The 288,358-nt window shown below is 40.3% G+C and overlaps 1 long non-coding RNA gene across 1 annotated transcript; it reads left to right on the top strand.

The window, feature by feature from the left end:
- The first annotated feature begins 103,535 nt into the window (after positions 1-103,535).
- On the top strand, positions 103,536-288,030 carry LOC138926280 (uncharacterized). Its single transcript, XR_011442744.1, has 3 exons — positions 103,536-103,674; positions 287,555-287,831; positions 287,901-288,030. It is a non-coding gene; the product is annotated as an uncharacterized lncRNA (long non-coding RNA).
- The last annotated feature ends 328 nt before the right edge of the window (positions 288,031-288,358 follow it).

The raw sequence follows: 288,358 nt of genomic DNA, 5'->3' as shown, positions 1-288,358 counted from the left end.
TCGTTCCTCTGTTATTCCTTTTCTTTCGCTCTCCTCCTTTAACTTTATGGTGAGAATTTCGAACGAAGGTAACTGATCTCGTGTTTCCATAGCGACCACGAAATGTTTAAATTGCTCTGGAAGACTTGATAGCAAAACGATAGTGCGAAGTTCGTCGTTTATCTCTATTCCAATTCCAGTTAGACAATCCAGAATTTCCACAAATTCACTTATGTAGGTCGTCATGCTCTGCCCTTGATACATCTGTATATTAAGCAGTTTCTTGTATAACTGTACTTTTCGTACAGGTCCGCTTGGTTGATGAACTTCCTCAAGAAGCAATTCTTGATGTAGGCCAATTGAGATGTCTTGACACTCAATGTTATTGTCGCCAACGCCTTACTGTCCAAGGCCGCAAACTGTTGTCCTTCCGGAACATTCGTTTCAGTTAGCTCTCCAGACGTAACTCTCCACAGACCGGAATGCACTAATACAGATCGCATCTGTATTTTCCATGTGTCATAGTTTGTCTCCTCTAACTTATCAATTTGATAAAGAGCACTCATTGTTCTTAATCTTGAGTCACACACCGAATAACTTGAACTCTCTAGTGCCTGGGCCCATAACCTATTGAGCGGCAGAATTCGAAGCCACCAAAATCAGAAAACCGTGTGTATGCTTCGGAACTTTATTTGTGACTGAAAATGTATGCGAAGGAAAAATGAAAAAGTTGGTATACATAATTTCTTATTCTCTATTTCTTAGGACTATACAAGCGTGCATTGCATCATCCTAATAATGTACCGGGTACTTTATTTTCTACACATTCAACACTCACAGAGATTGCTAGATGTATCAAAGATGACTACAATCTAACAGATTACTCTGAAATAATCATAAGAGCAGCTCAAAAATATAATCAGAGCATTCATTCAGTTACCAATGAAAAACCATTGGACATACTATCCAACAAAAAAACCATGAGAAAATACCAAACATTTTCCAACAAGCTCAAACAATTATGCTAACAAACAACAAAGACAAAAAACAAAAAAAACTATAATGTAGAACAAATAACTTATGAAAAAAAATATGGGGAAAGAAACAAATTAAAACCAAGATATAAAAAACAGGTAGTTAAGGAAAACCAGGGTAATAAAGTAATAATAAACAATAGGAATAGAATAGTTCACAAAGATAATATTAAGTCTTAAATTTTTTTTCTGTAACTTACAGATGAAAATGCATTCCGCAATACTTCTATTTCTGATCATATTTACAACAACATCCGAAATACCGAAATTATTGGAATCATGATTTCTTTCTTTATAAAGACAATAAGGACGTTTTGACCTGAGCTATTGCTGAGCTATTTCATGTTACCAACATAAGTTTCTATAAAGAAATTATGAACACAGAGCTTAATTACATAAAGAATACTAATAATGATAAATTTACCTGGGAAATTTCATATAATTTAAGAACTCTAGATTTAATTCTATCACAATTATTGCCAACAAGATCTAAGAGAGGTATTAATGAATTAGGAACGGTTTTAAAATGGTTAGCTGGTATCCTGGATCATGATGATGCAGTAACAATTGAAAATAAAATTAATGAATTAATTGATAACAACAACAAGCAACAAATAATAAATTTGAAATTGTTTGATGAAATAAAAATACTGTCCATAAATTTAAAATTGGTTTTTACAAGCCAAGAGTTACGTCTAAGAAAACATCGTCTACATTTAATAACTTATGATCTACAAAATTTAATTGATACAATTACATTGGCTAAAATTGACATTTTTAACACAAAGATATTAAATATAGATGATATTTAAGAAATGTATAAACACGAAATAAAAAACTGTAGTAATAACGGATTTGTTGTAAGAGAAAATGTAAATGAATTATTTTTAATCTATTTAAAATATCCCATTATAAAAAATAGATGCGATACGCAAGAGCTATTTCTCATAATGATGGAAAATTACTGTTAAGCAATCAGGTAGCAAAATGCGACAACTTTATTATGAAATAAATAATTTCTAAAAAGAACTTGTCGGGTCAGGCAGCAGCACACGGCAGCGGCAGCGGTGTAATTTTAATGTTTAAATATGTTAACGTAATTTTTGGTAATGTTTATTTGTTAGGCTTAAGTTTATACAAAAGCTAGTTGATCGCAAGCCAACTCTCTCTCGGCCGCTCGACTCAACGGACTTTCTTTACAGAGTTTTAGCTCGGCAATGTCTAGGTCGGGCCGCCCTCTCCATTTTCGAGAGCTTTAGCTTCGAGATGACTTGTCGGGCCGCCCTCTCTGTATATTACTTGAGTCCCTGCATGCACCATAAGCTGGTCTATCTGCGGATCATCCGGCTTCATCTGCATGCAGAAATAAACAATTTTTATAATGTTCATATTAAATACAAATTCGCCTTTTTATTTACGGCATTGAAAATTATCAATGACCAAACAGAACTATTTAATAATTATTGTGTTCTTAGCAAAGAAAAATCATGTTTCACTCGCTTATTGAACGGTGAAAAATCAATTTTTAATAAAATAAGAGAAAAAAATAAACAAATAGATATAATTCAGGAAGGTGCTATTTTAGTAAATGGAAATAATATTGTAAATGACTCTTGCCTAATGGGGTCTTATTTAATAACATTCAAACGTAGATAATAAAATATAAGTATATATTACAGCCCACAATTATAATAATTTTAAAATATCCGAATATATAATATCCAACGATTCGGAACTATCATTTGATAACACAAAAAACCTCATATCCTTTTATTCAAATTAAACAAACCAGAATACTACTTTCATTAATTGTAATCACATTAATTTCAACATATTTGGTTATTCATTTATAAATTAAGAAAATATTGTAAAACCATTTAACCACGGCTTAGCAATATTTTAAAAACAAATAATTTGTCCGATCAAGAAATCCCGCATGAAGAAATAATCGTAGCAGAATTACAGCTCAATTAAACTACATGACTGCACCATCATTTGAATCGGGATGCTTCAATTTAGAAGGGGGTGTGTTATCCAACTCATAAATTGCCTCACCAAATAGGCAATGTAAACATTAATTGCAAAACGCAGTAGCCACTGCTAAATTTCTTATCTTGTCTCCTCATTCGTTTCTGATGATCCCCAAATAATTATCCAGACTAAACATCAAGCGCCACTTGTAAACATTCCCATAAAATTTTCCATGGCCCAAGCCAGACATAAACATTAGAGCCGACTCGCCGTCACCAGTCCGAATTGGATCGATCTCCCGATCTTATCGCTCTTCACCATTGACTCAACTACTGCATCAGAAAATTTTCCCTTTTTCTTAGAATCTCTTAGGGCAATTGTTTATTCTCTCCAAGTACCCTTTTGGGTTATTTCTCTTAAGCCGAGGTTTGTTGGTTATCTGGCAATTAAAAATTGTCAGTCTTATTCGGGGAGCAAGCCTTTCACCTACAATCGGTCTAGCCTTAAGCGTTTAAATAAAATTTGTGAAACAAATAAGAAATAATAAAAAGCTATTTTAAAATAAAAATTAAAAAATAAAAAATTATTTTTTTGAATAGTGAACTTCTTGCTAAATTTAATTGGCGCCCAACGTGAGGCCTTGCAAATAAAGGTGATTCTAAAAATTAATTTAATTCTAAATTAATTAAAATAAAAACAAATTCATTAGAAAGAAAGCACCAGCGTGGCTCAAAAACTCATAAAAATACCAATTTAATCGCAATGAAAAGGCAAACCAAAGACTAGTGATTGGCAAGTAAATAAAAATAAAGTATAAAAGGAGCTACAAAAAATAATACAAAAAATAATACAAAAAATAATACAAAAAAATAATACAAAAAATAATACAAAAGAAATAATTTAAAAAAAATAAATACAAAAGAAAGAAATAAAAGAAAAACAAAACAAAGCAAAAAAATTCAATTAAATACAAAAGCTGATTAACTGATCCAAAGGAAGAAGGAAGGAAGAAACCCAACAGGACATCAAACTAAGGAGAACAGGATACAGATAGCAGGAAGGAAGAAACCCAACAGGACTTCTAACTAAGAAGGACAGGATACAACATCATCGTAAGAAATTAAAGAAAAGCTTATCCTTAGTTACACATTACATTTAAAAACATACTAACATAAAAAATTTTTTTAAAACAAGAAAGGAAAGCTAACTTCGGGCGGAGCCGAAGTTTATATACCCTTGCAGTTAAAACCGGATATATATCGCAAACATCGGATATAGTTGGCCGATCCTTATCTGAATAGGAATATATAATCCAATTTATTACAATACAAAATCTAAAAGAAGTCCCAAACTTCTATCTTCGAAAATACGAAAGTTGATATTTCTACCAAATACCATTTCCGATCGTTCAGTTATATGGCAGCTATGAGATATAGTCGGCCGATCCTAATGAAATGCGGTAGGTTGGATTAACTGACAAAAAATAGAAAGCTGTATTAAATTCCAGCTTTCTATCTTCAAAAACACGAAAGTTGGGTCATTTCCGATCGTTCAGTTATATGGCAGCTATAGGATATAGTCGGCCGATCCCGGTCGTTCCGACTTATATACTGCGTGCAAAGGAAAGAAGGGTGTGTGCAAAGTTTCAAGACGATAGCTTTAAAACTGAGAGACTAGTTCGCGTAGAAACAGAAAGACAGACAGACGGACAGACGGACAGACGGACATGCTCATATCAACTCAGGAGGTGATCCTGATCAAGAATATATATACTTTATAGGGTCGGAGATGTCTCCTTCACTGCGTTGCACACTTTTGGACAAAATTATAATACCCTCTGCAAGGGTATAATAAAATAAAAAAGGAACTACAAAAAATAATACAAAACAAGAAAGGAAAGCTAACTTCGGGCGGAGCCGAAGTTTATATACCCTTGCAGTTAAAACCGGATATATATCGCAAACATCGGATATAGTTGGCCGATCCTTATGGCAATAAGAATATATAATCCAATTTTTTACAATACAAAATCTAAAAAAAGTCCCAGACTTCTATCTTCAAAAATACGAAAGTTGATATTTCTACCAAGTACCATTTCCGATCGTTCAGTTATATGGCAGCTATAGGATATAGTCGGCCGATCCTAATGAAATTTGGTAGATCGGATCAACTGACCAAATATATAATCTGTACCAAGTTCCAGCTTTCTATCTTCAAAAACACGAGTTGGGTCAAAGTTGGGTCATTTCCGATCGTTCAGTTATATGGCAGCTATAGGATATAGTCGGCCGATCCTTACGAAATTTAGCATGTCGTATTATTTTGCCAAAAATAGCTCTCACCTAAAATTTGAACTCTCTAACTTTAAAAACACCCAAGTTATACCATTTCCGATCAATCAGTTATATGGCAGCTATAGGATATAGTCGGCCGATCCGGGCCGTTCCGACTTATATACTGCGTGCAAAGGAAAGAAGGGTGTGTGCAAAGTTTCAAGACGATAGCTTTAAAACTGAGAGACTAGTTTGCATAGAAACAGACAGACGGACAGACAGACGGACAGACGGACATGCTCATATCAACTCAGGAGGTGATCCTGATCAAGAATATATATACTTTATAGGGTCGGAGATGTCTCCTTCACTGCGTTGCACACTTTTGGACAAAATTATAATACCCTCTGCAAGGGTATAAAAATCAAAGCAAAAAATTCAATTAAATACAAAAGCTGATTAACTGATCCAACGGAAGAAGGAAGGAAGAAACCCAATACGACATCTAACTAAGGAGAACAGGATACAGATAGCAGGAAGGAAGAAACCCAACAGGACTTCTAACTAAGGAGGATAATACAAAAAAAAATATACAAAAGAAATAATTTAAAAAAAATAAATATAAAAGAAATAAATAAAAGAAAAACAAAGCAAAAAAATTCAATTAAATGCAAAAGCTGATTAACTGATCCAACGGAAGAAGGAAGGAAGAAACCCAACAGGACATCTAGCTAAGGAGAACAGGATACAGATAGCAGGAAGGAAGAAACCCAACAGGACTTCTAACTAAGGAGGACAGGATACAACATCATCGTGAGAAATTAAAGAAAAGCTTATCCTTAGTTACACATTACATTTAAAAACATACTAACATAAACAAAATTTTTTATAGAATTAAGTCATATCTCTTGAAAAATTAAAAACCTAACGATTAAACAATCTGGAAGATTGAATATATAATTTTACCACAATTGGCGAACCACAATTCGCCAATAGATATTACGGCTTCCAAAATGAAAACCAAAATGGTATAAGGGTATATTGTAGTCATGTGAATATATGTAACATTGCGAAGGAATCATCTCTGACCCCATAAACTATGTATATTCGTGATCTTGACAGCCGATTCGATATCGTCATGTACGTTTGTCCGTCTGTATTCGACATGGAGACTCCTACAATGAGCACGCAGTTCAAGTTTGTTGCAAAATTTTACTACGCTCCCTGCCGGGGTATATTCAAAAATATACAACGGCTCATACAAATAAGCTAAAATTTTGATCGCGTGGTTTTCTTAGAATATAAGGGATAGAACTATCCAATTTGGAACATTGACTTCTATGATATGCACGCATATCAAGTTTGTGTCAAAATTTTCGTAGAATATAAGGTTTTTATGTAGTCATGTGAATATATGTAACATAAAGAAGAATTCCTCTCCGACCTCATAAACTATACATATTTGCGATTTTAACAGCCGAGTCAATTTAGCCATGTACGTTTGTGCGTCTGGATGTGATATGGAGACTCCTACAATGACCAAGCAGTTGAAGGTTGTTGCAAAACTTTGCTACGCTCCCTCCCGGAGGTACATATTTTCAATTTCTCAAACAAACGGGCTAAAATTTTGATCGCGTGGTTCTCTTAGAATATAAGGGATAGAACTATCCAATTCGGAACATGGATTCGTATGACATGGAGGCATATCAAGTTTGTGTCAAAATTCTCATAGAGTATAAGGGTATATTATAGCCATGTGCCTAAAAATGTAACATTAAGAAGGAATCATTTCCGACCACATAAACTATGTATATGTTTGCTCTTGACATCCAAGTCGATAGAGACTTCTACAATGATCACGCAGCTCAAGTTTGTTGCAAAACTTTGTTACGCTCCCTGCCGGGAGGTATACCAAAAATTATACAAGGTCTCATACAAATAAGCTAAAATTTTAATGGCGTGGTTCTCTAAGAATGTAAGGGATAGAACTATCCAATTTGGAACATAGACTCCTTTGAGATTCTCTTAGAATCTCTTAGGGCAATTGTTTATTCTTTCCAAGTACCCTTTTGGGTTATTTCTCTTAAGCCGAGGTTTGTTGGTTATCTGGCAATTAAAAATTGGCAGTCTTATTCGGGGAGCAAGCGTTTCACCTACAATCGGTCTAGCCTTAAGCGTTTAAATAAAGTTTGTGAAACAAATAAGAAATAATAAAAAGCTATTTTAAAATAAAAATTAAAAAATAAAAAATTATTTTTTTAAATTGTGAACCTCTTGATAAATTTAATTGGGGTGAGGCCATGCAAATAAAGGTGATTCTAAAAAATAATTAATTAAAAAAAAACAAATTCATTAGAAAGAAAGCACCAGCATGGCTCAAAAACTCATAAAAATCCCAATTTAATTGCAATGAAAAGGCAAACCGAAGACTAGTGATTGGCAAGGACTCAAATAAAAAAATAAATACAAAAATATATACAAATCATTAAACAAAAATTAAAATAAAAAATTCAGTGTTTCAAAAAATAACCAGCAAAAGTAAATAAAAACAAGAAAGGAAAGCTAACTTCGGGCGGAGCCGAAGTTGAAATACCCTTGCAGCTAAAACCGGATATATATCGCAAACATCGGATATAGTTGGCCGATCCTTATGAGAATATGATAATATAACCCAATTTATTATAATACAAAAACCAAACCTAAAAATGTCCCAAACTTCTATCTTCAAAAACACAAAAGTTGGGTCATTTCCGATCGTTCAGTTATATGGCAGCTATAGGATATAGTCAGCCGATCCTTATGAAATTTGGCACGTCGTAATGGTTTGCCAAAAATAGCTCTCGTGTCAAATTTGAACTCTCTAACTCTAAAAACACCAAAGTTATACCATTTCCAATCAATCAGTTATATGGCAGCTATAGGATATAGTCGGCCGATCCGGGCCGTTCCGACTTATATACTGCGTGCAAACAAAAGAAAGGTGTGTGCAAAGTTTCAAGAGGATAGCTTCAAAACTGAGAGACTAGTTTGCGTAGAAACGGACAGACAGACGGACAGACAGACGGACAGACGGACAGACGGACATGCTCATATCAACTCAGGAGGTGATCCTGATCATGAATATATATACTTTATAGGGTCGGAGATGTCTCCTTCACTGCGTTGCACTCTTTTGGACAAAATTATAATACCCTCTGCAAGGGTATAATAATCTTTTGTCTCAAAAGTTGGCATAACCATTATGTAAAAGTTCGAGGGGTTCAAAGTTTGGAGATTTATTGATGATAGCTATGATAGACATATTCGATAATAAAACTTGATAAGTCGTATTATTTTGCCAAAAAATAGAATCCATAGAAAATCCCAACTTTCTAGCTCGAAAAATACCAAAGTTATGCCATTTCCGATCAATCAGTTATATGGAAGCTATAGGATATAGTCGTCCGATCCTTATGAAATTTGGCATGTCGTAATTTTTTGCCAAAGATAGCTCACGTGTCAAATTTGAATTCTCTAACTTTAAAAACACCAAAGTTATACCATTTCCGATCAATCAGTTATACGGCAGCTATAGGATATAGTCGGCCGATCCTTATGAAATTTGGCATGTCGTAATGTTTTACCATAGATAGCTCTCGTGTCAAATTTGAACTCTCTAACTATAAAAACACCAAAGTTATACCATTTCCGATCAATCAGTTATATGGCAGCTATAGGATATAGTCGGCCGATTCCGGTCGTTCCGACTTATATACTGCGTGCAAAAGATAGAAGGGTGTGTGAAAAGTTTCAAGACGATAGCTTAAAAACTGAGAGACTAGTTCGTGTAGAAACGGACAGACAGACAGACGGACAGACGGACATGCTCATATCAACTCAGGAGGTGATCCTGATCATGAATATATATACTTTATAGGGTCGGAGATGTCTCCTTCACTGCGTTGCACACTTTTGGAAAAAATTATAATACCCTCTGCAAGGGTATAATGAGCTCCCTATTTAGAAAAGGGTTTCAACAGTAAACGGATATTCGATAATAAAATATTATCACATGATAACAATTTTCAATATTGAAAAACTGACTTGGCTTAGAAACTGACTTGTTTGTCGGTAATAATCTACTTAAGGGGAGGTTCTTTTGGATTTTTCCGAAAATTAAGCAAACTTTGAGAATGGATTGCGGGAAAATGAAAAGACATACGAACTTATGCTTTTGAACTTTTGATTCGTTGTTTATTAGCGATTAAAAGAAATATTCATTATTCAGGAAATTCAAAATGGCGGCTTCAAAATGGCGGATCTCGTAGACCTCTATTTTTCTGCTTTGTCGAGTATAGGGCTGCTGGTAGTGAACTTAAATTAGAAATGTATATAATTTATTAAAATTGATGGAATTTCCTATGCCTTATACCTAACGACAATTAATTTTGGTAAAAATAAACCAATTTCATGGACGTTTAAAAAAAAAAGAGACATTTTTTCTCTTTTTTTTTACTTTGATCTCGTTTAAAATTTATAAATAAACAAATGCCAATTTTGGGTATAAGGCATACAAAAAAGTATGTACTTTTAAACATTTTTTGAATGAACGAAGTCGGATCAATAGAACGAGCCCTGTGCGCGACAAGAGGCTTGAAAACATGGTTCCGAGAAAAACGCGTTTAAGGTTTTTAGAAACTTTGCCTTTAGATAGCTTTCTTGTTATCATGGGTATGTTTGAAACGCTCTAGCTCAAGAAATACGCGTCGCATCGAATTATCCCTTGGCACGTATATTCTACACATATTTAACTTTCATTTTATTAAAAAAAAAAAATCGATTTTTCAAAAAAATCCAAAAGAACCTCCCCTTTTTTAGGTAATAAAAAATTACTTTTCAACAATTAAGTGTGTAAAGAAAATCTATGCCACACCGAGGAAAAATGTAATCAACCTCTGAACGAATTCTTAATAAAAAAATATCTTAACCAGTTAAAACAAGTTAGATCGGACATAGGATACTTTTTATCCCGTTCGACAGCGTTCCTCCCGTGCCCATTTTTTTTTTATTTAGGCAGACAGCTAAGAAGAAAATGTCAAATGTCAAAATGTCAGTTAGAAACGAAGTCAAATTCAAAGTCAGGCTCTCAAATTTAACAACGAACCAAAAGGATTGTGTTGCGCTTCCGGGAAAGTGAAATTGCCTCAACTCTATTGATATTTGTAAGAAATCAATATTAAAACTATTTCTATTAAATAAATAATTAACAAGTGGATTGAAGTGAAGTGAAGTTTAATTAATAATGCCGCGACCAAGACGATCGAATCCTTCCCGACAAAGCCGTAATGCAAGAAGAATACAAAATACTGCATATGAAAGGACTGAAGAAGAACAAGAAATTGCACGTGAACAGCGCCGCAATAGTATGGCTCGACTTCGTGCTTCTCAAATAGATTTTAATTTGCGACGCAGGACAAGATATTTAGCTGATTTGAATCGAGCTGCGTTTCGATACGATTGCATCAATGATTACAGCTTGCATCCTAGCGTTTGCATTGGGCAAATGGACGTTGTTTGCGAGTATTGTGGTGCATTAAAGTTTTCCGGAGAAACGCCTGGATTATGCTGCGTTAATGGTAAAGTGAAATTGCCAGTGTTGACTCCGCCACATGAGCCATTGTATTCATTGCTTTGCGGCGAAACACAAGAATCACGCCACTTTCTTGCAAATACTCGAAAACACAATAGTTGTTTCCAAATGACGTCATTTGGGGCAGACATTATCGAAGAAGGAGGTTTTTAAAGAAGAGAAGCGCACAGATTAATAGTTAGAAAAAGAATTAACTAACAACGGCAACAAGTTTATCGAGGATTCACATCTGGGCAATTTCTTCGACTAGCATTCCAGTAAGAGCCTGATGTTGAAAATTCTGCTTATTCCAAAGTGATTATTGTGAACATTCAAAGTGAAAGTTCCAAAGTGAACATTCCTTATTTCGCTTCTTCCTGCCGAGTTACGATTAAAAAAAAATGGCAACGCATTGGCCATTGCATCTTCTGGCGTTGCAGCAACCTTATTAGAAGGAGGCACAACAGCTCATTCAGAACTTAAGCTGTCATTGAACATTCAAAATAATCCAGATGCAGTGTGAAACATAAAAACAATCGTCTATGGGCGTAGTGCCCATATTTTGGATGAATGCACTATAGGACGTAAAAATTCGCTTGGGGAATTGGATTGGTCATTTAGGGAAATAAGGAACAATGATAAACTATTTTACGGCCCTTTGTTACTCCTTTCAGGTGTTCACGGTTAACGTACGCTGATGAATTCAATGCCTGCTTAAAATCATCGCAACTGTGGCGTAATGTTGAAAAAGAACTGACCAAGAATATGCGCGATCAAATGCTTCAGGATCCATCCTTTTTCTAAACCACTGTTAGATATTGGCGAGGGGAATTTTGCTGTACGTGAAAATACTGGATTTACTTGAAATACTGAAAAACATTTATTAACGAAAATAAATGAAGAAAAAACAGCTAGCCCTTATAGAAAACAAAAAAGGGCAAAACAACGTTTGACGGGGTCTCTAGTATTTAAATAAAAACGAGAGAGGAGGGCTAACTTCGGGCGGAGCCGAAGTTGATATACCCTTGCAGTTGAAACCGGATATATATCGCAAACATCGGATATAGTTGGCCGATCCTTATGAAAATATGATAATATAACCCATTTATTATAATAAAAATTCTAAAAAAAAGTCCTAAACTTCTTTCTTCAAAAATACCAAAGTTGACATTTCTACCAAAAACCATTTCCGATTGCTCAGTTATGTGGGAGCTATAAGATATAGGCGACTAATCGTTATGAAATTTGGTAGGTCGGATTAACTGACAAAAAATATAATCTGTACCAGGTTCAAGCTTTCAATCTTCAAAAACACGAAAGTTGGGTCATTTCCGATCGTTCCATATGTGAGCGAAGAAGGTTATCGATTCGCCAATAGCTACGTGGAAAGGCGTGGACCGACATCCTAACCCTGAGGCCATCAATCTTCTGGACAACAGCTACACCACAAGGAGGCTGAAACCAAAGATTATAAAGTACATAGATGGGACATCAGGGCCCAAAACGGTCAACTTTTTGCGTCGAGCTTGTTGGTGAGGGGGGAACGCACATACATACGATTCTATTTTTAGAACTCTTTCCATGTATCCCTTAACAAAAATGTGAACCTATGTGTGTATGTGTGACTGCTCGCACGACGGAGTAAAAATGTTTTGGCTTCCAAATTTCAATTTCGATTTCTCGTTTCTGTTTTCGATGCGCCGATGTTGTAGTTGGTAGAAGAAATTGTATTTTTGATCGCGGCAGATCTAGACAGGATGGTAGCGTAATGCATAGAGTAGCTACTCTATGTGTAATTTTTCTGTGTTCAAATCCTCGTAAGGACTTTGAACTTTTTCTTTCTTTTATAATTATTATTATTTTTTTTTTCTTTAATTGTAATATTTTTCTTAAATTTTACAATTGTAAAATTGTTTAATTCTTCATTATGTCCGGCTAATAAAATTTCAAGGGAGTCCTTCCGGCATTTTGTCATCCGACACGTCCGTCCCTTATTTTTACTTTAATTGTTATAGAATGCAATTAAAAATAATAATAATAACGTAAAAATTAAAAGTAAAAAAAAAAAATAAAAAAATAAAAGTAAATATAAAAATAATCATAAAACTAAAACTTTATCAAAATTGAAACAACCGCCCGCTAATGAAGTCGAACCCAGGACCCCATGAATAAGGATCGCGCACTATCCATCTAGGCTACCCTCGAAGTTGATTTTATGATACTTAAAATTGGTGTTAAAGGAGGCGCTAGAATCTATACCAAAAACAGAGTTGACGAGTAAGGATAGTAAAAGATATTTCTGATCTCTGATCGCGCTTCCGGGAAAGTGAAATTGCCTCAACTTGAAGCACCACCAGAGCCTCTGCACTCTCTATTGATATTTGTAAGAAATCAATATTAAAACTATTTCTATTAAATAAATAATTAACAAGTGGATTGAAGTGAAGTGAAGTTTAATTAATAATGCCGCGACCAAGACGATCGAATCTTTCCCGACAAAGCCGTAATGCAAGAAGAATACAAAATACTGCATATGAAAGGACTGAAGAAGAACAAGAAATTGCACGTGAACAGCGCCGCTATAGTATGGCTCGACTTCGTGCTTCTCAAATAGATTTTAATTTGCGACGCAGGACAAGATATTTAGCTGATTTGAATCGAGCTGCGTTTCGATACGATTGCATCAATGATTACAGCTTGCATCCTAGCGTTTGCATTGGGCAAATGGACGTTGTTTGCGAGTATTGTGGTGCATTAAAGTTTTCCGGAGAAACGCCTGGATTATGCTGCGTTAATGGTAAAGTGAAATTGCCAGTGTTGACTCCGCCACATGAGCCATTGTATTCATTGCTTTGCGGCGAAACACAAGAATCACGCCACTTTCTTGCAAATACTCGAAAACACAATAGTTGTTTCCAAATGACGTCATTTGGGGCAGACATTATCGAAGAAGGAGGTTTTTAAAGAAGAGAAGCGCACAGATTAATAGTTAGAAAAAGAATTAACTAACAACGGCAACAAGTTTATCGAGGATTCACATCTGGGCAATTTCTTCGACTAGCATTCCAGTAAGAGCCTGATGTTGAAAATTCTGCTTATTCCAAAGTGATTATTGTGAACATTCAAAGTGAAAGTTCCAAAGTGAACATTCCTTATTTCGCTTCTTCCTGCCGAGTTACGATTAAAAAAAAATGGCAACGCATTGGCCATTGCATCTTTTGGCGTTGCAGCAACCTTATTAGATGGAGGCACAACAGCTCATTCAGAACTTAAGCTGTCATTGAACATTCAAAATAATCCAGATGCAGTGTGAAACATAAAAACAATCGTCTATGGGCGTAGTGCCCATATTTTGGATGAATGCACTATAGGACGTAAAAATTCGCTTGGGGAATTGGATTGGTCATTTAGGGAAATAAGGAACAATGATAAACTATTTTACGGCCCTTTGTTACTCCTTTCAGGTGTTCACGGTTAACGTACGCTGATGAATTCAATGCCTGCTTAAAATCATCGCAACTGTGGCGTAATGTTGAAAAAGAACTGACCAAGAATATGCGCGATCAAATGCTTCAGGATCCATCCTTTTTCTAAACCACTGTTAGATATTGGCGAGGGGAATTTTGCTGTACGTGAAAATACTGGATGTACTTGAAATACTGAAAAACATTTATTAACGAAAATAAATGAAGAAAAAACAGCTAGCCCTTATAGAAAACAAAAAAGGGCAAAACAACGTTTGACGGGGTCTCTAGTATTTAAATAAAAACGAGAGAGGAGGGCTAACTTCGGGCGGAGCCGAAGTTGATATACCCTTGCAGTTGAAACCGGATATGTATCGCAAACATCGGATATAGTTGGCCGATCCTTATGAAAATATGATAATATAACCCATTTATTATAATAAAAATTCTAAAAAAAAGTCCTAAACTTCTTTCTTCAAAAATACCAAAGTTGACATTTCTACCAAAAACCATTTCCGATTGCTCAGTTATGTGGGAGCTATAAGATATAGGCGACTAATCGTTATGAAATTTGGTAGGTCGGATTAACTGACAAAATATATAATCTGTACCAGGTTCAAGCTTTCAATCTTCAAAAACACGAAAGTTGGGTCATTTCCGATCGTTCCATATGTGAGCGAAGAAGGTTAGCGATTCGCCAATAGGTACGTGGAAAGGCGTGGACCGACATCCTAACCCTGAGGCCATCAATCTTCTGGACAACAGCTACACCACAAGGAGGCTGAAACCAAAGATTATAAAGTACATAGATGGGACATCAGGGCCCAAAACGGTCAACTTTTTGCGTCGAGCTTGTTGGTGAGGGGGGAACGCACATACATACGATTCTATTTTTAGAACTCTTTCCATGTATCCCTTAACAAAAATGTGAACCTATGTGTGTATGTGTGACTGCTCGCACGACGGAGTAAAAATGTTTTGGCTTCCAAATTTCAATTTCGATTTCTCGTTTCTGTTTTCGATGCGCCGATGTGGTAGTTGGTAGAAGAAATTGTATTTTTGATCGCGGCAGATCTAGACAGGATGGTAGCGTAATGCATAGAGTAGCTACTCTATGTGTAATTTTTCTGTGTTCAAATCCTCGTAAGGACTTTGAACTTTTTCTTTCTTTTATAATTATTATTATTTTTTTTTTCTTTAATTGTAATATTTTTCTTTAATTTTACAATTGTAAAATTGTTTAATTCTTCATTATGTCCGGCTAATAAAATTTCAAGGGAGTCCTTCCGGCATTTTGTCATCCGACACGTCCGTCCCTTATTTTTACTTTAATTGTTATAGAATGCAATTAAAAATAATAATAATAACGTAAAAATTAAAAGTAAAAAAAAAAAATAAAAAAATAAAAGTAAATATAAAAATAATCATAAAACTAAAACTTTATCAAAATTGAAACAACCGCCCGCTAATGAAGTCGAACCCAGGACCCCATGAATAAGGATCGCGCACTATCCATCTAGGCTACCCTCGAAGTTGATTTTATGATACTTAAAATTGGTGTTAAAGGAGGCGCTAGAATCTATACCAAAAACAGAGTTGACGAGTAAGGATAGTAAAAGATATTTCTGATCTCTGATCGCGCTTCCGGGAAAGTGAAATTGCCTCAACTTGAAGCACCACCAGAGCCTCTGCACTCTCTATTGATATTTGTAAGAAATCAATATTAAAACTATTTCTATTAAATAAATAATTAACAAGTGGATTGAAGTGAAGTGAAGTTTAATTAATAATGCCGCGACCAAGACGATCGAATCTTTCCCGACAAAGCCGTAATGCAAGAAGAATACAAAATACTGCATATGAAAGGACTGAAGAAGAACAAGAAATTGCACGTGAACAGCGCCGCAATAGTATGGCTCGACTTCGTGCTTCTCAAATAGATTTTAATTTGCGACGCAGGACAAGATATTTAGCTGATTTGAATCGAGCTGCGTTTCGATACGATTGCATCAATGATTACAGCTTGCATCCTAGCGTTTGCATTGGGCAAATGGACGTTGTTTGCGAGTATTGTGGTGCATTAAAGTTTTCCGGAGAAACGCCTGGATTATGCTGCGTTAATGGTAAAGTGAAATTGCCAGTGTTGACTCCGCCACATGAGGCATTGTATTCATTGCTTTGCGGCGAAACACAAGAATCACGCCACTTTCTTGCAAATACTCGAAAACACAATAGTTGTTTCCAAATGACGTCATTTGGGGCAGACATTATCGAAGAAGGAGGTTTTTAAAGAAGAGAAGCGCACAGATTAATAGTTAGAAAAAGAATTAACTAACAACGGCAACAAGTTTATCGAGGATTCACATCTGGGCAATTTCTTCGACTAGCATTCCAGTAAGAGCCTGATGTTGAAAATTCTGCTTATTCCAAAGTGATTATTGTGAACATTCAAAGTGAAAGTTCCAAAGTGAACATTCCTTATTTCGCTTCTTCCTGCCGAGTTACGATTAAAAAAAAATGGCAACGCATTGGCCATTGCATCTTTTGGCGTTGCAGCAACCTTATTAGATGGAGGCATAACAGCTCATTCAGAACTTAAGCTGTCATTGAACATTCAAAATAATCCAGATGCAGTGTGAAACATAAAAACAATCGTCTATGGGCGTAGTGCCCATATTTTGGATGAATGCACTATAGGACGTAAAAATTCGCTTGGGGAATTGGATTGGTCATTTAGGGAAATAAGGAACAATGATAAACTATTTTACGGCCCTTTGTTACTCCTTTCAGGTGTTCACGGTTAACGTACGCTGATGAATTCAATGCCTGCTTAAAATCATCGCAACTGTGGCGTAATGTTGAAAAAGAACTGACCAAGAATATGCGCGATCAAATGCTTCAGGATCCATCCTTTTTCTAAACCACTGTTAGATATTGGCGAGGGGAATTTTGCTGTACGTGAAAATACTGGATTTACTTGAAATACTGAAAAACATTTATTAACGAAAATAAATGAAGAAAAAACAGCTAGCCCTTATAGAAAACAAAAAAGGGCAAAACAACGTTTGACGGGGTCTCTAGTATTTAAATAAAAACGAGAGAGGAGGGCTAACTTCGGGCGGAGCCGAAGTTGATATACCCTTGCAGTTGAAACCGGATATATATCGCAAACATCGGATATAGTTGGCCGATCCTTATGAAAATATGATAATATAACCCATTTATTATAATAAAAATTCTAAAAAAAAGTCCTAAACTTCTTTCTTCAAAAATACCAAAGTTGACATTTCTACCAAAAACCATTTCCGATTGCTCAGTTATGTGGGAGCTATAAGATATAGGCGACTAATCGTTATGAAATTTGGTAGGTCGGATTAACTGACAAAATATATAATCTGTACCAGGTTCAAGCTTTCAATCTTCAAAAACACGAAAGTTGGGTCATTTCCGATCGTTCCATATGTGAGCGAAGAAGGTTATCGATTCGCCAATAGGTACGTGGAAAGGCGTGGACCGACATCCTAACCCTGAGGCCATCAATCTTCTGGACAACAGCTACACCACAAGGAGGCTGAAACCAAAGATTATAAAGTACATAGATGGGACATCAGGGCCCAAAACGGTCAACTTTTTGCGTCGAGCTTGTTGGTGAGGGGGGAACGCACATACATACGATTCTATTTTTAGAACTCTTTCCATGTATCCCTTAACAAAAATGTGAACCTATGTGTGTATGTGTGACTGCTCGCACGACGGAGTAAAAATGTTTTGGCTTCCAAATTTCAATTTCGATTTCTCGTTTCTGTTTTCGATGCGCCGATGTGGTAGTTGGTAGAAGAAATTGTATTTTTGATCGCGGCAGATCTAGACAGGATGGTAGCGTAATGCATAGAGTAGCTACTCTATGTGTAATTTTTCTGTGTTCAAATCCTCGTAAGGACTTTGAACTTTTTCTTTCTTTTATAATTATTATTATTTTTTTTTTCTTTAATTGTAATATTTTTCTTTAATTTTACAATTGTAAAATTGTTTAATTCTTCATTATGTCCGGCTAATAAAATTTCAAGGGAGTCCTTCCGGCATTTTGTCATCCGACACGTCCGTCCCTTATTTTTACTTTAATTGTTATAGAATGCAATTAAAAATAATAATAATAACGTAAAAATTAAAAGTAAAAAAAAAAAATAAAAAAATAAAAGTAAATATAAAAATAAACAAAAAAATAAAACTTTATCAAAATTGAACACAACCGCCCGCTAATGAAGTCGAACCCAGGACCCCATGAATAAGGATCGCGCACTATCCATCTAGGCTACCCTCGAAGTTGATTTTATGATACTTAAAATTGGTGTTAAAGGAGGCGCTAGAATCTATACCAAAAACAGAGTTGACGAGTAAGGATAGTAAAAGATATTTCTGATCTCTGATCGCGCTTCCGGGAAAGTGAAATTGCCTCAACTTGAAGCACCACCAGAGCCTCTGCACTCTCTATTGATATTTGTAAGAAATCAATATTAAAACTATTTCTATTAAATAAATAATTAACAAGTGGATTGAAGTGAAGTGAAGTTTAATTAATAATGCCGCGACCAAGACGATCGAATCTTTCCCGACAAAGCCGTAATGCAAGAAGAATACAAAATACTGCATATGAAAGGACTGAAGAAGAACAAGAAATTGCACGTGAACAGCGCCGCAATAGTATGGCTCGACTTTGTGCTTCTCAAATAGATTTTAATTTGCGACGCAGGACAAGATATTTAGCTGATTTGAATCGAGCTGCGTTTCGATACGATTGCAGCAATGATTACAGCTTGCATCCTAGCGTTTGCATTGGGCAATGGACGTTGTTTGCGAGTATTGTGGTGCATTAAAGTTTTCCGGAGAAACGCCTGGATTATGCTGCGTTAATGGTAAAGTGAAATTGCCAGTGTTGACTCCGCCACATGAGCCATTGTATTCATTGCTTTGCGGCGAAACACAAGAATCACGCCACTTTCTTGCAAATACTCGAAAACACAATAGTTGTTTCCAAATGACGTCATTTGGGGCAGACATTATCGAAGAAGGAGGTTTTTAAAGAAGAGAAGCGCACAGATTAATAGTTAGAAAAAGAATTAACTAACAACGGCAACAAGTTTATCGAGGATTCACATCTGGGCAATTTCTTCGACTAGCATTCCAGTAAGAGCCTGATGTTGAAAATTCTGCTTATTCCAAAGTGATTATTGTGAACATTCAAAGTGAAAGTTCCAAAGTGAACATTCCTTATTTCGCTTCTTCCTGCCGAGTTACGATTAAAAAAAATTGCAACGCATTGGCCATTGCATCTTTTGGCGTTGCAGCAACCTTATTAGATGGAGGCATAACAGCTCATTCAGAACTTAAGCTGTCATTGAACATTCAAAATAATCCAGATGCAGTGTGAAACATAAAAACAATCGTCTATGGGCGTAGTGCCCATATTTTGGATGAATGCACTATAGGACGTAAAAATTCGCTTGGGGAATTGGATTGGTCATTTAGGGAAATAAGGAACAATGATAAACTATTTTACGGCCCTTTGTTACTCCTTTCAGGTGTTCACGGTTAACGTACGCTGATGAATTCAATGCCTGCTTAAAATCATCGCAACTGTGGCGTAATGTTGAAAAAGAACTGACCAAGAATATGCGCGATCAAATGCTTCAGGATCCATCCTTTTTCTAAACCACTGTTAGATATTGGCGAGGGGAATTTTGCTGTACGTGAAAATACTGGATTTACTTGAAATACTGAAAAACATTTATTAACGAAAATAAATGAAGAAAAAACAGCTAGCCCTTATAGAAAACAAAAAAGGGCAAAACAACGTTTGACGGGGTCTCTAGTATTTAAATAAAAACGAGAGAGGAGGGCTAACTTCGGGCGGAGCCGAAGTTGATATACCCTTGCAGTTGAAACCGGATATATATCGCAAACATCGGATATAGTTGGCCGATCCTTATGAAAATATGATAATATAACCCATTTATTATAATAAAAATTCTAAAAAAAAGTCCTAAACTTCTTTCTTCAAAAATACCAAAGTTGACATTTCTACCAAAAACCATTTCCGATTGCTCAGTTATGTGGGAGCTATAAGATATAGGCGACTAATCGTTATGAAATTTGGTAGGTCGGATTAACTATATAATCTGTACCAGGTTCAAGCTTTCAATCTTCAAAAACACGAAAGTTGGGTCATTTCCGATCGTTCCATATGTGAGCGAAGAAGGTTATCGATTCGCCAATAGGTACGTGGAAAGGCGTGGACCGACATCCTAACCCTGAGGCCATCAATCTTTTGGACAACAGCTACACCACAAGGAGGCTGAAACCAAAGATTATAAAGTACATAGATGGGACATCAGGGCCCAAAACGGTCAACTTTTTGCGTCGAGCTTGTTGGTGAGGGGGGAACGCACATACATACGATTCTATTTTTAGAACTCTTTCCATGTATCCCTTAACAAAAATGTGAACCTATGTGTGTATGTGTGACTGCTCGCACGACGGAGTAAAAATGTTTTGGCTTCCAAATTTCAATTTCGATTTCTCGTTTCTGTTTTCGATGCGCCGATGTGGTAGTTGGTAGAAGAAATTGTATTTTTGATCGCGGCAGATCTAGACAGGATGGTAGCGTAATGCATAGAGTAGCTACTCTATGTGTAATTTTTCTGTGTTCAAATCCTCGTAAGGACTTTGAACTTTTTCTTTCTTTTATAATTATTATTATTTTTTTTTTCTTTAATTGTAATATTTTTCTTTAATTTTACAATTGTAAAATTGTTTAATTCTTCATTATGTCCGGCTAATAAAATTTCAAGGGAGTCCTTCCGGCATTTTGTCATCCGACACGTCCGTCCCTTATTTTTACTTTAATTGTTATAGAATGCAATTAAAAATAATAATAATAACGTAAAAATTAAAAGTAAAAAAAAAAAAATAAAAAAATAAAAGTAAATATAAAAATAATCATAAAACTAAAACTTTATCAAAATTGAAACAACCGCCCGCTAATGAAGTCGAACCCAGGACCCCATGAATAAGGATCGCGCACTATCCATCTAGGCTACCCTCGAAGTTGATTTTATGATACTTAAAATTGGTGTTAAAGGAGGCGCTAGAATCTATACCAAAAACAGAGTTGACGAGTAAGGATAGTAAAAGATATTTCTGATCTCTGATCGCGCTTCCGGGAAAGTGAAATTGCCTCAACTTGAAGCACCACCAGAGCCTCTGCACTCTCTATTGATATTTGTAAGAAATCAATATTAAAACTATTTCTATTAAATAAATAATTAACAAGTGGATTGAAGTGAAGTGAAGTTTAATTAATAATGCCGCGACCAAGACGATCGAATCTTTCCCGACAAAGCCGTAATGCAAGAAGAATACAAAATACTGCATATGAAAGGACTGAAGAAGAACAAGAAATTGCACGTGAACAGCGCCGCAATAGTATGGCTCGACTTCGTGCTTCTCAAATAGATTTTAATTTGCGACGCAGGACAAGATATTTAGCTGATTTGAATCGAGCTGCGTTTCGATACGATTGCATCAATGATTACAGCTTGCATCCTAGCGTTTGCATTGGGCAAATGGACGTTGTTTGCGAGTATTGTGGTGCATTAAAGTTTTCCGGAGAAACGCCTGGATTATGCTGCGTTAATGGTAAAGTGAAATTGCCAGTGTTGACTCCGCCACATGAGCCATTGTATTCATTGCTTTGCGGCGAAACACAAGAATCACGCCACTTTCTTGCAAATACTCGAAAACACAATAGTTGTTTCCAAATGACGTCATTTGGGGCAGACATTATCGAAGAAGGAGGTTTTTAAAGAAGAGAAGCGCACAGATTAATAGTTAGAAAAAGAATTAACTAACAACGGCAACAAGTTTATCGAGGATTCACATCTGGGCAATTTCTTCGACTAGCATTCCAGTAAGAGCCTGATGTTGTAAATTCTGCTTATTCCAAAGTGATTATTGTGAACATTCAAAGTGAAAGTTCCAAAGTGAACATTCCTTATTTCGCTTCTTCCTGCCGAGTTACGATTAAAAAAAAATGGCAACGCATTGGCCATTGCATCTTTTGGCGTTGCAGCAACCTTATTAGATGGAGGCATAACAGCTCATTCAGAACTTAAGCTGTCATTGAACATTCAAAATAATCCAGATGCAGTGTGAAACATAAAAACAATCGTCTATGGGCGTAGTGCCCATATTTTGGATGAATGCACTATAGGACGTAAAAATTCGCTTGGGGAATTGGATTGGTCATTTAGGGAAATAAGGAACAATGATAAACTATTTTACGGCCCTTTGTTACTCCTTTCAGGTGTTCACGGTTAACGTACGCTGATGAATTCAATGCCTGCTTAAAATCATCGCAACTGTGGCGTAATGTTGAAAAAGAACTGACCAAGAATATGCGCGATCAAATGCTTCAGGATCCATCCTTTTTCTAAACCACTGTTAGATATTGGCGAGGGGAATTTTGCTGTACGTGAAAATACTGGATTTACTTGAAATACTGAAAAACATTTATTAACGAAAATAAATGAAGAAAAAACAGCTAGCCCTTATAGAAAACAAAAAAGGGCAAAACAACGTTTGACGGGGTCTCTAGTATTTAAATAAAAACGAGAGAGGAGGGCTAACTTCGGGCGGAGCCGAAGTTGATATACCCTTGCAGTTGAAACCGGATATATATCGCAAACATCGGATATAGTTGGCCGATCCTTATGAAAATATGATAATATAACCCATTTATTATAATAAAAATTCTAAAAAAAAGTCCTAAACTTCTTTCTTCAAAAATACCAAAGTTGACATTTCTACCAAAAACCATTTCCGATTGCTCAGTTATGTGGGAGCTATAAGATATAGGCGACTAATCGTTATGAAATTTGGTAGGTCGGATTAACTGACAAAATATATAATCTGTACCAGGTTCAAGCTTTCAATCTTCAAAAACACGAAAGTTGGGTCATTTCCGATCGTTCCATATGTGAGCGAAGAAGGTTAGCGATTCGCCAATAGGTACGTGGAAAGGCGTGGACCGACATCCTAACCCTGAGGCCATCAATCTTCTGGACAACAGCTACACCACAAGGAGGCTGAAACCAAAGATTATAAAGTACATAGATGGGACATCAGGGCCCAAAACGGTCAACTTTTTGCGTCGAGCTTGTTGGTGAGGGGGGAACGCACATACATACGATTCTATTTTTAGAACTCTTTCCATGTATCCCTTAACAAAAATGTGAACCTATGTGTGTATGTGTGACTGCTCGCACGACGGAGTAAAAATGTTTTGGCTTCCAAATTTCAATTTCGATTTCTCGTTTCTGTTTTCGATGCGCCGATGTGGTAGTTGGTAGAAGAAATTGTATTTTTGATCGCGGCAGATCTAGACAGGATGGTAGCGTAATGCATAGAGTAGTTACTGTGTATGTGTAATTTTTCTGTGTTCAAATCCTCGTAAGGACTTTGAACTATTTCTTTCTTTTATAATTATTATTCTTTTTTTTTTCTTTAATTGTAATATTTTTCTTTAATTTTACAATTGTAAAATTGTTTAATTCTTCATTATGTCCGGCTAAAAAAATTTCAAGGGAGTCCTTCCGGCATTTTGTCATCCGACACGTCCGTCCCTTATTTTTACTTTAATTGTTATAGAATGCAATTAAAAATAATAATAATAACGTAAAAATTAAAAGTAAAAAACAAAAAATAAAAAAATAAAAGTAAATATAAAAATAATCATAAAACTAAAACTTTATCAAAATTGAAACAACCGCCCGCTAATGAAGTCGAACCCAGGACCCCATGAATAAGGATCGCGCACAATCCATCTAGGCTACCCTCGAAGTTGATTTTATGATACTTAAAATTGGTGTTAAAGGAGGCGCTAGAATCTATACCAAAAACAGAGTTGACGAGTAAGGATAGTAAAAGATATTTCTGATCTCTTTACTCTTACATTGGTTCGATTACATCGTTTCAAACTTTCATCGTTCCAAAGATGTTACGATCTAAAAATAGAATTCTCTCTCTCCCTATCTCATCTGCCAGGCGTTTGTCGTGGAACCCGCTCTCAAATGTTTTCATTATACAGCGGGTTCCACGACGGAAAAAATGAAAACATTTGAGAGCGGGTTCCACGACGCGGCCTGCAAAAATGCCGTAGAACCCGCACTTATAGACATTTTTACAGCGGGTTCCACTACGAACTGAGACGATGTTAAGGTGATTTTACAATATTGTATTTTTTTTATTGGATTATAAATTTAGGAAAACAAATTAAAATAATAAAACAATAATATAAATATATTTAAAATTAAAAAAAATGGATGTCCCGGAGCCTGGTTTGAACTCATTTTACTTTGCACATCAGCCAAGCACTCTACCACTCGGCTATTCCTCATTCGTTGTCTCGCGAAAAATTTCTCAAACTTAACTTGTCGCGCAATGGAACCCGCTCGTTCCAGCGGGTTCCACCGCTGGAACCCGCCATAGAAAATTTTTCTTTGTATGAGATGTCCCATCTATGTACTGTATAATCTTTGCTGAAACGGACCCACCCACTGGACCTCTGCCACTCGGGCGAACGGGACTGAGCTGCAGTTGTAAAACCAACAAGGCCTACTAAAGGGCCCGACAATAAATAACTTGAATTCTATCGCTCAGGTTTACTGTTAAAATTAGTTTCCTAGGATAAGCAAACATTATACTACTCAATATTTCATTAAGTTAAGGTCCCATTATAAAATTTAATTATTGTCCATAACTCCGGACAGATTTAAAATATAACTATTAATTGATTAATAATAAAACACAAAAAAAAAAAAAAAATCCGATCGTTCAGTTATATGGCAGCTATAAGATATAGTCGGCCGATCCTTATGAAATTTGGCATGTTTTTGGCGTTATTTTGCCAAAAATAGCGCTCATGTAAAATTTCAACTCTCTAACTCTAAACACACCAAAGTTATACCATTTCCGATCAATCAGTTATATGGCAGCTATAGGCCGATCCGACTTATGTACTGCGTGCAAAGGAAAGAAGGGTGTGTGCAAAGTTTCAAGTCGATAGCTTTACAACTGAGAGATTAGTTTGCGTAGAAACAGACAGACGGACAGACGGACATGCTCATATCAACTCAGGAGGTGATCCTGATTAAGAATATATATACTTTATAGGGTCGGAGATGTCTCCTTCACTGCGTTGCACACTTTTGGAAAAAATTATAATACCCTCTGCAAGGGTATAATGAGCTCCCTATTTAGAAAAGGGTTTCAACAGTAAACGGATATTCGATAATAAAATATTATCACATGATAACAATTTTCAATATTGAAAAACTGACTTGGCTTAGAAACTGACTTGTTTGTCGGTAATAATCTACTTAAGGGGAGGTTCTTTTGGATTTTTCGGGATTGCGGGAAAATGAAAAGACATACGAACTTATGCTTTTGAACTTTTGATTCGTTGTTTATTAGCGATTAAAAGAAATATTCATTATTCAGGAAATTCAAAATGGCGGCTTCAAAATGGCGGATCTCGTAGACCTCTATTTTTCTGCTTTGTCGAGTATAGGGCTTCTGGTAGTGAACTTAAATTAGAAATGTATATAATTTATTAAAATTGATGGAATTTCCTATGCCTTATACCTAACGACAATTAATTTTGGTAAAAACAAACCAATTTCATGGACGTTTAAAAAAAAAGAGACATTTTTTCTCTTTTTTTTTACTTTGATCTCGTTTAAAATTTATAAATAAACAAATGCCAATTTTGGGTATAAGGCATACAAAAAAGTATGTACTTTTAAACATTTTTTGAATGAACGAAATCGGATCAATAGAACGAGCCCTGTGCGCGACAAGAGGCTTGAAAACATGGTTCCGAGAAAAACGCGCTTAAAGTTTTTAGAAACTTTGCCTTTAGATAGCTTTCTTGTTATCATGGGTATGTTTGAAACGCTCTAGCTCAAGAAATACGCGTCGCATCGAATTATCCCTTGGCACGTATATTCTACACATATTTAACTTTCATTTTATTAAAAAAAAAAAAAATCGATTTTTCAAAAAAATCCAAAAGAACCTCCCCTTTTTTAGGTAATAAAAAATTACTTTTCAACAATTAAGTGTGTAAAGAAAATCTATGCCACACCGAGGAAAAATTTAATCACCCTCTGAACGAATTCTTAATAAAAAAATATCTTAACCAGTTAAAACAAGTTAGATCGGACATAGGATACTTTTTATCCCGTTCGACAGCGTTCCTCCCGTGCCCATACTTTTTTATTTAGGCAGACAGCTAAGAAGAAAATGTCAAATGTCAAAATGTCAGTTAGAAACGAAGTCAAATTCAAAGTCAGGCTCTCAAATTTAACAACGAACCAAAAGGATTGTGTTGCGCTTCCGGGAAAGTGAAATTGCCTCAACTTGAAGCACCGCCAGAGCACTCTCTATTGATATTTGTAAGAAATCAATATTAAAACTATTTCTATTAAATAAATAATTAACAAGTGGATTGAAGTGAAGTGAAGTTTAATTAATAATGCCGCGACCAAGACGATCGAATCCTTCCCGACAAAGCCGTAATGCAAGAAGAATACAAAATACTGCATATGAAAGGACTGAAGAAGAACAAGAAATTGCACGTGAACAGCGCCGCAATAGTATGGCTCGACTTCGTGCTTCTCAAATAGATTTTAATTTGCGACGCAGGACAAGATATTTAGCATCCTAGCGTTTGCATTGGGCAAATGGACGTTATTTGCGAGTATTGTGGTGCATTAAAGTTTGCCGGAGAAACGCCTGGATTATGCTGCGTTAATGGTAAAGTGAAATTGCCAGTGTTGACTCCGCCACATGAGCCATTGTATTCATTGCTTTGCGGCGAAACACAAGAATCACGCCACTTTCTTGCAAATACTCGAAAACACAATAGTTGTTTCCAAATGACGTCATTTGGGGCAGACATTATCGAAGAAGGAGGTTTTTAAAGAAGAGAAGCGCACAGATTAATAGTTAGAAAAAGAATTAACTAACAACGGCAACAAGTTTATCGAGGATTCACATCTGGGCAATTTCTTCGACTAGCATTCCAGTAAGAGCCTGATGTTGAAAATTCTGCTTATTCCAAAGTGATTATTGTGAACATTCAAAGTGAAAGTTCCAAAGTGAACATTCCTTATTTCGCTTCTTCCTGCCGAGTTACGATTAAAAAAAAATGGCAACGCATTGGCCATTGCATCTTTTGGCGTTGCAGCAACCTTATTAGATGGAGGCATAACAGCTCATTCAGAACTTAAGCTGTCATTGAACATTCAAAATAATCCAGATGCAGTGTGAAACATAAAAACAATCGTCTATGGGCGTAGTGCCCATATTTTGGATGAATGCACTATAGGACGTAAAAATTCGCTTGGGGAATTGGATTGGTCATTTAGGGATATAAGGAACAATGATAAACTATTTTACGGCCCTTTGTTACTCCTTTCAGGTGTTCACGGTTAACGTACGCTGATGAATTCAATGCCTGTTTGAAATCATCGCAACTGTGGCGTAATGTTGATAAAGAACTGACCAAGAATATGCGCGATCAAATGCTTCAGGATCCATCCTTTCTCTAAACCACTGTTAGATATCGGCGAGGGGAATTTTGCTGTACGTGAAAATACTGGATGTACTTGAAATACTGAAAAACATTTATTAACGAAAATAAATGAAGAAAAAACAGCTAGCCCTTATAGAAAAAAAAAAGGGCAAAACAACGTTTGACGGGGTCTCTAGTATTTAAATAAAAACGAGAGAGGAGGGCTAACTTCGGGCGGAGCCGAAGTTGATATACCCTTGCAGTTGAAACCGGATATATATCGCAAACATCGGATATAGTTGGCCGATCCTTATGAAAATATGATAATATAACCCATTTATTATAATAAAAATTCTAAAAAAAAGTCCTAAACTTCTTTCTTCAAAAATACCAAAGTTGACATTTCTACCAAAAACCATTTCCGATTGCTCAGTTATGTGGGAGCTATAAGATATAGGCGACTAATCGTTATGAAATTTGGTAGGTCGGATTAACTGACAAAAAATATAATCTGTACCAGGTTCAAGCTTTCAATCTTCAAAAACACGAAAGTTGGGTCATTTCCGATCGTTCCATATGTGAGCGAAGAAGGTTAGCGATTCGCCAATAGGTACGTGGAAAGGCGTGGACCGACATCCTAACCCTGAGGCCATCAATCTTCTGGACAACAGCTACACCACAAGGAGGCTGAAACGGACCCACCCACTGGACCTCTGCCACTCGGGCGAACGGGACTGAGCTGCAGTTGTAAAACCAACAAGGCCTACTAAAGGGCCCGACAATAAATAACTTGAATTCTATCGCTCAGGTTTACTGTTAAAATTAGTTTCCTAGGATAAGCAAACATTATACTACTCAATATTTCATTAAGTTAAGGTCCCATTATAAAATTTAATTATTGTCCATAACTCCGGACAGATTTAAAATATAACTATTAATTGATTAATAATAAAACACACAAAAAAAAAAAAAATCCGATCGTTCAGTTATATGGCAGCTATAAGATATAGTCGGCCGATCCTTATGAAATTTGGCATGTTTTTGGCGTTGTTTTGCCAAAAATAGCGCTCGTGTAAAATTTCAACTCTCTAACTCTAAACACACCAAAGTTATACCATTTCCGATCAATCAGTTATATGGCAGCTATAGGCCGATCCGACTTATATACTGCGTGCAAAGGAAAGAAGGGTGTGTGCAAAGTTTCAAGTCGATAGCTTTACAACTGAGAGATTAGTTTGCGTAGAAACAGACAGACGGACAGACGGACATGCTCATATCAACTCAGGAGGTGATCCTGATCAAGAATATATATACTTTATAGGGTCGGAGATGTCTCCTTCACTGCGTTGCACACTTTTGGAAAAAATTATAATACCCTCTGCAAGGGTATAATGAGCTCCCTATTTAGAAAAGGGTTTCAACAGTAAACGGATATTCGATAATAAAATATTATCACATGATAACAATTTTCAATATTGAAAAACTGACTTGGCTTAGAAACTGACTTGTTTGTCGGTAATAATCTACTTAAGGGGAGGTTCTTTTGGATTTTTCCGAAAATAAAGCAAACTTTGAGAATGGATTGCGGGAAAATGAAAAGACATACGAACTTATGCTTTTGAACTTTTCATTCGTTGTTTATTAGCGATTAAAAAAAATATTCATTATTCAGGAAATTCAAAATGGCGGCTTCAAAATGGCGGATCTCGTAGACCTCTATTTTTCTGCTTTGTCGAGTATAGGGCTTCTGGTAGTGAACTTAAATTAGAAATGTATATAATTTATTAAAATTGATGGAATTTCCTATGCCTTATACCTAACGACAATTAATTTTGGTAAAAATAAACCAATTTCATGGACGTTTAAAAAAAAAGAGACATTTTTTCTCTTTTTTTTTTACTTTGATCTCGTTTAAAATTTATAAATAAACAAATGCCAATTTTAGGTATAAGGCATACAAAAAAGTATGTACTTTTAAACATTTTTTGAATGAACGAAATCGGATCAATAGAACGAGCCCTGTGCGCGACAAGAGGCTTGAAAACATGGTTCCGAGAAAAACGCGTTTAAAGTTTTTAGAAACTTTGCCTTTAGATAGCTTTCTTGTTATCATGGGTATGTTTAAAACGCTCTAGCTCAAGAAATACGCGTCGCATCGAATTATCCCTTGGCACGTATATTCTACACATATTTAACTTTCATTTTATTAAAAAAAAAAAAATCGATTTTTCAAAAAAATCCAAAAGAACCTCCCCTTTTTAAGGTAATAAAAAATTACTTTTCAACAATTAAGTGTGTAAAGAAAATCTATGCCACACCGAGGAAAAATGTAATCACCCTCTGAACGAATTCTTAATAAAAAAATATCTTAACCAGTTAAAACAAGTTAGATCAAATTCAGTCTGCGTCGAAATCAGCGACTATGACTACAGCTCCGAATCAGAGCGTTCAAAGGGTCTTAGTTCAATAAAATCCTTCCAATCCAAAAATGAAGGTCTAAGGTAAATAATCTCACAATCTACTTCAGGCAACAAAAAAAATAAAAAACATTGCCTAAACAACATCAAATTGAAATCAGAAAATGATATGGAAGAAGCACCCTACAATAAATATGCAAATTCCTTTCCGCACTGATATAAGAGGGGAAATAAACTTAGAACATGATAGACCCATATATGGAAAACAATACCCATATGCCTAATCCGAAGCAGAATTTGTTAATAAAGAAATTAAAAGAATGTTATCCGAAAAAATCAAACAATCTAGCAGGAGTCCGTATAATTCTCCAGTTCTTGTAGTTCCGAAAAAAGGATACAATAAAGTTGGCAGTCCAAAACTAAGACTTGTCATTGATTTTAAAAAATTAAATGAAAACACAATTCCCGATATATACCCTATGCAGGATCCATCTGTTATATAAGCTAATCTGGGAAAAGGAAAATTTTTTTCCACCACTGACCTGGAATCAGGTTTTCATCAAATATTAATGAGAGAATCCGACATTCAAAAAACGTCTTTTTCTATAAATAACGGTAAATACGAATTTTTAAGAATGCCTTTTGGCTTAACTAACGCTCCAAGAATCTTCAAACGAGCGATGGATGACATTTTAAGAGATCAGGTTGGAAAAACTTGCCACGTCTATATAGACGATATAATAATTTTCTCAAATTCAGTAGAGGAACATTTTAATGATTTAACTAGAATAATAAATATCATTTTAGAAGCAAATATGAAAATTTTTTTTAGAAAAATCCAAATTTTTTTCGCAAGAAACTAACTTTCTTGGATACGAAGTCTCTTATAATGCAATCAAAACAGACCCAGTTAAAATCGCAGCAATACAAAATTACCCAATTCCAAAAAATATCAGAGAGCTTAGGAGCTTTCTTGGCCTAACAGGTTATTATAGAAAGTTTGTCCGTAATTATGCTTACATAGCAAAACCACTCACCCCATATTTAGGAGGCCAAAATGGTAAAATATCTAAAAATATGTCGAAAAAAATGGCGGTACAGTTGGACGAACCAGCTGTAAAAGCATTCAATGAACTTAAGCAAAACTTTACTTTAATCTTTAATCAACTTGAATTAGTTCAACCAGATTATAGCAAAAAATTCATTCTTACAAAAAACACTTCAAATATAGCTGTTGAGAAATAGTTCGTCTTTATTTTGCATTTAAATAGTATTACATTTGCTTCTTTACTTGTTAATTAATTTCTGATTATCGTACCTATTTTTGCGCACATCATGATCTTGTTTACCATTTGGGAGCTTTAAGCTCATACGCGAAATTGCAGTGCAATGCGTTAGTATTAGAACATCACGCGATCGTTTTTCAGTTCTTTTTCTGCACGTTTTGCAAGCCGGCCGCATTCTCTTGTTGACATTAACTGCAACCGCTCGCTGATAGCAACCCCGCTTAAAAACATTGTAAACCCGCTAAATAGTGAAAATAAATGCATACAACTATAATAAAAACCATAATACAGTCGACTATTCATAAACATAACAAATTTTGGTCCTTCGACCCGGATAACCGCGTTTATTTGTGCATTTACTTTTGTGAACATTAGAGATTAGCGCTGAACTGTGACAACTGCGATGTATGGCTCATTCATATTTTGCTGTCAAAGTTAGGTTCAGAAATTAAACAAGCTTGGGCCAACTGCAGTATATCGGCCACTGAAGACGTCACCATAGATGATCTGTTCGTCTTTCTTTTCGCTCATTGTGATACTTTGGAGTCTTGTCAGGATTTACCCGCAATGCAACCCTCAAGACCAGCCCAGAGTAGACGCCGCCAAGCCGCCTTTTATGCCAGTGGATCAACTCAGTCGTCTCGCGAATGTATATATTGCCAAGGACAGCATTCTATATATTCATGCAATGAATTCAAGGCACTGGATGTAGTCAGCCGCCGCACCTTCGCCAAGGATACAAAATTATGCTTCAACTGCTTGAGTCGATCGCATCAAGTCAGGGATTGTAATTCATCGAACACTTGCCGTCAGTGCAACGCTAAGCATCACACGTTAGTACACCCGATTGAAGCAAGATCGGTTCCTGTGGCACCTGCGCACTCGACTGCCGCTGATACGAATACTGCCGCTGTTAGCCATCATATTTTGGAGAGGGCCAACAATCCAGCCCTACTGCCAACTGTTGTCGCCAATGTAATTGACACATGGGGAAACGAGACCTCATGTAGGTTATTGCTCGATACTGGATCAACAATAACCATGGTATCTTATCCAAAGGATCGGAATTCCTCGCACGCATGCCCGCATATCGGTAGTTGGTTTAGGTGCTAACCCGGCTGGTGTTAGCCGAGGTCGCGCTAGCTTCACCTTACTCTCAAGAACCACGACTGCATCATTGGAAGTCTCTTGTCTAATTATGAGTTCTCTAACTTCTACGATTCCAGCTCAGCAGGTCAAATCAAATGCAACTATTTGGACCAAGATTCGCAGCCTACCGCTAGCTGACCCAACGTTTGGATCTCCGGGCAAAATCGACGTTATCTTAGGCGCTGATCAGCTGTGGAACTTATATACTGGACATCGCCGAGAGTTTGGTATCGAATACCCCATCGCACTGCATACTAATTTTGGTTGGGTTATTACAGGCAGCTATACTGATTGTAACGAAGCATCTACGCACGCACAAGTTCATCACGCTTATGAAGATTTGGATTCCTTAGTTCGCTCATTTATGGACATGGAACAAGTGCATCCGAGTAAAACAACGATAGACGCCAGTGATCCCGCCGAACAACATTTTTTTGAAAACACATGCTCGTAGAGAAGATGGTATTTATATTGTTCAATACCCATTCAAGGAGCCCCGCACGCCAATTGGCTCCACTTTGCCACAGGCTTTAAACCGCTTCGCCGCTTTGGAAAGGAAATTTAGAAGATTCCCCGCACTCAAACAACAATATGTGGATTTCATGGATGATTATTTAAATCGAGGACATATGGAATTGATTCCGGCTGCTGCAGGCGGTGAGGATCCCGCACGCTACAACTATTTGGCACACCATGCAGTTTTTAAGCCAGATAGTACTACCACACGTTGCCGAGTGGTATTTGACGGCTCTGGAAAGGATTCCACGGGTCATTCTCTTAATTCGCGACTGCATATAGGACCGCCTATTCAAAGGGACTTAATTGGAGTATGCCTTCGATTTCGTCAGCATCGTTATGTATTTTGTGCAGACATCGAGAAGATGTTTAGAGGCATTTTGGTGTCGGACGAACATACACCGTACCAACGCATAATTTGGAGGAAGGATGAAAACGCTACGCTGGATCATTATCGACTGTTGACAGTAACATATGGATTAGCTTCATCGCCGTTTATTGCAGTTCGAGTTCTTAAACAGCTCTCGAATGACTATGCCGAATTGTATCCCACCGCTGCTGTCGTGCTCAACAGAGACGCGTACGTTGATGATATTCCTACTGAATGCGACAACATCAAGGAACTCATTGCACTCAAAGATGAATTGATTCTGCTTCTTAGCGAAGCTCAATTCAAATGGCGAAAGTGGAGCTCAAACTGTTACGCCCTTTTAAAGTCGTTGCCAAAGGAGATTTGTGAGTATCCACCAGAGGATTTAGAGGAAGACCGCTCATTTCGATTTGTTAAAGTCCTGGGATTGTGTTGGGAACCAAAACCGGACTATATTTTCTTCAAATTAGAAACCCCCGCATTTACAACTACTCTTACTTAACGCATATTGCTTTCAGAACTAGCCAAGATCTACGACCCGCTGGGTTTGCTTTCGCCAACTGTTGTTTTTCTGAAGATCCTATTTCAAGATAGTTGGCTAAGTTCTGTCGATTGGAATGAAATACTACCGCAGCAATTATGTACACGATGGCAACAGTTTGTATCGGAAATGCATTTATTGGAAACTTGTCGAGTTCCTCGCTACATATCTGCACCACATCAAGCTGATGCATCATCTCAAGCGTATGCTGCCGTCATCTATAGCCGCGTCGAAGTCAACAATGGATATGCTGTCAAACTGATTATGGCTAAAACTCGCGTAGCCCCTATTAAGCCTATCTCTATTCCGCGACTAGAGTTAAACGCAGCTCATTTACTCTCTAAACTGATTTATCTGGTCAAGCAATCATTAACTGTTCCTATTTCCAGAATCAATTGTTGGTCAGACTCTGAAATAGTCCTGCCTTGGCTATCTTCTCCGCCTAGGACTTGGAACACCTATGTTTGCAACCGCACTGCTGAAATTCTAGAGGTTTGCCACCCAGCTGCTGGCAAAATATTCGAAGTGGTGATAATCCCGCAGACTGCGCATCGCGAGGAGTACTGCCAAAGGACCTCGTGGATCATCAAATATGGTGGAATGGACCACCTTGGCTATCTCAGTCACGTTCAGCTTGGCCACCTGTTAAAGCTAAGTTTGTTCTGTCGACAGAAGAAGAGGCCTGCCTAGAGATGAAGGCTGAAACGAAAGTTAATCTACACATTTCCGACGACGGAAATTCGCTATCTTGTATGATCAACAAATACTCCTCATGGTCCCGTTTATTAAGGATAGTCAGCTACTGCCTTCGCTTCGTTCATCGTCTTCATGAGAGGAATCGACTTTCACCATTCCTATCGGCGTGGGAGCTACAATATGCACGAGCTTAGATCTTTACGCACGCTCAAGAGGAGTTCTTCAACGTGGAGTACAAGCAGTTAACTACCGGACAGCCATTGTCGAAGAAATCGAAGTTGATTCGCTACACACCCTTTTTAGACGAGCAGAGAGTAATGCGTGTTGGTGGTCGCATCGATAATTCTATAGCTACTTATGACGCAAAGCATCCCATTCTCCTTCCTAAGGAATCTCCAATAGCTGGTCTGCTAGTTCGCTATCAACATGCTTCATTGTTACACGCTGGAGTCGAATACACGTTTCATAGTCTACGCCAAAGGTATTGGATTCTAGGAGCTCGGAACCTCGGAAAAGAGATTTAGCTGAAATGCAACGAATGGCAATACCTCAAAGTCAAGATGAAGAAATTTCAAGCTTCATGGCCAGCCACGAGAATAATTGGCATTTCATTCCGCCATCTGCTCCCCATTTCGGAGGCATTTGGGAGACTGGTGTGAGATCCATAAAGCTGCACTTAAAAAGAGTCATTGGCAGCAGTGCCTTGACATTCAAGGAGTATTCGACCCTGTTAATTCAGATTGAAGGGCTTCTGAACTCTCGCCCTTTATGCGCACCTAGCGATCACAGTCTTAACTTCGGTACCAGAACCATCTTTCTTGGATGTAAACATCAACAGACTGCAGCGCTGGAGACAACTACAGGCCAAGGTTCAAGGTTTCTGGAAACGTTGGAATCTTGAGTATCTCAGCACGCTTCAACCTCGCACGAAATGGCATCAAGAGGCTCCAAATGTTGCCGTGGACACACTGGTTGTGCTGAAGGAGCCCAATCAACCGCCAAGCAAGTGGATGCTAGAACGAGTCACCGAAGTTCATCCTGGCCAGGATCAGAGGGTCCGGGTGGTCACCGTTAAAACCGCCAAGGGAATCTACAAGCGCCCTATTACGAAAATTGCTGTTCTTCCTTTGAACTGAACCGTCGTTCAGGGGGGCCGGTATGTTGAGAAATAGTTCGTCTTTATTTTGCATTTAAATAGTATTACATTTGCTTCTTTACTTGTTAATTAATTTCTGATTATCGTACCTATTTTTGCGCACATCATGATCTTGTTTACCATTTGGGAGCTTTAAGCTCATACGCGAAATTGCAGTGCAATGCGTTAGTATTAGAACATCACGCGATCGTTTTTCAGTTCTTTTTCTGCACGTTTTGCAAGCCGGCCGCATTCTCTTGTTGACATTAACTGCAACCGCTCGCTGATAGCAACCCCGCTTAAAAACATTGTAAACCCGCTAAATAGTGAAAATAAATGCATAAAACTATAATAAAAACCATAATACAGTCGACTATTCATAAACATAACAAATTTTGGTCCTTCGACCCGGATAACCGCGTTTATTTGTGCATTTACTTTTGTGAACATTAGAGATTAGCGCTGAACTGTGACAACTGCGATGTATGGCTCATTCATATTTTGCTGTCAAAGTTAGGTTCAGAAATTAAACAAGCTTGGGCCAACTGCAGTATATCGGCCACTGAAGACGTCACCATAGATGATCTGTTCGTCTTTCTTTTCGCTCATTGTGATACTTTGGAGTCTTGTCAGGATTTACCCGCAATGCAACCCTCAAGACCAGCCCAGAGTAGACGCCGCCAAGCCGCCTTTTATGCCAGTGGATCAACTCAGTCGTCTCGCGAATGTATATATTGCCAAGGACAGCATTCTATATATTCATGCAATGAATTCAAGGCACTGGATGTAGTCAGCCGCCGCACCTTCGCCAAGGATACAAAATTATGCTTCAACTGCTTGAGTCGATCGCATCAAGTCAGGGATTGTAATTCATCGAACACTTGCCGTCAGTGCAACGCTAAGCATCACACGTTAGTACACCCGATTGAAGCAAGATCGGTTCCTGTGGCACCTGCGCACTCGACTGCCGCTGATACGAATACTGCCGCTGTTAGCCATCATATTTTGGAGAGGGCCAACAATCCAGCCCTACTGCCAACTGTTGTCGCCAATGTAATTGACACATGGGGAAACGAGACCTCATGTAGGTTATTGCTCGATACTGGATCAACAATAACCATGGTATCTTATCCAAAGGATCGGAATTCCTCGCACGCATGCCCGCATATCGGTAGTTGGTTTAGGTGCTAACCCGGCTGGTGTTAGCCGAGGTCGCGCTAGCTTCACCTTACTCTCAAGAACCACGACTGCATCATTGGAAGTCTCTTGTCTAATTATGAGTTCTCTAACTTCTACGATTCCAGCTCAGCAGGTCAAATCAAATGCAACTATTTGGACCAAGATTCGCAGCCTACCGCTAGCTGACCCAACGTTTGGATCTCCGGGCAAAATCGACGTTATCTTAGGCGCTGATCAGCTGTGGAACTTATATACTGGACATCGCCGAGAGTTTGGTATCGAATACCCCATCGCACTGCATACTAATTTTGGTTGGGTTATTACAGGCAGCTATACTGATTGTAACGAAGCATCTACGCACGCACAAGTTCATCACGCTTATGAAGATTTGGATTCCTTAGTTCGCTCATTTATGGACATGGAACAAGTGCATCCGAGTAAAACAACGATAGACGCCAGTGATCCCGCCGAACAACATTTTTTTGAAAACACATGCTCGTAGAGAAGATGGTATTTATATTGTTCAATACCCATTCAAGGAGCCCCGCACGCCAATTGGCTCCACTTTGCCACAGGCTTTAAACCGCTTCGCCGCTTTGGAAAGGAAATTTAGAAGATTCCCCGCACTCAAACAACAATATGTGGATTTCATGGATGATTATTTAAATCGAGGACATATGGAATTGATTCCGGCTGCTGCAGGCGGTGAGGATCCCGCACGCTACAACTATTTGGCACACCATGCAGTTTTTAAGCCAGATAGTACTACCACACGTTGCCGAGTGGTATTTGACGGCTCTGGAAAGGATTCCACGGGTCATTCTCTTAATTCGCGACTGCATATAGGACCGCCTATTCAAAGGGACTTAATTGGAGTATGCCTTCGATTTCGTCAGCATCGTTATGTATTTTGTGCAGACATCGAGAAGATGTTTAGAGGCATTTTGGTGTCGGACGAACATACACCGTACCAACGCATAATTTGGAGGAAGGATGAAAACGCTACGCTGGATCATTATCGACTGTTGACAGTAACATATGGATTAGCTTCATCGCCGTTTATTGCAGTTCGAGTTCTTAAACAGCTCTCGAATGACTATGCCGAATTGTATCCCACCGCTGCTGTCGTGCTCAACAGAGACGCGTACGTTGATGATATTCCTACTGAATGCGACAACATCAAGGAACTCATTGCACTCAAAGATGAATTGATTCTGCTTCTTAGCGAAGCTCAATTCAAATGGCGAAAGTGGAGCTCAAACTGTTACGCCCTTTTAAAGTCGTTGCCAAAGGAGATTTGTGAGTATCCACCAGAGAATTTAGAGGAAGACCGCTCATTTCGATTTGTTAAAGTCCTGGGATTGTGTTGGGAACCAAAACCGGACTATATTTTCTTCAAATTAGAAACCCCCGCATTTACAACTACTCTTACTTAACGCATATTGCTTTCAGAACTAGCCAAGATCTACGACCCGCTGGGTTTGCTTTCGCCAACTGTTGTTTTTCTGAAGATCCTATTTCAAGATAGTTGGCTAAGTTCTGTCGATTGGAATGAAATACTACCGCAGCAATTATGTACACGATGGCAACAGTTTGTATCGGAAATGCATTTATTGGAAACTTGTCGAGTTCCTCGCTACATATCTGCACCACATCAAGCTGATGCATCATCTCAAGCGTATGCTGCCGTCATCTATAGCCGCGTCGAAGTCAACAATGGATATGCTGTCAAACTGATTATGGCTAAAACTCGCGTAGCCCCTATTAAGCCTATCTCTATTCCGCGACTAGAGTTAAACGCAGCTCATTTACTCTCTAAACTGATTTATCTGGTCAAGCAATCATTAACTGTTCCTATTTCCAGAATCAATTGTTGGTCAGACTCTGAAATAGTCCTGCCTTGGCTATCTTCTCCGCCTAGGACTTGGAACACCTATGTTTGCAACCGCACTGCTGAAATTCTAGAGGTTTGCCACCCAGCTGCTGGCAAAATATTCGAAGTGGTGATAATCCCGCAGACTGCGCATCGCGAGGAGTACTGCCAAAGGACCTCGTGGATCATCAAATATGGTGGAATGGACCACCTTGGCTATCTCAGTCACGTTCAGCTTGGCCACCTGTTAAAGCTAAGTTTGTTCTGTCGACAGAAGAAGAGGCCTGCCTAGAGATGAAGGCTGAAACGAAAGTTAATCTACACATTTCCGACGACGGAAATTCGCTATCTTGTATGATCAACAAATACTCCTCATGGTCCCGTTTATTAAGGATAGTCAGCTACTGCCTTCGCTTCGTTCATCGTCTTCATGAGAGGAATCGACTTTCACCATTCCTATCGGCGTGGGAGCTACAATATGCACGAGCTTAGATCTTTACGCACGCTCAAGAGGAGTTCTTCAACGTGGAGTACAAGCAGTTAACTACCGGACAGCCATTGTCGAAGAAATCGAAGTTGATTCGCTACACACCACGAGCAGAGAGTAATGCGTGTTGGTGGTCGCATCGATAATTCTATAGCTACTTATGACGCAAAGCATCCCATTCTCCTTCCTAAGGAATCTCCAATAGCTGGTCTGCTAGTTCGCTATCAACATGCTTCATTGTTACACGCTGGAGTCGAATACACGTTTCATAGTCTACGCCAAAGGTATTGGATTCTAGGAGCTCGGAACCTCGGAAAAGAGATTTAGCTGAAATGCAACGAATGGCAATACCTCAAAGTCAAGATGAAGAAATTTCAAGCTTCATGGCCAGCCACGAGAATAATTGGCATTTCATTCCGCCATCTGCTCCCCATTTCGGAGGCATTTGGGAGACTGGTGTGAGATCCATAAAGCTGCACTTAAAAAGAGTCATTGGCAGCAGTGCCTTGACATTCAAGGAGTATTCGACCCTGTTAATTCAGATTGAAGGGCTTCTGAACTCTCGCCCTTTATGCGCACCTAGCGATCACAGTCTTAACTTCGGTACCAGAACCATCTTTCTTGGATGTAAACATCAACAGACTGCAGCGCTGGAGACAACTACAGGCCAAGGTTCAAGGTTTCTGGAAACGTTGGAATCTTGAGTATCTCAGCACGCTTCAACCTCGCACGAAATGGCATCAAGAGGCTCCAAATGTTGCCGTGGACACACTGGTTGTGCTGAAGGAGCCCAATCAACCGCCAAGCAAGTGGATGCTAGAACGAGTCACCGAAGTTCATCCTGGCCAGGATCAGAGGGTCCGGGTGGTCACCGTTAAAACCGCCAAGGGAATCTACAAGCGCCCTATTACGAAAATTGCTGTTCTTCCTTTGAACTGAACCGTCGTTCAGGGGGGCCGGTATGTTGAGAAATAGTTCGTCTTTATTTTGCATTTAAATAGTATTACATTTGCTTCTTTACTTGTTAATTAATTTCTGATTATCGTACCTATTTTTGCGCACATCATGATCTTGTTTACCATTTGGGAGCTTTAAGCTCATACGCGAAATTGCAGTGCAATGCGTTAGTATTAGAACATCACGCGATCGTTTTTCAGTTCTTTTTCTGCACGTTTTGCAAGCCGGCCGCATTCTCTTGTTGACATTAACTGCAACCGCTCGCTGATAGCAACCCCGCTTAAAAACATTGTAAACCCGCTAAATAGTGAAAATAAATGCATAAAACTATAATAAAAACCATAATACAGTCGACTATTCATAAACATAACAAATTTTGGTCCTTCGACCCGGATAACCGCGTTTATTTGTGCATTTACTTTTGTGAACATTAGAGATTAGCGCTGAACTGTGACAACTGCGATGTATGGCTCATTCATATTTTGCTGTCAAAGTTAGGTTCAGAAATTAAACAAGCTTGGGCCAACTGCAGTATATCGGCCACTGAAGACGTCACCATAGATGATCTGTTCGTCTTTCTTTTCGCTCATTGTGATACTTTGGAGTCTTGTCAGGATTTACCCGCAATGCAACCCTCAAGACCAGCCCAGAGTAGACGCCGCCAAGCCGCCTTTTATGCCAGTGGATCAACTCAGTCGTCTCGCGAATGTATATATTGCCAAGGACAGCATTCTATATATTCATGCAATGAATTCAAGGCACTGAATGTAGTCAGCCGCCGCACCTTCGCCAAGGATACAAAATTATGCTTCAACTGCTTGAGTCGATCGCATCAAGTCAGGGATTGTAATTCATCGAACACTTGCCGTCAGTGCAACGCTAAGCATCACACGTTAGTACACCCGATTGAAGCAAGATCGGTTCCTGTGGCACCTGCGCACTCGACTGCCGCTGATACGAATACTGCCGCTGTTAGCCATCATATTTTGGAGAGGGCCAACAATCCAGCCCTACTGCCAACTGTTGTCGCCAATGTAATTGACACATGGGGAAACGAGACCTCATGTAGGTTATTGCTCGATACTGGATCAACAATAACCATGGTATCTTATCCAAAGGATCGGAATTCCTCGCACGCATGCCCGCATATCGGTAGTTGGTTTAGGTGCTAACCCGGCTGGTGTTAGCCGAGGTCGCGCTAGCTTCACCTTACTCTCAAGAACCACGACTGCATCATTGGAAGTCTCTTATCTAATTATGAGTTCTCTAACTTCTACGATTCCAGCTCAGCAGGTCAAATCAAATGCAACTATTTGGACCAAGATTCGCAGCCTACCGCTAGCTGACCCAACGTTTGGATCTCCGGGCAAAATCGACGTTATCTTAGGCGCTGATCAGCTGTGGAACTTATATACTGGACATCGCCGAGAGTTTGGTATCGAATACCCCATCGCACTGCATACTAATTTTGGTTGGGTTATTACAGGCAGCTATACTGATTGTAACGAAGCATCTACGCACGCACAAGTTCATCACGCTTATGAAGATTTGGATTCCTTAGTTCGCTCATTTATGGACATGGAACAAGTGCATCCGAGTAAAACAACGATAGACGCCAGTGATCCCGCCGAACAACATTTTTTTGAAAACACATGCTCGTAGAGAAGATGGTATTTATATTGTTCAATACCCATTCAAGGAGCCCCGCACGCCAATTGGCTCCACTTTGCCACAGGCTTTAAACCGCTTCGCCGCTTTGGAAAGGAAATTTAGAAGATTCCCCGCACTCAAACAACAATATGTGGATTTCATGGATGATTATTTAAATCGAGGACATATGGAATTGATTCCGGCTGCTGCAGGCGGTGAGGATCCCGCACGCTACAACTATTTGGCACACCATGCAGTTTTTAAGCCAGATAGTACTACCACACGTTGCCGAGTGGTATTTGACGGCTCTGGAAAGGATTCCACGGGTCATTCTCTTAATTCGCGACTGCATATAGGACCGCCTATTCAAAGGGACTTAATTGGAGTATGCCTTCGATTTCGTCAGCATCGTTATGTATTTTGTGCAGACATCGAGAAGATGTTTAGAGGCATTTTGGTGTCGGACGAACATACACCGTACCAACGCATAATTTGGAGGAAGGATGAAAACGCTACGCTGGATCATTATCGACTGTTGACAGTAACATATGGATTAGCTTCATCGCCGTTTATTGCAGTTCGAGTTCTTAAACAGCTCTCGAATGACTATGCCGAATTGTATCCCACCGCTGCTGTCGTGCTCAACAGAGACGCGTACGTTGATGATATTCCTACTGAATGCGACAACATCAAGGAACTCATTGCACTCAAAGATGAATTGATTCTGCTTCTTAGCGAAGCTCAATTCAAATGGCGAAAGTGGAGCTCAAACTGTTACGCCCTTTTAAAGTCGTTGCCAAAGGAGATTTGTGAGTATCCACCAGAGAATTTAGAGGAAGACCGCTCATTTCGATTTGTTAAAGTCCTGGGATTGTGTTGGGAACCAAAACCGGACTATATTTTCTTCAAATTAGAAACCCCCGCATTTACAACTACTCTTACTTAACGCATATTGCTTTCAGAACTAGCCAAGATCTACGACCCGCTGGGTTTGCTTTCGCCAACTGTTGTTTTTCTGAAGATCCTATTTCAAGATAGTTGGCTAAGTTCTGTCGATTGGAATGAAATACTACCGCAGCAATTATGTACACGATGGCAACAGTTTGTATCGGAAATGCATTTATTGGAAACTTGTCGAGTTCCTCGCTACATATCTGCACCACATCAAGCTGATGCATCATCTCAAGCGTATGCTGCCGTCATCTATAGCCGCGTCGAAGTCAACAATGGATATGCTGTCAAACTGATTATGGCTAAAACTCGCGTAGCCCCTATTAAGCCTATCTCTATTCCGCGACTAGAGTTAAACGCAGCTCATTTACTCTCTAAACTGATTTATCTGGTCAAGCAATCATTAACTGTTCCTATTTCCAGAATCAATTGTTGGTCAGACTCTGAAATAGTCCTGCCTTGGCTATCTTCTCCGCCTAGGACTTGGAACACCTATGTTTGCAACCGCACTGCTGAAATTCTAGAGGTTTGCCACCCAGCTGCTGGCAAAATATTCGAAGTGGTGATAATCCCGCAGACTGCGCATGGCGAGGAGTACTGCCAAAGGACCTCGTGGATCATCAAATATGGTGGAATGGACCACCTTGGCTATCTCAGTCACGTTCAGCTTGGCCACCTGTTAAAGCTAAGTTTGTTCTGTCGACAGAAGAAGAGGCCTGCCTAGAGATGAAGGCTGAAACGAAAGTTAATCTACACATTTCCGACGACGGAAATTCGCTATCTTGTATGATCAACAAATACTCCTCATGGTCCCGTTTATTAAGGATAGTCAGCTACTGCCTTCGCTTCGTTCATCGTCTTCATGAGAGGAATCGACTTTCACCATTCCTATCGGCGTGGGAGCTACAATATGCACGAGCTTAGATCTTTACGCACGCTCAAGAGGAGTTCTTCAACGTGGAGTACAAGCAGTTAACTACCGGACAGCCATTGTCGAAGAAATCGAAGTTGATTCGCTACACACCCTTTTTAGACGAGCAGAGAGTAATGCGTGTTGGTGGTCGCATCGATAATTCTATAGCTACTTATGACGCAAAGCATCCCATTCTCCTTCCTAAGGAATCTCCAATAGCTGGTCTGCTAGTTCGCTATCAACATGCTTCATTGTTACACGCTGGAGTCGAATACACGTTTCATAGTCTACGCCAAAGGTATTGGATTCTAGGAGCTCGGAACCTCGGAAAAGAGATTTAGCTGAAATGCAACGAATGGCAATACCTCAAAGTCAAGATGAAGAAATTTCAAGCTTCATGGCCAGCCACGAGAATAATTGGCATTTCATTCCGCCATCTGCTCCCCATTTCGGAGGCATTTGGGAGACTGGTGTGAGATCCATAAAGCTGCACTTAAAAAGAGTCATTGGCAGCAGTGCCTTGACATTCAAGGAGTATTCGACCCTGTTAATTCAGATTGAAGGGCTTCTGAACTCTCGCCCTTTATGCGCACCTAGCGATCACAGTCTTAACTTCGGTACCAGAACCATCTTTCTTGGATGTAAACATCAACAGACTGCAGCGCTGGAGACAACTACAGGCCAAGGTTCAAGGTTTCTGGAAACGTTGGAATCTTGAGTATCTCAGCACGCTTCAACCTCGCACGAAATGGCATCAAGAGGCTCCAAATGTTGCCGTGGACACACTGGTTGTGCTGAAGGAGCCCAATCAACCGCCAAGCAAGTGGATGCTAGAACGAGTCACCGAAGTTCATCCTGGCCAGGATCAGAGGGTCCGGGTGGTCACCGTTAAAACCGCCAAGGGAATCTACAAGCGCCCTATTACGAAAATTGCTGTTCTTCCTTTGAACTGAACCGTCGTTCAGGGGGGCCGGTATGTTGAGAAATAGTTCGTCTTTATTTTGCATTTAAATAGTATTACATTTGCTTCTTTACTTGTTAATTAATTTCTTATTATCGTACCTATTTTTGCGCACATTATTGTCTTGTTTACCATTTGGGAGCTTTAAGCTCACACGCATAGCCGAAATTGCAGTGCTATGCGTTAGTATTAGAACATCACGCGATCGTTTTTCAGTTCTTTTTCTGCACGTTTTGCAAGCCGGCCGCATTCTCTTGTTGACATTAACCGCAACCGCTCGCTGAAAGCAACCCCGCTTAAAAACATTGTAAACCCGCTAAATAGTGAAAATAAATGCATAAAACTATAATAAAAACCATAATACAGTCCACTATTCATAAACAATAGCATTAGGAGCGGTTCTGTCACAAGAGGGTAAACCTACAACCTTTATATCAAAAACCCTCAATAACACAGAACAACCATACGCCACAAACAAAACAGAATTATTAGTAATTGTTTGGGCATTAAAAAACCTAAGAAACTACTTATATGGCGTGGTTGGAATGGAAATTCACACCAATCATCAGCCATTAGCGAGTTAACAACTTAGGAGTTAACAACTCCCATTTAACCGGTTTTTTATACCCTTGCAGAGGGTATTATAATTTTGGTCAAAAGTGTGCAACGCAGTGAAGGAGACATCTCCGACCCTATAAAGTATATATATTCTTGATCAGGATCACCTCCTGAGTTTATATGAGCATGTCCGTCTGTCCGTCTGTCCGTCTGTCCGTCTGTCCGTCTGTCTGTCCGTCTGTCTGTCCGTCTGTCTGTTTCTACGCGAACTAGTCTCTCAGTTTTAAAGCTATCGTCTTGAAACTTTGCACACACCCTTCTTTCCTTTGCACGCAGTATATAAGTCGGAACGGCCCGGATCGGCCGACTATATCCTATAGCTGCCATATAACTGATTGATCGGAAATGGTATAACTTTTGTGTTTTTAGAGTTAGAGAGTTCAAATTTGACATGAGAGCTATTTTTGGCAAAACATTACGTCATGCCAAATTTCATAAGGATCGGCCGACTATATCCTATAGCTGCCATATAACTGAACGATCGGAAATGACCCAACTTTCGTGTTTTTGAAGATAGAAAGCTGGAACTTAGTACAGATTTAATTCTTGGTCAGTTGATCCAACCTACCAAATTTCATTAGGATCGGCCGACTATATCCCATAGCTGCCATATAACTGAACGATCGGAAATGGTATTTGGTAGAAATATCAACTTTCGTATTTTTGAAGATAGAAGTTTGGGACTTTTTTTAGATTTTGTATTGTAATAAATTGGATTATATATTCCTATTCCCATAAGGATCGGCCAACTATATCCGATGTTTGCGATATATATCCGGTTTTAACTGCAAGGGTATATAAACTTCGGCTCCGCCCGAAGTTAGCTTTCCTTTCTTGTTTTTAATAACATTTAATGGTACAACTAAAATTAATAATATCTCATATACCAATTTGGAAAATAAAATTCTTGCATACGTAACTACGAACCACTTCAAAAATAATGAAATATCCGATTACATATTATCAAATAACTCTGATCTTTCTTTAGATAATATAAACATTTTAAACCCTTTCGTTAAAATTAAGAATACTAAAATATCACTTACCTTTATATTATAAATTTGAATTATTATATATTTGATTTTTTCACCCAATCAATTGCGCCTTTTGCGTTTCAAGTACCCACCACATGCATCGATCAGCCTAATAAAATTTCACAATGAGATGCGACAGTTTCATCTTAAGCCTCTAATCCAAATACAACTCATGGCCGAGGTTCTTTGGATAAAATTTAGAATTAAGAAGGCAGTCCTATTTTGACCGAGACCGCGATAGGTTGACGGAAAATATTTAAGAAAATCGAAAGTGTCCTGTAATAATTTAGTTTAATAAATAAAGGTATAACTCCAAATTGTATTATTTAAAAAAAAAATTTCATTTTTTTAATTCACCATCTAACAACAAATTTAAGTTTCATATCACACAATTCAATGTTCCAAATTGGATAGTTCTATCTTTTATAATATTAGAGATTTACGCGTTCAAACTGTAAGCCCGTTTGTTTGGGAAATTATATACATATGGGTATACCTCTCGGGAGGGAGAAAATTTTGCAACAATGTCGAGCTCCAGACGGACAAACGTACATGGCTATATCGACTCGGCTGTCAAGATCAATAATATATATAGTTTATGGGGTCGGAGATGATTTCTTCTCTTTGTTACATATACCCGTTCGGCCGACAGCCAATGAGTACAACGGGAGACCTACACGAAAGCAATTGCGTGCCGTAATTGTGTACCGCTGGTAGTGCGACTATACTTTTCACGTTAAGGGCGGCTGGTAACAGGTCCCGGTAAGGTCATGTCTCTGCCGTGGAGCCTGGTCAATTGTAGTCGGGCGGGGAGAAGAACACTCCCTTCCTTTAATCACCCCAATCCGAGGCGGAACAGCATATGCCGAAGGATGAGTGTCCGAGGGGGGGGCCGGACGCTAATATCCGAACTCTGGGGGAACTGCCGACTTCCCAGTTTCAACCAGGCTTATAGTGACAAGCGGGCTATGTCATGATGGACAAAATCCTTCCCGCCTACTCGTGGGACCAAACATAAATACACTTTACCAAACAAAAACCAAAGCGAAGAACAGAATTCCCTAAAAAAGTCCGGAAATGGGGTCAGTGACCCGTCAAAATCCAAGGGCCTCAAAAGCCAAGGAGTTGCTGAGATGGAGAAGCCTCCCACAGAGGGGCAAAATCTGGAGGCGGGACGCGCCGGTGCGGAAGAGGTTGCCAAAGCATTTTCTTCCAATGCGGGGCTAGCCATGGGACCACCAAACGGCGTGGAGAGAACACCTCAGGGTCAACCTCTAAGCCAACCGGCGGGGCCCCTAAGGCGAACCCTGGTCCGGAAGTGTCTCACTCCACTTCATTTTAATGAGGGCGGACCCATCGGCCAACCCGGATCAGGCCGAGATAATTAAGTGGGTAAGGGAGGTCCTGTCCGACTTCAGGCCGGACAGTCTTCATCTAGCTTTCTTTGAGTTCGGACGTCTACTTTTTCGCTCATGTCGCCTCTCGTTTGCACCGAGTGCAGTGCAGAAGTTACTGCTACCCAACATCGTGGGTGTGAGGCCGTTCGGTGCGCGTCGATCTGCCGGCGTGCCTATCACACCGCTTGTGTTGATTTGCCCTCGGAGGCTATAAAACTACTTATTAACATTCCGAACTTAATGTGGCAATGTGATAGCTGCGTCATTGGCATTCCAAAATTGATGAGCTAAATCATAAAGTTCTAGATCTGGAGTCCCGCTTCGAAAGCCTTAATGCCAAAGTTGACCTAGCCCTGGTAAATGGAGCGGCTGTGCCTGCTGGACGCGCCTCCTCGGCTGGGGTGCAAGTTGTTGCTCCCCCTGCTATGCGCACCAGCACTGGGAGCATAAAGGCTACTCTGGGGAAGGCCCCAACGGCATCTAAGGGGGCTGTCCCGAAGAAGAAGCGGATAAACCCTAATAGGCGCATTGTGGGACAAGCTCCCAGTTGCGCTCAACTTCAAGTGCTTCCCACCTTGAAATATCTTCATGTGGGTAAATTCGCGACGTCTACCCAACCGGATGCACTGTGCAAATTTGTCGCAGATAAGCTGAACGTGGAGCCCAATGATTTAGTCTGTGCTAGGCTGATCAAAAAGGATGCTGACATCAACGCCCTCAAGTTCGTCAATTTTAAATTGGGAGTTCCGGAGCAAAATTTTCCAACAGTCTTTAATGACGATTTTTGGCCTATGTCGGTAAAAGTCAGCCGGTTTGTTCATAGAGAGCTGGCTAAGGTTATTGACCTCCCGGCGATTCTACCTTTACCGCATTTGCAATCTTCAAAAAACCCCCAGTAAGCGGCGCCGCTATCGCCGTTACATCTTATTCTTCTCAAGCTGCAGTTCGTCACCCCAATTGCTCTCTCCTGCGCTACCAACAACAATCGGCGTGGGCGTTCATGGTAACGGTTGACGCTGTCTTCAATTCCTCCAATAATTGGCTTCGTTTGCTGATCGATATTCTTCAACAACAACAACTTTTTTCAAGGCGAGTTGTTTATTTCTTATCTTCACTTGTGGATGCCCAGCAACAACAAGACGATGGTAATCGAGACGTTGGCAGCGCATCGCTTATCTTATCTCTTTTCGCTGGGCCACTCGATGGTGCTTTCTTTTCGCCGATGGAAGATGTTTATTTACGTTTTGGACCTGTGGGTGGATCTTTGCTGCGTTTGGATGTGCCTGACTATGAACGCTCAATGTTTTCACCTGGCACGGAATCTGCCTTGCTACTGGACTCTCGCAGGTCTACTGATGAGTCTAATGGAAATTTCTATGTGTCCCTGTCGGCTATTTTGCAGGCTATGCGTATTGGATATGCCTCCACATGCACCAGCACCAGGAGTGCACTTTCACCATCACCGCCTTGCCGTCCAATTCCCAGTTTGGACTGTAACTACTCGTCGTCCTTGGACCCTAATAAAAGCCTAAAAGTTCTATTCCAAAATATATCGGGAATGAGAACCAAGACCCGGATGATATTCCTCAATTCTTCTGCCTGCGATTTTGATGTAATCATCCTTGTGGAAACGTGGCTCAATGACAAATTCAGCTCTTCTGAGTTCTTCGAGCCTAATTTGTACCATGTATTTCGAAAGGACCGAGATGCATTCAGTACCCAGTGTGAGCGAGGTGGAGGTGTGATCATCGCTATCCGTCGATCTCTTCAGGCTACACCACTGCGCCTTCCGGTGGCCGACCCTCTACTGGATCAGCTTGCGGTTTCAATCCAGGGCGTCCATGGCCCGTTCGTCATCATTGCATCATACATCCCTCCGAACAGCGCATTTAGTATCTATCATGCGCATATGGAAAACATCACTAGTGTCTGTGCCAGAACGTCGGACCCCACCGCTTTCATGGTAGCTGGCGATTTCAACCTGAGCTCCATTGTCTGGTCTTGGGACCCGGAATCTCCCTGCATGCTACCTAGCAACGTTCACCAGAGTCATGAAATTGTAGTTTTAGATGATATTTTTAGTCTGGGCCTCTCCCAAGTAAATAATATTTTTAATGATTTATCCAAAATTCTTGATCTTATATTTTTAAATAATTTGATTAATAGTAAAGTAGAATTATGCAATGTACCATTAAGTCCTTGTGATATCCACCACAAACCTTTAGTAATTCATATTGAGTTTTATAGTTTTTTGCCTTCTGCTTCACCCATTCCATATTATCATCTGAATAATACTAACTTGTCACTTATTAATGCTTCTATTTCAGACTTTGATTGGGTTTCCCTTTTTTTGGATAGCTCAATCGATGATTGTTATACTAAGTTCTTGGTTGCCCTTTTTAATAATATTGATACTTATGCCCCTGTGAGGGTACGAAGATCCTATAGGCTTCCCTGGTATACAAAAGGTTTAAAAAACTTAAAGAATAGAAGGGATAAGCACTACAAACGATTTATATTGACAGGTGAGACTTGAGCAGGAGAGCTGTACCGGCAATTTAAGCGGGAATTTGATTTCCTTAATAAGTTCCTTTACAATCAGTATATATTCGATGTCGAAGCTAGCCTTCGATCCAATCCTAAAGCTTTTTGGCGGTTTGTTAACAGCAAAAATTCAAAATCGGACATACCTTCATCCATATGTTATGGTAATTTAGCAGCCGACTCGGATCAGGGCGTTTCTGATCTCTTTGCAAAATACTTTGCCTCTAACTTGGAGCCGAAGGTTCCTTGGAGTGATCATGAAACTCTTCTTAGCATTGAGTCTTTTCTTAATGTGAGTAACATGGACGTTTTGGACGGTGACCTAGTTGAAGCCACTGGACATCTGACCGAGTCGCTCACACCTGACGTGGACGGTATCTCCCCATTCTTTCTTAAGAGGAGTATCGCTTCTCTTTCTACTCCCCTTCAACTGCTGTTCTCCTTTTCGCTCTCTTCTGGTAGATTCCCCCACCGGTGGAAGATTACTTCTATAACGCCTATTCACAAAGGTGGCAGTAGGTGTGATGTTACCAATTATCGACCTATAGCCAAAATTTTCAACGTCGCTAAGATACTGGAGCGGATAGTAACTAAAAAATTGACTTTTCTGGCTCGCAATTTTATATCCCCCAACCAGCATGGTTTTTTGCCTGGGAGGTCCACTACCACTAACTTAGCGGTCTTCTCTAAGCACTGTTTTGAAGCTTTTGAAAACCGATTTCAGGTTGATGCCATTTACACCGACTTCTCCAAAGCCTTCGACAAAGTCTGTCATGCTGCCCTTCTGGCCAAATTATATAAGTTAGGTATTCATTCCTGCCTATTAAGTTGGTTCGAGTCTTATCTGGCTGACCGACCTTGCCACGTTACTATTGGAGACGCTATCTCAAGTCCATTTGTCACCTCCTCTGGTCTTCCACAAGGCAGCTCTCTTGGACCTCTTCTATTTATCATTTTCATTAATGACATCTCGTCATGCTTTCGTCATTCGTACTTTTTAATGTATGCGGATGACCTTAAAATCTACAAAGCGATTAGCTGCATTAGTGATAGTTACTTGTTACAGGAGGATATATCCGGAGTTTACTCATGGTGCTCCCGCAATCTTCTTCCATTAAACTTATCTAAGTGTATGTTTACCCGTTACAGTAGGCGGTCTTGAAATCTGTACGGGTTATTTCATCAATAATTATAATTTGGCAGCTAAAGAAGATGTGTTAGACCTTGGTGTCTTATTCGACAGCAAATTTAAATTTTCGGGTCACTTAGACTATATTTTACCTAAAGCGTATGCTATGCTGGGCTTTGTTAAGAGGCACGTGAACCAGTTCAAAAGTCCATACTCGAGCCTCAGCGTCTATGCTGCATTCATGCGGTCGAGGCTGGAATATGCCTCAATCATTTGGAACCCGGAGTGCAAAGTTCGTTCCAATAGAATTGAGCGACTCCAGAAAAAATTTTTTAAATTTGCACTTCTGCCTCTAAGGTTTCAGGATCCTGTTCCTTCATACCAGAGCCGTTGCCTTCTTCTGAACGTTTGCACGTTGGAGGATCGGCGTAAACTGGCAGCGTTAACTTTTTTAAATAATTTAATCGTCGATAACATTGATTGTCCTTTTTTGTTGGGACTCGTTAATTTTAATGTTCCTCAAAGGGATCTTCGTACCTTTGCCTCCTTTCGGGTGAAGTGTCATAGGGCCAATTATCTTTTAAATGAGCCGATAGAGCGGGCTCTTTCTTATTTTAATTCTTTGCCGCCTAGCCTCCGAATTGAGTGGGGCTCTGATAAGGGTGTGTTAAAACGCAAGTTATTAAGGCATTTATTAAGTTTTTGTTAATTTTGTAGTTTTATTTATTAGGTAATAAAGGTTGTGCGTCGTGAAATCCAGGATCATCGCATCACCACCAGGATCACCATCGAAAGCCCCATGTCTTGCACCTGCATATAATGCGAAAAGGAATTTTCTGCAGGATTGAAGGATCCTAAGGTATACATGAACGTATGTATGTATATGCATTAGTTTGGCGCATTTTATTTTAACAAAACCAAGTGACGGAGCTTAAAAATTTTATGAGTCTCTTCGAGACATTAGTAGACAGGGATGTGAACATTCCTGTTATCGAAAAATGTAATCAGTTATTTTCTTGCGTGTCTTAGTTCAAGGCTTTCCAAGTCACCGAGAGTAATTTTGACAAAGCTTTTGCTAGTCTGAAGAGAGTTTACGATAACGAATGTCTTTGGGAACCAAATAAACAAATTATTGAACCTTCCGAATGTTTCCTAGCCGTCTACATCGTGGTTGAGAGGTCTTATCGACACAGTGTCATCGATTTACGGGTCATTATTATCCATAGGCGATGACACTAAAATTGCAAACTGAATGATTATTTATTTAGTTAGTGACCAGAGAAAATGGGAAGAGTCACTGGATTATGAGGAATTGCCGCTGTGGTCCGATTTCGAAAAAATATACCAGCACCTGTCCGCTGAAGAGATTGGCAAGCCAAAACAAGAAAAAAGTGGGCTCATCTAGCACCACAATAGACAAACAAGCTCCGCTTTCAACAAACAATCTTGCAGTTATTGAAAGGCGAAAGACAATAGTCTTGCCCAGTGTAGGCCGTTCGCAACCGCGTGTTTTGGCAGATGAAAAGAAATTTCCAACAAGATAGTATACCTGATGTGATAATTACAACTAGAACTATGTTCTTGAAATGAGAGCTAGCAAAAATAAGGCAAGACTTTTTAGATATAAATTTATATATATATATATATATATATATATATATATATATTGTGGTGAAGTCAAGAATTAATGGTAGTGAGTTTCCGTTGTACTTTTGGATTTTGAGAACTATCTCGGGTTATCACCCTGACCAATCAGTGAACGTGAAAGGTTGGGACCTACCAAAGAACTTGCCGTTAGCAGACCCATATTTTTATAAGCCTCAGCGGATACAAATGGTAATTGGATATGACTCATTTTTCGAAGTGTTGTGCGTTGGCCAAATAAAACAAGGTCCAAGCCATCGCATCCTCCAAAAAACATTCCTTGGATGGATAGTATCTGGAAAATATAAGCAAATACCTCAACTCCCCAGCAGCATGTCTCATGTCTCAGCAGCATTTGAAAAAATTCTGGTCGTTGGAAGAAGTACCAACTTCTTAAAAGCTTTTGTCACTCGAACAAGAGTTATTTGAGGAACATTATCAGAAAAATACAGTTTTACTGCGTTCAGATCGATTTGAAGTCAGGCTTTCATATCAATCGGGTCCGTTTTTTGTCGCTCAAGAGAAGATTATCTTGAGATCCGAATTTAATGAAAATGTATTTGGAATTTATGGAAGAATAAAAACGCTCAGGTCATTTGTCCTCTACAAGCAATGATGTTCTAGCTACTCCACACTATGTCATACCCCACCAGTGTGTCTTACGGCCTCAAAGCACATAGACCAAATTTCGAGTCGTGTTTGATGCGACATCAACACAAAAGTGCCTAAACGATCTGTTGATGGTTGGTGGTGGGACCCATCCAGGAAGAGTTGTATTGAACTCTTTTTTGGGTTCCGGCTGAACAGATTCGCTCTGATAGCCGACATAAAAAAGATGCATCGCCAAGTAATGGTAAATAAAGCCGATAGGCGATATTAGTTGATAGTGTGGAGGAAAGACCCATCAGAGTCCTTGATACTGTGCAAGCTTAACACCGTTACATATGGCACTGCGCCAGCCCCATTCCTGGCAATAAGATGTGTGACGAAGTTGAGTGACGAAATACATTCCCTTGAGCTGCCAAAGTTATTGAGTCCGACTTTTACGTCGACGACATGTTAACGGGTACTGGTTGCATTGAGGAGTTAAAGACAATTAAGTCTGAAGTAACTCAGGTTCTTCAAAACGCTGGGTTTGAATTGAGCAAGTGGTTTTCAAACTAGCCTGAAGTTACTGTATCCAAGAGCACGGTTAAGCCAATAACACTTTCGGACTCAGAATTGACTAAAGCATTAGGAACCGCTTGGGTTCCTAAAGAAGATATATTTAAATTTGAAATTGATGCTTCAGTCATGGGTCAAAAGGCGACCTAGCGGAACATCCTTTTGGTGACATCGATGCTGTTTGACATTCTTGGCTTATTAAGCCCTATACTTATAAAAGGAAAGATCCTATTGCAGGAACTTTGGCTAAATAGGCTAGATTGGGATGAGTCAATTCCACTGCACTTAGAAACAGCACGGAACAAGGACACCTCAATTCCGAGATTCGTGTTTACCGAGCCGATGTCACCGATTCAAATTCATGCCGTTTCTGACGCATCGATAAGAGCCTATGGAGGCTGCGTCTATATTCGTTGCGAATCTGCAGAAGGTATTAAACTTTCATTGTTGACGTATTAACAATAAACAATGAACAATGACGGTCGGATTAACCGCAATTGTCTCTACCTCACATTTATTGGAAATGATAGAGGGATATTCCTCCCACTTAAAACTGCTGCGAGTGTTCACTTATATGTTCCGCTTTATAAGGAAATCGAAAAAATTAGTAGGGAATTCTGATATTGTTCCCTTATCTGTCGAATATTATGAAGCCTTTAAGAAAATAGTCGAAATAGTCCAAGGGCACGAGTATCAAGATGAAATAGAAAATATACGAAAAAATGTAACTGTTAGCCCTAGTCTACAAAAGCTAAATCCCATTTTACACGAATCATCAGAGGCTGGGCTTACCTTTTCGTTGTTGCGGGTTTGAGCTAATGCTCCTATATCGTACGATGCCAAGTTTCCAGTATTGTTGACAAAACGCTCTCAATTTGTTTAGAGCTATGTCCGATACTTGCACGAGTCGAATTTTCATGTGTGGTGTGAAGGTGTGAAGTCTGCAAAACACCTACTCCTAAGAGCGATACGGACCAGGCAGACCGCGGAGGAGCTGCAGACCGTCCTCGTTGGAGTCGAGGCCGTCCTGACCTCATGACACCTGGGCGCAGGACCCAAGCGATGGCGAGGCGGTTACTCCCGGACACCTGTTGACAGGCATGCCGCTCATCGGCCCACCGCGGACCCCGGACCAGCAGGGTCTAACGTGCTTACGGCGATGGCGGCTTGTCTCGTCGATCAATCAAATGTTTTGGCAACGATGGTCCCGGGAGTACGTCTTGGGCTTACAGGCGCGGTCGAAGTGGCAGAACCAGGACGACGAAATCCAGACGGGCGAGCTGGTCCTGATCGCAGAGGATCATCAGCCGCCACAACAGTGGGTACAGAAAGGGTAGGAGCAACGCATGCCGGCGCGGACGGAAGGATCAGGGTCGCCGTCGTCAGGACTAGCTTTGAAGCGGAGTATAGGAGACCATTCCACAAGCTGGCGCGGCTGCCAGTGTGTTGAAGCCATTAGACCCCTTCAACGGGGTCGGTTTTTTATAGGATTTGAAATGAATTTAAAGTTGTCTTTAATTTAAATTGTTAGTCTCTAAATCTAGTCTAAGATTGCTTAGGGCGGAGCGGGAGCTCATATTCGCTCTTGTGCGAATTCGCCCCGCTTCGCCGCAATAGTTAAGCTTAAGATTAGAGAAAATATAGATCGAATTATAAAGTTGACGAGGCCACATTTTTTTCGTTTCGCTTTCGTTATTTTTTAAATAGTTAGCAGCCAATCTTTTTTTTTATTTTTTATATTTTATTGGAGAGATAAAGTAATCTCATTCAACACTTACATTAGAGAGAGACGCACTGTAAAAAAGAGAGAGTTCAAATAAGCAGAAATAGAAAAATGCAGACAGTCGTTTATAGGGAGAGGAAATTTTACTTTGTTTTCTTTTAAGAATTATCAGAGATCCACGTTCCAATACCGTGAGAGACATAGAGTAATACTTCTACTTTGGAGTTTATATATTTATAATTTGGACAACCAATATGTTATTTTTTTGGTTGTTATTTAAGTTACAGAAAAAACAAGAAAGGAAAGCTAACTTCGGGCGGAGCCGAAGTTTATATACCCTTGCAGTTAAAACCGGATATATATCGCAAACATCGGATATAGTTGGCCGATCCTTATGGGAATAGGAATATATAATCCAATTTATTTCAATACAAAATCTAAAAAAAGTCCCAAACTCCTATCTTCAAAAATACGAAAGTTGATATATCTACCAAATACCATTTCCGATCGTTCAGTTGTATGGCAGCTATGGGATATAGTCGGCCGATCCTAATGAAATTTGATAGGTTGGATCAACTGACCAAAAATAGAATCTGTATTAAATTCCAGCTTTCTATCTTCAAAAACACGAAAGTTGGGTCATTTCCGATCGTTCAGTCATATGGCAGCTATAGGATATAGTAGGCCGATCCTTATGAAATTTGGCGTGACGGAATGTGTTGCTAAAAATAGCTCTTACGTCAAATTTGAACTTTCTAACTCTAAAAACACCAAAGTTATACCATTTGCGATCAATCAGTTATATGGCAGCTATAGGATATAGTCGGCCGATCCGACTTTTATACTGCGTGCAAAGGAAAGAAGGGTGTGTGCATAGTTTCAAGACGATAGCTTTAAAACTGAGAGACAAGTTCGCGTAGAAACAGACAGACGGACAGACAGACGGACAGACGGACATGCTCATATCAACTCAGGAGGTGATCCTGATCAAGAATATATATACTTTATAGGGTCGGATATGTCTCCTTCACTGCGTTGCACACTTTTGACCAAAATTTTAATACCCTCTGCAAGGGTATAAAAATAGCGTTATTAGTATAAACCACGTGAATACGGCAATATGTACATATGGTATGTTATTATACCCTTGCAGAGGGTATTATAATTTTGTCCAAAAGTGTGCAACGCAGTGAAGGAGACATCTCCGATCCTATAAAGTATATATATTCTTGATCAGGATCACCTCCTGAGTTGATAAGAGCATGTCCGTCTGTCTGTCTGTTTCTACGCGAAGTAGTCTCTCAGTTTTAAAGCTATCGACTTGAAACTCTGCACACCCCCTTCTTTCCTTTGCACGCAGTATAAAAGTCGGATCGGCCGACTATATCCTATAGCTGCCATATAACTGATTGATCGGAAATGGTATAACTTTGGTGTTTTTAGAGTTAGACAGTTCAAATTAACACGAAAGCTATTTTTGGCAAAATATTACGACGTGCCAAATTTCATAAGGATCGGCCGACTATATCCTATAGCTGCCATATAACTGAAACATCGAAAACGACCCAACTTTCGTGTTTTTAAAGATAGAAACTTAGATAGAAAGCTTAAACTTAGTACAGATTCTATTTTTGATTAGTTGATACAACCTACCAAATTTCATTAGAATCGGCCGACTATATCCTATAGCTGCCATATAACTGAACGATCGGAAATGGTTTTTGGTAGAAATATCAACTTTCGTATTTTTGAAGATAGAAGTTTGGGATTTGTTTTAGATTTTGTATTGTAAAAAATTGGATTATATATTCCTATTGCCATAAGGATCGGCCAACTATATCCGATGTTTGCGATATATATCCGGTTTTAACTGCAAGGGTATATAAACTTCGGCTCCGCCCGAAATTAGCTTTCCTTTCTTGTTTTAAATAATTTGGTTAATAGTAAAGTAGAATTATGCAATGTACCATTAAGTCCTTGTGATATGCACCACAAGCCGTTGGTAATTAATATTGAGTTTTATAGTTTTTTGCCTTCTGCTTCCCCCATTCCATATTATCATCTGAATGATACTAACTTGTCACTTATTAACGCCTCTATTTCAGCCTTTGATTGGGTTTCCCTTTTTTCGGATGGCTCAATCGATGATTGTTATACTAAGTTCTTGGTTGCCCTTTTTAATAATATTGATACTTATGCCCCTGTGAGGGTACGAAGATCCTATAGGCTTCCCTGGTATACAAAAGGTTTAAGAAACTTAAAGAATAGAAGGGATAAGCACTACAAACGATTTATATTGACAGGTGAGACTTGAGCAGGAGAGCTGTACCGGTAATTTAAGCGGGAATTTGATTTCCTTAATAAGTTCCTTTACAATCAGTATATATCCGATGTCGAAGCTAGCCTTCGATCCAATCCTAAAGCTTTTTGGCGGTTTGTTAACAGCAAAAATTCTAAATCGGACACACCTTCATCCATATGTTATGGTAATTTAGCAGCCGACTCGGATCAGGGCGTTTCTGATCTTTTTGCAAAATACTTTGCCTCTAACTTGGAGCCGAAGGTTCCTTGGAGTGTTCATGAAACTCTTCTTAGCATTGAGTCTTTTCTTAATGTGAGTAACATGGACGTTTTGGACGGTGACCTAGTTGAAGCCACTGGACATCTGACCGAGTCGCTCACACCTGACGTGGACGGTATCTCCCCATTCTTTCTTAAGAGGAGTATCGCTTCTCTTTCTACTCCCCTTCAACTGCTGTTCTCCTTTTCGCTCTCTTCTGGTAGATTCCCCCACCGGTGGAAGATTACTTCTATAACGCCTATTCACAAAGGTGGCAGTAGGTGTGATGTTACCAATTATCGACCTATAGCCAAAATTTTCAACGTCGCTAAGATACTGGAGCGGATAGTAACTAAAAAATTGACTTTTCTGGCTCGCAATTTTATATCCCCCAACCAGCATGGTTTTTTGCCTGGGAGGTCCACTACCACTAACTTAGCGGTCTTCTCTAAGCACTGTTTTGAAGCTTTTGAAAACCGATTTCAGGTTGATGCCATTTACACCGACTTCTCCAAAGCCTTCGACAAAGTCTGTCATGCTGCCCTTCTGGCCAAATTATATAAGTTAGGTATTCATTCCTGCCTATTAAGTTGGTTCGAGTCTTATCTGGCTGACCGACCTTGCCACGTTACTATTGGAGACGCTATCTCAAGTCCATTTGTCACCTCCTCTGGTCTTCCACAAGGCAGCTCTCTTGGACCTCTTCTATTTATCATTTTCATTAATGACATCTCGTCATGCTTTCGTCATTCGTACTTTTTAATGTATGCGGATGACCTTAAAATCTACAAAGCGATTAGCTGCATTAGTGATAGTTACTTGTTACAGGAGGATATATCCGGAGTTTACTCATGGTGCTCCCGCAATCTTCTTCCATTAAACTTATCTAAGTGTATGTTTACCCGTTACAGTAGGCGGTCTCTTGAAATCTGTACGGGTTATTCCATCAATAATTATAATTTGGCAGCTAAAGAAGAGGTGTTAGACCTTGGTGTCTTATTCGACAGCAAATTTAAATTTTCGGGTCACTTAGACTATATTTTACCTAAAGCGTATGCTATGCTGGGCTTTGTTAAGAGGCACGTGAACCAGTTCAAAAGTCCATACTCGAGCCTCAGCGTCTATGCTGCATTCATTCGGTCGAGGCTGGAATATGCCTCAATCATTTGGAACCCGGAGTGTAAAGTTCGTTCCAATAGAATTGAGCGACTCCAGAAAAAATTTTTAAAATTTGCACTTCTGCCTCTAAGGTTTCAGGATCCTGTTCCTTCATACCAGAGCCGTTGCCTTCTTCTGAACGTTTGCACGTTGGAGGATTGGCGTAAACTGGCAGCGTTAACTTTTTTAAATAATTTAATCGTCGATAACATTGATTGTCCTTTTTTGTTGGGACTCGTTAATTTTAATGTTCCTCAAAGGGCCTCCTTTCGGGTGAAGTGTCATAGGGCCAATTATCTTTTAAATGAGCCGATAGAGCGGGCTCTTTCTTATTTTAATTCTTTGCCGCCTAGCCTCCGAATTGAGTGGGGCTCTGATAAGGGTGTGTTAAAACGCAAGTTATTAAGGCATTTATTAAGTTTTTGTTAATTCTGTAGTTTTATTTATTAGGTGTAAGTTGTTATGTTATGTAGCCATGTAAGGATTTGTCCGTTGGCGAAATAAATAAATAAATAAATAAATAAATAAAAGGCGGGTGTGAGGCTGCATCCGAAAAAATGTGCTGGATCAGATCCTGCCAAGGAGATCACGCACAGCGTGAAAAGGCAGAGGTCCACGGAGGGAGAAGCCCCCCAGGCTAAGAAGAGGAAGGCCCAGCCGCAGCCGTGGTGGAGATGCTGCGAAGCGGAGGACCCCCGCCAGAATGCGAAGATGCAGGATGGTATCAGGGTAGCGCCAAGGTAATTGCCTGCCAAGACGCGCGATCGGTAGAGACCTACAAGCGAATGGTAGCATCGCTTGGAGAGATTGGCCCGGGGCAAAGGTAGTGGCGGGTGACTGGGAGGAGATCCCAAGTAAGCCGAGGGTGCGAGTATGGCTCACAGAAAAGTCAGCCGACCCTATGACCATCCTGACGATGCTTAGGATGTGCAATCTGACGCTTCCCACGGTGGACTGGAGAGTCCCCAAGGTCGAGGAGGCAGAAGGACTGCGGAGGCAGGTCGTCCTCACACTCAACGAGGAGACCGTGAAAGCCCTGGAAAGGTCGAAGCACCGGTCAAAGTATGGATTCGAGCATGTGGCGGTCCGTATTTTTAAATCCAATGCGAAGAGCTAACCAAGAGAAATGGGGCTGGAAGCAGACGCGCAAAAGCCAGACTTGGAGGAGCCGACCGAAGAGGAGCACCCGGAAGGAATGTCAGATAAGGAGGAGCACATCCGGGAAGGGTACCATCAGAGGAGAGCGACTTGTCAAGGGCACTTAGGGGCTTCGGAATGGACAAGGACTCTCTGGTGAGCTCCGAGACGGAGGCAGAAGTTACGGTGGTGGAGAATCTTAAGAATGTCCCTAACAATTTTACGCGGCCTCAGCTGCCCTCTTACTCCACCTCGCCGAGAGTGGATATGGCCTTCATCCAGGAACCCTGGATTCTTGGAGACAGGATTCTTGGGTTGGGAGCGTCGGATTATAGGTTCTGCAAGGCCGATACAACTGGTTATGACCAGGAGGCCCTCCCCCCGCACCCGCTACTCAAACAGCTGGTGGAAGACAGCAGGAAGCACAATATTGACCTGATCATGAGTTGCGATGCCAACGCCCATCATCATCAGTGGGGAAGCACTGACACGAACGAGAGGGGTGAGTCAATTTTCGATTTTATCCTAGGGTGCAATATTCTGGTGGGTAACAGAGGAACAGACCCACCTTCATAGTCAAGAACAGAAGGGAAGTACTTGACATAACTCTTTACTCTGACTCCCTAGCTGAAAAGATTGTTAGATGGAGAGTCCTTGAGAAACACTCATTCTCGGACCATCGATACATAGAATTAGTGGTCAATTTTGAGAACTTTAATAGACTAACAGTACGCAACCCGAGCTAACTGGGATTTATATAAGAATAAACTAGAAAGATCCTTGGGGAAATCTCCAGCAAGGGACAGTAGGGAAGTCCTGGATGGTGGCAAACACTTGCCGACACAGTCGGGAGACGTACAAAGCGAACCTTAGGCAGTACAACAAAGAGGGCAACAGAGTAGGGCAAAAAGGAATGCCTGGAATAAATTCTGCACGAACATTCAACAAACATTGGAGGCCTTCCGACTCCGGAAGGTCCTCGAAACAACTGCACTAAATGTAGGATATATTTAAACCTCGGAAGGTAACTGGACCACGTCCAGCAAAGAAACCCTACAGGCTCCCTCCCTAACCAATTGAGTGATGGGTATCTTAACTGGGCGAAAAATAGCTTCAAGCCTTTCAAATCCCCAGGCCCAGATGGCATTGTCCCGACTCAACTAATTAAAGCCGGACCAAATCTGAGGTCATGGGTCAGGAATGCTTTCTCAGCAATTTTTAGAATAGGCATCGTACCCGCAATGTGGTTGCGGACGAAGGTCGTATTCATACCCAAAGCGGGAAAACCATCGCACTGCAACCCTAAGGAATTTAGACCTATAAGCCTGTCGTCCTTCCTTCTCAAGACAATGGAAAGAATAATCCACACAGACTAAGCCTCCACATTAATCTTACCATCAACCCAGATGATATCTCGGGATCACAGCATGCGTATAGGAAGGGCCGATCGCCGGAGCCGGCAGTCCACGAGATCACTACGTTCGTCGAAAAGGCACTTAGTGACAAGGAATACGCACTCATTGCTTTTCTAGACTTAAAAATAGCATCTTCTCCAGCCAACATCCAGCCATGTTCAATAATCAATGAGCTGACGAGACTAGGAATAGACGATCAATCCGTACGCCTTACAAAGCAGATCCTGGTAAACAGGACTGTTGAGGCGTCATTAGGAGAAGAATCTATTCAAAGATACGTCAGATGAGGCACCCCGCATGGAGGCGTACTCTCACCTCTACTGTGGAACGTGGCGATCATTAGACGTACTACGATCATTAGAAGGTGGTGGTTGCAAAGTTATCGCTTATGCGGATGATGACGCAATTGCCTTCTCTGGGAAATTTCCCCAGACTCTATGTGACCGCATGACGGACAAACTTAGGGTCCTCTCAACATGAGCAGTTAGGAATGGACTAGGTGTAAACCCATTTAAAACCAAGCTTGTCCTAAGGCTATAAAACTATAAGGAGAAACACTCTCCCTCAAGAACATAGGGATTACGCTAGAGAGGAAACTGGACTGGAAGTCAAACACTACGGATAGAGCTAACAAGGCAACAATCGCGCTCTATACATGCCGAAAATATATTTGCCTTAAATGGGTTATGACCCCAAAGATAGTCAGATGGCTTTTCACAGGGGTCGTAAGACCCATCCTTTTCTAAGGGGGGATGTTGTCTGGTGGCCTGCTCTCACAAACTCCACATGTAGAGAGAGACTTATGAAAACGCAACGGCGGTAGTATGAAGCTGACAGGCATATGAAAAGGACGCCAAGGGGTCTACAGACTACTGTATATCTGTTGATCATCCCACCTTAAAATAAAAGGTATCCATTCCAACATGGGAGGAATGGACCACACAAATCCCGGGACCAGCCGGTTCCGTTCATATTTACACAGACGGTTCAAAATTCAATGGCCAGGTGGGAGGCGGTTTCCATTGCAAACGGCTAAATGAGTCCTTCAGACTCCCCGACCACTGCAGTGTGTTCCATGCAGAAGTAATAGCTATTGGGGAAGTGCTTAGATCCCCAGCACTTACTGGCAATCAAGACACAATCTGTATCTTCTCAGACAGTCAAGCGGCACTCAAATCCCTTGACGGATTTTCATTCAGCTCCAGGACAGTGAATGACTGTCGCAGATCTCTTAACGAGATGGCAGAACAGTATGGCATCCACCTCATATGGATGCCCGGACATAAGGATCACGAGGGAAATTGCGCCGCTGACGAACTAGCAAGGGCAGGTACTACCAATCCTCTTAGGAACCAGTAGGGGTCCCCTTAGCTACGCGAGGCTAAAATGCAGGGATCACTTTGACCGCGCATCACTGAGGAAATGGAGAAATCTCCAAAACTGCAGGAATTCACGCATGATATGGCTTATCCGCTCTAGGAAGAAGTCAATGATGCTTATCGCCCTCAATAGGCAGGACTGCAGTCTGGCAGCCAAGGCCATCACGGGACATATGTAAATGAAGCACACGCGGCAAGATTAGCGGTGCCACATTATGACTACTGCAGGAGCTGTGGAAATGTAAAAGAGGAAGAGACAGTCGCACACCTCCTGTGTCAATACCTTGCGCTGGGGCGCAGCGAGCTCTAATTCTTGGGCGCAGCAGTACTCACGGACCTAACAAACGTCGTGGAGATTACTCCACGCAGACTCGTAGCCTTCATTCGTAAATCAGGATGGGACCTCGAGCTGCCGCAAGAAAGATAGCATAATCTTCGGCACATTGGAAAATAGGAGGGGGAGGAGCCCAAGGAGCCCTAGCGGCTCAAATGGATGGAGGTGTCAATGGCTGGCCCCGCATCGCCGCATCAACCCAATCTAACCTACATGTATTCACATGACTACAATATACCCTTATCCCCTACAAGAATTTTAACACAAACTTGATATGCGTGCATATCATACGAGTCAATGTTCTAAATTGGATAGTTCTATCTCTTATATTCTTATTATAGGAGTCTCTTATATTCTCATTATAGGAGTCTCCATATCAAATCCAGACGGACAAACGTACATGGCTAAATTGACTCGGCTGTCAAAATCAAGAATAGAGAGGTTTCCAAGTCACCGAGAGTAATTGTGACAAAGCTAGCGCTAGTCTGAAAAGAGTTTACGATAACGAGTGTCTTATCTTTGCGAACCAAATAACGAAAAAATGAATTATTGAAGAAGTTTCCTTAAGCAGACCCAGTTTAGGTAGGCTACTACCTAAACTCATCAACAGCCTGTCTCTAGCCTGAATTGCCTCGAGTCGATAGATGGCAATTTGAAAAAATTCTGGTCGTTGGAAGAAGTACCAACTTCTAAAAAGCTTTTGACACCCAAACAAGAGTTATTTGAGGAACATTATCAGAAAAATACAGTTTTACTGCCTTCAGATCGATTTGAAGTCAGGCTTCCATTTCAATCGGATCCAATCGTTTTTGGAAACTCGTTCGAGGTAACCAAACGCCTTTTTTTGTCGCTCGAGAGAAGATTATCTCGATATCCGAATTTCAGGAAAATGTATTTCGAATTTATGGAAGAATACAAATCCTAAGGTCATTTGTCCCCTGCAAGCAATGATGTTCTTTTTTTCTCCACACTGTCATACCCCACCAGTGTGTCTTACGTCCTCAAAGCACATAGACCAAATTACGAGTTGTGTTTGATGTGTCTTGTAAGACAGCAACCGATCTATTACGATCTATTGATGGTTGGTCCTACAATTCAGGAGGAGTAATGTTCAACTCTTTTTTGGGTTCCGGCTGAACAGATTCGCTCTGATAGCCGACATAAAAAAGATGTATCGCCAAGTAATGGTAAATAAAGCCGATAGGCGATATTAGTTGATAGTGTGGAGGAAAGACCCATCAGAGTCCTTGATACTGTGCAAGCTCAACACCGTTACATATGGCACTGGACCAGCTCCATTCCTGGCCATAAGATGTTCCATTCCCTCCGAAGCTGCCGAAGTTATTGGGTCCGACTTTTACGTCGTCGACATGTTAACGGGTGCTGGTTGCATTGAGGAGCTAAAGACAATTAAGTCAGAAGTAACTCAGGTTCTTCAAAATGCTGGGTTTGAATTGAGCAAGTGGTTTTCAAACTTGCCTGAAGTTACTTCATCCGAGAGCACGGTTAAGCCAATAACACTTACGGACTCAGAACTGAATAAAGCATTGGAGTTTCAGCATATTCGTGCCATTTCTGACGCATCGATAAGAGCCTATGGAGCCTGCGTCTATATTCGTTGCGAATCTGCAGAAGGTATTTAAGTTTCATTGTTGAGTTTCAAAGTCCAAAGTAGCGCCGCTCAAGACAAAAACGCTCCCCCGTCTTGAGTTATGTGCCGCTCACCTTCTCGCAGATCTCTGCCGCAAGATAAATCCTCTAATAAAAGTTCCGATCGAACGAAGTGTATTTTGGTCGGATTCAGAAGTTACTCTTCATTGGATTCGTTCCCATCCATCGTCGTTGTCAACGTTCGTATCGAATAGAGTAGCTTAAATTCAAGAGTGGTCAGATAATGGCACGTGGCACGTGGATTAGTGGCCGACGAGCCCTCGGTTCAATCTGTCACCAGAACTTCTATAGATGGAAGCAAAAAAGAATGCGGTCGGATTAGCCGCAATCGTCTCTACCTCACATTTATTGGAAGTGATAGAAGGATATTCTTCTCACCTAAAACCACTGCGAGTTTTCGTTTATATGTTCCGCTTTAGTAGTGAATTTTGATATTGTTCCCACACCTGTCGAATAAAGTGAAGCCTTTAAGAAAATAGTCGAAATAGTCTAAGAGCACGAGTATCAAGAATAAGTAAAAGAGATCCGAAAAAATTTAATTGTCAGCCCTAGTCTACAAAAGCTAAATCCTTTTTTACATGAGTTCTCAGAGACTGGGCTTCAGAGGGTAAGATATTTGGCGTCGAAACTGTATGAACTTGTACCACATGGGAGGTAGAAGTACCCAATAAATTATCTGCCAGCAGGTAATTCCTTGGAGTTTACTTTTTGGATATTCGGTTAAAAACTTAAGACCAAGGAATTTGTTTTCAAGTGCAAGGAATTGCTCATTAAGGTCCGAGAATTGCTTGCGAATATCAATAAAACCATGTTAACGAATTTCTGACCATTGAGGTAGAGTGTGTAGAATTAAGATAGACTCTGTAGATTTCGGTAGCCGAGAGTAGTCGATCAGATGTATGACAAGACGTTACAAAACAGATGTTCAACGAAGGCTAGGCGTCGTAAAGAATAACAAACTTCAGAGCAACAATGATATAACGGTGGAAAACGATGTGTAAAAAATTCCTTTTTAAATAACCATTACAAAATGGTGCGCTTTAACAGTCAATACTCTAATAGCAGGCTGAGCAGGCTGATCACTAAATGTGGATTTCTTACGCTTCAGTATTAATTTGGTAAACACTGGTTTACAACAAAATTTAGATAAAAACGCAGTGCGCACAAAAACGAAACACGACCTTTCGCTTTAGAAGAATTGAAGACTCTTTCAAGGTCAAACTAGCTGCGGGTCTTCGTCCCTGGGTGGAGAAACCACTCCCGCCGACAAAAGCTCTCGCCCGTACGAGGGTACGATAACCGGGCAAAAAAACCGACCAGCCCCTCGCACCACCCTGATCATATAATTTCGTCACCAGTAGCAATGTCTCCCAAGAAGCAGCCACCGAAATATATAAGATTGACAAAAAAGTCTTCAGGCATTTTGTGGATTTTTCAATTATTCATAAAATTGGTTCCAATTATGCGATTCCAGCAAGTGTGCGCCGATTTGTCAAAAAAGCCTTTAAAAAGCCCCTCTCATAGAAGCTCGCTTCCTGGCAAAACACTTTTGACCATAGGGGAGCAGCTTATACATAGAGGATGATTCCTTGTCAATCCCACCAAACACACAGCAGAACATTCCTGGCCGTCAATCATGGCTTGGCCACCGTCTGATCTCCTTCACCATGCGTCGACCACAACTGTTTGCGCTTCACGTTGTCGTAAGTGACTTTTCATTGCCAGTCACTATCCACTTCAACATCGATTCGCATGCATTGATACAGTTAATCAATTTTTGAAGTTTTTTGAATTTGAATTACAATTGTTTACATGAATTGTTAGTTGTCTAAATCTATATATATAAAAATGAAACCCGATTTCCGTTGTCACGACATCACATGAAAACGCGCGTACCGATTTACACGGTTTTGCGTTAGCTGGAAAGGTTTCAGGCTGCGCAAGGTTAAACATACTATAGTATGTTTACCAATATTTTAAGAAGAGGGCGCAGGCGCGTAAAACATTGTTGGACAGCTACTTATTGTTATTTGCTGATTTCATGTGACCAACCGGAATTGTGTTTTCTGTCAAACTGTGAAAAAATAATTTATTCGTTTCAACAGCAGGCATTTGTCTTTAAGGTGGTAAGTTGAACTTTGTAAATTATAAGGATCGTGCATTTGATGCTAAATTTACCACTCTGTTCATAGCGCAAGACATGCAAGCCAGCAGGAAGTGTATTTACACAACTTAAAGCATAGTACTGAGTTGACGAAAATCCGCTGTCCAACGAGTGACAGCTGTCAAACTCCATATAAAAAAAACGGTGTAAAAAAGGAAAGAAGAAGAAATTTTTGCCTGCTAGATTTTGCGGGTACTGAGTTGACGAAAATTTTTGTTATCGATTTTAATCGTGTTGCCGGATCAAAAAAAATAAACAGCTGCTCTCGGGGTGTTAAAAAAAATATTTGAATTTATTTTTATAGGTGTGACATGGAGGGTCAATTGACCCAACAAAAAAATAGTCGGCCCGAAAAATTTTCGACGCGCCAGGACAAGTTAAAATTAATTTCTGCGGTCAAGACGAAGCCCATAATATGGGATTTGACCCACAAGGGGCATTTTAATGCCATAAAATGGCATTGAAATGATTTGTGATTGATTTTGATTTTGATTTTGACCCAGTTTTCTATTTCTTAATCAGCTCCTTAGCGGCGAAATACATAAACAAAACACCAACATCCAATCGTTTTGAATTCATTTTTGCTTATTTGTTTTTTGTTTACAAACAACAGCTGTTCAGTATTACCTTATTTCTTCATTGTTTTGGTCACACTACCTCGGCAGCCGAATAAAGTGCAAAATCGCTATCAGAATTTCAACAGCGGATTTTCGTCAACTCAATACTATGCTTAAGGGAAGAGAGACGTAATAAATGTAATAAAAGGAAATGTACGATTGAGACAACGCGTAGACACACGAAGATCATTGGCATCATACAATCGCTTGGCATTCCAATACGAACCACTGCGAACTACTGTGATGATGAAATTTAGATATTGGACCAATGATTACTTTATGCCGATATTGCAATGCGTTAAAGTTCAAAAGAGAACAGGCTGTATTCTGCTTCGCAAGTGGAAAAGTCAATCTGGGTCCATTACTTATACTACCACAGCCACTGAAAACATTGTTCGATGGAAGTGATCCCGATTCCAGCCATTTTCTTCAACACATCCTTCAATACAATAACTGCTTTCGCATGACTTCCTTTGGAACTAATATTATTCGAGAAGGCGGATTTATGCCGACTTGCAAGGTAAAAGATACAACACACAAAACCAATTATTTACACCAACACACTATAGGCCGGATGACCACATTTTCTGGCCAAAAACCCATTTTTCGAAAGTTCTTATAATTAAGATTTTATGATGTCATTATATTAGTATAATATCAGACTTCAATATTATGTAACAGAAATTTTGACAGAGCCACGCTCCTTTAAGTTATCGGCTTTCAAAAACAGCTGTTCGGAGTGTCGTGATCACGTGTGCTTGTTATCGGAAAAAAGAGTCCATTTAAAGCTAATAAAAAAGGCACTAAACTTAGTAATTTATAAAAATGTTGTTATGGCATCGAAAGGGAGTGATTTGTACTATATGTTTTCGATTCTCAAATGTTGGTTTGTTTGGGATTGTCCCTGTAATTGAGTGTTTTTAACAGAGCTTTTGTGTGTGTTAATCAATAACAAAAACTAATGTTTAGTTAGAGATTTAAACGGTCTTTGAGCTAGTTTGACCTTAATATTTATACTGGGTTGAAGGTAATTCAATTCTTGTTCATATGAATGTAATATTAAAGTGCCCTTTTGCGCACTTTCTGTGTAATTCACTTTTTAAGGTCGCAACCTCAGGCTTGCTAACATGGAGTTTTTCGATGTTTGGAGATCTGCTGCGACCAAATGTGCGAAAGAGAATGCAATATTCGCTAGATACAAAGTTTCTATAGCTGGTTCTGTATTTGAAACCGAGAAAAAGCATGCGAGAAAAAGCAGTCGAAGCAAAAGTTTAAAGGACGTATTCCACAGATCATTATATATACCAGACCCTACAATATCATCGGTTAACCTAGCCAACCGTATCAAACAACAAAACAGATAGCTTCTTCCAAAAGAAGTATTAGAATTGCTCCACAGTCCCTTAAGGAGCGCTGATGATCAGTATCAGTAAAATATTGAAGACGATCCACTTGAGTTCAGGGAAATGGAACTTGAGACCGAAGAAGATGTTGATTAGGTGCGCATGTGAAACAGTTTAGATTATATTTTACCTTTCAGGCCTTTTTAATAATAATTACTTTAAACGGTTTGGGCGTAGCAATTGTAGAAAACATGTCCATAGTTCCTGCCAGAAAGTGTCGGTGACACGCCTTTTTTTTAATACCTAAGCTTATGAAAAACCAAAATAAAAAAACCATACCTTAATATTTTTGTTTTTTTTTAAGTTATATTTATTTTTATCTACTTTTATATAACTTTGGAAGACATAAAATCTAGTTCCGCCCAGAGGTGGCGGTGCCACGCTAATTTTCTAAAAATATGTTCCTTAGCTTACTAAGAACCCAAATCAAAAAACAGAACCCAAATATTTTGTTTCGTTTAGAAGTTATTAATTTTGGCCAGAAAAAGTGGTCATCCGGCCTATAGTGCAACACAATGAATTGCAACACATAACAACTACATATGCACCACACGCTACACCATCACTAGATCAGAAGTTTCCGTATTCTTCAACAAATGATTGTTTGCAATTACAGATACAAGGACAATGGATACACGGATGCATTGTTGATTTATGCTCGCAGATGCGGCAGGACAAGGAGGATTTCTTTTTTTTATGCACCAGGTGGATTAACTATTAAAAAAAAGGTATCGTTTTGGCCATTGCATCTTCTGGCATTGCATCAACTTTATTAGATGGAGGTAGAACAGCTCATTCAGCACTTAAGCTGCCATTAAATATTCAAAATAATCCAGATGCAGTGTGCAACATAAAAAAAACAACCGTCTATGGGCATAGTGCTGAAACAATGTAAAATAATTATTTTGGATTGGATATTGGGAGTTAAAAATAAATGATAAACTATTTGGCGGCTCTTTGTTAATCGTTTCAGGTGATTTCAGACAAACTCTTCCCGTTATTCCAAGTTCAACGTACGCAAATTAAATTAATTCTTGCTTAGAATCATCGCGACTGTGGCGGAACTACAACTAAAACTTGTACTACAAGCAGGGCCGTAGCTAGCATGGGGCAGGTGGGGCGGTGCCCCAGGGCCCCCGAAGGGAAAGGGCCCCGCCGGGGCAAAAGACTTCCGTATAGGGGGCCCCAAATTTACTTGTTGCCCCAGGGCCCCTGAGGCTCTAGCTACGGCCCTGACTACAAGTACAACTGACGAGAAATATTCGCGTTCAAATGCATCGGACCCATCCGCCGAAATTTGTCTAAGCTGTTAGATATTGGCGATGGAAACCACACAAGTATTTTATTTTTTGTATTGTTTGTGAGAGGTGAAATAATTCACCCGGCTTTGCTGTAATAAATAAGTTTGGCTTAAGATTAGAGAAAAAAATATAGATGGAATTAAAACATTAAAGAGGCAGCATCTTTCGTTTTTTTTTCTTCTCGCCTAATATTTAGCAGCCCCCACAAGTATTTTATTTTTGTATTGCTTGTGAGAGCTAAAATAATCTCGTTAGGCATTTTGGAGAACGGTTACCGAGTCACATTTTGTCGCCCACGAATGGACATAGTGCTTAATATTAAATTAAAAAAAAATTTTGTTGAAAAAAAAGTGAGTGACACGGTGTTATTACAAAAAAAAAAAACAAGCATACACAAAAAAAAAAAATAAAGGTTGTGCGTCGTGAAATCCAGGATCATCGCATCACCACCAGGATCACCATCGAAAGCCCCATGTCTTGCACCTGCATATAATGCGAAAAGGAATTTTCTGCAGGATTGAAGGATCCTAAGGTATACATGAACGTATGTATGTATATGCATTAGTTTGGCGCATTTTATTTTAACAAAACCAAGTGACGGAGCTTAAAAATTTTATGAGTCTCTTCGAGACATTAGTAGACAGGGATGTGAACATTCCTGTTATCGAAAAATGTAATCAGTTATTTTCTTGCGTGTCTTAGTTCAAGGCTTTCCAAGTCACCGAGAGTAATTTTGACAAAGCTTTTGCTAGTCTGAAGAGAGTTTACGATAACGAATGTCTTTGGGAACCAAATAAACAAATTATTGAACCTTCCGAATGTTTCCTAGCCGTCTACATCGTCGTTGAGAGGTCTTATCGACACAGTGTCATCGATTTACGGGTCATTATTATCCATAGGCGATGACACTAAAATTGCAAACTGAATGATTATTTATTTAGTTAGTGACCAGAGAAAATGGGAAGAGTCACTGGATTATGAGGAATTGCCGCTGTGGTCCGATTTCGAAAAAATATACCAGCACCTGTCCGCTGAAGAGACTGGCAAGCCAAAACAAGAAAAAAGTGGGCTCATCTAGCACCACAACAGACAAACAAGCTCCGCTTTCAACAAACAATCTTGCAGTTATTGAAAGGCGAAAGACAATAGTCTTGCCCAGTGTAGGCCGTTCGCAACCGCGTGTTTTGGCAGATGAAAAGAAATTTCCAACAAGATAGTATACCTGATGTGATAATTACAACTAGAACTATGTTCTTGAAATGAGAGCTAGCAAAAATAAGGCAAGACTTTTTAGATATAAATTTATATATATATATATATATATATATACACTCTGTGGTGAAGTCAAGAATTAATGGTAGTGAGTTTCCGTTGTACTTTTGGAATTTGAGAACTATCTCGGGTTATCACCCTGACCAATCAGTGAACGTGAAAGGTTGGGACCTACCAAAGAACTTGCCGTTAGCAGACCCATATTTTTATAAGCCTCAGCGGATACAAATGGTAATTGGATATGACTCATTTTTCGAAGTGTTGTGCGTTGGCCAAATAAAACAAGGTCCAAGCCATCGCATCCTCCAAAAAACATTCCTTGGATGGATAGTATCTGGAAAATATAAGCAAATACCTCAACTCCCCAGCAGCATGTCTCATGTCTCAGCAGCATTTGAAAAAATTCTGGTCGTTGGAAGAAGTACCAACTTCTTAAAAGCTTTTGTCACCCGAACAAGAGTTATTTGAGGAACATTATCAGAAAAATACAGTTTTACTGCGTTCAGATCGATTTGAAGTCAGGCTTTCATATTAATCGGGTCCGTTTTTTGTCGCTCAAGGGAAGATTATCTCGAGATCCGAATTTAATGAAAATGTATTTGGAATTTATGGAAGAATAAAAACGTTTAGGTCATTTGTCCTCTACAAGCAATGATGTTCTAGCTACTCCACACTATGTCATACCCCACCAGTGTGTCTTACGGCCTCAAAACACATAGACCAAATTTCGAGTCGTGTTTGATGCGACATCAACACAAAAGTGCCTAAACGATCTGTTGATGATTGGTGGTGGGACCCATCCAGGAAGAGTTGTATTGAACTCTTTTTTGGGTTCCGGCTGAACAGATTCGCTCTGATAGCCGACATAAAAAAGATGCATCGCCAAGTAATGGTAAATAAAGCCGATAGGCGATATTAGTTGATAGTGTGGAGGAAAGACCCATCAGAGTCCTTGATACTGTGCAAGCTTAACACCGTTACATATGGCACTGCGCCAGCCCCATTCCTGGCAATAAGATGTGTGACGAAGTTGAGTGACGAAATACATTCCCTTGAGCTGCCAAAGTTATTGAGTCCGACTTTTACGTCGACGACATGTTAACGGGTACTGGTTGCATTGAGGAGTTAAAGACAATTAAGTCTGAAGTAACTCAGGTTCTTCAAAACGCTGGGTTTGAATTGAGCAAGTGGTTTTCAAACTAGCCTGAAGTTACTGTATCCAAGAGCACGGTTAAGCCAATAACACTTTCGGACTCAGAATTGACTAAAGCATTAGGAACCGCTTGGGTTCCTAAAGAAGATATATTTAAATTTGAAATTGATGCTTCAGTCATGGGTCAAAAGGCGACCTAGCGGAACATCCTTTTGGTGACATCGATGCTGTTTGACATTCTTGGCTTATTAAGCCCTATACTTATAAAAGGAAAGATCCTATTGCAGGAACTTTGGCTAAATAGGCTAGATTGGGATGATACAATTCCAAGGACACCTCAATTCCGAGATTCGTGTTTACCGAGCCGATGTCACCGATTCAAATTCATGCCGTTTCTGACGCATCGATAAGAGCCTATGGAGGCTGCGTCTATATTCGTTGCGAATCTGCAGAAGGTATTAAACTTTCATTGTTGACGTATTAACAATAAACAATGAACAATGACGGTCGGATTAACCGCAATTGTCTCTACCTCACATTTATTGGAAATGATAGAGGGATATTCCTCCCACTTAAAACTGCTGCGAGTGTTCACTTATATGTTCCGCTTTATAAGGAAATCGAAAAAATTAGTAGGGAATTCTGATATTGTTCCCTTATCTGTCGAATATTATGAAGCCTTTAAGAAAATAGTCGAAATAGTCCAAGGGCACGAGTATCAAGATGAAATAGAAAATATACGAAAAAATGTAACTGTTAGCCCTAGTCTACAAAAGCTAAATCCCATTTTACACGAATCATCAGAGGCTGGGCTTACCTTTTCGTTGTTGCGGGTTTGAGCTAATGCTCCTATATCGTACGATGCCAAGTTTCCAGTATTGTTGACAAAACGCTCTCAATTTGTTTAGAGCTATGTCCGATACTTGCACGAGTCGAATTTTCATGTGTGGTGTGAAGGTGTGAAGTCTGCAAAACACCTACTCCTAAGAGCGATACGGACCAGGCAGACCGCGGAGGAGCTGCAGACCGTCCTCGTTGGAGTCGAGGCCGTCCTGACCTCATGACACCTGGGCGCAGGACCCAAGCGATGGCGAGGCGGTTACTCCCGGACACCTGTTGACAGGCATGCCGCTCATCGGCCCACCGCGGACCCCGGACCAGCAGGGTCTAACGTGCTTACGGCGATGGCGGCTTGTCTCGTCGATCAATCAAATGTTTTGGCAACGATGGTCCCGGGAGTACGTCTTGGGCTTACAGGCGCGGTCGAAGTGGCAGAACCAGGACGACGAAATCCAGACGGGCGAGCTGGTCCTGATCGCAGAGGATCATCAGCCGCCACAACAGTGGGTACAGAAAGGGTAGGAGCAACGCATGCCGGCGCGGACGGAAGGATCAGGGTCGCCGTCGTCAGGACTAGCTTTGAAGCGGAGTATAGGAGACCATTCCACAAGCTGGCGCGGCTGCCAGTGTGTTGAAGCCATTAGACCCCTTCAACGGGGTCGGTTTTTTATAGGATTTGAAATGAATTTAAAGTTGTCTTTAATTTAAATTGTTAGTCTCTAAATCTAGTCTAAGATTGCTTAGGGCGGAGCGGGAGCTCATATTCGCTCTTGTGCGAATTCGCCCCGCTTCGCCGCAATAGTTAAGCTTAAGATTAGAGAAAATATAGATCGAATTATAAAGTTGACGAGGCCACATTTTTTTCGTTTCGCTTTCGTTATTTTTTAAATAGTTAGCAGCCAATCTTTTTTTTTATTAAAAAAAACAAAAAAAACGGGTATAAAAATCGCGTTATTAGTATAAACCACGTGAATACGGCAATATGTACATATGGTATGTTATTATACCCTTGCAGAGGGTATTATAATTTTGTCCAAAAGTGTGCAACGCAGTGAAGGAGACATCTCCGATCCTATAAAGTATATATATTCTTGATCAGGATCACCTCCTGAGTTGATAAGAGCATGTCCGTCTGTCTGTCCGTCTGTCTGTCCGTCTGTCTGTCTGTTTCTACGCGAACTAGTCTCTCAGTTTTAAAGCTATCGACTTGAAACTCTGCACACACCCTTCTTTCCTTTGCACGCAGTATATAAGTCGGATCGGCCGACTATATCCTATAGCTGCCATATAACTGATTGATCGGAAATGGTATAACTTTGGTGTTTTTAGAGTTAGAGAGTTCAAATTAACACGAAAGCTATTTTTGGCAAAATATTACGACGTGCCAAATTTCATAAGGATCGGCCGACTATATCCTATAGCTGCCATATAACTGAAACATCGAAAACGACCCAACTTTCGTGTTTTTAAAGATAGAAACTTAGATAGAAAGCTTAAACTTAGTACAGATTCTATTTTTGATTAGTTGATACAACCTACCAAATTTCATTAGAATCGGCCGACTATATCCTATAGCTGCCATATAACTGAACGATCGGAAATGGTTTGTGGTAGAAATACCAACTTTGGTATAGTTAAAGATAGAAGTTTGGGACTTGTTTTAAATTTTGTATTATTATAAATTGGGTTATATTATCATATTCTCATAAGGATCGGCCAACTATATCCGATGTTTGCGATATATATCCGGTTTTAACTTCAAGGGTATATCAACTTCGGTTCCGCCCGAAGTTAGCTTTCCTTTCTTGTTTTTAGCTAAAATTATGTTGATTATGTCAGATTATCTTGACAATTATGTGTTGTGTAGTATTTCTTATTGTAAAGGGATATGTTTGATTTTGGGTGAGTAGCGGAAATTGTAAAGTTGAATCTATGGAGTCATTAATAATCTGCCGTGTTATTGAGTATATTTTATTATAGCGTCGGCAATTTCGGTCGATGACGCATCCCTGGTCGGCTTGTGTTTCTCTTATTGCTGCAGTCATATCTGTCCGATGCTTTATCGCCTTGTCCCCTATTCGATCTTTGCGCATGTGCACCTGGTCTTGTCTCGCCCGGGCGTACTTCTCATATTCGTACATAATCTCCCTGTTACTATCTCTGTTTCGCCCATGGTGTGCGACGCCTTTATACAAATGCATTAGCCGCCGAGCCCTGAGTCTTCACTTGCCATGCTACTCGCGCCGTACGGACTACCACTGACAACACCCCGCTCCGCTCCGTGTATGTAGCCAAAATAAAGGCAAATAAATGGATCGCTTTGATGAATTATTGTTTCTGGACATGCCGCCTACCGAAAACGCTCGGTAACTCAACAGGTAAGCTTATGGTCATTTTATTATAAGTTTTCTTTAAAACTGTGTTTCTAGTTGGCTACAACTAGAACTGGTTAGAACTTATAAGTCTTTTATGGTGGCTAAGGTGAGAAACATTCATGAATTTATTCATAGATCAAATCCATTTGCAGTTGAATATATTTATTGAGAGGGTGAATAAAAATATATATATTTATAAGGCACCTTCTGCAAGATTTTTTTCTAAAATCCCAAAAAACTTTCTTGGTTTTTACAAATACTCCTTAACAAGGAGTTAGAAGATTTCTTTTGATAAAGCCGTGTGATAGTTCTTTAGGACGTTAAGAATAAAAGTTCCCCAGTTCACTGATTTCCCCATACAAAACTTCTCAACGATTTTGATATACAATCCGTACGTAATTTCTTAAGATTGGTGGGCAGGTATTTGAGAGTTCCCTTGTGAAGTTCTCTACACTAGTATTGAAAGGTTGCGATCGTTCAGTTACAAGCAAGCTATAGGATACAGTCAGTGGACCCTTATGAAATTTTTATCTTTTATCTTCAAAAGAAGTTGAGCCATTTCCAATCGCTTAGTTATTTTGCAGCTATAAAGTCAGCCGATCCTTATCAAATTTGGTAGGTGGGATTGGGCGGGTAACAATAAAACCCGCAAAAAGTCAAACTTTAAAATATAACTTGAACAATATGCTAGTTATGGCATTTTCTATCCAACATAATTATGGCAGCTATAGGATATAGCCAACTGATCTTAGCCGTTTTGGAAAAAAAACTGAAGACGAACATGGTTATATTATATCAGGAAGAGATCCTGTTTAAAAATAAGTATACGTTTATAAGTTTAAGGATGTAGTCTCATGTGTGAGGTTGAAAAAATCAATTTTTTTTTATATTTTGATAGTATTGTTTATTATGAATGTACTGTTAAAGTTTCAAATAAAAATATCAAATAATGACAGAGATACAGCCCATAATCGAGAGCGCGCCTACACCGAAAAGTATGAGTTTCTCGGCAGCGTCTAAACTTTAAACGCGTTTTTCTCGAAACGACATTTTTGTGTGCGGCGCAGGTGATTCACAAAATTCTATGGTATCGATCTAGCTGAAATTTGGATATGTTGTTCTAAAAAGTAACACCTCTATCCCGTACTAGAATCATTAATTTTTAATGATTAGTTTTTTTTTTATCATTAATTTAAGATAAATTTTTTTAATTTTTTTTAATTTTTTGTTTTGTGAGTTCGCCATTTTGTTGTTTATTGATGAAAATATTTCATTCTAGTACGGGACAGAGCCATTAGCTTACAAAACAATAATCTATTCTAATTTTTTGTTTCGGATGACTCTAGCAGTCGAAATCACCTGCGCCAGGAACCTATCTTTTTTTTTTATATGCATACTTTGGCATGCTATAAAGTGTATTAAACTACACAAGAATAAATTAAACAAAATATTTTCAAATAGTTTATGATGCTTATAAAAACATATTTGAAAATTGAAACGATCGCATTATTTTTTATTACAAAAAAAATTTTTTGAAATAACCTCTAAAAAGTAGGCCGGCACATGAGACTACATCCTTAAGGGTCAAAGATGTATATTTTATTGCGTTTGACACTTTTGACCAAAATTCTGCAAGGAAATACTCATTATGTTTTATGTCAGTGGTCGGCAGGGCCCTAGGAAATAGGAAGGGCATAGGAAGTTTCTCTGCCCGAGCTCTGCCGCTCAGACACATAAAAAAACGTATGATCGTCATGCAACCTACTTTCTGCTGTTCGTTACTAAAACTAATGCATTAAAATCAAATCAATATATTTAGTGCCTTCAGTAGGGTACGCCACAATAGTTTAACGGCACGTTTTAAAAATATGTTTACTTTTTGACCTCCAAATAACTTATATAATATAATAATAACTGCCTTATTATGCATAATTAGCTAAAAACTCAAAATGATAATGTTAAAGCAACTGTCCTTTTGTGCAGGGTGCGCCGCGACAATTTACCATATATACAATTATTTCGCAAAATGTAACAATCAAGAAGTTATTACAATCGTTATTATTATATTATATTTTTATTACTACTACTACTTACTTTATATTACTACTTAATTACTAAAAAAATCGGTGAAAAAGTTAAAGGTGTATTTATTTTCTAAATGTCAGAAAACATAGTTATTTTGTTTAAGAAAGTCGTGAGTATGTTGCGCCAAGCGGGTTTTGCACAAATAACGTGATTATCGGGTCATGCAGCCGTCGGCTGGCAATTAAAAAATGTATCTGATAATAATTTGTTGACCCGCTAGCGTTGCCCCTCTCGTGATATCTCTCGTTCGCTCCGCATCATCAAGCGTTATGCCGCGCCCCGCTTGGTTACTTAACAGTCTTTTATCAATATAACAATGATAAACTAAAAATCTGGGACATAAATATTAAAACTCCTTTTTTTGAGTTTTTAGTTCAAACGCAACGGTTCAAGTGAAATAACCGTCCCACTTTCTGTTCCATTACAAAAACGTCGAGCTCTGCGCATGTCAACTAAGGGATACATTCCCAGTTGCATTGTGAGGGTTGAAACGCAACCCAAACTACTTATAATTATCATTATTCAGTAAATCTAATAAATCAAGCCTGGAATTATTTTACAGTACATTATATTTTTTTGTAAACCTTAACATAAAAATGTTTACAAGGATGATGGTAATTTTTCTATTTGTTGGGTAAGTGTTTTAAGTCCCCCATGATTTAAACTTTAAATTATACAAACAAATATAATATTTAAAAAAATGTTTAAATTATATTAGATATTCAAAATAATTATAAATATTAAATACTAATAATCTGATAGAAAAAATATATTTCTAGGTCGCGGAATTTCAAAATTTTTAAATTTCCCAAAGAACTAAGATAATTTAACTCTGATCACACTTAAGTTAATTTTTGTTTATAAAAAGTTAAAAACTATATGAATATTACAATTTATTTTCCATATTTTTACAAAATTCTTTTTTATAAAATATACAAAATATCAATAATATACGCAAATATACAACCAATTCCTATTATGTACACATCTAAAATTATTAATCATATTTTAATGTATTTAGTTTTGCCGTTTCACTAAGCTGAATAATTCGTTTTGGCTTAACGTTTGGTTTGGTTTATTATTGAATTATTCATTTATTTTTAAATGATCTTATATCTAAACAAACTTAATAATAATAAGGAAATATATTTTCGGTCGAAGCCGATGTTGATATACCCTTGCAGTTAAGATTCGACATATATGATAGTATATTGCAAATATAGGATACAGTTGGCCCTTGAGAATTTCGTTATTAAATCAATTTCTTATAATAATTTGTGTTTCTTCTTATAATTCTTATAAAAAAATTAAAAAAAAAAATAAATTCTTTGAAAATAATGAAATGATCCGCCCTACCAAATTTTAAAAGGTTTTAAAATTTTCAAATATTTTTAAATTTTAATTCTAAAATTTGTTTCGTTAAACAATTTCATACCGATCACTATTATATTAATATATTATATTAACAATTATATATTATATTATATTATATTATATTATATTATATTATAAAAACAATTATATAACTGGAAAGGTATATCAACTTCAGCTCAGTCCGAAATAGCCATCCTTGCTTATATAAAATATAAAAAAACGTACAATAATAAAATCTCACATTTTAAAAACTTAGACATCTTCGACCCCATTTTTTGTTGTGCGATATTTGCGTGAAAATTTTACGGGTAAAGTAAAACTTTTTTACTTGTATATATGTAATTTCAATTAAATTTCTGCATTTATCAATCTCCTTCCTTTATAAACTTATGCTCTCTTTTTATTAAGAGCTTTGGTATGGTTGAAGGTTTAATTGTATTTAATTGTAAAAAATTCTCACACGCCAAATTTGCTAGCCTTGCAGCATATGTGTCTGATGTCCAGAATGAAATGTGATCCAATAAGCGACAGAACAGGTGTGCATTTATAGAACTGATCGATGGTTTAAAAATAAAAAAAGAAAAGAAAGCTAACATCGCGCGGAGCCGAAGTTGATAAATCCTTGCAGTTAAAACTGAATATATGTATATCGCAAAAATCGAATGTAGTAGTTCGCCGATTTTTATGATAATATCATTAGACTACCAATTTTACCATTACAACAACCAATAAAATCGATTTGGAGCCAAAGTTGATATATTCTTGCAGGTAAAACTGGATATGTATCGCAAACATCGGATATATATTTGGCCGATTATTATACTAATATTATTATAAAGCCAATTTATTACAATCTAAAAACAAGAAAGGAAAGCTAACTTCGGACGGAGCCGAAGTTTATATACCCTTGCAGTTAAAACCGGATATATATCGCAAACATCGGATATAGTTGGCCGATCCTTATGATTATGATTTATCATAATAAAACCAATTAATTACAATAAAAAATCTAAAAAAAGTCCCAAACTTCTATCTTCAAAAATACGAAAGTTGATGTTTCTACCAAATACCATTTCCGATCGTTCAGTTATATGGCAGCTATAGGATATAGTCGGCCGATCCTAATGAAATTTGGTAGGTCAGATTAACTGACCAAAAATATAATCTGTACCAAATTCCAGCTTTCTATCTTCAAAAACACGAAAGTTGGGTCATTTCCGATCGTTCAGTTATATGGCAGCTATAAGATATAGTCGGCCGATCCTTATGAAATTTGGCATGTCGTAATTTGTTGCCAAACATAGCTCTTATGTCAAATTCGAAGTCTCTAACTCTAAAAACACCAAAGTTATACCATTTCCGATCAATCAGTTATATGGCAGCTATAGGATATAGTCGGCCGATCCCGGCCGTTCCGACTTATATACTGCGTGCAAAGGAAAGAAGGGTGTGTGCAAAGTTTCAAGACGATAGCTTCAAAACTGAGAGACTAGTTCGCGTAGAAACGGACAGACAGACAGACGGACAGACAGACGGACAGACAGACGGACAGACAGACGGACAGACGGACATGCTCATATCAACTCAGGAGGTGATCCTGATCAAGAATATATATACTTTATAGGGTCGGAGATGTCTCCTTCACTGCGTTGCACACTTTTGGACAAAATTATAATACCCTCTGCAAGGGTATAAAAAGTCCCAAGCTTCTATCTTCAAAAATACCAAAGTTGGTATTCTTACCAAATATCATTTTCGATCCTTCAGTTATATGGTAGCTTTAAGATAAAGTCGGCTGATCGTTATCAAATTGGGTAGTTGGGATCAATTAGTCAAAAATTGAATCTGTACAAAGTTTCATCTTTCTATCTTCGAAAACATGAATGTTGGGTCATTTCCGATAGTTCAGTATATGGCAGCTATAGGATATAGTCAGCCGATCCCGGTCTTTCCGGAAACGTGCATACTGCGTGCAAAGGAAGAAGGGTGTGTGCAAAATTTAAAGTCGATTGTTTTAAAACAGACGGACATGCTCAAAAAATACGCATCTTCTACGCAGCTCAAAAAATTGGCATCTTCCCGGCCTTCTTGGAAGAGTTTTTACCACTTGTAAACATTTTTATACCAGAGGGTATTATAATTTTGGTCAAAAGTGTGCAACGCAGTGAAGGAGACATCTCCGACCCTATTAAGTATATATATTCTTGGTCAGGATCAACTCCTAAGTTGATATAAGCATGTCCGTCTGTCCGTCTGTCTGTCTATCTGTCTGTTTCTACGCAAACTAGTCTCTCAGTTTTAAAGCTATCAACTTGAAACTTTGCACACACCCTATATACACACCCTTTCCTATATATAAGTCGAAACGGTGTTTTGGTGTTTTTGAAGATAGAAAGCTGGAACTTGGTACATTTTAAACATGTACCATATTTTTAGTCAGATAATCCGACCTACCAAATTTTATAACGATCAGTAACTATATCTTATATGTGCCATATAACTGAACGATCGGAAATGGTTTTTGGTAGAATACCAACTTTGGTATTTTTTAAGATAGAAGTTTGGGAGTTTTTTCAGATTTTGTATTATAATAAATTGAGTTATATTATCATATTCCCATAAGGAACGGCCAACTATAACCGATGTTTGCGATATATATCCGGTTTTAACTGCAAGGGTATATAAACTTCGGCTCCGCTCGAAGCTAGCTTTTCTTTTTTTATGTTTTTTACTCAGAACAGTTTCACCGTATGCCGCTGTCAACATTTCAAGTGTTCCAGAGCATTGAAGTTTTTTTATACCCTTGCAGAGGGTATTATAATTTTGTCCAAAAGTGTGCAACGCAGTGAAGGAGACATCTCCGACCCTATAAAGTATATATATTCTTGATCAGGATCACCTCCTGAGTTGATATAAGCATGTCCGTCTGTCCGTCTGTCTGTCCGTCTGTCTGTCCGTCTGTCTGTCCGTCTGTCTGTCTGTCCGTTTCTACGCGAACTAGTCTCTCAGTTTTTAAGCTATCGTCTTGAAACTTTTCACACACCCTTCTATCTTTTGCACGCAGTATATAAGTCGGAACGACCGGAATCGGCCGACTATATCTTATAGCTGCCATATAACTGATTGATCGGAAATGGTATAACTTTGGTGTTTTTAGAGTTAGAGAGTTCAAATTTGACACGAGAGCTATCTTTGGTAAAACATTACGACATGCCAAATTTCATAAGGATCGGCCGACTATATCCTATAGCTGCCATATAACTGAACGATCGGAAATGACCCAACTTTTGTGTTTTTGAAGATAGAAGTTTGGGACATTTTTAGGTTTGGTTTTTGTATTATAATAAATTGGATTATATTATCATATTCTCATAAGGATCGGCCAACTATATCCGATGTTTGCGATATATATCCGGTTTTAGCTGCAAGGGTATATAAACTTCGGCTCCGCCCGAAGTTAGCTTTCCTTTCTTGTTTTACACAAAATTTGATGCAAATCATTTGATTCATTTTTTTCGATAGCACGCAAAAGAACTTATAACCTTTACGACTCTCACAACCAAACAAAAAAGGGGATTCAATTGAAACTTGGTACAGATGTTAGGAAAGAGTGTACCAACAAACAAAATAAAAAAATCGATTATATGTCGCCCGCGAAATTTGAAGAGTCACCTTACTTTTTGAATACACCTCGTGTATACTTTATAGGGTCGGGGATGTCTCCTTCACTGAGTTTCGAACTTTTGACCAAAATCATAATACCCTCTGCAAGGGTATAATTATAAAAATAATCATTAAACTAAGCTTTCTAACTAAAATAATCATTAAACTTTTTTAAAAATGAAACAACCTCAGACATAAAACTGAACCCTGGGACCCCAAGGGTAATGAGCGCGCCCTTTCCATCTAAGCTACCCTCCGAGTTGATCTAATGATACTTAATGTGTGTATTGAAATCAAGCTAGTCGAAATAAAGATAGTAGAAGATATTTCTGATCTCTTAGCCCTTACACTGGTTCGATGTGAACTTTTCAAACTTTTATCGCTCCAAAGATGTTACGTTCTAAAAATAGAATTCTCTCTTTCCCTTTGTCATCTGCCAGCCGTTTGTCGTGGAACCCGCTTTTAAATCTCTTCCGTCGCTTTATTAAAGATTATGCAAATCCCCTAACAGCTCTTTTAAGAGGGAAAGAAGGCCGAGGTCGTATCATAAAAAACGCCTCTTGCAAGACTCTGATCGATCCTGACAAAGACGCAAGGGAAGCATTTAGAAAATCAAAACAAACTCGCGCCTCCGAGGACGTAATGTTATCATGTCCAGACTACAATAAAGAATTTCAATTATGCTTCAGACTATGCTATAACCGTATGGCCCGTGCCGTATTGGCCCAAGAAGACAAGCCTATAATGTTTATTTCTAGAACTCTAAGTAAGGCAGCACAAAGTTTTGCTCCTAACAAAAAAGAAATGCGAGATATAATCTGGTCAATACAGTATAATATGAACACATATATAACAAGAAAGGAAAGCTAACTTCGGGCGGAGCCGAAGTTGATATACCCTTGCAGTAAAAACCGGATATATATCGCAAACATCGTATATAGTTGGACGATCCTTATGAGAATATTATAATATAACTCAAGTTATTATTATATAGAATCTAAAAAAACTTCCCAAATTTCTATCTTCAAAAATACCAGAGGTGGTACACTGCGTTTCACTTGAATAGCACACTTTACATAGGGAATTTTAAATCTCGAAATCTTTAAAAAAAAAAGATAACTCGTTGATGTTTTTGTTTTCCCACGAAAAGTTTGCTTGGGTTTTTTTCCATTCTTATTTTCTGATCTTTCCAAATGATTACGTCGATGTTACTGGATTTGTGTTAAAATAGATGGCGGCTTCGAATCCTTGAGACCAACGCTTGGATCTTTCTTTTAAATTATTTTAAAAATATTTTTTTTTGCTCATATTTATTAAATTATTTAATTTCAATGGATTAGTCATCAGCTTGAGCCCACGAAAAGTTTGCTTGGGTTTTTTTCCATTCTTATTTTCTTATCCTTTCTAAATAATTGCTTCGAAGTATTACTTCTTTTATTTATTTAATTATTTAATTTCAATGGACTAGTCGTCAGTTTGGGTCCACGAAAAGTGGAATATCTTTTTCTTAAAATTTAAAAAAAAATTGTATATATATTTTATAAATTTATTGTTTTTTATTTTGATTTACCCGAAAAGTTTGGAACTTTGAGTTAACGGAGTGGAAGTCTGACCGAAAGTATCATGGGTACTTTTTTTCAAGTATTTATTTTGCTTTTAATTTTAACGGATTAGTCGTCAGTTTGTGGCCATGAAAAGTGCTATTGGAGTCTTTTTTCCAATCTTAATTTTTTTATCCTTTCGAAATTATTAATAAGCCGTTCTTGACTTTGAGTTTGAAATACTGGCGCCTTGAATCACAAAGAACAACTCTTGAGTCCTCGGATCAAGAGTCTTGAGAATCTAGATCTTCTCTGTAATCTATCTTATTTATAATCGTAATTATTTGTATATGGTGCTCATTGCTATCGGCTATTCCGGCGGATAGTCAACCAGGACTGAAAAAATAAACGTCTATATTCCTAGATTATTTTTTTTTTTTTAAATTTTTTTTTTTGTTTAACAAGCTTATATGTAAATATTTTTATGTAGATAAAAGAAGTGACAATGTCGATGAAGGCTTCATCAGTCCTCCATGCGAAACCTCATCTACATATGTAAACGTCGACTCATCTGCTAGCTTATTAGACAAACGTAATTTTTTTATGACAAAACCTGCCAGGTATTCAAGTGCATCCTCCGTCAACTGGTTTATCTCTTCAAATTCTTCGTCAAAATCAAATTGGAGATTGCAATCTTTAGGCTCGTTCTCTTCGTTTTTAATATTTTGGACGGCTTGAGAAAAGGTACAATAAAGGTACAGCCCAAAGACTGCTCCCACAAAGCTCTTTATTGAATGCTTGCTACAATAAGAGCAAAAAGTCATTTTTTGCTTGGCCACTTAAGGGTTAAAGTTATGAAAACAAAATCACCTTTCATTTTGACAGTTTGAAATCAAGTGACCAAACCCGAACGATATGTCAGTGGAATGGACTACCTTATATAATTGTATCATGAGTAAAAGTATCAATGAGAACTAGTTTCCATATTTATTCAAGCTTTTAAATCTTTTCACTTCTTTTTGGTTTTGGCTGTGTTTCTAAATATCACTAATTTTACTAAACTGTATGTATATTTTTCTTTTAATTTTTTTAAGCCAATTTGGTTTTTTTTTTTGTGTTTTTTTTTTTTTTTTTAAAAAATACTCATTGAAATGATTAAAAAAACAAGAAAGGAAAGCTAACTTCGGGCGGAGCCGAAGTTTATATACCCTTGCAGTTAAAACCGGATATATATCGCAAACATCGGATATAGTTGGCCGATCCTTATGGAAATAGGAAAATATAATCCAATTTATTACAATACAAAATCTAAAAAAAGTCCCAAACTTCTATCTTCAAAAATACGAAAGTTGATATTTCTACCAAATACCATTTCCGATCGTTCAGTTATATGGCAGCTATGGGATATAGTCGGCCGATCCTAATGAAATTTGGTAGGTTGGGTCAACTGACCAAAACTAGAATCTGTATTAAATTTCAGCTTTCTATCTTCAAAAACACGAATGTTGGGTCATTTCCGATCGTTCAGTTATATGGTAGCTATAGGATATAGTCGGCCGATCCTAATGAAATTTTGTACGTCGGATTAACTGGCCAAAAATATAATCTGTACCAAGTTCCAGCTTTCTATCTTCAAAAACACGAAAGTTGGGTCATTTCCGATCGTTCAGTTATATGGCAGCTATAGGATATAGTCGGCCGATTCTTACGAAATTTGGCATGTCGTATTATTTTGCCAAAAATAGCTCTCATGTCAAATTTGAACTCTCTAACTCTAAAAACACCAAAGTTATACCATTTCCGATCAATCAGTTATATGGCAGCTATAGGATATAGTCGGCCGATCCTTATGAAATTTGGCATGTCGTAATGTTTTGCCAAAAATAGCACTCATGTCAAATTTGAACTCTCTAACTCTAAAAACACCAAAGTTATACCATTTCCGATCAATCAGTTATATGGCAGCTATAGGATATAGTCGGCCGATCCTTATGAAATTTGGCATGTCGTAATGTTTTGCCAAAAATAGCACTCATGTCAAATTTGAACTCTCTAACTCTAAAAACACCAAAGTTATCCCATTTCCGATCAATCAGTTATATGGCAGCTATAGGATATAGTCAACCGATCCCGGCCGTTCCGACTTATATACTGCGTGCAAAGGAAAGAAGGGTGTGTGCAAAGTTTCAAGACGATAGCTTTAAAACTGAGAGACTAGTTTGCGTAGAAACAGACAGACGGACAGACGGACAGACGGACAGACGGACATGCTCATATCAACTCAGGAGGTGATCCTGATCAAGAATATATATACTTTATAGGGTCGGAGATGTCTCCTTCACTGCGTTGCACACTTTTGGACAAAATTATAATACCCTCTGCAAGGGTATAACAAGAAAGGAATGCCAACTTCGGGCGGAGCCGAAGTTTATATACCCTTGCAGTTAAAACCGGATATATATCGCAAACATCGGATATAGTTGGCCGATTCTTATGGGAATAGGAATATATAATCCAATTTATTACAATACAAAATCTAAAAAAAGTCCCAAACTTCTATCTTCAAAAATACGAAAGTTGATATTTCTACCAAATACCATTTCCGATCGTTCAGTTATATGGCAGCTATAGGATATAGTCGGCCGATCCTAATGAAATTTGGTAGGTCGGATCAACTGACCAAATATATAATCTGTACCAAGTTCCAGCTGTCTATCTTCAAAAACACGAAAGTTGGGTCATTTCCGATCGTTCAGTTATATGGCAGCTATAGGATATAGTCGGCCGATCCTTACGAAATTTGGCATGTCGTATTATTTTGCCAAAAATAGCTCTCATGTCAAATTGGAACTCTCTAACTCTAAAAACACCAAAGTTATACCATTTCCGATCAATCAGTTATATGGCAGCTATATGATATAGTCGGCCGATCAGGGCCGTTCCGACTTATATACTGCGTGCAAAGGAAAGAAGGGTGTGTGCAAAGTTTCAAGTCGATAGCTTTAAAACTGAGAGACTAGTTTGCGTAGAAACAGACAGACGGACAGACAGACGGACAGACGGACAGACGGACATGCTTATATCAACTCAGGAGGTGATCCTGATCAAGAATATATATACTTTATAGGGTCGGAGATGTCTCCTTCACTGCGTTGCACACTTTTGGACAAAATTATAATACCCTCTGCAAGGGTATAACAAGAAAGGAAAGCTAACTTCGGGCGGAGCCGAAGTTTATATACCCTTGCAGTTAAAACCGGATATATATCGCAAACATCGGATATAGTTGGCCGATCCTTATGCGAACAGGAATACATATATAATCCAATTTATTACAATAAAAAATCTAAACAAGAAAGGAAAGCTAACTTCGGGCGGAGCCGAAGTTTATATACCCTTGCAGTTAAAACCGGATATATATCGCAAACATCGGATATAGTTGGCCGATCCTTATGGGAATAGGAATATATAATCGAATTTATTACAATACAAAATCTAAAAAAAGTCCCAAACTTCTATCTTCGAAAATACGAAAGTTGATATTTCTACCAAATACCATTTCCGATCGTTCAGTTATATGGCAGCTATGAGATATAGTCGGCCGATCCTAATGAAATGCGGTAGGTTGGATTAACTGACAAAAAATAGAAAGCTGTATTAAATTCCAGCTTTCTATCTTCAAAAACACGAAAGTTGGGTCATTTCCGATCGTTCAGTTATATGGCAGCTATAGGATATAGTCGGCCGATCCCGGTCGTTCCGACTTATATACTGCGTGCAAAGGAAAGAAGGGTGTGTGCAAAGTTTCAAGACGATAGCTTTAAAACTGAGAGACTAGTTCGCGTAGAAACAGAAAGACAGACAGACGGACAGACGGACAGACGGACATGCTCATATCAACTCAGGAGGTGATCCTGATCAAGAATATATATACTTTATAGGGTCGGAGATGTCTCCTTCACTGCGTTGCACACTTTTGGACAAAATTATAATACCCTCTGCAAGGGTATAAAAAGGTCCCAAACTTCTATCTTCAAAAATACGAAAGTTGATATTTCTACCAAATACCATTTCCGATCGTTCAGTTATATGGCAGCTATAGGATATAGTCGGCCGATTCTAATGAAATTTGGTAGGTCGGATCAACTGACCAAATATATAATCTGTGCCAAGTTGCAGCTTTCTATCTTCAAAAACACGAAAGTTGGGTCATTTCCGATCCTTCAGTTATATGGCAGCTATAGGATATAGTCGGCCGATCCTTATGAAATTTGGCATGTCGTAATGTTTGCCAAAAATAGCTCTCACCTAAAATTTGAACTCTCTTACTCTAAAAACACAAAAGTTATACCATTTCCGATCAATCAGTTATATAGCAGCTATAGGATATAGTCGGCCGATGCCGGCCGTTCCGACTTATATATTGCGTGCATAGGAAAGAAGGGTGTGTGCAAAGTTTCAAGACGATAGCTTTAAAACTGAGAGACTAGTTCGCGTAGAAACAGACAGAAAGACGGACTAAATGTTCTAAATGCCAAAAGTCTCAAACGACTAAGCACACTAAGACCCCATTAACCATAACCGAAACTCCGCAAAGGACTTTCGATAGAGTTATTGTAGATACGATTGGTCCACTACGAAAATCTAATAATGGAAACACTAATCTGCGTTTGAATTAAATACTTAGTAGCTATACCAATACCAAATACGAGTGCTATAGCTATAAAAGCTATATTTGAAGATTTTATTCTAAAGTACGGTCCAATGAAGACGTTTATTACGGACATGGGAACGGAATATAAACATTCAATTATTGAAGGTCTACGTAAAAATTTAAATATTGAAATCATAACTTCGACTGCACATCATCACCAGACTGTAGGAGCCGTGAAGCGAAGACACAGAACACTCAATGAGTTCATTCGTTCATACATCTCAGTTGACAAAACGGATTGGGATGTATGGCTACAATACATCGCCTATTGTTTCAATACGACCCCCTCTATGGCACATGACTATTGTCCATATGAGCTAGTTTTTGGTAAAACGTCAAATCTACCAAAACATTTTAATAGCATAGATATAATAAAACCTCTTTATAATATAGAAGATTTGCTAAGGAATCAAAATTTAGATTATATAAGGCATTTAAGAGAGCTAGACTAATGTTAGAATCTCATAAACTAAAACAAAAAATTATTTACGACAAAACAAGTTTAGATGTTGAAAAAACGGGAGATCAGGTTTTATTGAAAAATGAAACAGGACATGAGCTAGATCTTAAACATACAGGTCCTTATAAGGGAGAACAAATAGGAGATAGAGATAACCTAACTATATCAAATAATAAAAATAAAAAGCAAATAGTACATAAAAATAGATTAAAACTTTTTATTTCAATTTTTTAATCAATTTTTAATTTCATAAATATATCACGTATGGCCATACATACATACATACATGTATAACAAAAAAAAAAAAAAAAAATATGTAAGGATACATACAAAAACAAGAAAGGAAAGCTAACTTCGGGCGGAGCCGAAGTTGATATACCCTTGAAGTTAAAACCGGCTATATATCGCAAACATCGGATATAGTTGGCCGATCCCTATGAGAATACCATACCAAAATCAATTAATTACAATGAAATATTTAAACAAGAAAGGAAAGCTAACTTCGGGCGGAGCCGAAGTTTATATACCCTTGCAGCTAAAACCGTATATATATAGCAAGCATCGGATATAGTTGGCCGATCCTTATGAGAATATGATAATATAACCCAATTTATTATAATACAAAAACCAATTCTAAAAATGTCCCAAACTTCTATCTTCAAAAACACAAAAGTTGGGTCATTTCCGATCGTTCAGTTATATGGCAGCTATAGGATATAGTCGACCGATCCGGGCCGTTCCGACTTATATACTGCGTGCAAAGGAAAGAAGGGTGTGTGCAAAGTTTCAAGTCGATAGCTCCAAAACTGAGAGACTAGTTCGCGTAGAAACAGACAGACAGACGGACAGACAGACGGACATGCTCGTATCAACTCAGGAGGTGATCCTGATCAAGAATATATATACTTTATAGGGTCGGAGATGTCTCTTTTACTGCGTTGCACACTTTAACTCCATTATATTTTATTTCCGTTATTTTCCGTTATTTTTCAAATGGAGGGAGATGTAATATGCACACATATATAAATATGTATATTGAGCACCCACTGTACCATGAGTACTAAATGGGGACACACTGTAACACTATGTCGCAGTGTTTACATAATTCGAGGTCTCGGTCATAAACCTAAGTGTCCGAAATACCAAACGCTCGCTGTGCCTTAGCCACACGCCGAAACTGCATATTCGGCATAAATGTAATACCGCCTAAGCGATAATAGCTATATATATAAAAATACATAATCGTCTCTCCGCGGCCGCTGTTGGCAGCGCAACTACAAGACTTAAGACTTTAGAAGGAGGAAAATGTCTTAGGAGCTTGGAGCGGCAACAACGGCTGCTCCAAATAAACTATCCAGATTGTCGTGGTACGGATCAGGGCTATCGATAGTCAGGAATTTTATGAAGTCAGTATTATTATAAAGTCTAGTATTTTAGTTTAGGTTATACGGTTGCACTAAAATAGGGTAAAAAGGTAATCAATATTTGGCAAACAATTACACCGATTTGCGCCATCACAAGGAGAGGGAAGGGAAAACGGTACGTTACGTTAGCCAATAAAGTAAATGTAAGAGCTAATTAGATATTGTAATTATTCCAGAATAAAACGAACGAAACGAGCTCCAACTATTTGTCCAACGTTTGTTAAAGGCATTTTCCGTGATCGGCCAAGCGGCGACACAGATAAAAAATTAAAATAAAAAATCCAAAGAATACAAACAAAATCGACTTGATTAAAAACTGGATGTGATCCCTGCGAGACATATTACAACAGACTCTTGGAAATTATCTGTACGGTCCAAAGTGAAAATATTTACAGATCATAAATCAAGAGAAGAGATTTATTTATTTTTTTTTTTTTCGCGGTCTTCTAGAATTTTGGAAATAGCTCGTGCATCAGTTAGAGCATCAGCCAGCATTCCTGTATTCATCATAGAGCTAAATAAATTTAATACATCAAGTATTAAATCATTTGCTAAACACTATTTTTGAAAATTTTAAGGTCGGTTTGAAGATTGCATTAGGCAGAGATGGATTTGTACTGAAGACGAAGCTTAACATCATCTGCATACATAAGAACTAGAGAGCTCGTTAAAGCAGAAGGCAAGTCATTAATAAAAAGAGTAAATAATGACGGGCCAAGATAACTTCCTTCCAGATGTAGCACGGACCAAACGGGAATGTGCATTTTTAAATAAGAATCTTTGTGTTCTTCCATCTAAGTAGCTGGAGATCCACGTTAAGAGGTCTGTAGAAAATCCCAGCATTTTCAGTTTACTCAACAAGAGTGAGTGATTGACTGAATCAAATGTTTTGCTAAAGTCTGTGTAAATAACATCAGTTTAAAATCCCTTTCGAAAGCCATCTATGACGAAGGATGTCAACTCCAGTAAATTTGTGGTGGTGGAGCGACGCTTAATGAAACCATGCTGATAATAAGCTATTCTTCGAAGAAAAACAGTCAGAAAATAAAATATGCTGATTGTTGTATGCGTAATTGTTGTAATGCGATCTGTCAATTTAGGCGGAAAAAATTCTTGGAAAAATTCGGCGAATAGATCGGCAATGGCCTGATCAGAGATCGCAAAATGAATTTTGAAACGTAAGCAGAAGTGGAAAAGATACATGTTTACGCTTGACCGGTAAAATTAGACCGAGCTCGTAGATATCTTGAGAAATCAATACTACAGCAAGTTTTTGTATATTTCAGGAAAAGCCTATTTTTAGTAGTAAAAGCCAATTTTGACGTAAAAGTACGAGAATTTTGACACAAACTTGATCTGCGTGCATATCATACGAGTCCATGTTCCAAATCGGATAATTCTATTTCCTATTCGATTCCTATTCGTATTCTATTTTTCCTTCTATTTCCTACATTCTTTGAGATCCACGTGTCTAAGGAGTCTCCATTTCAAATACAGGTGGACAGACTTACATGGCTATATCGTTATATACATTAACATTATACGATTCCTCCGTTAGGTAGGGAAGCTTTTTGAAAGCATGGGAGTGCTGGAGCTTTAAGAACGTTTTTAGCATCTATTTTCTTCTTTCCGTTTGGGATTTGGCCTCGGATCGGGCGTAGGAAAAGATCGCATCAGGAAAACCGCCCTAGCAACTTGACCGAACTTAATCTTCGCCTGGACCGCCGATAGAGTGCCGTAACCAGCCGAAAGAGAACCCATAAAATAATCATGCATTAGGGAGGATCGGGATGTAGAAGAAAAATAAGAATAAGTCGCAACAAGCTATAACTGTGGCTGCTGCAGTTCAGTTTTTTTTTTTTTTTTGCTTCAGCGAGCAGCCAGGCACTTATTAAATAGAGTTTTCATATTTAGACTATATTTTCTTTTGCGAGCCTGAGGAGGTCAAATATCAGTGTAACAAAGTGAGAAAACAATAACCCTTGCCTGCAAGCATGTGTGTGTGAACACTTTCGGCAATACTGATTTGCACAACCGCTTCCAAAGCGAACCTTGATAGCTGCGCTAATTTTGTATCGACTCCCACCGTGATTGAAATTATGTATAATTTTTCTTTAGTTTAATATTATAAATTCTTAATTTTCTTAATATTCCGGATAATGATATTTCAAATCATTCCGGAGCCATTCCAAGATCTCGTATGAATACTAGATCACAGGTTTCTAACAACACAACTACAAATAATACAGCGAACAACCCAACTACAACGAACAAGAGCAGGTAGCTCGAGCCCCAGACGCGAGACCGGACAGGATAGGATTTCTAGGGAACAAAACTCTATGCAAGAGAAACGTATTCAGCAAATTATATCCATTTCAATGGAATGCTATAGAGCAAGTATTACAGCGTTCATTGGTGACCAAATAACCAAAACTCTTAGGAATTTGAATAAATTCTCTCGAGAGCCAAGAGAGGAACCCCAACTTGAATGGGATAACGAATTAGCACCTCCATTACCACGAGTCAGTAATGCTAGCAATACACGCACCAACAGCCAAAGATTTCGACCGCCAAATAGTAGGACAAGTGATGTTTCGCTAGAGCAACCAGATAGGATTTCTAACGTCATTTCCAATTGGCGTATCAAGTTCAGTGGTACGACAAACGACCTTCCAATCGGAGATTTCAACTGTTTAACTTCTCAGTGCCTTAATGGTAATTTCCCTTTGCTAAGTCAGTTTGCTCATCTTTTATTTGCTGGACCAGCACTCTCATTCTATTGGCGTATCCATGGCGTATTGGTAGATTATTTAGATGATCTGTTGATCGTATCAGATAGTTCTGAATCCCACTTGCTGCACTTATCCGAAGTAGCATCCCAATTACGTAAGGCAGGACTCACTATTAACATAAACAAAAGCCAGTTTTGTCTTAAACAGCTAGGGTTACATAGTTGGGGAAGGTAGCTTACGGGTCAACCCAGACAAAATATCTGCTGTTAAGGAATTCCCGATTCCACAGAATCAACGACAACTCCTTGATGACGATTCCTTGGGACCTGGTTGGTCCCAACGTTTCATTTCAAACTATTCCACAATCATATTTCCATGACCGAACTCCTAAAAGAAAAAGACCAAAAAGATGACTCAGGGTGCGAACGTCCCATTGCATATATATCAAGGAAACTAAATAGAGCACAGTGCAATTATACTGTGACAGAACTAAAATGCCTAGCAGTAGCTAAAGCGATTCAAAAATTCCGAATGTATATTGAAGGACATGTGTTTGAGGTAATCACAGATCATGCAAGCCTCCGCTGGCTCATGAACCAATCCAACTTGAATGGACGATTGGCTAGATGGGCTATTAAACTCTGTTTAGGTGAGGGGCCGTTGTGCCGCTCACCTGAAGAGCGCATCCGCGCTGAAGAGCGCACCCGCGCTAAAGAGCGCACCCGCGCTGAAGAGCGCACCCGCGCTGAAGAGCGCATCCACACTCGCCCCTCTGTGCCCTCTCTTCTCGCTCGTTGGTTTTCGTCGATCTCTTTTTTTGTACTAGTTTCTAAGTTAAGTCAGTTATCTCATGTAAGCAGCCGAATAAAGCTGACCGCGTTATACCATCCGAAAGACGCCCCCCACTTCTTATTTCAACATTTCATGTTTTCTGGCCCCCCTACAAAACATTGGTCCTTCGAGTCGGATAATTCCTGGATTTTCTTCTGCCAGCAGTTCTCGGCATTGTTCCGCCAAAAGATAAGTACGAAATTTTTTCCGTCTCCGTCTCTCTGCCGGTCTTCAGCAGTGATCCGAACATTAAATTTCGTTCACACTGCTGCAAGATTGTTTTTCCCTCCGTGTCAACTCCAAGTCCGAGTTTTCCGACACAACGGCAGGTTGAGTTTTTCTAATAATCTATACTAATCATAAAATTCTGCAAATTTTTCCATCCGTCTCCGTTTTGTGTGCTGCCCATATTCCTCGCCGTTTTCGGCCTCTCCGTTATCCATTCGCTTGCCAACGGTCGAGGCATATGTGCATTCACATACATACATACGCACATACATATTTTTTTTGGTGCAATTAATCCGCGAAAAATTCGCAAGTGAACAGTGAAATTGTGTGGTGACAAAAAGAAGGCATAATTAATATTGGCCACCGGTGTGAATTAGTTCCGGAATTTCCAAATTCACCGAACAGTCCGCCGCTGTCGTAATATTTGTTTTTTATCTTCCTCAATCAGTGTCATTTTTTACACCACATAACTTCTCTGTTCCTCCATTTATACAGTCCACTTATCAACGCTCCACTGTGCCAATATATGCCCACATGCCCTTACATATATCCGTACCTGCATGCATGTCCATATATTTCCAAATATTTTCTGACTCCAATTTCAGGAAATATATAACCGATAAAAATTAACATATACAGTCCACTTTTCGACGTTCCACTGTGCCATCAAATGCCCTACATGCCCTTGCCCTACTTACATGCATGCTCATATATTTCTCAATATTTTCTGCCTCCAATTTCAGGAAATATATAACCAAATAAATTAAAAAAAAAAAATTCAATTAATTATAAATTCATGTATTTATAATAATAACTACTAAAATTTATTAACTTCTTATTTTCCGTTCGAGCAAAGGGCCAGGTTTTTTAATTCACATTTCCGGCCTCTCAATAATTAAAGTCGAGAATTTAATTATCGAAAAATTATAATTAAATAATTTATTTTGTCGATCTTCTTTCAGAATCGAGCCGCGGTTTCAATTCCACCGTTCCAGCTGCGGGATAATTAACCTCAATTGATTAAAACTTGAGATTTTCAACCCCACCCGTCTGTCTCCATAATAATTAAATCCGACAATTAGGCAAAAATTAATTATTTATTTTCTCTCTGTTTTAAAACCAAGCCAAGGTCAAGTCCACCTTTCCGGCTCCGCAAATTCGAAAATAGTTAGGAATTAAATATTTACGTACGAGCCATACTGGTCGAAATATACATATATAGACAGTCATCAATTATTTTTCCGAACGAGCACGAATTTTCCGGTCCTTTTCCATTTTCCGCTCCGTCATTTTTCCTAACGTTCCTCCTACTCCGCATCTGGCAACATCCGCCTAGAATCTCGACAAACCTTGGCCCATCTGGTTTTTTTTGGCTTCCTGAAGTTTCTCCCACATCCGAATTGTGCCGCTTCCGACGTTCCTCTCGACATCGGCGCTTCTAATTCCCACTTGGCCTTGCAATCGCAATTCGTCCGAGATCTCACCGGTCTCATCACATTAGTGACCGGCTACCGCTTCGTACGAGCCACCTATTGCGCAAGTCAGTCGACAAGCGCTGACCAGCGAATTGGTGTCTGAGAATGCCCACGGGAGACGACCAAAGGCCACGTCCGATCCCAACCATCCGTTTGGAGAGATCTCAATCCGCTTCTCCGCGGACGCCTCTTTTAAAGCCTAAGGCGTACAGTGCCATTCCAAGGGCGAAGAGTGACGAATCCGTCAACACGAGCTCCGGTCCTTCACAGAGGCAGACTCGTTCCGTTGCTAAAATGGCTCAAAGTGCGGTCGACGTGGCGCTGAAAAAGTTCATCGCCACTTCAGATCGAGTTAGCCAATTTGAGGCCAACATAAATACTCCGGCCGCCAGAGAAACAGAAGTGGGCTCCCAATACATGTGCGAAGTCCACCGGGACCAAATTCGGGCACTGTGGGAGAAGGTGGAGAAAAGCTATGAGAGCTGCTCCGATTTGCTAGCTGAGTCCGACGACAATGCGGCCATCTCGACAGTGCTGGAATCGAAGTACAGCTACTGTTACTCCGTCTATTCGAGGTGTATTGCCCAGCTTCGAGAGAGAATTGCTTCCCATACCACTCCGGCTTCCGTCAACGTTCACACGCCCGCGTCTACAGGCTGCCGGTTACCTCCGGTGGATACCGAGGTCTTCGCGGGTGATTATCTTCGGTGGCCCACCTTCCGAGACTTGTTTACGGCCATTTACATTCAAAACTCGCGGCTCACCCCGGTAGAGCGGTTGTTCCACTTGTTGTCCAAAACAAGTGGTGACGCCCACGCCATTGTTTCCAAGGCTCCGCTTACCCATGAGGGGTTTTCCGTCGCTTGGCAAAGCCTCACAGACCGCTTTGAGAACCGGCGGCTATTGGTCAATAGCCAGTTGAAGATCCTTTTCAACATCCAGGCTATTTCTCAAGAGTCCGGGGTCGCGCTGAAGGAGCTGCAAGCCACCATTCAGAGTTGTCTGACAGCCCTAGCAATGTCCTCCATCAATGTTGAGGCTTGGGACTGCCTCCTGGTATTCATGATTTCGTCAAAGCTCCCCAAAGTCACACTTTCCATGTGGGAGCAATCCGTTCATAACAAGGCCGAAATTCCAACATGGAAGGAATTAGACAACTTCCTGACAGAGCGCCATCGCACTCTGGAAGCAATCGACGACGTCAGGCCTATTAGTTCCGGGCAACTTCCGCCAAGGTCGGGAACTCCTACTGCCCCTGCTCGAAGGCTCCATTCATACGAGACTCGAGTGGTTCCGGGCCCCAAGGGTTGCGATCTCTGTTCGAGGGAGAACCACCCCATTCGCTTATGTCCGCGGTTCTTGGTAAATGGGCGCTCGGACCACATTAAAAGGAAGCAGCTGTGTTTGAACTGTTTTGCCCGAGGGCACCAGCAACGAGACTGCACGAGCGCCCATACTTGCTTCACATGTCACAGCCGACACCACACCCTCCTGCACCGCGGCAATCCGTTCGCCACCGCTCCAAGTCCGCCTACGCCGCCTACCGCTCCAAGTCCGCCTACGCCAGCAAACGGCTCAGAGGATCAGTCGAATGTGCAGGTGTGTTTCGCTTCCGGGTCAGGAGCAGTCCTACTGGGCACCGCCCTTATCAACGTGTGCCATTTGGGGTGCACCGTCCAGGCACGAGCACTAATAGACTCAGGGTCCGAAGCGACCTTCATAACGGAACGACTGTTCAACCTCGTCAAGCCTCCTTTCAAGACGATTCAAGCCCAAGTTTCCGGCCTTAATCAGACCATTTCCGCGCAGTCTACGAAATTGTGCCATTTCTCCATTCGGTCGCCGTCTAGACCCGGGCTACAATTAGAGACTGCGGCCTACGTTCTTCCGCAGTTGGCAGGAGATCTGCCATCTTACCCGATTCCGCAGGATCGTCTCAAGTGGCTGCCCGACATTCCCCTGGCGGACCCCAACTTCTTTGAGAGCTCCCAAGTCGATGTATTAATAGGAGCTGACATTCTTCCGTCCATTCTCCTCGGTAATTCCATGTCTAATATCTGCGGGTCGCTTCTCGGTCAGGAGACCATTTTTGGTTGGGTGCTAACCGGCCCATTATCTCCAGTCAACCCCCGCAGCGTGGATGTTTTTTCCGCACGAGTTGCCCGCAGCCTCGGTGACTCACTGGATCAGGGAGAGGTGCCCACACGGACCAGTTCGGAATCGGATTCCAAGATCATATTCAGCACAATGTCGCCACGCCCACGCAACGCCCAGTCACTAGAGCAGATGTACTCGAGGTACACAATCCTACCGATGCCGAGTCTGCAATGGGATCCATCCATTGAAGAAGTGTCGGCGCTTCCTACGCCTTAGTGCCGAGGAGCGGCTCCGAGCGGCTCTCGCAAACCGCTATTGCTCGAGCTGCCTGGCCCACGAGCATTCCGACGGATCCTGTCGGCGTGGAGACGGCTGTAAGACGTGTGGTCAGGATCACCACACGCTGCTGCACCCCGTGACCAAGGAGCACCGGTCACCGCCCGCGGGAGACAGTACGCGGGGTGTCTCGCTCTCTCGTCGACCGTCATCAGCCAACTCCCGACGCGGTTCGGGTGTTTCTCGCCCTGCGTTCGCCATTTTCCGGCATTCCCAAACCGATCCACGGCCGCCGACTTCCCGGCACTCTTCAATAACTCCTCGGAATTCTTCCGCCACTGGCCGGCAGCCGTCAAGTGCTCCACTGCATTCGTCCGCCACCCATCGGGTGCCGTCCACCGCTCGTCCGCCCGCGTCATCCGCGCCTAGGCAATTTTCCGCCTCTCCTCGAGGGCCCTCGCAGGACGCGGTCGCTGCGCCCACCCTATCGTGAACCGGAACAACGTCAACATCGGGACCCGGATTTTCGACACGGGGGCCTTCATCGACCCGTGTACGCCCTCTAGCTGCAGTGACGCATAGCTAGCGACGAGGGATCTGTTGCAACCCGAGCGATTGCAAGGGGGGGGGAGAATGTTAAGGCGAGGGGCCGTTGTGCCGCTCACCTGAAGAGCGCATCCGCGCTGAAGAGCGCACCCGCGCTAAAGAGCGCACCCGCGCTGAAGAGCGCATCCACACTGGCCCCTCTGTGCCCTCTCTTCTCGCTCGTTGGTTGTCGTCGATCTCTTTTTTTGTACTAGTTTCTAAGTTAAGTCAGTTATCTCATGTAAGCAGCCGAATAAAGCTGACCGCGTTATACCATCCGAAAGACGCCCCCGACTTCTTATTTCAACATTTCATGTTTTCTGGAATCTTTGGCGGCAGCAGCGGCCCCCTACAAAACAAACTCCAATGGTACGGTTTCACAATTGTTCATCGCAAAGGAAGTGAGAATGTTGTGGCAGACGCTCTTTCCCGAACTTATGAAAGTTCAGCTGCAGTTGCAATCTCCGCTCTGGAGTATGAAACTCTTCCACAAATCGTCCTGGATTCAGAAGCATTCAAGTCATCCGAATATACTTTACTGATAAAGAAATTAAAAAAACCCGATTCGCCAGATTTTAAGGTTATTGATGGTTAAATTTAACATCGTACGGAGTTTTCTGAAAACGGCCATGCTGATAATCATTGGAAACTTTAAGTTCCCAATTCACTGCGAGTCGGAGTGATATATGCAACACACGATCAGCCTGCTTCAGCTCATTGCAGCATTGCCAAATGCTTAGACCAAATCAGGCGACGATTCTATTGGTCCAACGTGGTAGCAGACGTTAGGAATTACATAAAAAATTTTCAGGTGTGCCAAACCACTAAAGTGAAGGGAGAGGTCCTCTTGTAGGACCTTTGCCTGTGCGGTATCATAAGAAGCCCCAGCGGCTCAAGTGGATGGGGGGTCAGTCACTGGCCCCGCATCGCCGCCTCAACCTAACCTAACCACTAAAGTACTGAATCGACCTTTAAAACCACCAATGGGAGCTAAAGTGACGTCTGAACGACCGTTCCAAAGTCTATACTTAGATTTCATAGGAACATTTCCTCGAACAAAGAGAGGTTACATAGAAATACTGATTATCCTCGACCATTTCTCAAAATTCACATTTTTTAAAGCAGTCAAAAAGTTTACATCAAGGGTAGTCATAGACATCCTAAAAGAGGACATATTTACATGTTTTGAAGTACCCGAAACCATCGTTAGAGATAACGGTACTCAATTCAAGAGACGGGAACTCATTGACTTCCTTTCTAAATATGGTGTGCAACAAATCTTTATATAACGCAATAAACGCAGCCATATATCAAGACAGACCAACGCGAGTGGGATACCTTTTTGAGCAGCATAATCGCCGCTCTAAGGAGTTCAATTCACCAATCAATAGCAATTTCACCTTACTTTGCAGTTTTCGACCAGCACATGCTTAGTCACGGCCACGATTTTATATATTTACGTAATCTAAACCTTCTATCCGAGTCTAGCAGTGCTAGACTATACAGATCTGGCGAATTTCAGAAAATCAGATCAAGCATCGATAAGTATGTTTCGAAAGCCTACGAAGGAAAAAAGCGTAGCTATGATCTGAGATGCCGACCTCGAACTTTTGAGGAAGGGCAAATTGTTACCAAAAGAAACTTCTTATTAAGCAGAGCAGCTGAGCATTTTAACGCCAAACTTGCTCCAGTTTGTATGAGAGCACGAATCAAAAAGAAGTTAGGCGAATCTTGTTAATTGTTGGGGGACAAAAATAGCAATGAAATAGGTAAATATCATGCCAAGGATATTTGGTAATGGTGCACTCCCCTATTGTTATCCAGTTTTAATGAAAGGGTGTTTTCCTCGATTCAAACTGTAGGGGAGGGGTGTGTAGTGTGCACTTTATTCCAAGATAAAAACAAATATCTAGGCAGGCCAATATTTCATTCCTTTACTGTATCCACCCAACAGATGGGAACATAATTGCATAGACAGATGCAATGCCCACCCACACCTGCATGAACGGACCAAAGCAGGTAGAAAATCATACGATTCCTCCGTTAGGTAGGGAAGCTTTATGAAAGCATGGGTATGCTGGAGCTTTTAGAACGTTCTTAGCATCTATTCTCTTTTAATCTTTGGCCGAGCAAAGAATTTCCGTCAGCCTATTTTAAAAGTGAAGGAAAATTCTTCAAAACACGTGTAGTGCACAATGAAGAAAAACCCTTGCAGACCTATGGAAACACTCTTGTGCAGCAAAGGCAATTCGGTCTGAAATAAAGTTCAAAACAATAGTGATTGTCATCGTGTGGGGGAGGAAATTTATAAGGTGAGAAAATATTTAAATAGTTCCAATATCCACCATGATCAATCCCTTGTCAGGTGGAACAGCATCACTTCGATTCTGACCAGGAGCATCCCCCTCATGGAATCAATTGGACACCCTTAGCCTCGAGTGACCCAACTTAATCTTCGCCTGGACCGCCAATGGAGTGCCGTAACCAGCCGAAAGAGAAGCCTTAAAATAATCATGCATTAGGGATGATCAGAATGTAGAAGAGAAATAAGAATAAGTCGCAACAAGAAATAACTGTGGCTGCTGCAGTTCAGTTTTTTTTTTCTTGCTTCAGTGTGGAGCCAGCCTTTTATTAGTGAGAGTTTTCGTATTTAGACTATATTTTTTTTTGCGAGCCTGAGAGGAGGTCAATGGGAAGGAAGGTTCTCACGCAGTGAGAAAATAATAATTCTTGCCTGCGAGCATGTGTGTGTGAACACTTTCGGCAGTACTGATTTGCACAACTGCTTCCAAAGCGAACCTTGACAGCTGCGCCAAATTTGTATCGACTCCCACCCTGATTTAAATTATGATAATTTTTCTTTAGTTTAATATTATAAATTCTTAATTTTCTTTATATTGCCTAAATGTAAACTCTAAGGAGTATAAAGTATTTAGCATAGTACTTTATCTGAAGTTTAGTTTCATAAGCAAATCAACTCTGAAAGGGAGATACTTCAGGAATTTCCGTCAGGTATTTTCCAGTTGTATTCCTTCTCTTTTTGTATTAAGTAAACAGCGTAAAATCAACTCATCCTCTTGGGTCCAACGATCGATGCAGATTCGGAAAAGCTGAGTGAGTAAACCACCACGAGTAATTTTTGACTTTGGGTACAATGGGAAAACCCTGACATGTTTTACTTTCCGTTTTAAATCTTAGGTTAAATTTTATTTTCCTTTATGTTTGTATTTTCTTATTTATGACTATCTTTAATTAAATAAAATGAACATGAGATAAATTATTTTATTTAGAGCACTTCGGACTCAAACATGGCAGTTGAATATGGGTAGACCCCACTGTTTAGTGTAAAGTCTACATGAAAGGTAGGGTATAGATGAAGGACCACAACATATAGTCTTTCATTCAATAGGGTCAGTAGAATCAACCACCCAAGGATCGGCCAACTCCTACAGCTTTCCTTTCCCACTTCCTTATCTCTGTCTGCGACGATTTCCGTAACGTACACGGTCTAGTTTGCCGTGCCCACACCCACGCCCCTTTCGACTGAGCCAATCCGTCACCAAGTAGCTGAGGGGCGCGGTAGAGGCCACCCGTGCACATCGTGAGGCAGATTTTAAACTAGAAGGATTTGTTGAACGAACGGATATTTTCATGGCACACATGAGTCAAAAAATGTATTTACAACATGGTATTTCTAAGGTGACATTTACATCGGTGTATACTGCGTGCAAAGGAAAGAAGGGTGTGTGCAAAGTTTCAAGACGATAGCTTTAAAACTGAGAGACTAGTTCGCGTAGAAACAGACAGACAGACGGACAGACAGACGGACAGACAGACGGACATGCTCATATCAACTCAGGAGGTGATCCTGATCAAGAATATATATACTTTATAGGGTCGGATATGTCTCCTTCACTGCGTTGCACACTTTTGACCAAAATTATAATACCCTCTGCAAGGGTATAAAAAGAGAAAAAAACGTCCATGAAATTGGTTTGTTTTTACCAAAATTAATTGTCGTTAGGTATAAGCAAAGATTATACAGTACATAGATGGGACATCTCATACAAAGAAAAATTTTCTATGGCGGGTTCCAGCAGTGGAACCCGCTGGAACGAGCGGGTTCCATTGCGCGACAAGTTAAGTTTGAGAAATTTTTCGCGAGACAACGAATGAGGAATAGCCGAGTGGTAGAGTGCTTGGCTGATGTGCAAAGTAAAATGAGTTCAAACCAGGCTCGGGACATCCATTTTTTTTAATTTTAAATCTATTTATATTATTGTTTTATTATTTTAATGTGTTTTCCTAAATTTGTAATCCAATAAAAAAAAATACAAAATTGTAAAATCACCTTAACATCGTCTCAGTTCGTAGTGGAACCCGCTGTAAAAATGTCTATAAGTGCGGGTTCTACGGCATTTTGGCAGGCCTGGCAGATGAGATAGGGAGAGAGAGAATTCTATTTTTAGATCGTAACATCTTTGGAACAATGAAAGTTTGAAACGATGTAATCGAACCAATGTAAGAGTAAAGAGATCAGAAATATCTTTTACTATCCTTACTCGTCAACTCTGTTTTTGGTATAGATTTTAGCGCCTCCTTTAACACCAATTTTAAGTATCATAAAATCAACTTCGAGGGTAGCCTAGATGGATAGTGCGCGATCCTTATTCATTGGGTCCTGGGTTCGACTTCATTAGCGGGCGGTTGTTTCAATTTTGATAAAGTTTTAGTTTTATGATTCTTTTTATATTTACTTTTATTTTATTATTTTTTTTTTTACTTTTAACTTTTACGTTATTATTATTATTTTTAATTGCATTCTATTACAATGGTTGTAAAAATTAGTGGCGGACGTGTCGGATGACAAAATACCGGAAGGACTCCCTTGAAATTTTATTAGCCGGACATAATGAAGAACAAAACAATTTTACAATTGTAAAATTAAAGAAAACTATTATATTTAAGGAAAAATAAAAAAAAAATAAGTATAAAAGAACGAAAAAGTTCAAAGTCCTTACGAGGATTTGAACACAGAAAAATTACACATAGAGTAACTACTCTATGCATTACGCTACCATCCTGTCTCGATCTGCCGCGATTAAAAATACTATTTGTTCTACCAACTACCACATCGGCGCATCGGAAACAGAAACGAGAAATTGAAATTGAAATTTGGAAGCCAAAACATTTTTACTCCGTCGTGCGAGCAGTCACACATACATACATAGGTTCACATTTTTGTTGACAGATACATGTAAAGAGTTCTAAAAATAGAATCGTATGCATGTGCGTTCCCCCCTCACCAACAAGCTCGACGCAAAAAGTTGACCGTTTTGGGCCCTGATGTCCCATCTATGTACTTTATAATCTTTGGTATAAGGCATAGGAAATTCCATCAATTTTAATAAATTATATACATTTCTAATTTAAGTTCACAACCAGCGGCCCTACACTCGACAAAGCAGAAAAATAGAGGTCTACGCAGGGCCGTAGCTAGAGCCTCGGGGGCCCTGGGGCAACAAGTAAATTTGGGGCCCCCTATACGGAAGTCTTTTGCCCCGGCGGGGCCCTTTCCCTTCGGGGGCCCTGGGGCACCGCCCCACCTGCCCCATGCTAGCTACGGCCCTGGGTCTACGAGATCCGCCATTTTGAAGCCACCATTTTGAATTTCCTGAATAATGAATATTTTTTTTAATCGCTAATAAAAAACGAATCAAAAATTCAAAAGCATAAGTTCGTATGTCTTTTCATTTTCCCGCAATCCATTCTCAAAGTTTGCTTAATTTTCGGAAAAATCCAAAAGAACCTTAAACATACTCTTAATAAAACAGTTCAAAGATAAATAAATCAACATTCAGGTTCTGCTTGAAGTGTATCAAAAAGACAAGAACGTTTAACACAATTAAATAAGGATATTATTTAAAGAACTTATCTAATATTAATTAATTAAGGAAAATGGAAACTTAATTTTAAGAATTTAATTAAGTTATTTTGCCTATTTTAACCGAGTCCTGCCGTACGGAATTTTTATGACCGCGATTGACACTTTTTTTCCGATCTTTTTTAGTTTTGCATTACCAACATTATAGTGATCCCTTATTTACATTTATTGAATTTTATATTCTTTCTTCCGAATACACCGGAGTCAATCACGGAGCTAAGAAAGTTTACTGTACTGTTTGGTACTGCATCTGCGTTTAGTTCTTCTCCTCGGTGTTTTGCATTCTAAAGTGATTGTTGACCCACAATCGCCGCCGATACTGGTGCTAACACACATTTTGTTAATTATTTTAATCAAACTATTCAAATTGTTAGCTCTACTAATTTCAGGTACGTAAGCGTACCAAGAATTGAAAGGAGGGTGCATATTTCAGCACGAGACGTAGATTTAATTCGTCTTTTCTCAACTTTCAATTTCTTGCACAAATAATTGCGGTTCTGCCTTGGAATCCTTTAATCCCGCTGCCACTTTCCTCGTGCAGTCAATGCAGGTACACGGCATGGAGCTCGCTGATGATCCTGGTGGCGATGATCCTTGTATTGGCGGTTTGTAGCGGTTTCACGACGCGGTGAATTTTTTGGAATTTAAGTCTTGGGTTTTGTTCGAATGTTTGTATTTTGGGTATTTGTTGTGTGTAATAACTAGAGCTCCCGAATTATGATCAACCAATATTTTCTTTGCTGTTTACTCACGAAAAACACTAAACGGACGCGCTCACTCTCTGAACAGAACAGTTATTTTTGCTGCTTTCGTGTTTTCTGTTTTATGCTGTTCGGTGAGAGAGACACACGAAGCGCTCTCACGAAAACAGCTTGTAGGGGACACTGTCGTTTGACGCTCAGCAACTGAGCTCAGCCACTGAGCAAAACGAACCAAGTGGAAGCACTACGTGTCTTTTTTCTTGTTGTTGCGTTAGGCTTTTGTTGTTGCGTCTACATCTCATCGCAGGCAAAGCGTGAAAGAGGAAGCGAGAAAGAGATAGAGCGCTAATTTGTGTGCATCTGTCATGCGTATGCATTTATATACGCACAATAAAAATAACTATATACATGTGTATATAAGAATAGGAAATAATAGACAAATATATAGGCTTAACAAATTTTATTTTCATATTATTATACCCTTGCAGAGGGTATTATAATTTTGTCCAAAAGTGTGCAACGCAGTGAAGGAGACATCTCCGACCCTATAAAGTATATATATTCTTGATCAGGATCACCTCCTGAGTTGATATGAGCATGTCCGTCTGTCCGTCCGTCTGTCCGTCTGTCTGTCCGTCTGTCTGTTTCTACGCAAACTAGTCTCTCAGTTTTAAAGCTATCGTCTTGAAACTTTGCACACACCCTTCTTTCCTTTGCACGCAGTATATAAGTCGGAACGGCCCGGATCGGCCGACTATATTCTATAGCTGCTATATAACTGAACGATCGGAAATGACCCAACTTTCGTGTTTTTGAAAATAGAAAGGTGGAATTTAGTACAGATTCTATTTTTGGTCAGATGATCCAACCTACCAAATTTCATTAGGATCGGCCGACTATATCCTATAGCTGCCATATAACTGAACGATCGGAAATGACCCAACTTTTGTGTTTTTGAAGATAGAAGTTTGGGACATTTTTAGGTTTGGTTTTTGTATTATAATAAATTGGGTTATATTATCATATTCTCATAAGGATCGGCCAACTATATCCGATGTTTGCGATATATATCCGGTTTTAACTGCAAGGGTATATAAACTTCAGCTCCGCCCGAAGTTAGCTTTCATTTCTTGTTATTTCATAGATTTTCTTCAATTTTTTTTCATGTTGTAATAAAATAACGAAAACTTCAAAATTGTATATAAAACTTTTTTTTCAAATTAAGAATTGAGTTTAACAATTAAGAGTGAATTAATATTTTCAGCAGTTAAAGATGTGCGCTTCTCGTTCAGAATAAAATTAAGAGCTGAGAACGATCTTTCTACCGACACCTGAGTTGCTGGTGTGGCTAAAACCACCTGGCTACACGCTTTACCGAAAACAAACTGAGGCACACGCGCAACACGCATACATACGCAAAAGACACTTTCGGCAAATTCTGCTCAACAAAGTGTCTCGTGTGAACGATGTTACAAAGTGAGCGACAAAATCTCTCGTTGGTTGAGCAACGAGCGCGTTGATAGAAACCGAAGTTGAAGTGTCTTTTCGATTCTCTTTTCAATCTGCCTGAGAAAAAGGGACCACTTCTTGAGAGCTCTGGTAATAACACAGTGTCACTGTCACATTATGTTTTAATTTTGTTTATTTTTAAATATTTAGCCCAAATGTCCACCCGGGGGCGCCAAAATGTTAAATGAGATTAGTTTATCTCTCACTAGTATTAAACAATAAAAAAAATAACAAATAAGGAAGCTGAATATTTAAAATGTCGAAGGCGAAAACAAAAAACTATGTGTCCTCTTCAACGTTATAAATCGATCTATATTTCTCTAATCTTAAGCTTAACTTATCTATTGCGGTGAAGCAGGGCGAATTCGCACAAGAGGAAATATGAGCTTCGCTCCCGCTCCGCCCTAAGCTATCTTAGACTAGATATAGAGAGTAACAATTCAACGACAAAATACAATTCAAATTAAAAAAAAATTCAAATTAATTTCCAATCCAATAACATCCGTTAACAGCTTACAGGTTCTTTTTTGTACAAGCACTTAATAGCGCCCATTTGGCTGAACTCCATCAGATTAGCTGCTTAAATAGCTTTGTTTATATGTTCCGCTTCATAAGGATCTTTAAAAGGTTTTTTACACTTATAATAAGTTATAATATTGCATTTTCACAAGTCGAATATAACGAAGCGTTCTAAAAAATTGTTAAAATACTTCAAAAACACGAGTATTAAGAAGAATCTTGTTGGCCCGTTTATCCGACAAAGTTTCTTGAGTCTTTTGCGACAGCGCATTTGGATCGAAAACGCGAGGGAATGCAGTTTTACGCTGTTTTAAATGTAATCCTCGCCTGATGACTCAAATTATGGGAGCTTTACCTTTACATAAAATCCCTTCTCTCTGTCCATTCTCAACGATGCAGGGTGGAACGGTTCCGATTGGATGGACGGATTCGACTCTTTTCCGTAAATAACTCTTTGGAGCTCTTTGGAGGAGAAAGCAGTTCCGTTGTCCGACACGATTTCATCCGGAACGCCATGAGTGGCGAACAGCTGCCGAAGGAAGGTAATTGCAGCTGACGCGTATGTCGATTTTATGGGGAAAACTTCAAGCCACTTTATAAACGAACGGTCCGGCGAAATCAATGTGAAGGCGGGTTCACAGTTTCTACCTTCAGTTTTTCTCCTTTGTAAGTAGTAATTGTTTGCATTAATCCGTCGGAGTGGCCCACTTCGACTACTCTACAGGTTCAAGTATTCCTTGAGCACAGAGATGGTCCAACTCTTCTTCATATGGCTTGACAAGTGCGTAAGAAATTTGACTCGGAGGCAGTCTGATCGGCGAAACTTCAAGGGTTCCATGGCCCGCTGCACCATCGATTCGGCGTCAGCTTGCAGGCTACGCTGGAGAACTTCGTCGCGCATGCCACACACGAATCGGTTGAGTGCTGATCACGCTTGTGGAAATAGTAGAATGTAGCAATCTACGATTGGCGGGGCGTCAAGTGACACATTAATATGTCATACACATCTTTCAATTGCCATTCACTGGTTTTTTTTTGCGTATCAGAAAAGTATTGTTATAATATTGGGTATTGGGCGCAGTATTGGGCTCAACTGTACAGCCGCTCGTAGTGAGACTCCCTCGCAGAGTTGATTGATTATCGCTTTCCTCTTATTTAACCTCTTCGCCGGTGCTTTTTTCAGTTTGATCGAAAGTTCGGCAGCTTTTCAGCTTATCCATGTGTTTGCTTCATCCATAATAAGACTACCATTATTGGACGTACGTTAAATACTCGTGACCTTTAATTCCATCTCTCGCTCTCTCTCTGTCTTATTACAATTGTGGAATTAAATAGGCTTGCGCACAAGGGATTAATATCCCATCCTAGTCATCAATTTTATTTCCCGCCAAGTTGGCCTTCATTATTCATTCAGAAGGTGTCAGGGTGTCCAGAAAGGTATGTTATCATTTTTGAGACAGACCAAGAGACACAAAAAATCAATGATTAACTCAGTTGACCGCATTTGAAAAAGTAATGCAATCATGCGAAAGAAATTCCCCTGCACCCCCAAGAGTAGGAACATGAAAAAAATCAGCCCACGAATTTCCCGTTACATAGAAAAACGTGAGCAAAATATTTGTCTTGCGGCTTCCCTTAGGGGCTAGTAAGGGGCTTCAGAGAATGATGTTGATAAAAACCGAAAGGCGTCTTTCTATCTTCCTGAAAATAGTTTATTTTTGGATTCTATACAAGCTGGGTGTTCTCGGATCTGGGTGTTCTAAAGCGTAATTGACTTATGTTCCAAAATGGACGAAATGCAGAAAAGCTAGGGGAAAATAACAAATATGGGGTCGAGGGGACGACGCATCGGTCCGCGTTGCCATGGTTTATTGATGTATATATCTTACGTAGAAACAATTCATGTTCCCAAACTTTTCAGCAACATGTATATCAGCAATTTTGAATATCAGCAACGTTGCGAGAATTGATTCCGTGTGCGCCAGTGTGCATTGAGATAACCGTTGCAAGAAGCCAGGAAGTTGGTGGACTATTCGAATTATCGATGGGAACGAGTGATGCCACTTCCACATTCGGTTGCGGTGTGTCCTCTTTGGGACGTTATTGTAGCGTAAAGTATTCCTGGTCCCAGCGCTTCTTGAATCTTTGGTAGAGTGCTGGGACGCTTGCCGGTAGTCTGATTTTCCGGGATGTATGTATTTCTTACATTTAACATATAAGACACATTAACACATATTATGTTAATCCAATGGAAATCACGATTTCTTGAAAGAGCGATATAAAAATTATCCCCGTGTTTATGCGACATATAAAAGTTTGTGATTCGATTTCAGTAGAAATGCCAGCGGTGCAAAATTAAGTATTTTAGTCTGGTCAGACTTTCACAAAAAGTAAACAAAATAAGCAGCGCGGTGGATAAACTTAAATTTTTCATTTAAAATCGGCAAATAAGAACCCAAAAATTTATTATTAATAATAGTTTTACACATTATTATGCATAAAAGTATTATTTAATGCTTATTTAAAACACGGCGTTGCCACATAATTTATATAGCGTAAAGATGGTTGCGCTTCACCAGTTCATGTTTGAGGATGAATTCATGGTCAACTTTCGTGTGTTACCGAATTCACGAATTGGCGTTTATGTACACACAAATCGGCTAAAATCGTAAATGAAAGCGTGAATTCGGCATCGCCAAATTATTATTAATTAGCAGACTTATTGGCCTGTCTGAGCTTACGTCAGGTGAGTTTGCTGTGATTTGTAAAACTTTCCATGTCTTTCCAAAATGGCCCGTTCTACCTCAGGCTTAATTTGAGCAGTTAAGAAGGCGTCATTTCCGGTTTCTCCTTCAAGCTTGCGTGTTGCCAACTATGTCGTGCAACGTTTCCAGAATTTCCGATGTGCGATTTGGGACGAATTTGTTCATTTTCGATGGTGCGTATGATAACCAGGCAAAAAAATTACTTGAATCGCACCTTGCATAAACTTGAATATCCTTGTGTCGTAGTCCATCTTTGAGTGATCATACAGACGCCTGGTAGCAGCAGCTCCGTAGCACAATTCCAGTCATGATAAGTTTTTTTTTAGTGGTACTACATTGTTTTTGGCATCCATCAATGAAGCCAAATATGTTCCGTCTTCGGTTAGAAACATCGGTGCATACGCAGCAGCAACATATTCCTTGGTCTTAAATACATTGAAATAAGGCATGAAATTCAATCGAATCTTTTCCCTTATCGAGACCTTTAGCTTCGCAATGTCTAGTCGTGCCGCACTCTTTGTACATTACATTAAGCCCATGCGTGCACCATAAGCTGGTTTATCTATGTTGATCATCCAGCTTCATCTGCATGCATAATAAACATTCTTAGAACGTTCAAATAAATTAATTCGTCTTTGTATTTTGGTGCGGATTAAGGTAATTGAAAAATCTCAATGACGATACAGTGATCCTGTGCCAGCTGCTCCAATGCACTTACAGCCAGATATGGTGCGCAGGCTGTTCCAAAAGTTAAGTGCATAGCTATTTGTGCGTTAAAGGCCGAGATAGATATTCCCGTCATATGGTTCGTTGGTAGTTTTGATGATGGGTGCTTATTCAAACTTGGCGAAACATATTGATTTCTGCGCATAATACGTGTCTCTTAATTTTGACGAGGAGGCATATGAAAAAAGATTGCTAAGAATGCTCAGTACCTGCATCGTTGCTTCTTGCTGTGACTTATTTCATGTCGGCAATACTGATGTAATTCCTGTATGACTTCATTGTCCTTTTTTCGTAGATCCGGATTCCGCTGTAGTCCTCTATCTACAGCCATGAAGTAAGGTTGTACTCCCGGAGTGTTTCTGTAAATTTCGGGTTTGCCAAAGTCGTCCCTTTAATGCGCTTTGGAAAATGTTTACACCAGCTATGCTGCTGGATTCTGGTATCTCCCAAAATCGTTGTAGTGTACTGTCAATGTTGCATGCGGAGAACAGCGTTGTAGTTGTAGGAGACTGATAAACTCCAATCGATGTAATGACCCATCCAAATATCGAGGATTTGGCAATAAGAATTCGTGGCCAAAAGTATTTGCACCCCAATAAAATCCAATAAAATCGAACTTCCTTAGTGATGGTGGATAGATGTTGTTTCTCTGCTAAGACGTTGTGATCTTACCGAGGACGTAGGCAGTAACCTTCAAAGAGCTGTCTGTAAGTCGTTATTGGAGATGCAGCTGAGTGATCCCAGCATTGATGTAAGAAATTCCCTAAACCAGCATTCATAATATTGAACGTGCAAGCCCAAGTGAGTTAATCCAATGTTTCGAAAGTTTTTATAACTGATTCACTGTCAAATAGTAGCTGGCATCTTTTATATGTTCCATTTGCGTCCTAAACATATACTAATGCAATCGGTAGCGTTCTTTGATGATGCCCATGATGTGGTGTAATTGCTGCAAAGCCTTGTGCGTATGGGGACGATTGTGAACCATCTGCTCGTGCTATGTGACTCACAGTCACCGATGTCGTTTGTGGAGCGTCCTAATTGCGTTTATTCTCCCTTTCAGTTGTAACAGGCTGTACCGTAGCCTGCAAAGTTGGTAGTTGCTGCAATGCTTGGCGCGGATGCAGCCGATTGTATACTTAGTGGTGTGTGATGTCATCCGTGGCATTGTACAGTTGAATTTACATTCACACTTCCTTGTAAGATGTCCCGGTCTCAAACAGTTGAAAAATAACGATTTCTCCATTGCCATTGATCGCTATTGCTCAGCGCCACTTAGCGTCAGGAATTCCGCAAAGCCTGCCAGGCTGTGCTCCTTCCATGCTACCATGGCATGAATAGGTCTTTTTGCTTTTTTTTTGTTGCTTGCTTTTGCCATCCTATTTGCTTCGGCGTCAACTGAGCTCAAATTCATCAGCGAGAACCCAGGAACTTGAACAAATCCTTGGTTGTTGGCTGATCTCGATCGACGCGTAATTAACGGCTTGTTTCTCCAATCCGATCGCGTCCAACACACGAACGCACTTGCTCCATCGGTTACTTTACGTAGCACTGATACATCTATCTTTGTAGTCTCTAGTAGGTTCATAAACCTCTCCAATAGGGAATAAAAATGCGACGTAGTCTATCGTATTTTCGTTTAAAGCGCAATCCTGTTGTTTCGTGTTGCCAAGCTAGCAACTTAGATATCAGCAATATTGAATATCAGCAACGTTGCCAGAACTGGTCAGTCATCGAGATTTTTCAATGTCATCTCATATATTTAAAACGAGACGGAATATGGAACATTTTATGGTGCGTTTGAAGTGAGATAATTATAGAGAGTAGTATGTCAGGTCTTAGACATTGCAAAGCTAAAGCTCCCGATAAGCGAATTGTGGCCCGATCTAGACATTAAGGAGCTGAAGCTCTCCAAAAATAGTTAAACAAAGGCGATACGCACATATGATTAAAATATAAACCTATATATTTATGCATTTATTTTGTTTCGATAGTTTGGCCTGCACCGATATTAATGAAATGTCACTGCAAGAAATTTTACCATACTTTAAATGCATTTTTTTGACTCATGTTCGCTTCAAAAAACTCGCTTTGGCTAACAAAGTTTCTCACGAACTTAAAATATTCTAAAAATATGCCTTTACTTTCATTTAAAAAAAACCTGCAGTTTCATAGATTTTTCAAGATATTTAGTAGATTGATCAAATTTCACCGTGCATAACGCTGAATGGTGTAGTAATTATATTCGCCTCTACCGGATTCAGTTTATTCAGGATTCGAAGCATTCTTATACATTTTGAAATCCTAAGGGTAACGTTTTCTTACGTTTGAAAATTCATCTGTCTTTTCTGATAAGCTTTTCAACTATTTATTTTTAACCTTTTTTTAAAAAACTTTCTCATCTCCTAGAACGGCAGCCGACGGGTACAAAAAGTGGACTTGCGAGCAACTTCCTGCCTTAACTGTGTACATCGCTGTCAGTGCGACTTCACTCTCCACGTTTGGGCGGCTGAAATCAGGGCCCGGTACAGTCATATCTCTGCCGTAGATGCGAGAGAATTGTAGTTGGGTGGGGAGAAAACGCCCTTCCTCAAATCACCCCTATCCAACGCACAAACAGAATATGCCGAAGGATGCGTATCCAAGACAGAACCAGCTGACCCTCCAGTTCTCACCAGGCTTATTGTGACACGCGAGCTTTGTCATAACAAACAAACCCCTACCTACTCGTGGTTCTAAAATATGACCTTTTTAATAAAAACATCAACTACCAAAAATCAATGAAGACCAAACGAGGCCCCAACAAAAAGAGAACAAACAAGACCTTGCAACCGACTGGCAGAGGAGGGAGCAATGCAAGAAGATTGCAGAGGGTTTTGAATGGCGGAGGTCAGCCAAAGGTGATGCACCCAAAGCGAAGAAGAAGGAGGTGCAGACACAGCCAGACAACACAGCCGATATCTAGAAATTATGGATCTAAGGAGACAAGATTCTTAGTTTGGGGGCGTCCGAAGACAGGCCTTGCAAAGACAATACAACTAGTTAAATACAGTTAAAGGTGAGCCTACAACAAAGATCTTTAACGTTTATTTGCCACCCAATGTCAGCAACGAAGACTATATAGCCGCAGCAATAGCGAGCCTAAGGGACCCTTTGACGATATGCTCGGCGTATATGGGCCATGAACCGGATTCTTATTCAATTGAGAGAGCGAATCAAACTTCGATTTAATCAATCCTCAGCTCAAAGCTTCTGCTTCGATATAAGAGCACAAAGCCCACCTTTATCGTAAAGAGTGTAATGTGTGGGTCTGTATAAGTTCAAACAGAACCAAGATGCAAGGTGTTCTGCAAGGTCCAGAGGATATACCTTAGGGACGTATGGATGGGAGTGAAGGGCGTGCACTTCTTGTGGTCTTAGACTTAGCTCGACGGATGGGGGAGGTTCTTTTTCACGTATCCATACTACACATCATCAAAATAAATTAAGTGCACTAGCTCGAAAATTCAAGAAGAAACCCGGATGATTTTACTTTATAATCAAATCCGAAAACATGAAACAAATCCCCTAAAATACAAATAGCTTCAGAAGACAGAGAGTGATTTCGATCAGTTGTAGGGTAATTAGATGTTTATTATACCCTAGTCTTAACCCACCTGACCTTGGCGAGATCTACGACGTTTGATTCGCCCCATGTCACAATCCTATGTGATACTTATTTTGGCTCCAGCATGGCTATTTAGTTGTTCGCCGGCGGAACGGTTAGAGCCTTATGCCTTCATTACTTCCAAAATACTCAAAGAAATAGTCTTAAAAAAAATGGATTCATTTTATCAATTATGGATTTCTATTTAAATAAAGTGATATATCCTTTAAATCTATAACAAATAATTTCATTATAATTCATGTTTAAATTTAGATATATATATATATATAAGTGAAGAATTAATACTATTGGAATAAGTTCAAGAATTAAATTTAGCTACATTTTAGATTAAAAATTAAGAATTTTGCGAAGATATATATTCAAATTATGTAAGATTCATGGACGTACAAAATTTACTGTTTAAGTCAACAGAATAAATATAAATTCTTTCAGTGGTATTCACTTACCGAAGTTCACCGGCGTTGAGCTCAAGGACAGGAATGCTAAGGATTTTTATAATAATAATTAATAAAAATATATTACAATAAATTTGCTTGGCCATGCTCGAAAACTATCGCAAAGTTCGTACTTCAGTTAAATTCCAAATATTTCTCTTTTAAATTCATCGCGACTTATATATATATAAATGTATATTTATTTATACTAAAATTAATCAAGAAAATGTAAATACTAATTATTGGAATTTTATAACATTAAATTATTTCCGAAATTATATTTAAAAATAAAAAGTGTGAGGGAAATTTTATTCCGTGAAGACTCCATAATATTTTAAAAATATAAACAAAATATTAACTGAAAAGCTTTGTAATATTTAAGCAGGCCAATGGTTATAAAAATTCACTGCTGATAGCACAACCATATATATATGATTCGCAGGAGTTTTCTCTCCGTGTGGCGAAATTAAGGTGTCCATTATGTCACCGGAAAACTGCAGCTGCCTTTCGACTCCAAAATTGATCAAACTGATTCTATCCGATTCTGTAGGAATTAATCCAGGTCTAATATTGCTGCATTCCTTAGCTCCTCCACTAAGCTAGCCGATTACGTAACTCGGTACTAGCCGATTACTTAACTCGGTACTAGCCGCACTGGCACGTGGCACTGGGGAAAATAATTCTTTGAAGAAAACTGCACTGCACTAACTCAAAAACATACCTGGCTTTAAAATTTACTAAATTCATTAATTCACTGATTTCCACTGCTAGTTCCGCTGGGTTGAATAAATTTTTCCATATATTTAATTTTAATAAAAAACGAGTTTACTTTTTCTTAAGTTAGGCTTAATAATGTAGCCTTATCTCTTAAGCGTATGCAAGTTAGTGTCTAAGCTTACCTATGCAAATCTAGCCCTAACTATGCTAGAATAAATAGCTCTAAAAAGCTTTCACATAACTGATGCTGCACTATTATCTCGATATGCAGAAACCAATAGATAAGAATCGCGTGATATTTTTCGTTCATTTATCCAAGGTGACCGGAGAATAATAGATAAAACATTTTAAGCTTTTCAAAATATCTCAATTTCTCTGTTTTCTGTGATATGGATGCCCTGTTGGAAGTCCACACACTACACCACAGTTAATGCCACAAAAATCTTGTTCGCAGGGGTCATTAACTGAAATTACTAATATCAACCCAAAAACAACTATTTTTATTTTACTACTTGTATGTCCTTTAAATGATAAGTTCCTAATATTTTTCCTACCTCATTAACCAATTCATAATAAGAACGCCCTACTTTCTTCTTTACTTTGGCTTTTATAAAAAGAGGTGCTAACTTAGCGTTAAACATCTTGCTGGCGTTACTTTGCGCGAAATTGCGAGCAAAGACTTCATCACCGCTTTTGAATTCTACTGATCTACTTCTTAAATTATAAACTTTGGCGTTTGTTTCATGTGCCAAAGATATGTTATTCTTAGCTTTATTGCGAATACACTGCAAAGCATCGGAACGCTGTATTTCCGCATTATCTTTTAAGAGGTTTAAATTTCTTAACAGTTCGTAGTCTTTTCCGTGAAGAACCATATTCTGACCGAAGGTCACAAAATAAGGCGAAAATCTAGTGCTTTGATGGATACTGGCTCTAAGCGCTGCACTTATCTCCGGCAGATGTCTATCCCAATTGGAATGATCGAAGAGAACGGATCGGTTCAGGCGTTCGCTGGCATTAGCCTGTGGCGAATAGATAGCTGTACAAATATGCTTCGTTCCAAACCGGGTCAAAAATGATTTAAATTCGGATGATCGAAACTGCGAGCCATTATCAGTTAACATTGTCTCGGGAACCCCGAAAGTATAAAATACTGAAGTTTCGAGAAATTCACAGATTCTGCTCGAAGTGAACTTTTTGATCGGATGCAAAAAGTGGAACTTAGTATAATGATCGACTATGACTAGTTCGCCGATATTTCCTCTTTTGAATCTTGGATATGGGCCTAATAAATCCATGTACAATTTTTGAAAGGGTCTATCTGATGTCATCGGCTTTCCCATTGGAGGTTTCAACACCGCATTTGGGCTTTTCGTGGTACGACATACCGAACAATTCAAAACGTAATCCCGAATTTGGGTTACCATTCCTGGCCAAAAGAAAAATCTTTTAAGATTTCCTATCATTTTTCCGATTCCGCAGTGAGCTGCATCCGGGGGAACATGTGCTCTGTATAAGATACCTGATCTTAGTTTTGAAGGTACCCATAGTTTCCATGAATTCATTTCTTGGACAACGTCACCTGTTGCCGGCTCTACTCTTTTATAAACAAAATTGTCTACGATCTTTAGATCCGGTAACCTGGACTGATTTCGCTGGATATTTCCAATCAGATCGGTGTATTCTTCTGATTGGAATTCGACAGAAGTCAAATCTATCATCGGTCCGAAGTCGGTGATTTCAGATACTGCTGGTTCGTGCTGACGGGAAAGAGTGTCGGCTACTACATTGAGAGTACCACGCCTATGTTCAATCTTCATGTACTTGACAAAAGGCTGTAACTTGACCGCCCATCGTCCGACGCGACCTGTCAAATCTTTCTGTTCCATAAGCCACTTCAATGACGCATGGTCAGTGACTACGGTAAACTCTAAACCTTCAATATACGCTCTAAATTTCTTCACACCTTTGACTACTGCCAAGCACTCTAGTTCGGTCACCGTGCAATTGCACTGCGCTTTCGACAGTTTCTCGGACATATAGGCAATCGGCATTTCGTCGCCACTAGCGTTGGCTTGTGCCAACACACATCCCACTCCATATATACTGGAATCGCATAGTAATATAAAGGGTCTGGAAAAATCGGGAGTGTTCAATATCGGTGCAGATGTCAACTTGTCTTTCAAGTCCGCGAATGCTGTGTCTGCTTCTTGGTTCCATTCTAATGGTCTATTTTTCCATAAAAACTGAGTTAACGGAAAACTAATAGTTGCATAATTGTCTACAAAGCGTCTGTACCATCCTGTTAAACCTAAGAAACGTCGAAGCTGTTTGACGGAAGTGGGTACTGGAAATTCATTTATAGCTCTTATTTTGTCGGTGTCTGTCTTAAGCTGACCGTATCCGATAATAAATCCTATATATTTTATTTCGCGCATGCAAAAGTTTGACTTTGCAACGTTTATTGTCAAATGGGCTTTCCTTAGACATAGAGCTACTTCTTGAAGAAGCTGCATATGCGACTCAAAATCTTCAGATAGGATAAGAAGATCGTCCAAATAAACAAAAACTCTTGTACGCAAATGAGCTGGAATCACATAGTCCATTAATCTACAAAGTATCTGGGGTGCATTGCACAGGCCAAATGGCATGACTTTATATTGATATAAGGGCCTGTGCGGAACTGTAAACGCGGTATACTGACGAGAATTTTGTTCCAGTGGGATCTGCCAAAAAGCGTGTTTCATGTCTAAGCCGGTTATATAACGTGCTGGTGGTAAGCGGCTTAGAATGCCATCAATATGTGGTAGAGGATACGCGTCTTTTATAGTTACTTTGTTGACCACTCTGGAATCGAGGCATAGTCGAATCTTTTCTCCACGTTTTACAATAACACTATAACTACTCCACGGGCTTTTCGATTCCTCTATGATACCTAAATCCAACATCCTATCTACTTCCTCAAACAACAATTTCTCAACCGCGGGTGATATTGGCCAATGTCTTTGTTTTACGGGCTTTGCGTCGCCTACATCGATAGCGTGCTCAATGAGATGAGTGCGGCCTAAGCCTTCTTTGTCAAATGATGGGAATCTTTGAATGACCTTATTGAGGTTGCCTTGTTGTTCGAGTGACAAAAGGTGCATCTTCGGATTTTCCTTTTGTTCATCCTTATCAATATTTATTTTGGAAATCTTAGGACTGATCAGGCTGTGGACCAAGTTAAAGGATTTCCAGAAATCTATTCCTTAATAAATACGTCCTGGCTTAATGTTGGGATAACGTAGAATTCAAAGGGCTTTGTTTCGCCACGGTAGGAAATGTTAGACACATATTTTCCTACCACGGGACATTTATTATTATTAGCCGTTCGAATATTTCCCGAACATTTCTTAAGTTTGTGATTGCTCATAATTTCGGTAGCCGCGTTTCCACCTAAACAACTTACGGATGCTCCCGAATCTAGCAATGCAACATAACTCTTCTCTCCTATAATGATGTCTGTATATAGCCTATCATCAGAGTTACAAAATATAGAGGAAACTAACTTTCTCCTAGTATTAGTAATATTTCTCCAAAATGATTTCAAACGAGCGGTCGAGCGTTTTTGTTTTCGTTTGGGCGTCGAATTTTCGTATCCGAATATGCGACACTTTGCTGCATTATACCTATTCCATCTAATGTGTAGAGATGCGAATGGATTTCGCTCGGTAACTGCGTTCAGTTGCTCTTGCGCTTCTTTAACGTCACTATTCTCTGGAATAGGTGTTGAGTATTCCGTTTGAGAATAAGCTTCTTTAACTAGTGGTTTGGGTTGTAAGGATGCGTCAGATTGGTGGTGTTCTGCGCATCCCTCTGGCGGTTTTCCGTCGGGTTACAACGAGATCATTTTGGTTTATAAATATCTTTAGCTCCGCAACCATAACAAAATACTGATCGGACTTCCATACAATCGTCGAACCTTTGTCCTGGCTTCCGGCAATTCCAGCAAATCATCTTTCTCCTATGAATTTCGTCTACTTCCATTTCTACTTGATCTTCTGACATGGAATATAATTCCGAAACGGAACGATTTGATATTTTCGGTTTCATTGACTGCGTCTTGACGTGCTTTTGAAATTGCTCGTGAGTACGGATCTCTTCGCGTAATCTAGCAAGAGTATTAATACCTAAATGCATCAATTCGTAACGTAACGAGTTCTTTGCATTTCGAATAAGAATTCGTATTGTGGATTGTTCGGAAATGGGAACCTTGAGTCTTCCTACCAAAGTTTCTACAGCGAACTGGTATTCTTCGAATGGTTCCTGCTCTAATTGCCGTCTCGCATTGATCAAGTCCCAAATGTCCATGACGGAGTCTACTTCCTGGAACTTTTCTCGAAATTCTTGCTGGAAGGTTTTCCAAGTGAAATTTTCACAAGAACGATGAAACTTCCAAAACCATTCATTCACCTTTCCCGCGAACAACAAGTACAAATGATCACACAAAAGTTGATAATCGCCTCCTAAGTTTTGTGCTGTAAGGGAGCGACTACGATATAAAAAGTCTTCGACTTGCATGCCGTTTCGAGCACCGTCGAATTTAATGCGCCAGCCTTGCATAATGCTTGCGACTTTTTCAGGGGAGATAGTCGAAGCTCTAGAGTTTCCAACCGATGTCTCACTGTTATGACTGACATTTCTATGTATGGGTGGTAGTTGAGATTGATATTCATTAAAGCATTGGGGAACGCTGGGTGACCTTGTGTCCTGATCCCTTGACTCGATATTAAGAGAAGTCATTTTGACTTTCAAGGCTTGCTCTATTGATGCGTTAATAATCTGGGATATATTCTGTAACATGCTATTTTGCTGAGCTTGTATACAAGATTGTACTAGATCGGTTATTTCGTTTATGCCTAACACTTCTCGATCGTTATCAACCTCAAGGAGTTGTCCTTTACGTTGCATTGACCTTGTCTGTACCCCTCTTTTTGGTATAGGACCTTTTCCTCTGGTACTGGGACTACCTCTGGATGGTTCAAAGCTAGGATCTAAAGTTTCTCCTACAGTCTCTGCCTCGTTCAATTCAATCATTAAATTATTGTTTGCAAGAGAAAGCCGATTAACCGACCAACTACTATTGCAAACTGGACAAATTGACTTTACTTGTAAAAGTGGCATTAAACAGCTGTAATGAAATTTTTGATTACAAGGGGTCGTCGCTAACATCTCATTCAATGTCACAGGTTCGCAACAAATTGAACAAATAGTTTCCTGCTCTCCTACGCTTTCAGCCGGATTCTCTAAACTGTGTCTTACTGCCATGGTGAAAAACTATATTATCTCTCCGATACACAAATGATCAAATTTAAAAAAAAAAATATAGAATTAGAAATATAATAATAAAAAATATCAACAAAATCAACAAAAATCAAAATTAAAAAAAATCAAAATCAAATCCAAAAATGAATCAAAATCAAAAATAAAAAAAAAACAAATTAAATCCGCCACCAAAACTCCTATATAGCTTCGGGAATCCGAAGTGTGCTGGAACATTTAACTGATAAAATCTCTCTTTCTCTGATTCTATTTGGGGATACACTATTAAATTACTGACTCGTATAACTTCCGATAAAATGTGCATCTGGTTGGTCAAGAGCTAAACTTCCTCCAGCGTCTTGCAGTTCCTAACCAGGATCTATTATACGGACCTGATACGTCTGAAATTATAAAGCATGGTGAGGTCTGGTTATGCACAGCAGTCGCTCTGGTCGATCAGTCCAATTTGCTGAACCGCAATCGCAATTCCGAGAGACGGACCGCTTATGGATTCCATTACTCTCCAAGTTAAACAGACTTCATAGGTATTACGAGAAAAAAAAATACTACTTCGATATATTAATGTCTGACGGGTCAAGATGCCAAAAAAAACTCTAACTTCTTGCAGTTCCACGAAAGACGATAAAAAAAATAATAAAAAGGAATCTGACTAGTTTAATAGCCTTCTAAAGCCAAAACTCTAATCAGGCCCCGCACGTTGGGCGCCATATCTGTAATGTGTGGGTCTGTATAAGTTCAAACAGAACCAAAATGCAAGGTGTTCTGCAAGGTCCAGAGGATATACCTTAGGGACGTATGGATGGGAGTGAAGGGCGTGCACTTCTTGTGGTCTTAGACTTAGCTCGACGGATGGGGGAGGTTCTTTTTCACGTATCCATACTACACATCATCAAAATAAATTAAGTGCACTAGCTCGAAAATTCAAGAAGAAACCCGGATGATTTTACTTTATAATCAAATCCGAAAACATGAAACAAATCCCCTAAAATACAAATAGCTTCAGAAGACAGAGAGTGATTTCGATCAGTTGTAGGGTAATTAGATGTTTATTATACCCTAGTCTTAACCCACCTGACCTTGGCGAGATCTACGACGTTTGATTCGCCCCATGTCACAATCCTATGTGATACTTATTTTGGCTCCAGCATGGCTATTTAGTTGTTCGCCGGCGGAACGGTTAGAGCCTTATGCCTTCATTACTTCCAAAATACTCAAAGAAATAGTCTTAAAAAAAATGGATTCATTTTATCAATTATGGATTTCTATTTAAATAAAGTGATATATCCTTTAAATCTATAACAAATAATTTCATTATAATTCATCTTTAAATTTAGATATATATATATATATAAGTGAAGAATTAATACTATTGGAATAAGTTCAAGAATTAAATTTAGCTACATTTTAGATTAAAAATTAAGAATTTTGCGAAGATATATATTCAAATTATGTAAGATTCATGGACGTACAAAATTTACTGTTTAAGTCAACAGAATAAATATAAATTCTTTCAGTGGTATTCACTTACCGAAGTTCACCGGCGTTGAGCTCAAGGACAGGAATGCTAAGGATTTTTATAATAATAATTAATAAAAATATATTACAATAAATTTGCTTGGCCATGCTCGAAAACTATCGCAAAGTTCGTACTTCAGTTAAATTCCAAATATTTCTCTTTTAAATTCATCGCGACTTATATATATATAAATGTATATTTTTTTATACTAAAATTAATCAAGAAAATGTAAATACTAATTATTGGAATTTTATAACATTAAATTATTTCCGAAATTATATTTAAAAATAAAAAGTGTGAGGGAAATTTTATTTCGTGAAGACTCCATAATATTTTAAAAATATAAACAAAATATTAACTGAAATGCTTTGTAATATTTAAGCAGGCCAATGGTTATAAAAATTCACTGCTGATAGCACAACCATATATATATGATTCGCAGGAGTTTTCTCTCCGTGTAGCGAAATTAAGGTGTCCATTATGTCACCGGAAAACTGCAGCCGCCTTTCGACTCCAAAATTGATCAAACTGATTCTATCCGATTCTGTCGGAATTAATCCAGGTCTAATATTGCTGCATTCCTTAGCTCCTCCACTAAGCTAGCCGATTACGTAACTCGGTACTAGCCGATTACTTAACTCGGTACTAGCCGCACTGGCACGTGGCACTGGGGAAAATAATTCTTTGAAGAAAACTGCACTGCACTAACTCAAAAACATACCTGGCTTTAAAATTTACTAAATTCATTAATTCACTGATTTCCACTGCTAGTTCCGCTGGGTTGAATAAATTTTTCCATGTATTTAATTTTAATAAAAAACGAGTTTACTTTTTCTTAAGTTAGGCTTAATAATGCAGCCTTATCTCTTAAGCGTATGCAAGTTAGTGTCTAAGCTTACCTATGCAAATCTAGCCCTAACTATGCTAGAATAAAAAGCTCTAAAAAGCTTTCACATAACTGATGCTGCACTATTATCTCGATATGCAGAAACCAATAGATAAGAATCGCGTGATATTTTTCGTTCATTTATCCAAGGTGACCGGAGAATAATAGATAAAACATTTTAAGCTTTTCAAAATATCTCAATTTCTATGTTTTCTGTGATATGGATGCCCTATTGGAAATCCACACACTACAAGAGCTAGGCTAGGAGTAGGCAAGCTTAAGAAACGGACTGGTAGCTCTACCAGAAAAAACTAGGTAGATCCATGAGGGATCACGAAAATAAAGTGGGCACTGCGCATTGACACTGGACCATAATCAGCCAGGAATTCCATACGACTGTAACTGACGCACACTTCCGTCCTAGTTTATTCTTTTTAAACAACGAACGTTGCTCCCAGGAAAGGACGATGCAAGAAAGGCGGAGCCACATCCAAGCCCGCTCGAGCACATTCATAGTATCAGGACTGTCAAATTGGCAATCAACCGGGATAATTCTATAAAATCTCTAGGTTCGGACGGCATTTTGCCCGTTAGCTTACCAGTCCAACGGGGGCCAGTCCTAGACTCTGCGTCATCCATATTTTTAATACCATGTTATGCGCTAACAGAACTAAGAGTAGACAACTATGAGTTCATATAAGAAAGATCCTAGTAAACACGACTTTCAAGTAGACACTAGGGGGCGATTGGTCAGGAGAGGTACTCCTCTAGGTGAGGTGGCTAACCAAATACGTTCGTTAAAGGATGTTTGTAGCAGAGTTATTGCATATGCAGAGGACATTGCGATTGCCTTCACTGCGAAATTTCCACGAACTCCATGCGACCAAATGAAAGCCAAACTAGTCCTGTCCACTAGGAAATATAAACTACCAAATTTTTGGCTCTCGAAAGGCCAAACTTTTTACCATCAGTGGTAGTGCAAAGCACCTAGCTATTACATTGGATAGGAAACAGGAGTGCGCAACAATTGCCCGCTACACCTGTCGGAAGGTTGAAGTGATGGAAAGGGAAATATCTCCATAAACAGTCAAATCGAATTCCTCGTGCAGGGAAAATATTGGGAAAACGCAGCGCATGACGAAGGTTCTCATAAAAGAAAGGCGGCGACGCCCCCTAAACGCCCCTAATGGAGAAGATGTCGCTATGGTCACACCAAGCTATACAAATACTTCATATTCAGATCTTTCTGCTACCTAGAGGTGCAGACTACTAATACCTATTAATTATCTCACCGCTAAATGGTGGGATTATAATTTTCAATTATCTTACTAGTCCAGAAAATAAAAAAAAACAAGAAAGGAAAGCTAACTTCGGGCGGAGCCGAAGTTGATATACCCTTGCAGTTAAATCCGGATATACATCGCAAACATCGGATATAGTTGGCCGACCCTTATAAGAATATGATAATATAATCCAATTTATTATAATACAAAATCTAAAAAAAGTCTTAAGCTTCTTTCTTCAAAAATACCAAAGTTAATATATCCACCAAAAATCATTTCCGATCGCTCAGTTATATGGGAGCTATTAGATATAGTCGACTGATCGTTATGAAATTTGGCGTGTCGTATTATTTTGGACATGCTTATATCAACTCAGGAGGTGATCCTGATCAAGAATATATATACTTTATAGGGTCGGAGATGTCTCCTTCACTGCGTCACTCTTTATCCTATAAATACTACATAACGGATTGATCGGGAGTGGCATAACTTTATTTTTCTTTTTAGAGTTAGAGAATTCGAGATTCTATTTTTGGCAAAACAATTTGACTCACCAAATTTCAAAAGGATCGGCCGATCCAATAGCTGTCATATAACAGAAAAATCGCAAATTACCCAATTTTGTGTGTTTTAAAGATAAAATGTTAGACCTTTATAAAGATCGTTTTTGTTTGCCAATTGATCAAACCTACCAAATTTTATCAGAATCATTCGTAGCTTGGGACTCTTTCATACTAGGTTGTATAATAATAAATTGATTTTATTTTGAAACTCTATAGGTCAAGTTTATGCGCTATTTTTGGTATATATCCGATTTTGACTGCATGGGTATATCCAATTCGGGTCCGCCTGAAGTTAGCTTTACCTTCTTGTTAGGAAAGAATTTGGAATTTGGGAAAGAAATCAGGCAAATATAGGATATATTTATGATATATTTGTGATATATTCCTATCAGGCTATAGGACATTTTAAAATTTTTTCTGGCAAAATCCCATTTTTATACCGTTGCAGAGGGTATTATAATTTTCATCTCCGACCCTATAAAGTATATATATTCTTGATCAGGATCACCTCCTGAGTTGATATGAGCATGTCCGTCTGTCCGTCTGTCTGTTTCTACGCAAACTAGTCTCTCAGTTGTAAAGCTATCGACTTGAAACTTTGCACACACCCTTCTTTCCTTTGCACGCAGTATATAAGTCGGAACGGCCGGGATCGGCCGACTATATCCTATATCTGCCATATAACTCATTGATCGGAAATGGTATAACTTTGGTGTGTTTAGAGTTAGAGAGTTGAAATTTTACACGAGCGCTATTTTTGGCAAAATAACGCCAAAAACATGCCAAATTTCATAAGGATCGGCCGACTATATCTTTTAGCTGCCATATAACTGAACGATCGGATTTTTTTTTTTTTATTATTAATCAATCAATAGTTATATTTTAAATCTGTCCGGAGTTATGGACAATAATTAAATTTTATAATGGGACCTTAACTTAATGAAATATTGAGTAGTACAATGTTTGCTTATCCTAGGAAACTAATTTTAACAGTAAACCTGAGCGATAGAATTCAAGTTATTTATTGTCGGGCCCTTTAGTAGGCCTTGTTGGTTTTACAACTGCAGCTCAGTCCCGTTCGCCCGAGTGGCAGAGGTCCAGTGGGTGGGTCCGTTTCAGCCTACTTGTGGTGTAGCTGTTGTCCAGAAGATTGATGGCCTCAGGGTTAGGATGTCGGTCCACGCCTTTCCACGTACCTATTGGCGAATCACTGAACTTCTTCGCTCACATATGGAACGATCGGAAATGACCCAACTTTCGTGTTTTTGAAGATTGAAAGCTTGAACCTGGTACAGATTATATTTTTTGTCAGTTAATCCGACCTACCAAATTTCATAACGATTAGTCGCCTATATCTTATAGCTCCCACATAACTGAGCAATCGGAAATGGTTTTTGGTAGAAATGTCAACTTTGGTATTTTTGAAGAAAGAAGTTTAGGATTTTTTTTTTAGTATTTTTATTATAATAAATGGGTTATATTATCATAGTTTCATAAGGATCGGCCAACTATATCCGATGTTTGCGATATATATCCGGTTTCAACTGCAAGGGTATATCAACTTCGGCTCCGCCCGAAATTAGCCCTCCTCTCTCGTTTTTATTTAAATATATTCCCTTTTTAATATAACAAGCGGTTGCGCCTGTATCAATTAGTACTTTAAAATTTTTATTTTCTTTTTTGTCAAATCGTATTAAGTAAGGTAATCTTACTTTTGCCCTTCCCCTAAAAAATGGTCATCCTGAATATTATTAATTTTCATGGTTTTGTTTTGTGGTTGATTTACTGTGTTCTCATGCTCTCGCTTACTGGAAAATGACTTATGCCAGCTGCTTGATTCGCAAAGTTTTGTGGATTATTATTAGAAGGACGGCTATAATTTTGTTGATAATAGTTTAGTCGACCTGAATACGGACGATCTTGGTTTTGGTTTGTGCTAAAATATTGGGTATATCCCTGACGATAATTATTAGATTGCCCTTTTGGTCGGTTTACGAACTGTATGGAAGGAACGACTTCCATTGGTTCCGGGGTTTGCTGTCCCTGAACGTTATCCTGGTCGAAATTTGTCTGTTGGGGCCAACTTTGGTTATGGCCGTTTCCCCATTGATTTTTAGGTTTATTAAAATTTTGTTTTGGTTGGACCAAATTAAACCTTAGGTAATTATTTTGCCTTCGGTTTTCATTTTGGAAGCCGTAATATCTATTGGCGAATTGTGGTCTAAAATTATTATATTGTAGTTCTTGCACTTTTGCTAAGGCGTTTGGAAGGTCGGGTGGATTTAACGAGAAAAGCGTCTCTGCTATTGATCCGTTTAGACCAGAAATAAAGATTCTTAGAGCATTGCTCCTAATAACTTTATTAGTTTCTTTTTTATTTTAACTTTCTTTACCATATGTCATTATGGTTTTATTGATCAGTAGGGTCATCTTTTCATTTACCTCGTTATAGAACTCCGTAATAGACAATTTACCTTGTCTTAGAATTGTGATGAAGGATGAAAGGATACCACCAAGAGTTGAGTTTGGTTGGACTTTATTTGGAAGGAGCAGCTGAGGTGCCGCTCCAACGTTCAAAATGTCTATGTTCTTTTACAATATTTCTTAAGTCTAAGTAAGGCTAAGTCTCGTAGCAGCGCTGCTCGCAGGCGACGGCAGAGAGACGGCTATGTACTTATATATAAAGGAATATAATAATATATGTTGTTATGCGCTCTCAAGTGGAGGCGCGAGGGGTATGCATATGCTGACCGTTTGTTACGATTATGCTGACACTAGCACTTTCTGTGTGTGGGCTAAGGCATAACGATCGGTTCATATTTCGGCCACTTAGGGTTTATGACCGGGACTTTGGATTATATAAACACTGAAACAAAGTGTTACAGTGCGCACCCTTTAAATACTTTTAATTCAATATATGTGCATACTACATCTCCCTCCTTTTGAAAAATAACGTAATATAATGAAGTTATTTTTATAATAAAAATTTCTAATGAATACATTTTTTTTTTTTTATTTATTTGTTTTGTTGTATGTGGTTAGAATCATAGAAAATGAAATTATTAAAAGAATATGTGTATTTATTTATCTATGTATGTGTGTCCTTGTATGGCCATACCAAGTGCAATTTATGAAATAAAGATTTTTAATCTATCCTTATGAACTGTTTGTTTTTTATGTTTATTATTTGCTATTACTATGTTATCTCTATCTCCTATTTCCGTTACTATATACGGACCTGTATATTTAGGATCTAACTTATGACGTGTCTATTAAATGTCTAGTTTTTTAATAAAACTTTTTCACCTACTGATATATCTATATCCCTTACTTTATGATCGTATAGTAGTTTATTTCTATTCTTATTTGCTTCTAACATAACTCTAGCTCTTTTATAGGCTACTTCTAATCTATACTTACTCTCCTTAGCATAGTCATCTATATTATCTACACTAGCTATGCTATTAAAATGTTTTGGCAATTTACTTGTTTTACCGAATACTAGCTCATATGAGCAATATGTATGCCATAGAGGGGGTCGTGTTGAAACAGAAGACAAAATATTGAAGCCATATGTCCCAATCAGTTTTATCAATCGATATGTAAGATCGTATGTATTCATTGAAAGTTTTATGACTTCTTTCTATTGTTCCAACTGTCTGGTGGTGGTGTGCTGTGGATGTAATATTTTCAATATTTAAATATTTGCACAAATCGTCTATAATTGAATTCTTATATTCTGTTCCCATGTCCGTAATGAACGTATTCATTGGACCGTACTTCAGGATAAAAGATTCAAATATTGCTTTAGCGACAGTATTGGCGTTTTTATTCGGAACAGGTATGGCAACTAAATACTTAGTTAAATCACATATTAAAGTGACTGCATACTCATTGCCATTTTCTGATTTTGGCAGTGGACCAATAGTGTACACTATCACTCTGCCGAAAGCATTTATTGGTGTGTCTGTAATTGTTAAAGGGGTCTTTGTGTGTTTAGTTATTTTTGATTTCTGGCATTTTTGACATTTTCTTACGTACTCAGTTATATCTTTAGACATGCTTTTCCAGTAATAGTGTCTTTTTACTTTGGCCAAAGTTTTTGATATGCCAGTATGACCTCCTTGAATTGGATCATCATGAAATGTAGACAAAATTGCTTCTTTTTCTTTTAAATTTGTTATTTGGGTCACCGGGTTGAGTAGCGCTACTCTTAATGTTTTCAATATTTTATTGCCCATTAATTTAAATTTATCTATTGAAGTATATTCAAAGATATTTTCCCACGGTGCCACTTTGAGTTGGCTGATTTTATGTATACCGGCTTGCATTTCAAGCCTTTGGAAAAATTTATCTAAATCAATAACTCCATTAGTATATAAATCGCTAACATCATATCTTGCAGTAATTTTTCTGCCATGTTTAAATAAACATAACATATTTTTTATCTGCAAGGTCACTACTTTACGTACTTCATCATTGTTTATGACGTCGTATACGTTGGGCTTAGAAGCTTTATTTAAAGATTGCCTTGGCAATTCTTGTTCTTGATTTTCCGCGCGGAATTTTTGTCTACTTTGATATCTAGTAGTGACTTTTAATACATTTCTAGTTATATTTTGTAGATCTTTGATGGTTATTCTTGATAACGCATCAGCTACATGATTATCTTTTCCCTTTAAATATTCGACTGTAAAGTCGTATTCTTCTAGTTGGAGCCTCATACATGTCAGTTTAGAACTGGGATTGGTCATTGAGAAAAGGTATATTAAAGGTCTATGGTCTGTTCTTATTAAGAAATGTGTTCCATATATATATGGTCTAAAATATAATATCGCCCAGTGAATTGCAGCTAATTCCTGCTCAGTAGTACATTTGTTACTTTCACCTTTTGTAAATGCTCTTGATGCGTATGCAATGGGAAGTTGGAGACCATTATGATTTTGAGTTAAAACCGCTCCACATGATTGCTTACTTGCATCTGTTATTATGCAGAATTCTTTAGTGAAATCTGGGTATTGTAGCAAGGTAGGTTCCATAAGTTTTGTTTTTAAGTATTGGAATGCAATTTTACACTCATCCGTCCATTTAAAAGGAACATTCTTTTTACATAATCTTGTTATGTGCCGTGAATAATCGGCGAAATTTTTTATAAAGCGTCTATAATATTATAGTTACAGAATGCTACAAAACGTCTAGCACTGTCCGCGTCGTGCGGAACTGGGTAGTTCATAATGACATCGTATTTCTTTTCATCTGGAAGTATTCCTTTATCAGTGCATTTATGACCTAGAAAAGTCACTTCATGCATAAAAAATGAACATTTTTCTGGATGTAGCTTTAGGTTGAATTTCCTACATTTCTCAAAAACATCTGTTAAGTTTTTAAGCATTTGTTGTTCGGAACAACCGATTACTATTAAGTCATCCATATAAAGGAACGCTTGATAAGGTTCTAGACCAGAGAACGCAATAGTCATCATTCTCTGAAACGATTTAGGAGCTATTTTTAATCCGAAGGGTAATCGCGTGAAGCGATATGAGCCGTTGCTCGTTGAAAAAGACGTTATATCTCTTGAACCTTTTTCTAGTTCAATTTGATGGAATCCTGACATTAAGTTAAGACATGAAAAGTATTTTGCTCGGCCTAGTTGGTCTAAAATATCATCAATTCTAGGTAATGGGAATTTATCAGATAGTAATTTTTTATTAATCTGGCGATAGTCAATTACTAATCGCCATTTCTTTGCATTTGATCCGGGGGTTGATTTCTTAGGAACAAGTAACAATGGGCTATTATATTCGGATACTGACGGTTCGACAATCCCGTCTGAGATTAATTTTTCTACTTGTTTTTGTATTTCATTCACCTGACTATGTGGGCTTCGATAGTTTTTTATATAAACTGGTTCATCATCTTTTAATCTCAGTTTTTGTTTATAAAAATTATTTGTGGTTATTGATTCGGTTTCCAATCCGAATATATCGCTATACTGGGTGCATAGGCTAGTAAGCTGAGACTTGAACTGTGGAGGGAAGTTTTTATACCCTTGCAGAGGGTATTATAATTTTGGTCAAAAGTGTGCAACGCAGTGAAGGAGACATCTCCGACCCTATAAAGTATATATATTCTTGATCAGGATCACCTCCTGAGTTGATATGAGCATGTCCGTCTGTCCGTCTGTCTGTCCGTCTGTCTGTTTCTACGCGAACTAGTCTCTCAGTTTTAAAGCTATCGTCTTGAAACTTTGCACACACTCTTCTTTCCTTTGCACGCAGTATATAAGTCGGAACGGCCCGGATCGGCCGACTATATCCTATAGCTGCCATATAACTGATTGATCGGAAATGTTATAACTTTGGTGTTTTTAGAGTTAGAGAGTTCAAATTTGACATGAGAGCTATTTTTACGTCATTACGTCATGCCAAATTTCATAAGGATCGGCCGACTATATCCTATAGCTGCCATATGACTGAACGATCGGAAATGACCCAACTTTCGTGTTTTTGAAGATAGAAAGCTGCAACTTGGCACAGATTATATATTTGGTCAGTTGATTCGACCTACCAAATTTCATTAGAATCGGCCGACTATATCCTATAGCTGCCATATAACTGAACGATCGGAAATGGTATTTGGTAGAAATATCAACTTTCGTATTTTTGAAGATAGAAGTTTGGGACTTTTTTTAGATTTTGTATTGTAATAAATTGGATTATATATTCTTATTCCCATAAGGATCGGCCAACTATATCCGATTTTTGCGATATATATCCGGTTTTAACTGCAAGGGTATATAAACTTCGGCTCCGCCCGAAGTTAGCTTTCCTTTCTTGTTTGACAGTTGTGATAGTACGGATTTTTTTCTATTGTCTGGATTTTTGTTGACTACATCGTAGTTCGAAAGTGATTCATATATTAGATTATCTGTACTCACTACTTGGTCGTTATTTGTTGTGTTTAATAATCTTATGAAAGCATTATTGGATGTTGCTATGGTATTTGCAACGTAAATACCATGTTGAATTTCCTGATTTGGAATTAATACACTGTCTGCTGTTGAATTAAGTTCAATTTTCCGAATAACTTGGGATCTTGCTGGCAGAAGTATTGAATTATTGCCAGAACTATTAGCTATTGGTACTTTAATTGGGAATTTTAAATTATTGGGTCTAATTATAAGCCAATCTTCAGATGGCTTGAAGTCTAATTGACAGTTGTATTTTTTGATAAAGTCGATGCCTATTATTCCATCGCATGGAATTGGGAAATGTGAATTTAAGATATGAAAATCGTGTGGAATTATGTAATTGGTGGTCTGTATCTCTATAGAAACTAAACCTTGAGATTAATAGTGTGAACTCTTACTTCATTTATTGTTGAATATTTAAAGGGTTTTGGGAGTTTTCCGATGTGTTTTGGTTATTATTTTGTGTCAATCTTACATTGCCTTGGTTATTGCTATTGTGGCCTCGGTTTGAGTTACCACTGCCTCTATAATTTCCTCTATATGGGCCTCGCCCTCTATTGTTATTCTGATAATTATTGTTATTCTGATAATTGTTGTTATAATTACCGTTGTTGTAGTTATTGTGATTGTAGTTATTGTGATTACCACGAAAACTACCTCTATAACTGCTACGTCCGCGATTTGAGCCGCGCTGTGGATAATTCTTATAATATAGGACAGTGTTCGACTGCCCAGTTGCTTCAGTGCAACTATTAACAAATTTGGAAACGGCTTCGTTCATCGTACTGAATGTTCCAGCTTGCATGATAAGTTTTACCTTATCGATTGTGCAGTTTTTAGTCATTGCTTTGACTGCATGCTGCATGGAATAATTCCTGGCTAGCTCTAAAGATAAACCATCTGATATATATGCACCTTCTAAGGCTTTCGTCATCTGCTCAATTTCTTGTGTGTATTGGTTAGCAGTTTTATTGCGCTGCTGTAGATTCATCAGCTTCGCTGATAATACCTCAACAGTTTCGCCTTTGACGTTGCTTCTTAGTCTAGCAATCACCTCAGTAATTGTTGTTTCATTACCGATTAGATTCCTGGCGACACCTTTTAGCTTTGTTTTAATGATGGAAATAGCTAATTCTTCGTGCTCGCCTTTTATTGATTGTATTATTTGTAAAGCATCAATGAAACTTGTTAAATTTTCAGCCTTACCATCAAAAACTGGTATAAGCTTAGATGCTTAATAAAATCAATATTTGATTGTGCCATTGTGATGGATTTATCTATCTTGTATTCTATGACACTCGAAGTATCTGAATCTGTAGAGTTATCCAGATCAGTGTATACCGCCGGAATAGTAAGATTATTTAAATCTGTATCTTCTATTTTGGGGTTTACTTTGGGAAGCTCTTCTGACTCAGATTCTTTCGTTTCTGTTGATTCCGAGTCAGGTGCAGTGTCAACTGCTATTGGAGTGTTTAGAACAGTTGGTAACGATATTTTTAAACTGAACTTTTGTTTAATAAATATTAAATTAGATCGTAGTCGTATCAAAAGTTTCGATACCTGTGACCAATGATCTTGATTTAATCTTTCCCTATGATCATGTATTAGCATACGCGCTTCATTAAAGCACTCTACTAATATTTCAACGTGCTTCCTAACCGTATTCTTTTGAATGGGTCTATTCTGAGTTAGGGACTTGTACGATTTGTCAAAATTTGTTTTAATTATTGATAACTCCTCGTACAATTTGTTCCAATCCATGCCTTTAGTTTAGCCATACTTTTGTAGAGAGAATTACGTAATATATTTTAATATTTATTTTCTGTTATTTCATTTTCTTAGATTGTAGGTGTTTACATTTGTGTATAATAATTTTGTTTTTTTTTTTTTTTTGGGTTTTTTATTTAGATTTTGTCCAGGTCATTTGCTTGACTCTGGAATTTTTTCTTTAAACATTTGTTGTGTAATTTATATAATTTTAGCAAAACGCTTGCTAACATTATAATGACGATTATCATTAACAATATTGTAATTGTTTGAAGATCGATTTTTCCTGGTTCAATTTTATTAACGACATTTGCCGTGGAATCTACAACTTTCGTGTCTACTAAACCCATTTTAGACATTGTATATGTTTTTGTTTTTCCAATTTCAATTATATTTTTCTCTGAGTCATATTTTGTAATGTAACTTAATTTTTCTGGGAAGTAATAGTCAGAATCATTTATTTGATCTGTTTTACTTATGCTATTACTTCTCATTAAAAGGGTATTAAAATGTTTCATAAATTTTAGGAATTTATGCTATTTTTGAATTTTTTTTTTTTTCATTAAAGTTTTACATAAATTTTAGGAATTTATCGTATTTTTTCCTTTAATTTAAAAAAAATTTTTCTAAATTTTGTCTTTTTCTTATCTAACATTTTTTCCTACCTATTATTTGTACAGCTATACGGGCCATACTTTCAAATTGGGCAAAAGAGGTTCCGCTCAATTTTTCAAAAAATATTATAGTATAAAAAAAATATGCATCGCAGTGCAATCAAAAAAATTATGCAACGCAGTGCATGGGTAAAAAAAAAGTTTCTCCTCAGTTGATTTCCTTTTTTTTTCCACGTCAGCGACGACCGCCGGTTTGGCTACGCTGACGTTCCCTCGGTGGCGCAGGAGGTGGCGTATTCCCGCACTCTATTTGCTGCTGCTGCTGTCCGGGGCCTTTTGGACTCAGGCGTTACCGGTGCCGGTCCTCGCACAGGTTTGGTTGCAGTAGGGGCTGTCCAGTGGTCCAGGGCAATCCTTCGGGCACGTCTTTTTTAGTTTTGGTAATGGCTTTGGTGGTGGAGGTTTTGTTATTATTTTTTCATTAATTTTCTTTATCGATACTGAGTGAGTGGCGGCAATTTTTGGGCTTTTATTCTTGTTACTCATTAATTTTTCATTCAGAAAATCTAGTTCTGATTGAAGTTTTTGGGCTGTAGCCCACGCGGGAGGTGGAGTGTTTACGTAGAGTAGCCACTTTAGGTGTGCTACTCTTTTTTTTTATTTTTTTCGCGACTCCTCCGCGATTGCCCATTGCTTCACTCTACTCACTCAGATTTTTTGTAGATTTGTAGGTAGTAGATATTTTTATAGTTTTTGTGTTTTTTGTAGATATTATTCATTTTTGATCTTCCAATTATTTTCCAGTTTATCCCGTTTATCCGGCTTTTTTGCTTATGCGCATCCTCCTGGGTCTATCCTTTATAGTCCTTCGATGTCCTTCGATGTTCCATCGCTGTCACGGTCGCCATGTGATGAAGGATGAAAGGATACCACCAAGAGTTGAGTTTGGTTGGTCTTTATTTGGAAGGAGCAGCTGAGGTGCCGCTCCAACGTTCAAAATGTCTCTGTTCTTTTACAATATTTCTTAAGTCTAAGTAAGGCTAAGTCTCGTAGCAGCGCTGCTCGCAGGCGGCGGCAGAGAGACGGCTATGTACTTATATATAAAGGAATATAATAATATTTGTTGTTATGCGCTCTCAAGTGGAGGCGCGAGGGGTATGCATATGCTGACCGTTTGTTACGATTATGCTGACACTAGCACTTTCTGTGTGCGGGCTAAGGCATAACGATCGGTTAAAATTTCGGCCACTTAGGGTTTATGACCGGGACTTTGGATTATGTAAACACTGCAACAAAGTGTTACAGTGCGCACCCTTTAAGTACTCTCGGTACAGTGGGTATTCAATATATGTGCATACTAAAAAATACTTAGTTCAGCTTCTAAAACGTGGATTGGTCTTCATTTGATATAAAGGGTTTTTGATACAACGGTTGTAGGTTTACCCTCTTGTGACAGAACCGCTCCTAATGCTATATTTGAAGTGTCTGTTGTAAGAATGAATTTTTTGCTGTAATCTGGTTGAACTAATTCAAGTTGATTAAAGATTAAAGTAAAGTTTTGCTTAAGTTCATTGAATGCTTTTACAGCTGGTTCGTCCAACTGTACCGCCATTTTTTTCGACATATTTTTAGATATTTTACCATTTTGGCCTCCTAAATATGGGGTGAATGGTTTTGCTATGTGTTTAGGTGAGGGGCCGTGGTGCCACTCATCTGAAGAGCGCATCCGCGCTGAAGAGCGCACCCGCACTAAAGAGCGCACCCACGCTAAAGAGCGCACCCGCGCTGAAGAGCGCGTCCACACTCGCCCCTCTGTGCCCTCTCTTCTCGCTCGTTGGTTGTCGGCGATCTCTTTTTGCACTAGTTTTTAAGTTGTCAATTCGATGTACGCAGCCAATAAAGCTGAACGCGCTTCTTTTGTAAATTATTGAAGACGCCCCCGACTTTTAATTTCATCCCCGTTTCTGGAATCTTTTTGTGGAACCAACGCCCCCCTACACATTTTGGTCCTTCGAGCCGGATTTCAGGATATTTTGGATACTAGGCTATCATCCACCAGCAGTCCAGGCATTGTTCCGCCCAAAAGATAAGTACGAAATTTTTTCCGTCTCCGTCTCTCTGCCGGTCTTCAGCAGTGGTCCGAACATTAAATTTCGTTCACACTGCTGCAAGATTGTTTTTCCCTCCGTGTCAACTCCAAGTCCGAGTTTTCCAACACCACGGCAGCTTGAGACTTACAAAAATTACAAAATTTTCCATCCATCTCCGTTGTGTGTGCCTCGCCATATTCCTCGCCGTTTTTTGGCCTTTCCGTTATCCGTTCGCTCGCCAACGGTCGAGGCATATGTACATGCATACACACATACATTGTGTTTGGTGCAATTAATCCGCAAAAAAAAAAAAAATCGGCAAACAGTGAAACAGTGAACAGTGAAAGTGTGTGGTGAAAAAAAAAATATAAAAATAAAAGGGCATAATTAATATTGGCCAGCCGGTGTGAAGTGGTTCAGGGAATCTCCAAGTTCACCGAACAGTCCGCCGCTGTCGTAATATTGGTTTTCATCCCCAATTTTATACACCACATAACTTTTCCGTTTCCGCAGTTACACATTATCCACGCTCCACTGTGCCAACATATGCCCACATGCCCTTACTTATATCCGTACCTGCATACATGTCCACATATCTCCAAATATTTTCCGCCTCCGATTTCAGGAAATATATAACCGATAAAATTTAACCATACAGTCCACTTATCGACGTTCTACTGTGCCATCATATGTCCCACATGCCCCTGCCCTACTTGCATGTATGCCCATATATATCTCAATATTTTCTGCCTCCAATTTCAGGAAATATATAACCAAACAAATTAGAAAAAAAAAAATCAATTAATTATAAATTTATTTATTTATATTTACAACTACAAAAATTTATTTAATTCGTATTTTCCGTCCGAGCAAAGGGCCAGGGTTTTTTTAATTCACCTTTCCGGCCACTCAATAATTAAATCGAAAATTTAATTATCGAAAAAGAAATTATAATTAAATAATTTAATTGTCGATCTTCTTTCTGAACCTAGCCGCGGTTTCAATTCCACCGTTCCAGCTTCGGGTTCCTTAACCTCCATTGATTAAGAATTGAAATTTTCAACTCCACCCGTCTGTTTCCATAATAATTAAATCCGCCAATTAGGCAAAAATTAATTATTTATTTTTTTTCTCTGTGTTCAATCCAAGCCAAGGTCAAGTCCACCTTTCCGGCTCCGCAATTTCGAACATAGTCAGGAATTGAATATTTACGTACGAGCCATACTGGTCGAAATATACAGACATATCTATATAGACAGTCATCAATTATTTTTCCGAACGATCACGAATTTTCCGGGCTTTGTCCATTTTCCGTTCCGTCATTTTCCTAACGCGGCTTCTACTTCGCATCTGGCAACATCCGCCTAGAATCTCAACGAACCTTGGCCCTTCTGGGTTTGTTTTTGGCTTCCTGAAGTTTCTCCCACATCCGAATTGTGCCGCATCCGACGTTCCTCTCGACATCGGCGCTTCTAATTCCCACTTGGCCTTGCAATCGCAATTCGTCCGCGATCTCACCGGTCTCATCACATTAATGACCGGCTACCGCTTCGTACGAGGCATCCATTGCGCGCGTCAGTCGACAAGTTCTGACCAGCGAATTGGTGTCTGAGAATGCCCACGGGAGACGACCAAAAGCCACGTCCGATCCCAACCATCCGTCTGGACAGATCTCAATCCGCTTCTCCGCGGACGCCTCTTTTAAAGCCTAAGGCGTACAGTGCCATCCCAAGGGCAAAGAGTGACGATTCCGTCAATACAATCCCCGGTCCTTCACAGAGGCAGACTCGTTCCGTTGCAAAAATGGCTCAAAGTGCGGTCGACGTGGCGCTGAAAAAGTTCATCGCCACAACGGATCGAATTAGCCAATTTGAGGCTAACATAAATACTCCGGGCGCCAGAGAAACGGAAGGAGGCTCCCAATACATTTGCGAGGTCCATCGGGACCAAATTCGGGCACTGTGGGAGAAGGTGGAGAAAAGCTATGAGAGCTGCTCCGATTTACTAGCCGTGTCAGACGACAATGTGGCCACCTCGGCCGTGCTGGAATCGAAGTACAACTACTGCTACTCCGTCTATTCGAGATGTATTGCCCAGCTTCGGGAGAAAATTGCTTCCCAATCCACTCAGGCTTCCGTCAACGTTCACACGCCCGCGTCTACAGGCTGCCGGTTACCTCCGGTGGATACCGAGGTCTTCGCGGGTGATTATCTTCGGTGGCCCACCTTCAGAGACTTGTTTACGGCCATTTACATCCAAAACTCGCGGCTCACCCCGGTAAAGAGGTTGTTCCACTTACTGTCCAAAGCAAGTGGAGACGCCCACGCCATTGTCTCTAAGGCTCCGCTTACCCATGAGTGGTTTGTCGTCACTTGGCAAAGCCTCACAGACCGCTTTGAGAACCGGCGGCTACTGGTCAATAGCCAGTTGAAAATCCTTTTCAACCTCCAGGCTATTTCTCAAGAGTCCGGGGTCGCGCTGAAGGAGCTCCAAGCCACCATTCAGAGTTGTCTGACAGCCCTAGCAATGTCCGTCATTAATGTTGAGGCTTGGGACTGCCTCCTGGTGTTTATGATTTCGTCAAAGCTCCCCAAAGTCACACTTTCCATGTGGGAGCAATCCGTTCATAACAAGGCCGAAATTCCAACATGGAAGGAATTAGACAATTTCCTGACAGAGCGCCATCGCACTCTGGAAGCAATCGACGACGTCAGGCCTAGTAGTTCCGGGCAACTTCCGCCAAGGTCGGGAACTCCTACTGCCCCTGCTCGAAGGCTCCATTCATACGAGACTCGAGTGGTTCCGGGCCCCAAGGGTTGCGATCTCTGTTCGAGGGAGAACCACCCCATTCGCTTATGTCCGCGGTTCTTGGAAATGGACGTAAATGGGCGCTCGGACTATATTAAAAGGAAGCAGCTATGTTTGAACTGTTTTGCCAGAGGGCACCAGCAACGAGACTGCACGAGCACCCATACCTGCTTCATATGTCACAGCCGACACCACACCCTTCTGCACCGCGGCAATCCGTTCGCCACCGCTCCAAGTCCGCCTATGACAGCAAGGGCTCGACCCGCACAGACTGCCAGAAGCACAAACGGCTCAGAGGACCAGTCGGATGTGCAGGTGTGTTTCGCTTCCGGGTCAGGAGCCGTCCTATTAGGCACGGCCCTTATCAACGTGTGCCATTTGGGGTGCAGCTTACAGGCACGAGCTCTGATAGACTCAGGGTCCGAAGCGACCTTCATCACGGAACGACTGTTCAACCTCGTCAAACCACCCTCCAAGACGATTCAAGCCCAAGTTTCCGGCCTTAATCAGACCATTTCCGCGCAGTCTACAAAATTGTGCCATTTCTCCATTCGGTCGCCGTCTAGACCTGGGCTACAATTAGAGACTGAGGTCTACGTTCTGCCGCAGTTGGGAGGAAATCTGCTATCATACCCGATTCCGCGAGATCGTCTCAAGGGGCTGCCCGACATTCCCCTGGCGGACCCCAACTTCTTTGAGAGCTCCCAAGTCGATGTACTAATAGGAGCTGACATTCTTCCGTCCATTCTCCTCGGTAATGCCAAGGCTAACATATGCGGGTCGCTTCTCGGTCAGGAGACCATTTTTGGATGGGTGCTGACAGGACCATTATCTCCAGCCCACCCCGCAGCGCGTCCGTTTTTTCCACACGAGTGGCCCCCAGCCTCGGTGACTCACTGGATCAGCTCCTCACCAAATTCTGGGAGGTGGAAGATGTGCCCACACCGATAAGTTCGGAATCGGATTCAGTTTGCGAGCACAATTTTGTCCAGACGACGAAAAGAGACGAGTGTGGCAAGTACATTGTGACGTTCCCCTTACGCGACCCCGGGCAGAAGGGTTCCGAGCTAGCGGCTTCACGGTCCTTTGCCCTTGCTCAGTTTCTGCGTAATGAGCAGCGCCTGAAGAGGGACCCGCCCCTTAAGGCCCGCTATGACTCGGTAATTCAGGAGTACATCGACTTAGGCCACATGACCGAGGTCTCTCCCGCGAGCAATTCCGCTACCTACTATTTTCCACATCATGCCGTCTTCAAGCCCGATTTCGATCGATCACCGTCTCCGTGCTGACTTTCTCGACATCGATGCAGAGAGCACGGCCAAGACACTCGGCGTGCGGTGGAAAGCGACGACTGATGAATTCTTTTTTGTCCCGCCAGAATTGACTTCCGGCTCGGTTTTCACGAAGCGCCAAGTCCTCTCCCAAATTGCCAAATTGTTCGATCCAGCAGGTTGGCTCGCTCCTTTCATTGTTCGGGCAAAAATGTTCATGCAAGACATTTGGCTTCTGGATCTAGGGTGGGATGACGCCCTCCCTCAAGATTTCTGTCAGCGATGGGTTGACTTCCTAAAGAATTACTCGGTGCTCGATCAGATTCGTGTTCCTCGATGGGTCGCGTTCCGACCACACCTAAAGGTTGAACACCACGGGTTCTACGACGCTTCACAGAAGGCGTACGGCGCAGCCATTTACGTTCGTGTCGAAATCGGGTCCACGGTAATAGTTGCTGTCCCTGCTGACTGCAAAGACTCGAGTGGCCCCAGTTAAGACGGTGTCGCTCCCTCGACTAGAACTGTGCGGTGCCTTGTTGTTGTCCGAGATGGCCACCGCCGTTGTGCCACAAATGCCAGGGGCCGCGTCTGCCCTATACTGTTGGACCGACTCGACTATTGTCCTCGCGTGGCTGCATAAGCCAGCGTGCCAGTGGACAACGTTCGTGGCCAACCGGGTGACCAAGATCACCCAGTTCACCGACGTGCAGAAATGGGCACATGTCCGCTCCGAGCATAACCCTGCGGATCTCGCTAGCCGGGGCGTAGCTCTCCAAGATCTTGCAGATAACCAGTTGTGGTGGCACGGTCCTGACTGGCTGCAGAGGCCTCGCAGCGACTGGCCCACTCAAGGCTATGATGCCCCCGTGACTGAACTCGAGAAGCGAGCAGTCAAGGTCCATGTCGCGAAAGTACCCCCCGAAGATCTCCTTGAGCGTTTTTCCACACTCGACAAGGCATTACGAGTCCTTGCCTATGTTAATCGCTTCATCCAGCGCGCGCGGAAGATTCGACCCTCCTTTGAAGAACACCTGACCACTCATGAGGTTACGTCGGCTGAACGTCTTCTAGTTTCCGTCACTCAGCGCAGACACTTCGTCTCTGAGATGCGCTGCTTAAGCGAAAAGCGTCCAATATCGGCATCCAGTCCGATTCACAATCTGAACCCCTTCGTGGATTCGCAAGGCCTTATGAGAGCCTGCGGCCGGGTCACGTCCTCTGAGCTTCTCCAATATGACGAACGGCACCCTATTATCCTTCCGTACGACTGTCAGCTGTCTCGACTCCTGGTTCAATTTACACATCGCATCACGCTGCACGGTGGCAGTCAGCTGATGATCCGTCTGATCCGGGCCAAGTTCTGGATTCCAAGGGTGAGGAATTTGGTCAAGTCCGTTGTCCATTCTTGTAAGGTATGTGTCATCCACAAGAAGAAGTTGCAGACGCAGCTCATGGGAGAGCTACCCAAGGAACGGACGTCCTTCTCGCGCCCGTTCACGCACACCGGTGTGGATTATGCCGGTCCCTTCGAGATAAAAAACTATACGGGGAGGGCCTGTCTCATCACAAAGGGTTATGTGTTGGTGTTTGTGTGTTTCTCCACTAAGGCCATCCATTTAGAGCCTACGTCGGACCTTACGACCGAGAAATTTCTGGCGGCTTTCGCACGGTTCGTGTCCCGGAGAGGATGCCCCCGTCAAGTGCAGTTCGACAACGGGAAGACCTTTGTGGGAGCAGCTGCTCTACTATCCCGCGATTTTCTCCAGAGCCTAAAGGGGGCTGTGACTGGTGCCTATAGTCACCAGCAGCTTCTCTGGCATTTCATTCCTCCGGGAGCTCCCCACATGGGGGGCCTTTGGGAAGCAGGGGTCAAGAGCTTCAAGACCTTGTTCTACGAGTCCGCCGCCACGCGAAAATACACCTTTGAGGAGCTGGCTACTCTCCTGGCGAAGATCGAGGCGTGCCTGAATTCGCGGCCACTCGCGCCAATGTCCGAAGACCCTGCTGACCTGCTAGCTCTTACACCCGGGCACTTTCTTGTGGGAGGACCACTTCTCGCCACGGTCGAGCCCGAGATAAAGGGGGACACCAATTCCATCATCAATCGTTGGCAACACCTCAAGGCGCTTCAGCAGCAATTTCAGCTCCGGTGGAAGGAGGAGTACCTCAAGGAGCTCCATAAGAGAAACAAGTGGCGAGCCCCTACGAGGGACCTCCGCGTTGGGGATATGGTCGTCATCAAGGAAGACAACCTTCCGTCCAATGAGTGGCGTTTAGGCAGGGTTGACGCGGTGTATCCCGGCTCTGATGGCCATGTCCGCGTGATCGACATCCGCACCGCGCGAGGGCTCGTAAAGCGGCCCGTTGTTAAGGTCGTGCTTCTTCCGTTGGACGCGTCCGCCTACCCACAGTAATCGACATTTCTTCCGCTCCAATGTTCCTGTCCATTGTGCTGTCCCGTAGCTCTGCCCGTAGTTCCGAACTTTCATTTACACCGATTCTGATCATGTTATTTGTTCCTTTATCATATTTCCGTCAGCCATAGCCAACACGATGTCGCCACGTCCACGCAACACCCACACATCGCTGGAGAGCAGATGTTCTCGCGGTATTCAATCCTACCGTTGCCGAGTCTGCAATGGAATCCACGCCTTAAAGAAGTGTCGGCGCTTTCTACGCCTTAGCGCCGAAAAGCGGCTCCGAGCGGTTCTTGTGAACCGGTATTGCTCGAGCTGCCTGGCCTACGAGCACTCCGACGGATCCTGTCGTCGGGGTGACGGTTGTAAGACGTGTGGACAGGATCACCACACGCTGCTGCATCTCGTGGAGAAGCCGCGGGCTCGGCGCAAGGCACGCCGAGAGGAGCACCGGTCGCGGAGCGCGGGAGTCAGGACACAGAGTGTCTCGTCTGGCGCCCGGCCGTCATCCGCCAACTCCCGGCGCGGTTCGGGTGCTCCTCGGCCTGGGTCCGCCACTTTCCGGCAATCCCAACCCGATCCACGGCCACCGACGTCCCGGCACTCGTCGATGCATCCTCGGCCTTCTTCCGCCACTCCTCGATTGCCATCCACCGATCATCCGCCCGCGTCATCCGCACCTAGGCAAAGTTCCGCCTCTCGTCGAGGGCCCCCGCTGGACGCGGTCGCTGCGCCCACCCTCTCATCGCTGCTGAAACGGAACAGCGTCAACGTGCTGCCGACTGCACTAGTGCGGATCGACACCGGGACCCGGAGCTTCGACACGGGGGCCCTCATCGACCCATGCACGCCCTCGAGCTGCATCGACGCCTCGCTCGCTGCGTGTTTCCGGCTGCCCACTACCATCGTGGGGGACGAACAGGTGTGTTCCGCCACCGTGGGGTCATCGACCGATGATAGCATTCGGCTGGAGGTCATGTTCAAGATCGAGCCTCACGTGCGAGTTCGTACGCCGTCCCGGGAGCTGAGCGAGGCGGTGCGTGCCCACTTCCGAGGCGTGACCCTGGCGGATGAGCGATTCCATCTGCCAGCGACAATCTCCGTCGTCCTGGGCGCAGATATGTACCCACGGATTATTCAACCGGGCTTCCTGAAGATCCAGGACGGACTGCCAGTGGCCCAGAGCACCGTGTTTGGATGGGTCGTGTCCGGAGCCTGCCACCAGCCATAACTTCGTGGGAGCTATTGCAACCCGAGCGATTGCAAGGGGGGCGGAATGTTTAGGTGAGGGGCCGTGGTGCCACTCACCTGAAGAGCGCATCCGCGCTGAAGAGCGCACCCGCGCTAAAGAGCGCACCCACGCTAAAGAGCGCACCCGCGCTGAAGAGCGCGTCCACACTCGCCCCTCTGTGCCCTCTCTTCTCGCTCGTTGGTTGTCGGCGATCTCTTTTTGCACTAGTTTTTAAGATCAATTCGATGTACGCAGCCAATAAAGCTGAACGCGCTTCTTGTGTAAATTATTGAAGACGCCCCCGACTTTTAATTTCATCCCCATTTCTGGAATCATTTTGCGGAACCAACGCCGCCCTACACACTATGTAAGCATAATTATGGACAAACTTTCTATAATATCCTGTTAGGCCAAGAAAGCTCCTAAGCTCTCTGATATTTTTTGGAATTGGGTAATTTTGTATTGCTGTGATTTTAACTGGGTCTGTTTTGATTGCATTATAAGAGACTTCGTATCCAAGAAAGTTAGTTTCTTGCGAACAAAATTTGGATTTTTCTAAAGAAATTTTCATATTCTAAAAGGATATTTATTATTCTAGTTAAATCATTAACATGTTCCTCTACTGAATTTGAGAAAATTATTATATCGTCCATATAGACGTGGCAAGTTTTTCCAACCTGATCTCTTAAAATGTCATCCATCGCTCTTTTGAAGATTCTTGGAGCGTTAGTTAAGCCAAAAGGCATTTTTAAAAATTCGTATTTACAGTTATTTATAGAAAAAGACGTTTTTTGAATGTCGGATTCTCTCATTAATATTTGATGAAAACCTGATTCCAGGTCAGTGGTGGAAAAAAATTTTCCTTTTCCCAGATTAGCTTATATAACAGATGGATCCTGCATAGGGTATATATCGGGAATTGTGTTTTCATTTAATTTTTTAAAATCAATGACAAGTCTTAGTTTTGGACTGCCACCTTTATTGTATCCTTTTTTCGGAACAACAAGAACTGGAGAATTATACGGACTCCTGCTAGATTGTATGATTTTTTCGGACAACATTCTTTTAATTTCTTTATTAACAAATTCTGCTACGGATTAGGCATATGGGTATTGTTTTCCATATATGGGTCTATCATGTTCTAAGTTTATTTCCCCTCTTATATCAGTGCGGAAAGGAATTTGAATATTTATTGTAGGGTGCTTATCTTTGATATGGTTTATTATTATATTTCTTAATTCTTCCATATCATTTTCTGATTTCAATTTTATGTTGTTTAGGCAATGTTTTTTATTTTTTTTGTTGTCTGAAGTAGATTGTGAGATTATTCACCTTAGACCTTCATTTTTGGAGTGGAAGGATTTTATTGAACTAAGACCCTTTGAACGCTCTGATTCGGAGCTGTAGTCATAATCGCTGATTTCGACGCAGACTGAATTTGATCTAACTTGTTTTAACTGGTTAAGATATTTTTTTATTAAGAATTCGTTCAGAGGGTGATTACATTTTTCCTCGGTGTGGCATAGATTTTCTTTACACACTTAATTGTTGAAAAGTAATTTTTTCTCTTTTCCATGATATTGTATAACTCCCTTTTTGGTGTCGATTATAGCCCCAATTTTTTTAAGTATATTATTACCGACAAACAAGTCAGTTTCTAAGCCCTCGATTTCATAAAAGTTATATTCAATATTGAAAATTGTTATCATGTGATAATATTTTATTATCGAATATCCGTTTACTGTTGAAACCCTTTTATAAATAGGGAGTTCATTATACCCTTGCAGAGGGTATTATAATTTTGTCCAAAAGTGTGCAACGCAGTGAAGAAGACATCTCCGACCCTATAATGTATATATATTCTTGATCAGGATCACCTCCTGAGTTGATATGAGCATGTCCGTCTGTCCGTCTGTCAGAAATGCTATCGTCTTAAAACCTTGCACACACCCTTCTTTCCTTTGTACGCAGTATATAAGTCGGAACGGCCGGGATCGGCCGACTATTTCCTATAGCTGCCATATAACTGATTGATCGGAAATGGTATAACTTTGGTGTTTTTAAAGTTAGAGAGTTCAAATTTGACATGAGAGCTATTTTTGGCAAAACATGCCAAATTTTACGACATGCCAAATTTCATACGGATCGGCCGACTATATCTTATAGCTGAAATATAACTGATTGATCGGAAATGGTATAACTTTGGTGTTTATAGAGTTAGAGAGTTCAAATTACATGAGTGCTTCTTTTGGCAAAATAATACGACATGCCAAATTTCATAAGGATCGGCCGACTATATCCTATAGCTGCCATATAACTGAACGATCGGAAATGGTTTTTGGTAGAAATACCAACATTGGTATTTTTGAAGATAGAAGTTTGGGACATTTTTTAGATTATATATTATAATAAATTGGGTTATATTATCATATTCTCATAAGGATCGCCCAACTATATCCGATGTTTGAGATATATATCCGGTTTTAACTGCAAGGGCTTATTAACTTCGGCTCCGCCCGAAGTTAGCTTTTTCCTGGAGGTAGTTCCAACTCAACTGCTAGAAGACTTTTCCAGGAAGACACTCTCACTATAACTAGTTTTAACGGTCATTTCATATTAGAAGGTGACTCAAGTTTCAGGCATGGAGCCTGGGGCTGCTACAGGGCAAACATATGGGGGAATTTGTTGAGGCACAAAAATATTCGAGAAAATAATTAAAGCGAGGCTTATCCAGTTCCTCGAGGATAATGCCTGCCTACCTTCTTTTTAATTTGGGTTCCGGCGTGAGCACAATACAGTCCAACCACTTGTAAGATTAAAAAAAATCGTAAATAGAAGTTTTTCAGCATCCCAATCCACCGGAATGGTACTGCTAGATATTCGAGCTGCTTTTGATTCCGTTTGGCATGATGGGCTGATACATAAAATGTGCAATCTAAACTTCCCCCTAGAAATCATTAAGATAGTGAAGAGCTTTCTTTCCAATAGGTCGTTCTCGGTACACATAGAAAGTGCAACGTCCACTATAAAATACATCCCAGCAGGCTGCCCGCAAGCATCCTGCCTTTCTTCAATCCTGTATAACATATTTACAGCAGATTTTCCAGTTCTGCCCGGTTGTTCCATGTCGGTATTCGCTGATGATACAGTTATTTTAAGCTTAGGTAGACTATCTTCGGAGATCATCAACAAATTAACTCTAGCGTTTGAACAAACTAACATATACTTCCGAAAATGGAAAATCCTCGTGAGCTCTGATAGGCAATCTACTTTACAAGAAAACGGAAAAATATCTACATTCCCAATGATGCAATCAAGCTAGGGAATACTTATGTTAACTGGGAACCTAGTGTAAAATATCTAGGACTAATTTTAGACAAAAAACTGAAATTTGCCGACCATATAAAAAACACCATTAAAAAGGTGAACATCACGGTTCGAAATCTCTACCCCTTCATAAAGAGAAACGCCCGCCTGAGCTAAGCAAATAAACTTGTTCTATTTAGATCAATTTTCCAAGCACTAATTTTCAATGGTGCACCCCTCTGGGCAGATATAGCAAAATGTCATTTAAATAAGCTCCAAGTGTCCAAAAATAAAATATAAAAATGATATGCAACCTTCCTTGACACCACGCTACGACTGATCTTCATAATACTGCTAACATCGAGTTAGTTCAACATAGACTTCCATGCCTTAGGCTGCAAACATAGTGCGCGATGAAGACGAAGACAAAGCTTAAGAAAGCTTAAGACGAAGACAAAGCTTAAGATGAAGGTGAAGACGAATTGCTTGCGTTGCGAGTAAGCTAATAGGTTGCATAGTGCAAGACGAATTTGTTTCGATTTTATGCTGTCAGTCGCAATGGATTTCTTATCAGATGATGAGCTTCTGTTAGAGGAAAGTTTATTTTTTAAATTAAAATACAAAAAAAGTGAATGGAAGAATTCACCCAATTAATACGGGTAGAAAAGCTTTCGGCGAATTTCATCATTTATTTAATGAGCTGCGTAAAGATGAAACAAAATTTGTGGAGTATACCAGAAAGAAAATCAGCACATTTGATTTCATTCTGTTAAAAATTGAACAGCTAATTATTAAAAACTGGACCAATTTTAATAAAACCGCAATTATACTATACAGAAAGCTAATTGTAACGTTAAGGTAGAACATAATCTAAATATATTTATTTTCATTAATTTCAATCTATTCATTTAAAAACATGTTTTTTTCAATTTTTCTTAATTTGGAAATGTAATAATGTTTCCTGATTAAACGTACTGGCTCGGCTCCTCTGGGGATAATGCTTTATATCAGAATATTAAGTTGGCGAAGATTCAAACACAGTTGGTGATGGTGAAGATATGTTACAAGCCTGGTTTTGGATATTTTGAAATAAAAAAGAGCGCCCCTCGTTGTACGCATAGTATAAACGGATTTTTGCATGTCCATAAAAGTTTCGTTTGCGGATCCATTTTTCTTACATGTGGCAATAAGCTAATAAAAAAAGCCTCATCGTCAGCTAGAATCTTGTTTTTATTTTTCTGCTCCAACAGCTCCAACTTCTTTTTTTCTATATTAAGGATTTCACTCTCAATGTTGTTATGGCGCCGTTTAAAATTCCTTGGAGTATATTTTGGGGTGGACGTTTCAACTTCAAATGTACTCAGGTAATTTTCGGTATCATATTGCGGCGCCTCTTTATCTGCACTATGTGCATCCGAAAAATCACGAATCAAAAGTAAATTGTAACGTGCGCTGCGCTAAAGCATGGGGCGAAAGAGAGAGAAATAATAACAAAGGCAAAGTAGCAAGCGATTCGTCTTCAAAAACAGTACTTCACCGTTTGGAGCTGATTGCTTGCGTTTCGTCTTCGTCTCAGCGCGCACTATATTTTTCGTCTTCAGCTTCATCTTCAGCTTGTTCTTCGTCTCAGCGCGCACTATGTTTGCAGCCTTACTCGTGGTTTCTACTTAAGATGTCAGAACTCCACGTACTCTCATTTTAACGACCTAGTCTAAGATTAAAACTTTTAGTTGTAAGTTAGACTTAAATTTTTATTTTTGTAGGTGAAGAAATTGTAGGCGGTTTTTGTATTTTTCCTGCACACGTCACTATTGGAAACGCCAATTTGTCATTACCTATTCTAAGTTAATAAGGTATTTTTCCTGGACTCTTAAAAATTTATTCCATATTGATATCACGCACTTTTTGTAAATTTAAGTTTTTTGAGTGAATAAATTGAATTGAAATTGAAGTTTTGGGCTTTATGGTGCGGAGCGGAGGCATCGACGGCGATGGCTCGAATGACGCGAGGAGCTTATGACAAGTGCAGCTTTCCGGAGCTTAGCGGTCAAATCCATTTACCGATAAGCAACACCTTTTAGACAAACGGTCCCTTAGCATCACTACAATGCGCCACTGTTTCCTTGTGGCTCCTTTCTTTACAATGCTTTTATTCGGGCTAGGAATAGTCTGGCGAACAATCTGCTCCCTTTAGCAGACATTTCGGCATAGAGGGGGTTCCTGGTCTACACTCACTGGAAAGTGGGTAAGGCGACGAGAATGGCAGCGGCGAATGGCGAATGTTCCTGTAACATTCAGCGTTATGCACGGTAAAATTTGACCGAGCTAGTAGATATCTAAAAAATCTATACTACTGCCGGTTTTTTTTATATTTAAGTAAAAGCCTGTTTTTAGTATTTTTAAAGTTCGTGAGGCACCTTGTAAACCAAGGAGGATTTGTTGAAGGGGACGGATATTTTCATAACTGAGTGTCAGACGCACAGAGCTGGTCATTTATTTTACGAAAACTAAACTATTAAATCCATTCTTAGTCTGTCTCATGAACGACCTCATTTCGTCTTGGACAGCGCGATAATTATTACAGCAATAATTTAAGCCAGACCTACGAAAAATGTCATCCGAAAGTGAGGCAGTGAACCCGGCACACTTGGCGTGTACGACGTTGTCACATAGACCGCAATGGATGGTAGGCTGGGATGAGGATATTGTCTTGTTACAAGACATCATCGAACAGACGAGTTTAAATTCCATTTTAGAAATTAAGAATATAAAAGAAATATATAAAAAGTTAAAAAACAATATACCTTGAACCAATGTGCCAAATAGGAGCCGAAGTGGGAGCTATGGAGAGAGTAAAGGAAATTGCAGAAATAGAGATAAGACCTCTAATGTACACGAAAGAAAAAGACAAAATAAGAGGAGGAAGCAAAGCTGAGCTATGCTTGGAATTGAAATTAAATAAATTATTAATTCGCCTGCAAATATACCACAGCCCACAGTAAGTGATTCTTACTTGATACTTATTAATGCTTCTTTTGCATTTCTTGTTTGGGTTTTTTTCGGATGGCTTAAATGATGAGTGTTGTACTAAATTTTTTGTTTCTATTTTTTTTTTATTGATAATAATGCCCCTGTAACAGAATAAAGATTCTATAGGTTTCCTTGATATAAGTTAATAATAAGTTATTTGTGTGTGAGTTTTTCAAATAATATTTATTAATCATTTGTTTCGCACAAGCCCGTTAGGGTTAGTGCTACTGATAGAATAGAATAAAATATAACGCGAGCTAAGGCTGCGGAGTTCTACTTAAGACTAAACTAAAATACTACCCGGGCTGTACTTTGAAGCCTTCGTTGGGCTGCGGCGTATTTGCCCAGTTGCAGTGTCAGCATTCCGTATCCAGCCAGCAACGATCACTTGTTGCGCAAGTGCCCGAGCCGGTCCGCGGACAGTTTCCCTTGGAATGCGTAGTCAGCACCTCTTTCGTTACGCGTGCGGGCCACCGGATCCGGTGTGCAATTTGGCACTTTTCCTAAATTCTGCCTGCGCGTGTTAACTCCTCTCTCCTTTAAATGGTCGTCGTCCCACTCGTTCTGCATCGTCGTCGGCCCTCGATTTCTTGCGGCGATTGGCCTTCAGGTGATATTTGCCAATACACAGGATTGCGCATAGTGAAAGGGCAGCTAGTAGAATAAGGCAAATGTTGAGACGGGATCCCGATGACAGTCTTTCTGTAAGGGTCCCGGTGAGGTGTAGGTTACTTAGGCTAAGCTCATGGAGAAACGGGAGGCTAAGCCGGTTGTGGCGAGCAGTGACGTTTACTATTGTCATAGCCGACACAGCAGGTTTTTTAAGTGAGCTTCCCAGCTGGTTTATGAACCAGGTTCCGTTGAGGGCTGCCTTGTCAGAGTATGCTAACAGGTAGGTTCCGGATACCTTTTGTTCCCGGCCTTGGTCGTCAGTCACCGTTACGTTGGCACCGTTGATGATAAGAGTTCCGTGATCCACAATGGTGATTGGATCTAGATGACCTGGGAGCGTGGAGCAGTGCGCGGTGGCCCCAGAAACTATCTGTTGAGCACGAGTGCCATTTTTTAGTTCCTTGCAGAATGCGGCACCTACCGTTGTCATCGATTTTGAGGTTCCGTGTTGGGCATTAGGCAACTAAATTTCCGCTCTCGAAGTTCAGGATTCTATTGTGGCGTTGAACCGGGTAGACTGTTACAGAATGTCAGAATTTTGAAAATCGCTTATGCTAGATACTTCTAATATTTCTACCAAATTCATATTAATATTAATAGACTGTTTGTCTCGGAATTCTCTTACGTCGGCACCATCTATTATAGCTGGGCTTTCAATATTTATTTTTGCTAGGGCTAGGCCCATAAGGATGTTTTCTAGGTCTGTAATGATGATTCTATTCTTTGATGAAATGATTTCTTATAAGTGTGTTTCTTTATTTGTTTCGTATTTCTGAATCTGATTCATTTAGACGGTCTTGAAATTTTATATTTAATTCTGTCTGACCTTCATCTGCCCTCATTAACCTGTTCTGATTAAATCTTACCTGATCCCAATCATTAAAGTCAGGCGTACCTGCAATAACCTTGAGAGCCATACCAATTAAATTAATACTTCTAGTAGCCCTGTGGTGGAACTTAAGGGGGGACATCTGAGTAGAGTTTTGAAAAAATCGAAAAATTTTTTTTCGCTTAAAAAATTCTTAAAGGTCTTAAAAATAACATATCAATAGATAGAGCCCGGCCAAAGTGTCTAAGTGTCGAAATTTTCCATTCTGCGGCGATGCCTCACAGGTATATCCCACAGTACTTAAAACTTTAAACGCGTTTTTCTCGAAACCACTTTTTTTGAGTTGGCCGAACACATAACTCGAACCACTCTAAGCCTATCGATCTAAAATTTTGACAGTAGACTCAGAATATCTATGTCTATCGACACACGTAGGATTTTTTGTTTATTTTGCTTACTTTTGTTTTATCAACAATTTTGTGACGTTTTTTGTTCGTGAAAATTGAAAATTTTGTTCAATCACTCACTATTTTGCAAAAAATCAATATATCGAAAAAATCCTACGTGTGTCGATAGCCGTTGAGATACAGAAACTAACCAAACTTGATGTTTTGTTCTAGATCAAAAATTAGGGACGTTAGGTGTTCGGCCATGGACCCCCTTTAAAAAAATAGGGCCTACGATTAAGGGCTGCAGGGCCGCCATTTTGTTTTCGATTTGTTAAAAATTTTATTTTTTTTTTATTAATTTTATTGTGTAGTTTAAATATAAAATAATAAAACCCCATTTAAAAATTTTCGATTAGCTGTTTTTATTTGGCCAAAAAAAAATCCAGAAAATCCGCTTTTTTTCGCCTGTTACTCAGATGTCCCGCCTTAAGGTTGGTCACCAAATTGCGAATATGTCTAAGGTCCGTTGCTATAACTGGTGTTCTGTGGTCGGCTGTGTTGTAGATTGTCCTTGTGGACCACCCTCCCTTTAATAAGGACCGTGGTCCCCAGGTCAGCACCAATAACCTCTTCTGAGCACAGTGGTGTAAGCTTATTCCCCAGGTGCTTGTTTGCTTTCAGGAAAACCTTATCGCCCACTTGGTAAGTTTTATGAGTCCTATCTTTGTTTACGTGTTCGAGGGTTTTCTCCTGAGCCTGTTGAATTTTTTTGCTAATTTCTGCCTCGAATTCCGCGGATTTTGAGTGTAAAATGTCTATGGGTTTTTTGTTAGTCACCGAATGAATGGATTTATTGTATTTATTAGCTGCAAGAAGAATTATTTCGGTGGTGTCAATTAGATTGTTCTCTAGCTTCAAACATCGTGATATTTCGGCCAGGGTGCTATCAAATCTCTCCACTTGGCCGTTTGAGGTGCTGTGTAGAGGTGGTGCGTTAGAAACGGTAATGTTATAGTTATTCAGGAGAATGGATTTTATGGTCTCGGAATTTAGGGATTTCTCGATATCGCAGTAGATTGTTTTCGCTTTTGGAAAAAAATTCGCTATTTGCATTATTGGAGTTTTTACGTCCACAATAGCCCTTGACGCGATCACTTGTACTTTGGCGAATTTTAAGAATTTGTCCACACACATAAGAAAAAGAGTTCCGTCTGTGCAAAAATCCTGGCGAACCTGGGAGGAAACATTTGGCGGGCCAGGGAAACACATGTTTTTATGAGTTCTTATAAGATCTTATGACCTGGATGCGAGATAGCAAAGCGATAGCGAATTTAATTTAATTAAAAAAAAAGAACTTTTAAATATAATGTCCAGTTCTGGCGAGAAGAGTGTAACAGAGGCAGGCGGATAAAGGGGCTAGGTGGCAACGCTTAGGACATTATCGATAGTGGTAGAAGCGGCAGGAGTTGGCAGCCCTGCAAACGGGTAAGATCGGGTAGGATCGAAGGAGAAAGGAAAGAGGAGAAAAGATAGAGAGAGGGCGATAATTTTCATTTCTGAGCCGGCATTTTGAGCAATTGGAAAAGCGAAACGTTTGCAAAGAGGGAGGAAAGGAGGCATTCGACCCTCCGACAAATAATAATCCCTGAGCGCGGGTTTTTTTTTGAAAGTGTTGAGGTGAGTGGTGAGTTCGAAAGATCAAGCGGAGGTTTTAATGGAATTTTGTATAGGAGCCCAGCAAATACGGTGGTGTGCGTCACGAGCGGTAAAACTTTAAGTAGCTGTCTCCGTGAGCCCCCAGAGAGGGCGAGAAGAGAAAAAGCTCTAGCGGCAGCCAAAAGGAGGAGTAATAAGGAGGCGCGAAACAAAAGGAGCAGCGGCGCAAGTTACCCCCTTAACCCCCATCAAGGATCGCGCGTGACACCGACCGTTATCGATCAGGGCATTGACCCGGGCGAAAGCGGGCCCAAAACGTGGGCGAAAGGCGACATAGCGGTGCTAGTGCTGTCGGATGTGGCCGCTTAGAGGATAGACGAATGTGTGATATCCCGATGAGGGAAGAGTCGTCCTAAGGCGGGCGTTCACGTGCGGTATTCCTCGACATTTCGTAAAAGCCTTTTTGTTTATCTTTACGGGAAGCGTTCGGCGACCCTTAAATCTTGAAAAAAAACTCCCCTACAGGTGGCATGCTGGAAGCGCTTCCATCATCGCGACGTGGGAAATAATTGGTGAGTGAAGTAGGCTTAGAAAAAGGTCCGTTCGTCGGCGTCCGTGCCTTGGACCCTTCCCGAATTCGGGTTTGGTCCCTCGCTGTGCCCCTACCGCGGCAGCTCCGGTCAGGCTGAGAAAGCAATCCGCCATCGCTCTCCAACTTGGAGCCCTGTAGCCCCGCCCCTATCGTCGATCGCCGACCGATATTTATCAGCGAAATCGTCCGTAGACCGATATGAAACATCCGCCTCTCACCGGTTACCTCCTTCATTTTTTGTAATCTCTACTTGGATTGCTATTAGGCGTGTAAGACATTTGGTTCATCCTTTAGGTTAAGGAAAACATTGTAGATTTTAAGAGATTTTTTGAATGGAGATAATTAGTTTTAGTTTAATCCTTAGGCCGTCATTTTGGAACATACGAGAATTTTTGAATTGAATTTAATAGTATTTAGCGTAGAACTCTAGATGAAATATTTTTATGAATTTAATCAATAAAATTTTATAATGTGGTAGTAGTAATAGTGTAATAGTGTAGTCCCAGTCTGGTTTGCAGCCGCCATGCGTACACCCAGCCGTTCCAGGATGCCGTAGTGGGCAAAACATTAGCCCGGAGGGGAGCTTCAATAGGGATCACGGTCAGGCCTACGCCGTTCGTTAGGCCAGGCACGCATTCGAACAAATTCGATTGCTATGATGAACATCAGGAACCTTGCGGGGGGAGATGAGATTTTCAGGGAACCCACCCACTAGCCGACGAGATCTAGGCCGGCAAACGCGTGCAGCTCATCTCTCGTCCGTTACCGTCGATAGCAAGGTTCCCGCGGCATCTATGTTCGTTACAGTTATAATCATTTTTATAATTCATCATAGTTTTTCTGGCGCCCAACTTAGTGGCCATGTATTTTTGATACGGCTACAAAAGCAACCATGTTTTGAATTAACAACGGTTAGATACGTTTTTTCGGCTGGTTATAATGGCATGGCATTAACCACGACCAAAACACCCAGGAGCTGAAGCTAACATCGGTTGGGAATTCTACTTTTAAAAGAAGAAGAGTAGACCACGATACCGCAACAGCCCCACAGAATAGGAGTAGAATGGTGAGATCGAAGGTGCGCTTTGGAACTTAGGTGATAAGAGGAATCATCTAACCACGCAAACGACCTCAGACATCTTCCATAACTAACAGACGGGAAAGCTGCCAGGATAGGTGTTCGGAGAAGCAGGCTCAAACAAACACTGAGTTCTGACCACGCCTTTAGGTAGCAGGCAGATCCCGTCGTCCCCCGAAGAAGGAGACGGACGCTTGGAGTTTAGCAGCAGGAGTAGCAGCTAACCACGTCCGAGACATCGACCTCGCGGCACCTGGGAATCAGCAGAGCTTGCGAGAGTAGAGATTAAGGGGGGTTTTTTATTTTCCGAACGAAGCGGATGGAACCTAGGAACGGGAAGAAGAAGAAAAAACAATAAGGTGGCGTATTGGCGGTGCGCAGATCAGACAGTGGCAAAGTTTGGTTTTAGTTAGCAACAAGTTAGCAATCTTTCAATATTTTAAGTGTTAGTTTTTGAGAATTTTAGGAAAATAACAGTAAAATAACAACAGTAAAATGAACCCAGCAGAGTCAGAGAAGGGGGCAGCAACGCCCCAAAAGGTGCCAATATGCATGTTATGCAATACAGAGATGGCAACAGGCAGGGCCAGAACCAAATGTGGGCATGAGTTCCACAAAGCATGCATAACGGCTCACGCGAAAACCAAGGCAGCATGTCCCACTTGCAAGGTTGTGTGTTTTGAAAAACCTCAGACGACGAGCGAAATGTCTGCAGCAGGCACAAGCCAACAGATTCGTAGGGCCGATTCACCGGGTGGTACAAGCCAGGTAGGTTCTCAAGCAGAGTCCCTAGGTAGTACGGCAGAAATAAGCTCAATGGTGTCTCAGTCGGTTCAAGCCATGCAGGCAACACTACTAGAACAATTGTCAGCACAGATGGAGAGGTTGTTCCAGCAAAGAGCTCAGTCTGAGAGGGAAGCCGAAGGAAGAGCTGGGAGGACAACATCCCGAAATGAACAGCCTAGCGAACCCTTTGATAACGAGGGAGGGTTTCGAGACCAGGGACATACCATCATAGATGAATTAAGACAGCCAGCATATCGTCCAGACAAGGTTGGACACATACTAAACAACTGGAAGATCAGGTTCAGCGGGAGTCCAGATGGCATGACAATAGACAACTTCATCTATCGAGTAGAGGCCCTGACCCACCAGACGCTAGATAGCATTTTTGCAGCACTCTGCGCGAATGCAAGTCTCTTATTCGATGGCAAGGCCGGAGATTTCTATTGGCGCTTCCACAAAGCGAATAGGGGCATGAGATGGGGCGAGTTGTGTGATGCTCTTAGGAATCACTTTCGCGATAGTCGGTCGGACGTAGACATACGCGAAGCCATGAGGGATAGAAAGCAGCGCGAAAAGGAAGATTTCGACACTTTCTATGACGCAATAGAGCAATTGATGGACGGGTTGGAAACGCCTCTTAGCGAGGCGATAGTAGAGGTTGTGAGGCGAAATTTGAGGTCCGAGATACGACACGAGTTGCTAAATGTGTCAATTCGATCGATCAGTCAATTGAGAGAAATCTGCAGGCGCCTCGAGAGGTTCTTGGAGGAGGTAAGGCACGAGAGCAGCTTTTGCAAGCCCGGCTATACGAAGAAGGCGAATGCTGAGGGGTTCAGACGCGAGGACAGAGGACATCATAGGAGCCATCCTGCCGGAAAGGCGGTAGCGGAGTTGAATGAAGGAATGGAAATGGAGGATGCAAGTGAGTTTTCGGACGATGGAGATCCGGACATCGAAGCAGTGACTCTCATTTGTTGGAATTGCCGAAAAGAAGGGCACAGGTATCACGACTGTGCGGGGAAACGTAAGGTATTTTGTTTCGGATGCGGAGCGCCTAATACCTACAAACCGTCTTGCGCAAACTGTTTAAAAAACGGGCGGGTGAATGCGCAAGACCGTCCGACTCAGCGTGTTCAGATAGGGCAGAGCAAGGACAAGTAGAAGATCCAGAGAAACCATCGTTAAAGAATTTAGAAGTAGACAGAATCATAAATGAAGTTGTAGAAATTAACAAATTAGATACTAAGTCGAAAAAATCTAGGAATACAAACAGATTAAAACTATATTGGCAGGCGGTGAAAGAGATTGAAGCAATAAGGTACAAGGAGGCGGATAAGCGACCGTTTGCGGAAGTTTATTTGTTAGGGGAAAAAGTCCTAGGGCTGCTAGATACGGGAGCGGCGATTAGCTGCTTGGGAGGTAGGCTGGCAGAAAGGTTTATCCAAAGTGGAGCGGAGTTCAAGCGAAAGGGATCGTGCGTGAGAACAGCCGATGGACAACGACAGCAAGTGCTAGGCCAGGTGACAACCGAAATAAAGTTTAAGGGGCAATGCAAAAAGCAAAGTCTATACCTGGTGCCCACACTGAGTCAGGACTTATATCTGGGCATCGACTTTTGGAACAGTTTTGAGCTTCTGCCGACGGAGTTCCAAGTCAGTGAGGTGTCGGTCAGTCACGAGTTGACGGCAGCACAACAAGCTAGCCTGACGGCGGTAGTAGAGAAATTTCCGTCTTTTGCCAAGTTAGGATTGGGCAAAACACAGCTGATCAGTCACAGCATCGACGTGGGGGATGCTAAAGCAGTGAAGCAGAGACATTATCCCGTCTCACCAGCAGTGGAGAAGTTGCTGTATGGGGAGGTGGACAGGATGCTGAAATTGGGAGTAATCGAAGAGGCCGAGAGCGCTTGGTCGTCACCAGTTGTCTTAGTCCAGAAACCAGGCAAGGTCAGACTATGTTTGGATTGCAGAAAAGTGAATAGTTTTACGCAGGGAGATGCATACCCGCTGCCGCAAATCGATGCAATTCTTAGCAGGCTTCCGAAAGCAGTTTACATCTCGAGTTTGGATCTAAAGGACGCCTATTGGCAGATTCCTTTAGATCCAGCGTCACGGGACAAAACGGCATTCACCGTACCAGGCAAGCCTTTGTACCAGTTCACAGTGATGCCTTTTGGATTGTCGAACGCATCGCAGACGATGACGCGACTCATGGACAAGGTCATCCCGGCTTCATTGAGGAACGAAGTTTTCGTCTATTTGGACGATCTGCTAGTAGTATCAGATTCCTTCGAGTCGCATTTGGCAGTCCTTACGACGGTAGCAGAGCATATCCAACAGGCAGGGCTAACGTTAAACGTCGAGAAGAGTCACTTCTGCGTACGTTCGGTTAGGTACCTGGGTCACGTGATCGGGGAGGGAGTCATCAAGACCGATCCGGAAAAGATGGCAGCGATGGTGGAGTACCCAATTCCACGGACTCTGAGAGCTTTGCGTAGTTTTCTAGGCATGACCGGGTGGTACAGCAAGTTTATCAGCAACTACGCGGTCATAGCTGCCCCACTGACGGATCTAGTCAGACCGAAGTGCAGGTTCACAATGACGCAGGCTGGAATTGAGGCGTTCGCAAAGTTGAAGGAAGCGATGTGCCAAGCCCCAGTGTTGCACAGCCCAGATTTTACGAAGCCATTTTTCATCCATTGCGATGCAAGTAGCTACGGAATAGGAGGGGTGCTCGTTCAAAAGACAGAGGGAGATCGAGGGGACGAGTATCCTATTGCCTTCGTCTCAAGGAAGTTGAGCAAGGCTCAGAAGAACTATTCGGTCACAGAACAAGAGTGCCTGGCGGCGATTATCTGCATCAATCGTTTCAGACCGTATGTCGAGGGGCATAGATTCACCGTAGTTACGGATCACGCGTCGCTGCAGTGGCTTATGTCCCAGCCCGATTTGAGGTCGCGTTTGGGTCGGTGGGCAGCCAAGTTGCAAGGTTACAAGTTTAAATTCGAGCATAGGAAAGGGAAGCTACACGCGGTTCCAGACGCGCTATCCATGGTTTTTGAAGGCGAAGACGAAGGGATAGATGTTTCGGGCATAGACGTTGACTACGAGTCGCCGCACTTCGAGTCGGCTGAATACAAGACGTTGGCGGAGACGGTAGAGGACAATAAGGATATGACGCCTGATTTAAAAGTGATGGAGGGTAAGGTCTTCCGGAGTGCGAGATTGGCCCAGGAAGAAGGGTTGGTTGATCAGTTTGTTTGGAAGTTGTGGCTTCCTAAGGAAGTCATTCCAGAGGTCCTAAGGGAGGCGCATGATAGTTCAAGGGCAGCTCATGGGGGTCTCAATAAAACGCTGGAGAGGATTCGGCGTATGTATTATTGGCCGAAGTTAGTGGATGATGTTAGAGACTATGTACGGAATTGTGAGGTGTGCAAGGAAACGAAAGCACCCAACTATGTTACGAGACCGACGATGGGCAGAGTAGCTGGATCTCAGAGATTCTTTCAGAAAATCTACGTAGACTTTCTGGGACCGTATCCAAGGTCGCGGTCAGGTAATGTGGGCATATTCATTGTTTTAGATCATCATACCAAGTTCGTTTTTCTGAGGGCGGTGAAGAAGCTGTCGGCCGATACGGTGGTCAGGTTTATGAAGCAGGAGCTGTTTCATATGTTTGGCGTGCCGGAGACTGTTGTGTCGGACAATGGGACCCAATTTAAAGGAGAGGCGTTCAAGGGTTTGATGCGTGAGAATCGGGTGACTCAGGTCTTTACGGCAGTGCACTCACCGCAGGCGAATGCGTCTGAGCGGGTGAACAGGTCCGTGATAGCGGCGATTCGGTCTTATGTGAAGCCAAATCAGAAGAATTGGGACGAGCAGCTCAGCGAGATCAGTTGTGCTTTAAGAACAAGCGTTCATTCGGGCACAGGGGCTTCGCCATACTACCTAGTTTTCGGACAGCAGTATATGGGTTCAGGGGGTTCGTATAAACTTCTGAGGGCGTTGGGTCTGTTAGAGGACCGGAGCGTTATGCTCTCGAGAGAGGACTCCTTGGATGTTGTCCGCAACCAAGCGCAAAAGGCTTTGGAGATGCAAGGCGAAAGGAATAAGAGACGGTATGATACCCGAGCGCGGGAGGTCGAGTTTCAGGAGGGGCAGGAGGTCTTCCGTAGAAACTTTAGGCAGAGCAACTTTGCAACCAGGTATAGCGCCAAGCTTGGCCCGAAGTATGTCAAAGCCAGGATAAGGAAACAGACCGGTAAGGCGACCTATGAGTTAGAAGATAGGCAAGGACGTTTTATAGGAGTGTACCATGCTAAGGACTTGCGGCAGTGAGTCCTGCCTCTGTGGGTGATCTGATTAGGATCCATAACGATCCTAATTCAGCTCTTGAGAAGGGGGCATTTTGTAACAGAGGCAGGCGGATAAAGGGGCTAGGTGGCAACGCTTAGGACATTATCAATAGTGGTAGAAGCGGCAGGAGTTGGCAGCCCTGCAAACGGGTAAGATCGGGTAGGATCGAAGGAGAAAGGAAAGAGGAGAAAAGATAGAGAGAGGGCGATAATTTTCATTTCTGAGCCGGCATTTTGAGCAATTGGAAAAGCGAAACGTTTGCAAAGAGGGAGGAAAGGAGGCATTCGACCCTCCGACAAATAATAATCCCTGAGCGCGGGTTTTTTTTTGAAAGTGTTGAGGTGAGTGGTGAGTTCGAAAGATCAAGCGGAGGTTTTAATGGAATTTTGTATAGGAGCCCAGCAAATACGGTGGTGTGCCTCACGAGCGGTAAAACTTTAAGTAGCTGTCTCCGTGAGCCCCCAGAGAGGGCGAGAAGAGAAAAAGCTCTAGCGGCAGCCAAAAGGAGGAGTAATAAGGAGGCGCGAAACAAAAGGAGCAGCGGCGCAAGTTACCCCCTTAACCCCCATCAAGGATCGCGCGTGACACCGACCGTTATCGATCAGGGCATTGACCCGGGCGAAAGCGGGCCCAAAACGTGGGCGAAAGGCGACATAGCGGTGCTAGTGCTGTCGGATGTGGCCGCTTAGAGGATAGACGAATGTGTGATATCCCGATGAGGGAAGAGTCGTCCTAAGGCGGGCGTTCACGTGCGGTATTCCTCGACATTTCGTAAAAGCCTTTTTGTTTATCGTTACGGGAAGCGTTCGGCGACCCTTAAATCTTGAAAAAAAACTCCCCTACAGGTGGCATGCTGGAAGCGCTTCCATCATCGCGACGTGGGAAATAATTGGTGAGTGAAGTAGGCTTAGAAAAAGGTCCGTTCGTCGGCGTCCGTACCTTGGACCCTTCCCGAATTCGGGTTTGATCCCTCGCTGTGCCCCTACCGCGGCAGCTCCGGTCAGGCTGAGAAAGCAATCCGCCATCGCTCTCCAACTTGGAGCCCTGTAGCCCCGCCCCTATCGTCGATCGCCGACCGATATTTATCAGCGAAATCGTCCGTAGACCGATATGAAACATCCGCCTCTCACCGGTTACCTCCTTCATTTTTTGTAATCTCTACTTGGATTGCTATTAGGCGTGTAACACATTTGGTTCATCCTTTAGGTTAAGGAAAACATTGTAGATTTTAAGAGATTTTTTGAATGGAGATAATTAGTTTTAGTTTAATCCTTAGGCCGTCATTTTGGAACATACGAGAATTTTTGAATTGAATTTAATAGTATTTAGCGTAGAACTCTAGATGAAATATTTTTATGAATTTAATCAATAAAATTTTATAATGTGGTAGTAGTAATAGTGTAATAGTGTAGTCCCAGTCTGGTTTGCAGCCGCCATGCGTACACCCAGCCGTTCCAGGATGCCGTAGTGGGCAAAACATTAGACCGGAGGGGAGCTTCAATAGGGATCACGGTCAGGCCTACGCCGTTCGTTAGGCCAGGCACGCATTCGAACAAATTCGATTGCTATGATGAACATCAGGAACCTTGCGGGGGGAGATGAGATTTTCAGGGAACCCACCCACTAGCCGACGAGATCTAGGCCGGCAAACGCGTGCAGCTCATCTCTCGTCCGTTACCGTCGATAGCAAGGTTCCCGCGGCATCTATGTTCGTTACAAGAGTTTCGAGAAACAATATATGTCTTTGGTAAGAGAGATAGAAAAACAAACAAGAAATGGTATTTACGAAAATGTAAATAATAATAATAATATAATAATATTTATTAATAACCTCAGTTAATGGATACTCAACTATAAAATTAAACAAAACAAATCTCTTACAAAATAAACTTACTAAAGAAAGCCTTACTAGTAGGATATAATTTAGTAAGTTATATAGGAGCAGTCATTGAAATGAACAACAAATGAGCAAAAAAACATTAAAATATAATGGAAAAATTAAAAAGTTTCATTGTGATGAAAAATCAAACTTATTAGAACTAAACGAAGAAGCAACGTAAACTTAAATAAAAAGTTTTAACTATATAAATGTTTCTAAAATAAAGAAAACTAGCATAGACCGTTTAGTGTATATGAACCCCGAACACGCCGACGATGTTTATAACGTCACAAACATTTTTGACCACTCAGTGACCGAAAACACCGTCACCAATCAAAATAAAGCAAGGCATTTAAATTTTGGAGAAATCTAAAGAAAGCCAAATAAACCACAAACTGTGGAAACTTTTGCTATGTTTACATGGATGACATCTCTTTTTTTCACACTCGCTTGAACAACACCTTCGGAACAAAAATATCTGAGAGCTGCGTAGTTTCCTAGGACTGCAGTCGACTGACCGGAAAATTACGCTACGCTACGCCAAACCATTTACTAGAATTTTAGAAGGCTCTAACGGAAAAGTTTCTAAGAGAATGCCAAAAAATGCTGCAATTACCCTGGACGAGACTGCTCCACAAGCCTTTAATGAACTTAAATATCACCTAATTTGCCAAATATAATTAGCCCAACCAGATTATTTAAAACAAATATGAAGCTAAAACGATGGTTTTATTACATAGAAAGCTTTATACCTTATAGACCTTAAAAATCCCTGACAATAATATGTATGTAACAATAATATGTAACAATGTAGTAGCGAATGCTCCTTCAAGAATCGAAATAAATAATATTACAGCATCTTATTCTGTGCTTCAGGCTTCAGGCACTCAACACTCAACTGAAAGTAGCTTTGAATGATAAAGTGAAACAAAAACAAGAAAGGAAAGCTAACTTCGGGCGGAGCCGAAGTTGATATACCCTTGCAGTTAAAACCGGATATATATCGCAAACATCGTATATAGTTGGACGATCCTTATGAGAATATTATAATATAACTTAAGTTATTATTATATAGAATCTAAAAAAAATCCCAAATTTCTATCTTCAAAAATACCAGAGTTGGTATTTCTACCAAAAACCATTTCCGATCGTTCAGTTATATGGCAGCTATAGGATATAGTCGGCCGATCCTTATGAAATTTGGCACGTCGTATTGTTTTGTCAAAAATAGCTCTCATGTCAAATTTGAACTCTTTAACTCTAAAAACACCGAAGTTATACCGATCAATCAGTTATATGGCAGCTATAGGATATAGTCGACCGATCCCGGTCGTTCCGACTTATATACTCCGTGCAAAGGAAAGAAGGGTGTGTGCAAAGTTTCAAGTCGATAGCTTTAAAACTGAGAGACTAGTTCGCGTAGAAACAGACAGACAGACAGACGGACAGACGGACGCATATCAACTCAGGAGGTGATCCTGATCAAGAATATATATACTTTATAGGATCGGAGATGTCTCCTTCACTGCGTTGCACACTTTTGACCAAAATTATAATACCCTCTGCAAGGGTATAAAAACCTTAAAAGATTTTAACAACACTTCTAATAGCAAAAGAATAATTCTCAATTCATGGACAAATTAATTGTTATATATTGTCAATCTCACATCTGTTTTGTATTCCTCCATTCTATTCACCTATGTAGTACTTTAAGAATCTGGTAAGTCTGTGTAAGATTCGCATATAATAAAGTCAGTCTGAAATAGAACTCAACGAGAACAACATATTGGCGACGAGAAAAAGTTTGTAGTTTAAAGGTAAAAACAGTAAAATCGAAGTTTTTTTTCCGTGCACCCGGAAGGAAGGAGAGGAGGAGGACATCCTGAAAGGGTACACCTCAGAGGAAAGGGACTTGGAAAGGGCACTTGGAGGCGTCAGAATGCAGGTGGACTCTCTGCTGAGCCCTGAGACGGAGGCAGAGAAAATTTAAATAAAATAAATTTAAATTTAATTGTAAATTTCCTTAATTTCTTCTTCATTTAGAATTTTTGTTTTAAAAATTCTAATCTAATAAATGTTGCAAATCGAATATAAACAACCGCAAACGGTGTTTTCGTAAAATTGTTTCATCATTGAAGACTACATTTTTTAAATTTTCAGTTTGGTACTTTACTTCATTGAATAATTTGGAATTTATTGTGAATTTCTTGTTATTATTTTGTATTAAGTCGTCTATCTTATTTTGTACATTCACGAAATCATTATGATGAGGAGTTCCTGCTATCCATTTCCATAAAGTTTCTATTTCGTTTATTCCTCTTTTTTTGTTTATTCCTTTTTGGCATTATTTCTGATAATTTTATTCTAATGAGTTCTAAATCCATTGAAATTTAGCATTCTACTTGTATATCTGTTTTTGCTGATTTTTTTAAACTTCTCGTTTCCGTGTTAATTATTTTTTCATAAAAACTTAAATTAGTTACGTGAAATAAGTCTGCGCATGAGACGTACGTAAATATGTACGTCTTTTTTGTCTTTAAATAATAAATATTTATGACTTGTGTAGTCAAGTATTTCGAAACTTGTTAAAAGTATTAAGTTCAATATAAGTACCCGGAAGAACATTTTTTTCAATATCAGAAAACATTTTACTAAAAAAAGAAAAAATTGATTATTTTTATTGAAAGGGGCAAGCGCCCCGGGCGCCAAACCTAAGAGGCGCTAAATCGAGTCCGACTAGAAATACCTATATGTTTCGAGACAACGTCATAATAAACTTTCTTGCTAAACGTGTTAGGTTATGAGCGCGTTTGTTTACATACATTCCAATCAAGGCATTGTTTTTCTATTGCAACATTTAATCAAGGTACTTATTCTTCGATGTTATTTATCAAATATTATTCATTGAACCTTCCATTTCTTGATGTTCTAAAAATATATTTCTACTATTTCAAATTAGAAGTGAAAAACACAAAAACGACGCTTTTTAGTTGAAATTTTGGACAGCCTTTCAATCGAAGTTAATACTCGTTTCGCTAGCTTGAGAGTGCTGAATGAGCGCTTCGGATTTTTCTTCAACTTCAAAGAATTTCTTGATGACGATAAAAATGTTTTGAATAGAAAACTATTGGAAGTTAACGATAAATGCCAATCATTAGCTGAAATTAATTCTAATGATTAAAATGGTATGGAATTGTTTCACGATATCAAAGATGTAATTTTTCTTCTGAAAAGGGCCCATAAAAAGGAAGAAAGTCTTGATCTCACTCCAAAAAGTCTTGATCTCACTCCAATACTATTGTATATATTATCGTTGGGGTTAGAGGCGTACAAAATACTTGTGACGGCATTGGAAATTTTGCTGACTCTACCATTGTCCGTGGCTTCGTCTGAGTCATCATTCAGTAAACTGAAATTGATAAAATCTTATCTCCGCACAACCATGAACCAAGACAGCCTGTCAAATTTAGCTATACTATCTATCGAAAATGAAGTAGCAGCATCACTCGACTACAATGATATTATTGCTGTAAAAAGAATTAATTCTAAAAGTAATATTTTCTTGTCTTGCAAAAATACAAATAATGTTTTTTTCCGTTATAACGGACAAACGAATAGAAGAAATACAATTCTTCAAACATATAAGCTTTTAATAATTAATAACCTATTTACACTTAAAATACTCCTAATTTTATTCGTACAGAAAATAGGGAGGGGGCGGAATTTTTCGCTTTGCCCCGGGCGCCAGCAACTTTAGATCCGCCACTGTGGTATAGTGCCATATCCCGAGGCCTACTGGCTTATTATGATAAAAAACGGGCAAGACGAACCAAAAACAACAAAGAAACAGACCGGACAGAACAATTCACGAGCTATGAAAATGTTTAGCACAGCACTATTTCTGGTTCAATCGGATGGAATCCGCTTCTGGGGTTGCGGCTCCTTTTGTGACCAACCAACCTTGGCCATAATCTTCTCCCATAGTAATAGGATGGCCCCTTGAATGTGTTAGGGAAGCGGTTTCTTAGCGGAGATTAAAATTGGTTCTTTCTTTAAAACATTATAATGATTTTATTCCAATTTCAAAAATTTACCAACTAGTATATTACTAATGATTACTATTATTTTATGGAGTAGTATAAATTATCAAACAACAAATTTAAAAAAATAAATCAAATATTTCTATATTTCTGCATTTCTCTTTTGCACTCTTTCAAAGCTCCCGCTTCGGCTTCTAGTTTGGCACAGTGGTTCAAGGTATTGTGTTTTTTAACTTTTTAAATATTAATTTTTGTTTTATTAAATAAAAAAAAATAAATAAAAAATAAATAAAATGGAATTTAAACTGGTCTGTGTCATTAAGTCTTGTAACAAGACAATTTCCACATCCCAGCCTAGCATCCATTGCTGGTTATGTGAAAACGTCGTGCACGCCAAGTGTGCCGGTTTCACTGCATCAGTTTCGGATGCCATTTCCCGTAGGTCTCGGATACATTATTGTTGTGATAATTGTCGTGCTGTGCAAGGCGAAATGAGGTCGTTCATGAGACAGACCAAAAATGGATTTAAAGAGCTGATCACTGGTTTTCATAAAATCAATGACCAGCTCTGTGCGCTTGACACTCAATTTAGTGGCCTTCAGCTGCTAAATGAGTCCCCTAAGCGTAAGAAATCCGCTATTTCTGGTCCGCCTCAGCCTGCTCAGCCGACATTAATGCAGCCGCTAATATCTCTGGCCACCCCAAGGGCTAGAACTGAGAAAAATTCGTCCGAATTTCTCAGGCATCCCTTCAAGTGATGCCACAGGTCCTAGGGAACGAAACCCCCATTAGAGTCACCCAAAAGGGTATTTCACAGTCCGGACCACCGGCACCGACTGATGCTGCAGTTCTCGTACCTGCGACACCAAAACCCTTACAGGTGATCCCTCCATCGAAACATATATTTGTTTCTCGGCTTGCCCCTGATACTTCAGAGATTGATATCTCGGCTTATATCAAAGCCAAAACAAAAGCCGATATAAAGGTGGAGGACATACAAAAATTTAAATATAATTATACAAGGCGCACGTCTTCTTTCAAGATTCGTGTGACCGCGCTGATGTTCAAGACGATTTGTTCTCCCAGTTTTTGGCCAGAGAATCTTTTCGTCCAAGAACATCAGCCTAGTTCCGTGAAAAAAAGTTAAAAAACCAGTGGGAGTGAGACTTCCCAATATCGGAACCACTGACCAACCCTCCACCTTTTCTTTGGCCACTAACCCAAAAAACTAGTTTCCTCACTAACTCTTACCTATTAGAATACTAGGGGGCTACGTAGCAAGTTTTACGTAGCAGTTTTATAATTTTGTAAACACTAAGCGTAAGCACGTATCTTTTTCACCCCTGATTACGTTTGAAAATTCCTCTGCGACTTCTGATCAGGCCATTGCCGATCTATTCGCAGAATTTTTTCAAACAACTTATTCTCCTCCTGGATTGACTGATCAGCCTTACGCATATAACATTCAAGCAGCAAATCTTATTTTCTGTCCGTTTTTTTCTAAGAACAACTTATTATCTGGTCTTTTAAGGGTCAAACCCATTTATTCGCCAGGCCCCGATGGAGTACCAGGCTGTGTGCTAAAATACTGCGCCAGGGCTCTGTGCAAACCTCTTCTAAGACTTTTCAACTTATCTTTGGAAACCTCGATTTTTCCCCTTAAGTGGAAGGAATCATTTATAATTCCCCTACATAAAAAAGGGAAAAAGTCCGAGGCTGCCAAATACAGAGGCATCTCTAAGTTGTCGGCAATTCCAAAGTTATTTGAAAAATTAATTACCCCTCATTTGCAACACCTTTGCTCTTCGATCATCACTCCTTGTCAGCATGGCTTTATAAAGCGTCGCTCCACCACCACAAACTTATTGGAGTTGACATCCTTTGTCATAGATGGCTTTTGTAAGGGATATCAAACCGATGTAATTTACACAGACTTCAGCAAAGCATTTGATTCAGTTAATCACTCACTCTTGTTGAGTAAACTGAATATGCTGGGTTTTCCTAAAGACCTCTTAACGTGGATCTCCAGCTACCTAGATAGAAGGACACAAAGAGTTTTATTTAAAAACATTCAGTCCCGTCTGGTCCGTGGTACATCCGGCGTCCCTCAAGGAAGTCATCTTGGCCCGTTATTATTTACGCTTTTTATAAACGACTTGCCCCCTGCTTTAACGAACTCTCTAGTTCTTATGTATGCAGATGATGTAAAGCTTTGTCTTCAGTACAAATCCATCTCTGCCCAATGCAGTCTTCAGTCTGACCTTGATAACTTTCAAAAATGGTGGTTAGCTAATGATCTAATACTTAATGGATCTAAATGCAAACATATGTCTTTTTATCGTTCTTGCCCTCTGCAAGCTACTTATTCTATAAATGGGATTGCCTTAGAAAAATTAACCCAGGTTAATGATCTCGGCATCCTGTTAGACATCAAACTTAAATTTGCCGACCATATTTCCGTAATGGTTAATAAGGCTAAAGGAGTCCTTGGTTTTATCAAAAGGTGGTCAAAAGAATTGAATGACCCCTATATAACCAAAACATTATTTATTTCCTTGGTCCGTCTTATACTAGAGTACGGTTCATGTGTCTGGAGTCCCCAATATGGAGTACATAAGGACCGCATAGAATCCGTACAAAAGAATATAATATTTTTTTAATATTAATATTTTAAATATTTGCACTTAGAGGTCTATACTGGGATGCAAATCTTCAGCTTCCATCCTACAGTAGCAGACTTTTACTTATTAACTTACCTAGCTTAACAAATCGTAGGACAATGCTCGGTGTAGTTTTTCTGCATAACCTTATCAACGGGGATGTAGATAGCCAGCATTTACTAACACGCTTAAATTTCAACATTCCTAATAGAAGGACTCGAAACTTTAGTCCTCTGTTCCTTAGCCGTTGTAGTTCGTTATATGCACTGCATGACCCTTTTAGGGTATTATGTTCGAACTACAATGGTCTCTACTCTATAACATCTCTTTCCTGTCCCTCAAATTTAAAATATAGAATTTTAAATTTCCTTACTAACTCCTCTTAGCTTAACAAATTTAGCTTAACAATTAGCTTAATATGTACTATATTTTGTACTGAAAGACCGCAAAAAAACAAAACACAAAAAAAAGAAACTTTTTTTGTTCAAAAAATTGCCTTAAGGGCCTCTCGTTGGCAGCATATATGCCAAATAAATGCATTTAAATTGCTTTAATATATTCCGTTAACGACCGTACGGGACTTTTATGACCGTCAGGTGCACTTTTTCTCTAATCATCAAGTTTTGCTCCACTCACAATACAGGGAACTCTCAATAATTGTTTTATAAGCATTAAGCAGGGATCCACGAAAGCGCTTTCCTGGGCTGCAGCTGACAAGGAAGTTTACAGGAAGCTAAACGTTTCCTACTAAAGCTGCATTCTACGCGGTCCTCCTCTGCACTGCAAAGTGCCTGTCGACCCACAATCACAGCTGATGCTATCACCAAAAAGGAAACCATCCATATAATCGCCACAGGGAAATGGAATAGAGCCACTTACCTTTCGAGATATAATCCTTGAAATTTTTTTTTCTTTAACTCCCGAGGTTAAACCTAAGCCAATATCAGGACGGTTTTTTTTCTCTCAACACCGCCAATTTACAAATTTAAATTAACCAAATTTCACGACTTCACAGCTCCAGATTTCAGATGGGAAAGAATCATTTCTAATTTTCTTTCGCTGTTAAGTGCCTGGAAGCGACTGCTAGCTGACCTAACAGAGACCGCTACCGTAACAGCCTACCCTAACAGAGCAGTTACATTACATGGTCTGATATTTTTGAGCTGCTCTAATAACTATTTAAGAATAGTCAGTTAAATTAAACTCTTCTTTTATGCAGCGAGCTATTTCCGTTAATGTCGAGTGTGTTTTTCGTAATGTAAACTTATTCCACACCTTGTGCAAATTTTAATTTTTGTTGTTAGATGCCTTATGGTTAGAAGTAATACCATTTTTCTGTGGTTTTTTGTTATAATTTGAGTTATAATTTCTGTAACTCATTCCAATGAAGTTATGAGCGAACCTTGCTCTCATATTGTTGCTTTCCATCTACTGTACTAACGTCGTTGCATTTGGCAAGTGTGTTGGGTTCATAGAATACAGAGTTGAAGACATTGGGCCGTTTAGGCCAGTTATGAAAACTCTCAAAGCACTCTGCCTATGTCTATTATTAATTTCAGAGGTTATTGGCTTATTTCGGCCATATGTCATTATTATTTTATTGGTTAACAATGTGAGTTTTCTGTAAACCTGATTGTAATACTCCATAACAGTTTGCCTGCTCTGGGTTAAAACGCTTAGTTCTTGTTCAATTATGTGAAGTGGTCTCCTATCGCTAAAATAAAAATCGAATCTGGCCAGAATGGCATCAAAGTTTAAAACTGTTCCGTGAATTTTAAAGCACCATTTGCTTTTTGAGTTCTCTTTTTCCTTAGTATTGATAATGCTGCGAAATATCGCTTACTTTTTCGAGTGAACTGGCCGGAAATCATGGCGCTATCTGCTGCTTAACTCCAACTAACATATTTTTCATTTTCTCCTTTAAATTCTGGTACTGATTTAATGATTTCACGCACAGTATTCCAAGATAGGACGAACCAAAGATACATATAGAGCTTTAGTTGTGAAAGGATCATCAAATTCTTTTGACCAACGTTTGATAAAAGCTAACACACCCCTGGCTTTATTGACAATGGTATATGTTCATTGAATAACAACTTATTGTCAAAAAGGACTCCAAGATCATTAATAAGGGAAACACGATCTAAGACATTATTCCCAAATGAGTACGAGACAATGTGAGACAATGCGATTGAACGTCATAACCTTACACTTTGAGCAGTTAAGTAAGAGGAGATTGTTGGAACACCACAAGAAGACTTGCTAAATCGTTAACAAAAAGAAAAAACAAAGAGGTCCTAAGTGACTACCTTGTGGACCACCAGATGAAACGTTTATAATCTGTGATGTAATATTTTTAAACAAAACAGGCTGCGGGCAGTTCGATAGATATGAGGTTAGCCACTATAAGATTTATGGAGAAAACCCCATAAGATACAGCTTATAAAGCAGGAGATGATGGTTCACCGAATCGAACGCTTTGCTAAAATCAGTGTATTCCACATCAGTTTGCATCATCATTTGCACATCAGTCTAGCAGTTTGGGAATCACAGATAGCTTAGAAATTCCCCGGAAGTTCTCAATAAGTGCTTTCGAGCCTTTCTTATGAAGCGGAATAATAAATGATTCATTCCATCGCTTGGGAAGACGTGTAAGGTCCAAGGATAAATTGAATAAGATAGTAAGAGGATAGCAAAGGACATCTGAGCAATGCTTTAGAACACAACTAGGGACATTATCAGGACCAGCAGAGAATGAGATATCTATTGTTGAGAGAGCTTTGAACACATCCTGAAATCGAAATTTTGACAAATAAATGTTGTTTATGTGTGGTAATTTATAGGGATAAGAAGAATTGAGGTTGTATGAATCGGACGAATAAGTGGTTTAAAAAAATGACGCAAAGAGATTAGCAATACCTTGCTCAGAAGAATGTGAAATATTTTTATATAATAGGTAAGGAGGAAAAAGATTTGATTTACGTTTCATATTGACAAAAGAATAGAAGGAGCTTGGATCATTACGAAAGTTTACTCTACAATTTATGATATACTGTTTATAAAGTTGATCGTTGAGAATAATAAACTGGTTGCGAACATAAAGAAATTTTGACTGATGGCACATCGATCCTGACTTAAGAAACTTTTTGTAAGCTCTGGATTTCCTGTTCTTAAGACCAGAAAGGTGTTTATTATACCAAGGTGGTTTTGTGGTTTTTTGGACAATGATACTGGGACTTCCGGAACAAATTTTTTCAAGGCATTATGAATTATTTCGTAAAACGAATACGTAGCTGCTTCAATTATGTTTATAGACGAAAGAACATTCCAATCGATTTCAGCCAAATGATTCCGAAGGGGCAGAAAATCAGTCTTTCTGAAGCATTTGAAACGAGGTTGAACATTAAAGCAATCCTCATTGTGAGGCACATCAATTAACACCGATGCTAATAGTGTAGGATGGTGAAAATCTTCAGGAAGCGATAGCAGCGGGGACCGAATGACTGTCACAGAGGATGACACATTGGAAAAAAAAGGTCCAGAAATCTGCCATGAGTGTTATGAATTGGATTAATTTGGAGCAGGGCAAGATCGGTTAAGCCATCGATAAAGTCGTTATGACAACTGGAAAGCAGGGAATTGTCTAACTCAGACGGGATCCAGGAAATGATGGGAAGGTTGAAATCTCCCATGATTAGGATTAATCCACGGTCCTTGACCAACGAAAAACAGAAAGTTGTACGATCCAATCGAAACACTATGAATTGGGAAACAAGAATTTTATAATCAGAGACAGAGGAGTTAGGCCAAGTTTCAGTAAGCACGATAGAATTAAAATCAAAAGAAGCACTCTTTGTAAAAAATTGGCTCAGCTTACCCAGAATACGTCTTACGTTTTGATAACAGTAGGAAATTACTATGTTATTCAGTTTTTTGAAGCAGTTTCTGCAGGGCTAGGACTCTGAGCGTCTTTTTTGCTAGGAATTCATGAATGATACTGTGCTCAGGCCAAGCTACAGGATCAAGTGCTTTTTCAAGGTAGGAATCAGGTAGGACTATTTTAAAAGAAGAAATAGAACGCTTATACTTTAAGTTAAACTTAACAAGAAAGAAAAGCTAACTTCGGGCGGAGCCGAAGTTTATATACCCTTGCAGTAAAAACCGGATATATATCGCAAACATCGAATAAAGTTGGCCGATCCTTATGATTACATCATAATAAAACAAATTAATTAGAATAAAAAATCTAAAAAAAAGTCCCAAGCTTCTATCTTCAAAAATACCAAAGTTGGTATTTCTACCAAATAACATTTCCGATCGTTCAGTTATATGGCAGCTATAAGATATAGTCGGCCGATCCTTATGAAATTTGGCATGACGTAATGTTTTGCCAAAAATAGCCTTCGTGTCAAATTTGAACTCTCTTAATTTAAAAACAATAAAGTTATACCATTTCCGATCAATCAGTTATATGGCAGCTATAGGATATAGGCGGCCGATCCGGGCCGTTCCGACTTATATACTGCGTGCAAAGGAAAAAAGGATGTGTGCAAAGTTTTAAAACGATAGCTTTAAAACTGAGAGACTAGTTCGCGTAGAAACAGACAGACAGACGGACAGACGGACATGCTCATATCAACTCAGGAAGTGATCCTGATCAAGAATATATATACTTTATAGGGTCGGAGATGTCTCCTTCACTGCGTTGCACGCTTTTGACCAAAATTATAATTCCCTCTGTAAGGGTATAAAAACAGCTATTTCATTAGGAGCTACCTTAAGATGGTTTAACAGGTGACTCCTGACATCATCAACAGCTGCATCCGGCATAAGCCGAAAGACAAATATGGCATTACGAGGAGCAACCGCCTTCAGCGCCAAACCAATCAGAGGCCTTGGAGACATCACAGCAAGAGCAGAGGGTAGGTTGTCCAACGATGGGGGTTGTCCAACGATGTCCAACGATGGAGGCTCAAAGATGATAGGAGGCTCGAGATTTGTACTCGGTACGCTGATCGCTTCTTGCAAGGGATAAATATTAGGGTGCCCTGAAGGAAGGCTCATCAAGTCTCTTGGTACTGGAACAGCTTCAGTAGGTAGACAAGTAGGCGACGGTAAAATGTTTGGTGTTAAAAATTCATCGACTTGTACAGCATGGGATGTAAGGGTATTCAATAATTTAGCAGTCAGCAGGTTGTTGTTCGGAATTCGCTTAACAACTTTAGCCCAAGGAATTGAGTTTCAAGAGCGAGGAATTGCTCATTAAGGGCCGAGAATTGCTTGCGAACATCTAGAAAACCATTTTTCGTCTGTTTCATAAAAGTCCGCATCTCTGACTCAATTTCTCTACAAGCGATGCAAGACCACGTCAGGCCAATTTTCTTGTTGATAAGGTCACTTATCCGTCAATTGTGTCCTCCTCCAGCACATTTAATATGTAAGCAGTTGTTGCAGAGCCAACAAGACAGGTATGAGTCACCCGTGATGGATACACAAAATTTACATTTTTTGGCTGTGCATATTACGGATTGCAGACCACTGTAGTAGAGTGTAAAGAGTTACTCTGTAGCCGAGAGTAGTCGATCAGATCAGATGTAAGAGACGTCGATACAAAAGAGATGTGCAACGAAGGCTAAGAGTCATGCAGAAACTGAAACTCCACAGTAACTACGATGTAACGGGTTACGTCCAGAGAGTGCCGCTCGGAGAGACTCTATGTTGGAGTATGTAGTTAAAGCGCAACAGAAATAAATAAAAACGATTAAATGTATATATAGGAAATAAATAGTTCGTTATATAAATAATTAATCGTTATATTTCCACTTGTCGGAAAAGGAGAAAACTTTAATTCTAAGATCGAAGTTTATTTATTTATTTATTATTAAAGATAGAGAAGTTTGCAAAACTAGACTAACTTAATTGGTAAAGCGCTGGCAGCGAGGCCTTCGGCTTTTAAGGTTACTGCTATTTAAGTCTATTATTTTATTTACATATTGTTCGTTGTAATTAGGCTACTTAGTTGGTAAATTTTGTTTATGTACATTTAGGGTGTTATTAAATTTTGTGGTATAGGTTTGAAGTTTTTAAGAAAATTAAGATTTTTTCTAAATTATCAGTGTTAAGTTCGTTAAGGAGATTTAATGGGTTTGTATTTTTGAAGATATATAGTTTAATAGGAAGGAGTGATGGGCATGAATTTAATAGGTGGGGTAGGGTATTGTCGCCTTGGCAGAAGGGGCAGGGTGAGATTTGGTTTTGATTGAAGTAGTGCTCGTGTGTCAGTTTTGTGTGGCCTAGTCTAAGGCGTATTATTTTAATTTGATCGAGTCTGCTCGAATTGGGATGGAAGGATCTGCAGTAATTGTCGATGTTTGAATTGTCTTTGTTAATGTTTTTATACCATTGATTGCAGTGTTCTATGTTTAGTTTATTTCTTGTTAGGAATTCTAGTTTTAAGTGTCTATTTATGTCTGTTAAATTTATGTTTGGGGTGTAAATAAGGGGCATGCTGCATGTCGATTTTGCTGTTTGGTCGGCTAGCTCATTGCCTGCTATGCCTATATGACCAGGGATCCACAATATTTTAATTTTTGGGGCTAGTTTTGTAAGGAGTGATCTAATTTTGTTGGGGTAAAAATTGTTGTTATTTGTGTTTCTTATGGCGTCAATTGCTGAGAGAGAGTCAGAGCAGATCATGAACTTTCATTTGTGCATTTGACTTGGTCGATCGCTACTAACATGGCTATTATTTCTGCGGAGAGTACTGATGAGTGGGGGGGTAGGATACCATATTTAATAATATAAGTATCTGTTGTGATAGCATATGATATAGTGGAGTTCATTTTTGATCCATCCGTAAATATGAATTTGTGTGTTTTATGGCTGTCTTTGGTATGTTCGTATAGTTTCATGTATGTATCTGGTGTTGTGGTTTGTTTCTTGTGCGCTCTAAATGTTGTGTCTATGAGGTTTGGGAGATCCCAAGGTGGCTGGTATTTGTGTAGTTTAGCGGGTTCGTAGGGTAGGTTTAGTGCTTGACAGAGGTTTATTGTGCGGTCTATGGTTGATGTATTCTTTTTTGATTTTCTTTGTTTGACAAGTTTGTGTATTGGTGTATCTTTGGAAAATATAAGGTTTTTTGTGAGTTTGGCTGTTTGAAGGTCTCGTTTTTGCTCTAATGGGAGGATGTTGGCATCGTATAGCAAGTTATTTATGGGTGTAGTTCGGTAGGCGCCAAGGGCTAGACGGATTGCGGTGTTAAAGGGGGTTTTTAGTTTGTTAAGCACGCTTTTCGGAGCCTGTCCGTATAGAAACAGGCCATATTCAATTTTTGCTATGACTGTTGCTTTCGCGACGTGGAGTAGTGTTTGAGTGTTGCAGTTGAATTTGAGATTGGAAAGGCATTTTATGATATTCAATTTTTGATGTAGTGATGGAAGAAGTGATTTTATGTGTGTGTCCCATTTGTATTTACTATTTATGGTAATCCCTAAGATTTTGAGTGCTGTTACTTGTTTTATTGGTGTATTGCTACAGCTTATGGTGCTAATGCAATTTTGTTTTTGGCATATATGGAGGTGTTGGCATTTAGCTAAGGATAGAGATGCCCCTGAATATGAGCACCAGCTGCTTATGTAATGTAAAAGGTTGTCTAGGTTAAAATTGAGGTGTTTGTTGTTTCTGAAGTTTATAATAAGAAAAAAGTCGTCGGCGTAAGCGTTAAATTTAATTTCTTTGTGTAGGGATATTAAGTTTGAGAGTTTATTGTATGCGATGAGAAATAGGATTACCGATATAGGTGATCCTTGTGGGATACCGTTGGATAATGGGAGTGAATTTGACAAGTGCGGACCGACTCTGACTATTATTTTACGTTTGAGCATAAAATTTTTGACATTATTGATTATTTTAGGGCCTGTTTTCCATTCCTGGAGTTGATCAATTATGGTGTGCACACCTACTCGATCAAAGGCTCTTGAAAAGTCAAGAGTGACGAGGGAGGTGTGCCTTTTCGACTTCGTTATGAGATGGTCTACGTATAGGAGACTATCCGAAGTCGATTTGCCTTTTTTGAAGCCGAATTGGTTTGCATTTAAAAGTTTGTTGTGGGTCACAAACCACCAAAGTCTTTTAGCTATGATTTTGTCCAGTGTTTTTGCTAAACAGCAATTGAGGGAAATGGGTCTGTACGAGGAGATGTTTGTTTTGTCGGTTTTTGGTTTGAGTATTGGTATGATTAAGCTTATTTTGTAGGCTTGAGGTATGTGGCTGTCGAAAATTTGATTAAAGAGGTTTTTAATTCTGTTTTTATTGGTAAGGGAGCTGTTGCGTATCATTTCGTACGAAATTCTGTTTAATCCTGGAGTGGATCCTTTAAGAGTTTGTAGTGCTGCAATTAATTCAAGGTGACTTATGTTTTCCTCGATAGTTTTGGCTGTTGAGGTCGGTGTATAATTGGTTGTGTTGATTTTATATTTGTTATTTCGGAATTCGTCTGAGAAGTTTAGGTCGCTTGAGAGCTCTGAGAAGTGTTGCGAGAGGGAGTTGGCTATTTCGAGAGTATCTGTTGTTGTAGTGTTGTTTTTGGGGTTATGTATGGCGTGTATTTGTTTGCTTGGGTTAAGACCGCAGAAGCGTCTTATGTTGCTCCATATTTTAGATGAAGGGGTTTCTGGTTGTATGGTGGATGTAAAGGATCTGGAAGCTTCGATTTTACTTTTTTTGATTTCGAACTTGTACTTGGCGTTTAAGCGTCTGTAGTTTATAATATTTGTAAGGTTTATGTTGCGATTAAGTGCTTTCCAAGCTAATTGTTTTTCTTTTTTTAGCTGTGCCAGTTTTTTGTTCCACCGGGGAACCTTGTAGGGCTTTGTATTTACTGAGGTTTGTGGGATGGAAATGTTTGCGCTATGTAATATAATTTTGTTAATTTGTGCGGCTTCTTTGTTGACGTTTTGTGAAGTGGGGAAAATTTCGTTATATTTTGTGTGAGAGTCTCGTATTGCTCCCAGTTTGATTTTTTTAATATAAAAAATGGTTTCGAGAATTTGTTTATAGTGTTTGGAGGGAATAAAGAGATAACTATCGGAAAATGGTCGCTGCCATGGAGATCATTAAGTATTTCCCACTTGGCGTGTGGGGCTAGTGTTGCTGAGCAAAGTGAAAGGTTGTGTGTTGTGAAATGGGTGGGGGATTTGTCATTTAGTAAGGTTAGCTGTGTGTTGTCAATAAATTGTTGTATTGTTTTTCCTCGAGTGTTAGCTTTCGGGGAACCCCAGGCAGGGTGCCATCCGTTAAAGTCTCCTAGAATTAGTGATGGTGTTTGGTTATTATACAAAGTGTCTTCAAGCATTTTGTTTGTGAGCATTTAAGTATGCTTATGCGTGACTTATGTTTTCCTCGATAGTTTTGGCTGTTGAGGTCGGTGTATAATTGGTTGTGTTGATTTTATATTTGTTATTTCGGAATTCGTCTGAGAAGTTTAGGTCGCTTGAGAGCTCTGAGAAGTGTTGCGAGAGGGAGTTGGCTATTTCGAGAGTATCTGTTGTTGTAGTGTTGTTTTTGGGGTTATGTATGGCGTGTATTTGTTTGCTTGGGTTAAGACCGCAGAAGCGTCTTATGTTGCTCCATATTTTAGATGAAGGGGTTTCTGGTTGTATGGTGGATGTAAAGGATCTGGAAGCTTCGATTTTACTTTTTTTGATTTCGAACTTGTACTTGGCGTTTAAGCGTCTGTAGTTTATAATATTTGTAAGGTTTATGTTGCGATTAAGTGCTTTCCAAGCTAATTGTTTTTCTTTTTTTAGCTGTGCCAGTTTTTTGTTCCACCGGGGAACCTTGTAGGGCTTTGTATTTACTGAGGTTTGTGGGATGGAAATGTTTGCGCTATGTAATATAATTTTGTTAATTTGTGCGGCTTCTTTGTTGACGTTTTGTGAAGTGGGGAAAATTTCGTTATATTTTGTGTGAGAGTCTCGTATTGCTCCCAGTTTGATTTTTTTAATATAAAAAATGGTTTCGAGAATTTGTTTATAGTGTTTGGAGGGAATAAAGAGATAACTATCGGAAAATGGTCGCTGCCATGGAGATCATTAAGTATTTCCCACTTGGCGTGTGGGGCTAGTGTTGCTGAGCAAAGTGAAAGGTTGTGTGTTGTGAAATGGGTGGGGGATTTGTCATTTAGTAAGGTTAGCTGTGTGTTGTCAATAAATTGTTGTATTGTTTTTCCTCGAGTGTTAGCTTTCGGGGAACCCCAGGCAGGGTGCCATCCGTTAAAGTCTCCTAGAATTAGTGATGGTGTTTGGTTATTACACAAAGTGTCTTCAAGCATTTTGTTTGTGACAGTTCTGTTTGGGGCAATGTATGTTGTCTTTATGTGCATGTTCTTCTTGGACTTAATGTGTATTGCTAGAGATTCAAGGTCGTTTGGAATGTTTACTATTGAATATTGGATTGACTTGTGGACTAATAGCGCTACGCCGCCAAATCTATTGGTGGCTATGTTTGTTAGTAGAGTGTAATTTATTGGAGTTGGTATATTGTTAGTATATTGTATGTGAGTTTCTTGAAGTGTTATGATATGCGGAGAGTATTTTTTAATCAGGATAAGGAGATTATTATAGTTATTTGTATATCCTTGAATGTTCCATTGAATTAAAATTAGTGACATACTGGTAGTGTAAAAAGTTCTAGGGTTGAACCTTAAAGTATAGGAGATCTGTGGCTTTTAAACCGATTCGCTGTCGCTGTTAGTGGAATGTTTGTTTTTGTTAGAGGATTTGGCTTTTGATTTGGGTGGTTTGAAGTTAGTACACAGAGAGTTTGACTTATCTTTAGGGAAAATTTTTAGTTTAAGGTCCTTTGTGAGTTGAGATCCGTATGAGGTTGTTATTCTGGTGGGGTTCATGTTGTCCGTTTCCATGGCTTCGGTGTCGTCCTGGTCGTGTTGGTTGTGTTTTTGGAGTATTTTTTCCGGTGCCGGTGTTGTTTTGGTTGATGCAGATGAGGTTGAAGGTGTGTTTGATTGGTTGTGATCGCAGGATATGGATGTAGTTTGTGCATTTGCAGATGTTGATGTGAGCGTATTTGGAGCTCGAGTTCTTATTGTGGTTGTGGTGTTTGTAAGTGTGTTTGCATAAGAGTTTCTTGTTTTGTATCCGTGTCGCTCAAAGTAGATACTCAGAGCAGTTTTATGATCGACTTTATCGGTGGTTTTTATGGCAGTGAGTTCTTGTTGTTTGAGGAATGTGGGGCATTTGCGGTCCAAAGGGCTGTGTTGGGGGTCGATTTCAGGATTGTTTACGCAATTTAGGCATTTTTTTTCGTTTTTGCAGAGTTCTCCTTCGCTGGTGTGTTTTTCATCTGAGCAGTTTAAACATTTTTCGGTGCTCTTGCATATGGTTGTAGGATGTCTATAGCGGAGGCACTTTCTGCAACGGAGTGGCAGAGGGATATAGTTGCGTACGTGAACAGTTTCATAGCCGACTCGCAGTATTTCAGGGAGTTGATGGGTTTCGAATGTAATTATTATGAGTCCGGTTTCTATTAGGTTGTTGTTGTTGTTGGGGTGGTTGTTGTTGTTGGTGTTTTTGTTGTTGATGGTGTTGCTGTAGTTGTTGGTGTTGGCGTTATTGTTGGTGTTTTGTCTCTTCATTATTTTTTTGACTTCAATTACTTTCTGTGGTTTTAGTTCTCGGAGGATTGTTTCTTCGTCTATGTATCTAAGGTCATTACAGTAGATAACGCCTTTTGAAAAATTAAGTGTCTTGTGTTCGGTTGCTGTTACATCCATATCTGCGATTTTGGTAAGTTTTAGGAGTTTTGTGGCTTGTGTGTTGTTTTTTGTTTTTATCAAAAGTCCGCCGTCTCTGGTTTTTTTCACAGAATCAACTCTTCCTCCGCAGGCGAAATCCACAGATTTCTCGATGATGAAAGGTGAAACATTTTTAAATGAGGATTCATTTTTGCTTTTGATGACAATAAATTTGAGTTCTCCTAGTTGATACGGTCTCGTAGTGTATTTGGCTATGTCTGGTGGTTCGTGCATGGTTGTTTGTAAAGGGCTTGCGCCCGAGTGGTAAGAAATGGTGTGTTTTTTGTTGTTGTCTTTTTAGTTTTGTTTTGTGTTTAATATTTGTTTTTCAACTTTTGCTGATAAGCTCAATGGTTTTTTTGCGAACGCGGGATCGATAGTGTTTTAATACGACTTGTCTCTTCGGAGGTTGAAGTGGTACTGCTAAGATCGAAGTTAAATGCAATCTGGCGAGAGCGATCGATGAAATACGTCCGGATACGGCAAAGTGAGACTTCGAATTCAAAAGAATTTACCGACCCACTAAAAGTTTATGTATTTCTTCGGTCTGTCTGATACTGGAGTACGGTTCATGTGTTTTGAGTCCCTAATATATTTATTTATTTATTTTCGCCAACGGACAAATCCTTACATGGCTACTTAATAGCAACTTACAAATTATAAATAATACTAACAAAAACTTAATAAATGCCTGATTAACTTGCGTTTTTTTTTATTTACCGGTTTTTCAGAATTTGGAAATGGCTTGTGAATCAATAAGAGCATCAGCTAGCATTCCTGTATTCATCATAAAGCTTAGAGGCCCCGACGACCGAGGGGCGCTCAAGAAACGATTTGTTAGAATATTAAGTTATTTGTTAATTATTAAGCTAAGAGGAGTTAGTAAGGAAATTTAAAATTCTATATTTTAAGTTAGAGGGACAGGAAAGAGATTTAATAGAGTAGAGACCATTGTAGTTCGAACATAATACCCTAAAAGGGTCATGCAGTGCATATGTCGAACTACAACGGCTAAGGAACAGAGGACTAAAGTTTCGAGTCCTTCTTTTAGGAATGTTAAAATTTAAGCGTGTTAGTAAATGCTGGCTATCTACATCCCCGTTAATAAGGTTATGCAGAACAACTACACCGAGCATTGTCCTACGATTTGTTAAGCTAGGTAAGTTTATGAGTAAGAGTCTACTACTATAAGATGGAAGTTGAAGATTTGCATCCCAGTTTAGACCTCTAAGTGAAAAAGTTAGGAAATTCTTTTGTACGGATTCTATGCGGTCCTGATGTACTCCATATTGGGGACTCCAGACACATGAACCGTACTCCAGTATAGGGCGGACCAAAGAAATGAATAGTGTTTTGGTTTATAGGGGTCATTAAATTCTTTTGACCACCTTTTGATAAAACCAAGGACTCCTTTAGCCTTATTAACCATTAAGGAAATATGGTCGGCAAATTTAAGTTTGATGTCTAACAGGATGCCGAGATCATTAACCTGGGTTAATTTTTCTAAGGCAATCCCATTTATAGAATAAGTAGCTTGCAGAGGGCAAGAACGATAAAAAGACATATGTTTGCATTTAGATCCATTAAGTATTAGATCATTAGCTAACCACCATTTTTGAAAGTTATCAAGGTCAGACTGAAGACTGCATTGGGCAGAGATGGATTTGTACTGAAGACAAAGCTATACATCATCTGCATACATAAGAACTAGAGAGTTCGTTAAAGCAGGGGGCAAGTCGTTTATAAAAAGCGTAAATAATAACGGGCCAAGATGACTTCCTTGAGGGACGCCGGATGTAGCACGGACCAGACGGGACTGAATGTTTTTAAATAAAACTCTTTGTGTCCTTCTATCTAGGTAGCTGGAGATCCACGTTAAGAGGTCTTTAGGAAAACCCAGCATATTCAGTTTACTCAACAAGAGTGAGTGATTAACTGAATCAAATGCTTTGCTGAAGTCTGTGTAAATTACATCGGTTTGATATCCCTTACAAAAGCCATCTATGACAAAGGATGTCAACTCCAATAAGTTTGTGGTGCTGGAGCGACGCTTAATAAAGCCATGCTGACAAGGAGTGATGATCGAAGAGCAAAGGTGTTGCAAATGAGGGGTAATTAATTTTTCAAATAACTTTGGAATTGCCGACAACTTAGAGATGCCTCTGTAGTTGGCAGCCTCGGACTTTTTCCCCTTTTTATGTAGGGGAATTATAAATGATTCCTTCTACTTAAGGGGAAAAATCGAGGTTTCCAAAGATAAGTTGAAAAGTCTTAGAAGAGGTTTGCACAGAGCCCTGGCGCAGTATTTTAGCACACAGCCTGGTACTCCGTCTGGGCCTGGCGAATAAATGGGTTTTACCCTTAAAAGACCAGATAATAAGTTGTTCTCAGAAAAAGACGGACAGAAAATAAGATTTGCTGCTTGAATGTTATATGCATAAGGCTGATCAGTCAATTTAGGAGGAGAATAAGTTGTTTGAAAAAATTCTGCGAATAGATCGGCAATGGCCTGATCCGAAGTCGCAGAGGAATTTTCAAACGTAAGCAGAGGTGAAAAAGATACGTGTTTACGCTTAGTGTTTACAAAATTATAAAACTGCTTTGGATCCTGAGTAAATTGAATCCGGCAGCGGTCAATATAATTCCTATAACATTCAGCGTTATGCACGGTAAAATTCGACCGAACTAGTAGGTATCTTGAGAAATCAACACTACTGCAGGTTTTTTTATATTTAAGTAAAAGCTTATTTTTTTTATTTTTTAAGTTAGTAAGGCACCTTGTAAACCAAGGAGGATTTGTTGAAGCGGACGGATGTTTCCAAGGCACACATGAGTCAAAAAATGTATTTAAAGTAAAATAAAATTTTTCTAAAGTGACATTAAGATCAGTGCACGCCAGAATATCAGACCAGTCAAATGTATCGATAAGGCTATTAAGTTTCTGAAAATCAGCTTTACGGAAACAGCGAATCTTATTTACAACGCTCGGAGACATCTGATCGATACCAGGACTGGTTTCGATTGAGAACTCCAGTGTGGGGTGATGTGGATCCTCTGGGGTTGAAAGGGGAAAAGCTCTGGAGAGAGCGGTACCATCAGGATCAAATACAAAACATAAGTCTAAGAGCCGACCTAGCGAATTTCTAACATGATTGATCTGACCTAGGGACATGTCAAACATGCCCGCGGTGAAGTCATGGTAAGTTATAAGTGACAAAGATGGTGAGTTATCGACGTTGGACCACTTTAATTCTGGGATATTAAAGTCGCCCACCGCTACGAGTTGGTCACGATCCGTCATAAGATTAGAGACGTATCGAATAGCGGACAAATGCTGCCAATATGTAGGCGGTTCAGACATAGGAGGTATATATGAACATGTGATGTAAAAAGCTTTAACGGACATAGTGATTTTAACGCAAATAAATTCTATGTCACCAAACTCATGGGATTTCACCTCTTCAGAAGCAAGAGTAGAGTCTACCGAAATGAGGGCTCCACCTCCTCTTCGCTGAGATCGATCCCGTCTAAAAGTGGTGTACTTACTTGGAAAAACTTCGGAGCTAAAGATCTCCGGATTTAACCAAGTTTCTGTAAATGCTATTATATGGGATGCAAAGAAAGAACTATCAGAATATAGCTTGGGGAGTTTGCTACGTAGCCCCCTAGTATTCTGATAGGTAAGAGTTAGTGAGGAAACTAGTTTTTTGGGTTAGTGGCCAAAGAAGAGGTGGAGGGTTGGTCAGTGGTTCCGATATTGGGAAGTCTCACTCCCACTGGTTTTTTACCTTTTTTTTCACGGAACTAGGCTGATGTTCTTGGACGAAAAGATTCTCTGGCCAAAAACTGGGAGAACAAATTGTCTTGAACATCAGCGCGGGCACACGAATCTTGAAAGAAGACGTGCGCCTTGTATAATTATATTTAAATTTTTGTATGTCCTCCACCTTTATATCGGCTTTTGTTTTGGCTTTGATATAAGCCGAGATATCAATCTCTGAAGTATCAGGGGCAAGCCGAGAAACAAATATATGTTTCGATGGAGGAATCACCTGTAAGGGTTTTGGTGTCGCAGGTACGAGAACTGCAGCATCAGTCGGTGCCGGTGGTCCGGACTGTGGAATACCCTTTTGGGTGACTCTAATGGGGGTTTCGTTCCCTAGGACCTGTGGCATCACTTGAAGGGATGCCATGGCGGACATATCGGACAATTGCTTATTATCCCTGAGAAATTCGGACGAATTTTTCTCAGTTCTAGCCCTTGGGGTGGCCAGAGATATAAGCGGCTGCATTAATGTCGGCTGAGCAGGCTGAGGCGGATCAGAAACAGCGGATTTCTTACGCTTAGGGGACTCATTTAGCAGCTGAAGGCCACTAAACTGAGTGTCCAGCGCACAGAGCTGTTCATTGATTTTACGAAAACCAGTGATCAGCTCTTTAAATCCATTTTTGGTCTGTCTCATGAACGACCTCATTTCGCCTTGCACAGCACGACAATTATCACAACAATAATGTATCCCAGACCTACGGGAAATGGCATCCGAAACTGATGCAGTGAAACCGGCACACTTGGCGTGCACGACATTTTCACATAACCAGCAATGGATGCTAGGCTGGGATGTGGAAATTGTCTTGTTACAAGACTTAATGACACAGACCAGTTTAAATTCCATTTTATTTATTTTGTATTTATTTTTTTTTATTTAATAAAACAAAAATTAATATTTAAAAAGTTAAAAAACACAATACCTTGAACCACTGTGCCAAACAAGAAGCCGAAGCGGGAGCTTTGAAAGAGTGCAAAAGAGAAATGCAGATATATAGATAAGGCGGCGAAGAAGCAGAGCTGAGCTATGCTTGGAATAGAATTTAGGCAAATTATTAATTCGACTCCAAATATACCACAGCACTCGCGAAGCGATACGGTTTAGGCTTTAAGAGGGTTAAGATTCACAAGATTTAATTCACAAGTATGTAAACACCGGCTTACCAATATTTTTAATAAAACGCAGTGCGCACAAAAAAAAACACGACCGTTCGATTGAAAGAAAGAGAGGGGAGTGAGGGGAGGGAGAGTTTTAACACAACCTTATCAGACCCTCACTCAATTCGGAGGCTAGGCGGCAAAGAATTAAAATAAGAAAGAGCCCGCTCAATCGACTCATTTTAAAGATAATTGGCCCTATGACACTTGACCCGAAAGGGGGCAAAGGTACGAAGATCCCTTTGAGGAACATTAAAACTATTGAGTCCCAATAAAAAAGGACAATCAATGTTATCAACGATTAATTTATTGAAAAAAGTTAACGCTGCAAGTTTACCCCGATCCTCTAACGTGCAAACATTCAGAAGAAGGCAACGGCTCTGGTATGAAGGAACAGGATCCTGAAACCTTAGAGGCAGAAGTGTAAATTTTAAAAAATTTTTCTGGAGTCGCTCAATTCTGTTGGAACGAACTTTACAGTCCAGATTCCAAATGATTGAGGCATATTCCAGCCTCGACCGAATAAATGCAGCATAGATGCTGAGGCTCGAGTATGAACTTTTGAACTGGTTCACGTGCCTCTTAACAAAGCCCAGCATAGCATACGCTTTAGGTAGAATATAGTCTAAGTGACCAGAAAATTTAAATTTGCTGTCGAATAAGACACCAAGGTCTAACACCTCTTCTTTAGCTGCCAAATTATAATTACTGATGAAATAACCCGTACAGATTTCAAGAGACCGCCTACTGTAACGGGTAAACATACACTTAGATAAGTTTAATGGAAGAAGATTGCGGGAGCACCATGAGTAAACTCTGGAACTCTGAATAAACTCTGGATTCGTAAAAAGTACGAATGACGAAAGCATGACGAGATGTCATTAATGAAAATGATAAATAGAAGAGGTCAAAGAGAGCTGCCTTGTGGAAGACCAGAGGAGGTGACAAATGGACTTGAGATAGCGTCTCCAATAGTAACGTGGCAAGGTCGGTCAGCCAGATAAGACTCGAACCAACTTAATAGGCAGGAATGAATACCTAATTTATATAATTTGGCCAGAAGGGCAGCATGACACACTTTGTCGAAGGCTTTGGAGAAGTCGGTGTAAATGGCATCAACCTGAAATCGGTTTTCAAAAGCTTCAAAGCAGTGCTTAGAGAAGACCGCTAAGTTAGTGGTAGTGGACCTCCCAGGCAAAAAACCATGCTGGTTGGGAGATATAAAATTGCGAGCCAGAAAAGTCAATTTTTTAGTTACTATCCGCTCCAGTATCTTAGCGACGTTGCAAATTTTGGCTATAGGCTTTAGGTAACATCACACCTACTGCCACCTTTGTGAATAGGCGTTATACCAGATGAGAGCGACAGGGAGAACAGGAGTTGAAGGGGAGTAGAAAGGGAAGCGATACTCCTATTAAGAAAGAATGGGGAGATACCATCTAAGTCAGGAGTGAGCGACTCGGTAAAATGTCCTGTGGCTTCAACAAGGTCAGTGTCAATCTTACTCTCATGGAGAAAAGGCTCAATGTTAAGAAGAGTTTCATTATCACTCCAAGGAACCTTCGGCGACCAGTTAAGGGCAAAGTATTTTTCAAAAAGATCAGAAACGCCCTGATCCGAGTCGGCTGCTAAATTACCATAACATATGGATGAAGGTATGTCCGATTTTGACTTTTTGCTGTTAACAAACCGCCAAAAACTTTAGGATTGGATCGAAGGCTAGCTTCGACATCGGATATATACTGACTGTAGAGGAACTTATTAAGGAAATCAAATTCCCGCTTAAATTGCCAGTACAGCTCTCCTGCTCGAGTCTCACCTGTCATTATAAATCGTTTTTAGTGCTTATCCCTTCTATTCTTTAAGTTTTTTAAACCTTTTGTATACCAGGGAAGCCTATAGGATCTTCGTACCCTCACAGGGGCATAAGTATCAATAATATTAAAAAGGGCAACCAAGAACTTAGTATAACAATCATCGATTGAGCCATCCGAAAAAAAGGAAACCCAATCTGTTTAGGTGAGGGGCCGTGGTGCCACTCACCTGAAGAGCGCATCCGCGCTGAAGAGCGCACCCGCGCTAAAGAGCGCACCCGCGCTGAAGAGCGCGTCCACACTCACCCCTCTGTGCCTCTCTTCTCGCTCGTTGGCTGTCGGCGATCTCTTTTTTTTCCACTAGTTTTACAAGTTAGATTACACAAGTGCAATCTCATGTAAGCAGCCGAATAAAGCTGACCGCGTTATAGCACCGAAAAAGACGCCCCCGACTTCTTATTTCATTCTAAACCTTTCTGGAATCTTTTTGCGGAACCACGCCCCCCTACACATTTTGGTCCTTCGAGCCGGATACCAGGATATTCAGGATATTTTGGATCCACCAGCAGTTCAGGCATTGTTCCGCCCAAAAGATAAGTACGAAATTTTTTCCGTCTCCGTCTCTCTGCCGGTCTTCAGCAGTGGTCCGAACATAAAATTTCGTTCACACTGCGGCAAGATTGTTTTCCCTCCGTGTCAACTCCAAGTCCGAGTTTTCCGACACCACGGCAGCTTGAGACTTTTCTAAGACAAAAAATTACCAAATTTTCCATCCATCTCCGTAGTGTGTGCCTCGCCATATTCCTCGCCGTTTTTGGCTTTTCCGTTATCCGTTCGATCGCCAACGGTCAAGGCATATGTACATGCATACACACATACATTGTGTTTCGTGCAATTAATCCGCAAAAAAAAAAAAAAAAATCGGCAAGTGAACAGTGAAAGTGTGTGGTGAAGAAAAAAAAATATAAAAATAAAAGGGCATAATTAATATTGGCCAGCCGGTGTAAAGTGGTTCCGGGAATCTCCAGTTCACCGAACAGTCCGCCGCTGTCGTAATATTGGTTTTTCATCCCCAATTTTTTACACCACATAACTTTTCCGTTTCCGCCGTTACACATTATCGACGCTCCACTGTGCCAACATACATATGCCCACATGCCCTTACATACATATATCCGTACCTGCATGCATGTCCACATATCTCCAAATATTTTCTGCCTCCGATTTCAGGAAATATATAACCGATAAAATTTAACCATACAGTCCACTTATCGACGTTCCACTGTGCCATCATATGTCCCACATGCCCTTGCCCTACTTGCATGTATGCCCATATATTTCTCAATATTTTCTGCCTCCAATTTCAGGAAATATATAACCAAACAAATTAAAAAAAAAAAAATATCAATTAATTATAAATTTATTTATTTATATTTACAACTACAAAAATTTATTTAATTCGTATTTTCCGTCCGAGCAAAGGGCCAGGGTTTTTTTAATTCACCTTTCCGGCCACTCAATAATTAAATCGAAAATTTAATTATCGAAAAAGAAATTATAATTAAATAATTTAATTGTCGATTTTCTTTCTGAACCTAGCCGCGGTTTCAATTCCACCGTTCCAGCTTCGGGTTCCTTAACCTCCATTGATTAAGAATTGAAATTTTCAACTCCACCCGTCTGTTTCCATAATAATTAAATCCGCCAATTAGGAAAAAATTAATTATTTATTTTTTTTTCCTCTGTGTTCAATCCAAGCCAAGGTCAGGTCCACCTTTCCGGCTCCGCAATTTCGAAAAATAGTCAGGAATTTAATATTTACGTACGAGCCATACTGGTCGAAATATACAGACATATCTATATAGACAGTCATCAATTATTTTTCCGAACGATCACGAATTTTCCGGGCATTGTCCATTTTCCGTTCCGTCATTTCCCTACCGCTGCTTCTACTTCGCATCTGGCAAAATCCGCCTAGAATCTCAACGAACCTTGGCCCTTCTGGATTTTTCTTTTTGGCTTCCTGAAGTTTCTCCCACATCCGAATTGTGCCGCATCCGACGTTCCTCTCGACATCGGCGCTTCTAATTCCCACTTGGCCTTGCAATCGCAATTCGTCCGCGATCTCACCGGTCTCATCACATTAGTGACCGGCTACCGCTTCGTACGAGGCACCCATTGCGCGCGTCAGTCGACAAGTTCTGACCAGCGCATTGGTGTCTGAGAATGCCCACGGGAGACGACCAAAAGCCACGTCCGATCCCAACCATCCGTCTGGACAGATCTCAATCCGCTTCTCCGCGGACGCCTCTTTTAAAGCCTAAGGCGTACAGTGCCATTCCAAGGGCCAAGAGTGACGAATCCGTCAATACAATCCCCGGTCCTTCACAGAGGCAGACTCGTTCCGTTGCAAAAATGGCTCAAAGTGCGGTCGACGTGGCGCTGAAAAAGTTCATCGCCACAACGGATCGAATTAGCCAATTTGAGGCTAACATAAATACTCCGGGCGCCAGAGAAACGGAAGGAGGCTCCCAGTACATTTGCGAGGTCCATCGGGACCAAATTCGGGCACTGTGGGAGAAGGTGGAGAAAAGCTATGAGAGCTGCTCCGATTTACTAGCCGTGTCAGACGACAATGTGGCCACCTCGACCGTGCTGGAATCGAAGTACAACTACTGCTACTCCGTCTATTCGAGATGTATTGCCCAGCTTCGGGAGAAAATTGCTTCCCAATCCACTCAGGCTTCCGTCAATATCCACACGCCCGCGCCTACAGGCTGCCGGTTACCTCCGGTGGATACCGAGGCCTTCGCGGGTGATTATCTTCGGTGGCCCACCTTCAGAGACTTGTTTACGGCCATTTACATCCAAAACTCGCGGCTCACCCCGGTAAAGAGGTTGTTCCACTTACTGTCCAAAGCAAGTGGAGACGCCCACGCCATTGTCTCTAAGGCTCCGCTTACCCATGAGGGGTTTGTCGTCACTTGGCAAAGCCTCACAGACCGCTTTGAGAACCGGCGGCTACTGGTCAATAGCCAGTTGAAAATCCTTTTCAACCTCCAGGCTATTTCTCAAGAGTCCGGGGTCGCGCTGAAGGAGCTCCAAGCCACCATTCAGAGTTGTCTGACAGCCCTAGCAATGTCCGCCATCAATGTTGAGGCTTGGGACTGCCTCCTGGTGTTTATGATTTCGTCAAAGCTCCCCAAAGTCACACTTTCCATGTGGGAGCAATCCGTTCATAACAAGGCCGAAATTCCAACATGGAAGGAATTAGACAACTTCCTGACAGAGCGCCATCGCACTCTGGAAGCGATCGACGACGTCAGACCTAGTGGCTCCGGGCAACTTCCGCCAAGGTCGGGAACTCCTACTGCCCCTGCTCGAAGGCTCCACTCATACGAGACTCGAGTGGTTCCGGGCCCCAAGGGTTGCGATCTCTGTTCGAGGGAGAACCACCCCATTCGTTTATGTCCGCGGTTCTTGGAAATGGACGTAAATGGGCGCTCGGACTACATTAAAAGGAAGCAGCTATGTTTGAACTGTTTTGCCCGAGGGCACCAGCAACGAGATTGCACGAGCGCCCATACCTGCTTCACATGTCACAGCCGACACCACACCCTTTTGCACCGCGGCAATCCGTTCGCCACCGCTCCAAGTCCGCCTACGACAGCAAGGGCTCGACCCGCACAGACTGCCAGAAGCACAAACGGCTCAGAGGATCAGTCGGATGTTCAGGTGTGTTTCGCTTCCGGGTCAGGAGCCGTCCTACTAGGCACGGCCCTTATCAACGTGTGCCATTTGGGGTGCAGCTTCCAGGCACGAGCTCTGATAGACTCAGGGTCCGAAGCGACCTTCATAACGGAACGACTGTTCAACCTCGTCAAACCACCCTTCAAGACGATTCAAGCCCAAGTTTCTGGCCTTAATCAGACCATTTCCGCGCAGGCTACAAAATTGTGCCATTTCTCCATTCGGTCGCCGTCTAGACCCGGGCTACAATTAGAGACTGCGGCCTACGTTCTGCCGCAGTTGGCAGGAAATCTGCCATCATACCCGATTCCGCGAGATCGTCTCAAGGGGCTGCCCGACATTCCCCTGGCGGACCCCAACTTCTTTGAGAGCTCCCAAGTCGATGTACTAATAGGAGCTGACATTCTTCCGTCCATTCTCCTCGGTAATGCCAAGGCTAACATATGCGGGTCGCTTCTCGGTCAGGAGACCATTTTTGGATGGGTGCTGACAGGACCATTATCTCCAGCCCACCCCGCAGCGCGGGCGTTTGTTCCACACGAGTGGCCCCCAGCCTCGGTGACTCACTGGATCAGCTCCTCACCAAATTCTGGGAGGTGGAAGATGTGCCCACACCGATAAGCTCGGAATCGGATTCCGTTTGCGAGCACAATTTTGTCCAGACGACGAAAAGAGACGAGTGTGGCAAGTACGTTGTGACGCTCCCCTTACGCGACCCCGGGCAGAAGGGTTCCGAGCTAGCGGCTTCACGCTCCTTTGCCCTTGCTCAGTTTCTGCGTAACGAGCAGCGCCTGAAGAGGGACCCGCCCCTTAAGGCCCGCTATGACTCGGTAATTCAGGAGTACATCGACTTAGGCCACATGACCGAGGTCTCTCCCGCGAGCAATTCCGCTACCTACTATCTACCACATCATGCAGTCTTCAAGCCCGAAAGCACGACCACCAAGGTGCGAGTGGTCTTCAATGCTTCGAGCCCGTCCGCAAATGGGACCAGTCTGAACGACATTCTTTACGCGGGCCCGGTCTTACAATCTGACCTGACGATTCAAATCCTAAAGTGGCGGTACTTTAAGTTTGTCTTCAACGCCGACATCGAGAAGATGTATCGGCAAATTTGGGTAGACCCCAAGCATACTCCGCTCCAACGTATTTTGTTTCGCAATCCCGATGGGGATATCCGCGACTACGAGTTGAAAACGGTCAACTTCGGTGTCAATTGTGCCCCGTTCCTGGCGATCCGTGTGCTGCGACAGCTCGCTGACGACGAAGAGTCGAAGTATCCGCAGGCAAGTCAAATTATCCGGCAGTTTATGTACGTTGATGACGTTCTCGCGGGGGCAGACTCCAAAACTGAAGCCCAAGCTTCGATTCGGGAGCTGAAAGGGGCCCTAGAGTCAGCAGGGTTCCCACTTAGGAAATGGACGTCGAATAACAAGGCAATCCTGGCCGACATTCCGATCGATCACCGTCTCCGAGCTGACTTTCTCGACATCGATGCAGAGAGCACGGCCAAGACACTCGGCGTGCGGTGGAAAGCGACGACTGATGAATTCTTTTTTGTCCCGCCGGAATTGACTTCCGCCTCAGTTTTCACAAAGCGCCAAGTCCTCTCCCAAATTGGCAAATTGTTCGATCCAGCAGGTTGGCTCGCTCCTTTCATTGTTCGGGCAAAAATGTTCATGCAAGACATTTGGCTTCTGGATCTAGGCCCTCCCTCAAGATTTCTGTCAGCGATGGGTTGCCCTCCTCCACCAATATTAATGCGATAATGGTTGAATTTTTAAATGACATACACCCGGATCAGATCATAGAAATCATATAGCTGCTCTGTCATATCTCAAATCATCATCATCAGTTTCATACTATATACATAAACTATTTTAACGAAATCATTGTACTAAGATCAAACGATCACATATGATCTGATAATCAAAGACAGATTGTTATTCTTTTTCAGATTCAGAATCATAAACAAACGAAATAATCTGTGTCCGATACGCCGCTCGGTTCGTCATAGTTTTAGCTTCATAACACCGATATTTGTTCCATCCGACTTCATTATTAACCTTCGAACACATATTTCACAAGAAGATGAATGTCTATTGGTAACTGTCGTTTGAGATCTCACCAAACGCAACTCACTTCCCTCTTCATTGTTACACAACGCTGATATATCCCTTGTTGCATTCGCGTTTAAGAAGTTTCTGAATAACAGAGAACCAGACAAAATCACAGCGAATGCAGGCTGAACCTGATTTGTTTTGCATAGAACAGGGAGTTTGATTTAATAGTCATCTGGAACGATGCTTAACAATCGTCCCGAGAATAATAAGCTGAAAATCCATGCTGAATGGTCCCTCTTGGCAGATCCTTTGATTACGCTTTTTCATGATCCTGAGAAAACACAGAGTTCGTTAGATAAAGAATCGTTCTCATCATGGAAGATCTCGATTTTTTGCTTGAGAAGATCTTAATCAAACAGACATATGCACTGCTGGGGCTTAACACGTCTTCATATTCGTTAGTGAATGAGATCATCCTTAGATAATAAAGAATGAAAAATGCAACCAAGATTTCGTATTCAAACTGATCCTCATAACATAGTCTTTCAGAGATCAGCAAACATGATATCATAAATAACATATCCTTCGAGCTTTTCGACATACAGTTAAACTGATCATAATTTAATGATAAATCAATATCTGACTCAATCATCATAATTTCATGACATTACGCTTGTAATGCAAACAAACAGTTTCGCTGAGTGATCCGCCCGATCCGCATCATGACCACAGGAATTTGGTCAAGTCTGTTGTTCATTCTTGTAAGGTATGTGTCATCCACAAGAAGAAGTTGCAGACGCAACTCATGGGAGAGCTACCCAAGGAACGGACGTCCTTCTCGCGCCCGTTCACGCACACCGGTGTGGATTATGCCGGTCCCTTCGAGATAAAAAACTATACGGGGAGGGCCTGTCTCATCACAAAGGGTTATGTGTTGGTGTTTGTGTGTTTCTCCACTAAGGCCATCCATTTAGAGCCTACGTCGGACCTTACGACCGAGAAATTTCTGGCGGCTTTCGCACGGTTCGTGTCCCGGAGAGGATGCCCCCGTCAAGTGCAGTCCGACAACGGGAAGACCTTTGTGGGAGCAGCTGCTCTACTATCCCGCGATTTTCTCCAGAGCCTAAAGGGGGCTGTGACTGGTGCCTATAGTCACCAGCAGCTTCTCTGGCATTTCATTCCTCCGGGAGCTCCCCACATGGGGGGCCTTTGGGAAGCAGGGGTCAAGAGCTTCAAGACCTTGTTCTACAAGTCCGCCGCCACGCGAAAATACACCTTTGAGGAGCTGGCTACTCTCCTGGCGAAGATCGAGGCGTGCCTGAATTCGCGGCCACTCGCGCCAATGTCCGAAGACCCTGCTGACCTGCTAGCTCTTACACCCGGGCACTTTCTTGTGGGAGGACCACTTCTCGCCACGGTCGAGCCCGAGATAAAGGGGGACACCAGTTCCATCATCAATCGTTGGCAACACCTCAAGGCGCTTCAGCAGCAATTTCAGCTCCGGTGGAAGGAGGAGTATCTCAAGGAGCTCCATAAGAGAAACAAGTGGCGAGCCCCTACGAGGGACCTCCGCGTTGGGGATATGGTCGTCATCAAGGAAGACAACCTTCCGTCCAATGAGTGGCGTTTAGGCAGGGTTGACGCGGTGTATCCCGGCTCTGATGGCCATGTCCGCGTGATCGACATCCGCACTGCGCGAGGGCTTGTAAAGCGGCCCGTTGTTAAGGTCGTGCTTCTTCCGTTGGACGCGTCCGCCTACCCACAGTGATCAACATTTCTTCCGCTCCAATGTTCCTGTCCAATTGTGCTGTCCCGTAGCTCTGCCCGTAGTTCCGAACCTTCATTTTACACCGATTCTGATCATGTTATTTGTTCCTTTATCATATTTCCGTCAGCCATAGCCAACACGATGTCGCCACGTCCACGCAACACCCAAGCATCGCTGGAGAGCAGATGTACTCGTGGTATCCAATCCTACCGTTGCCGAGTCTGCAATGGAATCCACGCCTTAAAGAAGTGTCGGCGTTTCCTACGCCTTAGCGCCGAGAAGCGGCTCCGAGCGGTTCTTGTGAACCGGTACTGCTCGAGCTGCCTGGCCCACGAGCACTCCGACGGATCCTGTCGTCGGGGTGACGGTTGTAAGACGTGTGGACAGGATCACCACACGCTGCTGCATCTCGTGGAGAAGCCGCGGGCTCGGCGCAAGGCACGCCAAGAGGAGCACCGGTCACGGAGCGCGGGAGTCAGGACACAGAGTGTCACGTCTGGCGCCCGGCCGTCATCCGCCAACTCCCGGCGCGGTTCGGGTGCTCCTCGGCCTGGGTCCGCCACTTTCCGGCAATCCCAACCCGATCCACGGCCACCGACGTCCCGGCACTCGTCGATGCATCCTCGGCCTTCGTCCGCCACTCCAAAAGAGATCGCCGACAGCCAACGAGCGAGAAGAGAGGCACAGAGGGGCGAGTGTGGACGCGCTCTTCAGCGCGGGTGCGCTCTTTAGCGCGGGTGCGCTCTTCAGCGCGGATGCGCTCTTCAGGTGAGTGGCACCACGGCCCCTCACCTAAACATTCCGCCCCCCTTGCAATCACTCGGGTTGCAATAGCTCCCTCGAAGTTATGGCTGGTGGCAGGCTCCGGATACGACCCATCCAAACACGGTGCTCTGGGCCACTGGGAGTCCGTCCTGGATCTTCAGGAAGCCCGGTTGAATAATCCGTGGGTACATATCTGCACCCAGGACGACGGAGATTGTCGCTGGCAGATGGAATCGCTCATCCGCCAGGGTCACGCCTCGGAAGTGGGCACGCACCGCCTCGCTCAGCTCCCGGGACGGCGTACGAACTCGCACGTGAGGCTCGATCTTGAACATGACCTCCAGCCGAACGCTGTCATCGGTCGTTGACCCCACGGTGGCGGAACACACCTGTTCGTCCCCCACGCTGGTAGTGGGCAGCCGGAAACACGCAGCGAGCGAGGCGTCGATGCAGCTCGAGGGCGTGCATGGGTCGATGAGGGCCCCCGTATCGAAGCTCCGGGTCCCGGTGTCGATCCGCACGAGTGCAGTCGGCAGCACGTTGACGCTGTTCCGTTGCAACAGCGATGAGAGGGTGGGCGCAGCGACCGCGTCCAGCGGGGGCCCTCGACGAGAGGCGGAACTTTGCCTAGGTGCGGATGACGCGGGCGGATGAGCGGGGGTTTTTTTCCACTAGTTTTTAAGTGCAATCTCATGTAAGCAGCCGAATAAAGCTGACCGCGTTATAGCACCGAAAAAGACGCCCCCGACTTCTTATTTCATTCTAAACCTTTCTGGAATCTTTTTGCGGAACCACGCCCCCCTACACACAATCAAAGTCTGAAATAGAGGCGTTAATAAGTGACAAGTTCAGATGATAATATGGAATGGGTGAAGCAGAAGGCAAAAAGCTATAAAACTCAATATTAATTACCAACGGCTTGTGGTGCATATCACGAGGACTTAATGGTACATTGCATAATTCTACTTTACTATTAACCAGATTATTTAAAATTATAAGATCAAGAATTTTGGATAAATCATTAAAAATATTATTTACTTGGGAAAGGCCCAGACTAAAAATATCATCTAAAACTACTGTCGGGTCAAGCAGCAAACAACTAATATAAACATAATAATTAATATTATGCGTTTAAAGTTAGCGAGCATCCGCTCAGCCTATTCTGGAAGGTTGGCGCCACTCTCGTTCGTCTTCCTACTGAGCATCCTAAATTGGATTTCAAATATTGTTCATAAATCCTAATTCCATATGCGGCCTGAATAAAGTTTATAACGTTGAATTTAATTTAATTCTGATTTTTTATTTACGGCATCGAAAACGCTCGATGACCGACGTGATCGTTAATATATTTATATACACATAAACAAATTACTAAAACAAAAACAAAACAATTTTGTAAACTGTGTTATGTGAAAAATTATCATACGTGGCTAATAAGTTTGTTTACAATAAAAAACAAATTATAATAAATATTATTATATTATACATACATACAGGCATAAACATAAACGTTAGTTAACAAGCGCACATACATATTTACGATCCACAACGCAAGTGCATTCGCCCGCGCATAGACTTCATACAAACATACGATCCACAACGCAAGTGCATTCGCCCGCGCATAGACTTCATACAAACATACGATCCACAACGCAAGTGCATTCACTCGCACATAGCTTCATATATACATACACTCCACAATTCCGCTACAGTTCTGAGCGCACAGTGGGACAGATCGTGTTCGCCGCGAGCAAATAAAATTTATTTCGGGTTGTTCGGAACTCAATATAATAATCATATCCAACCCGGAGTGCTATTTTAAAGTGCAAGGCCCTGCGTATTCTCCAGGACTTACAGAGGATCCAAGGAGCTCTTCAGCCTATTTCCAAGGTGGATGATGCCATGCTACACGTGCGACATGGTCAGATAGCCACCATGTTCAGCGACTTCAAGGCCATCCACGGGGAGCTTGAGGATTTGGACATTTTGCAGATCAGCAGTGACCTTCGATGGACTGTTTCGGAGCTCGTAGCGACGATGCAGGCGGAAATTGAGCACGAGACGACCCTTCGCTCATCTCGAATTGCTGCCCACTCCACCCTTGCCAACGGAATGTCCACCATGCAGGCTGACCCAGGGTTGGGTCAAAGTTTTCAAGTGCTGCCTCCTTTGCCGCTCCCTACGTTCAGAGGTGGATACTCGGAATCCTCGGATACTCGGCTGAATTTTAGTGCCTCACTGCTAATTGCCGCAGTTGTGGAAGGAGGCATCACAGCCTGCTGCATTTCTTGGAGCCGCCGGCATCTAGCGGCCAGCCGTTGGTTGGTCCGCCCACGTCAGCCATAGCCGAGGTCACCGAGCCTATAGCCTCTTCGCCGTCCACTGCTAATGCACTAGTTGCTCAAGGTCACAGCGGCGATATATCGTTGCTTGCTACAGCGAACATTTTTGTTCGTAGTCGCGCTGGATCCCTTGTTCCATGCCGAGCTCTGTTGGATTTTGGATCTCAGGTGCACGTGATCACTTCTCGGCTGGCAAGTCAGCTGCAGCTCCGGAGGTACAAATCATTCATGGCGGTGTCTGGTATTGGAGAAACCGGCTTTGCGACAGATGGATTCTCTGTTGATGTTCTCCTACGTTCCCACTGTTCCGAGTACTCGGCCCTAGTTTACGCCGTCATCGCCGCCAATATCACGGACCTGCAGCCTAGCTTCAGTTTGGATGTCTCCAGTTGGAATATTCCTGGCAATCTCTCTTTGGCTGATCCTGAATTTTTCCGCCCACAGCGCATCGACCTTCTTATCGGAGTAAGTCTGTTTTATGAGCTGTTGTGTGTTGGGCAAATTAAGCTCTCAGCCGGCCTGCCATTGCTGCAGAAAACTCGACTTGGATGGGTCGTGTGTGGAGGCGGTTCACATGTCCAGGGAAGATCACTAGTTTCCACTGCCCACAAGGATGTTCCGGAGAACGCAACAATGCTGGATGATCAGCTGGATTCTTTGCTCCGCCGGTTTCGGGAAATCGAAGACTGCCCCGAGCCTATTGTGAAGCGGACGAAGGAAGAGCTAGATTGCGATGCGCATTTCGTGCAACATGTTGCTCGGCTGGATTCCGGCGCTTACGCTGTGAAGCTTCCGTTAAAGTGCGGTTCTGAGTTGCTGGGAAAGTCGTATCCCCAAGCCGTTCGACGATTTCTTTCCCTCGAAAGGAAACTCTGTCGCCGTCCTCAATTAAAGGAGCAATATGCTGCATTCATAAAAGAGTTTTCGTGAGTTGGGTCATATGTCTCCAGTCCCTGCTGATGCGAGCGTCACTGGTCAATACTTTCTTCCACACCATTGTGTTTTAAAGGAGGACAGTTCAACAACCAAGCTCAGGGTTGTCTTTGATGGATCTGCTGTCACAACTTCTGGATATTCATTGAATGACGTGTTGATGTCTGGCCCAGTTGTTCAGCCAAAATTACTGCATATTCTGTTAAGGTTCCGATGCCATCGGGTGGCCATTACTGGAGATATTTGTAAAATGTATCGTTGCGTCAGGGTTTTTCCTGAGGACAGCTATCTGCAGTGTATTCTTTGGCGGGATTCCACCCAGGATGAGTTACGGGTTTTTAAGCTTGAAACGGTCACCTATGGAACGAAGCCTGCCTCATTTTTAGCAGTTCGGACAATGCATCAGTTGGCAGATGATGAGCAAATAATGTTTCCAAAGGGGGCCGAAATTCTGCGTCGCGACTTTTATGTGGATGATCTGCTTTCCGAAGGCGACTCTATAGATGAAGCCATTTGCATAATGCAGCAAACATCCGCGATCCTTGCCAAAGGCCATTTTCGGTTAAGGAAGGTGTGCTCCAATGTTGCTGACGTTCTGGATAAGGTGCCTAAAGAAGATCGGGAGTCTTTCCTAAAGTTTGATGATGGTAGCAACTTCACAAAGACACTGGGTCTTGCTTGGGATCCTGCAACTGACCGCTTGCTATTTTCTTTTGAAGGGATTCAGTCAATCTCAAAGCCCACTAGGCGCATTGTGCTTTCTTCAGTCGCTCGGCTTTATGACCCCTTAGGCCTTGTTGGTCCTGTAATTTCAAAGGCAAAGATCTTTCTCCAGAAACTGTGCCGTGAGAAGTTGTCCTGGGATGAAAGTCTTCATCAAGCTCTTCACTGCGACTGGAATATGTTTTGTAGCAGCTTTGGTAGTACGCAGCGCGCCGAATTCCCTAGATGGGTGCTAACATCGAAATCCGAGGTGGAGGTCCATGGATTCTGTGATGCCAGCATTGAGGCGTATGGGGCATGCGTTTATGTCGTGTCCAAGGGCGCAGGATCTGCAAGCTATTTACTCTGTTCGAAGTCCCGAGTTGCGCCGTTAAAGACTGCTACGGTGCCGAAGCTGGAGTTATCGGGAGCCGAGTTGTTGGCTCGACTTATGTCAGAAGTAGAGCAGTTGAAGGTCTACGTTGGAAAGTATTTTTGCTGGTGCGATTCTGCTGTGGCTCTGTCTTGGATTCGAGAAGAACCCTCTCGGTTTAATGTTTTCGTCGCCAATCGAGTTTCGACCATTCAGAAGCTAACTAGAGAAATGGAGTGGCGGTATGTTCCCACTTCTTTGAACCCAGCAGATATCCTGTCGCGGTGTGCTCTTCCCAATGAATTGGTTGAGAATAAGCTGTAGTCTCATGGTCCTCCGTTCCTCGTTGGATCCCAAGAGACGTGGCCAACCGCGGTCCCATCTGAGAGATCAACCCTGGAGTTACGTGCAAGGGTCCTGCTCATTCAGTCTCCGTACGTGGATATAACAGCGGTTTCTAAGTACACTAAATCGTTTCCAGCACTGCAGAGGGTATTTGCTTACGTATACAAGTTTTCTCAACGAATTCACCACAACGGTGTTACGGCTAGCGATATAAAACCTAGAACACACCTGTTATTGCGGCTAGTGCAACGTGTGCATTTTTGGGAGGAAATAAAGGCTCTTCAAAATGGAAAAGACATAGCGGTATCCAGTGCCCTTGCCTCATCCTCTCCCTTCTTGGACAAATTTGGACTGTTGCGCGTAGACGGTAGGCTAAAAAATTCGTCGTTGGATTTTGATAGTCAGCATCCAATTATACTTCCAAGAAGCCATCCAGTTACACGGGCTATAATTGTTGACTTCCATGAGCGATATTTACATACGGGACCTCGCGCACTGTTGGCAATTATTCGGTCCCAATATTGGCCAATTGGGGGGAGAAAAACCGTGACGAAGGCATTACACAAATGCATCCGATGCTTTCGGACTAAGCCTCGGCTGTTGCAGCACATTATGGCTGATCTCCCGGAGGAAAGAGTTAGCGGCTCCCAGGTCTTCGGAGTCACTGGTGTGGATTTTTGTGGACCGTTCTATTTTAAGCCGGAAGTGCGTAATAAGGCTAAAGTAAAATGTTACATTAGCATTTTCATTTGTTTTGCTACCAAAGCCGTCCACCTGTAGCTTGTAAGGGATCTGTCCACAATATCTCTTTTGCAGGCTTTGAAGCGTTTTATATGCACCCGCCGAAGGCCTCAACATATTTGGTCTGACAACGCAACCAACTTTGTTGGAGCCAAAAACGAGCTAAAGGAGCTGCGCCGATTATTTCTAAGCGAAGAGCATCAACGGGCACTTCTGGAGTTTTGCTCTATGGAGTCCATCGAATAGCATTTTATTCCTCCTCGATCTCCGCATTGGTCTGTGGGAAGCGGCTGTTAAAACCGCCAAGCACCATTTTTACCGAGCTGTCGGATCTGCAGTTCTGGGATTCGAGAAGCTGCGAACGCTGCTGTGCCATATTGGGGCTGTTATAAAATCACGACCCTTATTGTTTCTTTCAGAAAATCCTGCAGACCTTGATGTTCTGACCCCCGCTCATTTTTTAACTGGTGGTCCGTCAGTCAGCTTTATCGAGCCTGATGTCACAAAGCTGAACTTCAACCGGTTGGACAGCTGGCAGCGCGTGTCTTTCCTGCAGGAGTCTTTCTGGTCCCGATGGAAGGAGGAGTACCTAAGTCTTCTCCAGCAGCGCTCCAAATGGCGCGCCTCCGGTCCTGCCTTGGCCCCGAACGATGTGGTGCTAGTAAAGGACGAGAATCTACCTCCGATGAAATGGCCGCTTGCGAGAATAATGGAGTTAATCCCTGGTCGGGATGGTATCTTTCGAGTGGCGGTGATAAAAACCTCATCTGGAATTACCAAGCGAGCAGTGACTAAGCTGTGCCTTTTGCCCCTTAAGGATGAAGTTGGAGCAGAAGCCCCAACTGGGGGGAGAATGTCGGGTCAAGCAGCAAGCAACTAATTTAAACACAACAATTAATTAGTAACTGATGTTTTGCTGGTCGCAAGCCGACTCTCTTTCGGCCGCTCGGCTTTGCTACTTCGGCGTTTATAGTTAGCGAGCATCCGCTCAGCCTATTCTGCAAGGTTGGCGCCACTCTCGTTCATCTCCTTACTGCGCTCGCATCCTAAATTGGATTTCCCATATTTTCTATAAATCCTTATAAATCCTTATTTCATATGCGGCCTGAATAAAGTTATAACGTTGAACCTATTCTGATTTTTTATTTACGGCATTGAAAACTCTCAATGACCAAATAGTACCTTACAGTAACCTTTTTGGAACAAAACCAGGAGTACAAGAGTTATATATGATGGTATGTACACAAATTCTCACAACCAAAAAGAAACAAAATAGCCTTACTTATATTTATGTATGTATATCAAAGTCTTTCTTAGATACTCTGAATGATCAAAAGCCTGTTATTGGCAACACAAAAACTGAAGACTTATGTATTAATTTCGAATACAAAATCATTGGTTGTAAGATAAAGAAAATATGGGATGGGACGAAATTCCACAAGGACGACGAACCACTCTGGATATTTTTACCAAAGAGTTATGTAAATAAATTTTCAACTAAAACACCATTTAAGAAATTGAAGGAAAATGGAATAACACATCTTTTATATAAAGGAACGGAGATGACTAGATATAGCTCAGCCTGCTTACAATTTATCTCAAAGGAGTATTATAAAAAATATTGTTTATTTTTCATATTAGGTAAAAAAAAAAATCGTTGCTTGTTATAAGTATATTTTGATGCATTTCTTTTTAAAAATGCAATAAATTCTTTTTTCTGAGGATATTTCCCATAAGAATCGAAAAACTCTGCTGACCTGGTTCAATAATCAGTATTAGCTACAATCAATGCTGGATATTCACGAATTTATTTTGGTAGTTTATCGGCCGAAAAAACCCCTTTAAATATTTTTTAAGTTTGAGGTTGCTTGGAGAGCAAGTCCATGATTTGTATTCATTTTTACAAAATTACTCGAATATTTTATTCGAATATTCGAATATCAATATCAATCATAGAGTCATATTCACAATAAACAATTCAAGTAACAGCTTTAGCCAGAGGCTCAGAGAATCTTCCTTCTATTCTGATTGTTCCTTGAGAAATCAGGTAAGCGCAAACACTAAAATTGGAGTGATCATCATCATAATGCTTAATTCCACATGCTTTAAATAGTAAATTATATGCTCTTGAAATTTGGGTATTGGTAGGATTTGAGAAATCAAATTCAAGTGCCTGAGAAGGTACCTGTACTTCATTAACTATAAGATTGAATCGTTGTATTTTAAAGTTTTCAAAATTAAAAGGATCTAATCCTCAATTTCCTGAATATGCTCTGTTTTTCACCATACAAAAGGCCAAAAAATTTGACCAATAACTGCATTATCGATGGATAATGTATTATTTCCTGGGTATATTGTAAATGATTTTACTTCAACTTTATTGTATGGGTATATTGCATTTTTTGATTGTAAAACGTGATGATGAGCTAATAAAATGCTGGGGTTGACTACTACATGATTCATGAACAGCTGGGCTTCCAAGATCTTTAGATTCGATTCAGTTTCGGTTTCCAATAAATAAAATGCTGTTTTTTCAATATTAAAAGTAATGCGCAAATCAACATTATTTACAAGCAGTTTTGGTTGGTTGAAAATATCTCCATGAACTTTTCCAAATAATTCTACTTTATTACTATTTTGAAACATATTTTTAAGAATTTGACTGCCATCACTTTTAAATGGTGTTTGGGTACCATAATTTGGGAAATATCCTTGTGTTGCTAAATGACTTTCACTTGCATCACAACCATAGTTTAAAATTGTTTGCAAATATGATCTATAATGATAATTATTGTCGCTTTAATCGAATGCAATATATTATTTGCTACACCAACAGCATTTCCTTCAATACTACTATTATCAATTTTTTTAAGTTGAACCACAAGTTTTAGGTAAACACTTGAAAGATCTCTGTAGGTTTCTTCGTTCCCTAAACAAACGAATTCAATCGATGAAGCACTATCCAAAGAAGCAATAGGGTTGTATGAAACTTCTTCGGTTTTCATTCAATGTGATTACTCATTTTGATTTGGAAAATATGCCACTAATTTTAAATTTTTTAGATGATTTTTTTCTTGACTTTTTTGAACGCGTATGTTTACGACGTTGTTTAGTTATAAAATGATTGCGATTTTTTCTTGGTCTCCTCTTTTTATGCCTTTTTCCTTTACCACTTTGTAATTTAGTAATTTTATGAATTGCTTTGTCAGATAGATTATGTAATGCGATTTTACTTTGTTCTTGAATGATATTTCGTAGAGTTTTTCGACCCAAATCATTTATAACAGCCTTTCCGGTTTCAGCAGCTTGATTTTTAAGGGCATTTATCCCTGACAGAAAAAGCGGCTTAATGTAATTAAAAAGTCCACTAAAGAAATTTCCAATATCAGGACCATGCTGAACATATCTTGGGGAAACATAGAGACTACCTATGACTACCTATGAGACTACCTATTTTCAATAGGATAATATTCAACATTTCTAAACTGCAAAAATTTTTCTTTTCCATTTGTAAATAAAACTCTTAAGCAACGTGGTATTTTGCTTCCTACACAACGAGGCTTTATAATGTCCGTGTAAATAAATATTGCACCGCATTCCATCTCATCCGCTTTCATTAGTGCCGTTTTGTATCGAAATGTTTCAGAATTTACTAAACTTATAAATTCTGTTGAATTGATTCTTCTGATTCATTTTCTTTTGTTTCTCTCCTTAACTTTTTAGGATTTTTTCGAAAATAATTATTTATATGTATATCAGTTATCAGGAAACACATTTAAGGAGTCATTGCTGACCAATGTAATATAAAACTCGTTTTGAAAAAACATTTTAAGCTCTACAGTTAAAAATATGAGGTCCAATTTAATTTATTTTTACCAATTTGGATATTGTTTTCTTTGCGGTTTTCCCCTTGCAATTTTTCTAAATCACTAATATACTTAAGATTTCTAAGTGGATAGGGGGAATCTCTATTCTTTTTAACCTTATTTCTCAGTTTTAGTTTCTTTTCAGTAGAATTTCCTTTTATAATTCTTGTTTTCTCAATTAATGATTTTTATACCCCTGCAGAGGGTATTATAATTTTGGTCAAAAGTGTGCAACGCAGTGAAGCAGACATCTCCGACCCTATAAAGTATATATATTCTTGATCAGGATCACTTCCTGAGTTGATATGAGCATGTCCGTCTGTCCGTCTGTCTGTCTGTTTCTACGCGAACTAGTCTCTCAGTTTTAAAGCTATCGACTTGAAACTTTGCACACACCCTTCTTTCTTCTGCACGCAGTATATAAGTCGGAACGACCGGAATCGGCCGACTATATCCTATAGCTGCCATATAACTGATTGATCGAAAATGGTATAACGTCGGTGTTTTTAGAGTTAGAGAGTTAAAATTTTACACGAGCGCTATTTTTGGCAAAATAATACGACATGCTAAGGATCGGCCGACTATATCCTATGGCTGCCATATGAACGATCGGAAATGACCCAACTTTCGTGTTTTTCGATAGAAAGCTGGAATTTAATACAGATTCTTTTTTTGGTCAGTTGATCCAACCTACCAAATTTCATTAGGATCGGCCGACTATATCTTATAGCTGCCATATAACTGAACGATCGGAAATGACCCAACTTTCGTGTTTTTGAAGATAGAAAGCTGGAACTTGGTACAGATTTTATTTTTGGTCAGTTGATCCAACCTACCAAATTTCATAAGCATCGGCCAACTATATCCGATGTTTGCGATATGTATCCGGTTTTAGCTGCAAGGGTATATAAACTTCGGCTTCGCCCGAAGTTAGCTTTCCTTTCTTGTTTTTACATCTTATCATCAGTGAAAGACGTATCTGCGAGTGATCGTTTATTATTAATTGGAATTGAAACTGATTTCTCAGATGATTGTTCTTCTTCATCGCTGGGTAAAACGGCTAAATCGGGTAAATCCTCTCTTTTAAATGATGACTCGTTCTTGTATTCTTTAGAAGTACTGGCAATAGAATCCAATCCAATCCAATTCCAATCATCTATATATGTATATATGTTATATATGGGTTTCTACATTTTGATTTAATGAAAACAGGGATTTCGATACCGATTGATGCAAAACAGCTTTGTTTCTCTTTTTATTTTGGTATGCACATAATTCTTGTTGAATTTTAATCCATTTATCATAATCACTAATTTTTTTATTGTTTAAAATTGGTAAAAATTTTAAATTTATAAGATCATTTCCTCGATTATTTACTAAAAGTTTATGGTATGCATTTGGATGCATTAAGATTACTTTGTTTAGCTGATGCTTACTTTTAATCATGATTCAAATTTTTTTCCAAAAATCCCAGAAAGCAATGAACTTATTAAAATTAGTAAAAATTCTTCTTTTTGAATAAGAACTCTTCTCTTAGAATTTAAAGATTGTTTTGAGCTGGAAATATGTCGTAATACATTTTTATACTTTTTTAATGAATTCAAGATATTTTTTGATATTTTATGGTTTCCTTTTAAAGTATTTATCACTTTCTCCGACAATGTTTTTACTAACTCGCTATCACTATTGCAAATAATCGCTTTTCGAAGTTTATTTTTTACTTTTTTGAGCACATACAATAAATGTTTGTTCGCTTTCAATCGCCTTATGCTCTTTTTGCAAAAAATTTTCATCTGAATAGCAAATTAAATATATTATGGATTAAAAATCTCTATTATAAATCTTAAAAGATCAATTATTCCTTGCGAAAGATCATTAAGCAATTAACCATAAGGTTCATTCGTGACTTCTTCATATATTCTAAAAAGTTCTTTATGGTTTTTAGGATATATCTGTCTAGCTAAACATTAAAATTCTAATTTATCTCTAGGATTTTTAAATGCCACAATGTATTTTGTATATACTGATATGTCTCGGGTGTGAGAAGATTTATGAAATATATTTTGTGTTACAACAATTACAGATAAATTTCAATGAGATCCTTTGGTAAAAAGTTTACATACCATACATTTTTATTAAATGCTCCCATCATCAAATCATCTAATACCAAAAGTATGGGTTCATTATTTTCATTTTCAATGGAGTCAAGTACCCCATGGTAATATTCAATATTGGTCAAATTTGGTTTCGCTTGCTCTTGACCGTAACACCACATTATTCTATCTATTAAAGTACTTATTAAGTCCTTCCATCCATTTATTAAATTTTTCAAAAATGTTGTTTTACCCGATCCTGAGGGGCCACAAATAAGCATCGTAAAAGGATGAACAAATTGCGTAAACATTTTGATAAAAGTTTTTTTGTTTATTCAATGCTAATTATCAAAAATAAATTTTTCTTATGATTTTTTTCCTGGTCCCGTTTTTTAGCGCAGTCCTTTTCAAAATGAGTATCAGAACCACGATAGTTGCAGTAGGATTTTACGAGGATCTATTCCAAAGATGCGATCCATTTTGCTAAAACAACTTCTCAATTAAAGTACTAAAATCATACTGTTTATTAAAGTAATTTATACATATGATTCTCCGTTATAGTATATATCGTAATTACAATTTTCTAAAATTACAAAAAGCTTAAATAAAATAGAGCACATCTAAGCTTAAGTTTTTTGTGAATTTTACAGTTGGTAAAAAAAAATTAGGATAACATGTCAGGCTCTTTCCTATATCTATATCGATAATATTATTCGATAGAAACTTGGATAAAAATTGGATAAAAAATTTTACTTCGTCACGTAAAATTATATTGGAAAACTTGTTTAGTGGAGAAAGTACATCGCTTAAGCAGTTATAGGGTATTTCTCCTTCCATCCAGTCCAATGTGTTAATGTTTTTCCGATGAATATTATGTTGTTGTAATGAATCATAATTCAACTCCTTAATGTTTTATGGAGGTTTGAAGTGAAAGAAGTTTGGTATTACAGTTCCTCCAGGCATGAAGGCCAATTCCTTAACAAAAATTTGATTGTTATTTCCAACAACATATTGAAAATCTACTATAACGGAATTTGATCTATCAAATTTAGTCATTTTAGAATGAGTTTTAAATCTAAACTGACTTTGGTGTCTACTTTTTAGGTCTTTATATACCATTCATTTTATTATATAATACATGCATTATGTAATATATAATAACAAAGTTGCCCTCACATCTTAGGAGTTTGTATATAGATATTGGATATTTGGATATATATTTAATTTCATTATGTAATACATAATGTATAATATATATATATAAAATAATATAAATTGGGTTTGTGTAATTATGTTGTTGTTGGTTATCCCTCGCTGCAGTCGGTGATGCCGTAGATGCTGGAGATATGTTGTAAGGTCAAGGGTAATTACCCCTGGCGGTTGCCGGGGGGTGTTGCTACTCCTTGTAGGTAGTGGTTGAGATCCCTGGCGGTTGCCGAGGGAAGATCCGTTTTGTGACGTGAGCTATGATGGGAGCACTTGCCCCGTTGTCACGGCCCTTGAGGCGCGGTGACCAATTCAACAAATGAATTTACAAGTTAACGGCAGTGCCGGAGATTGGTTTTATGGTGCTCTTTATTGTATGAGACTCTGACACAAACTGAAACTTAAAGCTAACAAAAAGTATTTCATAGCGGCCACGCAAATGTGCAGTGCTTGCCGCTATGCATGGGCTTCCGGCCAGACGCTATGTCAGCAGTTTGGCCAGAGCGAGCTCTTAAATAATCGGACATTGCCGCTGCTTGGTTAACTTCAGTTAACTACTCCCCCTTCAAGAATGAGGCCGCCCTCGGCCGACGCTATTTGGGCAATCATCTCCTTCAGCTGGACAGCGGTTTTTCGGGCCTGAGTGACTCGCCGATAGGTCAAGCCGATGCCAATTAAAGCGCAGCATATTGCTCCCGCTATGAACACCAACTGATGTAACTGATGGTGGTTAATCTCCTTCCCGAACTCTTTGATGTGCTCCAGATTACGTTCACTCAGTCGGTGAAGGTAAGGAAGGCTAAGAACGTTACGTTCCATGGTGACGTTCAGGGAAGGTGAGCTGGCCACTCCTGGAGCCCTCTTCTGGGCTGTCTCATGATTGACCAATCGGGTTTCGTTGACCATGGCACTCTTTTCAAACGTGATGAGATATGTGCCTTTTATATGGACACAGGTGCCATTGTCCACACACACGTGAGCCGAGCGATCATTCACAATTACTATTCCTTCATCAACATAAGTGATGGGGTGTAAATCGCTTTGCTGGATCTCGCAATGCGCCGTGCCTCCAGCGTGAAGCTCTTGGGCGCATGATCTTCTGCGAGCCAATCGGCAAAATGTAGCTCCTGATGTCGGGGAGCACTTTTCCACGGTGTGGATCTCACTGTCGCATTCGGCAATGACTGGGAAAACGGTGATCTTGCTGCAGGCCGACTTTATCTTCGGAAACTTAATAATAAAGTGTAATATGTTATCGGACTGTAAGATCTTAACGGACGATACGGACAAAACATCTCTAATCGCGGTCTCGTGGGCTCTTCCATCCACACACTTTCCAGGTCTGCATGATCTAGGATGCTGGGGCTAACAATATTACTTTGACAAGTACCACTGCTAGCATCAACCCCTGCAGCACCATTGCTATCATCCTATTTCGAGTTAAAAGCATCTCGAGTAGGTGCCCAGTATCAATTTGGGACTTTTTTGCTGACCTCAGAAGTTGGTTGACGGTAGCGGAAATTTATTTATTTGAATTTGTACTTTGTTGTTAATATTAACCTGCCTATTGTTTGCATTTGTTAATTGGAATTCGTTAAATTTAATTCTTTCAAAATCTTCTGCGTCCGGCGTTCCTGCCACTACTTTTAGCGCAGTCCCTAAGAAGTCTAAACTTCATGCTACCCTATGATGGATGCTCAAAGAGTCGAGCATATCGCGTAGGTGGGCGACTTCAACAATTAGGAGTTTCTGCATGAGGGATTGCGGGAACATGACGGTCATCCCATTAGTTTCTTCGATGACGCGCCTATATCCCGAGAGATTCGCTGAGTGCTTTATAAAAGCGAATTCCCCCCATATCAGGATTCGACCATCAATGATGGGAATGTATTTGGCTTTGGAATAGTCCAAGACGCGTGCCGGTGTTGCGGCCAAAAGGAAAATCAGGGTTATGGTTGAAAACCTGTAATTTGAATGTGCTGTGAATTTAATTGAAACTGGGTAGCCCACCATTAAAGCATGGTTAAAATAATAATGGAAGCAAAAGCTTTTGCCAAGTGGCTAGGAAAAAGACAATAAAAAAAAATGAAAACTTATTAGGCGGGCGATAGTTGAGTCACGCTCGGTTGTCTTTGTGGACCACCCTCCCCTTAATGAGGACTGTGGTCCCCATGTCCGCTTCTACGGGTTCTTTCTTGAACAAAGGTGACAGTTTGTTACTCAGTCGCCTGCTAGACTACACTAGGATCTTTTCGCCAACTTCGAAAACCCTGTTTTGCCGGGAAGCATTTTTCCTGTCGCGGAACTTATTCTGGGCGTGTTTGATCGTTTCCTGTATCGCGTATTGTGGGTCATTCGATTCCGTTTGAACCGCGTCGGCTGGCCTCTTGTCGTTGGCCGACGTGTGGCAGGGATATTCCCTTAAAAAATTAATGACGTCCGAATCATAATCTTGAATGACGTCGTCGTCAATTTTCCGAGCCGTGCTTGAAGCTGCGGCTGTATATTTCTCCCCGGTTCCGCCTGCGCTCTGCGCGACGTGGTTAACCTTCTGTTTGTTGTGTAGGCCCGATCGATCGGACACGGTTGGCTCCCTGTTTTGGTATGACGGGGCCTGAGATGGATTAAGAAACTTGGACCGCGATGGGTCAATGTCCATGGGTATTTGCACTGCGTGGAGCAGAGTGTACCTGCGCCTTGCGTTGTTTGGCGTAGTACGGATTTTTGTCTTTGTCCTCCTGGCTTTTGGCAAATGAAGCCGCGAAGGAGTACCTCTCGTGGTTAGATTCCACTTCTTGTGCCAAAGCGAGAGCTGAAGGCATATCTTTCGGCTTTGCCGAGAAAAGGACATCCGTAAGGCTGCGCTTAAGCCCCGAGATAAATACTCGGAGTGTGTCATCCCGGAATTTATCACACACAACTTTTGCCGCCGAGGCTTCGTACGACATGGTAGCTTTGTTGGTGAGCAAGGTGAGTTTTTTCTCGACCTCGTCGTAGTATTGCAGGAGGTTTAGATTTTCCTGCCTGAGAGTACCCATTTCTTGCTCGATAACGTGAATCTGAATCTGATCGCTTATTACTGTACGTAAAGTCGAGTCGATTTATAATCGCGTCGAAATTTAGTACGGTGCCAAACGGAGATAGGACGACATCGGCAGGGCCCCTTATTTTATTCCTAATAATAATTGTTTGGTCATTGATCGTTATTAATTTTGGACTGTCGGGTCAAGCAGCAGCACGGTGTTTAATGTTTATGTTTAAATAATGTTTAAATAATGTTTATGTATGTTTATTGTAATAATTAGTTATAGTTTATTTATTAAGCTAAAGTATGGATAAATCGCCTTAGATAAATCGCAAGCCGACTCTTTCTCGGCCGCTCGACTTCAACGGGCCTATTTTAAGAGAGCTTTAGCTTCGCAATCACTATGTCGGGCCGCCCTCTCCACTATCGAGAGCTTTAGCTTCGCGTATGTCTAGTCGAGCCGCACTCTCTGTCCATATGATTAGTCACTGCTTAGCACCATAAACTGGATGATCACACTGGTTGATCCCAGTTTCATCTGCCTGCAGCATAAATAAAATATAACGTACTATAATTAAATTCGTCTTTCATTTCCCGGCATTGAAAACTCTCAATGACCAAACATGGACGTTACAAATGTTTATTTCTGCATGCAGATCAAGCCGGATGATCTGCAGATAGACCAGCTATGGTGCATGCAGGGACTCAAGTAAAATACAGAGAGGGCGGCCCGACTGGTCACTGCGAAGCTAAAGCTCTCGAATAATGGAGAGGGCGGCCCGACCTAGACACTGCGAGCTAAAACTCTCTATAGAAAGCTTGTTGAGTCGAGCGGCCGAGAAAGAGTCGGCTTGCGATCAACAAAGCCTTTGTACAAACTTAAGCCTAATAAATAAACATTACACTAATAATTACACTAAACATTACATAAACATTATTTAAACATTATTTAAACATAAACATTAAACGCCGTGCTGCTGCTTGACCCGACAATAATAACTGCCTGATAATGGCGCGAGCTATTTACATAATTCCTGAAAATAAAGTATGCGGCTACTGCCAGGAGACGTATCCAGGAGACGTATGCGTCCTGTGCTCCCGTAAATTCGGGCAGGTAGTTGACGGCATCTAGGGGCTCGTCACATTTGACGTCGTCCCTTATTTCTATAGGTTTATAGGCTTTGATTTGGGGAGCTTCCGCTTGGGCGAGAGTGATTTGTGTTGCGTCGACCCGTTCGGTCAGTTGTTGTATAGCTAGACGTAGCTCATTTTGTCTACGCTGGCTTTCAGTATTAGCTTCCCGAAAGGCATGGTTAACGGCCGCTTGTATAGTGGCCGTCATTTGTTCCATGCTGAATGCCATATTTGCGGCCTCGGACTCAGAGTCGCTGGAGAATTGTCTTATACTCCTTTAGAGGTGAAAAGGGCTGCTCATGTAGAGCTGTACCCATAATATCGCCCAAAAGAATTAATGTATGCTCGAATTGCATGTCTATAGAGACATTTGGGCTTGTGGGGGGTTCGCGGGGGCTGAGCCGCCGCTTCAGTTATGTGTGCGAGCTCGTCGAACTGCGCTGTTGAGTTGCCAAGCAGAGACAAGGTGAGGGGTGCGCGGGGACTGAGCCTCCGCTTATTATAAACGAAGAAAAAAAATAAAAAATAAAAGCAACAAATTGCCACACACTGCATGTGCGGCCGTATCGTGTTCTTGAAAATTGAGTGGGGAAACAAAACGGAAAAGAAAAATAAGTAACCAAAACTGCGCGGCTAAAACCAAGAATTCTTGTGTAACAAAAAAGACATATAAAAGCTGAATTAAATACACGCGATTATATAAATTATTTCCGATTGAAATTTAAAATTTTCTGCCAGCGATTTTTTGGTTTTTGGCGAAAGAGGTCATAATTTTTCCAGCATTTTCATCTTTGAATAAGCCTAATTCTTTGTTGTTAGCTTGAATTATGTTGAAGCGGTTTCCTGACTCATAATTTGATGTGTCAAAACGGCTAGAATTTTTTTTTTTATTTTGTTTATATCCTCTTTACAAGAAACTATAAAAGAGTCTGTATACATATATATTATTTTGGCTGTGGGACATTCTACTAGTAAAAAGTTATAATAGTAATCAAGCACTGTAAAACCAATATAAATGGGCTTATCGTACATAATTAAAGTCTTTGCAGTTTCAATTGCTGCTAAACTTTCTCCAAAAATTTCTACACTATGAAAATTATATCTTGCAACAAGTTGTCTAAACTCTGGAGAGTTTTGCGCAAATTAATACCGAGTTACTAGCGTTATTTCTCGACGCTTTTCTACGTTTTCCATGGTTTTTCCGTATACTGCATTGTTCATCAATTTATACAAATTTTTTTCAAATTCATTTTTTGCTGTTTTTCTATGTTTTGTTTTTACATTTATATAGGGCTTTAACCAGTATGATTGACTAAAAGATATGATTCTGTGAATTTTCTTTAATTTTAATCCATGTGTTAGACATAGTTGAAGCTGTTTTAAATGAATAATATAAAACTCCTTCGAATTTAAATCTGCAATTAATTTGGGCTGTTTGGGCTGGCGAAACTTTATTTTCAGGACAAAATGGTAAACTATTATGTTTGTCATGAATTTCATCAGGATATTCTTAATCTACTTTTAAAATATACCTTGTGTCTCCTTAGGAATCAGTATTTTGTACATCAAATGAATTAGACTCATTTTCGTTTAAAAATTAAAAATTTGAAATTGGGAGTTTTTGGCTCATAGCCCAACCATATAAATTATTTGCGTCAATATATGACAAATAATTTGTTGGTTTCGTTTTATCATAATTTCTCATGTACTCATTATTTGCCTTTGAAATTCTTTGAGTACATTGAGTCAGTCCTCCACGTACACCTCTTTTTACAAAATTGTACATGTTAGGATCACTTATCAATTCTAGTTCTACTTTTGTATACTTCAGCATAGCATCCCATGAAATAAATGGGGCTGAAACATAATTAACCGGGTCTAATTTATATATTCTTGTATATATATTGCGGAAGTTTTCAAATACGTCTGCTAAAATTTAAACGTCACTCTCCAAATACAGTTGCATGTAGTCTTTTAGAGTTCTACACTGAAACGAACTCCAAATTTCTTTAGCGAAATTGTATTCGCTAACACTACACTCTTTGTCCTTCAACGAATTATAAAAATATTCCCTAGGAGGAAGTTCGGTTTCATTGAATTTTTCAAAACTATCTAAATAATCATAGGGAAATACTCCCTTTCTTCTCATTTGCCTAAATTTCTCCCCACTAAATTTTGATTTTAATATTTTAAAATCTTTATCTTTCATGTTGGAAGCTAATTTTTAGAAACTAGAATTTAAAACCCTATTGGAATCAATGTACTTTAGAGTATAATTAGTTTTACCCTTTTCAAATATTGTCTCATATAGAGCAATATATAACTCTTTAGTAGAGGGTATTGGTATCAATTTACCCTCTAGGGCATTAATGAAGAGGTGGATATCATATCTAGATAAATTATGTAAAACTACAGGGAAATAAGTTCTTAACTTAAAACTATCTTTACAATAAGGTCCTTGGTATTTAACCGTAAACTGGTTAAAATATTGAACGCGTTCATCCGTAATGATGGCCTCTTCACACGCATGGCAGTTCCCATGCTCCTGGTAGTCCTCGTCGCAGATATCGAACTCGTGTATCGGTTTTTTTGACCCTTCCAGTATTTTATATATAAAGCCATTTTCTCCTCTTCCAAAGTTTTTACAAACACCTTCATACAGTCATGCCCTGTAATTTATAAAACGGAATAAAAATAATATTATTATTAATTTTAAAACTTATAATTTAATGTTTTGAATGTATTTACCTTCATCGGTCCATAATTTGTTCAGATGCGGATTGTATATGCCGTATGTTTCTGTACTGGCTGGGTGTACGAGGCGTTTGGATTATTAGAGGCTGTGTGGTAATTTTCTAAAACCGCCTCAATATCCGCATAAATTATCACGGGTGGTAAAAGTTTTTTAGAAAATTTCTCAAATTTGATTATTGTGTTCGGTTGGGGGTACAGTGCAGCCACTTGACCGCACTCCTTAATATTGTGGGTCTTGTTTGTGGTTCAATAAAATTATAGCCCATTTCTACAAAAGTATCTTTCCGAATTTGATTGATTTACTTGTGAATTACACAATGTTTTTTATACATGTTATGTATTTTATTTAGGATTTTCTATACCCAATATATCAACATGGTTGCTTTTAACTTCTTTAGTCCTAATTGTAGGACCTGCTATGCGACCTTTATAAATTTCATATACATTTATGCTGTAATTTGAGTTATTTTTCTCGAAAAGCTTTATTCCATCCCTTGTAATGGGAAATTCTATTCCCGAAGAGTTTAATCTTTGTTGATCATATTTTATAACGGGTTGACTAATATCCGAAATTCTCTAAAATGAAGTTCTGGGCAGTTTTACGCGAGCTGATTTTGATGAGCTGAGCTGATGTATCAAAATTCAATTGAATGTGTTTCATGTATGCTATGTGAGCCAAAATACACCACTTAAAACAATAAATGTCATTATTTTTAACATTTATGAGTGTATTTCTTTTCCTTATACCATTAGGTGCTTCGATATATCCCGAACCAGGAAGATGCTCCAGCTTCAATATTTGAATTTCATACAATATAAAATGCTTTATAGCCCATCCTGAATCCCTTTCCTGGAATTCATCAGCTTTTGCAATTAATTTTCATTATCATTGTTTAAAATTTCTTCGATGTCGTTGTATGAACTAGCGTAAATGGCTTTATACGTTGTTGAAAAATGTTTAGTTTCTTCATAAAAATTATCAGCTTCTTCAGTTGGTTTTATATTCTTTCCATGAACTGATAGACGCACTTTAATAGCTCTTAATTCGCTTAGTGCATATTTTATAATGTTTTTAAGATGAGTTTTACATTCAGTGTAAAAATCATTTAAATATAGTTCGCGCTTTCCGAGTACCTTATACTTTTTTGTATAAAAAGTATCACTTTGTGTTATAGGAAAAATGTTAGCATTTTGCCACACAAGTTTCATTATTCTGCTCTATGATTGGCAGAATGTAAATTAAGGGGTTATATAAGTTGTACCGCGCAAAAATATGGATTTTTATCGATTTTTTTTTGACACCATAGAAAATATTTATGAAAAATGTTTTACCGACGTTGTTTAGTACATGTTTCTGGGTACTTAATTAAATTTTTTCATAAAAAAATATTACATAACAAAAATGTTATAGCCGAATTGCCGGATCGTCTTTTTTCGATGGTGTCTTGCGGTGGACAAGATTTCTCGAAAACGGTTCATCCGAAATCCAAAATTCAAAAAAGTTTAGTTAGTATATTGTATTGTTTAGTCCGTGAACGAGGGATTTTTAAAAATTTTGATTTAAAAAAAAATGGCGACGTTTTTAACAAAAAATGTACTTTTTGAGTTTTCAAAAAAATTGAAAATCCCTCGTTCACGGACTAGCTAATATCATAATAAATAAGTGGTCAAAATTTGGTGTTGATCGGATTAGTAGTTTTTTAGTAATCGTGTCCACCGCAAATGTAATTTCCCAAAAAAAAGATTCTGAGATAATCGCGTTTAAAGTTTCAAGTTTGTTTAAGATTTATATGCAGATAGTGCGCTATAAATAGCTACAGCTTCGGTTCTAATGCTCCGATCGTTATGAATTTTTGTGAGAGTATTCCCAATAAAATATACTTAAAGAATATGCAATAAAATGATTTGATTTTTTCATAATATGATATGATTTTTTCATATATCACAACTGTATATAACCCCTTAATTCTTTCCTCCTCACCAACTGGGCAGTCTAGTCTAGCCCTTTTTGATGTTAGTAGGGAGTAAATAGGCAATCGGCTATCTTGCGTCATATCCGTGTATGCATGTATGTTGGTGGGAACGTAAATCCACAATCCAATATACACTCATATATATATACTCCTAAATAAAAAATACATATTGACCTTTTATCCGACCCTGACATAAATATGTCTCCTGCAAGAAAATGATAAAAACGAATCGCAGCAGGTCAATTGGTTCCTTTTTTTTCTTGACCCTTCAGGGTGGAAGTTCACTTTTCTACGAAAAGGTTTTCTTGTGATATACTTACTCCTTGTAAAATTCTGTATTATATTTTATATTATAAAATTAAATATCTTTATATAAGTCCGAGTTAATTTAAAATTAATTAAAAAAGAATTGGAGTAAAAAATCCTTTTAAATGATATGCAACACCATAATACAATTTTGGATATTTTTTTTTTTTAAATAATTATTTGTTCTTCATCATTAATTTTAAATTAATTACAAAATAATTATAATAAAAAACATTTTTAAATGAACTGCAGCAACATGAATATAATATTTGTAACTAAGCATTTTTTTTTTCATTAATTTTATTTATTTTTGTCACGATCCCGAATCTTAGGCAGGTATCTTGTGGTGTTCCTTTGGCCAAAAAATCTCTCATAAGCAAAGATGAGTGAGCAGGGGCATTATCGTAATGCAAAAGCCATAAATTCTTTTTCCACAATTCTGGACGTTTCTTTCGTATTGTGTAACGAACATATATGCCGCGGAAACCTTGCTATCGACGGTATCGGATGAGAGATGAGCTGCACGCGTTTGCCGGCTTAGATCTCGTCGGTTAGTGGGTGGGTTCCCAGAAAATCTCATCTCTCCCCGCAAGGTCCCTGAGGTTCATCATAGCAATCGAATTTGTTCGAGTGCGTGCTTGGCCTAACGAACGGCGTAGGCCTGACCGTGTTCCCTACTGAAGCTCCCCTCCGGCCTAATGTTTGGCCCACTACGGCATCCTGGAACGGCTGGGTGAACGCATGGCGGCTGCAAACCAGACTGGGACTACTCTATTTACCACATTATAAAGTTTTATTAATTAAATTCATTAAAATATTCCATCTAGTATTCTACGTTAAATGCTATTAAATTCAATTCAAAAAATCTCTTATGATCTAAAACGACGGCCTAAGGATTAAACTAAAACTAATCAACTCCATTCAAAAAGATCTCTTAAAACCTAAAATGTTATCCTTAATCTAAAGAATGAACGGAATGTCTTAAACGCCTAATCGTAATCCAAGTAGAAATTAAAAATAAAGGAGGTAACAGGTGAGAGGCGGATATTTAACATCGGTCTACGGCCGATTTTGTTGACAAATATTGGTATGCGATCGATGATGGGGACGGGGCTACAGGGCTCCGAGTTGGAGAGTGATGGGCGGATTGCTTGCTCAGCCTGATCGGAGCTGCCGCGGTAGGGATATAGCGAAGGATCAAACCCGAATTCGGGGAGGGTCCAAGGTACGGACGCCGACGAATGGACCTTTTTCTAAGCCTACTTGTCACTCACCAATTATTTCCCACGTCGCAATGATGAAAGCGCTTCCAACATGCCACCTGTAGGGGAGTTTTTCAAGATTTAAGGGTCGCCGAACGCTTCCCGTAACGATAAAAAAGGCTTTTTTCACGAAATGTTGAGGAAAACCGAACGTGAATGCCCGCCTTGGGACGACTCTTCCCTCATCGGGATATTACACATTCGACTATAACCTATAAGCGGTCACATCCGACAGCACTAGCACCGCTATGTTGCCTTTCGCCGCGCTTTGGGCCCGCCTTCGCCCGGGTCAATGCCCTGATCGCTAACGGTCGGGGTCGAGCGAGATCCTTGATGGGGGTTAAGGGGGTAACTTGCGCCGCTGCTTTTCTTGTCTCGCGTCTCCTTGTTCCTCCTCCTTTTGGCTGCCGCTAGAGCTCTTTCTCTTCTCGCCCTCCCTGGGGGCTCACGGAGACAGCTACTTAAAGTTTCACCGCTCGTGACGCACACCACCGTACTTGCTGGGCTCCGGTTCTCTCTGTCCCTATGCAAAATTCCATTAAAACCTCCGCTTGATCTCTCGTACTCAACACTCACTTCAATACTTTCAAAAAACCCGCGCTCAGGGATTATTATTTGTCGGAGGGTTGAATGCCTCATTTCCTCCCTCTTTGCAAACGTTTCGCTTTTCCAATTGCTCAAAATGCCGGCTCAGAAATGAAAAATATCGCACTTTATCTATCTTTTCCCCTCTTTCCTTTCTTCTTCGATCCTACCCGATCTTACCCGATTGCAGGAATGCCAACTCCTGCCGCTTCTACCACTATCGATAACATTCTACGCGTTGCCACCTAGTTTCCTTACCCGCCTGCCTCTGTTACAATTGGTTCTCGCAAAAGGCGCATAACTTCCATATGATACTGTTTATTGACCGTACGACCATATGGTAAGAACTCCTGATGCACCACGCCTGATGGTAATCGATGAAAACAGAGAAAACTTTGACTTGGCGTGCTTTTTTCGGTCTTGGCTCACCTAGGCTCTTCCATTGGGACGATTGGGATTTGGTTTCAATATCATAACCATATACCCATGATTTGTCACCAGTTATGACTTTTTGAGTAAATCTGGGTTGTCACTGACGTCATTCAACAGCTCTTGAGCGATGCTCATGCCACGGTTCTTTTGGTCAAAATTCAGCAATTTCGGAAAAAACTTCACTGACACACGACTCATGCCCAAAACGTTTAAATAACTTCATAGCACGAGCCAAGCGATATACCGACATCTTCAGCAACTTCTACAGGTGTGTCAAGAGGTGAACTTTCCACAGGTGTCGCATGTGGTGAGTTGAATTTGTAAAGAATTAGGCAAACGGCGTATAAGCGGCAGAAAAATTTTAATAGTATGTAATTAGGCAAACGGCGTACGAGGAAAATTTTGTGCCGCCATCTATGGGTTAAATTTGTGTAAAATTGGTCAGCGCCATCTACCGTATTGCACTCCTTGTCAAGAGTATGGACACTCAAAGTCTTACTGACTCCGGGCTGTCTGTGTAGTCTGCGGAGACGCCCACAAACCCGCTTACTGCACTACAAACAAGGACAGTACCGTGAAAAAATGTGGAAACTGCGGAGGCAACCATACGGGAAACTATAGAGGATGTATGGTGTATAAGGAGTTAACACAAAAACTTGAAAATGGAGTCGAAAGTTGCGTGTGACTTGTGCTCTAAAATTATTTGGCTGAATTAAGTTAATTAAAATCTGAATTTGAATTATTATCATTTTTATCGAAGCAGCTTCTTTTTGTACATTAGAACTGAGATGGCTTTTGGACATTAGATCCTTAAAAAGATCCCAGCTTGCCTCTGTCGGGTCAGGAAGCAGTCTCTGAATTGGTTTATAGTTTATTTATTAAGCTAAAGTATGGATATATCGCCTTAGTTGGTCGCAAGCCGACTCTTTCTCGGCCGCTCGACTTCAACGGGCCTATTTTAAGAGAGTTTTAGCTTCGCAATCACTGTCGGGCCGCCCTCTCCACTATCGAGTGCGTCCACTATCGAGTAGCTTCGCGTATGTCTAGTCGAGCCGCACTCTCTGTCCATATTAATAGCCACTGCTAAGCACCATAAACTGCATGATCACAATGGTTGATCCCACTTTCATCTGCCTGCAGCATAAATAAAATATAACTTACTATAATTAAATTTTGCTTTGCATTTCCCGGCATTGAAAACTCTCAACAACCAAACGCCTAGTATTACTTAAAAACAAGAAAGCAAAGCTAACTTCGGGCGGAGCCGAGATTGATATACCCTTGCAGTTAAAACCGGATATATATCGCAAACATCGGATATAGTTGGCCGATCCTTATGATTACATCATAATAAAACAAATTTATTATAATAAAAAATCTAAAAAAAAGTCCCTAGCTTCTATCTTCAAAAATACCAAAGTTGATCTACCAAATACCATTTCCGATCGTTCAGTTATATGGCAGCTATAGGATATAGTTGGCCGATCCTTATGAGAATATGATAATATAACCCAATTTATCATAATACATAATCTAAAAAAAAGTCCCAAACTTCTTTCTTCAAAAATACCAAAGTTGGTATTTCTACCAAAAACCATTTCCGATCGTTCAGTTATATGGCAGCTATAAGATTGCCGATTGTTATAAAAATTTGGAGGTCGGATTAACTGACCAAAAATATAATCTGTACCAAGATCCAGCTTTCTATCTTCAAAAACACGAAAGTTGGGTCATTTCCAATCGTTCAGTTATATGGCAGCTATAGGATATAGTCGGCCGATCCTTATGAAATTTGTTTGTTTTGTTTTGCCAAAAATAGCCCTCATGACAAATTTGAATTCTCTTATCCAAAAACACCAAAGTTATACCATTTCCGATCAATTAGTTATATGGCAGCTATAGGATATAGTCGGCCGATCCCTATGAAACTTAATAGGTTGTAATATTTTGCAAAAAAAAAATCCAAAGGAAATCCCAACTTTCTATCTCGAAAAACACCAAACTTATGCCATTTCCGATCAATCAGTTATATGGCAGCTAAAGAATATAGTCGGCCGATCCTTATGAAATTGGGCATGTTGTATTATTTTGAACTCTCTAACTGGGAAATTGGGCATGTTGTATTATTTTGAACTCTCTAACTCTAAAAACATCAGAGTTATACCATTTCCGATCAATCAGTTATATGGCAGCTATAGGATATAGTCGGCCGATCCCGGCCGTTCCGACTTATATACTGCGTGCAAAGGAAAAAAGGGTGTGTGCGAAGTTTCAAGTCGATAGCTTTGCGTAGAAACAGATAGACGAGACTAGTTTGCGTATAAACAGACAGACGGACAGACAGACGGACATGCTTATTTCAAAGAATATATATACTTTATAGGGTCGGAGATGTCTCCTTCACTGCATTGCACACTTTTGGAAAATTATTCTGCATACTCTGCAAGGGTATAACAAGAAAGGAAAGCTTACTTCAGGCGGAGCCGGATATATATCAGAACCGGATACTTTATGCTTTATATATAGTTATTTATTTATTATTAACAAAGATCTGTTATTCTAGAATCTAGGTTATTATAACTAAAAGTAAGCATAAATTAAGTTAAAAGATATTGTTCACTGAGATTGTTTTATCTTAAACCAAAAAAAAAGGGTGGCTGCTAATATTTAAAAAAAACTGGGCGAAAACGAAAACGAAAGGTCTTGCCTCTTCAACGTTATAAATTCGAGTATATTTTCTAATCTTTCTCTAATCTTAAGCCTAACTTATCTATTGCGGCGAAGCGGGGCGAATTCGCACAAGAGCGAATATGAGCTTTCGCTCCCGCTCCGCCCTAAGCTATCTAAGAGTAAATTTACAGACTAACAACTAACAAATACAATTCAGCTATAACTATAATTCAAATTTTTCGACTTCAATAAAATACAAATTTTCGACTTTAATAAATACAAATCAATTTACACCGGCCCCGTTGAAGGCCTCCATCAGGTTTCAACTAACTGGCAGCCGCGCCAGCTTGTGGACCGCTCTCCTATATTCCGCTCCAGAGCTAGTTCGGACGACGCCGACCCTGACCCTTCCGTCCGCGCCGGAGTGTGTTGCTCCTACTCGTCCCGTGAGACACTGTTGTGGCGGCTGGTGATCATCTGCGATCGGGACCGGCTCGCCCGTCCGGATGTCGTCCTCCTGGTGCTGCCACTTCGACCGCGCCTGTAGGCCCAAGACGTACTCCCGGGACCATCGCTGCCAAAACATTTGCTTGATTGACGAGACAAGCCGCCATCGCCGCAAGCACGTTAGACCCTGCTGGTCCGGGGTCCGCGGTGCTGGTGGGGCGATGAGTGGCCCGCCTGTCAACAGGTCGTCAACAGGTCGTCGCCGTCGCTTGGGTCCTGACTCAGAGCCCCGAGGGGTCGTGAGTTCAGGACGGCCTCGACTCCAACGAGGACGGTCTGCAGCTCCTCCGCGGTCAGTCTGACGTTCCCTACCGCTCGTAGGAGTAGGTGTTTTGCAGACTTCACACCTGCCTCCCATAGTCCGCCCATGTGCGGAGCCCGCGGCGGTATGAATGCAAATACGCATCCGCTTTTTGATGCGTATTGCGTGACCGCATCGACCTCGTCCTCGATTCTCCGACGAAGTTCGTCGCGTTGTCGCAGTGCACGATCTGCGGACATCCTCGGCGCCCAACGAACCTTTGAAAAGCCAATAAAAAGGAATTAGTTGAAAGGTCGGAAACTACTTCTAAATGAACTGCCTTGGACGCAAAACAAACAAATAAGGCAATGAAAGACTTATAGGGTGGCCTACCACGAATTTTCAATGTCGTATTTCCATTTCAGGGCCACAAAAATCAACACCACATATGGAAAATGGGCGGAGAGCACGAATTCTATCTAAGGGTAAGTCACCCATGATTTGAGTCATCAGACGAGGCTTGCATTTAAAGCAGGCATGACCGTACTGTCTGACTGCAGACTTCCTGCGCATTTACGATCCATATGCGCTGTCGCAAAAGACTCACAAGTGCTCGTGGACCCACATGAAAATTCGACTCGTGCAAGTATCGGACGTAGCTCTGAACAAATTGAGAGCGTTTTGTCAACAATACTGGAAACTTGGCATCGTACGATATAGGAGCATTAGCTAGTCGCCCCCAAACCCGCACCAACGAAAAGGTAAGCCCAGCCTCTGAAGATTCGTGTAGAAAGGGATTTAGCTTTTGTAGGCTAGGGCTAACACTTAACTTTTTTCGGATCTTTTCTATTTCATCTTGATACTCGTGCTCTTGGACTATTTCGACTATTTTCTTAAATGCTTCATTATATTCGACAGGTGAGAGAACAATATCAGAATTCACTACTAATTTCTTCGATTTCCTTATAAAGCGGAACATATAAACGAACACTCGCAGCAGTTTTAGGTGAGAGGAATAACCTTCTATCACTTCCAATAAATCTGAGGTAGATACGATTGCGGTTAATCCGACCGCATTCTTTTTCGCTTCCATCTGTAGAAGTTCTGGTGACAGATCAAACCGGGGGCTCGTCGGCCACTTATCTTCCGGTTCCTTTAAAAACGATGGACCTGTAAACCAGATCGATTCTACAGTCTCCTTTACGTCTCCACCTCTGGACACTATATCTGCCGGGTTCTGTTTAGTTGGTAGATGCCGCCACGTGCTATCCTCTGACCACTCTTGAATTTCAGCTACTCTATTCGATACGAACGTTGACAACGACGATGGATGGGAACGAATCCAATGAAGAGTTACTTCTGAATCCGACCAAAATACACTTCGTTCGATCGGAACTTTTATTAGAGGCTTTATCTTGCGGCAGAGATCTGCGAGAAGGTGAGCGGCACATAACTCAAGACGGGGGAGCGTCTTTGTCTTGAGCGGCGCTACTTTGGACTTTGCCGTCAACAATGAAACTTTAATACCTTCTGCAGATTTGCAACGAATATAGACGCAGGCTCCATAGGCTCTCATCGATGCGTCAGAAAAGGCATGAATTTGAATCGGTGACATCGGCTCGGTAAACACGAATCTCGGAATTGAGATGTCCTCTAATTGCGACAGGGCAACTTGTATTTTGTTCCACGCTGTTTCTAAGTGCAGTGGAATTGACTCATCCCAATCTAGCTTATTTAGCCAAAGTTCCTGCAATAGGATCTTTCCTTTTATAAGTATAGGGCTTAATAGGCCAAGGGGGTCAAACAACTTCGATGTCACCGAAAGGATGTTCCGCTTGGTCGCCCTTTGACCCATGACTGAAGCATCAATTTCAAATTTAAATACATCTTCTTTAGGAACCCAAGCGATTCCTAATGCTTTAGTCAGTTCTGAGTCCGAAAGTGTTATTGGCTTAACCGTGCTCTCGGATGCAGTAACTTCAGGCGAGTTTAAAAACCACTTGCTCAATTCAAACCCAGCGTTTTGAAGAACCTGAGTTACTTCAGACTTAATTGTCTTTAGCTCCTCAATGCAACCAGCACCCGTTAACATGTCGTCGACGTAAAAGTCGGACCCAATAACTTCGGCAGCTCGAGGGAATGTATTTTTCACAGATTCACTCAACCTCTTCAAACACCTTATGGCCAGGAATGGAGCTGGCGCAGTGCCATATGTAACGGTGTTGAGCTTGCACAGTTTCAAGGACTCTGATGGGTCTTTCCTCCACAACAGAGGTCGGCACGGCCCTATGTCGGGGGCATAGAAAATTTCTCTGCCTGAGCTCTGCCACACACACACAGTATAAATGTGTGAAACGTCATGCTCAAAGCCTACTTTCTGCTATTCGTTACTAACACTAATGCGGTAAAATCATATCAATGTATTGGGGTGCCGACCTCTGCTCCACACTATCAACTGGTATCGCCTATCGGCTTCATTTACCATTACTTGGCGACACATCTTTTTTATGTCGGCTATCAGAGCGAATCTGTTCAGCCGGAACCTAAGAAGAATTGAATACAACTCTTCCTGGATGGTAGGACCAACCATCAACAGATCGTTAAGACACTTATGTGTTGATGTCTTACAAGACGCATCAAACACGACTCGTAATTTGGTCGATGTGCTTTGAGGCCGTAAGACACACTGATGGGGTATGACGTAGTGTGGAGTAGCAAGAACATCATTGCTTGTAGGGGACATATGACCTAAGGATTCGTATTCTTCCATGAATTCCACATACATTTTCTTTAAATTCGGATCTCGAGATAATCTTCTCTTGAGCGACAAAAAACGGCGTTTGGCTACCTCGAACGAGTTTCCCAAAACGCTTGGATCCGATTTAAATGGAAGCCTGACTTCAAATCGACCTGAAGGCAGCACAACTGTATTTTTCTGATAATGTTCCTCACATAACTCTTGTTCAGGTGACAAAAGCTTTTTGGAAGTTGGTTCTTCTTCCAACGACCAGAATTTTTTCAAATTGCCATCTATCGACTCGAGTAGTTCTTCTTGGCAATTCAGGCTAGAGACAGGCTGTTGAGGAGTTGAGGTATTTGCCTTATATTTTTCCGATACTATCCATCCAAGGAGAGTTTTTTGGAGGATGGGATGGTTTGGCCCTTGTTTTATTTGGCCAACGGACAACAATTCGAAAAATGACTCAGCTCCAATTAACATATCTATCCGCTGAGGTTTGTAGAAATATGGGTCTGCTAGCGGCAAGTTCTTTGGTAGGTCCCAACCTTTCACGTTCACTGACTGGTCAGGGTGATAACCCGAGATAGTTCTCAAAATCCAAAAGTCTAACGGAAACTCACTACCATTAATCGTTGACTTCACCACAGTGTGTATCTTTTTCTTAACCTGGGAATTAGCTTGACCAATTCCAAGCAAGTTGATACACGATTCCTCCCTACGGATCTGTAAGCGTTGAGCAAGTTCTTCATTAATGAAGTTCATTTGTGACCCAGAGTCAAGTAGTGCTCGGGCCAATACATGCTCGCCATTTTTGGTTCTAACGCTCGACGTCGCTAACAAAACCCTTTCTAGTGATGACGCATGCAAAGCATGTGACGTAGAAGGGCCATCAAGATGTAGCGCTGGGGGAGGATGTTCATTTGGTGGTGGTAACGCCAAGTTATTTTCGGTCACAGTAAATCGGTGCAGAAGTTTGTGGTGCAATCTTGCACAAATTTGACATCTAGTCGATTTACACTTCGCAACCGTGTGACCTTTTCGCAGACAATTTAAACATAATGAGGCTGACTTGACAAACTCAAACCGTTGCATTACAGCAAGGCGAGCGAACGGACTACACTGGGCAAGACTATGGTCTTGTGCGTTGCAATAACTGCAAGCTTGTTTATTGGAAGCGGAACAAGCCAACGAACTCCTATTGTGCTGCTTCTCGAACCCAATTTTCTCCTGTTTTGGCTTGCCAGTCTCTTCAGCGGACAGGTGCTGGTACCTACGGTTTAATATTTTTTCGAAATCGGACCACAGCGGCAATTCCTCATAATCCAGTGACTCTTCCCATTTTTCTCTGGTCACTGGATCTACTCTACTCAAAACTAAATGAATGATCATTGAGTTTGCAATTTTAGTGTCATCTCCTATGGATAAGAGTGACCCATAGATCGATGACACTGTGTCGATGAGACCTCCCAACGACGACGCAGACGGCTGGGAAACTTTCGGAAGGCTGAATAATTTGCTTATTTGGTTCGCAATTGGTTGGTTTGGTTGCTTATTTGGTTTTTAGACTAGCAATAGCTTTGTCATAATTACTCTCGGTGACTTGGAATGCCTTGAAAGTTCCTAAGGCTTCACCAGAGAGGCAAGAAATTAAATGGTTAAATTTCTCGATAACAGGAATGTTCACATCCTTGTCTACTAATGTCTCAAAGAGACTCATGAAATTTTTAAACTCCGAATAGTTTCCACTGAATTTTGGCAATGCCAAACTGGGAAGTCGAGCTCGAGTTGGGGCTGCAGAAATTGCAGTAGCTGGTGGGGACTCTTCAGCTAAGGTGAAGGCATTTAATAAAGACATCACCCTTGCCTTAGTTGTTATCTCTAATTCTTCCAACTCGGCTCCAAATTCATCTTCCTCATCTAATTGCTCGATCTGGTCTTGCAACTCGTTTGCCTTAAATATTGTCTCATTTAAAACCTGAAGCCTGCACTCTAGCTCGGTCTTCACTAAAGGAACTGACCCAGCTTCCAAACGTTCCTCTAACCGGCAAATGCTTTTTACTCTGACATTTAATCTTCTTCTTAATTCATCAGAGTCGTGGATTTTACTTTCTGTTTATTACTTTCCATTTTAAAATTTATTTATTTTTTAGACGACGATAAAAAATTTAAAAGTTTTTGTTTTTATTTTTAAATAAAATTTTTTTTTTTTTTTAATTTATTTGTGAATTAGCAAAAATAAAAATTTTTGACTAATATAAAAAAAATTTTTTATTTTAATTATTTAATTAATAAATTAAATTCAAAAAACGAAAACGAACGAAAAAAGATATTTAATTTAATATCTAGCGAAAACGAAAAATAATTAATTAATATGGCAAAAAAAGATAAAATAATTAATTAATTATTTGATAGTCGAATAATGTTGATAGTCGAGGCACTGAGTATCCAAAAAAAATAGTTGGTTGCCAATGACACCGAAAAAGGTGTATACCCCACAATTATAGGGTAGCGCGTCACTTGGCGTTCCGGTAAAATAAAATGCGCCAAACCAATGCATATACATACATACATATATAGCAGCGGACAACGGTTGGAGCGAAAACGAAAATTTTACCGCTGCATATATTTGTATGTACGCCAAATTATTTATGCACGTAAATATGTATTATATTTGTACATATATTTGTATATAAATAAATGTTTGGCTGCACTAAATTTAACTATTTTGTTTGGCGAAAACGAACGAGGGGTAAAGGGAAGAGCGACAGTGATGTGGATATGTATTTATGTTTTTGTCAATTTTAGCCACAGGCAGTTTGTTAATAATTTAACTAACTACTCAAATTTTTAAGCTCTACTAATTTCAAGTACGTATGCGCCAAGAATTGAAAGGAGGGTGCAATATTTCAGCACAAGACGAAGATTTAATTTGTCTCTTCTCAACTTTCAATTTTTCGCACAAATACCTGGGGTTCTGCCTTGGGATCCTTTAATCCCGCTGCCACTTTCCTGTTGCAGTCGATGCAGGTGCACGGCATGGACGTAGATAGGTATCGATGAGTGGCGAAGATCCTGCGGTGATGATCCTGGAGGCTGGAGGCTTGAGGGTTTCACGACGCGGTGATTTTTGGTTTTTATTTTCCACTTCATGGACGCGTCGCGAGCAGCTCTTTAAATTGGAGGTATTTTTGTTTTTGTTTTTATGTGTAATTACACAGTGTCACTGTCACTTTGTTTTTGTTTATTTATTAAATATCTCGCACTAAGTCCACCTTGGGGCGCCAGAATGTTCACTGAGATTGTTTTATCTCAAACCAAAAAAAAAAGGGTGGCTGCTAATATTTAAAAAAAACTGGGCGAAAACGAAAACGAAAGGTCTTGCCTCTTCAACGTTATAAATTCGAGTATATTTTCTAATCTTTCTCTAATCTTAAGCCCAACTTATCTATTGCGGCGAAGCGGGGCGAATTCGCACAAGAGCGAATATGAGCTTTCGCTCCCGCTCCGCCCTAAGCTATCTAAGAGTAAATTTACAGACTAACAACTAACAAATACAATTCAGCTATAACTATAATTAAAATTTTTCGACTTCAACAAAATACAAATTTTCGACTTTAATAAATACAAATCAATTTACAGATATTCCATAATTTTGGATTTAATTACATATAGGGATAGTTCAGGGGATAATAAATAGGACAATGAGTTCTAATTCTTACAAATAACGCGAAATGGATCGTGTTCAGCAAAATTAGACCTAGACATTGGTAACCAAAGGGGTTGGTAGGATCTAGTTACTCTATTAGGAACAGAGAACATTAATTTCACAGCCACACAAAAAAACATATTTTTTCGGGTCTGGAGGTCAGACCATGTTTACTATATGTTTTCGGGGTCGCTGAATCTGAATCCGAATCCGAGGTCCAAAAAACCCCAGCACGTCAGGGTTCTGACATAACCTCAAAAAACCTCATACAAAATTATATTGGAGTGCGTGGGTCAGACCATGTTTTTTATATGTTTTCAGGGTCGCTGAATCCGAATTCAAGGTCTAAAAAACTCCAGAATGTCAGGGTTACGACATAACCTCAAAAACTTGATAAAATTTTTATTTTTCGAGCGACCCCAAAAACATATGGTAAACATGATCTGAGCCCAGAACTCGGAAATAAGGGAGACAAGTGGCAGTATCCCAGTTTAAGCTTTTTAACGCAAATAGTAGAAATTGCTTTTGGACAGATTCAATCCTCCTTTGGTGAACAAAGTTTTGCGGACTCCAAACGCTAGAACCGTATTCCAAGATAGGACGAACCAACGATACATATAGAGTTTTAGTTGTGAAAGGATCATCAAATTCTTTAGACCAACGTTTGATAAAAGCTAGCACACCTCTGGCTTTATTAACTGTTAGTGATATGTGTTCGTTGAAGGACAACTTATTGTCAAAAATGACTCCAAGATCGTTAATTAGGGAAACACGATCTAAGACGTTATTCGCAAGAGAGTACGAAACGATGTGAGGCACACTGCGATTGAACGTCATAGCCTTACACTTAGAGCAGTTAAGTAAAAGGAGATTGTTTGAGCACCACAAGAAGACTTCGTTAAGGTCTAATTGCAGGTGTCTATGAAGGAAATGGTTTAAGTATGAAAGACATAACTTGACATTATCAGCATACATAAATGTAGTAGCATAGTTTACAACACTAGGTAAATCGTTGACAAAAAGAACAAACAGAAGAGGTCCTAAGTGACTACCTTATGGGACACCAGATGAAACGTTTATAATCTGTGATTTACTGTTTTTAAACAAAACACGCTGCGTGCGGTTCGATCAACCACTTAGTTGTGGTAGAGCGATGCTTGACAAAACCATGCTGTGAAGTGGAAATAATGCTTTTAAAAAAATGTTGCAGTTGGAAAGTAACCAGTTTCTCAAGCAGTTTGGGAATAGCAGATAACTTAGCAATCCCCCGGTAGTTCTCAATAAGTGCTTTAGAGCTTTTTTATGAAGCGGAATAATAAATGATTCATTCCATTTCTTGGGAAGGCATGTCTCCAAGTCCAAGGATATGTTGAATAAGATAGTGAGAGGATAGCAAAGGATATCAGAAAAGTACCTTAGAACAAATCTAGGAACATTGTCAGGACTAGCAGAGAATGAGATATCTATTGTTGAAAGAGCTTCGAACACATCCTGAATTCGAAATTTTTAAAAGTAAATGTTGTTTATATGTGGTAATTTATAAGGATAAAAAGAATTGAGGTTGTATGAATCGGACGAATAAGTGGTTTAAAAAAATGACGCAAAGAGATTAGCAATACCTTGCTCAGAAGAATGTGAAATATTTTTATATAATAGGTAAGGAGGAAAAAGATTTGATTTACGTTTCATATTGACAAAAGAATAGAAGGAGCTTGGATCATTACGAAAGTTTACTCTACAATTTATGATATACTGTTTATAAAGTTGATCGTTGAGAATAATAAACTGGTTGCGAACATAAAGAAATTTTGACTGATGGCACATCGATCCTGACTTAAGAAACTTTTTGTAAGCTCTGGATTTCCTGTTCTTAAGACCAGAAAGGTGTTTATTATACCAAGGTGGTTTTGTGGTTTTTTGGACAATGATACTGGGACTTCCGGAACAAATTTTTTCAAGGCATTATGAATTATTTCGTAAAACGAATACGTAGCTGCTTCAATTATGTTTATAGACGAAAGAACATTCCAATCGATTTCAGCCAAATGATTCCGAAGGGGCAGAAAATCAGTCTTTCTGAAGCATTTGAAACGAGGTTGAACATTAAAGCAATCCTCATTGTGAGGCACATCAATTAACACCGATGCTAATAGTGTAGGATGGTGAAAATCTTCAGGAAGCGATAGCAGCGGGGACCGAATGACTGTCACAGAGGATGACACATTGGAAAAAAAAGGTCCAGAAATCTGCCATGAGTGTTATGAATTGGATTAATTTGGAGCAGGGCAAGATCGGTTAAGCCATCGATAAAGTCGTTATGACAACTGGAAAGCAGGGAATTGTCTAACTCAGACGGGATCCAGGAAATGATGGGAAGGTTGAAATCTCCCATGATTAGGATTAATCCACGGTCCTTGACCAACGAAAAACAGAAAGTTGTACGATCCAATCGAAACACTATGAATTGGGAAACAAGAATTTTATAATCAGAGACAGAGGAGTTAGGCCAAGTTTCAGTAAGCACGATAGAATTAAAATCAAAAGAAGCACTCTTTGTAAAAAATTGGCTCAGCTTACCCAGAATACGTCTTACGTTTTGATAACAGTAGGAAATTACTATGTTATTCAGTTTTTTGAAGCAGTTTCTGCAGGGCTAGGACTCTGAGCGTCTTTTTTGCTAGGAATTCATGAATGATACTGTGCTCAGGCCAAGCTACAGGATCAAGTGCTTTTTCAAGGTAGGAATCAGGTAGGACTATTTTAAAAGAAGAAATAGAACGCTTATACTTTAAGTTAAACTTAACAAGAAAGAAAAGCTAACTTCGGGCGGAGCCGAAGTTTATATACCCTTGCAGTAAAAACCGGATATATATCGCAAACATCGAATAAAGTTGGCCGATCCTTATGATTACATCATAATAAAACAAATTAATTAGAATAAAAAATCTAAAAAAAAGTCCCAAGCTTCTATCTTCAAAAATACCAAAGTTGGTATTTCTACCAAATAACATTTCCGATCGTTCAGTTATATGGCAGCTATAAGATATAGTCGGCCGATCCTTATGAAATTTGGCATGACGTAATGTTTTGCCAAAAATAGCCTTCGTGTCAAATTTGAACTCTCTTAATTTAAAAACAATAAAGTTATACCATTTCCGATCAATCAGTTATATGGCAGCTATAGGATATAGGCGGCCGATCCGGGCCGTTCCGACTTATATACTGCGTGCAAAGGAAAAAAGGGTGTGTGCAAAGTTTTAAGACGATAGCTTTAAAACTGAGAGACTAGTTCGCGTAGAAACAGACAGACAGACGGACAGACGGACATGCTCATATCAACTCAGGAAGTGATCCTGATCAAGAATATATATACTTTATAGGGTCGGAGATGTCTCCTTCACTGCGTTGCACGCTTTTGACCAAAATTATAATTCCCTCTGTAAGGGTATAAAAACAGCTATTTCATTAGGAGCTACCTTAAGATGGTTTAACAGGTGACTCCTGACATCATCAACAGCTGCATCCGGCATAAGCCGAAAGACAAATATGGCATTACGAGGAGCAACCGCCTTCAGCGCCAAACCAATCAGAGGCCTTGGAGACATCACAGCAAGAGCAGAGGGTAGGATGTCCAACGATGAGGGTTGTCCAACGATGTCCAACGATGGAGGCTCCAAGATGATAGGAGGCTCGAGATTTGTACTCGGTACGCTGATCGCTTCTTGCAAGTGATAAATATTAGAGTGCCCTAAAGGAAGGCTCATTAAGTCCCTTGGTACTGGAACAGCTTCAGTAGGTAGACAAGTAAGCGACGGTAAAATGTTTGGTGTTAAAAATTCATCGACTTGTACAGCATGGGATGTAAGGGTATTCAATAATTTAGCAGTCAGCAGGTTGTTGTTCGGAATTCGCTTAACAACTTTAGCCCAAGGAATTGAGTTTCAAGAGCGAGGAATTGCTCATTAAGGGCCGAGAATTGCTTGCGAACATCTAGAAAACCATTTTTCGTCTGTTTCATAAAAGTCCGCATCTCTGACTCAATTTCTCTACAAGCGATGCAAGACCACGTCAGGCCAATTTTCTTGTTGATAAGGTCACTTATCCGTCAATTGTGTCCTCCTCCAGCACATTTAATATGTAAGCAGTTGTTGCAGAGCCAACAAGACAGGTATGAGTCACCCGTGATGGATCCACCAAAAATTCAATTCAGATGTAAGAGATGACGTTACAAAAGAGATGTGCACCGAAGGTTTGGCGTCGTGAAGAACAACAAACTCCACAGTAACTATGATGTAACGGGTTACGTCCAGAGAGTACAGCTCGGAGAGACTTATGTTGGAGAATATAGTTAAAGCGCAACAGGAATAACTTTAAACGATTAAATGTATAAATTGGAAATAAATAGTTCAATGAACTTATTAAGTCGAATTTATTTTTAGAGATTAATCGTTATATATCCACTTATCGCGGAAGGAGAAAGCTTGAGTTCAAGATCGAAAATAATTGCAAACTGGCAAGAGCGGTCGAAGAAACACGTCCGGGTACGGCAAGTGAATATACAGAAGTTGGCCGATCTGTTTGAGAAAATCATTATATAACCAATTCATTACGATACAAAATCTAAAAAAAGTGCCAAACTTCTATTCCCAAGAACGCTAAAGTTTGTATTTTGGTAAAATGTTGGTAATATTGGTATGTTGAGGAACAGAAGCATATGGCAGCTAAAGATAAAGTCGGCCGATCGTTATAAAATTTGGTAGGAGGGATTGACTAAGCCAAAATAGAATCTGTACGAAATTTCAACTTTCTGTCTTTCGACAGCATACTTTGTATGCTACTTTTGGTATGACGAACAGGATTTAAGAGGATAAAAAAGATGTTGGCGGATTCTCAGACCTACTCAATACGCTTACAAGATTTCATGAGAATCGGTATAGCCGTTTCGGAGGAGTATGGTAACAAAAACTGTGACACGAAAATGTTATATATATAGATTATAATATAATAAGATTTTGGTGTGCCCTCCACAGGGGGTACTTTGTGCTTGTTGGCGAAAGATTCTGGATGTACCTCAGCTGTGCATTTTTTTCCTGTTGGTGAAGAGCCTGGTCGAGTGATCTTGTTGCTTCCTTAAGGCGTAGCTTTGAAGCTGGTGATCTGCTGTTTTGGCAATCACGACGCGTGCGCCTCTTTTTTCGCACGAGCTGTTCGATTCGCTGATTAGATTTGAAGTATTTATTCGGGTCTACTTTCTTCGGCACTCGTGTACTTTTTGTATTTTAGCCAGTTCGTTTTTGGCGTCATCAGGCTGAAGGGGTGTTTGGTTGATATTTCTGGGCTTTGAAGAAGCGTTAGAAGCACAGGCGAGTGGTTTGATGATAAGACTGCTTTGAGGCTGCTTTGTACTTATTAGATAGCGAGGTATGTTTTTTATCACCGCAAAATCAATAAGGTCTGGGAGCTTTCGTGGGTCAGTTGGCCAGTATGTGGGACTTCCAGGGTAAACGTAGTCCAGTTTATTTTTCACATTTATAATTGCATTGCACAATTGTCTTCCTTTGGGAGTCACTAGACGTGATCTCCAGTGCGTATGTAGAAGTCCATAAATTGTCCTTCCGAGATTGAGAAAAGAGGAGGACAGTAAACGGCAGCGATTGAAAGGATTCCGTTGCTTGACTGAACTTGTATCGATGTGGCCTGCAATAAGTTTGTTGCAAACCTTTTGTGAAAATTATGTTAAATGCGTTCTCTGATTAGAGCTCCAGTTCCGCCGTAGGCTTTCCCATCTGGATAATCTGTGCGGTAGATTGTGTAGCCTCTTATATGAAAGTTGTATTTGCTTGTAAGATGCGTTTCCACCAGTAGCATAACGTCAATATGGTTTTCGGTCAAGAATTGTGACAATTCTAGTTTATGCCGTGAGACATCATTGGCGTTCCACATTGATATTCGTAGCGCCTGCATAGATTATTTGGACTGTTGTACTACGAGCAGCAGTATCACCATGTTCTGGTTTTAAACAAGCGTTTACATGGTCGTTTTCATGAATGTCATAAGCTCCATCATACTTTGCTGGAGGGAAAGTATCATAGTTTCCGTTTTGCTGTGTGGCTGTGCTGGGGCCTGTTCAGCGCTTTGTGAGTTAAGCTGAATTGGAATTTCCATTCTTGGTCATAGAGCATCAATATAGGAGAAGCCGTTGGTGGTATTTAGAGGACCGAATGAGGACTTCGCAGTTTTAGCGAAGAAGACGTCTGGCGTAGTTTTTGACGCGTACACATTCTGCGGATTTTGGTTGCGCGTTACAGTCGCGTGACGCATGCGACTTTTGAACTCCTGGCACAACATACATCCTCTGTAGTTTGCCGTATGGTTGCCTCCACAGTTTTTACGTTTCTTCGCGGTGCTGTCCTTGTTTGTAGTTTAGTGACCGGAGTTGTGGGAGTCCCCGCAGACTACACAGACAGCCCGAAGTGTGCAGTATGACCTAGTGTATCCATACTCCCATTCTCCGATGCAAAAAAAATTCCAGCTTGTAGATTGGGTGGACTTCGTTCTTTTTCGGCGACCAGCTTTCTGGCTCGAGCTCGACCTTGAAGAGGGGTTGTGGCTTTTTGTGCCACTTTGGCACTTTTTGAAGTTATTGTTATTGTACTCGCTGTAGTCGTTGACGTTGTGGTATTTTGAATAGCAGTGGTTGTCGCTGTTGTTGCAGAAATTTTAGCACTGCTTGTTGTTGGTGCGAAATTTGTTTCCGGTATGGAAGGGGGGGTTTTACACTGCGGATGTCGGAGTGAGCGGGTGAGCGAAACCGTTCCCTTTGGCTTTCAGCGGTCAGAAGAGCCGGGTTTCTCTTAATCGCTGATTTTTTCATTTCCGTATCGCGGGTTGAAAAGTAAAAGTAGAAGACGTTTCTGGTATTCACAGAGCTTCCATGCTCGTTTTTTTGATCGTTGCTCAATGAGCTCATTACGTGGCTATTATTTATTTAAAAGAACTATGCGTTAGTTTTTGTTTTAACACATCACAACTGTTATATAAAACTCTATTGATTTTAATAGATTGTGGTTCAGCGTCTTTTCGCTTATATTAGGTTACCCCATATTTTTCGTTGGGTTAATTGTGATTATTTTGCAGGTTTCCTGGAGCTTGGGCAAAGCACGCCCGCTTAGTTCGGTATTTCCATTGCAAAAGAAAAAATTTAAAACTTTGAAATATAATTTTGGGTCCGAATCTTAAGTCATTAGTTTTCAGCTGGTTTTCAGTATTTAGTTTTTTTAATTTATGAAAGCTGAAAGGGGCGTGGTAAAGTTCGAATATTTTTTAACGTAAACACATATTGACGATTTTATTTTATTTTTATTTTAGCATATTAAATCTAGTATTAAATAATGAAGTGAATATTATTAAGGCGCTAGATACTAAGTCCTTCGGCCTGGCATGTTGATATATAACATAGTATTGAATTTTAAATACGGAGGTGTTCCAAAAATTGAGTTACGTGTGGGCCCTAATACCGGACAATGCTCGAGAATGCTTGGTAATCCTGTTTCAGCCAAATCACACTGTATTGGTGATGTTGGGAATGCATTGATTGAACGACGAGCTGATGAGTGATATGGAGGTTGGATTTTTTTCAAGTGAAATGCAGCGCTTCAACCGTAAATAGGAAGGTCGTAATCAATTTTGGAAATAATGAGGGTACGGGTTAGGTTGGTTAAGGTATTAGGGTGAATATGTGAGAATTTGGAGCTAAGAAATTTGATGATGTTAGCTCGGGTTTCAAGTTGTTTTCTAACAAAATACAGTGATCCTTAAAGCTAACCCTGGAATCAAAAGTGATTCAAAGTATTTTTAAGTTTGGAACAATATTGAAGAACTTTAGTGAATGTGCTTTTTACATTATTTAGGTTTTTAGCTCTGGTATAGATTCTGGCGTCGTCTGCATATAAAGATATTTTTATTTCCTTGTACCATATATACTGTTGTTGATTGTTGTGTTGTGTTGACACTAAAGTATACAATTGTTGTTGATTTCGTCAAAGGCAATGATGAAGAGGACAACAGATAGAGGTGACACTTGAGGTATTCCGTTTGACAAGCGAGCAACTCCAGAGGTTTTGTCGTTAACTCTGACTTTGAAGGTCCTCTTCGTCATAAAGGCTATTACAAGATTCTAAAGCCTTGGACCAATGCCCCAAAGCTGGAGTCGAGAGAGCACTGCATGCAGTACAACGCGATTGAAGGCCTTTTCGAAATCCGTCGCCAGGATGGAGACGTGGTTCCTTGAAGAAATGGCATTCGACAAGAAGTGTTGGATTTTAAGGAGAGCGTCCATGGAACTGTGGTGGCTTTTGAATGCAACCTGGTTGCTGTTTATCAGGTTATGTCGGTTGATGTACCACATGAGTCGGATGGCCATCATTTTCTCGATTATTTTGCTAAGACATGGGATTATTGATATTGGGCGAAACCCATTTATTTCGGATGTTTTTTTTGTAAGATTTAGGGATGGGGATGACTGTGAAGGATCTCTAAGTGTGGGGGTAACTGCCTGTGGAGAGCATGGAGTTGTAGATATCCAGGATTCGTTGTTTAAGGCTTTGAGGGGTGTGTTTTAACATGGGATAGGAGATTCTATCGGAACTGGGAATTTAACCTACGGCTGCGTGAAAAGCCGTTTCGAATTCTATCATGTTTAAAGGAGAATCCAGAGTTTTTGCTGTTGGTGAAAGGGCAGTAGGATTGTAGGATGAAGTAAGGTAAGAATCTTTGCGGGCTATGTATGTGAGGAGAGTTGTTAATTCCACTCAGTTTTATTATAGACAGTTTTGTAGTATTTGTTATGTGTATTGAATATTACAAGTTCTGGTTTCTTATATTTTTAAAATTAAGTTCTTTTTGTCTGCTGCTGCTTTTCGTCGTTATACTGTTTTTTTTTACTCTTCCTGCTTATTCAATACTGCCCCACCACCGCTTTTTTACGTTGCCATACTGCTGACATTCATACGGTTGCCATACTGCTGATGTTAATACATACTTCTGCTATACTGCTAATATACAGCTGCTTTCCTACTGGTATACTGCCACTGTTGTACACATGGGCCTTCTACATCCGCTGCCTTCTGAACTGGTTTACGCCTTTTCTAAGTTGCTGCCGTTGCTCTTCGAAGTTTGAATACATCTCCTTATCTAGAAGTTGTAGAATACGATTGGTTCGTTTATTGTTCATCTTCACACCAAAAATGAGCTCAAATGGTGACTTCTTAGTAGACGTATGTACGTGGGAATTAACAGCTCGCTGCACCTCAGGTACTGCCTTAAACCCCTTGGCTGGAATATCTGCCGAAATCTTAGAAATAATCGACAAGATCGTGCGATTCACCCTTTCGATCTCACCATTTCCGCGGGGAGCTCCAGTTGTGCTCCGAAGGGTTTCAATACCGGTTTCTTTCATATGATCCGCAAACAAGTTGGCTGTGAAAGCAGAGCCTCTGTCCGAAACCATCCCAAAAATTTCGGACCAAGTCTCAATCTTCTTCAGCGTTTCCTCGTAGCTTGCAGTCTTCGTAGGAAAAAACCATATAAACTTTGTGACTTTTCGCGTGTGTGTGTTTATATTGTTTTCTAGTGGCATCCATGGAACCCAGATGATCAACATGCAGCGGGGTTGATCACCTTTATCGATGCAGTTTAAGAACCCTTGTTTCTTGCCAAGATTCTTGTTGAAAATTATGCATCTTACCCAATTGTTCACAACCTGCTGAACTTTTTCCCCAAATGAGGAATCCAATACGATTGTTGAATAGTATGTAGAGTTTTTTGTAGTGCAAAGTGGCCTGCATTGTGGGCTTCAACAATCAACTATTTTTTCATAGCTTTCGGGACTACGAGGAGATCGTTACCGTTCACCTCCTTATAGACAAGTGCAGCTTTTATCTTGTACCCCTCATATGGACGGCTTTTGAGAATTTCCACAATTGCCTTCAGCATCTCATCTTTTTTTTGAGCGTTTTTCCACTCTGTTTTCCACTGTTTCCACGATAAACGGCTTTGGCTTCAAGGATATAACTGTGCTGGCTAGACTCAGCTTCTGTTTCTTCTGTTCTGTTTGTCATTGAACCAGTGCATTAATACCGCTGCAAATCCTTCTTTTTTCTCTTTGATGCGTCTGTGTGTAACTCAGCTTTAGCTCCTCTGGTGTACAATTTTAAAACAGGATCCTTTTTCAACGCATCCTTCAAACTCTGAAACGTCATATGAGGCTCAGCCTTTCGGAAATAAACATCTTTGCGTAGCAGGTCAGTTACCGGGCGTGCAACCTGCGAATAATTCAGAACGAATTTTCTGAAAAATCCCGTCAGCCCCAGAAAAGCTTGGACTGCTCTGACGTTTTTCGGCAACGAAAATTTGCTGACTTCGGCAGTCTTCTCCAGGAAACAGGTTTCCGACTTTAATGTTGTGATCCAAGAAGTAAATTCTTCTCTGCAAGACGCCCCAGCTCTTTTAAAACGAGTGCCATCTTTTCCAAACATTCCTCTGCAGTCTCGGCGTGAAAAATTAAAAATTATTGTTCATCAGCTCCTGAAATTTGTAATTAACGTAGCGAATGAATACAGCTGGGGAGTTCCGAAATCCAAACGGTGTTCTATTGAATTCGTACAATCCGGATTTGGTTATAAACGCTGTAATTTTCTTGCTCTCTTCCTCAATGGCAACGTGGAAGAAACCATTCTCTTAGTCCATCACGGTAAAGTATCGCGCTTTTTGCAGCTTTTCGAGTACTTTCTCTATAACAGGAACGGGAAAGCAATCTCTCAATAATATTGAGTTCAGCTCACGAAAATCAACGCAAATACGGCGTGTGCCATCCTTTTTGTTTACCAGCACCAGATGGCTAGCAAAGTTTGATGTAGATGGGCGTATAATTTCATTCTTCGATCTGCTGTTCGACATCTTTCTGTTCGTCAATCGCAAATCGACTCGGGGATTGACGAAATGGGATGATCTCACCATCTGAAACAATTGACTGGAACCTCTGCTACTGAATCCACCGCCTTATAGCTCTTGATCAGCATCGAAACTTCCTTTTTATACTGCGGAGGAACATCGATTTCATCATTTGAATTAATAATATTATAAATACTCTTCTTATTCGGTTCCTCACAAGCTTTCTCCCCATGCGTGGAAGAAAACTTGTATCCCTCTGGCGACAACGAAAGATTGAACTTTGAAACAAAATCGAATCCAAGCAATACGTCATACTCCATATTTTCATCCTCTACGACAACGAACTTCTCTTGGGTTATCTCGTGATCTACTGCAACCAGAGCCAAAAAGCATCCCACTGGGTACGTGGTCTTCTTTCCGAGTCCACGGAGCGTCGATGTATATCTCTCCAAGAGGACATTCGGAATTTTGTTAAGGATGAACTTTCTCAATATAGATACATCGGCTCCAGTATCCACCAGGCACTGCACTTCGAATTCGTTGATGATGACCCTTTTCATCCGTCTTCCGCTGCGCACAACTTGGACAGCAGCTGACCCAGGGCAATCTCTAGACATGTGTCTCTCTTTGTTGCAACTGAAAATTTCGTGGCAGCTTTGCAATCCTTGCGAAGATCAATGACCAGCTGTGTGCGCTTGACACTCAGCTTAGCGGCCTTCAGCTGTTAACTAGCTCGTGAAAATTTTACCGTGCATAACGCTGAATGTTACAGGAATTATATTCGCCGCTGCCGAATACAATTTACTCAGGATCCGAAGCAGTTTTATAATTTTGTAAACACAAAGCGTGTTTGGTCATTGAGAGTTTTCAATGCCGTAAATAAAAAATCAGAATTTAATTAGGTTCAACGTTATAAAAATGTTTATTTCTGCCTGCAGATGAAGCCGGATGATCATCTGATAAACCAGCTTATGGTGCATGGAGAGACAAAAAGTGAATACAGAGAGGGCGGCCCGACTGGTCACTGCGAAGCTAAAGCTTAGAGCTAAAAAAAAAGCTAAAGAAAGCCCGTTGAATCGAGCGGCCGAGAGAGAGTCGGCTTGCGATCAACTAAGCTTTTGTATAAACTTTGAAAATTCATCTGCGACCTCTGATCAGGCCATTGCCGATCTATTCGCAGAATTTTTTCAAACAACTTATTCTCCGCCTTCTGGAATCTTATTTTCTGTCCGTTTTTCTCCGAGAATAGCTTATTATCTGATCTTCTAAAGGTAAAACTTATTTATTCGCCAGGCCCTGATGGAGTACCAGGCTGTGTTCTAAAATACTGTGCCAGGGCTCTGTGCAAACCCTTTTTAAGACTTTTTAACTTATCTTTGGAAACCTCGATTTTTTCCCTTAAAAAGAAGGAATCTTTCATGATTCTATTATAAAAACAAGAAAGAAAAGCTAACTTCGGGTGGAGCCGAAGTTGATATACCCTTGCAGCTAAAACCAGATATATATCGCAAACATCGGATAAAGTTGGCCGATCCTTATGAGAATATGATAATATAACCCAATTTATTATAATAAATAATTTAAAAAAAGTCCCAAACTTCTATCTTCAAAAATACCAAAGTTGGTGTTTCTACCAAAAACCATTTCCGATCGTTCAGTTATATGGCAGCTATAGTCAGCCGATTGTTATAAAAATTAGGAGGTCGGATTAACTGACCAAAAATATAATCTGTACCAAGTTCCAGCTTTCCATCTTCAAAAACACGAAAGTTGGGTCATTTTCGATCGTTCAGTTATATGGCAGCTATAGGATATAGTCGGCCGATCCCGTCCGTTCCGACTTATATACTGCGTGCAAAGGAAAAAAGGGTGTGTGCGAAGTTTTAAGTTAATAGCTGTAAAACTAAGAGACTAGTTCGCGTAGAAACAGACAGACAGATAGACGGATAGACGGACAGACGGACAGAAGGACAGACGGACATGCTTATATCAACTCAGGGGGTGATCCTGATCAAAAATATATTGTAACATATCAACAAAATTTCTTTAAGTGTATATCAGTAAATTTTGTAAACCGAAGCTGAAGACTTTTGTATTGAAATTCGTCACCAAGCTGCAAATAGCCTCATTCCAATTTATGTAATAACATAAACATATAATTATTCCAATTCAGCTGAAAACAGCCTCATTTCAGATTTCCAATTTCCAAGAGTCACTTCAGATTGAAAACCAAACAATACAATTTTTACCCAAAGTTAAACAGAGTCCCGACTTAAATCTTTTTCACTTCTTTTAAGTTAATTAAAACTAAACAGCTTAAACCATTCTTAAATGGGAACCCACTTCACAGGAAATTTCACATTTTCTTGTCGCCTCGATTAATTGAGACCCAAAGCCTTCCATGTCAACTAACACCCCAAGTAAAAGGTTCCGACTCAATCTATTCTCTTCAGAAAACAAAGCCTCTCAGAGAGAAAAGCTTCAGCAAGCGTAGCTATAAAAAGGACTTAGAGCCCCAAAGATAAGTTAGTTCTGAAATTCTAACGTTCTAAGCAGTTGTTCTAAAATTCACTGTATCAGAACCGGAACTCAAATAAAAATATATTTTTGCAAACCCTTTTGAAGAAGATATCTGTTTGGCGCAGTCGATAGGATGTGTAAAAGTGACCAGTGATCAATCGAGATCATAGAACATCGTTGAAGTATTTTATGCTAGTGCAACTGCAGCTGTAATACTAAACGCGAGTGTTAATCGCTATTCACATCCGCAAAATAACTTACGTATTAATTTCAATTTTTAGCCCACTTTTCGAAGTGTGACTGCTGCCGAAAATATACAAAACACAAAAACTTAAAAAAAATTAGTAACCCGCTTTCATAGTGTGACCGCTACCAAAATAAATAAGAAATACAAACATTAAAATGGCTGAACCAGTGGCACAAATCCAGTTACTCTCCGAACTACACCTTAATCAGGCTTTAAGCCAGATTAGGCAAGTTCCCAATTTTAATGGAAGCACCAGGGAATTATGTGCATTCATCAGACGGATCGAATACATTTTAAATTTGTATCCATCAACTGATCCGCGTCGAACAGCTGTATTCTTCAGTGCAATTGAGATGCAATTATCAGGAGATGCACAGCGAGTGTCCCAGCTATCAGCAGCAACCAATTGGCCCGATCTAAGGATTGCTCTCATTGATGAGTACAAAACCCAAACCCATGCAAAAAATTTCTGAGACGACTCTACAATACCCCCTTCAATGGAAGCATTTGTAAGTTCGTCGAGGATCTAGAATATAAAATATTTGTCATAACAAACAAATTGTCGTTAGAAAACAATAATTTAAATACAATGATTTATAATAATGCCATGAATAATACTGTAAAAGATGTAATAATGAGAAAACTTCTTGACAGGTTATTCCTGACATTAGCAAGGCACGATATAACTACAGTCAGTAAACTTAAACAAGTATCACAAAAAGAAGGTTGTTATTATTCTGGTTCTGATAAAACTAAATCACAACATAATTCAAATCAAAACGGACAAGATAGGAGAAATTATCAAAAAAATAATAATTTCCAAAGAAATAATTCCTTTTATAACAATAATAATCAACAAAGTTTTAATCAGCAAAGTACCTTTAGACAACTAAATAATTTCAATCAAAAACAATTTCGACAGGAATTGCAGCAAAACTTAAATCAAGGTAGAGCTCAGAATCCTATTAATTATCAACAGCCGACATCTTCTTTACAAGGTACTAATTCTAACAAACCAGTGAAAAGACAGCGTGAATATTCAAGCGATCCATCTAAAATGGAAATCGAAAATTTTCATCAAATATCCTCGGATCCAATAGAAGAAATAGAAATCCTTACATCAGAATATCTATTAACCGTCGCCCATTCAAAAGTGTTATAGATACAGGAAGTTTAATCAACCTAATAAAAGAAAATTATTTTAATTTCCCACAAACATTAAAAACGTCAGAAGTGCACACAATGAATGGTGTAATTAAATTAAATAAGTCCGTAAATTTCAAATCAAGTAAGCTTTGTCCGATCAACCAAATATTTTGGGTTCACAATTTTTCCCAAAAATATGATATATTGATAGGAAGAGTGTGTTTAGAAGGATGTGAAGCAATAATTAATTATAAACAGGGAACAGTCACTTTGAGCGGATTTGTTTTTTCCATGATATATAACCACGAAGATTTCAGAAATTCCGAAATGGAAACATTGGAAGATTATCTCAGTCCACCTTCATCTGAGGATATATCTTTTAATTTTGCAATTAATAATGACTTGGAAGAAAATAATAAATTTTGAATAAATCATCTTAATAAAGAAAAAAGAACTAAATTAAATAACATTTTATTTGAATTTAGTGATATCCAGTACAGGGAAGGTGAAAATTTTACCTTTACCCGTGCTATAAAACATTTAATCCAAACCAAACATGAAGATCCTATTTACAAAAAACCTTATAAATACCCCCAAGCTCATGATCGAAAAGTCGAAGTCCAATTTTTTTTTTTTTTTTTTTTTGTGGAACGTTGTTTTTTTTTCTTGAATCTTCTCTTTGCGAGGCTAACAAGAGGTGTATCATGTCTTATATTTTTAACAGTCATATTTACTGATACGGAGTTAGACGGCCCCAAAAATCGATTGCTGAGTTGGGAGGTCGTTGCGTCTAAGGCGGGATACGCTAGAAACCCGAGTCAATCCCCGATCGAGAAAATTTGGGTGCGAAGACAGTTTTTCGTTGTATAACTCTTTTCTGGATTTCCTCTTTCACTGCGAGGATGCCCAGATCGCGTTCGATGTTTTCGTTGCGAACATACCAAGGTGCCCCTGTGATAGTTCTCAAGATTTTTGATTGTGCGCGCTGTATGATGTCTATGTTGCTGCTGCTCGCGTTCCCCCACAGCTGGGAGCCATACGTCCAGATTGGCTTTAGGACTGAATTGTACAGTAGTAACTTGTAGTCCAGGCACAGTAGCGATCGTGAGTTTATGATCAAGTGGAGGCTGCTGGCTATCAGTTTTAGGTGCATCTTTTTGCATTCGATGTGCTTACGCCATGTAAGTCGTCTATCAAGGTGAACGCCAAGTTACGCGAACTTTGACGTTGTTGATTGTGCGCTCGTAGGAATATCGGCAGCATATAAAACATATAGACACGGGCCGAGTGCGCCTCCTTGTGGAACTCCAGCTTCGATGGTGTAGTCGCCCGAAGTAGCTGCGTTGCGTCTCACTGAGAATACCCTATTGTAGAGCTATGATTCCAGTAGCTTGTGGGTGTATGTTGGCAAATACGTTTTAATTTTGTTCATGAGTCCGAGAGCCAAACTCGGTCGAAAGCTATCTCAAGCTTTCTCAAGCGTCGAGGACAATAGCGCTGCAGTATTATCGCTTTTCGAAGGCTGAGCGTATTTCGGATGTTAATCTGTTCACTTGTTCGATGGTTCCATAGTTTCTTCGGAAGCCAAATTGGTGAGCCGGGATAGTATTGCAAGCTTCCATATGTGGTATTATGCGAGTTAACAAGCATTTTTCAAACAATTTATACAAGCAAGATAGAAGGTTTATTGGTTTGTATGATGACGGAATTGTGTGGTCTTTTCCAGGTTTCGGTATCATTAAAATGATGGATTTCTTCCACTTTTTTGGGAAATAGCCAAGATTAATGATTCCATTAAATAGTTTGCAGACGACCTCTATAGCGCATTTTAGAAGTTCGATCAGCATCTTTGGGATCAATAGGTCACCGCCGGGAGCCTTTTTTGGTTTTAGCCCTCTTATGACTTTTTCGATTACGTTCGGCCGGAATGAAGGTGCGGCTGGCTGAGGGGAGGACTCTGGCTGAATTACTGGCAGGAGGAATGAATTTGGAGATGTGTGGCGAATGTTTCAGCTCGGTCTTCGTCGCTGCGAGCCCAGCATCCCGAAGAGTTTCTTATCGGGGTGGTCGTTTCAATTGGGGCGCTAAGATTTTGGTGGGCCCTCCACAGGGGGTACTTTGTGCTTGTTGGCGAGATATTCTGGATGTACCTCAGCTGTGCATTTTCTTCCTGCTGGTGAAGAGCCTGGTCGAGTGATCGGGTTGCTTCCTTAAGGCGTTGTTTTGAAGCTGGTGATCTGCTGTTTTGCCAATCACGACGCGTGCGCCTCTTTTCTCGCACGAGCTGGTTGATTTGCTGATTAGATTTGAAGTATTTGTTTCGGTCTACTTCTTTCCCATGAGGAGGCAAGATTTTAGCTACCGCAACGAGTACTTAGTCGATGTCCGATTTCATGATAAATTTCGGGGCGAGTTCTATGTGGGCACACACGTACTGTTTTATTTTAGCCAGTTCGTTTTTGGCGTCGTCAGTCTGAAGGGGTGTTCGGTTATTTCTGGGCTTTAAAGAAGCGTTAGAAGCACAGGCGAGTGGTCTGATGATAAGTCCGAGACTTCTTTGGCACTTATTAGATTGCGAGGTATGTTTTTTGTCACTGCAAAATCAATAAGGTCTAAGAGCTTTCGTGGGTCTGTTGGCCAGTATATGGGACTTCCAGGGGAAACGTAGTCCAGTTTATTTTTCACATTTATAATTGCATTGTACAATTGCCTTCCTTTGGGAGTCACTAGACGTGATCCCCAGTGCGTATGTAAAACCATCCCCAAGTGAATTGTAGAAGTCCATAAATTGTCTTTCCGAGATTGCGAAACGTGGAGGGCAGTAAACGGCAGCGATTAAAGGATTCCATTGCTTAACTGAATTTGTATCGATGTGGCCTGCAAGGAGTTTGTTGCAAACCTTTTGTGAAAATTATGTTAAATGCGTTCTCTGATTGGAACTCCAGTTCTGCCGTGGGCTTTCCCATCTGGATGATCTATGCGGTAGATTGTGTAGCCTCTTATATGAAAGTTTTATTTCCTTGTAAGATGCGTTTCCACCAGTAGCATAACATCAGTATGGTTTTCGGTCAAGAATTGTGACAATTCTAGTTTATGCCGTGAGACACCATTGGCGTTCCACATTGATATTGGTAGAGTCTGCATATATTGGTAGAGTCTGGTCATTTTCATGAATGTCATCAGCTCCATCATACTTTGCTGGGGGGAAAGTATCATAGTTTCCGTTTTGCTGTGTGGCTGTGCTGGGGCCTGTTGAGCGCTTTAAGAGTTAGGCTGGATTGGAATTTCCCTTCCAGATCGAAGAGCATTGGCATAGGAGAAGCCGTTGGTGGTGTTTAGGTACTGTCCTTTGTTTGTAGTGCAGCAAGAGGACTTGTGGGCGTCCCCGCAGACTACACAGACAGCCCGAAGTGTGCAGTTAGACTTTGTGTGTTCATACTCTTGACAATTAGAGCATTGCACTGGACCGTTGCGTTTATGTGGCTCTTTAACAGTGATTTTCCGATGCAAAAGATATTGCAGGTTGTAGATTGGGTGGACTTCGTTTTTTTTCAGCTCCCTGCTTTCGTGCTCGAGCTCGACCTTAAAGAGAGGTTGTGTCTTTTTATCTTTATTTAGAATATTAAAAATATTTTTTGCGGCAAAGCCCTTTTCTTTAAGGGCGGTTTTTATTTCCGCGGCGGTAACATCGGGTTCGATTCCCTTTACTACCACTTCTAGGCCCTTACTGCTTTTCAGCTGGTACGTGTAATAGTTTTTCTGTTCAATGTCCGGATATTTGGACACGATTCGGAAGTGGTTGGCTCTTGGTTTGCACCTTTGTTTCATGGATGTTCCCTTTGACTTTCAGATGACAACATGAAAGTTGGTACCGTTCCCGATCAACGACGCAATTTTGTTGACCAGGGAAATTTTGTTGACCTCGAGGTTTTCTCCCTAATATAGATTGGAGGGGGCTTGGGATTTTTTGCGGTGTCTTGGGCTGGTTGGTTTTCCTCAACTTCCGTCAGTAGGGCAAACCTGTTAGTAAAGGATCTGTCTAGTTCTTTGTCGATCTTTAGGACACGGTTAATTTTTGTTTTATTGCCTGCCGGATTACTTAGCGGGCTAAGCTTGCGCTTAATTTGGATGTAGCGATCCATTCCAGTCTGTGTGGCCGTGGCCGCTTTGGCACTTTCCGAAGTTGTTGTTTTTGTACTCGTTGTAGGTACTTTGAATTGCAGTGGTTGTAGCTGTGATTGCAGAAATTGTAGCACTGCTAGTTGTTGTTGCGAAATTTGTTTTCGATATTGGAGGGAGGGTTTTACACTGCGAACCCCATGAATTGTAGTTCAGCGTCTTTTCGCTTATATTGGGTTACCCCAGTTTTTTGATTAGCTGTATTAAGGTGCAGTTTTCCCGGAGCTCGGACAAAGCACTTCCGCTCAGTTCGGTAGTTGTCGTCAAATTGAGGTCCAAATTAAAGAAATGATAAATCAGGGAATAATACGTAGATCCAAATAATACAAGTAAATAATACTACAGTAGTACTAATAAACTCTTAAGAAGTGCCTGATATACATGCGTTTAAGCACAACCTTATCAGAGCCCCTCTCAATTCGGAGGCTAGGCGGCAAAGAATTAAAATAAGAAAGAGCCCGCTCAATCGGCTCATTAAAAAGATAATTGGCCCTATGACACTTGACCCGAAAGGGGGCAAAGGTACAAAGATCCCATTGAGGAACACTAAAATTAATGAGCCCAAATAAAAAAGGACAATCAATGATATCAACGACTACATTGTTTAAAAAAGTTAAAGCTGCCAGTTTACGCTTATCTTCCAACGTGCAAACATTCAGAAGAAGGCAGCGGCTCTGGTATGAAGGAACAGGATCCTGAAACCTTAGAGGCAGAAGTGCAAATTTTAAAAATTTTTTCTGGAGTCGCTCAATTCTATTGGACCGAACTTAACAATCCGGATTCCAAATGATTTAGGCATATTCCAGCCTCGACCGAATAAATGCAGCGTAGACGCTAAGGCTCGAGTATGGACTTTTGAACTGGTTCACGTGCCTCTTAATTTAAATTTGCTGTCGAATAAGACACCAAGGTCTAACACCTCTTGTTTAGCTGCCAAATTATTTCACAGATTTCAAGAGACCGCCTACTGTAACGGGTAAACATACACTTAGACAAGTTTAATGGAAGAAGATTGCGGGAGCACCATGAGTAAACTCTGGATATATCCTCCTGTAACAAGTAACTGTCACTAATGCAGCTGATCGCTTTATAGATTTTAAGGTCATCCGCATACAAAAAGTGCGAATGAGGAAAGCATGACGTGATGTCATTAATGAAAATGATAAATAGAAGAGGTCCAAGAGAGCTGGCTTGTGGAAGACCAGAGGATATAGTAGTAACGTGGCAAGGTCGGTCAGCCAGATAAGACTCGAACCAACTTAATAGGCAGGAATGAATACCTAATTTATATACCTAATTTTTAATTTATTTGGCCAGAAGGGCAGCATGACACACTTTGTCGAAGGCTTTGGAGAATTCGGTGTAAATGGCATCAACCTGAAATCGGTTTTCAAAAGCTTCAAAGCAATGCTTAGAGAAGACCGCTAAATTAGTGGTAGTGGACCTCCCAGGCAAAAAACCATGCTGGTTGGGCGATATAAAATTGCGAGCCAGAAAAGTCAATTTTTTAGTTACTATCCGCTCCAGTATCTTAGCGACGTTGCAAATTTTGGCAATAGGTCGATAGTTGGTAACATCACACCTACTGCCACCTTTGTGAATAGGCGTTATACCAGATGAGAGCGACAGGGAGAACAGGAGTTGAAGGGGAGTAGAAAGGGAAGCGATACTCCTATTAAGAAAGAATGGGGAGATACCATCTAAGTCAGGAGTGAGCGACTCGGTAAAATGTCCTGTGGCTTCAACAAGGTCAGTGTCAATCTTACTCTCATGGAGAAAAGGCTCAATGTTAAGAAGAGTTTCATTAACACTCCAAGGAACCTTCGGCGACCAGTTAAGGGCTAAGTATTTTTCAAAAAGATCAGAAACGCCCTGATCCGAGTCGGCTGCTAAATTACAATAACATATGGATGAAGGTATGTCTGATTCTGACTTTTAGCTGTTAACAAACCGCCAAAAAGCTTTAGGATTGGATCGAAGGCTAGCTTCGACATCGGATATATATTGATTGTAGAGAAACTTATTAAGGAAATCAAATTCCCGCTTAAATTGCCAGTAAAGCTCTCCTGCTCGAGACTCCCCTATCATTATAAATCTTTTGTTATGCTTATCCCTTATATTCTTTAAGTCTTTTAAGCCTATAGGAACTTCGTACCCTCACAGGCGAATAAGTATCAATAATAATAAAATGGGCAACCAAGAACTTAGTATAACAATCATCGATTGAGCTATCCAAAAAAAGGGAAACCCAATCAAAGTCTGAAATAGAAGCATTAATAAGTGACAAGTTAGTATTATTCAGATGATAATATGGAATGGGTGAAGCAGAAGGCAAAAAACTATAAAACTCAATATGAATTACTAAAGGTTTGTGGTGGATATCACAAGGACTTAATGGTTCATTGCATAATTCTACTTTTTTATTAACCAGATTATTTAAAAATATAAGATCAAGAATTTTGGAAAAATCATTAAAAATATTGTTTACTTGGGAGAGGCCCAGACCAAAATTATCATCTAAAACTAAATTTCATGACTCTGGTGAACGTTGCTGGGTAGCATGCAGGGAGATTCCAGGTCCCAAGACCAGACAATGGAGCTTAGGTTGAAATCGCCAGCTACCATGAAAGCGGTAGGGTCCGACGTTCTGGCACAGACACTAGTGATGTTTTCCATATGCGCATGATAGATACTAAATGCGCTGTTCGGAGGGATGTATGATGCAATGATGACGAACGGGCCATGGACGCCCTGGATTGAAACCGCAAGCTGATCCAGTAGAGGGTCGGCCACCGGAAGGTGCAGTGGTGTAGCCTGAAGAGATTGACGGATAGCGATGATCACACCACCACCTCGTCCACCCTAGGTACTGAATGCATCTCGATCTTTTCGAAATACATGGTACAAGTTAGGCTCGAAGAACTTAGAGGAGCTAAATTTGTCATTCAGCCACGTTTCCACAAGGATGACTACATCAAAATCGCAGGCAAAAGAATTGAGGAATACCATCCGGGTCTTGGTTCTCATTCCCGATATATTTTGGAATATAACTTTTAGGCTTTTATTGGGGTCCGAGGACAACGAGTAGCTACAGTCCAAGCTGGGAATTGGACGGCAAGGCGGTAATGATGAAAGTGCACTCCTGGTACTGGTGCATGTGGACGCATATCCAATAGGCATAGCTTGCAAAATTGCCGACAAGGACACATAGAAATTTCCATTAGACTCATCAGTAGACCTGCGAGAGTCCAGTTGCAAGGCAGATCCAGTGCCAGGTGAAAACATTGAGCGTTCATATTCAGGCACATCCAAACGCAGCAAAGATCCACCCACAGGTCCAAAACCTAAATAAACATCTTCCATCGGCGAAAAGAAAGCACCAGCGAGTGGCCCAGCGAAAAGAGATAAGATAAGCGATGCGCTGCCAACGTCTCGATTACCATCGTCTTGTTGTTGCTGGGCATCCGCAAGTGAAGATAAGAAATAAACAACTCGCCTTGAAAAAAGTTGTTGTTGTTGAAGGATATCGATCAGCAAACGAAGCAAATTATTGGAGGAATTGAAGACAGTGTCAACCGTTACCATGAACGCCCACGCCGATTGTTGTTGGTAGCGCAGCAGAGAGCAATCGAGGTGACGAACTGCAGCTTGAGAAGAATAAGTGGTAACGGCGCCAGCGGAAGGTAAATAACTTTAGCCGGCTCTCTATGAACAAACCGGCTGACTTTTACCGACATAGGCAAAAAATCGTCATTGAAGACTGTAGGAAAATTTTGTCCGGAACTCCCAATTTGAAATTGACGAACTTGAGGGCGTTGATGTCAGCATCCTTTTTGATCAGCCTAGCACAGACTAAATCATTGGGCTCCACGTTCAGCTTATCTGCGACAAACTTGCACAGTGCATCCGGTTGGGTAGACGTCGCGAATGAAGGTATTTCAAGGTGGGAAGCACTTGAAGTTGGGCGCAACTGGGTGCTTGTCCCACAATGCGCCTGTTGGGGTTGATCCGCTTCTTCCTCGGGACAGCCCCTTTAGATGCCGTAGGGGCCTGTCCTGGTGTAGCCTTTTTGCTCCCAGTGCTGGTAGGCATAGAAGGGGGAGCAACAACATGCACCCCAGCCGAAGAGGCCCGTCCAACGGGCACAGCCGCTCCATTCACCAGGGCATGGTCAACTTTGGCATTAAGGCTTTCAAAACGGGACTCCTGATCTAGAACTTTATGATTTAGCTCGTCTATTTTGGAATGCGAATCATTTCCAATGACGCAGCTATCACATTGCCACATTAAGGTTAATGTTAATGTCGGAATGTTAATAAGTAGTTTTATAGCCTCCGAGGGCAAATCAACACAAGCGATGTGATAGGCACGCCGGCAGATCGACGCGCACCGAACGGCCTCACACCCACGAAGTTGGGTAGCAGTAACTTCTGCACTGCACTCGGTGCAAACGAAAGGCGACATGAGCGAAAAAATAAACGTCCGAACTCAAAGAAAGCTAGATGCAAACTGATTGCAGATTATGGATGAAATACTTGACAAACTTGGAAAGTGTCAATATTTTTCAACAATTGACCTTGCCAAGGGTTTTCATCAAATTCAAATGGATGAAAATTCTATTGCAAAAACAGCTTTTTCAACTAAAACTAAAATTCGTAATGTCCATACGAATACACACGAATGCCATTTGGTCTGAAAAATGCGCCTGCAACTTTCCAACGTTGCATGAACAATTTATTAGAAGATTTAATATACCAGCATTTCCTTGTTTATATGGATAACATAATTATATTTTCAAAACTTTATGTTGAAAAGGTGTTTTCAAAACTTTGAGAAGCTAATCTTAGACTTCAACTTGACAAATGTGAGTTTATGAAAAAGAAAACCGAATTCCCTGGACATATAATAACAACAGAAAGAATGAAGCCAAACCCCAAAATTGATTGAATTGATTGAAGCCAAAATTGAAAATTGAGGCAATAAAAAAATTTCCAATACCAAAAACCCAAAAAGAAATAAAATCATCACAAATAATGAATATTTAGAAGCATTTGAGAAATTAAAACTTCTCATGACATCAGACCCAATTTAAATTTAACCTTACTTTGAAAAATTATTTTCTCTAACAAAAGATGCTAGCAATGTCGCCCTAGGCGCAGTATTATCACAAAATCATAAACCTATTTGTTATGCTAGTAGAACTCTTAATGAACATGAAATTAATTATTTAGCAATAGAAAAAGAGCTTCTGGCTATAGTCTGGGCCACTAAAAATTTTAGGTCTTATCTCTTTGGTAGAAAATTCGAAATTCTTAGCGATCATAGACCATTAGTTTGGCTTCATAATATAAAAGAACCAAATATGAAACTACAAAGATGGAGAATAAAATTAAACGAGTTTGACTTCACTATTAAATATTTGCCGGGAAAGGAAAACCAGGTAGCTGATGCTCTGTCAAGAGTAAAGCTAGATGAAAATTTTTTAGGAGAATCACCGGATAGTACCCCATAATTACCCACAATAGTAACAGTACATAGTGCACAAGAAGACAATCAGAATTATATAGAAATAATGGAAAGACCTTTAAACTATTACAATAGACAAATTGAATTTCATAGAGGAAATTCAAATGAAATTAAATTGACTGAATACTTTCATAAAACCAACCTTAAAATAATGTATAAAGAAATGACCCATGAACATGCAAAAGAATTTATTGAAGAATATTTATGCTCCAAAAAAGTGTTATCTATTTTCCTTGTGAAATGTTAACAATATTAACAGATGTCCAAACATTCGCCGAATTAAATAAAATTGTCCTTAAAGCTCACGTAGAATTATTACATCCAGGAATAGAAAAACAAACAAGCCTTTTTTAAAGAAAAATATTATTTTCCCGATTATCAGAGATTAATTCAAAATATTATAAATGAGTGTGAAATGTAACCCCAGAAACCTTTAACCCCAGAAAAAAAAATGTTATAGATTTTTACATGATCGATAATAAACAATTCTTATCTTGCATTGATATTTATTCCAAATATGCTGCTTTAATAAATTTCAACAGTAGGGATTGGTTAGAAGCAATAAGAGCATTACTCAGGATATTTAATGAAATGGGTAAACCAAAAGAAATTAAAGCCTACAAAGACTCCGCATTTATGTGCTCAGCATTGCAACTTTGGCTGCAATCAAAAGATGTAAGAAAAACCACAAGTAAAAATGGCATTTCTGTCAAAGAGAGATTTCATAAAACTATTACGGAAAATTTAAAATTATAAATATTGAAAGGAATCAATATCCTTAAAATATCCATCCTAAAAATATAATTACTAAATTTGAAACAATTGTTTATATTTATAATCATAAAACAAAACAGCTCTACAGGCAGCACACCAAGAGAAATTTTTATTTTCGCCGAAACTCCAAGTTAATATTCAAGTGAATAAAACACAGAAAATAAACAAGCTTAATAAAAATCGTCATACATTCGATATTGATACTAGGTATAGACAAGCCCCACTTGTAAGATCTAAAACAACAAATCCTTTCACGAAGACAGGCCAAATTACACAAACTGACGAAACACATTATGTAGAAAAAAATGGAGGTAGAGAAATCACTCACTATAAATCGAAATACAAAAAGAAGAAGAAAATGAATACCAGCAAATATAATAATTCCAGATATCCACCGGAAGACAACCCAGATTAATAAAATTTTCTTTTATAAATAACTTTATTTTGTCTTATATATCATGCCGTGTGTCAGAACATAGATATCAATCCAATCCAAGCAAGTAAATGGATACTTAATTTTCCAAACAGGTAACATAGATCTACCCACTAATTATGAATATCAATTTCTCACAGTCAATTTAACTAAAACTAAAAAAAACTTATAAAAATCTAATGGAACAAACACGAGAATTTGAAAATTTGGATCAAATTCAATATCTAAAAGAAAAATTAAATAGAGAAATGAACGGAATCGAAATTGCTCAACGAAACAAAAGAGGACTTGCAAATTTCGTAGGTACATTTTATAAATATTTACTTGGCACATTGGATCAACAAGATAGGGAAGAATTTTTTTTTTTTTTTTAAGCTAAGTTTGTTTTTATTGGATCACTCTTTATGAGTCTAACAATAAGGTTGCAAATCTTAAAATAATACAATATCTAACAGTTTATTATGAACTGAATAGAGACTACGTGGTCCTAATAATTAGCGCTGGATTGGGAGGTCGTTGCGGCGAAGACGAGAACTGCTGGAAACTCGCGTGAGGGCTCTCGCGAGATGATTTGGATGTACTGATAGCCTGTTGTAGTACTTTGTTTTGATTTGTGCTATCTCTTCTCTGACGAGTGGTATGTGAAGGTCCCTGTGAATGTTTTCATTCCGAACGTACCACGGGGCCCCGGTGATATTTTTGATTGAGTTCGTTGCATTATATCCACACTGCTGTTACTGGCATTCCCCCACACTTGGGAGCCGTACATCCAGATTGGTTTCAAGACGGTGTTATATAGGAGTACCTTGTAGTCCAAGCTAAGGGGCGAACGGCTATTGATAAGCCAGTGGAGGCTGTTGGCTTTGGGCTTTAAATGCCAATCTTTTGGCTTCAATGTGGCTGCGCCAGGTAAGCCGTCTATCGAGGTGTACGCCAAGATATGTTACTACATTTGCTATCGGAACCACTGTGTTGTTAAGAGTAAGTGGAGGGCAGTCTTGCCTGTTAAGAGTGAACGTTACGTGTTTGCATTTTTGTTTGATTCTTTGATTCTATAACTTTGATTCGCCAGTTGGATAGCCATTTCTCCACTGCCACCAGATGTATAGCAAGTTGCGCCGTTGCTTGCTTGGGGCATCTCGCGCGGCTTAGGATCGCTGTGTCATCTGCAAAAGTGGATGTGGTCAGATTCCTGCTCGTTGGGATGTCCGCAGTGTAGATAAGGTAGAGTGTTGGTCCAAGCACGCTGCCTTGAGGAACTCCGGCTCTTATGGTGTAGTCATCGGACATGGCTGAATTACAACTTACTGAGAATTTTCTGTTGTATAGGTATAACTTCAGAAGTTTGTGTGTGTTGGTGGGGAGCATTTCTATAATTTTGTGCATTAGACCTTCTAACCATACCCTGTCGAAAGCTTGTGATACGTCCAGAAATATCGCAGTGCAGCACTCCCTTTGTTCGAATGTATTTCGGATTTCTGATTTCGGATTTCAATGGTTCCGTGTTTTTCTCGAAAACCGAATTGTTGAATAGGGATTTTGCTGTGTGTTCTGAGATATATGGTAATGTGTGCCAAGAAACATTTTTCAAAGAGTTTTGATAGACACGTTAGTAAACTAATTGGTCTATATGATGAAGCGATTGTGCGGTCTTTGCCAGGTTTTGGTATCATTATAATTATTGACTTTTTCCATCTCTCTGGAAAGTGTCCGTGTCTCGTTATTGCATTGAAGAGCTGGCAAATAGCTCGAACAGCACAGAAAAGAAGTTCAATAATCATTTTTGGTGATATTAGGTCGCATCCTGGAGATTTTTTTGGGTTGAGTTCGTTTATGATTTTGAGTAACTCATGTGGCCTAAATACTATAGGTTCATACGTTGATGTGTCGATATCTGATGTTGCTGGCAGTGAGATCCCGTTTGATGATGTGTTGGGCTGAAATACATTTTGAAGATGCTCTGCGAATCTGGCGGCTCTTTCTTCATGACGAAGTGCAGCTGAGAGCCTCTCTGTAGCGTGCAATAAGACCTTGTGTGGCCATATTCCTGACAATTATTACACTGCACCGGTCCATTTCTTTTATGCGGCTCCTCTACCGTAATTCTGCGGTGTAGTAGGAACTGGAGAGTAAAGATTGGATGCACTTCATTTTTTTTCGGAGGCTTGGATTTGGTTTCGGGTTCAAGTTCTACCTTGAAAAGAGGTTGAGGCTTTCTTTCTCTATTCAAAATGTTACTAACATTTTTATACCCTTGCAGAGGGTATTATAAATTTGTCCAAAAGTATGCAACGCAGTGAAGGAGACATCTCCAACCCTATAAAGTATATATATTCTTGATCAGGATCACCTCCTGAGTTGATATGAGCATGTCCGTCTGTCCGTCTGTCTGTCCGTTTCTACGCGAACTAGTCTCTCAGTTTTGAAGCTATCGTCTTGAAACTTTGCACACACCCTTCTTTCTTCTGCACGTAGTATATAAGTCGGAACGGCCCGGATCGGCTGACTATATCCTATAGCTGCCATATAACTGATTGATCGGAAATGGTATAACTTTTGTGTTTTTAGAGTTAGAGAGTTCAAATTTGACATGAGAGCTATTTTTGGCAAAATTCGTCACGCTAAATTTCATAAGGATCGGCCGACTATATCCTATAGCTGCCATATAACTGAACGATCGGAAATGACCCAACTTTCGTGTTTTTGAAGAGAGAGAGCTGGAATTTTATACAGATTCTATTTTTGGTCAGTTGATCCAACCTACCAAATTTCATTAGGATTGGCCGACTATATCCCATAGCTGCCATATAACTGAACGATCGGAAATGGTATTTGGTAGAAATATCAACTTTCGTATTTTTGAAGATAGAAGTTTGGGACTTTTTTTTAGTTTTTGCATTGTAATAAATTGGATTATATATTCCTATTCCCATAAGGATCGGCCAACTATATCCGATGTTTGCGATATATACCGGTTACAACTGCAAGGGTATATAAACTTCGGCTCCGCCCGAAGTTAGCTTTCCTTTCTTGTTTACATTAAAACCTTTCTCCATCAGTGCTCTTGTAACTTCATCTGGTGTTACTTCCGGCTCGATACCTTTTAGTACTACTTGCTGGCCCTTACTGCTTTTTAATTGGTACGTGTAGAAGTTTTTATTATTGTCGTTTAAAGAATTAGAAGAAGAATTAGAGGGAAGAATTAGAATCAAAAATTGATAATTTGTCCGAAAATAGTATACAGCTCAAAGAAATAAAGTAATTAATGCAATTAATAAAGGAATAGAAACAGTCAATCGTTTAAATGAAAACCAAAACGAAAACCATAGGTTAGCAATCCTTATTTTCAATTTACAAGAATTTACAGAATACGTAAAAGACATTGAATTAGGAATCCAATTTACAAGATTAGGTTAGATTAGATAGTTAGATTAGATTGAGAAGATTAAGACCCAAAGCTCATAAAACATCACCCGCTTAAACATATTTATTTAGAAAAATTGTTAAATATCAAAACATCTACTTGGTTACAAGTTAATACTAACGAAATATTGATAATTTCTTATATTCCTCGTATTATTGAAACCCCCATTTATAAAATTTTACCGTATCCGGATCAGAATCAGAATATAATAACCGAAACATTGCATGATTAATATTACATAAAAAATCAGCAAGTAAAAACAAAAGAAATAGTAAATAATAAAAGTATAATAGGTCTCTTCCCTTCAGTACCAAAATTCCTTCCCCGACTTTTCCTGGCGACATGTTCGAAAAACAAAAACAAATTGCATGGGCTTCGTTTACTCAAGTCCGAAACGAAAGGGGAAACGAAACTTCTACCTGCTTTCGGTTTTCGACGATGATTCTCGAAGCTTCTACGTCATATTTTCGGTGCAGAGGCACGCGACAGAGAGACAATTAGAGAGATGTAGATGGAGGGAAGGGAGAGAAAAAAAATCGGTGTCGAAAACCAAATGAATGGAAGCGACGTCAGAATACCCTTATTAAAATATGTTAAAATATTTATATATATTTAAGATTATATTTCATTAATTTTTCTTATCTAATCATATGGTATATTGAAATGTATTAATAATTGTCTTTAGGCAAATCCAAAATGTTCATGTTTGATTATTTGGTGGTGAAATTCCTGGGGTGTGGTGTTGAAATTCCTTACAGATTCCTCAGTGAATTCTCCAGGGATTCCTTGGGGTATTTCCCCACAGATTCCTCAGAGTATACCCCACAGATTCCTTGGGGTATTTCCTGAAAGATTCCTCACAGTATACCCCAGGGATTCCTTGGGGTATTTCCTCAAAGATTCCTCAGAGTATACCCCAGGGATTCCCTGGGGTATTGAGTTCGAAATGCTCTTCCAATAACTGCAGGAATCCTACAGTATTCCTTGAGGTGTTCGAATTCCTCGATGCGAGGAACTCTTCTATGGAAATTCATTGATGGTTTGTATGAAACATACCCCGAGGATTTCTTGGGGGGGCAATATTATTACCTGGACGTTTCCTTGAGTAATCCTTGAGGTACGGTACTGAAGGGTTAAGACAAACAAATACAGAATGTATATATACAAAAATGTACAAGAACTTCGAATTAAATTATATTGATCCCAACATTATAATAACATGGAATTTACCAAAAACTTTGTTAAATCAGAGTTTTATAAATAAAGTTCTAATAGCAGAAGGAATTTGATTTAGAAATTTAAGAACATCCCAAAAAGGATAATAATTAATTATAAAGAAAAACAAAAGGTTATTAGTCCCAGTAGGGAGTAAATAGGCAATCGGCTGATTTCTTGCGTCATATCCGTGTATGCATGTATATGTTGGTGGGAACGTAAATCCACAATCCAATATACACTCATATATATATACTCCTAAATAAAAAATACATATTGACCTTTTATCCGACCCTGACATAAATATGTCTCCTGCAAGAAAGTGATAAAAACGGATCGCAGCAGGTCAATTGGTTCCTTTTTTTTCTTGACCCTTCAGGGTGGAAGTTCACTTTTCTACGAAAAGGTTTTCTTGTGATATACTTACTCCTTGTCAAATTCTATATTATATTTTATATTATAAAATTAAATTTCTTTATATAAGTCCGAGTTAATTTTAAATTAATTAAAAAAGAATTGTAGTAAAATATACTTTTAAATGAACTGCAGCAACATGAATATAATATTTGTAACTAAGCATTTTTTTTTCATTAATTTTATTTATTTTTGTCACTATCCTGAATCTTAGGCAGGTATCTTGTGGTGTTCCTTTTGGCCAAAAAATCTCTCATAAGCAAAGATGAGTGAGCAGGGGCATTATCGTAATGCAAAAGCCATAAATTCTTTTTCCACAATTCTGGACGTTTCTTTCGTATTGGTTCTCGCAAAAGGCGCATAACTTCCAGATGATACTGTTTATTGACCGTACGACCATATAATAAAAACTCCTGATGCACCACGCCATGGTAATCGATGAAAACAGAGAAAACTTTGACTTGGCGTGCTTTTTTGGGTCTTGGCTCACATAGGCTCTTCCATTGGGACGATTGGGCTTTGGTTTCAATATCATAACCATATACCCATGATTTGTCACCAGTTATGACTTTTTGAGTAAATCTGGGTCGTCACTGATGTCATTCAACAGCTCTTGAGCGATGCTCATGCCACGGTTCTTTTGGTCAAAATTCAGCAATTTCGGAACAAACTTCACTGTCACACGACTCATGCCCAAAACGTTTAAAAAAACTTCATAGCACGAGCCAAGCGATATACCGACATCTTCAGCAACTTCTTTGATAGTGATTCGACGATTTTCCAAAACAATTTTCTTCACTGCTTGAACGTTTTCATCAGTTGTTGACGTGCTTGGGCGTCCAGAGCAAGGCTCGTCATTTACCTTTACGCCTCTCACTACCAAACAAAAAAGGGGATTCTTAAAACTTTGTACAGATGTTAGAAAAGAGTGTACCAACATAACACAACAAAAAAATCGGTAGTCGAAAATATGTTGCCCGCGGAATTGGAAAAGTCACCTTACTTTTTGAACACACCTCTTAAGTTGGAAAGTCTGGGATCGGCGGACTATACCTTTATATAGGGATGGGATCGGCCATATAACTGATTGACCGGAAATGCTGTAACTTTGGTATTTTTGCATGAATACATGAATGCTATTTTCGTAAAAAAAAAATATCAAATACCAAATTTCAAAAGGATCGGTTAACTATATTTTATAGCTGCCTTATAACTGAGCAATCGGAAATGACCCAACTTTCGTGTTTTTGAAGATAGAATGTTGGTACTTCGTACAGATTATATTTTTGTCAAAATAATACGATTTACCAAATTTCATAAGGATCGGCCGACTATATCCTATAGCTGCCATATAACTGTCCCAACTGTCGTGATTTTGAAGATAGCTGAAACTTAGTACAGATTCTATTTTTGGTCAGTTGATCCAACCTACCAAATTTCATTAGGATCGGTCGACTATATCCTATAGCTGCCATATAACTGAACGATCGGAAATGGTATTTGGTAGAAATATCAACTTTCGTATTTTTGAAGATAGAAGCTTGAGACTTTTTTTTAGATTTTTTATTGTAATTAATTGGTTTTATTCTGATGTAATCATAAGGATCGGCCAACAATATCCGATATTTGCGATATATATCCACTTTTAACTGCAAGGGTATATCAACTTCGGCTCCGCCCGAAGTAAGCTTTCCTTTCTTGTTAATTGTAATAAGTTGGTTAATTATTGGTTGGTTAATAATTAATTTTTTTTTTCGCGGTCTTTCAGAATTTTGGAAATGGTTTGTGCATCAATGAAAGCATCAGCTAGCATTCCAGCATTCATCATAAAGCTAAGAGGCCAAGACGACCGAGGGGCGCTCAAGAAACGATTAATTATTATATATTAAGCTATTTGTTGTTTGTAAAGCTAAGAGGAGTTAGTAAGGAAATTTAAAATACTAGAATTTGAATTTAAAGGACAGGAAAGAGATGTTATTCTCTAGATGAGACCATTGTAGTTCGAAAAGGGTTCAAACCTTTTTTTAGACCCTAAAAGGGTCGTGCTGTGCATATGTCGAACTACAATGGTTAAGGAATAGAGGACTAAAGTTGGAGTCCTTCCATTGGGAATGTTAAAATTTAAGCGTGTTAGTAAAAGATGGTAAATCTACATTAAAAAAAAAAGTAAATCTACATTCCCATTCATTAGGTTGTGTAGGAGTAAACTGAATACTGAGCTAAAGATGTACGGCTTTAACCAAGTTTTTGTAAAGGCAAATATGGGATGCAAAGAATGAACTATCAGAATATAGTTTGGGGAGTTTAATACATAGCCCCCTGATTCCGATAGGTAAGTGTTAGCGACGATACTAGTTTTTAGGTTAAGTGGACGAAGAAGAGGTGCAAGGTCGGTTAGTGGTTCTAATATGTGGAAGTTTCACTCCCACTGGCTTTAAAACTTTTTTTTTACAGTACTAGGCTGATGTTCCTGGAAATGGTTTCTGGCCCGAAACTGGGTGAACAAATCGTCTTGAACATCAGCGCAGGCACACGAATCTTGAAAGAATATGTGCGCCTTACATAATTATATTTAAATTTGGCTATGTCCCCCACCTTTATATCGGCTTTAGTTTTGGCTTTGATATAAGCCGAGCTATCAATCTCTTAAGTATCATGGGCAAGCTGAAAAAAAAATATATGTTTCGATGAAGGAATCACCTGTAAGGGTTTTGGTGTCGCAGGTACGAGAACTGCAGCATCAGTCAGTGCCGGTGGTCCGGACTGTGGAATACCTTTTTGGGTGACTCTGACGAAGGTTTCGTTTACTAGGATCTGTGGTTTCACTTGAAGGGATACCACGGAGGACATATCGGATAATTGCTCATTTTCCTTGAGAAATTCGGACGGCGAATTGTTCTCAGTTCTAGCTATTGGGGTGGCTAAAGATATGAGCGGCTGCGTTATTGATGGCTGGGCAGGCTGAGGCGGATCAGAAACAGCGGATTTTTTACGCTTAGGGCGACTCAGCTAGCAGCTGAAGGCCGCTAAACTGAATTTTAAGCGCACAGAGCTGGTCATTGATTTTACGAAAACCAGTGATCAACTCTTTAAATCCAATCTTAGTCTGTCTCATGAACGACCTCATTTCGTCTTGGACATCACGACAATAATGTAAGCCAGACCTACGGAAACTGGCATCCGAAACTGAGGCAGTGAACCCGGCACACTAGGCGTGTACATTGTACAACGTTTTCACATAGCCAGCAATGAATGATAGACTGGGATGAGGAGATTGTCTTGTTACAAGACTTCATAGAACAGACCAGTTTAAATTCCATATTATTAATTAACAAAACAAAATTAATATATAAAATTTTAAAAAACACTATACCTTCAAGCACTGTGCCAAATGGGAAGCCGAAACGGGAGCATTGGAAAATTCAAAGGAAAAATGCAGAAATAGAGATAAGACGGGGATGAAGCACAGCTGAGCTATGCTTGGAACTGAATTTAAACAAATTATTCACTCACCTCCAAATATACCACGGCACACGCGAAGCGATACGGTTTAAGTTAAAACTTAAGATTCTCAATGAATTCGATTCAACAAGCGGGAAAACACCGGTTTACCAAAGACCGTTCGCTTAAGAGGAAGAGAAAGAAGTGATATTCGATAAGATATCTCCGACAGTCATTCACTGTACTGGAGTCGGATAAGAATCCGTTAAGGGCTCTGAGTGCCGCTGAATATCTAAAGATAGTCAATGAGACGATACAAATGGTTTCTTGATTGCCAGTAAGTTCTGGAGATCTAAATTCTTCCCAGGTAGCTATTACTTCTGCTTGGAATACACCACACAGTGGTCGGAAAGTCTGAAGGACTCATTTAGACACAGTGGAAACCGCCTCTCACCTGGCCATTCAGCTTTGAACCGTCTGTGTAAATACGAAGGGAACCGCCTGGTCCCGGGATTTTTGTGGTCCATTCCTTCTTCGCTGGAATGGAGACCTTATATGTTAAGGTGGGATTATCGACAGGTATACGGTAGTATGTAGCCTTTGTAGGTGTAAAGTGGTAAAGGTCCAACTTGGTATGTCCATAGTTGGTCCTTTTCTATAGTCCCGTCTCGCGTAGCCTAATGGCCGATAGCGCGGCTATTTTGGACCCCACTATCTATAGGTAAGGTCGAGTTTAAAGTCTAGGGCGTCTGTTGGTGTGGTAAGGAAGGTGTCTGTAATGCAGACCTTCGCCATCTTTTGCGTTTTTTAAATCTCTTTTTACATTTAGAGTTTGTTAGAGCAGGTCACCAGGCCACCACCCCGGAGAATAGGGTGGGTCTTATGACCGATGTGAAAAGCCATCTGACTACCTTTGGAGACATTCCCAATCTGAGACCAATAGCCTTGCGGCATGTATAGAGCGCGGTTGTTGCCTTGCTTGCTCTATCCAGTGTTTTACTGGATATTTATTTTAGTATTTAACTTCCAGTCCAGTTTCCTTTCTAGCTAAATTATAATTCAAAATACAAAATACAATTCAAATTAAAAACAACTTCAAATAAATTTCCAAAAAAAATTCAATCAAATCCGTTAACACCGGCCCCATTGAAGGCCTCCATCCATTGAAGGATGTCGCCCTCCTGGTTCTGCCACTTCGACCGCGCCATCGCCGCAGGTACGTTAGACCCTGCTGGTCCGGGGTCCGCGGTTGTCTTGAGCGGCTCAACTTTGGACTTTGCCGTCAACGATGAATACCTTCTGCAGATTCGCAACAAATATAGACGCAGGCTCCATAGGCTCTCATCGATGCGTCAGAAAAGGCATGAATTTGAATCGCTGACATCGACTCGGTAAATACGAATCTCGGAATAGAGATGTCCTCCAATTGCGACAAGGCAATTTGTATTTCGTTCCACGCTGTTTCTAAGTGCAGTGGTATTGACTCATCCCAATCTAGCTTATTTAGCCAAAGTTCCTGCAATAAGCCAAGGGGGTCAAACAGCTTTGATGTCACCGAAAGGATGTTCCGCTTGGTCGCCCTTTGGCCCACGACTGAAGCATAAATTTAAAATTTAAATATATCTTCTTTAGGAAGCCAAGCGATTCCTAATGCTTTAGTCAGTTCTGAGTCCGAAAGTGTTATTGGCTTAACGGTGCTCTCGGATGCAGTAACTTCAGGCGAGTTTGAAAACCATTTTCTCAATTCAAGCCCAGCGTTTTGGAGAACCGAGTTACTTCAGAATTAATTGTCTTTAGCTCCTCAATGCAACCAGCACCCGTTAACATGTCGTCGACGTAAAAATCAAACCCAATAACTTCGGCAGGTCGAGGGAATGTATTTTTCACAGATTCACTCAACCTCTTCAAACACCTTATGGCCAGGAATGGGGCTGGCGCAGTGCCATATGTAACGGTGTTTAGCTTGCACAGTTTCAAACACTCTGAGGGGTCTTTCCTCGACACTATCAACTGGTATCGCTTATCGGTTTCATTTACCATTACTTGGCGATACATTTTTTTTATGTCGGCTATCAGAGCGAATCTGTTCAGCCGGAACCGAAGAAGAGTTGAAAACAACTGTTCCTGGATGGTAGGACCAACCATCACCAGATCGTTTAGGCACTTCTGTGTTGATGTCTTACAAGACGCATTAAACACGACTCGTGATTTGGTCTATGTGCTTTGAGACCGTAAGACACAGCAATGGGGTATGACATAGTGTGGAGTACCAAAAACATCATTGCTTGTAGGAGACATATGACCTTAAGATTCGTATTCTTCTATAAATTCTATACATTTTCTTTAAATTCGGATCTCAAGATGATCTTCTCTCGAAAAAACGGCTTTTGGCTACCTCGAACAAGATTCCCAAAACGCTTGGATCCCATTTAAATGGAAGCCTGACTTCAAATCGACGTAAAGGCCGTACAACTGTATTTACTGATAATGTTCCTCACAAACCTCTTGTTCAGGTGACAAAAGCTTTTTAGAAGTTGGTACTTCTTCGAACGACCAGAATTTTTTCAAATTGCCATCCATCTATCCGTGGAGGTTTATAAAAATATGGATCTGAAAAAGGCAAGTTCTTTGGTAGGTCCCAATCTTTCACGTTCACCGACTGGTCAGGGTGATAACCCGAGATAGTTCTCAAAATCCAAAAGTCTAACGGAAATTCACTACAATTAATTGTTGACTTTACCACAGTGTGTATCTTTTTCTTAACCTGGGGATTAGCTTGACCTTGAATTAGCAAGTTGATACACGATTCCTCCCTACGAATCTGTAAGTGTTGTGCAAGATCTTCAGTAATGAAGTTCATGTGTGACACAGAGTCAAGTAACACTTGAGCCAATATGTGCTCGCCCTTTTTAGTTCTGACGCTTATGAACGACATCGCTAACAAAACCCTTTCTAGGGATGACGCATGCAAGGCATGTGACGTAGAAGGTCCATCAAGATGTTGTGCTGGAGGAGAATTTTCATTTGGTGGTGGTAACGCCAAGTAATTTTTGTTCACGGTAAGCCGGTGCAGAAGTTTGTGGTGCGATCTTGCACTAATGTGACACCTAGTCGATTCACACGGTTGTGACCTTTTCGCAGACAATTTAAACATAATGAGGCTGACTTGACAAACTCAAACCGTTGCATTACAGCAAGGCGAGCGAACGGACTACACTGGGCAAGACTATGGTATTGTGCGTTGCAATAACTGCAAGCTTGTTTCTTGGAAGCGGAGCAAGCCAACGAAGTTCTATTGTGCTGCTTCCCGAACCCAGTTTTTTTTAATTTCCACTGAATTTTGGCATTGCCAAACTGGAAAGTCGAGCTCGAGTTGGGGCTGCAGAAATTGCAGTAGCTGGTGGGGACTCTTCAGCTATAGTGAAGGCATTTAATACAGACATCACCCTAGCCTTAGTCGTTATTTCATTTTCTTCTAACTCGTGTCCAAATTCATCTTCATCATCTTATTGCTCGATCTGGTCTTGCAACTCATTTGCCTTAAAAATTGTCTCATTTAACACCTAAAGCCTGCACTCTAGCTTGGTTTTTACTAAAGGAACTGATCCAGCTTCCAAACGTTCCTCTAACCGAATGCTTTTTATTCTGACATTTGATCTTGTTCTTAAGTCATCAAGAGTCGTGGATTCTAATTTCTGTTTATTATCATCCATTTTCTGATTTAATTAATGTTTTTAATGAACAGATAACAACGACATAAATGTGAAAATTTATTATTATTTTTATTTTTAACCTTAAGCCGCCACGTTCCACAGTACGGGGGAGTGTACACCTGCTTTCGGAGTGCCTCTTTCGACGTATCGTTGAATAGATTCTCCTCCTAATGTCGCCCCAACAGTCCTATTTACCAAGATCTGCTTTATAAGGCGTACGGATTTATTGTCTACCCCTAGTCTCGTCAGCGCATTGATTACAAAGCCACACAAAAAAAAATATTTTTTCGGGTCTGGAGGTCAGACCATGTTTACTATATGTTTTCGGGTTGCTGAATCCGAATCCGAGGTCCAAAAAACCCCAGCACGTCAGGGTTCTGACATAACCTCAAAAAACCTCATACAAAATTATATTCGAGTCCGTGGGTCAGACCATGTTTATTATATGTTTTCAGGGTCGCTGAATCCGAATCCAAGGTCTAAAAAACTCCAGAATGTCGGGGTTACGACATAACCTCAAAAACTTGATAAAATTTTTATTTTCCGAGTTCTGGGCTCAGATCATGTTTACCATATGTTTTTGGAGTCACTGAATCCGAATCGGAAAATAAAAATTTTGTCAAGTTTTTAAGGTTTTGTCGTAACCCTGACATTCTGGAGTTTTTTAGACCTCGGATTCGGACCCTAAAACATATAATAAACATGGTCTGACCCACGGACTCGAATATAATTTTGTATGATGTTTTTTGAGGTTATGTCAGAACCCTGACGTGCTGGGGTTTTTTGGACCTCGGATTCGGATTCAGATTCAGCGACCCCGAAAACATATAGTAAACATGGTCTGACCTCCAGACCCGAAAAAAATATTTTTTTTTGTGTGGCTGTGTTATCGAACATGGCAGGATGTTGTCGAACGCTCCTTCTAAGTCTAGAAAAGCAATGAGCGCCGTCTCTGTGGATCGGCCCTTCCTATACGCATGCTGGGATCCCGAGATAACATCTGGGTTTGTGGTAACATTAATGTGGAAGCTGATTAGTCTCTTTATTGTCTTGCGGTGGAAGGACGACAGGCTTATAGGTCTAAAGTCCTAAGGGGTGCAGCGTGATGGTTTTCCCGCAACCACGTTACGGGCACGATGCCTATTTTGAAACTTGCTGAGAAAGCTTTCCTGACCCGTGACCTCAGATTGGATCCCGCTTTGATTAATTGCGCCGGGAAAATGTCATCTGGGTCTGGGGATTTTAAGGGCTTGAAGCTGTTTATCCCCCAGCTAAGTTACCTATTACTCAATAGGTATTCGATTTGGTTTGGGAAGGAGGGGCTATACCCCTGATCCTGCGTTTTAGGGTTCTTTCTTTTTGAAAGCACCCTTAGAAATAAGAATTTGTGAGGGTTTCTTTACTTGACGTGGTCCAGCTACCATCCGAGGTTTTAATGTATCCTACATTTGGTGCAGTTGTTGCGAGGACCTTCCTGAGTCGGGAGGCCTCCGATGTCTCTTCAATGTTCGTGCAGAACTTGGTCCAGGCATTCCTATTTGCCCTAAGCAGTTCTTTGTTGTCCGTTTTGTACACCATCCAGGCTGTCTCTGTGTTTGCCTTACTATCTAAATTAAAGGCTTTACGGGCTTTGGTCTTAAGGGGCGCAAGTGTTTGCGACCTCCGTGGTGATTTCTTTGACTTGCTACTACCCGATCTGTTTTTGGGGCAGGCCTGAATGCCCTGGCGCTTGTCATCGTTACCGTGCCCACCGTGGCGTCCACGTCTTTCCTACTGTTAGCGCCCCTTGTTGGAGTTTTCCCCAAGGATCTTTCTAATTCTTTCTTGTATAAGTCCCAGTTCGCTTTCCTAGGATTGCGTAATGCTAGTCTAGTGAAGTTCTCGAAGTTGACCACTAGGGGTCACTGAAGTTTGCGAAGTTGACCACGAGCGAGTCAAAATAGAAAGTAATGCCAAGTATTTCTCTTCTGTTCTCAACTATGAAGGTGGGTTCTGTACCCCTATTACCCACCAGAAGATTTGAGCCCAGGATAAAATCGAAAATTGACTTATCCCTCTCGTTTGTTTCAGTGCTTCCCTACTGAAGATGATGGGTGTTGGCAAAAAAAACCTCAAAAACCGCGTCGCATGGTCAGCAGTATTAAGCACCTGCTCTCGTCGCCGTTCCTCCTGGTTCTCCCGACGGTTCGCACGTGCTTCCATGTTCCGAGTCCGCTCTGGAACACGGAATTGAAGATCCAGTCGTCGATCAGCATGTGCTGCAGTATCCCGAAGGCGCTCTAGATTGCGAATCCTTTCGCTGCGTCTCCTCTGAGCCCGAGCTGCGGAATCATGCGCACGACTTTCCTCGTACATTGGCGATGTGTTGCGAGTTCCTGTTTCTTATTTCCACCGCATTTTGTTGGTAGCGGGCTCTGCTGCGGTTTAAAGCAGCTTGGCGGCGTTGCTCCTGGGATGTGCGTGAAACACGTGGCATTTTTTGGGTGCTGTTTAAAAAATTCAAATTAAATTGTAAAAAAGTAAACAATAAGAACAATAAGAAATTTACGAAGGATTAAATTCCTTCTTCATAAATCTCATATTAAAGGACGCTTTTAGGGGAATAGACCTACCAAAATATATATATCAATAATTAATTCATATATTTTTTAAACACACTTTTTTGTCACTGTAAAAAATAAAACTTGCACTTTTTAACTTTAACACTGGCAAAAAAATACTTTTCACACACTTTAAATTTTATAATTAGGTCGATCTTTTGCTTCCGCTGTCTGCCACCAGCTGTTTAAGTAGCGGGTCTTGGCCAATATACGCCGAGCATACCCATAGAGGACCCTTTGGGCTCTCTATTGCTGTGGCTACGTAGTCTTCATTGCTGAAATTGAGTAGCAAAAAGAGGTAAAGGTTCTTCTTTACGAGGATCCAGTCCACCATGGGAAGTGTCGGATTGCATATCCTACCCTGATCCGACTCTACCCTGATACCATACTGCGTCTTTGAATTCTGGTGGGCGTCCTCCGATCTCCTCCACGAAGCACCAATGCAACTTGTTAACCACTCGTCCCCAAAGGTCCCTGGGGATGAGCACATCATTGGATCCCTTGCCCTTGAAGGGTTCCTCCCTTCGTCACTTCAGCGAACGAGCGGTTGGACGACTGCAGCTGGGCCTTCCTCTTTTTGGCTCGGGGGGCTCCTCCCTCCGTAAATCTCTGCCTTGTCGCGCTCTGCGCGATCTCCTTGCGCGAAGTCGAACAGTATCTCCCTTGCCCACTTTATAATCTAGGCGTGGTCCGGGCTGGCTTCCGCCGATGGGTCCACCCTCATGAAGATGAAGGCTGCTCTCCTATTATCTTTAAAAAAGCCTTTCCGCTGCATTGAGTGAGACGCTGCCGGACCAGGGTTCTCAATCTCAACTCCTTGGCTTTTGAGGGCCTTGGAGTTTGACGGTTCACTGACCCTATTTCCGGACATTTTTTGGAAGTTTCGTTCTCCGCTTTGATTTTTGTTAGATAAAATAATATTCATGTTTGGTCCCACGACTAGGCGGAAAGGGGCTCATCTATCATGACATAGCCCACTTGTCACAATAAGCCTGGTTGAAACTGGGAGGTCTGGGCCGGTCCTCCAGGTTGAAATTGCATATTTTGCAAGTAGGTGAGTTTTCGCAAAATTTTGCCGTATGGCCAAGTTTTTGGCAAGTTTTGCACCACGTAGGGTTGGGAAAGTACTTCCTGACCTTGATGGTGTGCCATGAGACGTCTAGCTTTCTGGGTAGGTTGTATATGTCAAAAGTTACGAGAATAACACCGGAGGGTTTTGGGATGCCGTCGATTTTCCTGGTAAATTTTAATACCGAGTGGACGTTTTGGCTGGCCAGTTCTTTCACAATTTCGTCTTCAGGGATGTTAATAAGGCAAGAGGCCTAAATGGGAATCGTGCTATTTGCATTCAAAATCGCATATTCCAGCTATTCCAGAATTTCATTGCTACTAATTTTAAACGGACGGTTTACAGCAAAGAAAAAAATCTCTGAAACTTTATTGCTTGTGTTTTTTGACAATATAATTATTTACATTAGATTTTCTTTTGTGGTTTCGAGTTTTTAAAGTTTTTGGAAACGTATTTTTCTTTTGATTCGGGGCTATCGCTAAGCAATGCTTAGCGGTTATCCCCTAAGTTTTGAGGGCCCAGAGGGCATGTTCTTAATATTTTGAGACTATTAAGTTTAGGCTTGAACACTTGCTCTGAAGAAAAATAATGCTTATAAAGCATGCTTATATAATAAAGCAATGCTTAGCGGTTATCCCCTAAGTTTTGAGGGCCCAGAGGGCATGTTCTTAATATTTTGAGACTATTAAGTTTAGGCTTGAACACTTGCTCTGAAGAAAAATAATGCTTATAAAGCATGCTTATATAATAAAGCAATGCTTAGCGGTTATCCCCTAAGTTTTGAGGGCCCAGAGGGCATGTTCTTAATATTTTGAGACTATTAAGTTTAGGCTTGAACACTTGCTCTGAAGAAAAATAATAAAGAACCGTTTTTAGCGGATAAGAATGTGGAACGAGGCCACGAAAGAAAATGGGATTACACGAGAGATAAGGCGCTGACGTTTGCGCTCAATGAGAGTAAGTCGGTGACTGTGACGATTTAATTTAAAAGGGGTAGCTTTAAAAACGTCCAAAATATTCCGATTTTTTGTGGGCTTATCGCCCTTACAGGGCGCTACCACCCCACTTTTCTTCGATAGCTTTTTAGGTCCTTAGGCAATCTATATAACGAATAAAGAAACCCAATGAAACATCTTTCATTCTAATGGTCTTCTTGAAGGCCACGAAAATCGTTCCTTGGTGCCAACCATCTATACCAACCAACAATCTATAGTGCAACGGTGGAAATGTGTGGAAGAATAATTTGATGTATTTATTCTACCCTTGTATTATAATTTTGGTTAAAAGTAAACTTTTTACTTTGGTTAAAAGTTTTAAACTGCAACGCAGTGAAGGAGACATCTCCGACCCTATAAAGTATATATATTCTTGAACAGAATCACCTCCTGAGTTGATATGAGCATGTCCGTCTGTCTGTCCGTATGTCTGTCTGTTTCTACGCGAACTTGTCTCTCAGTTTAAAGCTATCGTCTTGAAACTTTGCACACACCCTTCTTTCCTTTGCACGCTTCATTCCTTTGCAGTATATAAGTCCGATTGGCCTGGATCGGCTGACTCAAGAATTGCTTAACGGCTGTGGAGGCATGGACCAAGTTGAAGGAAGTTCATCAACCAAGCGGACGTGTACGAAAAGTACAGTTATACAAGAAACTGCTTAATAAACGGATAGTGTCTAGATCGGGCCGCCCTCTCCATTATTCGAGAGCTTTAGCTTCGCAGTGACCAGTCGGGCCGCCCTCTCTGTATTTTACTTTAGTCTCTGCATGCACCATAAGCTGGTCTACCAGATGATCATCCGGCTTCATCTGCAGGCAGAAATAAACATTTTTATAACGTTCATACTAAATATAATTCGTCTTTTATTTACGGCATTGAAAACGCTCAACGACCAAACATTGGTGACCCCGACGTGATTTAGTTAATATAATTAACAATTTAAAAAAACTATTGAGCCGCGAAAAAACATTTAAAAAAAACATACATATTTACGTTCCACAAAGCAAGTGCATTCGCCCGCGCATAGACTTCATATATATATACGTTCCACAATTCCGCTACGGTTCTGAGCGCACAGTGGGACAAGTCGTGTTCGTCGCGGGCAAATAAATTTGGAGAAAAAAAAAAAAATTTGGCGCCGGAATTATTTACTTCGGGTTGGTCGGAACTTAATAAATCAACCATGAACTCCAGCGGCGCAGACACAGGAGCACCCACTCCAACCCGTAGTGCTGTTCTTAAGTGCAAGGCCCTGGGTATTCTCCAGGACTTGCAGAGGATCCAAAGAGCTCTTCAGCCTGTTTCCAAGGTGGACGATGCCATGCTCAACGTGCGTCATGGTCAGATAGCCGCCATGTTCAGCGACTTCAAGGCCATCCACGGGGAGCTTGAGGATTTGGACATTTCGCAGATCAGTAGTGAGCTCCGATGGACTGTCTCGGAGCTGGTAGTGACAATGCAGGCCGAAATTGAGCACGAGACGACCCTTCGCTCTTCCCGAATTGCTGCCCACTCCACCCTAGCTAACGGAATGTCCACCATGCAGGTTGACTCGGGGTCAGGTCAAAGGTTTCAAGCTTTGCCTCCCTTGCCTCTTCCTACCTTCAGCGGTGGATACTCTGAATGGCCTGAGTTTTACTCGATTTTCTGTACAATCGTCGGCGGTAATCCGAGCATCAGTAAGGTGGAAAAGCTGCAAAGGTTGCGATCTTGCCTTCGGGAGTCCGCTTTCGAAGCAGTTTGCTCCTTGGAAGTCTCCGATGAGAATTATGATGTCGCGCTGAATTTGTTGGAGAAACGATTTAATAGCCGTCGTTTAATATTTCAGGCTCATGTGAACGAGATTCTTGGCCTCACTCTAGTGGAAGGTGATTCAATAACAGGTCTTCGAGGGTTATCCGACAAATTCAATGCCCATATGAAAACTTTGAAGAATTTGGGTTCGACGAATGAGATAGCCGGCTGCATCATTGTCCAGGTGCTTCTTCAACGGTTGGACCCAGCTACCCAGGTTAAGTGGGAGGAGAGTCTAAATTCTTCAAGTTCCGACGCCATCCCTACTTGGGAGTCGCTGGCAGAGTTTCTGGAGCAGCGATGCAGGACTTTGGAGGCTATGGATGTGGCCGCTGGGCAGAGCTATGGAGCGGATCCCTCTTCGGGTTGGTGTGCTTCGCTGGGAGCTGATTAAGCTGTACCTCGCCCCTTACGAATATAGTTGGAGGACAGGCCCCAACGGAGGGGGGAATGTCGGGTCAGGCAGCAGCGGTGTAATTTTAATGTTTAAATATGTTAGCGTAATGTTTTGTAATGTTTATTTATGGCTTAAGTTTATACAAAAGCTTAGTTGATCGCAAGCCGACTCTCTCTCGGCCGCTCGATTCAACGGGCTTTCTATAGAGAGTTTTAGCTCGCAGTGTCTAGGTCGGGCCGCCCTCTCCATTATTCGAGAGCTTTAGCTTCACAGTGACCAGTCGGGCCGCCCTCTCTGTATTTTACTTTAGTCTCTGCATGCACCCGAGCATTGCACAGAATAAACTTTACACTCCGAAGCAAAATATGTGCGAAAAAGCAATAATGGATTAGCTCTACTTGGTCGGCTTGTCGTTTGAAATCGCAAAAAAGCGGTTAATGCTGGTCTATCAGATGATCATCCGGCTTCATCTGCAGGCAGAAATAAACATTTTTATAACGTTCATACTAAATTTAAATTCGTCTTTTATTTACGGCATTGAAAACGCTCAATGACCAAACAGTAATTGATGGTGTGTATGGATTTCTAGCCCTGACACTCCATATAAATAGTTTCTTCCGGGTCTTAATTCCCACACTATTACTTGAAGTTTATTTTTAATCGTCACGTAGTATCTCTCAATTTTATTAAGTGTTTTAGTATTGTTTGTTTTAGGTTGTTAAAATAAACTGTTGTAAATAATCTTGTTGGGCTAATGCTATTTGGCAAACTAGGTGATCATTAAGTTAATTAGAGGCCTGTATTGCAGCCTCGTCTTGAGTACTTGCAACAATTTTTGTTCCCCAAATATGTCTTGTAGACCAATTTGTTAGACCAAATTCCATTGATTATGAAAAATTAAGTTTTTTCTGCGTCTATAAAGGTAAAATATTCACCTTTTTCTAGATTTTATAAAATAACTGACGTGTCCTGCATTGGGTATTTATCTTAAACTGTACTAAGGTTTAATTTTTTTAAATCGATACAAAGTCTGTGTTTGGGTACAATACTACAATCATCCGAATTATAAAGGTTTTACTGGGTCTAATAATGTCTTCGTCGAGCATGCGACTTATTTCTAGGTTTGCGAACTCGTATACTGCTTGATAGTATGGGTACTGTTTTAAGTAAATTGGAATTTTATCAAAAAAGTTTATTTCACATCGTACATCGTACATTAAGTTACGGGCAAAATGAGTCAGAGTGAGACTGATGTGAGGCAAACTTGCGCATCAGATGCGACTCATCAACAGATACTTGTCGCAATATGCCTGATAAAATACTGGTTATCCAAAAAATATATGGAAACCTGAATTAAACACGAGAGAGGTGGGAGAGATCTAAACCGAGGCTCCCATGCATAGAACAACCTACTTAGAAGTTTCACTTCTGCCGTGCGTGAGTCTGACACACCCAGTTTTTTTGTGCATCAAAAGTTACGAGAATAACACCGGAGGGTGATGCCGTCGATTTTCCTGGTAAATTTTAATACCGAGTGGACGTTTTGGCTGGCCAGTTCTTTCACAATTTCGTCTTCAGGGATGTTAATAAGGCAAGAGGCCTAAATGGGAATCGTGCTATTTGCATTCAAAATCGCATATTCCAGCTATTCCAGAATTTCATTGCTACTAATTTTAAACGGACGGTTTACAGCAAAGAAAAAAATCTCTGAAACTTTATTGCTTGTGTTTTTTGACAATATAATTATTTACATTAGATTTTCTTTTGTGGTTTCGAGTTTTTAAAGTTTTTGGAAACGTATTTTTCTTTTGATTCGGGGCTATCGCTAAGCAATGCTTAGCGGTTATCCCCTAAGTTTTGAGGGCCCAGAGGGCATGTTCTTAATATTTTGAGACTATTAAGTTTAGGCTTGAACACTTGCTCTGAAGAAAAATAATGCTTATAAAGCATGCTTATATAATAAAGCAATGCTTAGCGGTTATCCCCTAAGTTTTGAGGGCCCAGAGGGCATGTTCTTAATATTTTGAGACTATTAAGTTTAGGCTTGAACACTTGCTCTGAAGAAAAATAATGCTTATAAAGCATGCTTATATAATAAAGCAATGCTTAGCGGTTATCCCCTAAGTTTTGAGGGCCCAGAGGGCATGTTCTTAATATTTTGAGACTATTAAGTTTAGGCTTGAACACTTGCTCTGAAGAAAAATAATAAAGAACCGTTTTTAGCGGATAAGAATGTGGAACGAGGCCACGAAAGAAAATGGGATTACACGAGAGATAAGGCGCTGACGTTTGCGCTCAATGAGAGTAATTCGGTGACTGTGACGATTTAATTTAAAAGGGGTAGCTTTAAAAACGTCCAAAATATTCCGATTTTTTGTGGGCTTATCGCCCTTACAGGGCGCTACCACCCCACTTTTCTTCGATAGCTTTTTAGGTCCTTAGGCAATCTATATAACGAATAAAGAAACCCAATGAAACATCTTTCATTCTAATGGTCTTCTTGAAGGCCACGAAAATCGGTCCTTGGTGCCAACCATCTATACCAACCAACAATCTATAGTGCAACGGTGGAAATGTGTGGAAGAATAATTTGATGTATTTATTCTACCCTTATATTATAGTTTTGGTTAAAAGTAAACTTTTTACTTTGGTTAAAAGTTTTAAACTGCAACGCAGTGAAGGAGACATCTCCGACCCTATAAAGTATATATATTCTTGAACAGAATCACCTCCTGAGTTGATATGAGCATGTCCGTCTGTCTGTCCGTATGTCTGTCTGTTTCTACGCGAACTTGTCTCTCAGTTTAAAGCTATCGTCTTGAAACTTTGCACACACCCTTCTTTCCTTTGCACGCTTCATTCCTTTGCAGTATATAAGTCCGATTGGCCTGGATCGGCTGACTATATTCTTTAGCTGCCATATAACTGATTGATCGGAAATGGTATAACTTTGGTGTTTTTAAAGTTAGAGAGTTCAAATTTGACATGAGAGCTATTTTTGGCAAACATTACGACATGCCAAATTTCATAAGGATCTGCCGACTATATCTTATAGCTGCCATATAACTGAACGATCGAAAATGACCCAACTTTCGTGTTTTTGAATATAGAAAGCTTAGTACAGATTCTTATTTTGGTCAGTTGATCCAACCTACCAATTTCATTAGGATCGGCTCAAAAAAAACTATTGAGCCGCGAAAAAACATTTAAAAAAAACATACATAGTTACGTTCCACAAAGCAAGTACATTCGCCCGCGCATAGACTTCATATATATATACGTTCCACAATTCCGCTACGGTTCTGAGCGCACAGTGGGACAAGTCGTGTTCGTCGCGGGCAAATAAATTTGGAGAAAAAAAAAAAAATTTGGCGCCGGAATTATTTACTTCGGGTTGGTCGGAACTTAATAAATCAACCATGAACTCCAGCGGCGCAGACACAGGAGCACCCACTCCAACCCGTAGTGCTGTTCTTAAGTGCAAGGCCCTGGGTATTCTTCAGGACTTGCAGAGGATCCAAAGAGCTCTTCAGCCTGTTTCCAAGGTGGACGATGCCATGCTCAACGTGCGTCATGGTCAGATAGCCGCCATGTTCAGCGACTTCAAGGCCATCCACGGGGAGCTTGAGGATTTGGACATTTCGCAGATCAGTAGTGAGCTCCGATGGACTGTCTCGGAGCTGGTAGTGACAATGCAGGCCGAAATTGAGCACGAGACGACCCTTCGCTCTTCCCGAATTGCTGCCCACTCCACCCTAGCTAACGGAATGTCCACCATGCAGGTTGACTCGGGGTCAGGTCAAAGGTTTCAAGCTTTGCCTCCCTTGCCTCTTCCTACCTTCAGCGGTGGATACTCTGAATGGCCTGAGTTTTACTCGATTTTCTGTACAATCGTCGGCGGTAATCCGAGCATCAGTAGGGTGGAAAAGCTGCAAAGGTTGCGATCTTGCCTTCGGGAGTCCGCTTTCGAAGCAGTTTGCTCCTTGGAAGTCTCCGATGAGAATTATGATGTCGCGCTGAATTTGTTGGAGAAACGATTTAATAGCCGTCGTTTAATATTTCAGGCTCATGTGAACGAGATTCTTGGCCTCACTCTAGTGGAAGGTGATTCAATAACAGGTCTTCGAGGGTTATCCGACAAATTCAATGCCCATATGAGAACTTTGAAGAATTTGGGTTCGACGAATGAGATAGCCGGCTGCATCATTGTCCAGGTGCTTCTTCAACGGTTGGACCCAGCTACCCAGGTTAAGTGGGAGGAGAGTCTAAATTCTTCAAGTTCCGACGCCATCCCTACTTGGGAGTCGCTGGCAGAGTTTCTGGAGCAGCGATGCAGGACTTTGGAGGCTATGGATGTGGCCGCTGGGCAGAGCTATGGAGCGGATCCCTCTTCGGGTTGGAGTGCTTCGCTGGGAGCTGATTAAGCTGTACCTCGCCCCTTACGAATATAGTTGGAGGACAGGCCCCAACGGAGGGGGGAATGTCGGGTCAGGCAGCAGCGGTGTAATTTTAATGTTTAAATATGTTAGCGTAATGTTTTGTAATGTTTATTTATGGCTTAAGTTTATACAAAAGCTTAGTTGATCGCAAGCCGACTCTCTCTCGGCCGCTCGATTCAACGGGCTTTCTATAGAGAGTTTTAGCTCGCAGTGTCTAGGTCGGGCCGCCCTCTCCATTATTCGAGAGCTTTAGCTTCACAGTGACCAGTCGGGCCGCCCTCTCTGTATTTTACTTTAGTCTCTGCATGCACCCGAGCATTGCACAGAATAAACTTTACACTCCGAAGCAAAATATGTGCGAAAAAGCAATAATGGATTAGCTCTACTTGGTCGGCTTGTCGTTTGAAATCGCAAAAAAGCGGTTAATGCTGGTCTATCAGATGATCATCCGGCTTCATCTGCAGGCAGAAATAAACATTTTTATAACGTTCATACTAAATTTAAATTCGTCTTTTATTTACGGCATTGAAAACGCTCAATGACCAAACATTGGTGACCCCGACGTGATTTAGTTAATATAATTAACAATTTAAAAAAACTATTGAGCCGCGAAAAAACATTTAAAAAAAACATACATATTTACGTTCCACAATGCAAGTGCATTCGCCCGCGCATAGACTTCATATATATATACGTTCCACAATTCCGCTACGGTTCTGAGCGCACAGTGGGACAAGTCGTGTTCGTCGCGGGCAAATAAATTTGGAGAAAAAAAAAAAAAATTTGGCGCCGGAATTATTTACTTCGGGTTGGTCGGAACTTAATAAATCAACCATGAACTCCAGCGGCGCAGACACAGGAGCACCCACTCCAACCCGTAGTGCTGTTCTTAAGTGCAAGGCCCTGGGTATTCTCCAGGACTTGCAGAGGATCCAAAGAGCTCTTCAGCCTGTTTCCAAGGTGGACGATGCCATGCTCAACGTGCGTCATGGTCAGATAGCCGCCATGTTCAGCGACTTCAAGGCCATCCACGGGGAGCTTGAGAATTTGGACATTTCGCAGATCAGTAGTGAGCTCCGATGGACTGTCTCGGAGCTGGTAGTGACAATGCAGGCCGAAATTGAGCACGAGACGACCCTTCGCTCTTCCCGAATTGCTGCCCACTCCACCCTAGCTAACGGAATGTCCACCATGCAGGTTGACTCGGGGTCAGGTCAAAGGTTTCAAGCTTTGCCTCCCTTGCCTCTTCCTACCTTCAGCGGTGGATACTCTGAATGGCCTGAGTTTTACTCGATTTTCTGTACAATCGTCGGCGGTAATCCGAGCATCAGTAAGGTGGAAAAGCTGCAAAGGTTGCGATCTTGCCTTCGGGAGTCCGCTTTCGAAGCAGTTTGCTCCTTGGAAGTCTCCGATGAGAATTATGATGTCGCGCTGAATTTGTTGGAGAAACGATTTAATAGCCGTCGTTTAATATTTCAGGCTCATGTGAACGAGATTCTTGGCCTCACTCTAGTGGAAGGTGATTCAATAACAGGTCTTCGAGGGTTATCCGACAAATTCAATGCCCATATGAGAACTTTGAAGAATTTGGGTTCGACGAATGAGATAGCCGGCTGCATCATTGTCCAGGTGCTTCTTCAACGGTTGGACCCAGCTACCCAGGTTAAGTGGGAGGAGAGTCTAAATTCTTCAAGTTCCGACGCCATCCCTACTTGGGAGTCGCTGGCAGAGTTTCTGGAGCAGCGATGCAGGACTTTGGAGGCTATGGATGTGGCCGCTGGGCAGAGCTATGGAGCGGATCCCTCTTCGGGTTGGAGTGCTTCGCTGGGAGCTGATTAAGCTGTACCTCGCCCCTTACGAATATAGTTGGAGGACAGGCCCCAACGGAGGGGGGAATGTCGGGTCAGGCAGCAGCGGTGTAATTTTAATGTTTAAATATGTTAGCGTAATGTTTTGTAATGTTTATTTATGGCTTAAGTTTATACAAAAGCTTAGTTGATCGCAAGCCGACTCTCTCTCGGCCGCTCGATTCAACAGGCTTTCTATAGAGAGTTTTAGCTCGCAGTGTCTAGGTCGGGCCGCCCTCTCCATTATTCGAGAGCTTTAGCTTCACAGTGACCAGTCGGGCCGCCCTCTCTGTATTTTACTTTAGTCTCTGCATGCACCCGAGCATTGCACAGAATAAACTTTACACTCCGAAGCAAAATATGTGCGAAAAAGCAATAATGGATTAGCTCTACTTGGTCGGCTTGTCGTTTGAAATCGCAAAATAGCGGTTAATGCTGGTCTATCAGATGATCATCCGGCTTCATCTGCAGGCAGAAATAAACATTTTTATAACGTTCATACTAAATTTAAATTCGTCTTTTATTTACGGCATTGAAAACGCTCAATGACCAAACATTGGTGACCCCGACGTGATTTAGTTAATATAATTAACAATTTAAAAAAACTATTGAGCCGCGAAAAAACATTTAAAAAAAACATACATATTTACGTTCCACAAAGCAAGTGCATTCGCCCGCGCATAGACTTCATATATATATACGTTCCACAATTCCGCTACGGTTCTGAGCGCACAGTGGGACAAGTCGTGTTCGTCGCGGGCAAATAAATTTGGAGAAAAAAAAAAAAATTTGGCGCCGGAATTATTTACTTCGGGTTGGTCGGAACTTAATAAATCAACCATGAACTCCAGCGGCGCAGACACAGGAGCACCCACTCCAACCCGTAGTGCTGTTCTTAAGTGCAAGGCCCTGGGTATTCTCCAGGACTTGCAGAGGATCCAAAGAGCTCTTTAGCCTGTTTCCAAGGTGGACGATGCCATGCTCAACGTGCGTCATGGTCAGATAGCCGCCATGTTCAGCGACTTCAAGGCCGTCCACGGGGAGCTTGAGAATTTGGACATTTCGCAGATCAGTAGTGAGCTCCGATGGACTGTCTCGGAGCTGGTAGTGACAATGCAGGCCGAAATTGAGCACGAGACGACCCTTCGCTCTTCCCGAATTGCTGCCCACTCCACCCTAGCTAACGGAATGTCCACCATGCAGGTTGACTCGGGGTCAGGTCAAAGGTTTCAAGCTTTGCCTCCCTTGCCTCTTCCTACCTTCAGCGGTGGATACTCTGAATGGCCTGAGTTTTACTCGATTTTCTGTACAATCATCGGCGGTAATCCGAGCATCAGTAAGGTGGAAAAGCTGCAAAGGTTGCGATCTTGCCTTCGGGAGTCCGCTTTCGAAGCAGTTCGCTCCTTGGAAGTCTCCGATGAGAATTATGATGTCGCGCTGAATTTGCTGGAGAAACGATTTAATAGCCGTCGTTTAATATTTCAGGCTCATGTGAGCGAGATTCTTGACCTCACTCTAGTGGAAGGTGATTCAATAACAGGTCTTCGAGGGTTATCCGACAAATTCAATGCCCATATGAGAACTTTGAAGAATTTGTGTTCGACGAATGAGATAGCCGGCTGCATCATTGTCCAGGTGCTTCTTCAACGGTTGGACCCAGCTACCCAGGTTAAGTGGGAGGAGAGTCTAAATTCTTCAAGTTCCGACGCCATCCCTACTTGGGAGTCGCTGGCAGAGTTTCTGGAGCAGCGATGCAGGACTTTGGAGGCTATGGATGTGGCCGCTGGGCAGAGCTATGGAGCGGATCCCTCTTCGGGTTGGAGTGCTTCGCTGGGAGCTGATTAAGCTGTACCTCGCCCCTTACGAATATAGTTGGAGGACAGGCCCCAACGGAGGGGGGAATGTCGGGTCAGGCAGCAGCGGTGTAATTTTAATGTTTAAATATGTTAGCGTAATGTTTTGTAATGTTTATTTATGGCTTAAGTTTATACAAAAGCTTAGTTGATCGCAAGCCGACTCTCTCTCGGCCGCTCGATTCAACGGGCTTTCTATAGAGAGTTTTAGCTCGCAGTGTCTAGGTCGGGCCGCCCTCTCCATTATTCGAGAGCTTTAGCTTCACAGTGACCAGTCGGGCCGCCCTCTCTGTATTTTACTTTAGTCTCTGCATGCACCCGAGCATTGCACAGAATAAACTTTACACTCCGAAGCAAAATATGTGCGAAAAAGCAATAATGGATTAGCTCTACTTGGTCGGCTTGTCGTTTGAAATCGCAAAAAAGCGGTTAATGCTGGTCTATCAGATGATCATCCGGCTTCATCTGCAGGCAGAAATAAACATTTTTATAACGTTCATACTAAATTTAAATTCGTCTTTTATTTACGGCATTGAAAACGCTCAATGACCAAACAGTAATTGATGGTGTGTATGGATTTCTAGCCCTGACACTCCATATAAATAGTTTCTTCCGGGTCTTAATTCCCACACTATTACTTGAAGTTTATTTTTAATCGTCACGTAGTATCTCTCAATTTTATTAAGTGTTTTAGTATTGTTTGTTTTAGGTTGTTAAAATAAACTGTTGTAAATAATCTTGTTGGGCTAATGCTATTTGGCAAACTAGGTGATCATTAAGTTAATTAGAGGCCTGTATTGCAGCCTCGTCTTGAGTACTTGCAACAATTTTTGTTCCCCAAATATGTCGTCTGTTGCCTTCTGAAAGACTCGAGGTGCGTTTGTTAGACCAAATTCCATTGATTATGAAAAATTAAGTTTTTTCTGCGTCTATAAAGGTAAAATATTCACCTTTTTCTAGATTTTATAAAATAACTGACGTGTCCTGCATTGGGTATTTATCTTAAACTGTACTAAGGTTTAATTTTTTTAAATCGATACAAAGTCTGTGTTTGGGTACAATACTACAATCATCCGAATTATAAAGGTTTTACTGGGTCTAATAATGTCTTCGTCGAGCATGCGACTTATTTCTAGGTTTGCGAACTCGTATACTGCTTGATAGTATGGGTACTGTTTTAAGTAAATTGGAATTTTATCAAAAAAGTTTATTTCACATCGTACATCGTACATTAAGTTACGGGCAAAATGAGTCAGAGTGAGACTGATGTGAGGCAAACTTGCGCATCAGATGCGACTCATCAACAGATAGTTGTCGCAATATGCCTGATAAAATACTGGTTATCCAAAAAAAATATGGAAATCTGAATTAAACACGAGAGAGGTGGGAGAGATCTAAACCGAGGTTCGCATGCATAGAACAACCAACTTAGAAGTTTCACTTCTGCCGTTCGTGAGTCTGACACACCCAGTTTTTTTGTGCATTACGTCGTGTGACACCCATCGGATTATCTCTTGATTTTGCTTCATGTTTGCGATGATATACATAGTACGTGATGCGATGAGTACAACCATTTTATTACAATTGGAAAGACAAAAATGAGAGAAGAATAAAACCTTATACAATACCTTATACCTCGAAAAATTTAAAACGTTTTTGGAGGTTAGTTCTTACCGCACTAGCTCTTGACTGACTTTAAAATCGTGTTCAGCGCACTCCCACAAAACCTAATTGGATAAATTATTGTAGTTTGTAAATTAACAACCTTAACTTTACTGAAAGTTATTCATATAAAAAATATTGTAATACAAATAATGAACAAGAGAATAAAGATACTAATAATTACCTGGTTTTACGAAATATATGTAAAAATTGTATGTGTATGTTATAATTGTGTCGGCTTATCTATTCAATTTATATTAACCATACTACAACAACTTCTTCCTAAAGCAAAAGACCGTGTTTTTGTGTGCGCACTGCGTTTTAATGGAAGTTTTGTTATAAACCCGTGTTTACAACAATTAAAGTAATTGACTGTTTACCTTAAAAAAAATTCTTTTTTTAAAAGATTAAATTAATTTAATCTGTCTTAATTTAGTCAAAATTGAATATTTTTTTTTACCATAACACAAGGTCATATTTGTCTGAGCCTATTATAATAGATAGCACTGTCGGCGGAGCTCAAGCTACATCTTCATCAAATGGATGTATGCACCGCGTATCTCAACAGCAATCTGAGTGAGACGGTCTACGAAGCAGCCGGAAGGGTACTCAGATGAATCAAATCCTGACAAGGTATTGCTTCTGAAGAGAGTAATATATGGCTTGAAACAATCAGGAGGGGCCTGGAACGAGAAGCTAAATGGCGTATTGGTTAATATGGGATTTGTTGCCTGGGATAACGAACCATGTTTGTACAAACTTTGTGGCAAAGTTAATCTTGTACTAATCCTTGTATATGTTGACGATATATTTATAGCTTGCCAATCGCACGAGGATTTGCTGAAAATAAAGAGCAGCATCTCACAATCATTCGAATGTGTTGACAAGGGTCAACTTAACCATTTCCTGGGCATGGAAATCGAACGAGACGGCGATCTTGGAGCAATTACTTACCTGGTTTTACGAAATATATGTAAAAATTGTATGTGTATGTTATAATTGTGTCGGCTTATCTATTCAATTTATATTAACCATACTACAACAACTTCTTCCTAAAGCAAAAGACCGTGTTTTTGTGTGCGCACTGCGTTTTAATGGAAGTTTTGTTACAAACCCGTGTTTACAACAATTAAAGTAATTGACTGTTTACCTTAAAAAAAATTCTTTTTTTAAAAGATTAAATTAATTTAATCTGTCTTAATTTAGTCAAAATTGAATATTTTTTTTTTTACCATAACACAAGGTCATATTTGTCTGAGCCTATTATAATAGATA

Source organism: Drosophila bipectinata, chromosome XL (genome assembly GCF_030179905.1).
Source record: "Drosophila bipectinata strain 14024-0381.07 chromosome XL, DbipHiC1v2, whole genome shotgun sequence".
NCBI lineage: Eukaryota > Metazoa > Arthropoda > Insecta > Diptera > Drosophilidae > Drosophila > Drosophila bipectinata.
Note: the sequence above shows the minus strand (reverse complement) of the source record. Positions and strands in the feature narration are given on the sequence as shown.